Genomic DNA, 274,326 nt, shown 5'->3' with positions numbered 1-274,326 from the left:
TTAACTATAATCCTAATTAGAATAGCAGCTATATAATTACACCTGCAAAAATCATTAGAATTGATATCAGATTTTGATTGTTATTTAATCAAGCAGCATTAGAGATCTGTTACAAATTGACATTTAAAAAATAAGAGTAAAATGGTGTCACAATATTATTGAAGTGAGTAAACAAGTAAAAAAATGTGTACATTGTATAATCAAGGCCACCAAAAATAGATCTATCTTTCAGTGGTCTTAGTATAATGCTGTATGAGCTGCGGCTCATGAAACTTTAACCACGGCCTGGTGGTGGCCTGGCCTACATCCTGGTCAATGCACGATTAAGTCTAGCTTTAACCTTAAATAAAATAAAAACTAATGAGAGTAGAGGGCTGCAATTTAGTATGTTTGATGATTGGAGGGTGGATGATCAATATATCAATTTGCAGCCCTCTAGCTTCAGTAGTTTTTAAGATCTGAGGGCAGACAGAAAAAGTGTGGACAGAAAAAGTGCAGACAAAATAAATTGCAGATGGACATATAAAGCCGGCACAATAGTTTTCTTTTACAGAAAACTAAAAGTAGAGAAAAATATCAATGATATTGATGTGAGGTCAAGGTGTGATTAAGAATGGTTTTATTGATACCAAGGGAATGGAAATGTCATTAGTAATAAATAGTGAAAGAACCTCAATAAATATGTGGATAGTACTTCCTACACCCCGTAGGGGGTTATTACTGTGAGGTGCACTGTAGGCATTACTTGAGGTTTTTACATCATCCCTTTGGCCTCTAGCTGCAGTCCCTTTCAGTCCTTTTACTATAACTCTGTTCATACTCTCTTTCTTCCATCTTTCTTCCATCTTTCTTCCCACCCTCTCCTAACAATTGTTTCAACATTGTATTCTCAGCACTGAATAACCTCAGGTCCCAGTGCTTGGCTTTTGGCCTAAATTTTATATTCCAGTTCCAGTACTTCATACAAGGATGGATATATCTAAAAGGTTGAGAAACTGGAAAAATTAAATAAGTTCTGTGCTTGCGAAGTGCTCATGGTTTACCTCACAGAATTGGCCTCCAAAGAAATTAAGAGTATAATGTATTGTGTGCTAACAGAGTGGATCTTTCACTATTTTTGTCAGTCAGTTGGCAGTACCTAAGTACAATTTTTTGTGTGGACAATTTTAGAGGTGACAGTATCAATGTCCTTTATATGAAAATTGCAGTATGAATAATACTTTGTTTACTTAGATGTAAATTCAGCTTGGGTAGTGAAAAACCAATGTCAAAGACTATTTATCAAATGAACTAAAAGGCTTTAGTGTATCTGTCATTTTAAAGGCTATTTTAAGTAAACCAAGTAACAGTTAGTTTGGACTTAATGAAACTTCATTGAATAATGCAGTGTATTATTAGATTAAACTTTACACTGAGATGCAGTTTATACTGTAAATTCAAAAAATTTTCAAGGTCTGTTGGTTAACTGCATGCTGTAATTACAGGAACTTTGTTATACTGTAATATGGACCTTCTTTTGGTTTGTTGCTGGATGTGTTGGAGGGGACTTTGCTGCTAGATACATGTAAGTTTTGGCTTTTCTGTTAATATTTAATGTATATTAAGTTTATGTTTTGGAAGTCCTGGTCTGTCCGGGTTAAATGTTTCTCAGTTTTTTTTTTGCATACAACAAATTATTAATTCCTTGGGCATATTTCTTTTTTCCATAAAATGTCATAGATAAAATTTGAAGTAATAAAGCTCCTTGTGGTCGGTGAGAATTTTGATTTTCAATTATTTTTCGAGATATGAATTTTTTTTATTAAATTTTCCCGTTACAGAAAAAAATTTATCAAAATATTAAAAATCTGGCTTTGTTTTAATCTCTTTTCCCCATGTTATATTTAAAATTTCATTTAGATTGGTCCAATACTAAGGAGGAGATGCATTTTAAAAGAAAAAACTTATGTTTTGAGAAACTCAAAGTTTTAGTTACATAAAAAAGTAAAATTTGACTTCAAAGACTGTTTATTTAATTCTATGGTTTTTTTTATTTTTTTGGTATTAATTAATGCAAAATGATTATAAATAAGAATATTAATTGATTATTTATTCCTAAGACATTCTCATAAATTTTAGGTTCCTGGTCCCCACCTGTCTGATCTTGCTGCAAGGTATTACTCTAGGTATCATAGTTGCCTACACTTTTTATTAGTGTCTCAAATCCATCCCTTGCCAAATGGATCCTGGGAATGACTTTCATTCACAATTATTCGTGATTCAAGTAATTCATCAATCTTGCTTCACTTATTATGATCATTGTATTTTCAGGATCGTCTATAATATCAGCCTCCGAGCTACTGCTTTTTTTTTAAAATATCTTTGCCCTTTGGTAGTGACGAACAAATAAAAGTGACTTTAGGGGTGGATGATTTGGTCTCTGAAAACACGCTGCCTGTGCCGTTTGAAATACAGCTCTCTCTCTCAGCTCCATTCTCAAGACAATTTCTTGAACTCTTTCTTCTACTTTGAACTTTTCCATTGGCTTTTCAAAAAAGCATGAAGTGAACTCTTGGACCTTTTAGGCACGGAAAAAAATGTGAAAATACAGAGTTCAGTCAAGTGTTGAGAATAAAAACGTACCTTCTAGCTTGGGAAGTTTATAGGCATAATGAGAAAAGTGCATAATAAAGTAGTTGTCAAAGCTAGGAATAACTAAAACCAGAGGATAAACCTAACATTTCTCAGGAAGTTTTCAGTGATATATATCGCAAAAACTATCTCTAAAACCATTTCACTGGTGTTTTATGGGTATATAGTTGAACATTTTGGCCATAACTGAGAAATATAAATTTTAGCATAATATTTCAGGACTTGAACCTATGGTTGAATTTTTCAGTAGCAAAGATTATTGGTTTTTAGGCGGCCGATCCCCTTAACAGATAGTGTGATGTCTGGCCTTCTGATGAGAAATGAAGTCCATTAAGTAACAAAGACCCTATACACTAATACAGCCTGCACTTTAATATTTTGAAGATGTGTTACTGATAACAGAAATTCCACATAGTTTTTAACGTAAATTAACCTGTACTTTACACGTGCCATTCAATTTAAGAGATTTATGTAAAATTGTATCACATCTAAATGTTTGCATAGGAAAAATTAATCATAATTTGCTAGCTGATAAGTATGGAAGTCCACCAAGTAAAAGTCTTAAGTAGAGGTGTTACTTATTCTTAATACCAAAAATGCCACACTGGAGTAATTTTTATCTCTTTGAATTGGTCACACTCACTTAACCAATTGATACTGGACGAATAGTCCACATGACCTAATCCTTGTATGCAGAGAATGCAGACCAACACCAATAGGTCTTTATATGTGAATGTCCAAACTTCAGTCAACAGAGAATGTCAAGTTTTAGAAATGAATCATTAATGGAAATTTTTGTGAGGACCATCATTTTCAGTTAATTTTTTTAAGTACTGTAATTGCAAATTATTAGACAAATCTAATTCTATTATTAAAGACAAACCTTGCAAACCAGTACAATTAGAGTTAAAGTATTTTGATTAATTAGTGTAGATAAACTACTTGATGATAATTTTGATCACTAGCAACAGTTGTGATTAGATTATCTTTTTTCATAGATTTTGGGTGACTTTTATAGCTAAATTTTTGAGTTTTTTAGGAATTTGACAGTTTTGCTTGAAAGTAAGCTAGTTCATCTTTTGCTTTTCTTCGTTTTATAGTTTATAGATCATCAGTATTCCTATGAACCATAAAATTCTGTCTTGTTCTTTTTTGTACTGTACTAGCTCTCTTTGTTCAGCTGGTTTTCTAGTATAACAATTTTGTATTGCTGTGCATGTGGGTTTCAACCTAAGGGTGTCAATCATGCGTTATTTTGCAAGCACCTATTATTATAGTGATTTGCTTAACTTTAAGAATCATATTCCATATTAATTCACAATGAAGTTGCCCTGGATAAAAGTACAGCACTGGTTGTTAGTCAAGCCCATTCTTGCAAGTGTGTTGTGACAAATTGAGTATTTTTCTGAAATACCTCCTCTCACAGCTGTAAACTTTGAAAGAGGAAGAGGAAAAGGCTGATGGTGAGGATCAGTTGACAGGATCTCTGTATACTCATATGAAAGAGGATGGCAAGCTTCAACAAAAATTCAGTAATTCAATTGGTAGGGAGAACAGGTCAGGAAATGTAGACTTATTATAGTCTCTGTCAGTTCCTTTCTTATGTTTAGTGCTGCCATGGCAAACATAAAATCAAAAGTTAGTAAGCCATCATTTGACTTGACTGGTGATTTAACTATTTGTACCTGAGCCAAGACCAGCTCACATGGTTTCTGACAACTCTCAAAGCTAAAAACAAGAAAATTCTAGTCTAAACAGTAAAAGATTGGTCTCTCTTGCAACCCTTGCAAGGAACCCATGGCATCTGGTTCTTATCTGAAGTCTTTGAAGGGTGAAGGAAAAGATAAAAAGTCTTATTCTTCTTGAATAAAAATCTTGCTCTGTCAGCCACAAGCTGATCAGCAGTGTTTGCTTCTTGTCAGTGTCATGGAAAGCTGCTAATGATCAGAGCCTAGATCATCCTTATTGCCAGTGTGCCTTAAATCACTGGAATACTTCGTTTCATTACAATAACTGAGTGGTGCAGTAAAAGTTTGGTGCTCTTGACAATGGAAAAATCTGATTCCTTCACAATAAAGCATATGTATTTGGATTGGAGTAAGTCACGGATAATAGTGTAGCAGTTCTAGTCCTTAGAAGTAAAGCACTTTGGTTCCTTCATATTTGATCCCTAAAGGAGGAGTGGCTTAGGTACTTAGCATGGGTCTAGTATTGGAATGGCTTAGGTCACCAATCCTTGATTGGTTCAGGCCAGAAGTACTCATGTAGCTCAGTTCCTTTGAAATGACACAACTAAGTTCCCTGACAGAGGAGCTACTTGGATCCTCACAATGGACTGGCTCTGACCCTTGCAAATGAGCAGCCCAGGTCAGTAATCCTGTAGCAGCTTGGGTCAGAAATAATGGATCAACTCCAGACTAAAGTGTGGCACAGCCTAGGTCCTTTGAAATGGCACAGCTCAGATTGTTATCAGTGGATTGGCTCAGCTTCCTAACAGATGAGCAGCTTGAGTCAACAAGTACTTTATCAGCTAGGGAACAGAACCACTGGTTTGGCTCAGGCCAATAGCACTAGAGTGCCTCTGATACAAGATGACTCAGATCATTGGGAGTGCTGGATCGGCTGGAGGCAGATGTACTACAGCAGCTTGGGTCTTTTAAAATTAATGTGGCTTGATTCCTTTGATATCTAGCATTTCTTAGATCTGGAATCGAATTGCTCCCAAGAATGATCACTGGAAGGTTTGAAATCATGACTCTTCTTCCAGTCTCATTTAATTTCTAAGAGAACTCTGATCACTAATGGACAACTTCTTGTTGCTTTCAAAAGGTTGCAGAATCAAGAGATTAAAGGTGTTCATTGAAAAAGCTATACCTCAATATTGTAGCTCAGTATGAATTTCCACATGAACAATTCTGTGCACTAGTTCATCAAGTAAAGAAAAGTCTCTTCCTCACTTCAACTGAAAAAATGTCCCATTGCAGCAAAGAAAAAGGAACCTTGGTAATTAAGCAATGCCACTAATGCTACATATTCTTGAACAAAAGAAAAGAAAAATTGCTTCTACTGCACTTCACCAGCAAAGAAAGGCAAACTGGATATGAGAACACGAGTAACAGTACTAATACTGAAAGAGAGTAGTGACAAGACTCAGTACAAAACAGGAGCCAAGTGGGGGCATGGTCTTACCCATCATTTGAGTGAAGTGCTCTTAACAGCCAATGAAGAGACACTGGAAAGAATATTAGAAGTCTTCCTCCTATACTGTAATACTTCCTTTTATTACACAGTTCATTGCACATTGGACCAGTCCTTATAGATATCACAACTTATGTCAGGTTAGAACAATTAAGACCCCTAATTGGGAAATGCCAAAGAACAGATCATGACAGTGAAGCAAATATGTATTTCTCTGAACCACAGGGGGCTTTTTTGTCAGCGGATTTCACACATTGTTCATCTAAATGGTACATGGATTTGAATGAAACATGTGACAACTCATACTGTAAACATTTTCCAGTTTTAATTTTATTATTACAAAATAATCTCTAATCATGATCCCCATTATGATGTACCAGTTACACACACGTTAAATCCATCCATTTTAATATCTAAGCGATCATTTTTGATAAATCTGCAGCATTTACCAAAAATGCTACAGATAAAACCATACCTCATTCTAAATCACATCCTAACAAAGAAAGTATATTGTGAGCTGATACTTTCTCAGAATTATTAAAAGAAAAACATTCAAATGGAATAAGGTGAGATAATCTAAACAATAGGTTCAACAAAATTGATAAGTCATAACTTGAACTAGAAGAAAATCTGTTAAAAATTATTACAATAATAATAGAAGTTGATACCCTGATAGCGATATACAACAGACTCAGAGTTTAGGAAAGAAGATATACAAGTAAGAATAATAATATGGGGACAGTATTATTAGACATTACAGACTTACGCATTTACAAAAATTACAGCAAATATTCAGGGAAATAAATGGGACATTATTCAAAAAACTAGGACACAGTATATTGAAAAAGGAAACTAGATTCTTTACTCTCTAAGAAATAATCAACATATTAGGAGAAAATTTTGCAAACATAAGCAGCAATTAAGAGTATTATATGAACACTTTCTTAAACACCATAGCTAAATTGAACCTAGGTACTAAATTTTAGAATGACAGAAAATGTATATTACAGTAGAAAATCTAGGTTGGATGAATTAGATTATTGCCTTTGAAATGATCAAATATACAGCAAAATTAGCTAAGTTGTACATTTTACAGTTTTGTAATAATTTGGGGCTCAGAAATTTGTTCACTGAAGATAGGCATTATGTCCAAATTATTTTCATCTTCAAGTCAAAAGTAAAGACTCGTGTAATGAAAATAGTGGCAGATCAATGTCCCTAAAAAGTTGTTTATGCAGATTTTTAGAGAAATAGTAAATGCATGACTTGTATGACACATGCATAAAGTCGAGAGATATTGACTTATTTTACAGCTTTACTATATCCTTCAGATCACATCTGTAGAGGATTTGCATGCAAATAAATAACAATGCTTGTTTTCTTTGATATGCAAAAAGCTATTGATACCACATGCAGGTAACAGTAATGAAAATTTTCTAACAGACTATGCCCTTCAATTGCAAATTGATGATATTTAAAGTCTTTCCCACTTGAAAACTGAGACCTACGGGGAAGTGGTCTTGGTAGGACCTTTTTTACACTGGCATCTGTTCTCAGGTACCAGTTAGAATAAAAAATATTTACATGGACTGTTTTACTATATACAGTATTACACAGTGTCAGACACAAGGCATGCCAAATGTATCATCTGTAATGTTTGAGAAAAAGAGACACACAGGCCTCATCATTAGCTTCCACAGTTCTCTATAGAAAAGACCATAGTAGTTATAGCCCATTAAAATGTAAAATGGAAAAATGAAGAGATTCACTTAGAGGTTAGAGAGTGATACACACTTGCACTGGAAAGCCCATATTGCCAAATGCAGAAATGCATTAAATTTGGTAAAAAAAAAAAATTGCCTCACAAATTGGGTTGCTGATAGACCAACCCTGACATCACTGTTCAAAGCAACTGTTAGGACTATTGATGTTAGACGTACAGTTCAGCCTCAGATACAACTTTGAAAAGTGTGGATTCAGTTCATAATTTGAGACTCAGGGTATGCACTGGAACTTTTAAATCTTCCTCAAACTCTTGTATACTGTATAAGTTGAAATTGGCAAACTTCTAACTCCTCATGACTTCATAGTAATGTTCAGTGAAGTAAAATTACAAGCAAGTGATTCACCAACAAAAAACTAAGCAATTACACTGAAGGTTCCAAGTCTTTGTCAAGTGTAGGATATGCAGTTATATCACCCAACAAAACATAATTTTCCTGCCTAACAGTGTTTGTTTTCACAGCAGAATTATGTGCAGTAGATCCATCTATTAAAATTGTTATAGATATATATACCATCACAGAAATTTGTAATTTTTAGCAACTCTAGAATAGCCTTAGAAACTCTAGAAAATTATAATTCAAAAAATATCCACACACAAAAAGGCAAATTTTCACTGTTGGATGGTAAAAATGTTGGATTCCTGCTCATGTAGGCATAAAAGGAAATGAAGCCTGTAAAGCAGCCAAAACTGCAATTACCATTAGAAGATCACATGCAAATGTTCCTATTAGTGCACTTTAGTGATTACATGATGTTTCTAAAACCTTTTGTAATGAATTAATGGAAGAATATGTGGAATAGTGAACATGATAGTAACAAATTAAAACAAATCAGGCCCAACGTTGGAATGTGGAATTTGTGATATCAAAAGGAAAAATTCAGATAATGCTGACTCTTCTTAAAATTATGTACTCTAATTTTACCCATGGATATTAGATGACTAGCCCACATGACCCAATCACTATACTGTATTCATAGACTGTAGAGTAACACTAACAGTTTAACATTTTTTGTGTGAATGTTCAAAGTACTATAATTAATAACAAATATCAAGCTTTGAAAACAAATTGGTTAAAGAAATTTTGCAGGAATCTATATACAGTATGTAATTTTCAATTTAAACAATTATAAGATTTTCAAAGGTCTGTAATTTAGTAAGTAAAATCTAAACTTAATTGTTAATAAAGACAAATCCATCAAGCCAACCCTGTGAGAGGTGAATAAACTAGCTTATTAGTCTGGTTAAACTAATAAATAATGCTAACAATACATGATACTGGTAGATTGTTTAACATGTAGAGTTGCCATCATAAACATCTTGAAGGGGTTAGACTTGGAATGAGTTCTGTTCTGTCTTATGCTGTTTATCCATGATTCCCTGGGACTTCCTATAGGTTTTCATTCTTCTACTTCCATTTTTACTGCTTTTCTGACCAGTGTTCCTTGTCCCTCATCCCTACTTATCACATATTTGGAATCGTCTTGTCTTTTTTTCAAGCCTCTTGATACCACATCTTTCTACTACAGTACTAATTACTCATTTGCAGTACACTCTGAACAGGAATATTAACATTCAGTGTCACATTTTCAAAATTTCAGTGTTCCATGTCAACACTGATGTTGCTGTTACTTAGAGTAGTACAGGCCTTATATACCCTCATAAGACTTTGCTCTCTACATAAAAGCCCCAAACTGCAACCTCTTTCATTCCTTTTGCTGTACCTCTGTTCATATTCTCTTTCCATCTGACTTTCCACCCTCTCCTAACAACTGATTCATTGTGCAACCGCGAGGTTTTCCTCCTGTTACACCGTTCAAACCTTCTATCTTTCAATTTTCCTTTCAGCACTGAATGACCTTATAGGTCCCAGTGCTTGGCCTTCGGCCTAAATTCTGTATGCTATTCTATTCTATATAAAAGAGACACTATTTTTTATTTATTAGTAGTCTAGTGGTGTTTTTTTATCATTCATTGCAGGTACTCTCCTAACTTTGCTGTCAATTCCTGCTTCACAGTTTAGTTTATGTCCTGGGCAACAGAAATGCTTTATCTCTTGTAAAACCTGCATATCACAGTGGGGTCCTCAATTCCCCATCCTTTTCCATTTGCTCTTGTAATGCATGTTAGGCATCAGAGATCTTAATCAGTGTATGTTTTGTAATCCTGGGCCCCTCAAATGACACCATCTATTACATTCAGTGCAAATTTCCCCACACACCTCTGCCACAGCAGTTACAAGGCAACTTTAATGATTGACTTTTTCCTTGCTTTCTTTCTAGTCACCATAAACTTTATTTTGCTTTTGTTGATTTCCAGTCCCATCCCTTCCATTCCTCTCTCCCATACTTTAGACATTTCCACAGCCTCTCTCATATTCTGGTGTTGGCTCTAGGTTACCTGCATAACCTCCTCTTCTGTACTCCCTTATTTTACTGTGATGAACAGTAAAGGGCTCGGTGCTGATCCTTGGTGGATACCAACATGTATCTTAAAATCTTTTGATGCACGGGCCTCTCTTCACTTTAGATTTATCGTTATGGAAGACTAACATTGCTAGCTTAATGGATCTTTCTGGTACCTTCTGCATTTGTGATGCCCATTTAATTATTTGTCTTGGTACTCTGTCAGTTGTTTTTACAAGTTCCACAAATGTTTGGTAAATCTCATGTTTGCTTTATATTTTACATGCAACTGTTTTAAGTTTTCTATTTTATAGAGTATAGAAGATATACTGAGTTGAGTTTGGTGCATCTGAAATCAAAACAAAAACAACTGTAGTCACTTTCAGTACTAAAACTCACTCAACAGAATAAGAGGGTAATCCATAAACCCTATCTGATTTGATTGAGATTGGCAAGCTTTTATTATGTTAAGAAGAATCCTTAGAAACATATGTGCAAAAAAATTTGAGATCCCAGTGTATTATTGCTTTTTTGGGCTTATTCTTACATGAGACACCCACTGCAAGGTAGGTTCTTATTGCAAAAGCCCTGCATTTTCATTTTCATTCCAGTGGCTTGAAAATCAAGAAAGGATACATTCAGTTGAGCTTTTATGTATTATTTACTTAGTATATAATACATTGCTTGGACCTTTCTTGTAAGGAAAATGTCATCAGTGGACCACCAAATGGGAACCACTGTCCAAGATAGTTTGGTAACTGAGATAAGAAGCTAATTTTTAGGTATTCTTCATTAGAGCTGGTTTTTTAAACTGAAGTATGTTAATGTTAAATTTTCTTGTGAAAAATTAAGCAGGTTAATAGTTATGGATTCATGATGACAATCATTCGTTATACAGTAGTCACCTTTGTATAGTTTGGACCTTACAGATCCATGTAGTTATATTTAAATAGATAGGACCAGTCATATCATATGATTTGTCCCATCTATTCACAGTGGTATCCACAGTGGCGTAGTCCTTTGTTTAAACTAAGGAAAATTATCACACCAATACAATATAATGCAGTATATCATTATAACATTTAAACTTGTTTCAGGAATGGTGAGCTTTTTGCAGCAGCGGCTTTTTTCAGCTTCATAGCCATGTGTCTTTATGGGTTTAATGCTTATTTGAATTTCACTAAGTGGCGTTCTGGTGGTGCAACCTTACCTTTTATGAGGAGGTGGGATACATCTGCTACTACCACTACTACTACAAGAACGACCACTACTACCACTGCAACTACACAGAAATATTAAGTTTTATTTTCAGTGTTTTTGACAGACTACATTAATTTCTAAAGCGTGTAGAATTTAATATTTTTTATAGTTTTCTGTATTTCCCAATTGTACGAGGAAAGGTTCTTCAATAACAGTACAGTATAATTTTATCAATGAAAGTTCATGTACATGCCCCTCACGAAAGTTTTTATTTAAAAGAGTACCAAATATGACAATTAGTGATCAGAACAAGCCTGGAAATTAAACTGGACATACCAGAAAAAAAATGTACAAATATGTATCAGTGTGCTTATCTGTTCAGCTGTTATATTAATAGATGCTGATCCCAATGAATCAAATAAGGGATGGCTGTTTGCATCAATTTGGAAGAAGCAGAGCAGTGTTTTCATCTTTCTTTATCTGTAACTAAAGGTGTAAGCAAGGGTGTTCTCCGTCATTGAAGTTCATTTGTAAATTGTTGTGTTCCAGATGGTAAACTATTTAATAAAACATGTTTGATTTCAGTACATTTACAGGTAATATATTTTAATGTCAAGGAAACATTAAGTTTTGCAAACATCAGTTTCACCCATGGCAGAAGAATGGATTGCTGCTCTGTGTACTTACATGCCTCTTAGTCAGATTATTTTGTCCCAAGTATTCTTGACAAACAGGAGTACTGCAAATATATTAGTGCATCAGGAGAAAGTTTTTTCAGCTACTTCAAAACAGCAGTACAATGCATTGTACTTAGAAAGCTGAATAGATATCCCTATTGAATTATTGTACCATGCATTCTATGATGGCTTATCTTCCATGCCCACAACCATTATATGTAATACATTTATGTGTTTCCTTTGTACATTTCTACAAACATAACCTAGTGTGTTATGTGTAGTACCCGTGTGCAAAAATTGGAAGTGTGAGCTTAGATCTTAAAGTAGTTCATTGGTGATCCTTAGCATAGAAATTACTTTTATATGTGAATTCAAGGAGCAGTGAGAAATACACATTAGGTTAGTGCTTTGTCCAATAAGTACTGTGCTAGGATGTTGAGTTGGTATTGCAGCAGAAAGGGTGTTGGCTAAATTTCAAGGCAAGGATTAAAACTTTTTCATATCATTGAAAGGTAAGCTTTAATAAAAAAAAAAAAATGAGTTGAGTCTAGTGAAGTACTGTGCTGTATTTTTGTAGATCAGGTACAGGTGTTCAGAATATTTTTCAGTTTTAGGGTTGTACCTTTTTTTTTTTTTTGTAAATTTTATTTGTAATATTGAAGTTAGCCCTGTTTACATTTGAAGGTGGTTGTGAAAATTTATAATTCAGCACCATATATAGCAGGCTGGACAGAAGTAACATCTCTAAAAATGTCAGTCAGCAAATGCTCCTCTTGAATGATTTCAAGACTTGTAAAACTTAGGTCTCTGTGACACAAGTGCATTGCCTGGCATCATTTTGCTGGCAGAGTTTACAAAAAGTAGCAATATTTATGGGATAACTAAAGTTGCTTATTCACATTAATCACCTTACAGGTAAAGATTTACCTTTGTTTGGGGAGAAATGAAGGATAATAGGTGGCTGAAGTAAAAGTGATTTTGGTAGTGAAAATACTGTATGGTTAACATACAAATGCAGTGTGGTATTTTGTATGTGGACTGTTTAATAAGTGTTTGTTTTCAAAGAGCCTTTGATGTATAACCTTGATAAATGCATGGAGGAATGACCAGAAACAAGGAAATTGCTTGTTTCTGGTAAAAAATTATGCAGCCATTGTGTCAATGAAGGCACTTTTTGGTGCATTAACCCTTAAACGCTGAGCTTCTATTTACAAAAGTGTCTGTCGTATGCCGGCGGCGTTCGGGAGTTAGCGCCGAAGCGGAAAAAAATTTTTTTTCAAAAAATCACAGCACGCTTAGTTTTTAAGATTAAGAGTTCATTTTTGGCTCCTTTTTTTCTCATTGCCTGAAGTTTAGTCTGCAACCATCAGAAATGAAAAAAAAATACTATTATCACATATAAATATTGAAATATATGACAGCGCAAAAAAAAATTTCATATATAATTGTATACAAATTGCGCTGTGAGCAAAACAGTTTAGGCTAACAAGTTATTTTTGTTTCTTTGTATTGTACACTAAATTGCGATGATTTTGGTTTATAACAAATTGTAAAACGAACAAAGCAACAGAGAAAATATTATCACAAAATGATGCATGAATTTGTAACGCGCAGACTTAAAAAAAAGATTTTTTCAAAAATTCACCATAAATCGAAATATTGTGCTAGAGACTTCCTGTTTGTTGCAAAATGAAGGTAATTGATTGAATATTACTAGACTGTAAGTGTTTTAGCTTACAATTGTAGTTTTCAACCATATCGGTCGAGTTAAAGTTGACTGAAGGTAGAATTTTTTCTATTTATTGTGATTTATATGAAAATATTTCAAAACTGATAAAAGCTACAACCATGAGTTATTTTTGTTGTATTCTACATGAAAATGCGCACATTTTCATATATAAAACTTTATGTAACGACTAATATAAAACGGTGCAAACATTACGACAAAGTGACAAAAGAATTTCTGAGATGTTCGGCCGAGTTACCGTGCAGACGTAAGGAAAAAGTTTTTTCAAAAATTCATCATAAATCGAAATATTGTGCTAGAGACTTCCAATTTGTTGCAAAATGAAGGTACATGATTGAATATTACTAGAATGTAAGAGTTTTAGCTTACAGTTGCGTTTTTTGACCATTTTGGTCAAGTCAAAGTTGACCGAAGGTTGAAATTTTTTGTAGTCTACGTACCGTACGTCCACTCGGCACCCAACAGACAATTTTAGTCGACATATGGTACATCCAGTCGGCGTTTAAGGGTTAGTAGAGGACAAGTACAGTATTTACAAGATGCTGAAAGAAATCACCTGTGGAGCAGTATTTTTAAGGTACTCCAAAATAGTGATGAAAGTGTAGGGTGCTAACATTTTTCTTGCATGTTACAAGAGGAGTAACCTGAGTTTTATAAGAAACTAAGCTACAGTATCTACTTACTGAGCTATGGTGCTGGTATTAGATTCATAATTGTATTACATAAGGAATTCATTAGGAGTAGAGATCATAATAACAGGACTTAAGACAGTTAGGTGGACAATTTGTGCATTGTTTAAAAATGACAATGAATTTAGAATTCTTTTAATTAGAGTTGTAAATACATAACTGACACCTCAACATGAGAGACTTCAGCTTTTAAGATTTCATTGTGTAATTGGATATGTCTGAGTCTGGAAAAATACAAGATATTTATTAACAGACTTTGACTTCTGTTGAAAAGAATGCAACCAGTACTTGCCTGTCTAACCTGGAAAGCATAGCTTCTCTGATTCCAGGGTAACTGACCCATGATACCCCACTCTACCTTTCTCCCTCTGCTATATAGACTACACTACATACCAAAATACGATCTTTTATGACTGGCATAATTTGCTGTGTAGCAACCTGGCTGAGCTAGTCAACTAAGGAATGTTTTATGTAGTTATATTTTCTCTTGTATGAATGTATCTGTAATCTCCCTTCAGCACAAAAACTGTAACAACTTACAGGATAATACACTGGGCTACTGGAGGGCCACAAGACACTGGGAGGGCAATGTCCCTGCAGAGCAAAACACACATGGGCACAAACACCTGACACAAAAACAAATCTCCACTAACAGGTGAAAAACCTAGTGATGAGTGCACGTATGGACAGCCGAGAACAAAAATGGAAGAGTAAGGCTGACTCAGTTCACAAGTGACATAGGCCTACTTAACAGGATTTTGTCTTTCTAGTTTAGGCAGTGACAGCCAAAGCAGGCCTCGCACGAGGAACTCCATTTATGAAAGTGTACGTTCATATCCTAGGAAAAAACAAATTACTTTTTAAAATTTGGTATATTTCTACGTTTGTTTAATGATGAATATCATGCTTGCTTAGCTGAAGATTGCCTATTTTATTCATAGCCCTTATAAAGGAAGTTCCTTATATTTCCATACAAACATTTAATTTTTTTCTGAGTAAATTTTCAACTTATAATACTGTAGTTCTTGCTTAACAATGAATGTCATGTACGTACAAATGCTATAAAGTATATGAAAAAGGACTGTTCATAAATATAAATAATGTATCTACAAAACAAATCCAAAACCATTGATTCCTTATAATCATACAATTCCTGATTGAGCAAATTTAAGCTTAATATTGTCCATTTCAATGTTAAGTAGATAGTATACATTGAAATGTTAGTTTATTCTGTAAAAAATTGTATGTTAAATTTTAGAGAATTAAAAAAAATCGGATATAAAATATTTGAATGATATCAATGTTTTCAGTGTTACTCTGCCAGTTGCCTACAATTTGTGACTTGCCTGACTTCAGCATAATACTGTATTAGCCATTTCAGGTTTAATGAAAAGTTAAAGCAATGAAATGTTGGCCTATGGTGTACAGAAATATGTATTATATAGCAGAGTATTAAGTGACAATAATATATGACAACAAAATCAGGCATTTTCTAATGGTACAGATGTTCTTGAACAACAATATTCTGCCTGTTACCTCTGTGTTTGCTACTGCCAGACATACAAATAAGGACAATAGTTTTATTATCAGTTTTTTGTGGTTTTCTAACATGAGGAATATGAAACACTAGGATTGGGTGGAAAACAAAATGTACTGTAATAGTTTTTTGGAAGGTTATAATTGTTGGAAAAAGGAAGGCTGAAATGTACAGAGCCTTGCTGACAACCACATTGTGTATATCACTAACTTTTATGCATGATAAGAAGGAACTCTATGCACTACTTGCATATGTGATAAACTCATTTGTATTAATTGCATTTTATTAACATATATTAACTTTATCAAAACATATACAGTAATAAGTTAACCATGCACAACACAAGCAAAAAAAAAGAGGTGGTAAACACATACAGACATGCATTTGGGTATGGAAGCTGCAATTTATATGTACATTAATTGAATAATGAACAGAGAACATTTACCTGTAAATTTAATTTTTGTCACTACAGTATTAATGAGAGCATACACAGTACTATGGTGCTTTTAATTTTGAAAATTAGTAAATTTTCCTCTCAAATGTTCTTTGCTCATTTGTCGGTTACACACAGGTTGTAGCTTCTGTAAGCAATCTTTCTCTCTTGTATTGTGTTATTTTATTCCAGGATTTAATCAAGTTAATATCCCTTAATGAAATGTGAGTATTATAATTGCGTAATAAGTGTATATAATGCATTTTATATTTACCTAGTGTTTCAACCAATAGTATATGACAGATAATGTCCCAGTAATTTATGAGGTGGTTTTGAGGGTTTAAAGATTTTGAAACTTTTCATGTGCCTTACCAAATGGATAACAATATTGCTCCAACCCCAACACAACACACACACACACACACACACACACACACACACACACACACACACACACACACACACTCTCTCTCTCTCTCTCTCTCTCTCTCTCTCTCTCTCTCTCTCTCTCTCTCTCTCTCTCTCTGCAATGAAATATTTAGTAGATTTTTCATACAGAGGTTATAATGAACAGTACAAAATGGTAGATATTTGTTCAGTTAAAATCAGCAGACATGCTCAGATCCAGTGCATATGGTACTATAAATATTTTGTTACACCTACCAGTATTTTTGCATTCATTATTTGCACTGAAATAACAATGCATAATAAGGGAGGGAAGAAAGAATAACACAGCTTTTCACACGATTGCTACACACACTGGTTCTTGGGTATCAAGTAGTCAAAGCTACAGGTTTTTGTTACTTACTGGGATGCCTGACCCCCAAACTGGTAAGTTGAGGTGTTAGTGTATGCCAATGATATCCTTATGTAAGAAAAAGTAAATAACTTATAATATTATCAAGTCTGTATTCCAGTAACTTTACCGCTGTTTAGAATTTTTCAAAAGCTTTTATGATTCACAAATATTTGTAGAATCAACATTGATGGGAATTTAAAAAGTTTGATTCATTGGTACATCCAGTTTTTATGATTCCTTTGCTGTTGAGTCATGTCAGTGTTGTCATAATCATTGGCAAGTTGAAGCGCAATTTGGGGACGGTGATGTCATAATTGGACTCGCATACACGAATTATTTGCACATGCAACAGACTTGTAATATGCTTAATCCATAATACTTTTTTTGGTCTTAAGTTTATAAAGTATAAAATTAAAATCTGCCAATTATTTGTACATATATTTTTGTAAATTTGTTGGTTGTCTTGGAGGATCATAGTTACTACTTTTATTGCATAGTTGGAGAACTGAATTTTAACAATTTCACATGGAACTATTATTGTTTTAATATAAGTAATCTGTTCTTTTTCTCCATTAACTTATTTTCAGGCTGTTTTCATAATTCATATTTAAATTTGTTTAGAATTCAGCTGTTTACTATTGCATGCCCCTTGTTCCACTCTGAGCCAAGATTGTATTTAATGTTGCCTGTTGTACTGTGTTTATGAATTCTAGCATTTTATTTTACTGATTTTTTGCCAAGTGTAATTTTGTTACTACCAAATGTTATTTTGGTTTCTGATAGTTTTTCAGTGGTTTATCCATAAATTATATGAGGCAGGCTTACATATCAAAATACTGTATGTTGGATCCCTGCTCATGGTGGTTATGAAGGAAACTAGATCAAAGTTAGCCCTTTAAGTGATTATGTGGCATTAGTGAAACTCATATCATATTGAAATGATTGATTGTAGTAGTGAAATGTTCAGATGAGGGAAATCTTAATCAGGTTAGGAACTCTAGCGTCAAAACAAACCTCAGTATTCTATTTTCTCTTTATTCACATTCTGTGCTAATGTTTTGGAAAACCGTCTTTAGGTGTTGTAAAAATTAAAACTTGCATTTTTACCCAATAAATGTAAAATTAATATATAATACAGTCAACACAGACAAATGATAAAAAATGAGTGTAAATTAAAATCATTTCCTGCTGAAGGTACAGTTATATATATTTATGTTTGGTTATAGTTTCTCTATATAAAAGGTTTCTAACAGTCTTAGCTTGGTTTCTTACTGAGCTTTACATAAAATTCTAAAATCCAAAAAATTCAAATTAATGTTGCACAACCCATGGCAGTGTTCTTTCATGGAGGACTGAGGAGGCTTACCTAAAGGTAAAAGGGTTCTTGACTTTTGCGTCCATGTTCAAAAGCTCTGGTAGACAAGAACTTCATTGAACTACCCACAAATGCTGAACTACACTTCAGACACACATTTTTACATGATCATCGAACACAGTTCGCTAGCCAACAGCTCCTTTGACTCGAACATATTGCCAGTTTTAAAGTGACTGAAAAACACCATTCAAATTTTTACATCTTTAATGTATGTTCTAGTCAACTGTGTTATTTTTCTTTCTATTAAACCTTTGATTTTATTTGATACTTAAGGAAATCTGAAATATATTATTTGGTTTTTTGTTCCTTTTGCCCCATTACAGTTTATGGTATTACTGAGGTGGTTCATTAATTTTCTGTAAAAGAGCATGTCTGGGTAACCATTGCTGTTAAAGAATGTGTTCATTACACCTATACTACATTCACTTAAGAGATTTAAACCAAGTCTAGAGAAAGTGGTACATTCACTTAAGAAATTTAAACCAAGTCTAGAGAAAGTGGGTTTTCTATAGATTTCACTTCTATGTTGCAGTTAGTTTTCGTTATCAAGAGAAATAAAAATGGCATCCTTCCTTCATTTTTCTCCATAGTAAATTTAATATTGTCATGTTTTGAATTGAAACAGTTGAAGAATTTTATGTCACTTTTTTGTTTAAAAAGAATGGTGTCATTGACATACTGTACCTCCAATAAAAGGTGTGTTTTAAACTTAAAGGACAGTTATCTAACAATTCAATCTCATGAACAAGAAAACATTGGCCAGGGCAGCTGATATTGGATTACCCATTGCTAATCCATCTTTGTGTCTCTAATACTTCTTATTGAAAATTAATAATGAAAAATAAACAACGAGATTCAACAGAGCAATAAACTTGAGACTTACTTAGTCTTTTGAAGTAGTTGTCTCCACTGTACATTTTGTTTGCCATTATTTCTATAACTCTCTTGTTGGAACATTTGCATATAGACATGATGTTGAGACTTACCATATACTGATTTGTTTTTCAAGTTTAAAACTTTTCAAAACATTGAAAAAGGCATAGGAATTGTCTATGGTGTCTTCATTATTGGTCCATTCTTCTATATTAGGGATCATAAATTTAGCAAAGTTGAAAGTTAGTGTATTGATGGATGATAGCACTGTCTTAGGGCTATTTGCTTTGTGGATTTTTGGTAAACCATATAGGACACCACGATTACAACCAGAGGCAGAAAAACATTTATACTCTTCTTCTGTTAAATAAATGGTGTACAGTACCTTATCCTCTAAAAGAAGCATGTTTTTATATGGATCCTTTTGGCTTTTTTCAAAATGTGGTAGGTTGTTGAGGATATGCATAATTTTTTCCAGATAATCACTTCTCTTCATAATGGTGACACTTCCCTTTATGTGGTCAAGAAAAAATTAGTTCCATGTTATTACTCAAATTCCTGTTTTCATGTCATTTTGATCAAACAGCAATACATTAATTTCTTTCTTGTATTCATCAATTACCACAAAAACAATAAGAAACAGATCTTTAATATCATTTAACACTGCTCTTTTGTCAGTACATATTGTTGCTTAATTTTGTCTTATTTGTGAATAGTTCTAAATGTACTTTCATTTTAATATGATCTGGTTTTGGTTTGAAGCAATAGTCGGTCCAAAAGACAGTATCTCTCTCTTCTTATTAGGGGTATTCGGACTGCTAGAAACCTTTTATGTAAACTAAAACTGAACTGAAATATAGATAACTGCCTTCAGCATGTTAGTATTTTAATTTACATTCATTTTTTATCATTTGTCTGTGTTGACTGTATAATTTTATATTCATTTTGTGTTTATTGGGTATAAATGTGTTGAGTTTTAAGTTTTACAGAACCTGAAGATAAACAGTTGTCTGAAACATTGTTAACCCTTTAACGCCGAAGCCCTATTTACAAAAACGTCTCCCATATGCGGCAGTGTTCGTGAGTTAGCACCGAAGCGGAAAAAAGTTTTTTTCAAAAATCACAGCACGCTTAATTTTTAAGATTAAGAGTTCATTTTTGGCTCATTTTTTTGTCATTGCCTGAAGTTTAGTATGCAACCATCAGAAATGAAAAAATATCATCATATATAAATATTGGAATATATGACAGCGAAAAAAAAACTCGTATATAATTGTATACAAATCGCGCTGTAAGCAAAACGGTTAAAGCTAATGAGTTAATTTTTTTAGTTGTATTGTACACTAAATTGCGATGATTTTGGTATATAACAAATCTTAAAACGATCAAAGCAACACAGAGAAAATATTATCACAAAATGATGCATGAATTCGTAACTCGCAGACGTAAAAAAATGTTTTTTTTTAAAATTCACCATAAATCGAAATATTGTGCTAGAGACTTCCCGTTTGTTGAAAAATTAAGCTAATTGATTGAATATTACTAGACTGTAAGTGTTTTAGCTTACAATTGCAGTTTTCGACCATTTCAGTCGAGTTAAAGTTGACCGAAAGTCGAATTTTTTCTATTTATCGTGATTTATATGGAAATATTTCAAAACCGATAAAAGCTAAAACCATGAGTTATTTTTTGTTGTATTGTACATGAAATTGCGCACATTTTCATATATAAAACTTTATGTAATGACTAATATAAAGTGGTTCAAATATTACGACAGCGAGACGAAAGAATTTCTGAGATGTTCGGCCGAGTTACCACGCAGACGTAAGGAAAAATGTTTTTTTAAAAATTCACCATAAATCGAAATATTGTGCTAGAGACTTCCAATTTATTGCAAAATTAAGTTAAACGATTAAATATTACTAGAATGTAAGAGTTTTAGCTTACAATTGCGTTTTTTACCATTTCAGTCGAGTTAAAGTTGACCAAAGGTTGAAATTTTGGCAGTTATTGTGATTTATGTGAAAATATTTCAAAACTGATAAAAGCTACAACCATGAGCTATTTTCTGTTGTATTCTACATGAAATTGCACACATTTTCATATATAAAAGTTTATGTAACGACTAATGTAAACGATGCAAACATTACGACAACATGACGAAAGAATTTCTGAGATGTTCGGCGAAGTTACATGCAGACAGACGAAAGGAAAAAATTTTTTTTTCAGAAATTCACCATAAATCGAAATATTGTGCTAGAGACTTCCAGTTTGTTGCAAAATGAAGGTACATAATTGAATATTACTAGAATGTAAGAGTTTTAGCTTATAATTGCGTTTTTTGACCATTTCGGTTGAGTTAAAGTTGACCGAAGCTTGAAATTTTGGCAGTTATCGTGATTTATATGAAAATATTTCAAAACTGATAAAAGCTACAACCATGAGTTATTTTCTGTTGTATTCTACATGAAATTGCGCACATTTCCATATATAAAACTTTATGTAACGACTAATATAAAACAGTGCAAACATTACGACAACGTGACGAAAGAATTTCTGGCGTGGACGTAAGGAAAAAGTTTTTTTCAGAAATTCACCATAAATCGAAATATTGTGCTAGAGACTTCCAATTGGTTGCAAAATGAAGATAAATGATTGAATATTACTAGATCATAAGAGTTTTAGCTTAAAATTGCATTTTTTTACCATTTCGGTCGAGTCAAAGTTGACCGAAGGTTGAAATTTTGAGTTATCGTGGTTTATATGAAAATATTTCCAAACTGATAAAAGCTACAACCATGGGTTGTATTTTGCTGTATTGTACATGAAATTGCGCACATTTTCATATATAAAACTTTATGTAATGGCTAATATAGAACAGTGCAAAAATTATGACAAAATGACGAAAGAATTTATGAAATTTTTCGGCTGAGTTACTGCCGTGTGTAAGAAAAAAGTTTTTTTCAAAAATTCACCATAAATCGAAATATTGTGCTAGAGACTTCCAATTTGTTGCAAAATGAAGGTACATGATTGAATATTACTAGAATGTAAGAGTTTTAGCTTACAATTGCGTTTTTCGACCATTTCGGTCGAGTCAAAGTTGACCGAAGGTTGAAATTTTTTGTAGTCGATGTACGGTACGTCCACTTGGCACCCAACAGACAATTTTAGTCGACGTATGATATGTCCAATAGACGTTTAAGGGTTAATATATTATGTGAATAAAGAAGAAAATAGAATGTTGAGGTTTGTTTTGATGCTACAGCTCCTCACCCGATTAAGATCTCTCTCAACTGAACATCTGTACTTTGAAAAGTCAGATATGTTGACCCAATAGTATTTGGTGGCCACACTGTTGCCCAGTCCTTGAGTGACAACAATGCAGTGTAACATTGTGAATTGTCTTAACACTGAATTGAAATTCTATTAGACACCCTTCAAAAAATTTTTGTCAAAATATTTTCCCTTCAGGCTTGCCCACTGAGCATAAGGAAGTTTAACTTCATGATCAGGTTAAACTACTTGATAAAAAAACTAAGCATTTCTTTTCCCATAAGCCTTCAGTTCTGTGTTTAGATGACCCTCCTGAAATGTAAAACTGTGATATTATGGTACATTAATATACAATTTGATTTAGAGGGATGAAATAATAGTAACCCTATTTTCCAGAGTGGTTTATATTAGTGTGGACTAGGTCATATTTTATGGCAAAAGTAGCATATGTTATAATTACAAATGACCCAATGCTTGATTTTGATTTTACAGTTGAATGTATATAAATGTTTTTATTACCAGTTTGAAAATTATTTAACTTAATAATATGCTGTCATTTATACATAGGTTTTAATGATTTATGTTGTATTGATGGATGTGAAATATATTTTAATATAATATAGTTTTTCTCATATTTTATATTTGTTTTCATAATAAATGACATCAGTTTTTGATAATTGCCAGCTCTGATCATTGTACAATAAGAGGTATAAATAGCAAGCAGTACTCTTGATTTAATGTCTGGTGACAGCATTACAGGAAAGTGCAGGATTTGCTTGTTCTGAATCTGAAGGAAATTGGTCAACTATCCTGTAGTGAATTGAGACCTTTCAGATGGTTGACCTTTCAGATATTAAAAACTATCTGAAAGAAGCACTCCTTTGGAATTGAAAAGTATTCCTCTTAATGTAAGTGGAATTTACACTATAAAGTAGTATCATCTCTGGGAATTTAGTTTTGTAGAGTTTATCACGTATTCAGAGTACAAAAATACAGTAGATATTTGCTGCCCAAGTTCTGCTTGCATATACAGAACTTTATCATTTTTTTGTTTATATCCTGTACCTCTTTTTAAAGGAAAACTGAGATGGAGATATCCATACAATTTGTTATTAAATGCATTTAAATGTACAGCACAGTACAAGTTTCCTGTGATTTGTGAATCTTGACACAATGCGGGAAGATATTTCTAAAGACTAGATCCCTTCTGCTGTGGATATATAAATACATTCTTAATTAATTTTTATTCAATACTGAGTGGTACATATCAATTATTTTGTGTTCATACAAAAAAATAAAATCCTATGAATATTCAAAGACTACATTCAAAACATGATACAACTGCAGTGACGATACTTTGGTAACAATGACTGCATGAAGAGGTAAGCTTTGAGCTTTTTAAAGATACAACATTTTGTATGGCAGAATGGTTTGTCATCTGCTTTGTGAATACCATTCATAACTAAGTTCTTGCATGAGCAAGAAATTAGCAAAGTAAGATTAAATAAAACAATATAGTAAGTACACATCAAGTTGACCCAACCATACAAAGACTGATACACCTGTTTAACAAACAGTTACTTATTTAATAGGATACTCATGATCCAGTGCCCTTCTCAAGAGAATGCATTATGACATTAACAGTAAAAGGTATTTTGAGTGATTACCTGACTTCAATTGACAAAGACACACTGGGATTAGACAAAAATCCCAATCGTGTGAAACTTCCAGATTTTTAGTTTAGGCCAAGAGTTTCCATACTCAAAGCAGCTAAAGATCAAAATAATTATTTTATTCCTTTTGTAAGAACCCAGGCCAGCACTGTGAGAATTAGGATTATTGTTTGGTGGTCTAAATGAACTATTTTTTTTTAACTATAAACTGGCTCATAGTCTGAGAGTTGACATTTTGCAATTTGAGGGGTATTTTTCATCATTTTACATGCAATGGCAAAAATTAACAGTACAGTATAGGAGAAATAACCAAAAACTAAATCCTCATCAAAACAAATAATTGACAGTAAAACTATTGTTAAAATAATTATTTTAGATTTGTTGGGAAAATAAGAAAATGTTTTTGAAAGAAAAGTTTTTCATACAAGCACATTAATCATGTATAAGCCCAAGATTATAGTCTACAGTATTCCCAGGATCACCAGTCTTTTGTTTGTCAGACTGAAGAAGAAAACTTAGTCTTGCCACACACACACACAATATGTCTGTATAAACAAATACATTTTACTTGGAAAATTATGTAAAACACATCTTTGGGACTGGAAGGATACCAATCACAGTGTTCTGTTACATATGCAGTTTGTTTCATCATAACCCCAACATTTATGTGCCTGATCCACTATCTAGGTGGAAAACAAAGATGCTAGAGAGCCCAGTCTACTTTGTGTAGTATTATCAATACAGGCAGTCCCCGGTTGTCGGTGATCCAATTTTACGGGGCTTGTCTAGCGATGAAAATTGGCAATTTTTAACACTGAAAATTGCTGATTTCCGCTTATCGGCACCGATAATTAGGTATTGGCGCCAATACATACCTAATAGAGGCGCTGATCTTCGGTTATCGGTGAGTTTCGCTTATCGTCACGCCATTGGAATGGAACCCCCGCTGATGACCGGGGACTGCCTGTACATTGTTTAACTGTAAGCCTAAATGGTTAGATATTAGGGAAGTTTACAGAATAAAAAAAAAAATTTGAGAGAGCACCCAAATCTCTGGAGGCTACATCTCTTGACAAAGCCATGATTGAACAGTGAAGATAATTAACAAGTTCACCATCTCTCCTCCCACAGTTAACATGGCTCGTCAGACTGTCAAATCCGACTTGATAGCTGAATCAATGACTACCACAACCTGAGCCACTACTGAAGGAGAAATTTTCAGGGATAATTCCATTCTTGCTTTTTCTACAAGCAGTATGAAGAGAATACTATCAGCTGTCCCTCACTCTCCCAACTTGTAATAAAAAATTTAGGGATGAAGCACTGACTGCAAGATTAATGTTATGATGGCTGTCAATTATGGAAAACCTTCTACAGTCACCACATCTTGCATCCAGAAAAATAACTTGTTAGGACTGATGAACGTTACTAGGTTAATGAGTGCAGTGAAGGTACCTAACCTCTGTCCCTGTACACATTGACACAACTGAACAACTTTAATGGCAATAAATTGCATCCAAAATTACTCTGGATAGTTTGACAGGAATTTCTGGAAAAACTCCACCAGTGCCTACCCGATCTGTCATGATAAAAGCAAGAATGAGGTGAGAGTAGATGGTGAGGAACACTATACAAAATTTCTTCCATTACTGACAAGACAGCAGGAAACCTCCTAGGTCTCATAAAAGTTACATGGCAAAAATGAACAATGAGCAGCTAAGTAGTGAGTCCTCGACTTATGGCGGGGATCTGTTCCAGGGCCCCGCCAGTTCATCTGCCTTAAGTCAGTTTTGTGCCTTTAGCATCGCTTACAGAGCCATAACTTTATGCAACCAGCACTGTAAGCTCCGTTAGCTCCGTCAACGTAACCTGATGCAACATCAAGTTACGGCATTTTAGTGCCATAAGATCGAATCGCTGTAAGTCGGTGGCAGCATAAGTTAAGGACACACTGCTGAAATGCCTGCTTTGGAGCTTCACAAAGGTGACAGTTTCAGAATCATTTAATCTGGATTCACTGCTGACCAGTGACATAAGCCTTTATCTTTGGACACGGGGATTAACAAGACTTTATTTTTCATCTACATTAAGAAACACTATTTTTCAATGATACAGAAGGACCTTACCAGTGGGCATCAAGGAGGATCCTCTGCACACGTGAAATCCTCATTGCAACTATAATTCATTACAAGCCAGGGTCCCAGATGAAGATAATCCATATAAAGCTAGCTGTCACTAGCTGGAATTGACACTCTTGCACCTTCTTAACAATTTGCATCTTCATAGTTAATGTCTTTTGGCAAGTCTACTGGCTATCAACAAAGGCCCACTAACCACTCCTTTGCGGACTTGAGGCAGACTGACATTACTAAGCATATATGGTTAACTCCTGCTGACTTGTCGACAACACTACTGCCATTTAACCCTGTCACAAACAGGGATGCCATTTGGAAGATTCTACTTGGAACACTAATTCAATGCTGGAATCTCACAAACGTGGAACAGTCATGTTCAGTATGCATGATCCCAGTTTCCACTCAACTACAAGAGTAGTAACAGGAATAGTCACATTTCTTGATGAAAGAAGGTGCCCATAGCTGTGATGACCAGGGTAATGATGACTACTGGAGATAGGTGCGCTCTTAATACTTGCGAGCATGACCCCAAACAAAAAGTTCTGAGCTTAGCACACCTATCCCTTAGACCTTTGTTTAAGGAAATAAAGATGGAACTCATATCAGAAACAGCTGTGGACAAACCAAAATAGAACAAACATCAGTAAAAGAGCTCATTATTGGACATCTTTCAACCTTATCATTGGCATGGGTGTGCCAACATTTTAGAAAAGTGGTCCTGATTGGTAGTGTCCACCTATGGTGCACCAGGTATTGATGAAGATTCAGCTTCTGAAAGGGAAGCAGCTACTACTAGAGGAGGCACAGAAGAGAGGCCCTTTTATCAACAGCCTCAGAACTGCAGACTATCAATCTGAAGAAAAATAATCTTCAAACGATACAACCGAGTCCAGACCAGTAATAGCCAATGGATGAGCGGCAGCAAAGAGAGATGAACATGTCAGCTGGTCAGTGGGCAAGGGCAGAGAAACATGGGCAGAGCAGCACAAACAGGTGTAGTACTAGGCAGCTGAGCATGGTGGCAATCCACAAGCATGCTCTTTATCAATGACTTTTGGCAAATGCAGAAAAGTGGGCATGGACAAAATTTTTTTCCATAAATCAATTACAGTAATCATAAATGGCTTATTCTATGAAAACAACTTCCTAGTTGTAATTTGATAGCTCTTGACATTCCAAAAACCACAATGATCACGTTCAAAACACATTCCAGCATCCCAGAAGGTGTCATGTTCTTATTCTCCCATGGGACTACGCTGTGTGTGGACATTGGCAAAGTTACTCTCCTGTTTTCTGTGACTTGCCATTCACTTCATTCATCCATTCATTCATTGCCTTTTTAATGGTGATATGTGAACATAAGGAGTACTTATTAGCTTTTACCACTGTAAGGTTACTGTAAGGAATTAGCTTTGTTTTATTTGTAAGTAATTTTCATGATTTCTTGTGCTTTGGATTTACTTATTTGATATTGCTGGACTTCATGGTGTTAAATGAAGTCATAGGATTCCTTCAGTAAACTGTTCAGTGAAAAATTGTTAACTTTTAATAATTTTTACAGTTTTTATGTTATGCAGTAGTTTTGCCAGTTTTATGTCATAGATGCTTAGTAGTAATACAATTTCATAGAATTTTCTTGGTGACAGTTTATATATACATATTTTGTTTCACTAATGAATTTGCCATTTTTGCTGTTCATGGTTTTCATGGTAACAGGTTACTTTTGGTTTGTTCAGTTCTCAGCTTTTTAATTACTGGAATGTGAATTCTATTTGTGTCCCTAATTAATTTTACACTATAATTTCCATTTTTGTAGTTTTTACCATTCCTCTTTGTTTTTATACTGTCGGGAAGTATAATTAATATCATGCCACAGTACAATTAAATAGACCAACTTGGAAAAGATTGAAGGTCCTTTACCTCTTTCTTAGTTAGGGGGTTTGCATTTGATGTGCCTTTTGTGTAGAGGACTGGGTTCGCATAAAAAATGTGTGTGGCATACATGTGAAATGGTCCATGGTCAGTGTCTTTTTCAAGTACAGAGACAGGCTTATGAGCACCAAATAACTAAGACCTTCTTAAGTGAGGTCTCCTCTCATTCTTCCTTGTCACCTTGTGCTGTTACACCTGCTGTCAAGTCTTTAGTCTTGTTGGCTTAGGCTTCTACAACCTCAATGCCTTCTCCTCAAGTCATGAGTGTTAAAGGGTAGGAAGCCAGGCCTTCTGAGGTCTCAACACCTGTTTTTCATCTACCTAGACAAAACAAAATTTCTCACTGGCACTAGAAAGATAAAATCACAAAACACACGAAAGTAAAAGTAGATCAGGTATGCAAAATTACTTATAGATAAAAGCAAAACCATATATATTTGCTATTTGCTGTATCAAATAAACACAAGACATTTAAAAATAAGGTGAATGCAATAAATATCAAATATGGCTTCCTCTGATGTATCACAAAAACCCAAAGTGAAAGGTATATGCCCCACTATCACTAATACTATAATCAAAGCATAAAAGTAGATTATGGTATAATTACTTTTCACTCTAACAGAAAAAAGGGGAAAAAGAGTGACGATGGGAATGGGAACTACTCATAAGCTGGTTTACATCAGCAAAATCTACACTTTCGTTATATCAACTACATTAAATTAGTGTCAAAAAAATTTGCAAACTGCATTATACTTATACATAATGCACTTAAAGCTGGAATGGGGCAACACTGCAAAACAGATACAATCTCTGATCAAGAAGGTAATTACTCCAATATACCTAATGAACGTGGTGCCAGTAACAACATATGACACTAATGGATGTCTAAGACACTTAAATGTAAAATTCACTTTATCAAACAAGCACTACATTGAAAGACAGCTAAAATAATTTTCAATAGAAAATAAATCTGTGAACTGCTAAAAAGAATTCCTGAAGATAACACCTAGATAATGATGGAAGAAACACCAAGATTGTTAGTTAATACATACCTCAGGGTCCAGGTATGTGGGAGGAATATCTCCTGTCTGATATACAAAAGGCTGGTGATCATAAGAACATCACACACTGATATTCAGCATAATATAATGGAGTTGTAATAAAACAACCATCAACTTGGTATGGAGTTACTTATTCACGAGTTTGATCTACTTGCCGATAGAGTTAAATTTATTAATTACAAATTCTAGGAGTCCATACTATATAAAATATTATAAATAAATTAAAATTTGATCTGTCTCAAGTACCAAATCACTCCTTTACACAAAATATGTGGGCATTTATAAATTTTTTTATAAACTGTATATGAATAAAAAAATCAAATATTCTTAGTATGATGGACGTGAAACATACGCATTACAACTGAATCATTTTAAATCCATGAATATTCCTGACTTTAACTATCTGTATAGAAAGTCAAGGATAAATATGCATACTAACCATTTGACAGGAAAAGGCTTGAAGAAAAATTATATACAATTTATATAAAATAAACTCCAATACTATCTGAGTATCTGTACATTTAACTATTCAAACTTCCAAAAACTTTGATAAAGACTTACCGGTAAGGGGTAATATCTGGCAAGAAATATGAAACCTTTAAAACTTCTTGGAAGTACAACTAAAAGGTTCCTCAATTTGAAAAAAATACAGGTAACCAAAGTTTTAATGCATAAAGCTTAAGACATAACTCATAAATATTTATTGTACAGTACTACTTCCATTATTACCTATCCATTTAGCATGATTTTTTGTAGGAGGCTCATTTCCTTTGCAATATAAGATTCATAAAGTCTAATTCAATGTGGCAACATTTCCAGGCAATCTTATGACAGCTTCCAGGTATAAAACAAGTCACTTCCTAAACAGATGAAATTATACACATGAAGAGAATTTGCAAATCAAGTCCTTTAATACTTAATGTGAACTCAGCATCTGGTTAAACTATTTGATAATAAAGTACAGCAAATGAAATTACAAAATTAACTGGATTATAATGGATTCACTGAACTGTTACAAACATATACTATAATGTGAATACTAAAAATGTAAATTATAACTTTATTTTCTTTATAGAATACTCAATATGAACAGTTAATGTTGACTAATCAATAAAAAACATATTGGTTATAATGTTTCCAAAGACACAAGGATGTTACATTGATGTCAAATGTTTTTAATTCATATTACAGACTTACCTATATCTTGTGTAATGCATGAAAGCAACTGCATCTTTACACAATATACAAATGTAAACAAACCCTTCATGTCGGCTCACTGAGTTAAGAACGTTAACTTAGTTGTCTGGTTAAACTATTTACAGCTAACAAGTTCATTCCTTCTTATTTATGTATGCAAATTCAAAAAAGGCAAAACTACATTTTATGCATTAGATGGAGGGGCTCATAATTACACTGGGAATAAATAATAATAATACAGGTTCTGTTGAAAAATGGCAGTTTCAACAGCATTTATTTTATATAGTAAACACTCAATTTGTCTTATCAATTGCTTTTCTTGCGCTGGAATAGTTGCAAGCAATTGACCGGGCAAGACCCCTTGAGGACGACCTCCAGGGCACCGAGGGTGATCGCCTAGTGAGATCTCATCCCGAGGACGACCTGCAAGATCGCCCCTCACACCCACCTATGACTCAAAGATGCCCAGACGTCGAGAACGACTTTAACCTTCGCCCCGAGACGCCCTTCCAACACCTGAGGAAGGCAGAGGCACCACTCTTCACCTTGGGAACAATCGGTTAACCCGCCTTCCTCGAGATATTGCACCATCGCCGATCAGCAGTAGGCTTAGATCGAGGAGAAGACAGCCAATCAGGAGCCGCCTTTCTGATGACATCACAGCCGGATAGCCAATGAAAATTAAGCAACTAACAGACACGGATAAAAGATGAAAAATCCACGCATTACAGCCATTGCATCCTGCGATCCTGTCCTGAATGATGCCTTAATGAGAAGGGCGAAACTAGTCAACACCCCACGAGAACTAAAATTTACCTCCTACACATCACTAAACCACCAGGATATGAATATCAGTCAATTGCTTGCAACTATTCCAGCGCAAGAAAAGCAACTGATAAGACGAACTGAGCGTTTACTATATAAAATAAGTGCTGTTGAAACTGCCATTTTGTTTAACAAAACCTGTATTAAAGGTCTTTTTCCTAATAATAATAATAATAATAATAATAATAATAATAATACATGTAACAGTTCAAATAAAGTAAAATGTAACTTCAAGCATTAAAACTGTACAGTATACATGGATGGCACAGCAACCATGACTAGAAAATGGATATACAAAGGTACTAATTCTTGGAAATGTTAACAAAAACATATGCCATTCAACAACTGAAAATAACAGTATTTGGATAGCTGAATTTTATAACCTTAAAACAAATAAGCCTTAACATTATTATGATGTAGATAGCCAACTGACTGTGCTTTTACACTGGCACATTTTCTGGAATCTTTTTGTATCTTGATGCTCGAGTTCACTCAAAGTAGCAAGTAGTGGTGACAAAAGTAAAGATACCCATGTTGTTTACCTTCCAGTCCAACATAAGCACCTTAGTTTTCACAGGAAGAATCCAGTACTTGCAAACCGATGTTATATTCCATAACATTCTAGGAATAATTTAATAAATTAAATTACTGTACTTGAACAAGTCACAAGTTTTTAGCCCAGGCTAGGTCTAAAATGAAAATGCTCCAGTCTTTTTAAATCACATTCATAGATCCTATAAGCATTAATATCCCAAGTAATAAACTTATTTCCAAAATGGGAAGTATTATGTATACTACTTGATTAAAAGTATACTGATTATTCTCTGTTAGTAGGAAAAACTATTTACAGCACAAACAACTTGGCCCATACTACAATATGAGCACCACTTGGTGCAATTATTGGCGACATTGCATCCTAAAATGTCATAAAAATTATCCATGTGACAGCACCTTAAAAGGACAATGAGTCAAGATATCCAAATAAGCTTTTACAGGTGTGGAATGGCAGTATTTTAAGAGTATAAAAGCAAAGAAATACAGCGTATGACCTTGCACTATTTCTGCAGAAAGCCACTTAACTAACAAACTTTTCAGCACTGAAATAAATGAAAGATAAGAATCTAAAAACAGTGACTACATATGACAACTATTCACTTTGGTAATGAATCACACCGGAACATGTGAACATTTTATCTTTCAACTATTTAGAAATTACCAAAAGCCATATAACTTAAACTAAACATGTACTGTATACAAAACAACCAAATGATTTAAAGCTATGTAACTGCTGTCTGCAGCAGAGACCAATCAGACAAAGTAATATATTTTTTGCCAGTAACTGGCTATCAGAGTAACTGAGTAATAAGTCTGAACATCTCCCAAAACATCAATCGCTGGTCTGCTGACAATGTTCAAGAACAAATAACCCACTAGTGCAAAACTTATGCTGCTTACTAACCTATATTTTAAAATCCCAAAAGGATCTAACGTCAATCAGCAGATTACAATACTTCATATGAACAAATGATCTGCTTTGTGAACAGTCTTGGCATGAGCTCACTGAAAGTAATCTCCCTCCTGGACCTCCCAAGAAGGGCGACTAAACACTAAATAGAAATGTTTTCGAGCCCTCTTCGCCCTTGGATTCTACACATAGTGATCATCTATTTAACTCAAGGTACAGATGTCTGACACAATAAAAGGAGATCCTGGATGAAACATCTTGGTCATGATATGAAGAATATGTTTCAGGGCCAGAGGGCTGACTATGAACCATGAGATAATTAAAACATTTCAACTTTTCACAAAAGCAACCAAGATCCCTTGAAGACTTCATTTCTATACTTATCCCTTCAAAGACTCATAACTTCAACACTTACTAAGTTCCACGAATAGCTGTCCAATTTCTTAATGCTTACTGTATGCTTTTTAAGGAAAAAATGACACAATCCATTTGCAAAATCAGTTCTTTAAAAATAATTACCAAACCACCTAGTAGAAAGAACGAAGATACGAAGAGACTGGGGGAAGAATCAGTTTGGATGAATTTGCAGGAAAATGTTCAAATCACTTAAATGGGCCATAAATGACTTGTGGCAACACTAACACCTCAGTCCAGGATACAGAGGAGATTAGTGTGACTTGAGATTTCATGGGGGAATGTACTACATTTTCCTATCCCGAGACATCTTGTACATATTTTCCGATAAATATACCCACAGATAACTGTTGGTTTTATGTCTTATCTTTTCCTATGGTATTTCCGCTATAATTGTAATTTTGCAAACTAAAGTACAAAGAAATATTAGAAAAAACATGTATGTATAACTCACTAAAAGGTTCTGCATCTCCCCATCCCAGTATACATATAGTAAATATTTTACCGTAAATATATTCAGGAACTGTTACTGATTTTAGCTCTTATCTGATATTATGTGAGCTGTAAGTATAATTTTACAACATAAAATAAAAAAAATTATTAGAAAGAAAATGTATACTGTAAATTGCTAAAATTAGCATATTTTTACAATGATCTTAAACTAGCATATTTTTACAAGTGTCTTGGAAAAGAGCACAGGGTTGGAAACACAGTAAACCCCCCCATTCACGTTCCCAGGATTTGCAGATTTCTCTATGGAATATATATATTATTCGTGGAAAATTCGCAGATTTTTCACTGAGAAATATTCACTAATTACTGTATTTTCATATAATTTTCATGACTAAATGCACTTTTTGTGGCAAAACTATTAAAATACTCAGATATAAGCATTTTTAGTTTTTTTTTTGTTGGAACTATCAAAATAGGCAGTTCTAAGTATTTTTAGAGGGGTTTCAAGTATTTGCGGATTTTACCTATTCACAGGGGGGGGTGTGGTATGCATCCCCTGCAAATACGGGGGGTTTACTGTATTCACTTTCAACTTTCCATGGAAGGTAGAGAAAATTTGTCAGAATATTTTTTTTATACCATGTGCATCTGCATATGTTCCTCTTTCCATTGATCTGTTTTTTTAAAATTGGCCAACCTTAAAGTTTGCCCAATCTAAGCGTGTTCTTAATTTATATCTTAGCCCCACCTATAAGGGTTAACTTCATCCTAGCAGCGTGCTATGACTAGTGCCAGAAACTAATGCCTCTCCCTCAAAAGGGAGTTCCCAAACAGAAGAATCAGCAGCAGCAGAAACGATGAAAATACCTGGCTAGCCAATGATTGAAAATCCCATTGCAGACTCAAATTCTGTGCTACTGGGACTAAATACCCTGTCTTACGGCCAAGAACAAGAACTCCTCAAAAAGGCCTTAGAATGTCCCAGGCCCTTATTAGGAGACCAACACAAAAGCTGTCAAAATCTGAGGGATCTTGAAGATGAACATGACCCCAGAAACTGCCCTGAATGCCTACCAGAAGGCCTGGGGATAACAGATGGGGATCAAGACTTGCAGCATGAGGTGAACAGACTTGTAACATGACACTTTGAGCTGGCACGATGCCACAGGTGATCACACTCTAAAGCAAGAAACCAGATACATTTCCTTTTTCAGAGAATAAACCAACTTCTGGAGAAATAAATCTTGCTTCACATGATCATGAAAAAAGAAAGGAGGATACAGAGGGGAACAACTGCCGTCATAACTACAAACCTTAATACCCAAAGAAACTTCCCAAATGTTGGACAACTGACTGCCATGCATAGCTCTCAATATAAAATGTAGCATGTTTTGGCTACAACTAAGGTATGCAGAAGTACAGTTCAACGCACAGCCAAAGACAGTGAAAGCAGTGTCAAAAGATTTTGAAGTGACTGTTTTCTTGGGCAAGAAAAGAAAAAACTGAAAGGTTACAAAATTGGTGTTGATGGCCATGTTTTTAAGTAAGGAAGGAAATTCAAACTCCTAAAAGCCTGTAATTAGAAGTTCAATAATTTGCATGAGAATTCCAAAGGATGGGTTGGTTTGATTGTAGATGTTCCTTTCATTAAGAGTGTACTTCCTTTTTAATAACTGCCATATACAAAAAACAATCACATTCATATATGAGTCTATTTTTTGTTCTTTTTTGCAGGTTTCCTTTTTGTGTTTTTGTAGGTGTAATGATAAAGTTGTAAACTAATTTCAAGAAGTGGCTATTCAGTGAATTTAAGAACTAAAACACATACAAAACTTTACAACTGGATTATAATACCCCATATGGAGAGTGGCTGACCACTCAAAACAGATTCCTATGTTCATGAAGAGGTGGCAATGTATTTAACTGGATCCATATTTCTATATAAAATGGAATAACTATGGGAATAGAAAGTAATCTACTGTGAAAGTACAGCTAATGATATCAGTCTACTTAATAAAAGCTGGATGTTTTGTCATTGTTTTTCAAAAAAAAAAAAAATACTGAAATTCATATTGAAAGCTTAAATACAAATACAATCCTATTTTCTAAATATTTCCTACAGAGAAGCAAGGGTCTTTATGCCCATGGGTCTTATTTGCCATCAAATACAGATACCTCTAAACAAGATAGATGAGCAGCATGACATCTGAAACCAAAGAAACAAAAGCACCAAACTTTCATAACCAACATTTATCACTAATAAGGTTTCCTAACAAATCAATACCACCTTATTGAATAAAGTTCACAGTTTTCATTACCAATGTGTTCAAAGAAACTCAAAATATCCCTACAGCATTTCTCTAGCACACAATGCTACAGACATTTTTTGAGGAATGATGAAGTTGGGGACATCTGTGTTAATGTCTATAAAACGACTGGAACCTACAGATTTTAGGTTCACTGCCATACATCTTAAGCTGAATACAATAATTTAACTCAAGACCCTCTAATATGACAATCAACAAACATATTTATTGTCTTCCAGTCTAATACAAAAGATAATGAGTAAAACTAATGGAAAACTGCAATTTTCAAAAATTCAAATGAGCTATACCATTTACTGTATGATTATATCCCAGTCCTTCAAATGACTAAAAAATTTAGTCAAATTAAAGATTCCTTTAGCTGCCTTTGAATATGTTATATTGTCTGTAAGCTGGTATCCTTTGAAATGCAAACATTCATCACAATTGTTCATAAATGAAAAAGCAATCATACAAACTAACCTATCACTACATAACTGTCAGGTTTGGTATATACAGTGTCTCAATGTTACTGATGAAGAAATAAAACAAGTACACATATATATCATAAAGGGATTACAACAGATATTAACTGTATTAACATTTGTACACCATTACACTATATACCAAAAAGACAATACAGTATTTAAATAATCTATCCAAATGGTCAGTTGTCTTGTAAAATATGCTGCCAGTGGCTTTACCAATTAAAACTCCAGCATTGTGATTCCTATGTCTTTGTGTTTGGTTGGCAGTGGAAGTGACTGTACATTATGTCTTAATATATTTAAGAAAACATCATGGTTACTTGTAAAACAACAGGGAAAGAACTAAAATCTGAGGAATCTAGTTTCCTGATAATAAAACACTTGGCATTTAAAAGACAGTAACCACAAGCATGCAATTCCTTTTTGAAGAGGATGTATATTCCAGATATTGGCCTTCTAAAAATCAATGATCCACAAAAAGAAATATTGGGAATTAATCCAAATCAGCCATGATTTTGATTTCCTTCTCTGTATACTCATCTGTTCCATGTAGGAAATGGCAAATGCATAGTAACTAATTCCTAGAAAAAGCACAACAAATCTTATCAAATCAATATACTGGCAGTCCCCGGTTATCGGCAACCCAGTTTTACAGGGCCTGTCTAGCAACGAAAGTCAGCAATTTTCAATGCCGAAAATCGCCAATTTCCGCTTATCATCGCTGATAATAGGGTATTGGCGCCGATACATACCTAATAGAGGCACCAATAACCAAAAATCAGTGCTTTACTGCGCTGATAAGCCCCGAAAATCACCTATTTTCCTTAGAATGGAACCCTCAGAATGGAACCCCCAGGGACTACCTGTATACCAATAGAAACTATCTATGTATAGGTTTTCAGCAAGCATTATGGTCTTTAAGCTTACAAAGATGCACATGATAATGACAAAAGCACCAGAATTAGCTTTAACTGCACCCCAGCAAAATAATTGCATAGCCAAGTGAATTTTGAAGCAGCAGTGTGATAGGTTATCAGAGGCAGTTACTCTATAGCTTAATGCTTGTGAAAACTAGATATAAAGTATTACATTACTGATAAAACTAAAGTACAAAATTTATATCACTACCAACAACCTGTACACAAAACTGACTTTCTATATTTGATCCTAAATTTCTTATTACCATACAGTTCAGCTAATTTCCATTCTATAACAAGCAAGGACAAAGATAAGGAAAGTCTTACTAGTTTTACAACAAATAAAAAATCAGTCTTCTAAATAACAATATGGACTCTCCCTTGAGCAATATAGCCACAATTAGTAATTAGTGCACGATATTTATGCCATGACAAATAAATTGACAAATTCAGGCAATGCCTTAAAAGAACTATTAAAAATGCACGTTAATATAACAGACATACTTCTGCTGTCCTTTTAATTTAGTATAGTTAGATACATAAAAGTAAACCTGTTTTGGTATGAAATTAAGTAAATGCCCACAAAAGAAGTTCCCAAAAACTAGCTTCTAAAGCTTAATCCCTGAAACTTCTAACATTAGAGAACTCAAAAATAATTATTGAAAACTCTCATTTTTCTAAAGATGGAGAAAATTACTATACCTCACAAGAGGAAGCTGCAACACTTTTATTTGATTTTCTGTTATGACAATGATGTAGTTCAATTACAAAGAATTAAAAATTATAAGCCAGTCAAATACTTTTTGGAAGGACAGAAAGACATGAAACATAGTAATTTCAATGACCATAACCTAAACCATGAAAACTTGAGACTGGTGTAATGGACTTTCAGAATGTTCCTCACAACAAGGTTCAATATTCACTGGAAGTCAGTCTGATGAGCACCAAATTACACTAGATTCTCCACAAGTAAAAAAAATGGCTAACTGCACATTTAAAGTGTGGCTATACTACAGTATTTTATAATTAATGAAAATATATGATTCTTTGGTGACAAACATACCCCCAAATTTTTACCTAAAATAATGAATGGCAACCTCCAAATATTTTTATACTTTTAACTACTTGAATGACCTCTCATTACTGATCATAAAAGGATTTCTTAGAAAATAATTTTTCACCAAGTTCCTGCTACTTGAGCATTAAGAAAAATATCTGTATTAATAGATACAAAAACCAACTACAACTGACATTGTAGAGCCAGAAAAATTATATTTTCATAATAAAATTAAGTTTCATATATACTTACCAAGTAATTACACAGCTATAGTTTCTAACTTGCACGGCAGCCTTTATTTTAAAAATTGCCGTAGCACTTCGATAGTTCAGTGTAGGTGACAAGCCCCACCCACTAACAGGAAACGGCTTAGCAGAAAACCTCATTCTGTTTGTGCCCGTATGTCCATGAGAGGGGAGGAGGGCAGGCTTCGATTCTGTGATTACTTGGTAAGTATATATGAAACTTAATTCTATTATGAAAATATTTTCATATAAGTAACTTACCAAGTAATTACATAGCTGAATTCCACACTGAATGGGGGTGGGATACATGGACATATTCTGTTCCAAAACATTAAGGCATGGTAGTGACTTTGAAATATAAAAACTGCTAGCATTGGAACAATGTTTGTCCTTTCCTTACGTGGTAAGAGAGCTACTGCAGGTGAATAGTGCCTCTGGTTGGTGCTCACCTTAACCTGTAGTGGCATGGCAGTAAAGACATGGGGTGCCTCTTCTTAAGTGGGAGCTTTGCAGTGAAGGATAGGACTGATGACTAGCAAAGGTTATATAAGTGCCCTTGCCCTGGGCGCAGTACCAATATAAAAAACCACCAGACAACACTGTCACCTACACTGAAAACACCACAACCCATCCACTGAGACACCCTACTTCAAGGGGAAGAGATAGTAGGAGAAAAAGAGATTCCCATGCTTCCTTCCCCAATACCATGCCAGCCACTGAAAATGGCCCCAAGGTACTGCAATTTTCAATGTTACAACTTCTCTCAAATGGCGAGATGCGAAGATCAGTTTGCATTTCCAGTAGGCCGACTGCAGAATGAAGTGAGGGGCATATTGTGCCTGAAAGCCAAGAAGGTAGAGACTGCCCTGATGTCATGAGTTTTCACTTTAAAAGTAGGAAAAATGCACTCCTGAATCTGAGAGCGCACCTGTCTTTGACAAAGACGGACAAAGCGTTCTTAGTCAGAGAGCGAGGCGGGTTCTTGACAGAGCACCCAATTTTATTGGATGGTCCTCTGATCTTCTCGGTCCTGCTCAGGTAATACCTTGAATCCTAGCATGACAAAGAACTCTCTCTTCTTCCTCAGAGCCAAGGTATCTGTTAAGGTCTTAATGGAGAAAGAACGGGGCCAGGGCTTGGAAGGGTCCTCGTTCTTGGTTAATAATCCAAGGGTAAAGTAGTAAACTGCGTCACCTTGTGAAAAAACCTACCTTTTATCGATGGCTTGGATCTTGCTAATATGTTAGCAGTAGCCAAGGCCACGAGGAAGAGTCTACCAAGTAAGGTTTCTCCAAGAAGAGGAATGAAGGGGTTCAAAAGAGGGCCCTGTCAGCCACTTCAACACTATGTCCAGGTTCCAGGAGACCAGGTCTTCCTTTCTTTGCTTAGATGTAACAAAGGACTTGACGAGTTTGTTAGATCTGGGATTGACGCAAGATTCAGGACCCCTGTGTTTAAACACTGAGCTAAACACAGCTTGCTACCCCTTAATGGTGGAGGACAAGAGATCCTAGATCTCCTCGGATAAAGAAGGAAATCCGCAATTTGGGTCACAGATGTTTCAGAAAAAGAGACATTGAGTCTGAGACACCAGCTTCGGAAAATCGCCCACTTAGCCTGGAAGACATGGCTAGGAAATCGACGCCTGCATCTAGCAATCGCCTCTGCAGCGTGTCTTGAAAATCCTTATGCTCTGATAAGCTTCTGGAGAGACTGAAGCCCATCAGGGCAAGAGCAGACAACCATTTGGTATCTCTTAAAGTGAGGTTGTCTGAGTAGACACGGTTTTTAGGAGGAGTTTTGGAAAGTCCACCCACAACTGTAGCAGGTCCTGGAACTATTCCTTCATGGGCCAGAACAGGGCCATGAGAGTTATCGTAACATTGCAATGAACCCAAGACTTGTTCAGCACTTCCCTGACCATGTTGAAGGATGGAAAGGCGTAACGATCCAAGTGGGACCAATCTTGCAGCAAGGCGTCTGTTTCCCCATGCTAGAGGGTCCAGGGCCTGAGAACAAGAGAGAGGAAGGCAATGGTTCCTTGAGGCGGCAAACAGGTCCAATGTCAGCCTGTGCCATAGTATCGCAGATTCCGATAGACCAGGGGATCCAAGGTGGGAGGGACCTACTTTTCGACGGATCAGTTCGTCCATCAGAATAATTAGTTTGCCCTGAATAAATCGAGTGACTAGACTCACTCAATTTGATCTGTCCACAGTCTCTTGCTGTCTGGCAGAGAGAAAATGAGTGATTACTGCCTTGCCTTCATATGTACATTAGGGGTGTGGTATTGTTTGAATGGACTACCACAGTCTTGTTGTAAACTAGGGTTGAAAAGCACTGAAACCCAAAGTAAATTGCTTTCAGCTCTCTGGCGTTGATGTGAAGGTTCTGTTCTTCTGGCGACCACATCCCAGAAAGTTCCCAGTTCCCCAAGAGGACTCCCCAACCTAGAACTGAGGAGTCTGAATAGAAGTTTAGGTCTGGGCTCAGGATTAAGGGCTTTCCTTCCGTAAGTCTACATTTGGACCACCATCATTGCTGGTCCCACTTGATGTCAGGGTTTATGGGAAAAGCTTAGATGTCTGGCTGTGTTTCCCTGTCCCAGTTGGCCTTGATGAAGAATGCAAAACTCTCCTAAGAAGTTTGCCTAACTTGACGAATATCTTGATGGAAGACAGAGTCCTCAGTAGGGTCATCCACTGAAGGGGCTAGAAACTTGTGGACCGTCTGAAGGTGGCTGGCGATTCTCTTGGCAGATGTAAAAGCCCAAAGAGTCCGAGAGTTGAGACTCGTCACCAAACAGAAGAACTCTGGCGACGGGGCCAACTGGGACTTCAGAAGGCAGATGATAATTCTCAGTTCCTGAGAGAGAGATGTTCAAGTCCTTTGTGCAGTTTTCTCTTGAAGGGGATTCAAGAGGCAAGTTGTCCAGATATGGACTGACGTTTATGCCTATTAAATGAAGTCGTTTTGCTAGAGGAGCAAGGACTCAAGTGAATACTTGAGGTGCTGTAGAGAGGCTGAAGCAAAGAGCCTGAAACTGGAAGATTTAGCTGGTGCCGGGCGATTGGGTGGCGCCCAGCACTCCGAGAGGAGACAGATGTTTAGACGCTGACGTGGGGCACCTGAGAGAGTGTCCTGGAAAACGAACCTTAGATACTTCCTGGAGTCCGGATGGATGGGGAAGTGGAAGCATGCATCCTGCATATCCAAGGTTATCATCCAATTGCCCTGGTGAATGGATGAAAGGACTGACTGATTTGTCTCCATCTGAACTTTGTCTCCCAGACAAAGAGATTGAGGGCACTTACACTGAGGACTGGTCTCCAAACCCCGATGATTTGGGGACCACAAACAGATGGTAGTAGAAGCCCTCTGAGGTGATGTCCTCGACTGCTTCTATGACTCTTTTCAAGGAGAGAGGAGACCTCCTCCAAAAGGGCCAAATGTTTTCCCAAGCCTCTTGAGTAGGCTATCAAAATGATGGGAAAAGAGACTAAAGGGGGGCTCTTCATGAACAAAATGAAGAAGCCCTCCCTTAGAACCTTGACAACCCACTGTTCTGTCCCTCTGATACTCCACTTCTCTCAAAACTCAAGAAGACTGGCTCCCATTTATGCATGGAGGACTTCTTCCTCATTTCTTGGGCAAGAATAACTTGACCTCCTCTTGATAGTTCTGACCGAAAAGCGGACATTGGAGCGGGTTCTAGACTGGACTTGGGCTTACTCCCACAAAAGGGATGTTGCTGGAGAGGACAGATCATCTTAGGAACAAACATGGACAAATCATTGGGGCATTGGGAAGAATGCACCAGGAGATCCTAAGTCTACTTCTATTGGAGGTCTGACTTCTGGGCCTGAGTGACTCCTTTAGTGGAATGGGAGCACCAAAAAACTCTTTTCTTCAAATCCCCCAAAGAGAAAAGAGCCACAAGTTCAAGAGAGCCATCCCTGATGGCCTTGTCTGCATGAGAAAGGACTCCTAGCCAGTCCAAAGCGAAGTCTCCAACTAAATCATTGCAATCTTCAATCTTCTTGGCTAGCACTCTCACCATCCAGTCCAAGAAACTGAAAGCTTCAAACAACCCAAAAGAGTTCTTTGACAAGGTCAAGTTCTGCCGATGAAAAACAATTTTCTCGATGAAAATGCCGAGCGTCATGAAGAAGAAGCTTACCTGGTGGTGAGGGAGGAAAGATGAAGGAAGCCTTACCTTACTCCCTCTTGGCAGAAAACCAAACTTCAATCTCAAGTGCCTTCCTAGAAGATGAGGAAAGCACCACTGTGGGGAGCCTAGGTCTGTCATCTGGATGGCTCCTCATCAAGAAAGTCGAGGTAGGCGAGACCGGGATAGCTGGAGCCAAAAAAGGGTAAGAAAGCTTGCCTGTAAATATTGAAGGATAGCTGCATAGGCTATGAGACCTGTGGTCAGAAATGGGCGCTTGGTGCTCTGAACAGATTGACTGATACTGAAGAGTTGGTGCTGGGCATTCGGAAGCGGACACTGGGCGCTTGGCAACTGGCACCAAGCGCTCAAGAGCCGGTGCAAGGTGCTCAGAAACTGGCGGCGGATGCTCAGGAGCTGGCGTTGGGTACTCTTGAGGAGATGGGCGCTTGAACGAAAACAAAGGGCACCTGCGAGGGATTGTTGGGTGCTTGGTAGCCAAATACCGGCGTCCAACAGCAGTAAGCTCAGGAGAAAAATACAGTATTATACTCCGAACTGTCCCATGTGCTGCAAGAAGGTTGAAGACTGCGCCTGGCTTCTTTAACTGCTAACTGGGCATCAGAGAAGAGTGGCCAGCATCACCTGCGTGCCTCTTCAATGGACAAGACAAATCTAGAAAGCACTTGCGGAGCTTCCAAGTCCGGGCTGGAATCTTGAGAGTTGGATGACAACTGATGCACATCTGCAGACAGAGACGCCTTTCCAACGGCTGTCTGTTGAAGCCTGGGAGCAATCAACAGGCTTGACTGAGGGGGTGACTACCATGGGCAAACCCCACCAGCCTCCCTTGGACCTTCAGTATGTCTTCTCCCAGGTTTAGGGGAGTATGACAGGGACCTCATCTATGAGAACCAGCGGGACGAGCAGCCACCTCCTCCATTTGCAAAACATTTTCTCCTGTCAAGAAACCTTTCCTGTGGCTATCTGCCGATACTGTACCTGGGAACACACAAAGGTTCGACTGAGGGGGCAACTACATGTGGGCCAACCCTCTTGGCCTCCATTGGACTTGCGGTATGTCTTCTCCCAGGTTCAGTGAAGTATAACAGTAACCTTGATCTAGGAAAACCAACGGGATGAGTAGCCACCTCCTCCACTTGCATGACACTAACTCTTGTCACTTTGCGGGAAGTGGCACCACCTGAATACATTTTTACCATAAACAATCTTCAGTGATGTACCTAACTCCGCCACTGTATTCACTAGTAGGATCATTTTCTTGTGAAACCTAGACTCTAAACAGGCAAGGCATCAGGTTCGGAAGCAAGGGAGCCAGGCATGGGAGTAGGTAGATTAAAAGTAGAAGGGCTAGTAGCAGGAGAAAAATTAGGAAGAGGGGAAGAAGGAATAGCAGAATTATCTTCTAACCCAGGCTAGGGTGGAATACTAGGTTAGGGGAAGCTCATTTCTAGACTCTGGAGGCCGCTTTCTTTTTCCTATCCCTCTCTAACTTGCCTAGTTGAGATTAAGTACCTTCTATTCTTGCTAATCATTAAATTTAGCACAAGTTTTCTCCCTATTATATTTCTGCCCACTACATTTACTGCAAATTGTATGAGAATCATATGAAGATTTGATTACTCTGGTTTTGCAACTTTCACTAAAATAGCAAAACTAGGTAAACTTTGAATCAGACATAATGATAACCAAAGAACTAGAAAAAATGATCCTGAACACTATTAATGCTTGAAGGCTATTCAAATAAGTGAAAAGACTTCACTGAAATCCATCCATACAACCAAAATTCAGAAAACAAAAGCTGCAGCAAACCTGATGTTACTCGAGAGCTGGCAGAAACAGAATGAGGTTTTCTGCTACGTCATTTCCAGTACTCCTGTTAGTGGGTGGGGCTTGTCACCTAAACTGAACTATCGAAGTGCTACCGTGATTTTTTAAACAGACTGCCGCACGAGTTAGAAAATATAGCTATGTAATTACCTGGTATGTGAAATACAGTTGACCCCCGCCTATTTGCGGTTTCACCTATTCACAGATTTTTCTGTGGAACTTTTCACAGAGTTATTCGTGAAAAATTTAGTCATTCACAGATTTTTTCCTCAAGAAATATTCACTAATTACTGTATTTTCATGTTATTTTCATGATAAATACATTTTTATGATAAAAAATTATTTACTAATTTTCATATACAGTATTAATATTAAAGCAAACATAGCAAACTACGTATCAATAAAATGTAATTTTTCAATGCATATTAAATATTAAGGTACTGTATACAGTACTGTACTCAATTTTCCCCGTCTTTCCCCATGTACTGTAAAAAGAAAACAGGACTGCTTCAAAACTATATGAGAGAAAATGGATGTACTTTAAAATAGGGGTAACTGAACAGTTTTCACACTTAGCTGTAAGGGTAAATTTTTAAGGGTAAATGCTGTAACTTGACTTTGAAATGATATTAAAGTGTTTTAGATAATAGTTTAAGGTATATTCTGTGTAGGATGATAGTTTAAGGTATACATTTGGTGTTTGAACTATTAAAATAAGCAGTTTTAAACATTTTTAGAGGGGGTCTGGTGTTTGAACTGTTTAGATAGCCAGTTATAAGCATTTTTAGAGCGGGATGTCAAGTATTCACAGATTTTAGTGGGTGTTTGTGGTCCCTATCCCCAGCAAATACTGGGGGTTGACTGTAATGTTTTCCATGAAATGTCAAAATAAATTTTCTTAGCTGTCAAGAAGAGTGTGCCTTTTCACTAATCAGATCTCAAACATTATAATCTTATGCAAAGTGATAAGCTGTTATATGACATTACTGTCCATTTTTAATTGTTTTCTAATCAATGAATTATGAACTATACATATATTTTAGGTCACTTTTGAAAAAATATTCACCGAATATTTTCAAGTATCACAATTCCGTGAAAAATTCAAGTTATTATAAAGCATTGCTGATATAAAAAATTTTAATATTTTTAGTTTCAAAGATATAAACTTAATACCCTTAGTTATACCTTTACTAATGCCATTACGACATGCCAAAAGAACTAAAACTTAGTTCAACTGTCACTGACAGTGAGCAATGCTGTAGTCTACATCCTTTGGTCTGGCATGCACAAACACTAACTTAGGTGTCAAAATGGAAAGGGGAAGAACTTTTTGCATAAAATAATAAAATTCAGGTTTATGCATTTGAAATAAAAATCCTCAAAAAAATTCATGTTCATACAATGCACAAAATCCATCATTTCTAATGCAAAATGGATACTTATGGAGGGTAAGACAGAATTCTGATTCATCAGCAACAACACCCAACCTATTTGGTATTACTGGCAAGTTAGTTTTTGGTGCCTGGAACTTGCTCAAAGGTCTTAACTTAATTACATTCCATATAATCCACATGTTCAGAAGCAGTATATCAGGTATGTCTTTAATGCCCTAGGATCCCCGTCCCAGTAAGAACCAAACAGATGCTATGTACAGTATATCAAAATCCACTATAGAGGGATTAATGATGACATATTTATCTGCAAATTGTAGGCTTATGGAAGGTGTTCAAGAATAGGATGATAAAGTGATAAGATATAGTGAACACCCAGCCTACCGGTCTGATAGAAAATTCATCCATACTTTAGGGAGTTACATCCTCCAGCAAACTGCAGTACAGTATCCTGTAGCAAAATCTTGAGCATAAGATTTTTGTTTCATCATAAATCTACTTCTTATAAAACCCCCACCTCTGTGGTCTTCAATATCCAAGGCACTCTGTGTTTTAACAGACAAAAGATTAATGGTGGTGCTCAGCATATGCCCATGGATCCAAAGGTCCCCAGTACTGAACCATATCACTTTTCATGTGTCTGCTATGATGCAAATGATTCACTAACTCCTAAAAATCTTGACTAATTTCCCAATATTCCAAAAATTATTTCAGCATTTAATTTCACTATCACTAATTAATGTTCTTTCACTCACCGGCCTCTTTTTATTAGTGCAATATAAAATGGTTTGGCAAAAGTTTTGCTTTGCTGGGTTTCCTTTTCTTCTCGTCTTTCTGGACAGCAGTTAGTGATGAGAAAGACTGAAGTACTAGACTTGTAAAAATGTTCTCTTTAACAGGTTTCAATGCTGCTTCTATTTCCATTCCAGTGTTTCGCAGTTTTTATATGGGTGATTTTAGTATCTCCAGCGTGGGTAGGTACTGTATCTTGGTACGAACAAGTTACTTTTCTTTGGTTTTTGCCTCAACTTAGTTCTGTTCAGTCTTTGGCCTCCTAGCTTTGTGTGTATTCAATTAAATACTATTCTGTTAGAATATTGCCTTTTGTTAACTTTAGATATATTTCCAGTAGGATCATATTTTGTGGATTTAATTTTTTTTTTTGTACTGTGCATTTTATTTTTCATATTACATGTTTTCAGTTTTCATAAATTGACTTAGTGTTTGGCATAATGTTTTTGACATTTGTACAGGCAGTCCCCGGTTATCGGTGGCCTCGGTTACCAACGATCTGGTTTTACGGCGCTTGTCTAGCGAAGATGATAACTGGATTTTTCGCGTTGATATGCACCGATCTCTGGTTATCGGCGCTGATCTCCGGTTATTGGTGCCAATCCCCATTTAACAGCGGTGCCGATAACTGGGGATCAGCGCTGTTATCACCGATTTTTGGTTATCATTATGCCATTGGGAACGGAACCCCTACCAATAACCGGGAACTGCCTATTAGTTGCAATTTATGTTTAGCAACCTACATTTTTTCATCTGATTTTCAGTCTGTGCTGTGTACTTTAGATGTACACTATGTTTACATTTTGTGCTTTGGATTCACAGTTTTCTGCATTTTTAATGTGTATTCAGTATCTTTTACTTCAATTTATAATTCCTTGTACAATATTAGAAAATTATATCCATAAGGAAATTAGCTGCTGGAGAATCTTGGATGCATGTGCAGAACTACATACCTCTGATCTTTCTGTTAACAAAAGGCTGAAGTGTCTCAGGTATTTAAAGACTACAAGCATGGGCTATAAATTAGTACAGGCAGTCCCCAGTTTTCGGTGGGCTCGACATCGGCTACAGAGGCACCAATCTCCGGTTATCAGACCTGATAAGTGGCAAAAATTTCTGATTTTCGGTAATCGTGATTTTCAGAACAGAACCCCTGTAATGGTTTGTATGAAAAATTAATATTGTTTTTAAAAAATCTAATAACAAGTTTGAAGAAGACTTTTACCTCATAAATTACAGTATTACCTTGGTGAGTACTTGAATTTATTTTGGGGCATATCTTCACACCTTGGATATCAACTCCCTCGTCATGAATGAGATGGTGTTTCTAGAGATCACTTTATGTGGAACCAACACTGACATGCATAAAAACAAAGAGAGAATGTAGGTCTGTAGGATCTACACTTCTCCAATTACAGCAAAAGTGCCCATAGAGGGGACATCCTTTCTCTAACCCTTAAGTTCTTCACATGAAGGTACTGCAGTAGGGAGCACAGCTATCTTCATTGGGTTCTGCCAAGAATCCATAAAGGGCCATTACTCAATTAGCAATCAACCGAGTTCACTTACCCATCTACAAAATATTAATGTCAACAAAAAACAGTTGTTTAAAGTACCAAGAGTTTTCCCTCAAAATTTAAAAAGTTCTTTTAGTACCTGGCAAATTTAAGAGACTTTGCTCTTTAGTTAGCAATATTCATGAAATTGCTGACTTGTAGTCCTTTGATGACACAGGCAGATATCCTTTTCTGCTTGACTGTACTGTATATAAGAAATCTGCTAAACACTGAGATTAAATACAAAGTGGAGATGTAACCCTTCACTGGCATCAACTACAGTAAATGTCCCACTTCACTTGGTAAAGATGCAGCTGCTAACAGCTGCAAAAGGAGTGACCTTAAGTCCTGAAGAAAAATGAATACTCCACTGGTATAATAGTTTAATATATGGAGGCTGTAGAAGAACCAGTTTTATTGATACTAGCAAGAGCAGCATATCAATACTGCCGAAGCTAAAATGGTAATGTTAACTTTGCTCCTTGATGATTGCTGTCCTCAAACACATAAGCAGATGAAAGCAAACCTGTAAATCATCCTACTGATGCATAAAGTGCACAATCTTTGATGCTGTCATATCTGAAAGCAGAGCAGCAGTAAATAAACTTGTTGTTAATGACAGTTACAAACATGCCTACTAGGGCAGCTCCTCAGGGCTCTTTGTAAATGTCAAGAAAACATAACTATTCTGATGGAATATTAGGCAGGTATCCATACATGGAATTCAACATAGTAAATCCTGCTGTTAACTTACCTCTATTACTGGATATTAGCGTATAGTGAAACTTGTCTGATCCCACCCAAAGAATGCACTATGCAAACTACGTAACAGAAAACTCTCCCCAAGATCCTTTGGCCCCTGATGCAAAGCTTCCAATATTTTAATTTTTATCCTTTCTCTCTAATCTATTTCAACCTAGCTCTCCAGTTTTATCTTGCTCTAATTTTCCCTTTCATTTGGGAAAAATCCTTTGAGTAAGCCCAAGAATCCAAAATTGTCAATCAAGAGGTCTCAATAAAATACTTCATAATAATGATACAGTAGGGACTTCCATTAACTCATAGACTAGACTAAAAATAATGTTTATGAGGTGTGATTTAGCCATATGAGAGTGAAACAAGCTGGGACTGTAGGTTAATTGGTTGTGGAAGTGGTGTATGTGATTGTTTTAATAATCTCCTGTGTTGCCTGTATACATCTTTGTATAGCTAAACATCAAATTAAAATTCTATGTCTGTGATCAGTATGCAAATAAGAATCATTAGATACAATTGCAAAAATCTCCAAACCCTGAATCCTCATGAAAAATAACCTTCCACAATACACTGAAAAGTAAAGCAATACAATAATGCTGTACAATAGTATCATTTACTGAGTCATACTCAATAGTATCATTTACTGAGTCATACTTAAAATTTCACTACCTAAACTGGTAATAAGGGGTTTATTATTGGTATCACAGAGAACCTACCATAGCTTAGACTTGACAATTTTATCAACAAACACTTATTATCGAACACCCAAACCTATAAAGAACATGTTATATTTTACTTTATCAAGTCATTCCTCCCTGGAACATTTCTATGAACCAACTGGATACTCTTCTCCTCAGCCCAGTAGTGGATCCTGACCCAAATCATACATTGGGTCTCCACCTCGGTTCCTTGGATATATGACAACGGTTAACTTATTTGACATGAATAACTGTATCTTTCCAAACTGAGGACCTTAAAAGGACTTCTTGCTGTAGTTCCAGATTAACATTCCCTCTATCCTCATGATATTTCAATACAGTACCTTGCTTAGTATAAATATGTCCAGATTAACATTCCCTCTATCCTCATGATATTTCAATACAGTACCTTGCTTAGTAGAAATATGTCCTTGACATTTTCATGTCAACCATTGAAGCCCCAACCCTACATGGAGGCATCCATGAATAATGACACCTCTGGCACTGGATCTGCTATAAGAATACCCAATGGCAGGCTATTTGGGTCATGCCACTTAAATTGGTGCTACCTTCATGAGTCCAAATTAAAACTAAATTGTTGTCTGATGAAGATCACTATTAATGTCATTTCCTTTTATAACATTTGTTGCTAAGCATTGCATTTCTTGTCTAAAGAAAACAGACTTCTGGGCTGGCTCCTTCCATCCCATTCAATGAGCATTATTGTCAGACCGCGGTTGTAGCTTAGGGCATGTTCATTGTCACAAAGAATTTTCTAGTTCCTTAGTATCTATTTAAATGGTATGTTCTGACCAATAACAAATATATATTACTTGATAGCTAAAAACTGGTAAAGGCTTAAATAATTAGATCCCCATCTGTTTGCTACCAGTTGGTACTATATCTGCTTGGCATGATTTGCAACTGCCAGACTAATGAATGACTAGCCAGAGAGCATGTCATTAACCATGCTCATCAGTGTTCTTACCTCCATTCTAATTGTGATCAATAGCTGGATGACTAGAATGTCTTGGTTGTGACTGGTTTTAATGTTACGTCAACTGATAGCCTGCTTTCCTTGTTATGATTACTTCAATGTTTGTTCATTCTCAACCACACTTCTAGATTTCTTCTACGAAGTTAATTTTTGTCCTCAGAATATTCCTCATCTCCCTTGGCTGAGTTCTGATAAACTGCAAAATTTTGAGTAATCCCATCTCAGTCCACACTCCAGCTAATGGTGATGCGCCTTTGCTGCTGTTATTGTTAAAATCTGTCATTGGTTGAAAGCACTTCTGTCCATAATTTCTGACCATAGAACTACAATAATGCCTTTCAATAATACCCTCACCTCCAACATCACCATTTTTTTTAAGCACTGTGATGCACACAAAGGAAGAAAAAAGGCCTGATATGCTCTGGTCTGGCTTTTAAGAATAATGGGCTATCTGTACACAAGGAAAAGAAGAAAAGACATAGCTGACCTGACCAATCTCTAAACTACCTCTTCATTCAATAATGTCATTAGTAAAAGTATAAAAAGTAATAGACTGGTAATTCATATAAACTTATTACAACTATACAGCATTTTATGTACACTATATCTAATTCCAAAGCAATAAAACTTATTACTTACAGCTTTATAAAGTGCTTAAACACGCAACTTATCTGATACCATAGGTAATATAACCACAAGTTATTAGATATTCTAAATAAAAATAATATATTTTTGTTTATGGTACTGACTAAATTAAGCTGAAGCTCCTAGCAGAAGAAAATGATAAAAAAATGCTGTATATTTCTTCTAAGGTAAATTTCTAACATGCCTTAAGATGGACATCCATTAATGAAACTGTCCCTATCCTCTTCAGTGTTCCATGTAACAAAACCAAGATGCTAGTTATGCTTGCATTACAAGCAACCCATTATAAAAATAAAATTTTACTAGTGCTCTATCATGAGCAGTAGAGCATAGGCTTTGTCTTCTAACAACAATATCACAATCCTCTTGGGGAGAGGAAGGTATGTAGCCCATATAAAAGCAATGTATAGTAACAGTCAACATATTTCCTTCTGCTTTACAATAATGTACTCGAGTATAATTAATTCTATGTAAGCTATATCAAAGAGCACATTTTGCCTCCATGCTTACAGCAGTGCATCCTGCATATATAATTATAAAATCCTGAAAAATAAAACTAGACAGCTTTCTACACAATCTAATATTTCCAATATGTATCCACACATTCATTATTTTGCACAACATGTTCACAGCAGTGAAGCAAAGTTTATTATCTATAATTGCAAATTATACTTTTCCAGTTCATTTTTTGTCTTTGATAATGGCTTACTGAACTTCCTTCAACCTCTGCTGTCCACTTTTCTTATACATAATACCCAGATTTGTTTTTGTCTGATCTATCTCTTTGGCTTACAGTATTTATCTTTTACTCTAAATTCTTCCATTTTGAGTAATGTGTATGTATACAATAGTAAAGCAATCATCACCAAGGTGTTTATTAAATAATTTTGCCTCATGTTAATGTAACTTCATAATGAGATGTATAATTCTCCAACACCTGTTTCCTAAACCCTTAACACCCATAGTTTATGAAAACTTACGACAATTAATTTGCTTTTTTAAGTACACTAAGCATGCACTTGGCTCATGAAGATGACATTTCTGACTTTGAAAAGAAGCTCTCATTACAGAGTTCTAGCCTCTAACACTTTCCACAGACTGGCCACTTTTTTGTATATGTACTAGGATTTCTGTTATACTAACTTTTCATAACTTTCAAAAACAATAAGCACCAAGGTAATATTTCTAAGATGAGTAAAACTCATTCTTGTGGCATGAAAGTAACCTGAATTCTCCTTGAAAACATTCCACATCCTTTGAACAGTAAAATCTTACTGCAGTGGGAACACTTCTGGGAACATAACAAGCAGATGCAATAATGCAAGAAAATAAGCAGAACCCTCACCAGGGTGAAATTCACGTCAATGTTCATTTTTGCTATCTGAGTCATACGTTGGTTTAGGTGATTTAAAGATTTTAACTTTACCATTACCCACAAAGTTCACTTCTTGCTCCTCCTTAGTGTCAAAGTGAATTGTGTCTTTGCGGGTGGGCATGAGATTATTCAAACTATTTCTCAGTGATGGACCAACAGAGTCTGGATCAAAAATGCCAATATGATCTCTTTTTATACTTTCTCTTACTGAATTATTTGTCCTACCTTCACCAGCCAAATTATCAGCTTCAGCACTTTGCTTCCGTGAAACTCTAATGAAGGGAGAGGATGCAGCGAGGTATGGCCGTGTATCATAGGAAAACATGACTCCTAATGCCACATTAAAAGCTGACGCATCATAATGGTGGCATCCTGAGTAACGGAACAGTGGCTTTTTGTCATACCTGAAAAAAAAAAACTCAATTACAACTTTTATATATGCTAGCAAGTGACAATTAGTCATAGCACAAATCTCCTGCTACCTACATAACAAAATTTTAATTAATGTACAGTTTCCAAAATAATTGTTTCACAAACTCAATATTCTTACTACAGTATTAACAGAAGTCCTTGGTGAAAGGCATTATACTGATGGTCAAGTTACAATTTTAAAAGACATAACTGTGCAGTAATTAACTAATAGGTGAGAAGTCCCATATGCTTCGACATAATAAAAGAGAAGGGAAAGAAGGCAGTCTGAGTAAAAATTATACATTTAAATTTTTAAAACATAAATCTACACAGTACCTAATTTTACTATTGCCACATGGCTGCTTGGCAGGAGGGCACTGATTCCCAAGCAATGTACTGGACCCGGTAGGAAGTCACTGAAAAGTCTGCATTTAGTACCTGATCTTGACTTAAGGAGCTGTCGACTTTATTTGGACTACTGTTAGTTCAATCCTAGCTGAAGTGTTCAATGAAAGAAGAAATTAATTTCTCACGTTAACAGGTCCACTACTACTGAGACCTGTTGAAAGTGCATGGACCTTATGAGGTGGGCACCTTAGTTATTTATAACAGGTTTGTAATAAAGCAATCCATGTCTCTATTTTTTACAAGATGAAGCATCCAGGTATCTAAGTTCTTTTTTGAGATCTGAAAAAGAATGATGACCATCTAAAACTTTGAATAATCTTACACAGCTGGCATAAAAGGTATAAAGGAAAAAGACTTCATCTTCTAAACATGGATATAGTGAATGCCTAATTTTGTTGTGTCTCCCTTACACCCTAGATATCACAGCCTTTACCAAGGTGAGGTGGAATTAATGTGGTACATCTCAACCAGAATCTATTTAAAATGATTGAGCACTAACCAATAAATAACTATACTGTACTCTCTTCCATCATGTCCTTAGTTTTCAATATAAAAAGCTTGGAATATTTCCCTGTGGTTTCTTCTAGAATGTAGATGTTAGCTCAGTGATTGAAAGTTCCTTATGAGAATAAAAACACACACAGTATAACACTGTTCAAATTGTATGTAAAAGTACAGACAATGTCCTCTTAGAGCTATTGGGTTATGTGGAAGATTGTGGAGTGATCAGAAATTGGCTGAAGACCCCAAAGTATAATATATGAAAAGATAAACCTGATTATTAATGATGACTGAGACGCATGGAATTTTTAAAAATTGTGCTGTGCTCCTTGTTTGTGTGAGTACATGCTCTGAAATTCTTAAGATTTTTGGTTAATTAAAGTGCAATTACTCAGTCTACCACATCCAAACCCCTTGAGTTTGAAACATAGCTGTTTACTCCATTACACACCAATAAAATTCAACAATTCTCATATAAACTAAACTGTCTTGGGTAACCACAAGCCCAACTAGGCCTCAATATGCTTCAATTGTTGTCTTCAAGGTTTGACTAGACAAAATTTACTGTATGGTACATTATCAATATAGTTTAGTATTTTGATTGATATATACTTTACTTAATGCATTGTTGTTTCTATTTTATCTTCAAGCTAAGACAAGCATCAGAATATGAAACACTGTGCACATACTAAGGTGACTCTCTCTCTCTCTGTCTCTCTCTCTCTCTCTCTCTCTCTCTCTCTCTCTCTCTCTCTTTTTTGTATAGTATTTGTACTGACATTAATTCAGCACAGTACACAGCTGTAATTGATGCAATAATGTATTGTTACATACATATATTTTTCAGTCTGTGAATGGGTGTGTGTGTGTGTATATGTACACAAACATCACATCACATTACACAACATTCACATACTGTGGCATCTGGCCCCTTCTCTCTTTGGTACTATATTTTTCATATTGACACTTATTTAACGCAGTACAGTACTGCACTTAATATGTACAGTGAAACCCCATATTCGCGAAGGATGCGTCCCACACACCCCCGCAAATAGGTCAAATCCGCGAATGCATAAAACCCCTCTAAAAACACTTAGAACTGCCCATTTTGATAGCTTAAACCAAGAAAAACCCTGTAAAAATGCTTATACCTGAGTATTTTAATAGTTTTATCACAAAAAGTGTATTTATTCATGAAAATTATATAAAAATACAGTAATTAGTGAATATTTCTCAATGAAAAATACCACGAATGGGCGAATTTTCTGCGAATGATGGCTAGATATGTTCCACAGAGAAACTCGTGAATGGTGAGTCCGCGAACCATGAGAACGCGAATACGGGGGGTTTACTGTAATGTAGTGTTATGCTTGCATATGTGCATACGTACACACAATCGCTGCCTTATGGTAAACTATACTGAGAGAGAGAGAGAGAGAGAGAGAGAGAGAGAGAGAGAGAGAGAGAGAGAGAGAGAGAGAGAGAGAGAGAGAGAGAGAGAGAGAGAGAGTACAAAGCGAGCTGTGCCTTGTGACTTGATAAAAACGACACAAAGGTGGTACTATATCCTCTATATTGTAGAAGTGTTGTGTATTGTACATATCTTGTAAGTACTTTATAAGTAAGCAGAAGTTTTGAATTCCAGTACATTCTTATTAGACTAAACTGTACAGTTTTATATTGTATGTATTTTCAGAAGCAATTTTTTCTCATTATCTCTCTGAAACTGAATAATTAGCATAGTATTTTAAAATGAATGATAATTACAAAATACTTGACAGGACTGGCAATTAATTACTTTACATATCGAATTCCTGTACGCTATAACCTATGGGAGTTGGCCCCAGGGTATTGAGTGGTCTGTATGTGCATCTTCATTTCTTAACACATTTCATTACTTATCCAGAAGATCAAATCCCACCTGCCCATTAAGCTGAGATGCCACTAAACTGTATATTTTCAGTGTCAAAACCAAAGGCCATCAACATAAATGTTAATGTTATATTGAATATCACTATTTCAACCCCTGCTCTACCTATATATTGTGTTAGAAACCCTGAGGCACCATTACTTCACTAAATACAGTAAGTATATATATATATTATATATATATACACACACAAACACAGGCAGTCCCCAGTTAACGGCAGGCGTTCCGTCCCAGGCTGAGCGCTGCTAACCGAAAATTGGCGATAATAGCACCGAAAACCCCACTTAACGGCAACGTTAACTGGATATTGGCGCTGTTAACTGGAGAGTGGTGCTGAAATCCCCACTTAACGGCACTGTTAACCAGAGATCACGCCGAAATCCCCACTTAACAGTGCCGTTAACCGGAGATTGGTGTTGAAAATCTGGTTAACAACGTCACTAGCCAAGAACTGTAACCGATGCCGCCAGTAAGAGCAGGGACTGCCTGTGTATGTGTGTGTATATATATATGAATGTCTTTTCCTGTAATACTACAGTGTAATATGAATATAAGAAGGCCCATAAAACAGTATTTAAACGTTGAAACCATATATTTCGGGCACTAGCTTCTGTGCCCCTGTTCACTGGTAGAATATGGACAGGTGGAAAGTTACAATGGTATATATACAAAAACATAAAGGTGTGGCCCTAGGCCTCCGATGTTATGGAGGTGGCGTTTCTTAAGGAGGAGAATGACCAAATTCCCTAGTGGTTTTTGGCCTCATTAGCTCCCGTTTGGCGATGGATCTGGCGGTCGCGTTTCTTGGGTCATCTTCTTCATGAGGGGTTTGAGGATTAAGGTGTCGATGTTATCCGATTTCCAATGTCCTCCTGACAGGTTCATATTGTTGGTTTGATTGATGATAGCAGATTCCAGCATCCTTCTTTTGTACGAACAGCTACTTTTGAAAACCAACTCCGCCCCACTCCAGTTAATGACATGCCCTGTATTTCTGATATGTAGGAAAATTCCCGAACTCTCCGAAGCGTAACGTACTGATCTTTTGTGCTCTGTTATTCTTTGCGAGAGCGATCTACCTGTCTCGCCTACGTAGATGTCCTGACAATTACTACACGGTATCTTGTAAACTCCGGCTTCTTCCCTTTTGTTATTTAAGTATACGTTAACGAGCGAACTCCCGATGGATTTGGGATAATGGAAAATGAAAAGGATTGTTAGGCCTGAGTTGTTCGGCGCCTTTTGGATGTTTTCATCGTACAGAAGCTTTATTTTGTTGTTGAAATCTATTTGTCTGTTGTGAGTGGGACCTTTATAGTATATTTTATTTGCTTTGTTAATAGCCCTCTCGATAAAGTGTGGTGGATATAGCAGTTGCGTTAGGTGTTGGCGGATCGTGTTAAATTCTTTTATCCAGGTACTCATTTGAACATATCCTAAGTCCTCTGAGGAATAAGTTGCACCCTACCATGATTTTTACGGAGACGTTGTGGTAGCTGAAGAAATGAATGTAGGAGACAGCGAAGGTGGGTTTTCTATATACTGTAAATGCATACCTGTTCTGTTTTCTTATGATCAGTACATCTAGGAACGGCAGTTTTCCGTCCTTTTCCCATTCTGTTTTAAATTTTATGGTCGGAACTAGCGAATTTAGCCTATTAAAAAATTCATTAAAGTCCCCCCAGCTATTGTCCCAGAAAGTAAAGATATCATCTACGTATCTAAGCCAGATCATATTATGGGGTTTGATAGACGACATAAAGTTCTGTTTCAAAATATTCCATGTACAAGTTTGCTAGAAGGGGTGATAGGGGACTTCCATGCTACAGCCAAATTTTTGTTTGTAAAAATTACCATTGAAAGAAAACACGTTGTTAGTTACACAGAGGTTGATAAGTTTTAAAGTTTTATCTATGCCAAGAGGAAAATGGTCTTCACATGGTTGTAACTTCCTCTCTCTAAGAAAGACAACACGTCGGCAATCGGGACTTTGGTAAATAATGACTCGACGTCTAGGCTGAGCAATTTGATGTTGTTTGAGGGGATGTTTAAACTATTAAATTTTTGTATGAAATCCTCTGCATGTTTGACGTGGGAGGATGAGAAGGTTCCTAGAAAGGGTGATAACAAGTCTGCGAGCCATTTTGATAATTTGTACATGAAAGAGCCCCTGCTAGATATTATGGGGCGTAAAGGAATCCCATCTTTATGTGTTTTTGGGAGGCCGTAAAAATAGGGGAGAGAGGGGTTGATTACCTTGAATGTCTCTAGTAATTCTATGTCTTTTTATTGCCCCTATGGTTCTGACTGATTTGTTAAATTGAGCAGCAATATTTGTTGTGGGATCTTTCGTTAATTTGTCATAGGTCTCCGATCGTTTAGAAGTTCTTGAACTTTATTGATGTATGTCTCCTTGTCTAACAGAACTATTTTCCTGTCTTTGTCAGATTTTGTGATGATGATATCCCCCCTTTTCCTTAAACTAACTAATGCATTTTGGAATCTTTTCGGGAGCGAATTTTTGTTGTTATTTTGCTCCAAGACATTTAGCAAAATGCCTTTGAGACAGCGTATGGAATAATCTTGGCCTTCCCAATAATGTGCTGAATCTCTCTAATCATCCCCTCACTACAGAAGAACAGACAGTTTTAAATCTTGGAGTTTCATTCGCTCTAAAACCTGGTCCCGAGAGTAATCTTAATTTCCTAGTTGCTTTTGATAAACATTTTGCAAAAACAATTATGACAAGAAAGAGGCATGTCTCAAAGGCATTTTGCTAAAGTCAAATTATCGTAACTTGAGCACTAACTGTATGCATATTATATACATATTATATATATATATATATATATATATATATATATATATATATATATATATATATATATATATATATATATATATATATATATATATATATATATATATATATATATATGATATATATATATATATATATATATATATATATATATATATATATATATATATATATATATATATATATATATATATATATATATATATATATATATATATATATATATATATATATATATATATATATACAGGCAGTCTTAGGTTTACAATGGGGTTCTTTTCTTACGCCGCATCGTAAGCGAAACATCACAAACCGTAAAAAAATTGTCGAAAATCGTCAAAAACCCTAAGAAAACCTTACTTTCTGAGCTCGGCCCCGTGTCACCCGGTGAAATTCCATTCTTACACGAATTTCTAGGTATAAATATTGCTAAATATACCAGAGAAAAAAGCTTACAGGAATGCTGGAGTTACTACCCCCCGATCGAGCACCTTCGATGAAGATGTCGGTATAACCAAGGGTGAGTGAAGGAATCACAACCACAGAGCCACACTCTATAGACATCCCTATGTCAATATCCCCGAGAAGAGTGAGGGGCCGTACCAGCGCCCATTCTCCCCAGCCCGCCACGCGGGGACTCCAGCGCCATCTGAACTCATTCCATTTCTAGCACTCGTTTTGATCGCAGATTTGTTTGTGGCTTGTGTTTTTTTGGCGTGATTTGCCTTTATTTCACCATGTCGTCAAGCACCTTTACTGTTTCCATAGCTTTTCCCCCTTCCCTAGCCTACCCTAAGTCAATTCCTTGTCATCTCTCATGGTGTGACATCGGTCCCCGATGTTCTCCCCGAGTGCTTGGGTCCTCCCTGGTGGAGGGATTCGCTCCCTCCCAGGGATGGTTCCTGGTGACAACCGTCTTGACTTTATGTTTCGTTTACCCGCTCTCCTCGGATCGAGTGGGTCTTCGAACATTTTCAGGGTTATCCTTCCCCCTCCCATCACCCCCGGTCCTCCCTTTGCCTCCCGCATTCGCCTCGGCGTCTGGGTCATTCTAGTCGGAATTGATTGGCGCGTACACCTGCCCATGTGGGTCCAGTTGTGTTCTGCCTCTTCCTTCTTGTGTACTCTAGCGATAGAGGCTTGGGATCTCCGGTAGTAATGGTACCGGACTTCGGGGGACTCTACCTCATAGTAGCGTTGTTAACTAGTTTCTTTACCACCCTCTATGTGTATACACTTGTTACTGGTCCCCGGCGGCTTAACCCCGCCGTCGGGTTGATATGTTTGCTTTAATCTTATATCAGAGTCCGGTGATCCTTCCCTTGGGTTCCGCCGGTTTCATTACTGGCGGTCCTGGTGGTGAGGGTCCTGTTGATTCAACTCTCTCGTTCCGCTGGAGTATTCCGGCAGTCGGGAGGTTTTCTGTTTACCATATGTTTGTTGCTGGTCCCCGACGGCTTAACCCCCCACGTCGGGTTGATATATGACTGTTGCTGGTCCCAGGCGGCTTAACCCCGCCCGTCCGGGTTGTTATATGTTTGATTTCTTTAATATTATATCAGAGTCCGGTGATCCTTCCCTTGGGTTCCGCCGTTTTTATTTCTGGCATTCCTTGTGGTAAGGGTCCGTTGATTCAACTCTCGTTCCGCCGGAGTATTCCGCAGTCGGGAGATTTTTCGCTACCATGTGTTTGTTACTGCTCCCTCGGTAGCTTAACCCCGCCCGTCGGGTTGAGATTTTACTTTAATTTTATTTTAGTCCGGTGATCCTTCCCTTAGGTTCCGCCGTTTTTATTACTGGCGTTCCTGGTGGTGAGAGTCCCGTTGATTCATCTCTCTCGTTCCGCCGGAAAATTCCGGCAGTCGGGAGGTGATGCTTACCATATGTTTGTTACTGTCCCCCGGCGCTTAACCGCGCCGTCGGGTTGATTTGTTTACTTTAAGTTTCTTTGCTTAGTAGGTCCGTCTCTGACGGGGTTTTTCATTCCACCGGAGTTCTCCGGTAGCATGGTATGAAAATACTTATCCCTACATAGTTTAAGTTTCTTAGAGTGGTAGATTCATGTACTTTTCACACTTACAGACTGTTCGTTGTGAGGAGCCCGGATGTGCCACAATCCTCCACCAACCCTACGGGCATGTGGTGTGCCAGACTCATGCTGGCTGTGCAGTCCGGCTTGATGACTTGATCGTCTGGCATCCGGACGGCTGTGAGGTTTGCTTCGCATCGTATGGATGTCTCCAGGACGAGTCGGTAAGCTAATTACTTCCGCTTTACCACATTAGTCAGTTTGTTATTTGGTCACATTTGGCTCTTATATAAACACGGTATTAGCCCTTCTTTGACACTCTGCCCCCTTTCAGGTTGACGCGTCCTTCAAGAAAGAGGCCTTGGGGTCTCTCCGCGCTTGGGTAGCTGGGTTCGGGAGGAATGTCCCATCGGGGAAACCCTATATCCTCAATGAAAAGCTGAGGAACCTGCTTTATCCCAGCGCCCGGATCACTGCGGCCGTACCTTCTGATGTGGCCGCACCTATCATCGACCAGATCCGGGCCACGACCCAGCCCTTGCAAGGACCCCTACACTCGGGGGATTACAGAGTCGCCGCTGCGCTCGACCTGGATCTCGAGCCGATGGTCACCGAGCAGGACCAGGGGTAGGTATTGAGGTAAGTGAGGCAGTGGGGCGGGCACCCTCCTTAATCCCCTCCTTCATCATCCTCTTCCTTTCAGGCCTTCACCAAACCTGCTATCTTGAGGGACAGAGTTCAGTCTACTGTCCCTGTTGAAGTCGTCGTTGAAGGCGAAGGGCTACAAGTCCTCGTCTTCACGAAAAGCCTCTCCTTTCCCCCCGTCGAAGCCAAAGGGTGCTGACCCTTTGCCTTCCGGGAGCAAACTGAGTACCCCGGGCAAAGGAGCAAGTAGATGGGCGACCAAGTCCAGCCCTCCCTCGCCAGCCTGCATTTGACCTGGGCGTTTGCGGGATATTGTTCAAGAGGTTCTCCACGGAGGTAGACACAAAATTAGATAAGCTTTCTGAGAAGCTTCAAGATCATGAGAAGCTGATCGCTGATTTGTCGCGCTCCGGTGATGCCGGGGTGCACTATCAGTTCCCCGACACCGCTGCCCTCCCTCCTTTTGACGTAAGGAACCCATGGCGGGTTGCTCTTCGTGCTGTCCAGCATGAAGTCACCTTGACCATTGAAGGCCTAGGTACCAGGCGTCTAGAAGAACTGGAGTTCTTCCCGGCTGACCTCTTGCCCCCTTACCCAGGCTTCGTTAGGCTGATGGAGGAAGCCTGGGTACGCTCAATTGAGGTCCCTACGGAGACGGTGACTTTCCCTAGGGATCAGGCGCAATCCGTTCTCCTGCGCACTTTTACCGGTGGCAGGCGGAGGACACGGAGTTGACCCCCTTCAAGGGCAACTTAAATATGTTTTCTCTTGGTGGTAGGCTACCCACCCCTGTCTGAACAAAGTTGCTATTGCAACCGCTCAGGCTTTGCTGGGAAGGCAAACCCTTGCCTCAGCTCCGGGAATTAGACCCTACATCTCTAATCTTCCCGGGTGACGAGTTCTGGAGGAACGCTCCGTCCACATTTACTGTCGGTAAATTGGACGCAGATTGCGTCAAACCAGTTCAGAGAGCAGCTTCAAGCTTACGGAAGCTCTCCTGAAGGCTGAGTTCAAGCACGGTGTCGGTTGAGTCGGTCTTTGAACTAGCTGTGCCTGTCAGAAGCGACCGACCGTCTCCTTTTCAGAGGAACCATTGTTTCAGGTTCTGACTAAATCCCTGTTAGCAAGGTTTCAGTCGGACCTGTTCGACTTCATGGTAGCAAAGATGAACTGCCGTAAGTTCATCTTCGCTGATGCCACCATTCGTCTTGAACCTGACAGGCTCATGAGGAGTTCTTGCTGGGGAACCAACCTTTCCCAGACGATGAAGTCTCCGGTGTCCTGGCGAAGCAACCAGGACCAACCAGAGTCTGCGCTCCCGGTGGGGTATCTCCGCTCTTAAGCGGAAGACCTCCGAGTTTAGCGGTTCCCAGAATAGGCCTGGGAAACGTTACAGGAAACGCAGGAGACCCCAACATCAGGCGGTTGTTCAGGCAGTCCCGTTCTCAACGGTGAGCCAACCATCCACCTCCAAGGCCCAACCCCAACAGTATGTGCTGGTTCAACCAGCCCAACCCCTGCTGCACCTCGTGTGTCTCCTGCTCGCCGCATACAACCCTACCTATGAGGGCATTGGGGTTTTTCACGGTCTTAATAGGAACGCAAGGGGGTAGAGGTCAAGCCCCCTTCAGAGGCAGGGGCTGAGCCTGTCTTCCCGAGGAAAAGTGGCCACAGTAGAGGAAGCAAATCTGCTTCCTCTCACTGAGACCAGTTAGTGGGTGAACACCTTTACTGGTTCAGAGACCAGTGGTCCTTCAGTCCCTGGACACACATATCGTGTCCAAAGGTCTGGGTTGGAACTGGATCAGGGGTCCCCCTCCCATAACCAGATTTTACCATCCTTCCTCCAAAAGCCCTACAGGTCTTGGTGACGGAACTACTCAATAAATGAGCTATAAAGAAAGTGAGGCACCTCAAGTTTCAAGGCAGGCTTTCACTGTCCCCAAGAAAGTTTCCGACCCAGCAAATAGTGATTCTAGATGACCGAGTTCTTGGGGTCGTTAAAAACTTTCAAATTGAACAAGGAAAAGTCCCGCCTGACTCTGGAGTCTTGGTTTCAGTGGATGGGTATCAAGTGGGACCTAACCTCGTATACAGGTTATCTCTTCCGCCGCTGCCAAGCGGAAGGAAATCTAATTCTACCAGAAAGTCTCTGAAAGTAACCTTCCGCAGGACTTAAGAGAGTTTCGGCCCTCTTAAGTTTGCTTCAGTGACAGACCTGCTCTTAAAAGTGAGCTTAAAGACATCAGTTTCAGAGACAGAGTCCCTCATCCCCTCAAATCCTTGAGAGTAGACCCCGCCCGTGGTCCACATCCAGGGTCTCTCGAAGCCTGTTCCACTTCAATTCCCCCTTCCGGCTCTGGTAATACACTCAGACGCTTCTTTAAGCGGCTGGGGAGGTTATTCACCACAACAAAAAGTCTAAGCAATATGGTCTACATGTTCCAACAGTTTCATATAAACACCTTGGAAGCTGTGGCAGTGTTTCTAATTCTCAAGAAGCTCCGCCCCGCCAGCCAGTTTCACATCAGGCTGATGTTGGGCAGCGCAGTGGTGGTTCGTTGCTTCAAAAGGGGCAGCTCCAAATCAGGTCGCGTTAACCAGGTGGTGTTAGTTACCTTCTCCCTGGCGAACAAGCACGGCTGGCCTTTGTCAGCCACCCATCTATCGGGGGTGCGGAACATAGTGGCAGTCTCCCTGTCCAGGACTACTCCGTTGGACGCGGAGTGGTCTCTGGGCGGGGAATCGTTTAATTGAATTTGCGCCGGGTTCCAGGGCTCCAGGTGGATCTGTTCGCTGCAAAGAACAATTACAAGCTTCCTGATCGTGGCTCCCAACCGGACCCTCAGACCTTTGCCACAGATACGATGTCCATAGTTTGGAACTGTTGGGAGAAGGGGTACTTGTTTCCCCAATAAACTTGTTCTTGAGAGTACTGCACAAACACAGGTCATTCAAGGGCCATCTAGCTCTAGTAGCCCCTTATTGGCCAAAGAGCAACTGGTTCCTCTGCTCCAGGAACTCAAGTTGTGGTGTCATCAGATACCCAAATCCAGTCTGACCCAAGTAGTACAAACAAAGGCTGTGTCTGCTTTCTTAAGAATTCAGAATGCCCGGCTTTACGGACCTTATAATGTTTGCATAAAAAGGGAGCAAACATTGACCCCGGCCAACACTCTGCTTCTAGAATCTGATAAGGAGATTATACTCTCAGAAAGTATGATGCATAGCAACAAAGAACTAACATCTTTCTTGAAGGCATCTGAAGATCAAACTGTGGCTACTAACCTAACGGTTACTTTCTTTAGATCATTGTTTGAAAAATGCCTCGCCCCGGCCACTACTGAGGTAGCTAAATCAGCCTTATAGTAGGTACTTCTGATTAGCTTAGCTTCAGTTGCCAGAATTCAAAGCTATCGGCTCTCGCTTGATGATCATGTTGATTTCTTTAATATCCCATCTGGAGAAGTCCTCCTTTCCCCTGATCATAGGTTCCTAGCTAAAAATGAAGACCCTCAGGACAGGTGGTCCCCCTAGAAGGTGGTGTCTCTCCCTTAGGACCAATCCTTATGTCCATTATATACATTAAAGTCTTATCTACAAAGAACTCCACAGTATAAGTCGGGTCCTCTTTTTATCAGGGAAAAGGGTGGAACTCTTTCGTTGAGTCCCAAAGGTTCACGTGCAGTGGCTACCTTTACTATCTATTTTCATATGAATTTTGCTTAACTTACCGAGTATATGGGATAGAAATCACCTCTAGCGTTTAAACCACTATTTAAATCACTCGAAGCCCTGAAATTTTCTGCGGTGGCTGTGGGGAGTGTCATCTCCTCATCTTCATTATCCTTATCTTTTTCCTTTCCCTCCCCCCGCCCGCCTGCCTCATTTATTTCTCTACCTGCCTTTCTGGATCGATCATGCCTCGCTGCCTTGCTCCTCATACTCGATACTGGTATACCTGATTATTGCTTGCCTTGTGATTTGGATTTGATATGTTGTGGATTTAGATTTAGTCAGAGGTACTGAAGCGGTTTTTATTTTGCTTCATGTACCTCATATAATTTTGTCTTTCAATTGTATCTCATTGCTTTTAGGTTTAAGTTTGTAATTACTGGTTATTCTATTGAATTATAGGGGCCTTCTATTTTCCCCTATTGTACTATATGTTAGTGTTTCTACCTTGTTCCTAGGTTAAGTTTGCTATTTCATTGTACCCTTTTGATGCGAGATGTATTATGTCACCAGTATTTACCTATAGTTAAGCCCAATTTTCATTGTTGAGATATTTTTATTAAATCTATTTTTCCATAGCATGTGTGTCTTTCCAGTTACCTTTTGTATTCTGTTGTAGCTTTGCAGTCTTGGCATGATTCTCTGATACTATTTCACCGGGTGACACGGGGCCGAGCTCAGAAAAGGGATTTTGACAAAGGAAAAATCTATTTCTGAGGGAGGCCCCGTGTCACCCGGTGACCCCCCCTAGAATATTTTGAGGTACAGGTTCGCCCCCCCTACTGGCTCATGCCAAGCCTGGGGATGGTGCTAGTCTGGAATGAGTTCAGATGGCGCTGGAGTCTCCCAGCGTGGCGGGCTGGGGAGCGTGGGCGCTGGTACGGCCCTCACTCTTCTCAGGGATATTGACATAGGGATGTCTATAGAGTGTGGCTCTGTGGTTGTGATTCCTTCACTCACCCTTGGTTATACCGACATCTTCATCGAAGGTGCTCGATCTGGGGGTAGTAACTCCAGCATTCCTGTAAGCTTTTTTCTCTGGTATATTTAGCAATATTTATACCTAGAAATTCGTGTAAGAATGGAATTTCACCAGGTGACACGGGGCCTCCCTCAGAAATAGATTTTTCCTTTGTCAAAATCCCTTTTTAATGCTCTGGGTGTTTTGAAAATGATGTAAACCATTTTTATTGAGTTTTTCATAAAAAAAAACCTCCAAATTTTGATAATTCTGCCGTTTTGGAACCATATTTCTTCCACTGGATCAGCGTATGACGCGTTGTAACCCTGGAACAAGCGTTGTAAACTGGGATGAATATATTTGAAAAGCATCGTAACCTCGAACGTCATAAGCCGGACCCATCATAAACCGGGCCTGCCTGTATATATATGTGTGTGTGTGTGAGTGTAATTTTATATATATATATATATATATATATATATATATATATATATATATATATATATATATATATATATATATATATATATATATATATATATATATATATATATATATATATATACATACACACAAACACACACACAGTCAAACCTCAGTTTTCAATTTCTTTTCGTTAACATTTTGTCCCAGTTTTTGTACGTCTGGTCAGTCATTATACAGTTGAAAATGCTCCATCCCAAACTCATCTGCCTGATCGCATGCCTCGCAAAGCATCCCAAGCATTCGTGATCCAGTCTGCCTTTGTTTCTCGTTGAGTGAGCATCACCCTGTGTGTTCATCTGAAATATTTCATAATAATCCATTGTTTTTCGTGCTTTTTGACTGTGACTGCTAAATAAGCCACCAAGAAAGCCAAAGAAAGTTCCGAGTGCCAGCTCTTCAATAAAGAAGATGAGAAAAACCATTGAATTCAAGACAGAACTCATAGCAAAGTTCGAAAATGGTGTACGCATGGCTGGTGGAACAGCAACAGACTGCTTATGAGGAATCAGAGGAGGAGGAGGAGGAGGAAGTGGGAGAGGATAATGTGACTTCTTCAGTGATTAAAGACACCTAACAAAGCTGTGGCAAGACATGTCTGCAACATGCTCAATGACAATGCCTTGTTCCATTTTAGGCAAATCTATTTTATGTGAGAGGTCCAGCGACTCTCAAGCACGTTCTAGTGCCAGCAAAAAACAAAGATGGGAAGTAACCCCAGATAGGACCTTCATACCTGAAGTCCTTATGAAGGGGGATTTCCCTTCCAAATGATAACCTCTCCTCCTCCCTCTTCCCTCCTCGCCATCTTCCATAATAGAACAAGTCTTCAATAAGGTAAGTGATGTTAAATGTTCATTTATCCACTTCATTAGTCATTTATATTCATTTCTCATCATTTTCTGAATGTAAAACTATAGTTACTTTCTATAAAATGTATTTTCTGTTAATATTTTTGGGTGTCTGGAACAGATTAACGGGATTTACATTATTTCTTAAGCTTCAGTTTTTGTCAGACTTTCTGGAACGGGTTACATACGACAATGGAGTCTTTGGAAGGTACTGTGTCGAAGGATCGAAACTCAGCAGTACCGATCCATTTCACTTAAAAAATTCCCCTTTAGTGATAATTCCCAATCGGGATATTCCCGAAGAAGCATGAATTGGATATATAAATACGACCTGATTTTTGGTCATATATAGGTTCTACCACTACAAATGAAACACATAAGATACAATTAACATGTGTATTTTCTTTAATAGTTACACAGGGCCCCTGTTCCTAATATTACGCTACTTAACCCTTAAACGCCTAATGGACGTACCATACGTCGACGAAAATTGTCTGTTGGATGTCAAGTGGACGTACCATACGTCAACTAAAAATGCTTTTTTTAAATATTCGCGGAAAAATAATTATAGGCCTAGTTTGCGGAACGTTTCAAATCACGCACCTTGAGGGATGCTGGGAGTTCACGGATCTAGCTGTTGTTTTGTTTATAAGCGTCACCCAGACGCCGCATGCGCAAATTCCTCCTTCTCGCATACCAGACAGCATCAGCGTCGGACCGTGCGAGAGCGATTTTTTGACGCATCCGTGTTTTGCAGAACTTTGGCGAGTGTTTGTGTATTTGTGCTGCAACAGAACGTTTGCAGAGATGTCTCAAAGCCGTCAGGACCGTGAAAGGCGCATACTGCCTGTCGATAGTGAGCGTGTGAGACGAGTTTTAAACTGGGATGCTGGAGAAGGACCCAGCAGCCAAAGTGACCCAGCTTCTCAGCGCCGTGTTGTTCGCCCACGTGTGACCGAAAGGCGACCAAGGACCACATCCCGTGCCTTTTCGACCCCTAGGAAGCATCGGGGTGTCCTGAGGGGCATCCGTAAATTTTGAAAAAACTTTTCCTTCGCTGAAAATCCTGGCATTTCTTGAGTCACCTTGTCATAATTTTTTTCACCATTTTATATTATTCGTTACATAAAGTGTTATACATCAAAATGTGCACAATTTCATGTAGAATACAACAAAAATAAATCATTCTTTTTAGCTTTTGACAGTTTTGAAATATTTTCATTTAAATCACGATAACTGACAAAATTTTAACATTTGGTCAATTTTGACTTCGAATCGAAATGCTCGAAAAACGCAATCGTAAGCCAAAATTCTTACATTCTAGTAACAATCAATCATTTACCTTTATTCTGCAACAAACAGAAAGTCTCAGCACAATATTTCGATTTATGGTGAATTTTTAAAAACTTTTTCCTTCGCTTCTGCAAAAATCCTAGCATTTCTTGAGTCACATTGTCGTAATTTTTTCGCCGTTTTATATTATTCGTTACATAGAGTGTTATACATCAAAATGTGCAATTTCATGTAAAATACAACAAAAATAAATCATGCTTTTAGCTTTTACCATTTTTGAAATATTTTCATATAAATAACGATAAATAGAAAAAATCAACCTTTGGTCAACTTTAACTCGATCGAAATGGTAAAAATGCAATTGTAAGCTAAAAACTTACAGTCTAGTAATATTCAATCAATTTCCTTCATTTTGAAACAATTGGAAAGTCTCTAGCACAATATTTCGATTTATGGTAAATTTTGAAAAAACTTTTTTTACGTCCACTGCTACAAATTCATGCATCATTTTGTGACAATATTTTCTCTGTGTTGCTTTAATCGTTTTACAATCTGTTATATACCAAAATCATCGCAATTTAGTGTACAATACAACTAAAAAAATTAATTTATTAGCTTTAACCGTTTTGCTTACAGCACGATTTGTATACAATTATATATGTTTTTTTTTTCGCTGTCATATATTCCAATATTTATAAATGATAATGATATTTTTTTTCATTTCTGATGGTTGCATACTAAACTTCAGGCAATGAGAAAAAAGGAGCCAAAAATGAACTCTTAACCTTAAAAACTAAGCGTGCTGTGATTTTTGAAAAAACTTTTTTCCGCTTTGATGCGCTAGCTCCCAACGCCGCCAGCATACGGGAGACGTTTTTGCAAATAGGGCTTCGGCGTTTAGGGGTTAATTATGCAATTATAGTCGGAAGGTACTCTGAGGTGACACACGCTCACCACTGTCTTTCAGACGCGCTTCCTAACCTGTCGACCACTAAACCCTTACTAATCTTCAACTTTTCAAACTGAACTTGCTTAGGTCATAGACCTCAGCTGATTGGTCTCATAATTGAAAGGAACCAATAAGGGCCTTCAACGTATGGCACTCATTTGAATTACCCATGCCAAACCCCAACGATCGTATGGTGTTCAACGAATGAGCAGTATCTGTTCGTTACTCTTTGATCACTAAGACGTACAGCAACTAGCAGATTTTCTGTTACATCTCAAACGTGAATTTCTATATAAATCAGTTCACCACTCCCCCCTAAAAGTTCTGCGTCTTGCAGGACTCATAAGACTATTTTTTTTTTTTAATTGGTTTCTCAGCTATTTGTGCACTGCCATTTGAGTACCACCTCCCGACATATGTTATCAATAATTCATGCAGAAACAAAAACTAAAATTTAGCAAGCCAAGGGTCAAATTGCACGGTTACAAATGGCAATTTACAGTGTTGTGAATTCCACGCATCACATTGCTATGATTTTATTTAATTTTTTCTAATAATAAAAAAGAGAATTATATAGGCCCAATGGAATACCAATTTTTAGCTCCACACATTAACACACACAACTTTCTTAGAATTTGGATTGAAATACCTAGAGTTCAAATAATCAAAACAAGGCAAAAACCAATTACTGTCAATCATCAAGACAAAATAATTTTGTAAAAATCACAGAAATTGAATAAAAAGAATAAATGACATCAAATAGACATGAATAAAATCAACCACAAAAAATGAAATAAAAGATCATGGAATGCAAGTACACAGACACGTTATGTTTTCTTTTCACAATAGCACATGACACCAATATTTGTAACCTTCGCCTGTATATACACTGGGTGCACTATTAATGATCCCCAGACATGCTTGCACATCATTTTCAGTCTCCTTCCCCAGATAGCCAGGTGGTCTGGGGAAAGGGGGTACTGGCTTGGACACCAGTTTTAATATGCTGGAGTGCCACGGTGTTGTTTTTAATTTCTTTCACAAGATACAGTCCTAAGTAGGTGGACTTGAGTTTATGTTTCCTCGTTTGCAGCCCTTTCAGATAGATTCCATCCCCTATTACCCTATTTGTATCTTGGATGTTTGAGTAAGGAATCGCTGATCATATTTCATCTGATACTTTTCACTGGGCCTCAACAAAAATGTCTGCGTTGTCTGAAACACTCTTCGGGTCAGGTTACAGAACATCACCCAGTATTGTTCAACACTATATAGTGGTAAAGTTCCAAGGTCCATGATCACAGTATATGGCAATGAAGGGTCCTGTCCATGCACTAAGAAATACAGGGTATCTCTTATGGCCGTTATACACCATATTAAGTGCAAGTTCTGCCATCGGCAACATCTCTACCCACTGATTTGGACTGTCTGCTACTAAATATTTCTAAAAATTTGTTACTTCTCTACTATGGGATTCAACTAACCCATTGGCTGAAGGCCGGTATGATACGATCATGAAATGTTCTACGTTTAACATTTTTGTTGGGTCTTTTATTACTTTGTTAATAAATTCACATCCATTGTCACTGACTAACCTACGGGGACAGCAGAACTTCACTATGAATGAACACAAGGCTCTGGCAAACTGATATCGCAGGTTTAACCACCATCGCATACGTGCGTATACTGCGTGAACTCATCCACCATCACGCACACATACCTGAATTGCTCGTCCCCTGGGGGAAAGGGTCCCACAACATCAATGTGTACTCTGGCAAATTTGATTGGATCCACTTGCCACATTCGAGCCTTCAGAATAGTATGTCTATGGTTTTTCATGGTATTACAGATGTGGCACTGGGAGATCAACTTTACAATGTCTTTTTTCATCCCTGCCCATACAATAGGATCTCGTGACCTCTTGAGGGACCTTTCTATACCTATATGCCCTGCATAGGGACTTACATGTACCATGTGGATGGCTTTCTCTACCAAAGAGGGAGGAAGGACGACGCAAGATTGGATATCGCCCAGTCTCTTCTCATATTTACAAAATAAGATATCTCCTTCAAGGAAGAACATATCTTTGGGCACTGTTAGGAAATCGGGAAACTCGTTACTTGCACCCCTTACATAAGCCTTAACCTGTTCAATCCAGGGTTTGGACTTTTGACCCCTCATCACCTCTTCCACACGCCAACCACACATTTTCTCTCACTCCCAGGGCATCCGCTTCCTGACCCCCCTGGAGGATCAGCTCTCGTTCTCATAGCTGTTTTGAGTCACACCCCTTTTCCTCTCCCCAACTCTTGAGTTACCGAGTTATTCCCGTTTTCTACACCAGGTGCCTCTGAGGCATGCAACTGTTTCTTTCATCGCTGTTCCTCTCTCTTTGCTGCTCGGGTTGTAACTCCCTTTATGGCACTCCTGGAGGGAGCATCAGGTACTTTATTTGTTTTCCCTGCTATATGTTCAATTCCCACAATATCAAACTCTAGCAGTTGCTCGAGTTAATGAGCCTGGCAAGTAGTTAAATCCCACTTCTTGAATAAATCTCTCAATGGGCGATGATCTGCGCTTATTCTGACTTTATGCAACAACAAAAAGTAGCGATGTCTCTCAAGCATCCATAGAATCGCCAATGCCTCTCTATTGAAAATACTGTAATTCTTCTCTGCCCCTTTTAATGCTCGTGATGCAAAACAAATTGGTTTTTCATTCCCTGCATCGTCAACTTGAGAAATCACTCCCCCAGTAGCTATACTGCTCGTGTCAGTGGTTACTAGAGATGGTCAATCAAACTTTGGATAAGCTAACAGTTCATTACTAGTGAGTGAAATCTTTAATTCTTGAAAAGCTATATGAATTAAGTTAAGGTTCTTTTTTGATGGCCATTGTAGTTTGATTGAAGCTAGGAAAAGTTTTGATGGCCATTTTAGTTTAAGATTTATAAACTACGTTAAGGTTCTTTTGATGGTTGTTGTAGTATTAAGGTTAATGTATTATGATAGGTAAAAAGAGTTTTCTTTAACTCTGAATCTGTTCCCATCATCTTGTCCCAATTTTGTCAGAGGAAAAGCCCCTAAAATGCCAGTGGAGGGGATACCAGGAAAGGAATTACATAACTTTCCTTCAGTACCTCCAACATCCAAGGTTCTGCTTCTAAGTCTCTCCAAACATGCCAGAAGGTCCGCACATGGCCTCCTTCCAGAAACTGTGGGCTGAATGGATCTTTGTAAGGTTTTAGCATTGGGCAGAGTCCTATGAGAAAAAGGGATGACTTTTAACTGGAGGGCCTAAAGAAAGAGAAGGAGTAGGTTTTTTCACTCCTGGCTTGAGAGATTGTCTAAGAAGTTCTCTATTATCCTGCATCAAAATATCCTCCCTTATTGCCTCCCCCCTGCCCCTCCCCCCAAAAAAAGTTGAGGAGGCAACCCAAAGGAGAAACCAAAACAGCTGCCATCTCCAGTGCAGAAGCAACCTTGAAAAAAGAAGAAGCATGTTTGTTCTCTCTCTATAGAGGGATGAAGAAATTTGTTTTTATTTAGCATTTCCCAACGACACTGTTTAGAGAGAGAGAGAGAGAGAGAGAGAGAGAGAGAGAGAGAGAGAGAGAGAGAGAGAGAGAGAGAGAGAGAGAGAGTGTAATTGTCGTGTTCCTTGAAGTTGGAAGAGGATGAGGTCGTTAGTTTGTTTACCGCTGTCTGTCTGTGGAATATGTGTGTGAGGATTTTTCAGGTTTTGAAGGCAGTCTTTTGAGTCTTGAGTCAGAGCTAGTGACTGGTCTGTCGTTTGGTTTTGGACAGTTTTTTTTGTGTGCTGATGCAAACTTGTTGTTTTCCCTTGTTAGTGTGCTGTTCTTGTTGCTGTATGTTCAACCACCTGAGTCGTGTGTTTTTCTGTTTTGGTTTGGTTTGTGTGGTTTTGTGTGCTGTGTTGTCCGTGGACGCATTACTCCATCTTTCAGCAACCGAGGACCAGGGTGAGTGTTGTGTACTGTTTTTTGTGTTTTGAAATTCCGCCCATAATATTTGGCGCCCAACGTGGGGCAGCTGGTATTTCAGCTGCAACTGAGGTTGGTGGCTGGTAGTGTGACTGAAGAGAAGGATGGAAGAGGAACTAGTGAGGTTGCAGAGGAGAATACGTGGTTGAGGGGTGAGAATGAGAGATTGAGGAGTCAGTTGGAGGAGATGGGGAATGCTAAGAAGTGCAAAGAAGAAATGAAAGGGGAGATGAAAGAGTCAGAAGAGAGAATGGAAGAGAGGGTGGATAAAAGTTGGAGGAATGATGAAAAGTGTGGAAGAAATGATGAAAGGTATGTTCAAGGGTGTTTTTGGAGAAGGGGCTGTTGGAGGCAGGTTCTCTGGAACGTGTGAAGGGGCAAGAGAGAAAGAAAAGGAGGAAGAAGTGAATGGAAGCGTGAGTGATGAAAGTGATATGGGAATAGGGAAGTAAGAAACGAGGAATGAGAGGCAGGGTAAGGAAAAGGGAATGAAAAGCAAGGGAAGGAACAGAGGGAAAGTAAGGATAAGTCAGGGGAAGAAAAAGGGAAGAAGGGAAAGGAAAAGGAAACTGGTAAGAAGGGTAAGGAAGTGGGAAAGGCAGGAAAGAAGGGAGAGGTGAAGGCAGTAGTGATAGTGAGGTGGATGGAGGTGAGTGGATAAAAGTGGATAAAAAGAGGGGGAAGAAGAGTGTAATGAGTAAGATGAATGTAAGTGCAGAAGTGGACTCTTTGTATTCGGAAGAGGGTATGAAAGGACAGAGCGAAAGTGAGAGTGAAAGTGAGAAAGAAGTGAGAAAGGCTATGTATGTGAGGGAGGTACCTCTGTGAAAAGTATAATGAGTATGGAAGTAGGGATGTGCATGATTTCTTTAGGGAGTATGAAAGGTTTTGTCAGGATAAGTATGGGGAAAGTAAGAGAGTGTGGGCACGAGAATTAGGAGAGTATTTGACTGGGTTTTACTTGATATGTATAGGGTTATTATGAGTGTGGGGATGTTGAGTATGACAAGGTGAAAGCTAGACTAGTTGAGCAAGCGAGGCGTATGAAAGCGAGTGTTAAGTATAAGAGGAAGAATGAATTTGATGAGGCAAGAATGAAAGCTGGGGAAACCTTGTCACTGTATGCTTGTAGGCTGGAGACGTTGGCAAGGAAGAAGTTTGGGGATGATGGGATAGATGAATGTAAGGAGTTAGTACGGAAGTTGTTAGAGAATTTGTGAACTTGAAGCGGAAGGAGAAGAAAAGATGGACGAAAGAAAGGTTGACTTGGGGAGAAATTTTGGAAATTGTAGAAGATTATCAGCTTGACAGGGTTATAAAAGAGAGCAGAAGTGTAAGTGTAAGGGCTGGGGTAGATGAGAGGGGTACCAGAGTTCGGAAGCTTTAGGGATGCAGTGTTGAGGGGCCCAATGAGAATGGCCGATAGTGTAATAGATAGGAGTGTAAGAGCAAGTAATGTGGAGGTGCCAGGAGGACGAATGATGGGTTTGTAAGGGAACAACGGGTTGGACGGGTTAGGGATAGTAGTGTACAAAGGGGAAGGTCGGTGAGTGGAAGTCGAGCCAAGTGTTTTAGATGTGGAAAGGAAGGACATACAAAGAATGAGTGTAGGTGGGCTTTAGGAGCGTGTTTGGTGTGGGCAATCGGGACATTTGGTAAGGGAGTGTACGAAAGATAGGGGTTAAATGCTACCAGGTGAAAAAGGACAGGTGGGTCATGTTGCTAATGGTTGTAGGGTACCCGAGTGAATGTAATATGTGGTAACTGTGGTAAGAATGGGCATTATGCGAGAATGTGTTTAGAACCGAGAAAGAAGTGTGACAAATGTGGAATGGAAGGGCATGTATCAAGTGTATGTAGACGAAAGAGGGTGACTGTGACAGCGTGCGGGAAACTGAGTGTGAGGGTTCAAATGGGTGGATCCTCCAGGATGCAAGTGCGTGTGATGCATGTCGTGAGGGGTTGTTGCATGAGGGAGGCTTTGCTGGAAAGACTGACGAGTGCATGAAGCAATTTGTTTTGATAGAGTATGGTAGAAAACGTAAGAAAGGGAAGAACGTAAATAAACTGAATGGTCGTAAGTTGTGTGATAGGAGTGTGAGTGCCAAAGTGGAAATGAATGATAAAGGTGTAATACGGATGAATGGGATGGTATGGATAGAACGATATGGCATATGCGGGTTTGATATAACTGATTTGACTGAACGTGTAGGGGTTAGTGAACGGTTGGAGGTGAGCGAAAGTGTAAGAATAAGAGAGCGTAGCAGTAATATACGAGTGATTGAAAGCATGAATGAATCGTTGCAAGAATTGGAAAAGGTCAATGAGCGAATGGGATGGGTTAGTTGAAGAATTGGGGAGGTATTTGGGAACGAGTTAGAGGGTATAGATGAGACTGTGGATGAAATTGAGAGTGGTAATAGTGAAGAAGATAGCGTGAATCTGAGAGAATGGAGGAGAAGATGTGAGTTTGAATGTTGCTAGAAGAGAGAATGATTCTGAGAGAATGATTGCGTGCCAGGTGAACGCGATCTAGAGGACCTGCTAGTGAGCATCCGTGGGTGTTGCGGGAGCGATTTGAAAGGGGTGTGAAAGGTGTTGGTTGGGAAATGCTAAAAGGGGGGAAATATAGAGGATGAAGAAATTTGTTTTTATTTAGCATTTCCCAACGTTTTGTGTGTGAGAGAGAGAGAGAGAGAGAGAGAGAGAGAGAGAGAGAGAGAGAGAGAGAGAGAGAGAGAGAGAGAGAGTAATTGTCGTTGTCTGTGCTTGGTTGTTGGAAGAGGATGAGGTCGTTAGTTTGTTTAGGCCTGTCTGTCTGTGGAATATGTGTGTGAGGATTTTTCGGTTTTGAAGGCAGTCTTTTTAGTCTTGAGTCAGAGCTAGTGCTGGTCTGTCGTTTGGTTTTGGACAGTTTTTTTTGTGTGCTGATGCAAAGTTGTTGTTTTCCCTTGTTAGTGTGCTGTTCTTGTTGCTGTATGTTCGAGAGTCGTGTGTTTTTCTGTTTTGGTTTGGTTTGTGTGGTTTTGTGTGCTGTGTTGGCGACCGTGGACGCCTTACTCCATCTTTCAGCAACCGAGGACCAGGGTGAGTGTTGTGTACTGTTTTTTTGTGTTTTGAAATTCCGCCACATCTCTTCAAAACCGAGTTAATATAAGCATGCTAACATTTGCCTCCGGCATCAGGAATGGCCTTCACCACACTTGTCAAAAACTCTAATGACTCTTCCCACGCTAAATTATGGTTAGAGCCAAAAACTCCTTAAGCTGGTACAGAGAAGAGGTGAACATACTTAGCAAATTTCAGCAAAATATAAAACTTTTCAAAAACTCCAAACTAGAGACCTGGATAAAATCTCTGCCTCAGCACTGTTCAAGACACCAGTCTCCTCAAAGGAATGGGGCAGGCAAAGCAAACTGAATCTTCGACTGTAGAAAGCTTAACCCTTTCCTGCCCAATTGACGGCATATTACGCAGATAACCCCTACCCCCTTCTTGTCTGACTGACGTAATTGTACGTAAAATTTACCGACATTTTTCGTACGTGTGGTAGGGTAAAATTTTTTATTTTCGTACAGTTGGTGGTTTCCATAGGCTAAAGCATACCTTGGACCGTGTAACTTTGGCATCGATCGCCAGGCAAGCAGTCCCTATACTGCGCATGCGCAATTCCTGGCATAGTAAATTTCCCACAATGAAATCAGCTGATCCTACCCACGTTTCTCTCTCGTATCTTACATTTTTTTATAAAATGTAGGATTATATTATTGGAAACACTCTGTTTGGTATCCTCAATTTTCTATAAATTTTTTGTTCCTCTACTGTGCATCGCAAATCCATGGCGTAGTAAAATTCTCACAATGACATCAGCTGATCATGCGTTTGAGGCTGGGTAAACACGTGTGGCTGTTTACATAAGCGGCGTCAATCGAAACAGTTTCAACATGCTTTAAAAAGTTTTGGTAAAACTAGCGGAAATTTGTTAGTGCATCACATAAGAGACGTCTGGATTTTAGGCAGGGCTCTGAATCTCATTTTCATTATCATATATATCGATATTTAGAGAATTTTTTTGGCTTTCTCATAAAAATAATTCATTCACCCAACTGTTATAGCTTTTGAGCTACGAACGATAATGTTGACAACGGTAACATTTTTTTTTCGTTTCGAACAGCCTATAACGTCAAAATGAAACTGTTGCTCTTACCAAAGCCATTTTTCTTGACTCTCACTTTATTCCTCAACCTTTCCTCTACATTTTTGTATATTTACAAAGTGATTTCTATGAAAATATCCGAGGTAGAGCTCTTCAAAAAAATGTCTAGCGATAATTCTCACCGTATGCCTGGTAGAGCGCTCAGTTTCTTACCCACTTTTCTATCAATTTTTCACCAACTGGGCTGATTCGTTTTTTATTGTTTTATATGTCGATATTTAGAGAATTTTCTTGGCTTTCTCATAAAAAATAATTCATTCGCCTAACTGTTATAGTTTTTGAGCTACGAACAATAATGTTGACAACTGTAACTTTTTTTTTCGCTTGATCAATTTATAACGTCAAAATGAAACTGTTGCCGTTACCAAAGCCATTTTCCTTGACTTTCCCTTTATTCTTCAACTTTTCCTCTACTTTTTCGTATATTTACAAAGTAATTTCTATGAAAAAATAACCGAGATAGGGCTCTTCAAAAAAAATTTCTAGCGATAATTCTCACCATAGGCCGGGCAGAGCGCTCTGTTTCTCACCCTCTTTTCTATCAATTTTTTCACCAACTGGACTTATTCGTTTTCCATTTTTATATGTCAATATTTAGGAATTTTATTGGCTTTCTCAAAAAAATTATTCATTCGCCTAACTGTTATAGCTTTTGAGTCTCTAACGATAATGTTGACAACGGTAACATTTTTTTTTCAATCAAATTATAACGTCAAAATGAAACGCCCGGTACCAAAGCCATTTTCTTGACTCTCACTTTATTCTACATCTTTTCCTCTACATTTTCGTATATTTACAAAGTAATTTCTATGAAAAATAACCGAGATAGGGCTCTTCAAAAAAAACTTTTTTCTAGCGATAATTCTCACCATCTCCAAATCGCTCTGTTTCTTACCCTCTTTTCTATAAATTGTTTCACCAACTGGACTTATTCGTTTTTCATTGTTTTATATATCAATATTTAGAGAATTTTGTTGGCTTTCTCATAAAAAATAATCCATTCGCCTAACTGTTAAAGCTTTTGAGCTACGAACGATAATGTTGACTACGGTAACATTTTTTTTCGTTTCAATCAATTTATAACGTCAAAATGAAACTGTTGCCGTTACCAAAGCCATTTTTCTTGACTCTCACTTTATTCTACATCTTTTCCTCTACATTTTCGTATATTTACAAAGTAATCTCTATGAAAATAACTTCCAGATAGGGCTCTTCAAAAAAACTTTTTCAGCGATAATTCTCACCATACGCCAAAATCGCTCTGTTTCTTACCCTCTTTTCTATAAATTTTTTCACCAACTGGACTTATTCGTTTTTCATTGTTTTATATATCAATATTTAGAGAATTTTGTTGGCTTTCTCATAAATAATAATCCATTCATAACTGTTATAGCTTTTGAGCTCACGAAATGATAATGTTGACAACGGTAACATTTTTTTTTCAAGAATCAATTTATAACGTCAAAATGAAACTGTTGCCGTTACCAAAGCCATTTTCTTGACTCTCACTTTATTCTACATCTTTTCCTCTACATTTTCGTATATTTACAAAGTAATCTCTATGAAAATAACCGAGATAGGGCTCTTCAAAAAAACTTTTTTCTAGCGATAATTCTCACCATACGCACAAATCGCTCTGTTTCTTACCCTCTTTTCTATAAATTTTTCACTAACTGGACTTATTCGTTTTTCATTGTTTTATATATCAATATTTAGAGAATTGTATTGGCTTTCTCATAAAAAATAATCCATTCGCCTAACTGTTATAGCTTTTTGAGCTACTAAAGATAATGTTGACAACGGTAACATTTTTTTTCGTTCAATCAATTTATAACGTCAAAAATGAAACTGTTGCCGTTACCAAAGCCATTTTCTTGACTCTCACATTATTCTTCAACTTTTCCTCTACATTTTCGTATATTTACAAAGTAATTTCTATGAAAAATCACCGAGATAGGGCTCTTCAAAAAATCTTTTTCTCCAGCGATAATTCTCACCATACGCCGGCAGAGCGCTCTGTTTCTTGCCTTTTTCTATCAATATTTTCACCAGCTGGACTTATTCGTTTTCCATTCTTTTATATGTCGATATTTAGAGAATTTTATTGGCTTTCTCATAAAAATAATTCATTCGCCTGACATTCATATTTTTTTGGTTCTAACGAAAATATGAAAATAAGTAAAGATTTTTTTTTTTTCGTGAAATAACTCACATTTTTGTATTTAGAGGGCTGGGACTCTTATTCTGACTATTCCACCATAAAATATAAACATTTAGAAAAAGGACAGCAAAATGAACGTTGTTGGCATAAAATTTCTATTTTTGCTGAATTTTCAAAATAATTATTTTTTCGCACTGTCGAGCGCTCCCAGACACATCGGGGCTCATGTGCCCTCAGTGATGTGATAACTATGCAGATATGAAAGGGTTAAAGAGCTTGTAATGTGTCCGAATCATATGACAAGAAGAAGAAGAAAGACACATGTTGGCATTCTTAAAAGCAGCTCTATACACCAAAAACTGAGAAATCTCATCATCGGTCGCCTTAATCAAGAGAGAAAATCTGAGCTTCTTCGAGAAATTAATGGAAGCAGAAAAGATCAAAGATAAAACGGACCGAGCCTCTTTCCTCCACCAATGAGGATCAAGCAAGGCGCAACACTCCAGCAAGCACTGGAAAATAGAAGAGATTTTGTTTCAATCTCCTCCTCTGCCAGAGAAGGGGTCAGGGCGACAGTGGACAACTCCCCAAAATCCATTTCTGGCTCTATTGAAGGGGGAGGGGGAACTGAGGAAAATACTGATTGCTGTGCTCTCCTGAGATGACAAAACACAGGTGAACACGAGAAGACACAGTATCACTAGGCATCATAGAAAACAGGAAAGGATGGAAGGGAAAAGAAAAGTGCCAGTAACACTGGACACCCCCACCTCACAAAACAGTCTCGACAGACCTTATACCACTCCTAGAAGGTAAAGCACTGGACAATAAAACAGCTAGAAATGCATCTAGCTTTGAATCAACCGAAGATTCTGTAACGATGACAGAACCGGAGAGGGAAACATTAGCAGAGGCAGAAGAGACTTTCCAACAGCCAAAGAAATCAGATGTACAGAATGAGCAGATGACCTTTGAAGAGAAAGATAAATGGCAGAGAAGGCTTCAGAATATGAAATAGAAGCAAATAAGATTGGTTCAACAGCTGAGTGAGTTAACATAATATCAAAATTAGAACAACTCACTACAGACTTTTTTTTAACACTGTCTATACCTATACTATTAGTCATGGCAGTGATAACATCATTATTACCAGATATCTATGATGGTGAGGACAAAATGATGAGATTTACTCTATCAAAAATAATCCTTCATTGACACAATACATGGATATCATAATGTAGTAAACATGGGCACAGACTCAAACTGCCCCGAGAACCGACCTGGTTCCCTGGAAGTGGACTCTATCAACTGTTGCCGGGTGGGGACACTGGATGATTCCCTATAATCTGTTAAACCTTTAAACCTTTAAACTATAAAATAAGGTTCACTTCCTAATACAATTCATAGAAAGAAACAATTGAGAGGCTAAGTAGAAATAAGCAAAGGCAAAGGCACTTGGGAAGAAGGAATAAAGGCAGATTATGCCCTAACTTGACTGTTTGCTTCTCAATCTATCTGCTTCCACTCTCTTCTAAGCCTAAGAAACTTAAGCATAAAGTCCTTCAAACAATCCCTAAATTCCCCCTATATTCAAGATCTCATTCTAGGACCCTGCAGCCAACACAAATAGCGTGTCTATCTAATTCAAAATTAAATATCCTGCTACCACAGTTATCATCTACAGAGTCTGATGTTCTCGCTTTGCTTCCTCTGGAAAATATCCTAAAGAACAAAGGCACAAATAAAATACCATCAAAACAGCTATCGGCCAAACCAGTGAAATACCAACACCCAAAACCACTGCATGAAGAATTCTAACGAGCTAAAACATTAAAACACACCTGGTGGAGAACATATGAACTAGACAGCCATTTAGGTCAGCCAAACATTCTTCTTTTATTTGAATGCTGACATGCTTGACAGCGCAAAGATATAGCTATCTTTAACAGTAGTGAGATTCGTCTTAAAGAAACCTCTTTTGCACATGACAAATTTTTTAGTTTCTAGGCAGTTAAAACTTAAACATTTTGTTTACCTTCAACTCTTAAAAATGGTTTCTCAGCCCATTTAACTTAGTGTTAAAGTATCATGGGTCAATAACAGTATATTTTCTGTGCAAACAGCTAAGGAATAGCAAGCCCATTTATCTTGGTATCAGTGTCATGGGTCAATAACAATATACTTTCTGTATAAACACAGCCAAGAAATAACAAATCTTATTCTGAATCTTTTTGCAGTTGAATAAATTTTATTTCATACTTATAAACAATTTACTAACCTGCACCCTGTGTCCTGAGCACCAATTGGACTAATGCAATTCTGAGTCAGTGCACATGATACCCATGGCTTCATTAAATAATCATGGACTCCAGCTTTGTTATATACTAGTAATGTACCAGCATCTCCCATCTGAATAGAAGAGGGAAAGAAAATTCAAAATTTAATTAACACTACATGTGAACATCATTAAATGGTCGAGTTTATACTTGATGAGTCAATTGCAGAAAAGGGAAAGAAAATTCAAAATATAATTAACACTACATGTGAACATCATGAAACTGTAGAGTTTATACTGAATGAGTTAATTACTTAACAAATTGCTTTAAACCTCATCTGGGGGAGGAGACAACAAGTGAATTTAAAGTGTCTTGTTACCAGTGTTAACCAGAAGTGGAAGCTGGTTGGTAAGAGTATTCCTCCCCAACCTCCCCACTCCAACAACAAAAAAAAACTACTCCTGCATTGATTACAAGGACTAAGTGAAAGTCAAACAGATGAAAATTCACTGCAAATTTGTGGTTTACCTACAAAGAACAATCACAATTTAACATTCTAGTTTAAGAGTTACCCAATTTAATCAAAAATTTCCAAGACTTAAAACATTCTTTCAAGAGTTACACGGCTACCATAACCTATGGAGTACTAAACAACCCTTCATGATCCCATACCTTGGTGCACAAAAAAGACAAGGAGGTCAGTACAGCTAAAGCTGCCACTCACTATGTTACACTTATCAGCCTAAGCTGTTATTATAATCTTTGGGTTAAATCATACTTAACCCTATTTACAGTGCTGAATTCTCCCAGACACATACTTATGAGGTAGCTAGAAAATACTTGTCACATACCCATAAGTAGGCAGCAATTGCCTTCCTCATTATTTTGTGTAAAATGATTATGACACAGCAAAAAGAGAGGGGTTTGTAGGGTGGATATTTTGCTACAACGTTTTTTCATTTATTTTGCCCTTCTTAAGCCACTCTGCTGAAGACTAAGAATTTATGAACTCCAGTAACATTGGTTCCCGTTTATGTTTCATAGCATTACAAGTTTCCTGTACTGAACTGGACATTTTCCTCTAACTTCAGTAGCATCATATGGCTTCCTTCAAGTTTCTTGAGTTTCTTGAGAAGACTTTGCAAGACTTATCACAAAAAGAATTACCTTTAGTATTTGCTATCCCAAAATCATATCAGCTGCACAAACTTAGCTTGGGTAACTCGCAGCAGAAACAGGCAGTCATAGAGAGATTCCATTTCTTGCTTTCATTGACAGGACCCAACTTCCAGACCATTCAGGTTATCTCTTAGGATGATTCTTCTTCCCTTCCCTTGCAGACATACATGACAAGACATACAGTTATGAGTCACATGCATAGCAAGTAAGAACCACAATATAGCGGGGATCGACTGTGCTCCCTCTCAGTGTGAATCGTGGTTCATGCGTCTACTGTTCTAAGTTTTGTTTCTGCACACATGAGTGGGGAGATTGGGGAGAGTGATTCATCATAATAGAAAGGTATTTAAAAAAATGACAAACTTTAAATCAATTTGTATTTTTCATAAGTAACAAACCTAAGATTTTCTCTAGCAATAGTTGGAGTCCAGTTAAAAATAGCACAAGGATTTGGTGGCAACAGGAGATAGCCAATAAAGAAAGAAGTGGGCAGAGCCCAGCCTGGTTTCTCCCGTGCGGATGCTGTGATGCGTCAGTTCTCTTCCAGCCCAGGTAACTGTAAAGTTCTCTGGTTTGTTAGTTATGAAAAATACAAATTGGTAAAATATTTGTCATTTGTTCATATACAGGACAAACCATCAATCCTCACATAAAGGGAGACTTAGTTTTGGTGGGAGGATAAAGTAAGCTTTAGAACATACTGGTGGTTCGGCTCACCTAGGCCCACTTCTTGGTCATTTGTTAGGGCACAGGAAGGAGTCGTATGCCTCTGATCTATTAAGCAGAAGATTACCCACCAGCTACACATCCAGGCTAAGAAACAATGGAAAACTCCTGTCTACATTGTGTCATGAAAGGAGAAAAAGAACCTGTAACTTTCGGAGACAAAAGTTCATGTTAGCTACCATTCTTGTTCTGTTGCCAAATCCTCTCTCCCCCTTGTTAGAGAGAGGAAAGGACTTGCTTCTATTTAAAGAATTTGTATTGTGTAAGAACAATCAAGTATGACAAAAAGAATGGATACTAACCTGTATCTAACTTGTTCCAGCAAATGATGATTTAAATCTCTCCCTGCCCACCAGAAGAGGAAAAGAAGAAAGAGAAAGGACGAAGACCAGTCATCCCAGTCACTCTCACTTTCATAACCAACATCTTAGGTAAGATAGAAACTGTCCTGCTAGGGGCTAGGGGCACTGGATGAGCTACACAACTTGCTGAGCAGCCACCACCAGACCCAAGGAAAAAGTATCCAAGGACCTATGGGGCAACATCCCAAAGATAGGAGGAGGTGAAGGTCATTTGACAATCCCATGTACCAGCTCTGGCATGCACTGTATTAGGATCTGTATCTGAAGAGGTACTGTATGCTTGTCTAATCACTTCACGTAGCCAAAAGGAGATGGTGTTCTTGGCCAGTTCTTTCTTGTTCCAGCCTGTACTAGCAAAAATGCTTTGACACTCAGGTCTGAGATACAGAGTCCTTTTCAGATAGCTATGCAGTACCCTGACAGGACATAAAAGCAATTCGTCTGGATCGTTATCAACAAAATCTCCAAGAGAGGGAATCAAGAATGACTCGAACCTGTCGTAATGAACCAAGGGATTCTGAGTCTTAGCTAAGAATTCCGGGACAAATTCGAAGACTACAGACCCGTAACCCTTCGAGTGTTTAACATTAAAAGAGAGGCCATGAAGTTTACTTACTCTCTTCGATGAAGCCATGGCCAGTAAGAAGACTGTTTTGAGTGTTAAATTTCTATCTGATGAACCCAATAAGGGTTCATATGGAGCATGAGTGAGGTTGCTAAGTACCAGAGTCAAATCCCAATTAGGAGGCTTAAGATCTCTAAAGGAACATGACTGTTCAAAACTCTTGAGAAGCATTGAGATTTCCCATGAGGAGGAAAGGTCCACACTTTTCAAATGCAGAACTGTTCCTAGAGCAGCCCTGTAGCCCTCGATTGCTGATACAGAAAGTAGCTTCTCCCTGCGGAGGAATACAAGGAAGTCCACTACTTGCTGAATAGAAGTTCTGACTGGAGAGAAACCACGTTGACATCACCAATCACAGTAGATGACCCATTTCCCATGGTATACAGCTGTAGATGATTTCCTGAGGTAGCCAGACATTTCTGTTGCTGCTCTGCGAGAAAAGTCTCTCGCTCGCAGGAGATACTGGATAGTCTCCAGTTATGAAGAGATAGGGACCCTACTGATTGGTGGAACCTCGATGTGTGGTTGGCAAAGGAGGTTGTGCCAGGGGACTCCCTCGGTGCCTCTGTCAGCAGGGCCAGAGGATCGGGGTACCACTCTGTGTGTGTGGCCACAAGGGAGCCACCAGGGTCAATCTGAGGTTCTGAGAAGTCATTACTCTATTGATTGCTTGATGGATCATGCCAAAGGGGGGGAAAGGCGTAAATGTCCAGATCATCCCAAGGGTGTTACAGTGTGTCTTCTGTTGCAGCCCAAGGATCTGGAACGACCGGATAAAAAACCTCTAGTTTTCTGTTGTGTCTTGTCACAAAGAGATCCCCACAGATGGAACAACCTTTCTACTACCTCCAGGTGAAGTGACCACTCTGCCCCGAGCACTTGACCCTGATGACTCAGCTTGTCTGCCACTACGTTCCTCTTGCCTGGAATGTATCTAGCTGAGAGATCGACTGAGTGAGTCACCACCCACTGGTGTAACTGTCCCGCCAAATCGTGAAGTTGACGGGAAACTAGCCCCCCCTTTGTTGTCAGACATGAGAACCACTGAGTGTCCCACCTGTCTTTCTTGAAACTCCTGAAGAACTAGGAAAGCTGCTTTTAGCTCCAGGATGTTGATATGAAGCTGTTTGTCTTGGTGATCCCACACTCCTGAAGTCAGATCTTCCAAGTGTGCTCCCCCAACCCTTGTTCGAGGCATCCGAGAATAGAAGAATCTCCAGAGGGGGAGAGTGAAGGGGCACTCCTGTGGTCAGGTTCCTGTCGTCCAGCCACCATGCTAAGTCCTGTCTCACTTCCTTATTGGGGAACTCAGAAGAAAGGAGAACCCTTTGATAGGGACCAAAATTCTCTCAATCTCCACTGAAGGGATCAAAGGTGGAGACATCCATGGGGAACGAGCTTTTCCAGGAATGACAGGTAACCTAAAACGACCTGACACTGACGCCCTGGTTCCTTATGTCTGGAGAGGAATGACTGAACAATGGTCCTGAACTTGTTGATGTGAGGAACTGATGTACAGAACCTCCCTGCTATCATGTCCATTAGCATGCCCAGGTAAAGAATCCTCTGGCTGGGTGTAAATTCGACTTCTCCAAGTCTATCACTATGCCTAAGCTGTGACAAAATTGGAGTTGATGATCCCTGTCTTGGATTAACTTTACCTGAGAACTCACCAGGACCAGCCAGTTGTTGAGGTATCTCAACATGCGTATCCTGTCAGAATGAGCCCAGTTTGAAATTAGGGTGAACATTCTTGTAAACACCTGTGGGGTGGTGGAAAGGCTGAAGCATAGCACCTTGAGTTGATACACTTTCTCTTCCAAACTGAAGCAAAGAAACTTTTGAAAGATTGGTGGACTGGAATCTGGAAATATGCATCCTTCAGGTCTATCGTGAGCATGAAATCTGACTTCCTGATGGCTGCCAGAACCGTGAGGAGTTTCCATCCTGAACTGAGTCTTTCTGATAAAAAGTTGAGAGTAGACAGGTCTATGACCTGTCTCCAATCTGCCGATGCCTTCAGTACCAGGAAGACATGGATGCAGAAGCCTGGGAAGTGATCCTTCAAAACCTCCACAGCTCCTTTTTCCATCATTTTCCTCCAATCTCCCAATGCTTTCAGTACCAAGAAGACACAGCTGCAGAAGCCTGGGGATTGATCCTTCACAACCTCCACAGCTCTTTTTTCCATCATTTTCCTCACTTCTTCCTGGAGAGCCAGAGGCTTTGGCAAGCCTTGAGCATATGATCTTTGGTGGAGAGGACAATCAGGGCGAGGAGGAAACTCAAAGAGGAGTAGATATCCCACATGTAGAACATCTACTACCCAGGTCTCCACTCCATGCTGCTGCCAAATTGCCCAATGGCTCACCAGGCACCATCCCACCGATGGCAGCGAGTGGGGAGGGGCTCCCCCTTTATCATCTTCCTCCTCTAGCCCTGCCTCTGCCTCCTCTTCCAGATCTGGAAGACCGGGGCTGAAATGGACGTTGCTGAAGAGTTTTCTTAGCTGGAGAAAGTGAAGGTTGTCGGCCCCTACGAGGGCCCGTGTGGCTTGAGGTCTCTTTGGTGAAGAGTATGAGGTAGCCCGAGATCTGGGCTTAGCTACGTTGGCATGTGAAGGACCAGGCAACTTAGAAACAGCTAGGTGGACAAGGTGGTCATTGCTGTCTGCCCTATGCCTGTTGACTGCAATGTCAATTTGGTCCTTAGGAAAAAGGTGAGGAACTTAGATTACCTCTGTTCTCATTGCCAAAACAGAATCAGGTTTTACAAATCTGGAGACCTTAGAGAGGGCAGAATCTCTCCTTTTCAGCAACCAATTAGACTACATATTTGCTCTTAGGTGAGCCAGGTATGATATAGTCTTGCCGCCAGACTGTCGTTAGTCATGGAAGCAGAGGAGATCTTGCTGACCTTAATTCTAACCAGGAAACTGGCTGAAAAGCTGCAGAAGATGTTAACTCCATTGTAGCCAACTCCTGGTGAGTGAAGGTGGTGCCATCCACCTTAAATTGATCTAAAAATAGGGCTGGGCCTAGTCTAACCAATTCTGGGTCCACTTGCCTTGACTGCAATGCAGCCCTAGGGGTTATGTAGAAATGTCTATGCAATGGAAGTGAAGGAGGCAACAACTTAAAAGACCTGGCAGACAGAAGTGAATTGTCCCATCCGGAGACGAGAGAATTCAACTGGTTGAGAACGTGGTCAGCATGATTAGAGCATGGCAAACCCAATGATGCCTTCTTTTCTTTTTTAGGCCCTACAAAGGCTTTAACATCCAAAGGAAAAGCTGAACTGGTAGCCACAGTCTCTTTGGCTAAATCATTGTACCCACTGATGAGTCCAACGACTTCTGCACACGTCATAAGTTCTTGATTGTCTGCACTGAGAGGGAGAGGGCCTTCTACTTCTGGGCTACAAAGTTCTCAATCCAGTCTGTCAACTGAGTCAGCGGTATCAATTACTGGGGCATAAGCATCCTCAGGGCCTAATACTTTCTTGGGAACATAATGATCTAACGATCGAGATGCGACCCTGTCTTGATGGTGATTCCGTCTGCAAGAACATGAGTGACTACTCAAATGAGGAGACGATGGCCATGGGTGGTTATGTGGCCACGCAGGGCTTTCATTATGCGAAAACAGTCACAGCCGCATGAGCGAGAGCATGGGCTATAAGATCTAAGAGAGGAATGGTCCCAATCACGAGAGCGTTCCCTCAATGTTGACTTCTTATCAGCCACCTTGTGATCTTTTTTCACGGTCGAGGCAATAACTCTAGTTCCCTGAACAGAACAGGTAAAAGTAGACGAGATGACTCCATCTTGCGGAGGATCTCGATCCACAGATCTGCGGCTCTTAGAGGAGACTTTCCATGACAAGTGTGCTGCCACATGGGAATCTGAAACTGGGCGATGTTCATCATCTAAAGCAGATGTGTGTTTGTGAGCCTTGATAGTTGCACAGCCATCCGAAACGGCAAGCAAGTTTGTAGCAGCTCTAGATGAAGCAGGAACATACTCGACACTGTCGTAATCAGCTGAATGGGAAACTGCTGCAAGAAAACTGGAGCACGAATCCAGAGAGGGCCTGCGAATCTTCTTGCATGGAGGAGCTGTGAAGTTCTTCTTCCAATGTCTCATAGGGATGGAATGAACAGATGACAAAGAAGAGTAAGAAGACGATGACAAGGCTGAGGGAGATCTACGATGTCTCTTTTTCAATTTCATCAACTTGGAGAGGCCAAATTTCTTGACAAGAGCGCCTTCGACTCTATCCATCAAGGGTTGTACAAGAGAGTTGGAAGGAGCAGATGTTGAAGGCTCAGGAGCAGAAACCAATGGCAGCGGCACGGCCGATGAAGGAACGGTGTAGGCCGTGAGTGTAATGGCTGAGGTAACACGAGCATAAGTCCCAAAAACCATTGCTCTGGAAACTGTCATGGCAGAAGACACTGGGATACGGGAAGACATGAAGTGGGATAATAGACCCCCAAAAGAGGGTACCCCAGAAGGTCTAATGATTCCCAACACTCGGAAAGCTGTTCATCCATGTCTGAAAAGACAGCACAAGGGGGAGCTGCCTCCTCCCTCACAGGGGCGGCAAACCTCCTCACCCAAAAGGACAGAGGCAGCTAAATCAATCACAAGATCTCCCGAACCCCTCCCCAATCCATCTGAAGATGAAGCAATAGAAGAATGAGGATTAAAACCTTCCTGAGAACAAGATGTAACGAGAGGAAATTTTGGTGGAGGCGAGAAGCCTTCCCAAGACAGAGCAGCAGATTTCCTCTTATACTTCCTCTTCCTACCAAAATTCTTCCACTGCTCAGGAGTCCAGGAACAACACTCGAAACGGGTTACAGGCAGTCCCTGGTTATCAGCGGGCTAGGTTATCAGCGATCAGGTTTTTCGGCGCTTGTCCAGCAACGAAAATCGGTGATTTTCAGTGCCAATATGCACTGATTTCCACTTATCAGCGCCAATAATCACGTATAGGTGTCAATGCATATGTAACAGAAGCACCCATAATAAAAAAATCGGCAATTTTGGTACTTATTGGTGCCGATAAAGCGGCAAAAACTGCTGGAAAAGCCCTGAAAATCCCCAATTTTCAATCATCAGCAATTTTCGCTATCATCACGCATCGCCATCGAACGGAACCCCCACCAATAACCGGGGATTGCCTGCACTTACATTACAATCATTAGCTCTGTATCTGCTAAAAGTGGTATGGGGATCTCTATCCCAGGTGGCTAAGTAGCAAAAGCATGGGTTATTACCAACACCCACACACCTTCTCTGGGGCCTGGATTGCTTAGATGATTAATGGGTTTGCATTTCGGAAATGCAAAATATAATACACAGTCACAAAAAAAAACGAGAATGAAAAACCACAATGCCAAGGCGTAAAATGAAAAGGAAGGGTGAAAGCAACTGGCTTCTTAGAGAGAAGAGCAGCACACGTTTTGTGAGAAGACAGTAAAAAAGAGAACTGACGCATCACAGCATCTGCAAGGGGGAAACCAGTTCGGGCTCTGCCCACCTCTTTCCCTATTGGCTACCTCCCACTGCCACCAAATCCTTGTGCTATTTTCAACTGGACTCCAGCTGGTGCTAGAGAAAATCCCCTTACGTAAAGACTGGTGGTTTGTTCTGTTTAAGGGGATCGGCCGGTTTCCGAATTTTTTAACGACAGGTTGTTGATATATAGGGGGTTTGTTAAAGGATATTTTGTGGAATTTCTGGGGAAAAATTTTTGTTCAGTGACCTTAGGTTTTGTGACGCCAGAGCATTTTTCGCCAAAAATGGCCATTTTCAAAATGCATCTCCTCCTTGCTTTTTGGTTTTAAGGGATGAGATTTGAACCGTGTATAAAACACATATGGACCTTTGATATAAAGCCGGAGATTTTGATTTTTCAATTATTTTTCGAAATATGAATTTTTATTTTTTTTTTTATGAAATTTTCCCGGAAAAATTACAGAAAAAAATTGCCAAAAATCAGAAACTCAAAATATTAAAAAATCCTGACGGCTTTTTTTTAATCTACCATGTTTCCTCATATTATATATGAAATTTCATTTAGATTGGTCCAATACTAAGGGAGGAGATACATTTTGAAGGTGAAAAACTTATGTTTTGAGAAACGGGCCTTCAAAGTTTTAGTTACATAAAAAAAGTAAAAGGGACTTCAAAGACTGTGTTACAATTAATTCTATGGTTTTAATTTTTATTTTTGGGTATTAATTAATGCAAAATGATTATAAATAAGAATATTAATTGATTATTTATGTGCCTAAGACACATTCTTATAAATTTTAGGTTCCTGGTCCCCCCCTGTCTGATCTTGCTGCAAGGTATTACTCTAGGGTATCATAGTTGCCTACACTTTTTATTAGTGTCTCAATCCATCCTTGCCAAATGGATCCTGGGAATTACTTTTCATTCACAATTAGGGATTCATGATTCAAGTAATTCATCAAGTCTTGCTTCACTTATTATGATAATTTTATTTTCAGGATCGTCTATAATATCAGCCTCCGAGCTACTGCTTTCTTTTTCTAAAATATCTTTGCCCTTTGGTAGTGACGAACAAATAAAGAGGCGTTTAGGGGTGGATGTGGTTGGTCTCTGGTCAGCAGAGATCGCTGCCTGCACTGTTTGATGGGCGACAGCTCTCTCTCTCTCCGTCGCTCCATTCCCCTCTATGGCACTAATTTCTTGAACTCTTTCTTCCACTTCTTGCCTGGACTTTTCCACTTGGCTTTTCCGCATTCTAGAAGCATGAAGTGAACTCTTGGAACTTTTAGGCACGGTGAAAAACAAAACACCGCAGAAAATACAGAGTTCAGTCAAGGCTAGCGAGCATGAAAACGTGTCCTTCTAGCTTGAAGTTTATAGGCAACTCTCGCCACAGTCGGCGTCCGACTCGGCGTCATGGTATGACGTGTGCGTTGTCATGGCTAGAATAACTAAAAAGGTGCCGAGTAGGATATTATTGACATTATACATTTCATTTCAAAGGAAGTTTTTCGTAATATATATCGCAAAACTATACCAGACAAAATCATTTGCGCTACTGGTGTTTCATGGGTATATAGTTATTGTTACATTTTAGGCCATAACTAGAGAAATACGGCAAATTTTAGCATAATATTTCGTGGACACATTCTTGAACCCTATAACGAAGCCATAGAATTTTTTTCAGCAAATCAAATTTTTTAAAGATTTTTGTGGTTTTTTAGGCGGCCGATCCCCTTAAGAACAAATAAATTTTACTACAGTCTGACCTCTTTGATCAGGCATTCCACGGTCCAGGAACTCCCATGGTCTGAGATCTTTTGAATCAGCTTCCATTACTTCATGAGTGGCCATGAGGGAGGCGCCACATATCGTTTTTTAAGTTTTTGGATTTTTTTGAATTTCGGAACTGAAACTTGCTCCGTCAATACACAAGCACACTTTATTTCCAACAAAAACATTCTGTGAAACTAAAATACACACAGCGTACAAAAGAACCATAATTTGCACGTATACAGGCAGTCCCCGGTTATCGGCAATCCGGTTTTACGGCGCTTGTCTAGCAGCGAAAACCAGCGATTTTCGGTGCCGATATGTGCCGATTTCTGCTTATCACTGCCGATAATCAGGTATTGGCACTGTTACATACCTAACAGAGGCACCGATCTCTGGTTAATGATGCCAATAACCGCCGAAAATCAATTTTTGGTTATCATCACACTGTTGGAGCGGAACCCCTGCCGATAACCGGGGGTTGCCTGTACTCATGTATCATGCGATTATTAAAATTTCGTCCAAAAACATGATTTCATCAAATACACTGTGTATAGTGTGAGCTGTATGTTGAGAGATTACACTAGGGTAGGCTTTCTACACCTGTCTCGCTTTAGGTAGATGCCACTGATAATGCACATTATGTCTGAGTTAGCTTTTAAATATTCAAATAAGCCTACATACCAAAGTTCATTAGGTTAAATGCAAATCTTCATACTATACATTAAAGCAGGCATACCATCCTTATGACTTGTCAAAGAATTCATGACTATTTCTTATAATTACCAATCACTTACTACTGCATGCAAGACACTGGCATAAACAACAACAAGTACTGACATAAACAATCGAAACGAGAAACAGCATTTGCCAATGTCAGTTACCGTAACTAACACGTTTATTAAGGATTGTGTTACAATTGTCGACTTATTAAAAATTTGCTAATTTTCAGTGGTGACTTCCAAAAATAAAAATGAAATAAACCTTTATTCATCCTTCAAGAAATAGAGAGAAAATTTATAAGAAAGTACAGGATGCCACTAAATTTACAGTTGTAGCTGTGGTATTAGAAGCGAATAATGTGCAGACCACAAACATTTTGGAAGAGGCAAAAGCAACATCCAATACTGGCAAAATCACACCTTTATTCCATTTAATTTACTGCATTTATAAATACAGGCAGTTCCTGGTTCACGAAGGGATTCAGTTTTTTACGCCGCGTCAGAACCGAAAATCGTTGTAAACCTAAAAATCCTCGAAAATCGTCAAAAATCCTAAGAAAACCTTACTTTTAAAGCTTTGGGTGTATTGAAAATGATGTAAACTACATTTTTATTAAGTTTTTCATCAAAAACCTCCAAATTTTTATTATTCTGCCGTTTTGGAGCCACATTTCTTCCGTCGGATTGGCGTACAACGCTTCATAACCCCGGTACGTGTCGTAAACTGGGAAATAATTTCTGGTAAATATATTTGAAAAGCATCGTAACCTTGCAACATCGTAAGCCGGACCCGTCATAAACCGGGGACTGCATGTAAAGTAATTTGCACTTTTAAACTTAGCTTTGATAATTTACGTAAAAAAATGAATCTCTGAAATGCGTTCCATTTAGCAACTAATGGCTGTGATGATGTCGGTAAAACCCAATCAGCTAATGATTTTAAGAATATAAACATTAGCAGAATGCAAATGGAACATGATTGCTATGTTCACAAATTATAAAACAATACTAATATGGCAATAATTCATGAAATACAATTACATTCAGTATTTAAAACAACAGTTTTACTAAAATTATCATTATTATCTTAATACAGCTGTATAATTTGCCTTTTGCAAATGGATATCTGTCAGTTTAACAACCTAACCAGGGCCAATAGTCTCTCTCTCTCACACAGACACACACACGTGCAGGTTTAAAGAAACAAAAGCAGCAGATTTTTAGGTTTTTGCCGAAAACAAAAGCCAGAAAGTTTGAAGGCCAGAAAACAATGAAGAGTGCCAGGAGATAGAATTCGACGGTGCATTTTTAAAGAAGTTTAAGCTCCGCCACAGTGAAGGTGTAAGCATTTCTGGTGAGATGCTTATGGAACAGGTCAGAATTTTCTTAAGGAACTAAACCTAATGAATGACACTGACTATTCATAAGTTTTCTTCTACTTTTGATAACACAGCACTATATATGTGGCATGAGCTGGCAAGACTTTGTTTACATAGGGGTTTTTTTAGTATAAAATTTCAGTTTTTGAAATGAAGCTCACCACAAACCCAGCAAGCATGGGAGAACGAGATGAAGAGCATGGGCAATCAACGCCAAAGGAAGAAAACCATGGTGTTACCGAAGATTCTTTAGCCGAATAGAGTAGACACCCCGGATAGGGACTGCTAGGAGTTAGTAGGTTTAGAAGAAAGAACTTGGACCTAGAGCAAGCTAGGCATTTTATCTTGGCTACACCAGAAATGTGGAATAGCTTGCCTAGTGCAGTTGTGGAATCTTCTAATCTCCAAGTGTTTAAGTGAGGAATAAATTCACTCCTGCTCATGCTGACATCTCATGAATTTTATGCCCTAGTTTTGTTTTTTATTTGCTCATATTCATTTATCTATCCCTTTTCCTATAACTAGTCTCTCTCTTTAGGCTGATTTCCTTTTGGATCCCTCTTGGGTTTATGTATGTTGACTGTCCATAAGGGTTTACAGCTCAAAATTTAAAGAAAGAAAGAAAATGCACTAATCTCCACCTAAAACACCTGCAATCTGTCTACCTGCATGTTGCTTAATTCTATCCAAAGCATCTCTCAGCAACCTAACACCAACCTGCCAGCAACTCATGCCAGGTTAGTTAGAGGAAGACAACAGGCACCAACTAATTCTGCTCCCAAACATATCACACTTCCCCATAACTCTAGAAGGGGATGTCACAAGTTGCAGTTACGGTATGACTAATTAGGAGGGGGCTTTCCAACCCTCATATCCTGTGAGGAGGAGGAGGAGGAGGAGGAGGAGGAGGAGGAGGAGGAGGAGGAGGAGGAGGAGGAGGAGGAGGAGGAGGAGGAGGAGGAGGAGGAGGAGGAGGAGGAGGAGGAGGAGGAGGAGGAGGAGGAGGAGGAGGAGGAGGAGGAGGAGGAGGAGGAGGAGGAGGAGGAGGAGGAGGAGGAGGTCACCTCTCATATTTCATGTAACTATTCATAACACTAGCTGACCAATTAATATGCACACTACATGGATCACTGAACAAGCAATCCTTGCTCCTCCACCTAATGTAAGTTTGTGACCACTATAAGCCAATGTGTACAATAGGGTGCTACACCCACTACCTAAAACTATAATGGATTTGTCAATGCCTTCTCTAAAAGAAACCCTAAATAGTCAATAAAGCCAATCAGTATCAAACTAAAATCCAAAATTATCCAGCTCAGCAACAAAAAAGCAAATTAAACAAAGCTCTGTCCACTGGTCTTCTCACAACAACAGCAGAAACAAACAGTTTACCCTAGAATGAAGGGGTCAAGAGACAGTATAACTAAGTGATATAGATAAAATTTTTTGTGTTTATATTTGCCATCCTCCTGCTGGCATGGGACTGTATAGCTATCGTAATAGAGAGGTAAGACTCTTTTAAAAAATATTGCTTTGCCTTCTGGTAGTCCCCACTGTCAGTGCTTGCTTGTTATGTCTACAACTCTACTTTGATCTCCCTCAGAGCACTAAAGCCCCCTACTTTGGAGTTCACTTTCACTACATCTTCAGCACTCATAATATGATTTTATGGCCTGACCAAGTTAAATACTTGGCAAGTATGAGATGCCAGTTTAACTTTGCCTCTTCCTGCCACAAGGACAGTTCTCAAGAATACCATACCATAACGTTTTCTCTTGGCCCAGTGGTGGCAGTTGTCAAGCTTTTCACACTTTTTTCTCACCTATGTCCACTGAAATTGTTGTTTACACCAATTATGGGCCCCTATTATTCACAAAGTATAAGCATTCCAGGCAGGAATCTGGGCTTTAAATCCTGTTCTCCTACTTAATAGACTGACAAAAATTTCTTTTCAGGTCAAGCTGACAGTCTGGCCTACAAGCTAACATGATCAAACAAAACACAGACTTTGAGCGAGTTGACAACAATTGACAATTACATAGCGTCTTTTTTTACCTGTAATGTCATCCAAATCAGATACATCCTATTGCAGTGAAAGCATGCATATGAAGGGCTAACTGAAGTCACCCTTGCTTTCTAGCTATGACAGCATATCATAAGTCAAGCAGGTACGTGTCTGAATGGGGGGGGGATGGGTTTCACCCATTCTATTTTCTGTAATGCTCTCGAATCTCCATTTTGAAGTTTTCCTTTCTTGAATATCTCTTACGTCTGGCATTTAGTGATTTAACATCCCCTTGCATATTAAATGTAAGGCAACCACCCATATCTCTCTCCCTCAAGTTATTGCATTCTCTCTTTCTCCAACAATTCATGAATAATTTCACTCTTTGATACTTAAAGTAGGGCAATCCCCATATCCCTCTCTTTCACAAGGTGCTGTCTTCTTCTCTCCAAAAATTTATGAATAATTTCACACTTTTGATATTTAACATAAGGCAATCCCCCTTATCTCTCTCACTCTCTCTCAAATTACTGTATTCTCTCATTCTCCAATAATTCATGAATAACTCCACTCTTTTTATTTAACGTAAGGCAAAAAAAAAAAAAAAAAAAAAAAGATCGCCCTGACATTAACCCCTTACAAGATTAACCCGAGATATATCGTTATCAGTGTGCTAAAAATTTTGGACTTACCACGAGATATCTCCTTGAAAAGTTAAACGTGAATATTGGGCTGATACGAGATTTTTCGTGGCTCAGTATTGTTACAGCAGGCTTCTCCGAGATATCTCGCCCTATATCATACGCTTGGCAGTGGTATTTGCTGCTGGAAGTCGTGAGTTACCAATGATAATTTTCTGTATTTTTTCGTGCAGACGACGCCGACCATTAATAGCACTTCAGCTGCCATCTTTGACCTTTTGTTTTTTTGTTTTTTGTGTATTTTTGCCTAATTAGGTAAGTTTGGTTGTATTATTTGTCATCTTAGACTGATTATATGTTATATTATTGATTCATCGTGTTGTTGTTGTGTCTTTTGTTAGCTAACCCCATGAGTATTTTGTGGTATATAGAGTAACCCGTGATCTTGAGAGGTTCGTTCGATGTAAGATTTTATATTGTATTTTCGCCTGTTCTAAGTAAATTTGGTTGTTTATTTGTCATCTAAGACTGTTTATATGTTATATTATTGACTTATTATGATGATTTCGTGTCTTTTGTTAGTCTCTTGACCATTTTGTGATACGTCAAGTATAATTTTTTCCGAGGATTTTTTTTTTCCCTTTTTTACGATGAGTACGCACTATTTTACTAGCTCTCCAGTGGTGACTTTTAGAATCTTCTGTATTTCTTCATTTTCACGTTTTAGGTAAGTTTCATTGTTCTTTTTTTTTTATTTTAGACTGTTTATATGATATATTATCGAGTAATTTGTTAGTATCTGGACTATTTATTTATCATTCTAGCCTTTTAATTATTTTTTTATTTTAGCCCAGTTATGGCAAATTACCATGACAACAGTGATACTGAGGAATCATTTACAGAGCTTGAAAGTTCTGGCTCAGAAGGCTTACGATTCAAGCTTGGATGATTCCAGTGACGATGACAGCGATACCAATACAGACACAGATACGGTAATGGATGAAACACAATGGAGGAGAATCGCAGATTCTACTGCCCTCCACCCCTCGATTTCCATTCACAGGGACAACAGGTCTCAATATTATCCCAGGAATATTGAAAGTATGTCGCTTTAGATTTTTTTCCATGTATTTTTTTATGACGAACTGATTGAACTTATTTGCACTGAAACCAATAGATTTGCTGAGCAATGCAATGCAGACCAAAATACGTGGCATTCTGTAACTCTACCTGAACTCAGAGTTTTCTTAGCACTAAATACTTTGAAAGGAATTGTGAAGAAGCCTGAAGAATCCTTGTATTGGTCTAAAAATCCACTTCTTAGAACCCCAATTTTTGCTGAAACTATGCCTTTCAAAAGATACAAGAAAATCAGGCAGTACCAGCATTTTTCTGATAATGAAGCATACGATGCAAATTGTATCCTAATCCCAAACTGAATAAGACATATCCTATTTATGTGCACTTAGAAAATAAATATAGAACTGTCTACACCCCACAAAGAGATATTTCAATTGATGAGAGTCTCTTGCTATATAAAGGAAGATTGGGATGGGTACAATATATCCCATTGAAGAGATCAAGATTCGGCATAAAGTTCTTTATGTTATGTGAAGCTTAGTACAGGATATGTGTGGAGCTTTTTGATTTATGTAGGTAAAGGAACACAATTCGACCAGGATTTCAATGAATTGCCTAAATCCTCACAGGTTGTAATGACTTTATTGAAACCTCTTTTTGAATAAAGGCTATTGCCTTTACAATAGACAATTATTACACCAGTCCTGAGTTAGTGGATATTCTAGTAAAATGTAGAACAGATTGCTATGGCACTGTTAGAATAAATCGAAAAGACCTGCCAGTTTCATTGAAAACTGATAAGTTGAAGAAGGGGAAATGTCTGCTTATCATAGAGGTAAAGTTATGGCCATGAGATGGAAGGATAAAAGATGTTGTTCTACTCTCCACAGTTCACAATAGTGATGAAGTTGAAATTACAGTAGGAGAGGTACGAAAAAGAAGCCCAAAGTTGTAGTAGACTATAACCACACAAAGGGTGGTGTGATAAGTTGGATCAAAACTTGGCAAATTATCCTGTTCCCAGGAAAGAACAAAAAATATTACAAAAAGTTTTCTTCCATCATCTAGATCTAGCCCTTTGGAATGCATATCAGTGTTTCAAGATGAGTAATGAAAACTGCTGTTCATCTCTCAAATTCAGTTTGGAAATAATTGATTCAACTCTGAAGAAGTATCATGCTGAAATCCTCAAACAAGACCAGGTAGACCATCTATTTCAGCAAATCCTACCTGCTATTCAGGAAGGCATTTTCCAATTGACATTCCTCCTACACCCAAAAAGAAATTTCCTACAAGGCAATGTGTTGTTTGCTCTAAGAAAAGGGATAATAATGGAAAAACCGATCAGACGAGAGTCTCAACATGTGTGAGATATGTGAAGTTAGTCTGTGTATAACCCCTGCTTCAAATCATACCACACAAAATGATTGGGAAATACACTGGTTTATGTGAAGTGAATTCTTTTTTTTTTTTTTTTTACCCAAATGAAGAGAAATATATGATTTTGTTTATTCTAATGGTGAAAATTTTTTTTTTTTTATTCAAATGAAATGAAAAAATACTTTTGTTTATCAAAATGAAGTGGAAAAATAAAAAGTTATCAAGCATCAATATGTTTTTTATTCAATTCCTATTATCGAAATTACTAAAACGAAGCATACGAGATATCTCGTGATAGAACAAAATGATTATAATTTATACGAGATAACTCGTTATTGGCCATAAAAAGGTCTCAAGTGGAGTTTCTAAAATTACAATTTTACATAAAATAATCACAATTTTCTGTTGAAATCAAATTAGAATAGAGTCTAAACAAGTTATATTTTAATTTAATTCAATAAAACAATTAGATTCTTTTTGAAACATTATGTTGAAAAAATAAGTCTTTTAAGGGTTAAACATAACTCACTTTCAGCACTTCTCTCTCTCTCTCTCTCTCTCTTTACCCAAAGGATTCTAGTAGAATGTGAGATAGATGGATAGATACATAGGGCTGAAGTCAGGATCACACTGCAGGGTATGTTACCTCAGTGCTGATTGGCTTTGTACATAGCACAACACGCTATTGTTTGAAGAGTTAATAGCAACCAATCACAGCAGGATATCAGCTTTGCTAGTTGTCGATTGGCTTTGTGAGGTAGTGTTCCCTCTTTTCTCGATTCATTTTAGTTTAATGTTTACCGATACTGCATATCCTTATACTGTAACCCAGTCTTGTGAATTTACCTTTGTGTACGTACTATCACTAGTGTATTAAATATTTTTAATGAGCAATTGGTATTTCTCTCTCTTTCTTATGGGCAACTTGATTAGTTTTCTCATGTAGCTCTGAGCCCTATATTTTTAAGGGTAATGTTGTAAGATGACTTTGAAGTGATATTGAAGTGTTTCAGGATGATAGCTGAAGGTATATTTAGTATAGGTTGATAGTTTAAGGTATATTTAGTGTTTGAACAATTGAAATAGGCAGTTATAAGCATTTTTTGAGGGGGACTTTGGTGTCTGAACAATTAATATACGATTTATAAACGTTTTGAGAGGGGGTGTCAAGTATTCATGGATTTTAGCTATTCGTGGGTGGATGTGGTCCCTATACCCTGTGAAAATCCCAGGGGTTGACTGTATATGGTTGTGCACTTTGAACTGAAAGGCAAGTCTAAGACTATAGTTTGAATTAATGCAATATTAAATTTATTTTCAAGAATATGATAATTCAAATTTTGGGTATAGCAATTATAACCAACTACTATCATGAGTTGGTTGCAATGTTTGAAACATAACATGAAATTTAGTTAACAAACAAGAAGCTTATACAAAGCAAATCATACTTCCCATGCTTCTTTAAAATTTGTTCCAAAGAAACTTCAAGTTAATTTATTCACTATAAAAACTAGACCTACCTGTTGAAAATCGTAGTTGTGTTTGTCAGTATGGAAAAAATGGAAACATATTGGGGTGAGTGAGAGCAGCTGTCGGTAAAAGTGAAACGCTCAGCAAAGGCCAAGTCAAGACACCTCCATTTTTCAAAACAACATTGCTCCACTCTTCTATCTTGTCTGAAGTAACTCCTGATTCATGTGTGTCAACCAACAGTCTTACAGATGCATCCAACCACAAGACTGCTCCTGTCCGAACTAATAATTCCTGTTAAATAAATCAAGTGGTCACTAATTTTCATTTGACACAGTAACAAATTGTTATATCACACTCATTTTTTTCTGTCCCAATGAAGAAATACTAATTATCAGGACCTCTGTTGCAGGAAAAAGACAGCAGACAGACTTCAATTATTATTATTTAAATTCAATCCTATTATGTTACATAATACTGCAAGAAGTATCCAAGTCACTGTCACCCCTAAGGGAGTATCACTGACTGCCAATACAAAATTTTGCAAAAACCTGAAACTCCACTAGGTACCCAAATTACACTTGATTTCTCAAGCACTCTCCCTCCTAAAATATGTGTCCATTAAACCTTAACCTTTTAACCATACTAAATGAATTTCACATTTATCTCCATCACAGACACTTGATTAACCCATTTCAAACACACATATCCCTAACAATAATGGATCTTTACTTTAAGCGAAAAAGTTTGCACAGAAGCTAAGTACAGACTTTGAATTGAATTTGATGCCATACCTCAGTATGGTAATACAAATTACTTTCAATTCCTTTTATTTATTGTAAAATTTATTATGGCTTTGACTTGAAATTAATCAACACTACCTCCTCATGCATCATAAATTTCATTTGCTTTTTCTTAATTCTTCCAACACAACACAAAACCTTCTCCCACCCTTACCTGTATGATAATTGGTCGATAAGCCTTGAGTCTAAAATCTCTCACATGAGATGGATAAGCACCGAAGTCAAATTTAACCATCACACATGATGTATTGCAGGTATTCTCCAACTGAAAAACAAACACCTCTACATACAGTGAAGAATTACAAACATATTTCACAAAAAGTTTAACATTTATATTTACTTTATATGTAACCCAGCACAATATACTACAACACTGATAATCAGCAAGATGTGTGGAGAAGAATCATTTTTACAAAACTTCAGAAAATATACATGCATTTGTATTTCACTTTTTGCTCACCAAAAATATCAGTTTCATTATACACCATCCATCCTCTTAAGACACCATTTGTATATTATTACTGTACTGTATACTGTACAGTAGGCCTGGTTTGCAAACAGAGGCAGCTGAGCTGATTTTTTTGACTGTTCGTGTATGTGTGCCTTTAACTCATCGATAAGAAGTAACTACTTTCCTCCCTGTTTCATTTGTCTTTGGGTTGTCAACACTACTGTAAGAAGCTTCCCAGCTTTTGCATTAGCATTTATCTCAATTTGTCTGGATTAATATTCTTGGTATAATACTACAAATTTTGAAAGTAATTTGTACTTTTCCTAACATACAGACCTGAAGGTCTTTACATAAGGATATTACTTGCAGCGCGAGCTGGAATGGCCGTTTAACTTTTAAATCAAGAACCGATGGTAGGGGTGGGAGCCCTGCCCATCCATAGGTACACACTCAATTTGCCTTTCAGCCCAGGTATCAGAATGAGGGGTGGCTGAGGTGGGCCATAAATGTAGAGACCTGCAGGTTTGTAAGTTAGAAAAAAATACAAATAACTCAAAAAATTTGTAGTTTGTTCCTACACAAATACAAACCTCCAGTCTTTATATAAGGACAATTACTCTTGGAGGTTGGATTCTGAGTAAATCTCTGAACCAACTGGTAGTTGTGCTCACCTGGGCCTCTTCCTGGTCTTGAAGAGCAGGGGAAGGAGTTCTATGCCTCTGTTCTGTTGAACATATGGGATGTTCAACTGTCAGACTTTTGGGCCTTTCGAATGAATGAGTTTGAGTCATTGATTCAAAAAGGCCTTGAATGAACCCACAGTGTCGGAGACAATAAAGGGCTAATATAAACAACAGGTTTGTTTTATTGTCAGCCCCCCTCTACCCTTGGGAGGAATTGCACCTAATAATCTAATCTAGATTATAGGCAAGGTACTCAGTTATATAGCCTCACCAGTATGACATGCCCAACCAGCACATTCTCTCTTTGCCACCATACACCTTAGGTGAGATGTTATCTGTCCCCTAGGGGGCTAATGTGGCCAAGGGCCTGTGGGCAATGTCGTGAAGGTAGGGACATGAATGTTGTTTGTAGTGACTACACTCCCGCCCTTAATACCTGTAGAACTGACAGGTTCATAAAGAGTGCAAGAGACGAACCAATGACCATAACATCATGAGCACATACTCGGACTGTCTCACGAAGCCAGATAATTGTATTTGTCCAGTTAAGAGTACTGCAGCACTAGCTTGAGAGGACTCGATGTCTCAGACCTGAGTGTCACGACTCTTCATTAGTGCTGGCTCTACCAAGGAAGAAGTGTTGTTGTTGTTGTTGTTGTGGTTCCCCAGACTCTGTTATGCCAGGAAGCCTGCACCACAAGAAGAAGGACACCACGCTACTGGATCTGACCATAACTGTGTGGGTAGTGTGGATGTTGTGTTGTTGTCTAAGGGCTGCCAAGTTAGGGCAATCTACTAAGAGATGTGTAAATTGTGTGGGGACTAACTTGGCAGAGTGGACATATGTCTGTTTGGGTGTTGTCTATGTGGTGTTTGTAGGTGTTTAGTGATTGGTGATGACCACAGCGAAGTCGAGTCAGGTGTACTCTCTCCAATCTTGAGAGCTGTGTTTCTGTACTGCTTATGTTGGGTGGGGGGGTGCCTAGTATTTTGTTGTTGGGAAGGTTATTAAGTGCTTGTCTGGTGAGGTGAGTATGGATGTGCTTTTTGTTTTGTGTGCTGTTTGTGGGTGGTGGTATAGAATTCAAGATATCTGTATAGTGTCTGTGTGGTGTATTCACTATTTGCCTGTGTGTTGGAGGGTGGTCGTGAAGGTAATAGCATGGGCTGTTTGTGTTGTTTATGACCGATGCCAAGAATTGTGTGCCTCTCATGTCTAAGTGTTGCCTGATGGTGAGAATCTTGGTTTCGGCATGTAAGTGTTCTATTGGTGTGGATTGTGTACTGCCAAGGATGATTCTCAGAGCTGTGTTTTGTATTATTTGTAGTTTGTTTAGTTGTGTGTTGGATATGGCAGGGTGCCAGGCTGGGCTGGCATGAGTTTATTATGGAGCGGATGTATTGTTTGTATACTGTGATGAGCGTTTCTTTTGTTGTCCAAATGTTGTGCCTGTTAGTGATCTTAGTGCATTTAGTCTAGGTCTGCATTTCTTGATGATGTTACTGACATGTGGAGCAAATGACACTGAAGTGTTGTATGTGACTCCTAGGATTTTTGTTTCGTGTGTGTGTGGAATTGTGGTGTTGTTCAGCGTTGCTGTGGGTCTGTACTGATGTTCTTTGTTGTGACTAGTGAGTAGTGTACTTGTGGATTTTGTTGGTGCTACCTGTAATCTGTTTTGTGTGAGCCAGTTTTCAAGTTGTGTTATGTAAGTCTGTACTTGTGTGGAGCATACGTTTTTGTCTGCATGTATTGATATGATTGTTAGATCGTCTGCATATGAGGAGATGTATATGTTGTTAGGTGGTGTTGGTATGTCATGCATGAATAGGTTAAAAAGTGTTGGGCTTAGGACGGAGCCTTGTGGGACACCGTTCGGGAAGTTTCTGATTTTGGATGACTCGCCATTGTAGTGTACAAATGTTTGTCTGTCTGTTAAGTAATTGGCGAGCCAGCGTTTGGTGTTGTGTAGTGTGGTGTTGTAAACTTTGTTGATGAGAAGTGGTCTAGAGATGGCGTCAAAGGCTTTACTTATGTCTATTGTGATTAGCAGTGTTCTTTGTGGTGGGCGTCTGGAGTTAATGCCATCTTGTATTTTTTGTGTAAGGTTGGTGAGTAGCGTTGTTGTGGAGTGGTGTGGTCTGTAGCCATGTTGAGTGGGTGACAGTGGTATGTGTGGTGTGGTTTTGCGTAAGATGAGGCGTTCTACTACTTTTGATGGTGTGCAGAGTAAAGTTATAGGTCTGTATGAAGCTGCTTGTGTAGGTGTTTTGTTTGGTTTTAGAAGTGCTATTATTTTCCCAGTTTCCAAATGTGTGGTATAATGCAGTGTGCGTATGAATAATTGGCTATGTTTGTCAGTGTTTGTGTGCCATGGGGACCTTGATGTTTTAAATGAATGTTTGAAATGTTATCGATGCCCATGGCTGCAGAGTTTTTAAGTTGTTTAATGATTCTAGCAGTGTCTTCTGTTGTGGCTAATATTACTGTGTAATCTAATGGGAACTGTTGTTTGCGTCTGTAGATTTGTCTGTCTTCTTTGTATTTGCGTAGGTGGCTGATTTTTGCGTAGTGGTTTATTAAGATGTTGGCTTGTTGTTTGCGTGAAGGATCTTGTCAGATGTGGTGATTGAGGCGTGACTTTGAGTGTTCCCACTGTTTGAATTGATGAGACTGTTGATAGTTTTGTGTAGTTTGGATGGGTTGGTTCTGTAGTCTAGTGTACCTTTGAAAAGTTTGCCAGTTCTCTGTCTGTTTTTGAGTTAATTTGGTGTTTATTTCTGTGTTTTAAATCATGTATGCGATTTGTTGTGATTTGTGTGTGTGGGGTTGGTGTATTTCTTAAATTGTTTCGTTCTGTTATGAGTCTGTTTATGTCAGGCGTGAAGTTTGGGTTGTAGTGTTTTCTGTTGCCTTTAGGAACGTTTCTTTTGTCTGCATTGTTTATTATGTCGTTGAATTGTATTGTTGTGTTGTTTAGTGTCTGTGATGATGTTATGTGTGTGTGGTTTAACTCCTGGAAATGAGCCTCAGTGGTTTCCAAGTACTCATCCCAGGCGGCGCTTGTAGTTAGGGATGGTGTGTCTTGTATGTGAGAAAGTGTCATGTGTGGCTCGGAGTGTTATTAAAATAGGAAGGTGGTCTGATGATAGGTCTGTTTGTGTTTTTCCATGTGATTGATGGTGCTATGTTGGGTGAGCAAAATGTTATGTCTGGGAAGTGAGACTAAAGTTGGCTTGGTGTGGTATGTGTGTGTGCATATCTGTGTTGTTTAGTATGTATAGCTGATCTAATTGTGTTGAGATGTCTGTGCCTCTTTGTGTGATGTCTTGATGGGCGTACCAGTCTGTGTGTTTGGCATTGAAATCTCCTCCCAGAAGTATATCTGGGAGAGTATTCAACGCCTGCAGTCTAATTGTGAAGTTTGCTGGTAAACCCGGTGAATATTCTGGAGGGATGTATGTGTTGATGATTGTGATTTGTTTATTGTGCCCTATTTTGATATTAAATGCTTGTAGTTCTGTGTGTCTGTCTACTTGTGTTAGTGTTCTGATGTACTGCGTTTTTTCAATGTAGGATATGTTATGGTGTATGTATGTGATGAGGCCTCCGCCATCACCATGTTGTCTGTCTTGTCTGATGGCTGTGTAATTTGGTATGTTGGGTGTTTTATGTGTGTGTTTCAGTTTTGTTTCTTGAATGATGGCTATGTGGATCTTTTGTTTGTGCATGAAATGTTTTAGTTCAATGTGTTTGTTGCGAATGCCGTCAATGTTTAATTGTAAGATGTTTATGTTCTGCGCGATTATGTCTAAGTGTGTGAGTGCGTGTATTTAGTGGTGCATTTCTGTGGGCGTTAGGTGAGTGTGTGCTATGGGGTGTTGGGGTTTGTGGGGATGTTTGATTTGTAGGAATGGGTGATGGTGTTCTGGGATTGGAGGAAAGTGTGGTAGATGTGGGAGATGGTGATCTGTGTGGTGTTGGTTGGTTGGTGTTTTGTTGGATAGGAAGTGCTTGTTGTGTATTGTTATTGTTTGTTTGTGTGTGTGTGTTACGGCATATGATGCACTTCAATGTACATTGTAGTCTTTTAGTGTTCTCAGTGTGGTGCACCGGGTGTACCCACCCACCACACAAGTTGCAGTGGACTGATCCACCCCGCGCGAAGCTGTGACTCGTGTGCTGCAGATGGGACATGTGTAGGGGCCTGGGTTTAATTCTATGTCACCGGCTAGGATTAATTGTAGGGATATAGTAGCCGGGTTACCATATCCCTTCAGAGAAAAAACTGGAGATCCAGTTGCGCGGCGCCACCCTGGGCGCGGTACCCTGCGGAGCATTGGGGAGCCACTCCTCCTCTTCTCCCCTCCCTTGTCTTCGCAGTGGGGTTGTATTGTGGACGTTTGATCCAGGCGGCCGTCGTTCCACCGCCGTCTGGAGAGGTCCCACGACGATGACGCGTCCCACTCCGAACCAGGAAGAAGTGTCCAAGGACACAATACAATTTTTTGGCTTCGTGAGACAGTCCGAGTATGAGCTCATGAGGTTAGGGTCATTGGCCTGTCTCTCACACTCCTTATGAACCTGTCAGTTCTACAGGTATTAAGGGCGGAGGTAGTCAATACAAACAACATTCATGTCCCTACCTTCACAACATTGCCCACAGGCCCTTGGACACATTAGCCGCCCTAGGGGACAGATAGCATCTCGCCTAAGGTGTACGTCCTGATTACTAACAACAAAGTCCTCTAGAGAGGGAACTGAAAAGGACTCAAATCTAGTATCAGAGACTGATGGATTCTGAGTCCTTGCTATGAACTCTGTGACAAACTCGAGCATGGCAGGTAGCATTGAAGGCCATGCAGCACGCCAACTCTCTTGTCAATGCCAGGACAAGCAGGAACAAAGTCTTGACAGTCAGATCCCTGTCTGATGACTCTCATAAGGGAGGTCAAGACTGTTTGAAGCTTCTCATCAGCATGTAGATCTCCCACAAGGAAGGGAGATCGATGCCCTTCAATTGAAGGACTTGGCCAAGGGCAGTTAAATATATGGGATGTTCAGCTGCCCTCTGTAGCTCAAAAGCTGAGAAGGAGAGAAGCTTCTCTCAGCAACGAGGAAGTCTGCTACCTGCTGAAGAGTACTTCCTACTGGAGAGGGACACCAGCAACCACCACAGGAGACAGTCCATTTCCCCTGGTACCCAGCCACAGAAGAACACAAAGGCGTCCAGATATCTCTGTCATTGTGTGGTGAGAAAATTTATCACTTGCAAGAGATGCTGGATAGTCTCCAAGCATGAAATGACACACCTTCCAAAATCTGGTGATACTGTACCTCTCTCTCTGTGTGGCTGGCACAGCAGGTTGCCAAGGGGGGGAATCTCTCTTGGTACCTCAGAGAGAAGAGCTAGCAGGTCTGGATACCACTCGGCCTGTGGCCACTTGGGAGCCACCAGGGACAACCTGTGATTTGGCGTGATCAAGACATTGTTGATCACCTCATGAATCAGACAAAATGGAGGAAAGGCGTAGGCCTCGAGATTGTCCCATGGTGTTGGAAGGAGTCTTATGACTGCCCATGGCTCTGGAACGAAAGAACAGAACACAGGTAGCTTCTGCTGTGTCAGGTTGCAAAGAGATCTATTGTTGGGAGATCCCATGATTAGAATCTCTTCCGCAATGTCTGGATGTAGGGGCAATGTCCCTATCACCTGACAACTGAGCTTGTCTACCACTGTGTTCTGGTTCCTGGGAATGTACCTGGCTGACAGCTCTATTGAGTGTGCTATCACCCACTTGTGCAGTTGCACCGCCAACATGTGGAGCTGAAGGGAAAAACAGTCTCCCCCCCATTTTCGTTGATGTACTATGCCACTATCATGGTACTGTCATTCATCAACACCACAGTATGCCCATCACTTGATCCTGAAACTCTTGTAGGGCTAAAATGCCACCTTGAGTTTCAGAATACTTATGTGGAAGTGTCTATCATTCCGGTTCCACCCACCTAACACCAGCAACTCCTACAAGTGTGCGCCCTATCCTTTGATTGATATGCCTGAAAACAGATGCATCTTGAGAGGAGAGTGCCTAATGGCAATACTCTACTAAGTACCTGTTGCCTAGCAACCAGGCTAAGTCCTTTACTTTCTTTGAGAGAGGAATCAGGAAGAACTGGTTATCTTACCAGAGACCAAAACCCCTTCAATTCCCACGGAAGGAAACGAAGGTGAAGCTGCCCACGAGGGACCAGCTTCTCCAAGGACGACCATTGACCAGGAAAGACTCGTCACTGCATAGTTGGTTGTTCCTGTCGAGACCAGAATAACTGCACTGCCTCTCTGAATTTGCTGATACGCGAGTCTGAAGGGTATTAGCACCCTTCATGGACCTGCCGGAAGAAAAAGACCCGGCAAGTGAGGAAGGCCGTAGGTAGTCATCATGGGTCGGGAGAGCGCTCTTGTTCACTCGAACATGGACAGGGGCTGTCCCGGGAAAGCGGACCTCACTGCTGCCATATCTATCAGCCTGCCCAGATGCCTTACCCTCTGCTTGGGTGATCGGACTTCTCGAAATTGAACATGACTGCCAGGTCATGGTATAGGCACATGTGTTCAACCACATGGCCTACCCACCTATGAATCACATCTCACCTCGGAGAAAGCACCATGCAGTTGACACAAGGTCAGAAGAAAACACAAAATCCCAAGACGATGTTTTCAGCGAATATTTCCGTTGTTATGGTCACCTTCTTGATATTGTACCAACCTATGTATCAAAACACCATTCCTTTAGCTATGTACATATATTTCACAGCCATATGTTTTACACTTGTATATTTGTACGTTAGCCACTGTGAAGAAATACAGAGGCCTACAATTAATCCTTTTTCTTTACCTGTCAAAGGTTGGGACTAGTTTATGGCCCACAAGTGTTTTTGACTTGTGTGAATTTTAGATGAATAAATCAGTTGTACCCTGACCTATGCTTTCGCTTACACCTCACTCCCACACTGGTGACCCTGGAGTGACGCGAGGAGGCCAATGCAGAAATGACCAATCACGCCAACGAACAAAGAAGTTCCTGAACCATGTAGGGACACCAAGGAGGGACAAAAGACCGTCACACGTATATAAGCAGCTGTGACGACTCATCACCCTACCATCCAGAGGCGGGGAAGCCGAGTCATCCTTGGATTTGGTGAGTTAAGTACTCCTCATTGAATTACCCCACCAGACAGTAGCCGCGATGCTGAAAGCCTCCACCATGCTCATGGAAGAATTTTTGGTCGTGGGTCGACGAGGTCCATACAGCACAAAGCAGCAGACCCTGCACAGCCAGTATCAGTAGCATGTCGTGTCGAGCATTCATCTGACAGTGAAGGAAGCAGCAATGACGATGAACCAGCTGCCCCCATCTACAAGAAGCGTTTTCCCAAGGGGAAAGCAACTGCAAAAAGACAGGAACCCCAGAAGGAGTCTGTTTCTTCCATTGAGATTCGGGGGCAAAACAAGGAAGTGCGACAAAGGCTGCATATTCTCAAAAACACCCAGTAGGGTTGCTGAAGTGACACAACCATACTGATGTCAGCAGGGGGCAGACAGGTTGCCTCGTAAGAGAAATCGTGCCTGTCCACTGCTGTCTTTCTTCCAGGTACGGGAGACGGACACAGACATGCTTCTTCGCTAGAGATGAAAGAACCGGAGCCTACAGGTCTTTTATCCCTGCAAGACCAGCAGAACAAATGAAACCTGCCCAGCCCCTTAACCTGCAGGTCTCTACCGTCAGCGGAGCCCCATTAACCATGTATGGAAGGCAGGAGATGAAAGTCAAGCTCAACAGAAAAGACTATGACTGGTCCTTCATAACGGCAGATGTAATGATGGTGTTGTTAGGAGCAGATTTCCTGACGGCGCATAGCCTCCTAGCCGACAGAGTGAAGAAGGAACTAGTCACAAGATCCACAAAGAATTCATCTCCTCAACAGCCCAGCAGACATACAAAGACTTCAACAAACAAGAAGCAGTAGAAAGTTTGCCTTGTCGCACTAGAGGCCCCACCAGCAGAAATGAGAGATTTGTTGCAGGAATACAAGGATGGATTCAAGGATGACCTCAGGCACGACCTCACCAAACCAATAAAGCACAAGAATAAAGCATCACATCCAGACAGAAGGTCGCCTGATACACTCAAAATTCAGATGGCTTGCACCAGAAAAACTTTCCTACACAATGAAAGTTTTCAAGGAAATGGAAGAAGCCGAATATGCCAGAAGGGATCTAGTCCATGGGCATCACCACTGCACATGGTCCCAAAAAGCAGATGGAACATGGCGTCCCTGGGAGATTACAGACGGTTGAATATCAAGATGAAGCCGGACAGATACCCGCTACCTAGTACAGCGGACATAATGAACGAAATGAGTGGAGCAAGAATATTCACCAAGATAAGATCGACCTGCTAAAAGGATATTTTCAAGTACCCATTAGCGAAAGAGGATGTTGAAAAGACGGCAATCGTCACCCCTTCGCACCTACACATTCAATTAGAGCTGTTTTGGCCTCCACAACTCAAGGGCAACATTCCAAGGATTGATGGACGAGATATTCAGGGACCTTCCGTTCTGTGTAGTATACATGAATCATATACTAATATTCAGCCCGAACCTAAAGCAGCATATTAAACATGTGATAGAAGTGATAAAAAGACTAAAAGAAAACGGGTTAATAGTAAGTGAAGCCAAGTGCAAATGGGAAAAAAGAACAGTTGATTTTTTAGGACAAAAAGTGACCCAAGATGGCATCAAACCGTTGCCCGAAAAAATAAAAGCAATAACAGAATTCCCCTAACCGACAACAGTGAAAGCAGTACAAGAGTTCTTGGAACTCATAAACTACTACCACCGATTCATTCCCAACTTAGTTAAGATCATGAGCCCCATATATCAGTGTCTGATACGAAAGAAAAAAACAACTTGGGCAAGTGAACAAGACAAGGTTAGCTGAAGAGGCAAGTGAATAAGACAAAGCATTTAGGTTAGCTAGAGAAGCAATAACAAATGCAACAACACTAATTTTTTCCTTTACCCAACATATCCCTCACACTGACAACCGATGCAAGCAACATGGTGATGGGTGCCATACTCAGGCAGGACACATGATGGTCGCTGCCCATTAGCTCTCTACAGTAAAAAGCTAACGATGACAGAGCAGAAATACTCAACATTCAACACAGAACTCCTGGCAGTCTACAAAGCAGTCTGACACTTCTGCCACATGCTCGAGGAACATGAATTCGTGACGCAGACAGACCACCAGCCCCACGTCCACGCCTTCAAGAAGCAGCAGATGCATGGTCAGTATGTCAACAACGACACCGTCAACAATAGCAGAGAACTCCTCCACAATCAAGTACCTGAAGAGCTCATCAAACACTGTGGCGGACACCCTCTCCAGAAACTGGGCCAAGACTGTCCAGCTTGGGATCTTGTATCCTGAGAGAGCAGAAGCAGCAGGAGGATGAGGGACTGTAATGACTGCGCCGGATAAATACCCCCCTCAAATGGAGTGACCTGTCGATCAATGAAGGAATGGCAACCATCACCTGCGAGATGATTACAGGACACCCATGCCCTTACTTGCTGGAGTGTTTAAGGAAGAAAGCTTTTGGCCTCACCCTCAACCTATCCCACCCATCAGGCCAATCCACCGCCAGAATGATAGTAGAGCGGTATATCTGAAGGGGAATGAGAAAGGACGTCAAGATGTGGGCAAGACAATGTATCCCGTGCCAAACGTAAAAATCACGAGGCAAATGGAGAGCGGGCTAGAAGAGTATAAGACGATATCCTGCCGCCTTGCCCACATTCATGTTGACACATTGGGCCCCTACCCCCATCAGAGGGGTACAAATATCTATTCACAATAACAGACACGAATACAAAGATGGCCAGAATCCCCCATCCAACAGCAGATGGCAGAAAGATGCGTTAAAGCCCTGACTGACTGGGTCAGTAGGCACGGCGTTCCCAGATCATTACCAGTGACAGGGGTGCAATTTCACCTTCGCCCTGTGGAATGCCCTAGCCAACAATTTGGGAACCAAAATAAGCCACACCATCACCTACAACCCCAAAGCAAACGGAATAATTGAGAGGCTACATAGATCATTAAAAACCTCTCTAAACACCAGATGCCAGGGAAGCTGTTGCAGGAAAGAACTACCATGGGTCCTGCTGGGATTATGAACGTCACACAAAGCATTCAATGCATCCCCTTGGAATTTTTCATAGAAAAATATTCACTAATTACTGTATTTACATATTATTTTCAAGACTAAATACAGGCAGCCCATGATTAATGGTGGGGGTTCCGTTCCTGGCCAAGCGCTGATATCCAAAAATCGCCGATAACCAATAATTGCCGATAATCATGGTAATGAATGTGTTGATGACATCGTCAGTGCCAATAAACCGCTTATTGGCGCCACTAACCTCTTATCAGCACCGATAGACTGCTTGCCAACGCCTATAAACTGCTGGCCAACACCAATAAACTGGTTACCGACACCGGAAATCGCTTACTGTCGCCGGAAATCAGGTTAACAATGTTGTTAGCCAAGCACCGTAAAACCAAACTGTCAATAACTGAGGGCTGTCTGTACATTTTTCATGATAAAACTAAAATACGAAGGTATATGCATTTTTAGAGGGGGGTTTTTGGTGTCTGAACATTCAAAATAGGCAGTTATGAGTGTTTTTGGAGGGGGGTGTCAAGCATTCATGGATTTTAGCTATTCACAGGGGGTTGTGGTCCCTATCCCCCGCAAATCCTGGGGGTCGACTGTGTCTGGAAGCGGAATGAAATGCTGGTGAGGTGGTGGGAACTTGAAGGTTTCCACTCCTTAATGTGGTACTGTACTTCCTAGGACCTGAAGAGGAAGAGCCAGCCTGACCCGAAGGTCGGGTTGTAGTGACACACGAAGACCCGGAGGTCTTGACCACTGCCTGGTGAACAAGGAGACTGTTATTTCGATCCTTCACCTGTCCACCACGGCATCCACTTCTCTGGGAAAGAGGGAAGCGGAACCCAGTACCAGTCCGTTCCTGAGTGCCAATGCTGACTCGGAACCAACAAACTTGGTGACCTGAGTCAAGACAGAGTCTCTATCATGGTACTTCCTAGAGAGACTCTTCTAGAGCACCAGGTTCACCCACAGGTTAGTTGTCTGGTGGGGTAGGTAGGATATGGCTCTACCTCCAGACAACATTAGTCTCTTGAATGTGGTTTCCTCTTTGGAATTACGAGAACCCAAAGAGGAGAAAGTGATCTTTGCCACTGCAAGGACCAAAGACCTATCCAGGAGATTGTCTGGAATGCTGCCATGGCAGTCGACTCCAATGCCACTGCCTCCTGCCGTGACAGGGAAACTCCCTCTACTCAGAGGCAGTCCAGCGACAGACCCGGACATAGGTGAACCAGGTCCAGGTCAACCTGTTTGGTCAGTGAAGGACTTTCTGAGATAAAGAAGTATTCCTCTGGTGAGTGCGAGGCTGAGGAAGTGTCTTGCACGATAGGCTAAATGTAAGTGAATTGTGCTGCTCATACACAATAGAATTTACCTGGTCCAAGACCCCTTCTGCAAGTCAGAACCATGGCAAGTCCATAGAGATTTCGGGTTCCATTTGGGGTCCCCATAAAACATTGATGGCTGGTGAACAGTCCACAGGGAGAGCCATAGTCTCTTCCTCAAGATCGTTGACTGCTGTATCAAACACACGACCTCCGAAAATTCTGCCCGGGTCCCATGGTGATCTCTCTACCACATGAGCATACAACACTCCTACATAAAATATGAAGGTTTGTATTCACACTGGAAATTATTCTTTTGATTGATTATTGTAAACTGTACTGTATCGTTTATGGTTTGATTAAATAAGAACTATGTATGTTTTGAACAGAACTGATGGTAGAACATGGCACAGAAACCATCCAACAAGCCTATACTAATTTCTACCTAAGACAACATTTATTTACAATGCAACATTTATTTACAATGCAGTTCAAGTGAAGATCTAGCTGTACAGTATAGACCACTTAATGCATACAAGAAAACAGACATTATAAAAGTTTAGGCAATTTTGCACAAGATTAAACAAAGTGGAAAGAAATCCTTTCATGTCTACACTCATAAGAGAAAAACTAACAATGGTAATGACTATGATGACTACAAAGAACCAAAAACCAAATACAGATCATTTGTATGGTTAGTAGACAGGCACTGTAAATTTTATAAACACATTTTACCAAAATAAGGAATAAAAGGAATTTTCATTATTCACCTGATATTTAAACTTATTTGAAATTCTACTGCACAACAAGAGGGAAATCAAAATCTTTCAAATTTAATTATCTAATTTTAATATCCCATATACCATACCTGTTCAAGTTCAGTGGAAGGTAAATCGAGGCTGTATACAACCACAGTCAAATTGGAGGACATCTGTTGTGCAACAGACAACAATCCTCTACCTGCCATACTTCTCCACTACTTACCTGAAAGAATGTGCAATATACTTGATCTACAATGTGTTAACTGAAAACAGTGTTCAGGAATTCTTAAAAACAAAATTACATGAAAAGAAATTAACACTGGATGAATATACAACATACTCTACAAAGACCTTTGTATATAAGTTCTGTTGGCTAATAACATAAATAACTTCAGTACTAGATGTGACCAAAAGTTGTTTTTAAACCACCCAAATCATTGATATACAGTCAAACCTTGGTTTTGTATGCCCTAGTTTCTCGAGTGAGCATCAACCCACCCATTCATCTGAAACATTTTGTAACAATCCATTGTTTTTTGTGCTTTTTGATTGAGTGCAACTACTAAATAACCCACCATGGGGCCAAAGAAAGTTCTGAGTGCCAACCCTTCAATAAGAAAGATGAGAAACATGATTGAATTTAAGAATGAACTTGTAGCAAAGTTCAAAAGTGGTGTACGGGTAGCTGATGTCGCTGGGATGTACGGAAGTCCATATCAATGATCAGTTCCATCCTCGTGAAGAAAAAAGAAATCAAGGAAGCTGATGTTGCAAAAGGGGTAAATATGCTAACAAAATACAGATTGCTATAATCAAAGATGATGAGTTGTTGCTGCTGGTGTGGCTCAATGAAAAACAGATAAGAGGGAGATGGGAGATAGTGTTTCGGAGGTACTAATTTGCAAAAAGGCAAGGCTGTTGCATGTGGATCTAAAGAAAAAATGCCTGGAACAAATGCTGCTGTTAGTGAATTTCAGGCCAGCAGAGGCTGGTTCAAAAAATTCAAAAAGATAACTGGCATACACAATGTGGTAAGGTATGGGGAGGCTGCAAGTTCAGCCAAACATAGTGCTGAAGAATTCGTTAATGAATTCAAGAAATTTATAGAGGCTGAAGGATTCCTCTCCCAACAAGTCTTCAATTGTGATAAAATAATCCTCTTTAGAAAAAAAAAAAAAATGGCAAAGAGGACTACACCACGCAGGAGGAAAATGCACTGCCAGGACACAAGCCTATGAAGGATAGGCTAACTCTTTTGTTCTGTGGAAACGCCAGCGGGATTTCAAAGTGAAGCCTTTACTGGTGTATTACTCTGAAACTCCCGAGTGTTCAAGAAAAACAATTTTGTGTGTGATGTGGAAAGCTAACAAAAAGGCATTGGTCACAAGGAAAATTTTCATTGAGTGGGTCAATTAAGTGTTTGGCCTGTGTGAAGAAACACCTCTGGAAAACCAATTGCCACTCAAGTGCCTCCTGGTAATGGACAATGCTCCTGCTCATCCTCTAGGCTTGGAAGACCAAATGTTGGAGGAGTTTAGTTTCATAAGCGTGACGTTTTTGCCCCCTAATACCACTCCTCTCATCCAACCCATGGACCACCAGGTCATTTCAAATTTCAGAAAACTGTACACCAACGCACTGTTTCAAAGGTAATTTTAAGTGACCTCAGACACTAAATTGACCCTAAGAGAGTTCTGGAGGAATCACTTCAATATCCTCAATTACATAAGCATTATAGGTAAGGGTTGGCAGGGGGTGAGTTCCAGAACAATGAACTCTGCCTGGAGAAAATTTTGGCCGAATGTGTCCTGAGAAGTATTTTGAAGGGTTTGAGGCTGACCCTAACGACCCAAAGCTTGTTGTAGAGTCTATTGTGTCTTTGGGGAAGTCCATGGGGTTGAATGTGACTGGCCAGGATGTGGAAGAGTTGGTGGAAAACCACAGGGAAATAGTTAACCACTGAAGAGCTGCAAACTTTCAACTGGAACAGCAACAGATGGCAGAGGAGGAGGAATAGTTAACCACTGAAGAGCTGCAAGAATTTCAACTGGAACAGGAGGAGGAGGAGGAGGAGGAGGAGGAGGAGGAGGAGGAGGAGGAGGAGGAGGAGGAGGAGGAGGAGGAGGAGGAGGAGGAGGAGGAGGATAATGTGCCTTCTGCAGTATTAAGGGCATGTGTGCAAAGTGAAGTGAGTTGCAAAGTTTTGTGGAGAAATATCACCCTAACAAAGCTGTTGCAAGCCATGTCTGCAACATGTTCAATGATAATGCCTTGTTCCATTTTAAGCAAATCTTAAAGAGATGCCAGAAACAGATGTCTCTGGACAGATATTTTGTGCGACAGGGGTCCAGTGACTCTCAAGCTGATCCTAGTGCCAGTAAAAAAACACAGAAGGGAAGTAACCCCAGATAGGGCCTTGATACCTGAAGCCCTTATGGAGGGGGATTCCCCTTCCAAACAATAACCTCTCCTCCTCCCTCTCCCCTCCTCACCATCTTCCATATGCCAACAAGTCTTCAATAAAGGCAGGTGATGTTAAAAGTTCATTTATCCATTTCATTAGTCATTTATTTCTATTTCTCATTGTTTTCTGTATGTAAAACTATACTTATTCTCTATAAAATGTATTTTTTTTTATATTTTTGGGTGTGTGTGGAACGAATTATGGGTTTACATTATTTCTTAAGGAAATTACTGCTTCATATTTCATACAATTCGGTTTTCATCAGACTTTCTAGAATGGATTACTACTAAAACTGAAGTTCCACTGTACAAAAGAAATGACTGATAAATGATAATTGCTAAAGCCTACAACCATAAAAATACCATCTAGGCATGAAGGGCAGGGAGTCTCTCAAACTAACAAATTTTAACTTTATATTAGGCAAAGGAATGAGGAGTGAGATCCTGTGTAACACTAAGGCTTGTGTAAATTAATTTTTGTCTGTTGTGTTCATGTACAATCTTAAACTAATGTCTTCTAAACTTTTTATCAGAATACTGTAATGTTAGACCACCAAGGTTACACTGCTTAGGGGTTGGATTTAATGCGCTTAACCAGAGGGAGAAGGGTGTGGTTGGCTGGTTACTCTGGTTACATTAGATTAAGGATGGTAGGTTATGCTATAGTGCTTTATGGAAGGTTAAAAGGTCTAAGGGAGGAAAACCTAGACCCCATCCCAAGACTAAGCAGCTTAGGTTAAATTAGGATGTATCCCTGTAACACTGGAGTCCATTCAGGGGTAAAGCATTCTGTAGTGAACTCTAGGAGGAAGGCTGCTTGATGACTAAAAGTTATAGGGGAAGGAGGGGGATGTTACAAGGTCCTCTATTTAGGAGTTAGATCTTAAATGATCCAATAGACTTCTAGGTTAAAAACTGTTACTCTTATCTAAATACCATATGATCTTCCCCAAACAAGGAATTTCCATTCTTCTTTCAGTAATAGGAAAAGAAACCAAAGAAGCAATTCAACTATGTTAAAATACTGAAAATTAAATAACTTCTTTTCTAAACATCTAACATGAAATTATAGTTTAACAAGCGTTTAAACTTGTGGAGTTCTCTACTTTTTTTTTCTACCTATATTCTTCAGAAATAAGTCACTAATTATTGTTTATTTTCTAGGAAGTAAGCAAGATTTTCATTCACACAAAACAGTAGAAAATGAGAACTGATGAGTAATTCCTATATCAAATACTAATAAAAAAACTTGTGCTGATGATGTTTCAAAATTAGACAGCCCGGTTGTCGCTAGCAACCCACGAGTTAAAGATGTGCCTACAAATGTGTGCTAGGTGTGGTAAGTAAACTAATTTATACTTTTTTTTCCTGGTCAAAGTACAGGGTGAATTTGTTTCATCACAACTTATCATTAGTATATTCGACCACACTGCTGTCTTGAACATCCCAGGTTCTGTCTTTTGACTAACAGACAAAATAATGCATGTGCCACCTGGAACCACTGTTATGTATTACCTCTCGCCTCATATTTCATGAGTCTACAACCCTGTCAAGCTATGTTTAGAATTTCCCAGCTCATTTGCAAAATTTATACTAGGGGATCCAAGGGCCAAATTTTGGAGGTTACCCATCATAAATTTGGCACAAGGGCAGACCTAAATTTCTTTTTGCTTAAGGATCGGCCGGTTTCAGACTTTTTAACGACAGGTTGTTGATATATAGGGGGTTTGTTAAAGGATATTGTGTGGAACTTCTGGGAAAAAATTTTTGTTCAGTGACCTTAGGTTTTGTGGCGCCAGAGCATTTTTCGCCAAAATGGCCATTTTCAAAATGCATCTCCGCCTTTGCTTTTTGGTTTTAAGGGATGAGATTTGAACCATGTATAAAACACATATGGGCCTTCGATATAAAGCCGGGGATTTTTGATTTTTCAATTATTTTTCGAGATATGAATTTTTATTTTTTTTTATGAAATTTTCCCGGAAAAATTACAGAAAAAAAATTGCCAAAAATCAGAAACTCAAAATATTAAAAATCCCCGGTTTTTTTTTTAATCTACCATGTTTCCTCATATTATATATGAAATTTCATTTAGATTGGTCCAATACTAAGGGAGGAGATACATTTTGAAGGTGAAAACTTATGTTTTGAGAAAACGGGCCTTCAAAGTTTTAGTTACATAAAAGAAGTAAAAGGGACTTCAAAGACTGTGTTACAATTAATTCTATGGTTTTAATTTTTATTTTTGGGTATTAATTAATGCAAAATGATTATAAATAAGAATATTAATTGATTATTTATGTGCCTAAGACACATTCTTATAAATTTTAGGTTCCTGGTCCCCCTGTCTGATCTTGCTGCAAGGTATTACTCTAGGTATCATAGTTGCCTACACTTTTTTATTAGTGTCTCGAATCCATCCCTTGCCAAATGGATCCTGGGAATTACTTTTCATTCACAATTAGGGATTCGTGATTCAAGTAATTCATCAAGTCTTGCTTCACTTATTATGATCATTTTATTTTCAGGATCGTCTATAATATCAGCCTCCGAGCTACTGCTTTCTTTTTCTAAAATATCTTTGCCCTTTAGTAGTGACAACAAATAAAGAGGCGTTTAGGGGTGGATGTGGTTGGTCTCTGGTCAGCAGAGATCGCTGCCTGCGCCGTTTGATGGGCGACAGCTCTCTCTCTCTCCGTCACTCCATTCCCCTCTATGGCACTAATTTCTTGAACTCTTTCTTCTACTTCTCGCCTGGACTTTTCCACTTGGCTTTTCCGCATTCTAGAAGCATGAAGTGAACTCTTGGACCTTTTAGGCACGGTGAAAAAACAAAAACACCGCAGAAAATACAGAGTTCAGTCAAGGCTAGCGAGCATGAAAAACGTGTCCTTCTAGCTTGGAAGTTTATAGGCAACTCTTGGCCACAGTCGGGCGCCATGGTATGACGGTAATGCGTTGTCATGGCTAGGAATAACTAAAAGGTGCCGAGTAGGATATTATTGACATTATACATTTCATTTCAAAGAAAGTTTTCGTAATATATATCGCAAAAACTATACCAGACTAAATCATTTGCGCTACTGGTGTTTTATGGGTATATAGTTATTATTACATTTTAGGCCATAACTAGAGAAATACGGCAAATTTTAGCATAATATTTCGTGGACACATTCTTGAACCCTATACGAAGCCATAGAATTTTTTTCAGCAAATCGAATTTTTTAAAGATTATTGGGTTTTTTTAGGCGGCCGATCCCCTTAACTGTATCTAGACTGATAATCTAGAGGTCTGCTCAAAAATTTCTCTTGCAACATCCTGAAAATTCACCAGACACGGTATTGTTTAGTCGTATATCTACACCCATTAAGCGTAATAACACACTATTTGAGTGTAAATCCAAATTTTTTGGGTCAAAAATTCATTGGAAATGTTTGTGAAAATGTAGCTTTTGTCAGCCATCTTGGAATCCAAGATGGCCAACAATGAAATCTGAATTTTCTAAATAATTTGTATTAAATGGTTTGTAAAAGTTGTTTTTAACTAACATCAGAACTAAAATTATATGAATAGATGAAGTAATTGCTCCTGATCATAGATTAGCAGCTTTTGGAATTATTGTAACTGGACTGATATGACACAGAACATCTTACACATGAAAGGGTGATTTTCAATTTTAGTACTTTACAAATCTTCTAAACATATTGTCATATCTTTTCTTTATAGTGTACTTCATATGGAATGATGTTATTTGAAATTGAACATAGTTTTCTATGATCAAACAAGAAATTTAAGTTATTACTTGAAGCATTTGTATGTATTCACCTTGGAATACAAGCTGTTTTATAACAGCTTACACTCTTTATTGAATGACTGCCAAAATATTAATTTCATGCATTCAGTTAGCATTAATCATAAGTTATCTAACAGTTAGTGTCAATATTTTTCAGGTTAATAGTGCAAAATGCATTCTAATACTCATAAATGCAAACTTTCAAACACAGGATATTCTCTGTGCATCCTATGCCAGAGATCAGGAAGTGAAGCACTCCATAATGTGACACAAAACAGATTACAGTACCATCATTGCAGTATGTTGTTGGTAAAAGGAAAGTTGACTTAGCAAAGAGATAAAAAAATGAAGTGAATAGTTATGATTTTATCCACAAGAACCCTAAATATCATGGATAATGTAAAAGTTATATATCAGCAAAAAGAACTGTTAACCAGAAATCTCGAACATGAGACAAAAGTCCCTCCAATAAAGATACTTCAAATGTTGAGCCTTGTGATAGTACTACAAAGCGTCAAAGCTCCAGTATTCTAAGAATAAATTACAAAGAAGAATGCTTTTTATTTGTGGTAAAGTTAGGGACAAAATGGGTCACATATATTATCACTTGTTGAAACAGTAAATTTCAGAAAACAATTTGGAAGAAAGCAAAAGAGCTTAATGACTAAGTGATGCTACACAGGATCAAGAGCATCATCTTGATGAGTGTTGTGCTTAAAATACCGTGACTGGCTTCTTGAAGATGGACAGTTGCATACTACCTATAAATGTTCTATAATCATACAACAACTTGTGTCTTATTATAAGTCACATAGTCAGAGTTATCACTGTACCCCAACAAGAAAAGTCCTCAGTATGTTCTTCTTCGACTAAGACAAAAAGTTATTTGATGGGAAAGACAAAAACAGTTAGAAGCTGACCATCATTCTGATCATGATCAAGGAGATGATAGTGATAATGTTGAATGTACCACAACAGTAAGTAACAACAGAATTCCTTATCATGTTGCTAAAATTATACAAAAAGAATTAAAGGAGGAATCAAAAAGAATCAGGATTATGAGACAAACAGATCTTAATATTCAAATCTCTTATGAAGCAGCATCCAGATTTATACCAATGTCCCTCTACAATTTTTTGGCATGGTTAGTAACAGACCATCATTTGTCAGAAAATGGTTCAGACAAAGTAGAGCTTGAAGATGTTAACAGGGAGAAAGTCCTCAATTTGGCTCAAGATGTTTTTGCTGCAGTTATAGGAGGCATGTCATTACCTAAGCATACTGGGACATCTTTGCATATAATGAAGCAGACTAGGAGCAAAGAGGCAGTAACTATGTTGAATAGATTTGCAACTGTTCCAGTTATCAGGACACCCACCTCTGTTAAGTATGTTTCATGCCAATACCCACCATCAGCACCAATCAGCAGAAATCGGCGATTTTTATCACTAGACAAGCGCCATAAACCGATCGCTGTTAACTGAGCCCGCATAACCAGGGACTGCCTTACTTGTTAGCTAAGTAATTACAGTTAACCCTCGATTCCTGGGGGGATGCGTACCACACTCCCCCACGAATAGCTAAAATCCGTGAATACTTAAAAACCCTCTAAAACACTTAGAGCTGCCTATTTTGATAGTTCAAAACAAAAAAACCCTAAAAATGCTTATATACCTGACTATTTTAATAGTTTTATCACAAAAAGTGCATATAGTCATGAAAATGGTATGAAAATACAGTAATTAGTGAATATTTCTCAGTGAAAATACTGCAAATGGGCAAATTTTCCACAAATAATGTGTATATGTGTTCTGTAGAGAAATCATGAATAGATGAGTCCCACAACCATGAGAACGCTAATCATGAAAAAACGCAAATATGAGAGGTTTACTGTACTTGGCAAGTTACTTATATAAAAAATTGCTGGATTAAGCAAAAAGCTAAATTTGAGGTGGAAACTGAGGATGTCACCAGGCTGCTGGTATTCCATGGAGAGGAGTTATCAGCAAAGGACCTCATTGAGCTAGAGAATCAGATGATCCCAGAGGAGGAAGAGGCACCAGTCCCAAAGCCCAAGGTATTGTCACAAGGGCTTTCATTTGGAGAAAGCAATAGGATGTTTTGAGACTGAGGACCGTAACATGGAAAGGTTATAAGGTTCAAAGAGGGATCACGGACTGCCTGACATTTTACATGGAGACTCATCTCCTCCATAACTTCTGCAAACTAAGAGCCTAAATTTACGTGGTAGACAGATATTATATATTAGAACAAAGTAAGGGAGCGTTTTTTTCACTTTTTTTTTCTTTTTTTTATGAATATTTTTCGTTTTTGAAAAACTGATTGATTTTTTGGAAAAATTCCCAAAATTTTCGAGGACAAAAATGAAAAAAACTTCTATTTGTTTGTAGACAATTTATTTAGCTTTCGTTTGCTTTTTGTTTCATTGAGATCGGTGCATTTGTTATGGAGGAGATGCAGTTTGAATGTCGATAACTTTAGTTTTGAGATATACGAAATTTTTATGTCTCGTATTTATTTGCTTGCTGTTACACAGTTTGATGTTTTTATGACATATTTGAAAAGCAAAATATATAACAATAGACTTGCAAAGTAATATAACTCGCTTAAATGAAGCCAGATGAAGAGAAAGTGTCAAAACACGATCAGGTTGGGCAGCCGACGCCTGACTTAGTCAAGCTCTGAGCTGTTACTGACTGACTGTCTGACGTCACTGCTCGCCCTGCGGCATTCCTGGCTTCGCTGATGCGTACTAGGTCCACAGGGCTGCTGCTAAACGCATTTAGATATTATTATTTCATAGCTAAAAGGAAATTACTACCGATATACTGACATTATCATTACATTATACGAAAAATGTAATTTTTTCTTCATGATAGGTTACTGTTTTTGCTTATAACTCCCTAAACCATGCATGAAATTTTAATAAAACTTCTTTGAGAAGATAGTCAGATATGTAAGATGCCATATATAAAATATCTCAGAAAATTTTGATTTTTCGATTTTTCGTCAACGCTCCCCCTTAAGGAGAAGCAGATGAAGAAAAGTGTGCAGTCTAGGCTGGACACTTGCCAGAATCTTCAACTTTGCATCTGCCATTCTAATCTAAGTATGGAATTCTTCACTTTTAATTTTACTACTGTGTATGAAATGTTTTATATATTGTAATACTGTAAATTTTTGGCGGTCTGCGTGAGTGGTGAGTAGTTCGAGCTCCGCCGATACGTAAGCGGGAACTCCCGCGATCGAAGAAGTCGTGGCTAAATTAAGAAGGACATCAGATGTTGAAGCGGGTAGTTGTGCGTCATGATGTACAACTGGGGCGGCGTCAACACAAGACTTGAAGCTATACGGCGGCGAGCGCGGAGCCGCCATGGCGTGACGCCGAGGCTCCGCAAGTACGAAGAGAGTCACCGGGCGCCGCTGCGGAAACGCCACTCGTTGTATGCCAGCCGCCAAGGTGAGGCGCGCTGCGGAAGCGTGAGAAGCGCACTACAGCAAGACACGCGCTTCCTGGCGCGACAAGAGAAAAGTCCAACACCTCAAATCGGGAAGACGATGAAGCCACTTTTCAAACACTCTCTAGACGCATAGACGAAACCCCAAAACATCTAGCAGACGAGGAAGACGCAAGCAGGAGACGCATGTGAAAGTCTGTACCTCTTAACAGGCAGTTTGAATCTTGAAAGGTTCATGAGAGCATCCAGCTGTTGTTGCAAACCCAACAAAATCTTACGCTGGAGAAGCTAACCTCTCGCGGGAGTAAGGGCTGAACCTGAGAGAAGGAAAGGGGCAAGAGACGATACTTCCTCTTCTCACAGGAAGAACAGCCCTGCCTTTAGCGACAGGGGTCGAGTAGCTGCCATCATCCTAAAAACACTATTCTCTTCTGGGCGGAGGAATATCCACGCAACTTTCGGGAAGAGCACAAACGTTCAGAGAAGAGGACGTGACGCCCTTCCTAAGCTTCTCTTAAGAGGGCGCAGAGTCCAATCGAGCTCCAACCCCAGGAAGGGAGGCATTTTGTCGAGGACGAAGCAACTCAGATGCAGTGCCTGTGCACGATCTCCTGGCAGCCTGGGTAGCGCCATCAGACCCGCCGGCGGGACGCCAGATCGGTGGAAGCCCCGCACCCTCATGCGCTGACATGCCCCCTCCTTGGTCCTGGGAGTTCGACAGAGGTGTCCAGGCTCAGAGGCATTATAAATGCATCTGGACGCCTCCACAACACTAGGGGCACTAGCATCAACACTTTGCGCTTGGAATTGCATTCACTTTAGTTTCAAGAGCACGACATTGACTCAACACGAGCCAGGGTATTACCTTCTGCAGCAACAACAAACTACAGGGTTAGTACTGTACCTCTACTACAGGGTTACTAGTAGGAGAAAACCCTGACTGTCCATCTAAGGATGCACTCTAGGAGGAAGATCTCCTCAGCCTATCACGCTCCAATTTAAGCATATAGGCTTCATATTTCTTCCACTCACCCTCAGATAATCCCACACATTCATTATACCGATTATCATAGAGCACTGAACACCCTTACATATCATACATAAAGAATGAGGAACTATCGAAGTCTTCGATAGCCTCACCTTACATTCACCCAAGCTACAGACTCAATAGCTAGAGGTAAGACATCTTAATTATAAGAAAAGTCAAAAGCAAAATCAAAACGTGTCCAATAAAGAGCGCATACAAGCCTATGATCCAGTCGGTCACCAAAACAAACGCCAAAATACTTAAGTGACAACAAAATTTCAACCAATGGCGGAGGAACTGACAACAGGTGCTGACAGTCCGGGCGACAGAGAAAATCTGGAATAGAAATGGAATGACACGCCTCCCAGCGGGGAATGGGTACTAACCACCTGCCCGGTGCCACTGCGCAGCCGCGAATTTTGAAATTCTGTCGACTGAAAATACAGCTATATATATATCTGACAGGTAAGTCTCATGAACAAATTCAGTGTTAAAATATGAATGTAAAAAATGAAGAATGATATTAGATAGCACCAACAAAAAAATAAGTATATACCTTGTATTACACTTTTATTCAAAATATGTACTTAGTATAAGTATAAATATGACTAAAATCTTTATTAAATATACTGAAATCATATCCCCTTAAAAAAACCAGATTCTTTCAGATAACCCAGAGGTTATCTACCTCAATGTCATCATGTAAATTTTTAAAATAATCTTCCCAAGTATTAAGTACCTTTGCTCTGCAGCAATTGTTTTAGACAGTGCACCAGCATGTGCTCAACGGATAGCTGACCACCACAGTGAGCACAAACTGGGGCACTGGTTCCCTCTAAAATAAAGCTATGGGTGAAGCAGGTATGGCCAATCTTAAGCCGTGTTAGGATGATTTCAAATCTTCTGTTACGATTAAAACCCGACTCCAAAAAAAAAAAAAAAAAAACCGATACTTTTTCTAATGTTTCTGTACTGCCTATTTGTGGATAAAATGGGGGGAGTCCATCTCTCCTGCCATTTTGTATGAATGTATCGTCTGATGACTGGATGCATATCCAGGTCCCAGAAAACAAACACCTTAGAGAGCTAAGGGCTTTACAAGTTTCGAACGCAATTTCTATATCTTTAAGATAATGAGCAGCAAAAACTGAATTGCACTTCCACTGTGCCGCATTAATTACATCCTCAAGAGACAAATTCTTCAAAAAACGAAAACTGCTCTTACGCTATGAATATTTACCCCCCAGTAAAGGTAAGGTTCCAGTAGGAGGCTGACTGCAGGCATTCCGTCATGTTTGGAGACTTAGAGCAGAACTTGGGTGGTAGACGAAAAGATAAGAGCACAATTGTTCTCTCTCTTCAACAACACGAATTAGAGAAAGCAGCTGAGAACATTCACCTGCCCCCGTCTAGTGCTAGCCTGCATGAAAACAGGCAAGTCAAATATCCTGACTCCTCCTCCCAAGCTCTGACACCTGCTGGCGCCAGAGAGTCCTGAAGCAGACACAGAGAGGCAGCAATAGTATTAAGCAAAAGCTCAGCAAAAGACAATACTTCAATAATTCTCAACAAGAACTTGACAAGGTCTCGCCCCGCATTGACCGCATCTTGCCAGTCTCAAGAGCACGGTTTCATAGGATCGACCACCAAAGCAGTCAGAATCACTTCCATCAAAGATGGTTTATGCCAGTAACACGCCTGTGTTGTAATAAGCAGCTCTCCAGGACTTTAAAAACTAGAAAGACTAGAGCTGGTGAGACTTGGCGAAGCCTTGTGTCCCAGAATACAAGATATTTCACCAAACGTAGTTTCATTTAAAGAGAAAGATTAGGCTTCAAAGACTTAATGGGTGCTGGAATACTAGAAGATAACAGAGACCTAGCAGAACTTCTTTCCTCCACCAAATGAGGATAAAGAGAAGAGCAACGTTCCAACAAATGCCGAACGACCGAAGAAGACTCTTCTGACTCAAACCCTTCTTCAGCCAGCTGAGGAGTTGGGGCAACAGCAGTCGACTCCTTGCAACAAAATTCTGATTCAACCGGAAGGAAGACTGCAGGAAAGTAGTCTGCAGCTGCTGACCTGAGGTGACAGAAGTCGGCAAAGCAGAAGACATGGCACCAGGCGTCAAAGAAAATGGGAATTGTTGGGGAGGGGGAGGAGGAGGAGAAGAGTCGGTGACAACTAACTCCCCCACCTCGTCTATATGTCACATTCTTCACATCTAGTTTCTAGAACACACTTTGCCACTCTGCACCCCTGCAGCCGGTACAAACGGGATGTTAATCTAACTGAAATTTTGGCATCCTGCCCACACAGCACTCATCTCTGCAGAACCCGATGTTATTTGTTTTGCCTCTGGTGGAAGACCTCCTAGGAAGATTGGAAATTAGTGTTGTGACAGAGCAAACAGACAAAATTCATACCAACAATTGCCTATACCCAATGGTGGCAAGGAGAATTCTGGGAAGAGCTAAAACATTCAACACTTGTAGAACAGGTGAAATCAAGACAGTCTTCTGGTTCAGCCAAGCGATCTTCTTTATTTGAATGGTGACTCGCACATCGGGCAGAGATATAAGCTAACTTAACAGATAGGTAAATTCATCCCAAAATAATGAAGTTTGGACAAAATTTTCTGATGAGATTTGTTTTTTGATATATGATTTACACTGTTGGCTGAAAGTTGGACAGACAGATATGACTGACTGTAAAAAATGTGGGATGCAGGACAAAACTTGTGTGTAGTGCTGATATCTCTAGAAAGAACTCATTGAGGCAAGCCATTTGCAATATGGGAATATTTTTGCTTTAAACTTAGGTCCTGAACCAAACTGGATAGGTTGTACACAAGAGAACCAAGATTATCATAGGAAGGAGCACATCAGCTGAATCCAATAGCAATGAAAAGAGAGAAGACCCACTGAGTTCAGTTAACTTTTGGGAACCTGACTTCTGTGCAACATAAAGTCATTTGAAGCCAATGCATAATTCTGAATGAAATCTTTCATAATTTGTTAATATTCAATCTCCCCAAAAATTCATAAATACCAACAATTGCCTATACCCAATGGTGGCAAGGAGAATTCTGGGAAGAGCTAAACATTCGGAACACTTTGTAGAAGAACAGGTGAACCAAGACATCTTCTGGTTCAGCTGCCGATCTTCTTTATTGGAATGGTGACTCGCACATCGGGCAGATATAAGCTAATCCTTAACAGTAGGTAAAATTCATCCCAAATAATGAAGTTTCTGACAAAATTTTCTGATGAGATTTGTTTTTGATATATGATTTACACTGTTGGCTGAAAGTTGGACAGACACTCAGATATGACTGACTGTAAATGTGGGATGCAGGACAAAACTTGTGTGTGAAAAGGATATCTCTAAAAAGAACTCAGCTGAGGCAAGCCATTTGCAATATGGGAATATTTTTTGCTTTAAACTTAGGTCCTGAACCAAACTGGATAGGCTGTGTCACAAGAGAACCAAGATTATCATAGGAAGGAGCACATCAGCTGAATCCAATAGCAATGAAAAGAGAGAAGACCCACTGACTAGTTAACTTTGGGAACCTGACTTCTGTGCAACATGTCATTTGGAATAATGCATAATTCTGAATGAAATCTTTCATAATTTGTTAATATATTCAACTCCCCAGAAAGAAACAAAAATGATGTATCAGAACCTCGAAATCACTCAATTTCCACCTGTTCTAAACTTTTTTGTAGGTAAGAAGAAAAATTGCAATCTCTTGATAAACTTGAAAATGCTTCATCTCCAAAAAATACGAAAATTTTGTCCAGGTGAATCTTCATATATGAACAAATTATCTTTCCTGCTCACAATCAATCTGTACTAATGCAGATAAAAGTTAAGAACAGTACCACATTTGTACACATTCACTTCAGAGTACCAGCTTTAGTTGGTAATCATTAACATTGTTATCATTCAATATTATTATTATTAATATTAAATACAGCAATGTCATTCTAGTTACCACTGGGCCACCTTCATTCACATGGAACAGTATAAAAGGACATTAACTTATCATAGACTTGAAAAGAGAATTGTCCATCTCTTGATAAAAATTAAGAGAATGTAATTTAGATTAAAAATTAGAAGCCAAATCAATAAACAGATGAATGTATACACACATGATGTAAGGGCGTCAAATCGCGCCTCTCTTTCCTTGTGTTTCTCCTTTTCACATGTACACTAATCACGTCATGTATTTTACCCGTCCCTATTTCAGATTCTTTGTGAACCTCATCTTATGCATCATTACACGCCTTCTGCCGATATGTATATTTCTCCATCTTTATGTGTCATGTACCAAATGTTGTAAGTATTTTATGCTCACTACAAAACACAAATTCTAAAAGTGGACGCCTCTGCTGGGTCTGGGGTCACCCCACCTTCCGCTTGTTTTTGTCTTATAAACACCCGTCGAGAATAATAAAGCATCATTCTTGTACCTCTGACTTTTCTTGAGCCTCACAATGACAATGATAAATTATCGAAAAAGATGGGCATTATGCCCATAACTTTAACAATGTAAACAGCACAAGGACCTTTCAGCTCTTCCATGGAAACAAGAACACAAGGAGCAGAATTATTGTTATTATTATTATATTCAGATGGAAAAGCATACAAGGGTCACTGGCTTGAAATTCAAGAAGTTTCCCAGCATTCCTGTAAGCTTTTTTCTCTGGTATATTTAGCAATATTTATACCTAGAAATTCGTGTAAGAATGGAATTTCACCAGGTGACATCGGGCCTCCTCAGAAATAGATTTTCCTTGTCAAAAACAGGGCCTCCCTCAGAAATAGATTTTCCTTTGTCAAAATCTTTAATGCTCTGGGTGTTTTGAAATGATGTAAACCATTTTTATTGAGTTTTTCATAAAAAAACCTCCAAATTTTGATAATTCTGCCGTTTGGAACCATATTTCTTCCACTGGATCAGCGTATGGCGTTGTAACCCTGGAACAAGCGTTGTAAACTGGGATGAATATATTTGAAAAGCATCGTAACCTCGAACGTCATAAGCGGACCCATCATAAACGGGCCTGCCTGTATATATGTGTGTGTGTGAGTGTAATTTTATATATATATATATATATATATATATATATATATATATATATATATATATATATATATATATATATATATATATATATATATATATATATATATAAAATGCTCCATCCCAAACTCATCTGCCTGATCGCATGCTCCTCGCAAAGCATCCTGCTATTCTGTGATCCAGTCTGTTTTGCTTCGTTGAGTGAGCATCACCCTCTGTTCATCTGAAATATTTCATAATAATCCATTGTTTTTCGTGCTTTTTGACTGTGACTGCTAAATAAGCCACCAAGAAAGCCAAAGAAAGTTCCGAGTGCCAGTTTCTTCAATAAAGAAGATGAGAAAAACCATTAATCTAAGAAAGAACTCAGCAAAGTTCGAAAATGGTGTACGTATGTCAGGAACAGCAACAGACTGCTTTCAGGAGGAATCAGAGGAGGAGGAGGAGGAGGAAGTGGGAGGGGATAATGACTCTTCAGTGATTAAAGACACCTAACAAAGCTGTGGCAAGACATGTCTGCAACATGCTCAATGACAATGCTCTGCTCCATTTTAGGCAAATCTATTATGAGGGGTCCATGACTCCTGCCATCGTTCTAGTGCCAGCAAAAACAAAGATGGGAAGTAACCCCAGATAGGACCTTCATACCTGAAGTCCTTATGAAGGGGATTTCCCTTCAAATGATAACCTCTCCTCCTCCCTCTTCCCCCTCGCCATCTTCCATAATAGAACAAGTCTTCAATAAGGTAAGTGATGTTAAATGTTCATTTATCCACTTCATTAGTCATTTATATTCATTTCTCATCATTTTCTGAATGTAAACTATAGTTACTTTCTATAAAATGTATTTTCTGTTAATATTTTTGGGTGTCTGGAACAGATTAACGGGATTTACATTATTTCTTAAGCTTCAGTTTTCGTCAGACTTTCTGGAACGGGTTACATACGACAATGGAGTCTTTGGAAGGTACTGTGTCGAAGGATCGAAACTCAGCAGTACCGATCCATTTCACTTAAAAATTCCCTTTAGTGATAATTCCCAATCGGGATATTCCCGAAGCATGAATTGGATATATAAATCGACCTGATTTTTGGTCATATATAGGTTCTACCACTACAAATGAAACACATAAGATACAATTAACATGTGTATTTTCTTTAATAGTTACACAGGGCCCCTGTTCCTAATATTACATACTTAACCCTTAGCGCCTAATGGAGCGTACCATACGTCGCGAAAATTGTCTGTTGGATGTCAAGTGGACGTACTATCACGTCAACTAAAAATGCTTTTTTAAATATTCGCGGAAAAATAATTATAGGCCTGGTTGCGGAACGTTTCAAATCACGCATTGAGGGATGCTGGGAGTTCACGGATCTGCTGTTGTTTTGTTTATAAGCGTCACCCAGGCGGCGCTGCGCAAATTTCCCTCCTTCGTACCAGACAGCATCAGCGTCGGACGTCGAGGCGATTTTTTGACGCATCCGTGTTTTGCAGAACTTTGGCGAGTGTTTGTGTATTTGTGCTGCAACAGAACGTTTGCAGAGATGTCTCAAAGCCGTCAGGACCGTGAAAGGCGCATACTGCCTGTCGATAGTGGCGTGTAGACGAGTTTTAAACTGGGATGCTGGAGAAGGACCCAGCAGCCAAAGTGACCCAGCTTCTCAGCGCCGTGTTGTTCGCCCACGCTGTGACCGAAGGCGACCAGGACCACATCCCGTGCCTTTTACGACCCCTGAAGCATCAGGGTGTCCTGAGGGCATCCGTAAATTTTGAAAAAACTTTTCCTTCGCTGAAAATCCTGGCATTTCTTGAGTCACCTTGTCATAATTTTTTCGCCATTTTATATTATTCGTTACATAAAGTGTTATACATCAAAATGTGCACAATTTCATGTAGAATACAACAAAAATAAATCATTCTTTTAGCTTTTGACAGTTTTGAAATATTTTCATTTAAATCACGATAACTGACAAAATTTTAACATTGGTCAATTTTGACTCGTAAATGCTTCAACGCAATCGTAAGCCAAAATTCTTACATTCTAGTAACAATCAATCATTTACCTTTATTCTGCAACAAACAGAAAGTCTCCAGCACAATATTTCGATTTATGGTGAATTTTTTAAAAACTTTTCCTTCGCCTGCAAAAATCCCAGCATTTCTGAGTCACATTGTCGTAATTTTTCGCCGCTTTTATTATTCGTTATAAAAGTGTTATACATCAAAATGTGTGCAATTTCATGTAGAATACAACAAAAAATAAATCATGCTTTTAGTTTTTACCATTTTTGAAATATTTTCATATAAATAACGATAAATAGAAAAAATCAACCTTTGGTCAACTTTAACTCGATCAAATGGTAAAATGCATTTGTAAGCTAAAAAACTTACAGTCTAGTAATATCATTTCCTTCATTTTGAAACAATTGGAAAGTCTCTAGCACAATATTTCGATTTATGGTAAATTTTTGAAAAAAATTTTTACGCCCGCTCGTTACTGAATTCATGCATCATTTTGTGACAATATTTTCTCTGTGTTGCTTTAATCGTTTTACAATCTGTTATATACCAAAATCATCGCAATTTAGTGTACAATACAACTAAAAAATTAACTCATTACCTTTAACCATTTTGCTTACAGCACGATTTGTATACAATTATATTGAGTTTTTTTAGCTGTCATATATTCCAATATTTATATGATAATGATATTTTTTTCATTTCTGATGGTTGCATACTAAACTTCAGGCAATGACAAAAAAAGGAGCCAAATGAACTCTTAATCTTAAAACTAAAAGCGTGCTGTGATTTTTTGAAAAAAACTTTTTTCCGGCGCCTAAGCTCACGAACGCCGCGGCATACGGGAGACGTTTTTGTAAATAGAGGCTCGTTTAGGGGTTAATGGTTAGCTTTTATAAATAATATATTTAAATATACCTGAATTGACACACGCCAACTTTTTTGATTACGCTAGTCTTGCTGGCTTGTCTGCTGTAGGAAAATTTCAACAACTGAACTGTTAGGTCAACTACTGAAGAGGTTCAGGAATCTGAACCAAGCTGGGGGCCTTCTATTTGTATTGATCAGTTTGAATTACTCCATGCCAAACCCCAAAATCGGTGGGAAATGAGGTAGTGAGCAGTCTTCTTTCAATTACTCTATTGATCACTAAACTATTCAGTTTTGCCAGACCTAGCGTCGACAAACATTCTGTTGAACATCTCAGTGAATCCCATATAAACAGGGTCACCAAGTTAAAACTGTTTGGAAGTCCCCTTTGCCATCTCTAGAAATGGTCTGCCCATCAAGACACTCTTGTTTAATGCGACTTTCCAAAATCAATTTTTAACCTGCCATTTGAACCACCTCCTGACATGATATCCATCAATGCCAAGTCAGAAATAAAACTTGTTTAGTAAGTTAGTTTTAATCAAATATTTTACAAATGGCAATTCAGTGTTAGAATTTCATGTATCACATTGTTATATTTTTTTCATATTATAATTTATACAAAAGCAATTATATTGAAAATGGAATTTGCAATTCTTAGCTCCAACACATTAACACTGCATTTTACTGAGATCATCACTGTCATTTGATGCAACATTTCAGTATAAATCAAAATAAGGCAAACCAATTACTTTCAATCAGTTTAAGACAAATCTTTTTGGTAAAAATCAAGTTTCAGAAATTGAATAAAATCTTAAATGACAGTCAAATACTTGAATAAAATCAACCACAAAAAATGAAATAAAAGATCATGAAATGCAAGTACACAGACACGTTATTGTTTTCTTTTCACATCAGCACATGACACCAATATTTGTAACCTGTTGTATAACACTGGGTGCACTATTAATGATCCCCAGACATGCTTAAAATAATGTTTTTTTCCCTTTCCACAGATAGTTAAGGGGGTCTGACCCATGGGGCATAACCCATTTCGGTTTATGGTGTTTTACTTGGGCACCAGTTTTAATATGCTTTCAAACTGTGTTTTTTTAATTTATTTTCACAAGATACAATCCTAAAAGTAGGCAGAATTGAGTTTATCTTTCCTCCTTTGCAGCCTTTTCAGATAGATTTTCCCATTACCCTATTTAATCTTGAGATTTTTCTGTTAAGGAATCCTGAAAATTTTTGTCTGATAATTTCACTCTGGGCCTCAACAAAAATAACTCTGCGTTGTCTTTGAAAACACTGAGTTTCGAGTTCAGGTTACAAACATCACCCAGTATTGTATAAACACGATAAGTTGGTTAAGTTCAAGGTCCATGATCACAGTATATGGTATTTGAATGGTTTTGTCCATGCATTCAAGAAATACAGGGTATCTTATGGAGATTATACCGGGCTAAGTGAAAGTTCTGCCAGTGATAAAAAGACATACCCACACATTTGCATTGTCTGTTACTAAGTGTTTTCTGAAAATAATTTTTCAAACTTATGTATGGGATTCATTCAAACCCATTAATAAAACTTCAGTATAGATGTTCATGAAATGTTTTATACGCTTAACATTTTTGTCTAGGTTTCTTATTACTTTGTTAGTAAATTCACATCCAAAAAAACTTTGACTAACGTTTTCTCAAAGGGACTTAAGATTTTCGGAAAAGAAATTAATGAACACAAGGCTCTGCAACTGATTTTAGTTGGTCAAACCAAATAACAGAGCCACCATATTCAGAGCACATAATTTTTAAAACTTTGATTTTAATATTCAAATTTTGATTGAAAAAAATCCACCATCAGTTTAAAAAATATATGAATTAAAATTTTTTAAAATCCCACAACATCAAGTTTTTAGTTGAAAATTTCTTTCCAAACTTGCAATTCGAGCCTGGGTGAATAAATGTCAAAATGGTTTATTCATTGAAAATGTAACAGATTTTTCCCACAAAGGTTAATTTAAATGTCTTTTTTCATTTAAGTTTTGCAATAACTGATGTATAAGGGACCTTTCTATGGTATATGCATTGGTCCATTTTTACTTAATATATCATGTATATGGCTTTCTATTAAAAGAGGAGGAAGGAAATCTTAGATTGGCTAACTCTCAATTCTCTCATATTGACAAAATAAATTTTTCAAGGAAGAACATATTTTGGGCACTGTTTTGAAATCATGGAAATATCAAGTATGTACTGCTTACATTTTCCTTAACCTGTTCAATCCAGGGTTTGGATTTCTGACCCTTTACCTCTTCCACACGTGTTACACATTGTCATCTCTCACTCCCAAGGCATGGATTTCAAAAATTTTCTGGAGGATCAGCTCAGATCTTTCAAATTTTGGGTCACTTTTTTATCCCCAAGTTTAGTTAAACATTTATTCCCACTTTCGTTAAATCAGGTGCCTCTTAATGCATGCAGGAATAATTTGTCCAAGTGTTTCTGCTTACTGCAATATTGTAAATTATGGCACTCCTGGCTATGGGGAGCACAAACTTTAATTGTTTTCACATTATGTTCATTTGGACACAATATCAAATCCCAGCCCTTCTCGATATGGTGAATGAGCCTGGACCCAAGTGATCAAATCCCATTTCAATAAATCACTGAAAATGGGCTTATGATCCTCATGGTAGTCATTCTTGTTGTCAATTATGCTTCAACAAAAAGTATAGATAGTTCAAGCCAGAATCGCCAATATATTTCATTGAAAGTACACAATTTTACTGTCTCCTTTTAATGCTTGGGACAAAAACAAATTGGTTTTTTCATTCACATATCAATTTGAGAAATACTTCCATTTCTTGCTCTATGATTTTACAGGTGGTTACTCAGGCAACTTCAATCAAATTTGGATAAGCTAACAGCTCATTACTAGTGAGTGAAACTTAATCAGATTTGAAAAGTCCAACAATGAATTCTAGCACAATATTACATAATTATGGTACATAATTATTTTAAAATGAGCAAATCTCTTTGGTTGAGTGGCGTTAAAACAGTTTTTGGGGAATATTTTCTTTAGTTTAACGTTTTATACAAAAACCTAAGGCCAAAAATTTTGCATAATAAACCAAAAAAAACACTACTGATAAGTTTTACAGGAAGTTACATTAATTTTTATGATCACCCACACTAACTCACTAATTTTTACCTTGAATCTGTTACATAGTGATTTCAGTATAAATCATTTGTCCCAATTTCTTCAGAATTCAAATCAAATCCTAAAATGCAAAAATTTTTCAAGGAATCCATAAAAACAAATGACAGGAAAGGTTAATTACTAAATCGTCTGTAGGTCAGTAATTTTTCAACATAGAAATGATTCTGCTTAAGATAGAATAACATTTGACTTTTGTTATAATCCGAAGAACCGGCCATCCCTTCCAAATGGGCTGAATGGATTCAGTTTTGTAAGGTTTCAATTACCCACTTTCAAATTTGGCAGAGTCTTGAAAATCTCAGAAAAAATGATATTTTAATGATAAAATAAGGTTTGTTCATACTTACCTGGCAGATATATATATATAGCTGTATTTCTCGAAATCCGACAGAATTTCAAAACTGCGGCACACGCAGTGTGGCCAGGTGGTTAGTACCCATTCCCGCCGCTGGGAGGCGGGAATCGGGAACCATTCCCATTTTCTATTCAGATTTTCTAGTGCCACTGTCTCCTGAGGGGAGGTGGGAGGGCACTATGATTATATATCTGCCAGGTAAGTATGAACAAACCTTTATTTTATCATTAAAATATCATTTTGTTCATGACACTTACCTGTCAGATATATATATAGCTGAATCCACCATTGGAGGTGGGAAGAGACAGAATAGGATTTGAAACAAATAAATGTAAGGTAAAATGACGCCTTGGTTCCTTACCTGTTAGCATAGCTGACTTCGTGGTTACTGTCACCCAAGCCTGCTTCTGCTTTATCCAGAGTCTCCAGCAAGGTAGGGACCTATAAAGCTGGTGAGTTCTAGATGATCTGTCCAACGGGGCGTGACCACAATGGGACTAGATCATAAGACCATACAGAGAGGGCAGAAGGAGCAATGACCAACCACCTGACCGACCTATCTAAGTCAAAAGTTAGCATAGGCTAAAATTGGGACGTCCACCTCAGTCTACCCAACAACCAAAAAACACAAAAACAAGATTAAAATACAACCTAACCCCTAAAGGATAGGATGAGTATTGCCTTCTTCTCCCAACATAGGTTGTCTGGGCGGAAACGTATGGTCCCAATGAAGAGCAGTCTTCAAATGTGTCTTCACATCCCTTAAGTAATGCGAGGCGAACACTGAATTACTTCTCCAAAAGGTGGCACCAGAATATCATTCAGAGACATATTCTTCTGGAAAAGCCACAGAAGTCCATAGCTCTAACTTCATGAGCTTTTACTTTCAGAAGTCTCATGTCACCTGTCTAGGCAGGAGGAATGAGCCTCTCTTTGATAACACTTCTTAAAAGAATGCCAGGCATTCTTGGACATGGGAAGATCAGGTCTCTCTCACAGAACACCACAGATTGTCCGATGAGCCTCTAGTATTCTTTGGTCTTGGCTAAGTAGAACTTGAGAGCCCTGACAGGACACAAGACTCTCTCTGACTCTTGCCCAAGAATTCCCGTCAAACCTTTGATTTCAAAAGATCTTGGGCCAAGGGTTTGAAGGATTCTCGTTCTTGGCTAAGAACAAAGGATTTAGGAGCATACAGCATTAGGACCCCTAAAGCCAATATGTTTGCTGATAGCCTGCACTTCACTAACTCCTCTTAGCTGTCGCCAGAGCAGTTGGGAAGACAGCCTTCCTGTCACATTCTTGAGGGATGCCAGACAGAGGTTCAAAAAGTACTTGACATTAAAAACTTCAGAAACAACATCCAGATTCCAAGAAGGTGTCCTGGTTGAGGAATTTTGACAGTCTCAAAGGATCTCATTAGATCGTGAAGATCCTTGTTGTCGCACAAGTTCAAGCCTCTGTGTAAAAAACTGCCGATAACATACTTCTATAGCCCTTAATAGTTGAGACTGCCAGCTTTTATTCTTTGCCGAAAGATAAAAAGGAAGTCAGCTATTTGTGGTACAGAGGTCGTGGTGGAGGAAACTCCTTACTCCTGCACCATCTTCTGAAAAACAGACCACTTGTACTGGTAGACCACATTGGAGGAAGGTCTCCTGGCATTAGCGATGGCTTTTGCCACAGATCTCGAAAACCCTCTTGCTCTGGCCAACTTTGAGATAGTCTGAATGCAGTCAGACTCAGAGCGAGAGGTTTTTGTGGTATCTTGAAATGGGGCTGCTTGAGCAGGTCCACCCTCAATGGAAGCGTTCTTGGAAAGTCCACCAGGAAGGACAGGGTCTCTGGAAACCAATCTGCTGCTGGCCAGAAGGGGGCTATTAGAGTCATCCTCGTCCTTCCGTTGCTGAGAACTTCCTGATCACTTCTCCCAGGATCTTGAAGGGAGGGAAAGCGTGAAGTCCAGTCCTTTCCAGTCCCAGAGGAGGGCATCTATGGCTGCTCCTGGGTCTAGGACAGGAGAGCAATAAAGGGGAAGCCTCTTTTGTTCCTGGACGTGGCAAAGAGGTCCACTAGAGGGCGTCCCCATAACCTCCACAACTCTGACATACCTCCTTGTGAAGGTCCACTCGGTCGGTAGCAGTTGGATTTTGCCGACTGAGAAGGTCTGCTCGGATATTCTCCACTCCTGCAATGAACCTCGTGAGAACAGTGACCCCGAGCATGAGTCCAGAGCAGGATTTCCCTCGCCAGGACGAACAGGGAACGGGATCGAGTTCCCCCTGTTTTTTGAGGTAAGCTAGGGCTGTGGTGTTGTCGGAATTTGACTTGGACAATTCTGCCTGCAACTTGGGCTTCGAAGAATTGAAGGGCCAGCAGGATCGCACCCTAATTCCTTGAGATTGATGTGCCAGGACACCTGTTCCCCTCTCCAGGTGCCTGACACTTCCTCCCCCTCCTAGTGTTGCTCCCCATCCTTCCTGGTGCGCCGGAAAACAACACTAGGTCGGGGCTCTGAAGGCGAAGAGAAACCCCTTCTGCCAACCTCGAGGGTCGAACCACCACCTCAGGTGATTCTTGACAGAAGGAGAGATCTTCAAAATCTCTTCCAGATCCTCCTTGTCCCTCCAGTTTTCTCCGCCAAGAAAAACTGGAGAGGTCTGAGATGGAGTCTTCCCAGGGAAACAAACTTCTCCAGCGAGGAAATGGTCCCCAGCAAACTCATCCATTCCCTCACCGAGCATGTTTCTTTCCCTAGAAAGGGACGAAACTTTTCTAAGCATTGCTGCTGGCGTTCCTGGGATGGAAAAGCTCGAAAAGCCACTGAATCCATCTGAATCCCCAGATAGACGATGGACTGCGTCGGGATCAGATGGGACTTTTCTTCGTTCAAGAAGTCCCAGGGACTTCGTCAATTCAAAGTGAAATTCAGGTCCTCCAGACACTTTGACTGAGAAGAGGCTCGGATGAGCCAATCGTCCAGGTAGAATGACACCCGAACACCCGCCAGGTGAAGCCATCTCGCCACATTTCTCATGATAACCGTGAAGATCATGGGAGCTGTGCACAGTCAAAGCAAAGAGCTCTGAACTGAAAGACTCGTCCCCCCAGCACAAACCTCAGGTACTTCCTTGATTGTGGATGAATGGGAACATGAAAGTACGCGTTCTGTAAGTCCAGAGAGACCATCCAATCCCCTGGTCTTAAGGCTCCTAGAACAGACTGGGACGTTTCCATCTTGAATCTTTCCTTCACTGAAATAAAGCAGTTCAGTCTGCTTACATCTAGGACTGGTCTCCATCCTCCCGACTGTTTGGGAACTAAGAACAGCCTGTTGTAGAATCCCGGAGAATCCAACTCCAGGACTTGTTCCACGGCTCTTTTTGAGCATTTGCTCCAGGAGGTCAAAAAGGATCTGTTGCTTCTCTTGATGGTGGGAGGCTGACAGATCCCTGGGCGGACGTGCAAGGGGGTGGAAACATGAGAAAGGGGATCTTGTATCCTTTCTCTAAGAACTTTAGGGACCAGGTGTCCGCCCCTCTCGCTCTCCAGGCTCCCGCAAAATAAAAAGCCTGGCTCCACAGGTGTCTGGAGGTCAGAAAGTCACTTTTTGCCCCTAGGTTTTGATGGGGCTGTGCCTCTGGAAAAACCTCTTCCTTGTGGAGACGATCTAGAGGAAGAAGCTCCTCCTGAAAGGGCTTCTTCTTCTTGGAGGACGGACCGAAGAGAGGGCGAAGAAGAAGGACTGCTGGAGGGCGTCTAGAAGAGTGAGCCAACAGGTCTTGAGTGGCCTTCTCCTTAAGACTAGCGGAAAGGTCCTTGATTCAAGGACTGGGGAACAGATGGTTGGACAAAGGAGCTAACAATAATTCTGCCCTCTGTGAAGGAGAGACAGACTTAGCAGTGAAGTTACAAAACAAGGCCCTCTTCTTCAAGAGGCCCGTACAAAAGTGGGAAGCCAGTTCCTCTGAGCCATCCCTAACTGCCTTGTCCATACAGTTCAAGGACGCTGGACAGCTCCCCAGGCTGATCGAAGTCCGGGCTTCTAAGCTTGGGTCCAAAGCTCCCAAACACCAGTCCAAGAAATTAAAAAAACTCCATGGTGCGGAAGAGTCCCTTCAGATGATGGTCTGTCTCCGACATCGTCCAAGAAACCTTAGCTGCAGACAGATGAGACCTTCTGGGAGGCGTCGACAAGACTGGTAAAATCTCCTTGAGAAGAGGAAGGAACTTGGGCTGGCGATCTTCTCCTGTCTCATACCACATACCAGCCTTGCCTGAAAGCTTAGACGGAGGCACAGCAAAAAGAGGTCTTGCCTTGGGTCTTCCTTTCCTCCATCCAGGTGTTGACTTTCTTGAAAGCCCTCTTGGTAGCAAGAGTTGAAGTCATCTTTAAAAACCCAGGAGCTCTCCTAGCTTTGGAGGAAGCTAACTGAGAAGGAGGAGAGAGAGGAGCCGAGGGTTTAAACTTGTCCCGAACAAGTCCTTAAACAAGCCAGTCAAAACTTGGTAGTCGGAAGAAGAGGAAGCAGACGGAGCTCGACTTCTGCAGGATCCGACTTCGGCAGAAACTCTCCTCGCCACATGGGAGAAACAAGAGAGTCACCCAACACTTTAGGGGAACGAAGGCCTTGGGGTCCAACACGAAGAAGGGATCTTCTTTCTCAGAAGAAACTGATTGCTCTGGAGCGTCCTGAAGAGCAAGCAAGGAACGTCCAGCGGAGCGTCCAGGAGAGCGCCCTGAAGGCGTCCACAGGCGCCACGCCCAAAAGCCGAAGAGCGTCACGCCGAGCGTCCTGAAGCGAAGCATCCTGAAGAGCAGCTACCGGCGTCCTGAAGATAGCTGCTTCGCAGCGCGTCCTGTTGACGAGCGTCACGATGGGTGAACCAGGAACAAGAGAGCTAACAGGGCGACAAGGCGGCGACACAGGAGAGGGAGACGGCGAAGCGGAGCAGGAGAAGGAGACTTTCTGGATCTCTTGACAGGCAAAGTCAAGTCCTTGCGACGAGGAGCGGTTCTGCTTTCCTCTCTGCAAGAAGAGAAGCCAACTGGCGCTGCATCTCCAGCAAAATCTTCTTAGAAGGTGAAGAATCCTGTCTGGGGGAAGAGCAATCCTATGGGAAGACGATGGGCGAGGGCGCCTTCTTCTTCCTCACGGAGCTAAAACAGTTCTCTCCATAGAGCGACTGGGCGCTCAAACATCCTCATCTGAAATCCTAGACTTCTTCTGGTGGAAAGGCATCTCTTCTGAAGAAGACTGGGACGAGCAGCTCCTCTCTTGAACACAACTCCTCTTGAGAGGACGAGAGTCCTCCATTCCACCCCTGCGCGGGGAGGACGCCTCGGAGGACGAAAAACAGTCCTTGAGAATGCATGCTGGAGCACGATCTCTGGCAGCCTGGGAAGCGACAACAGGTCCTGCCGAAGGGACGCCAGATCGGTGGGAAGCCCCGTAACCTTCTTGCGGCTTTCGACATGCCTTCTCCCTGAGTCCTGGGAGTCTGACAGTGGTCCAGGCCTAGAAGCATTATGGGGCCGATCTGACGCCCCCTCCACAACACTGGGGGGAGCACTACACTTCACAGCACTTTGGAGAGATGTCACTTTGTTCTCCAGAGCACGGATAGAACTCATGATCTCCGCCAGGGCCAAACCTCCACAGACACAACATCAGGGCCCAAGGCAAAACCACAGGGACAGGTGCAACATGTCTACATTTGGGATTATCAGGAGAGGAAATAACCTGACTCTTGCACACACTCCTGGAGGAAGACCTCCTAAGCCTGTCACGCTCCAACTTGCGAACATAGGAATCATAAGACTTCCAGCTCGCATCCGACAAAGGTTCACACTCCTTACATCGATCATCTATCAAGACAAACATGCCCCCTACACCTCAAACAAACAGAGTGAGGGTCTACCAAGCTTTCGGTAGCCTCACCTTACAATCACTCACACAACATACACGGAAACTAGCAGAACTAGAACCAGACATATTAAAGAGCAGGTCATAAGCAAAATCAAAAACAATCCAGAAAAAGCGTATGCCAATCCACAGTCCAAAATCAAAACCAAAAGTCAAAGAGAATACTTAAGTGGGAATAATGAGTTAACGAAATCCAGAGGCGGAGGTACTGAAAACAGATGTTGACAGTACAAATGTTGACAGAGAAAATCTGAATAGAAAATGGGAATTGATCCATACATTCCCGCCTCCCAACAGGCGGGAATGAGTACTAACCACCTGGCTTTCGCGTAGCCCTCAGTTTTAAATTCACTCACACAACATACCCTAATATCTGGCAGGTAGTGTCAGAATAAAGGGATGACTTTTAACTAGGGCAAAAAGAAACAGTCCACAAAAAGCATTTTTCAATCCTGGCAATTGTCTAAAAGTTCTCTATTATCCTGCATCAAAATATCCTCCCTTATTGAAACAATGCCCCTCCCCAAAAAAGTTGAGGAGGCAACCCAAAGGAGAAAACAAAACAGCTGACATCTCCAGTGCAGAAGCAACCTTGAAAAAGAAGAAGCATGTTTGTTCTCCCAGCTAGGGAATCTCTTCAAAACCTGGTTAATATAAGCATGCTAACATTTGCCTGAACCGCATCAGGAATACAGCTATCACCACACTTGTCAGGTAAGTCTCTAATGACTCTTCCCACGCTAAATTATGGTCGCTTGATTTTGAGCCACAAAATCCTGCTGCCTGGTACAGAGAAGAATGAACATACTTAGCAAATTTCAGCAAAATATAAAACTTTTCAAAAACTCCAAACTAGAGACCTGGCTAAAATCTCTGCCTCAGCACTGTTCAAGACACCAGTCTCCTCAAAGGAATGGGGCAGGCAAAGCAAACTGAATCTTCGACTGTAGAAAACTTAAAGAGCTTGTAATGTGTCCGAATCATATGACAAGAAGAAGAAGAAAGACACATGTTGGCATTCTTAAAAGCAGCTCTATACACCAAAAACTGAGAGAAATCTCAGGTCGAGGCTCCCTTAATCAAAGAGAAAATCTGAGCTTCTTGAGAAATTAATGGAAGCAGAAAAGATCAAAGATAAAACGGACCGGGTCTTTCCTCCACCAATGAGGATCCGGCAAGTGCGCAACCTGTTCCAGCAAGCACTGGAAAATAGAAGAGATTTTGTTTCAATCTCCTCCTCTGCCAGAGAAAGGGGTCAGGGCGACAGTGGACAACTCCCCAAAATCCATTTCTGGCTCTATTGAAGACAGGGGAACTGAGGAAAACCTGATTGCTGTGCTCTCCTGAGATGACAAAACACAGGTGAACCCAAAAAGTACAGTATCACTAGGCATCATAGAAAACAGGAAAGGATGGAAGGGAAAAGAAACTTCTGTGCCAGTAACACTGGACACAGTTCTTTGGAAACCTCACAAAACAGTCTGCACAGACTTTCATGCACTTTTCCTCCTAGAAGGTCAAAGCACTGTTGACAATAAAACAGCTAGAAATGCATCTAGCTTTGAATCAACCAAGATTCTGTAACGCCGATGACAGAACCGAAAGGGAAACATTAGCAGACTTATAAAGAGACTTTCCAACAGCCAAAGAAATCAGATGTACAGAATGAGCAGATGACCTTTGAAGAGAAAGATAAATGGCAGACAACCTTTCAGAATATGAAATAGAAGCAAATAAGATTGTTCAACAACTGAGTGAGTTAACATAATATCAAAATTACTGGTCTCCAACAACTCACTACAGAGATTTTTTTAACACTGTCTATGGTGTACTGATTAGTCATCAGTGATGGCCATTTTTTATTACCAGATATCTATGATGGTGAGGACAAAATGATAAGATTTAGCCTCTATCAAAAATAATCCTTCATCGACACAATACATGGATAATCATAATCCAGTAAACATGAGCACAGACTCAAACTGCCCCAGAACCGACCTGGTTCCATGGAAGTGGACTCTATCAACTGTTCCCGGGTGGGGACACTGGATGATTCCTATAATCTGTTAAACCGTTTTAAACCTTTAAACTATAAAATAAGGTTCACTGGACCTAATACAATCCATAGAAAGTCCTAAACAATTGAGAGGCCAAGTAGAAATAAGCTGCTGGCAAAGGCACTTGGGAAGAAGGAATAAAGGCAGATTATGTCCTAACTTAACTGTTTGCTTCTCAATCAATCTGCTTCCACTGTCTTCTAAGCCTAAGAAACTTAAGCATAAAGTCCTTTTCTGTGTCTGTGTGACTCCCTAAATTAGTACATATTCAAGATCTCATTCTAGGACCCAAGGCAGCCAACACAAATAGCGTGTCTATCTAATTCAAAATTAAATATCCTGCTACCACAGACAATCATCTCCCAGAGTCAAGGTGTTCTGAAAAATCCTTGGAAGTCCTCAGTCTTCTGGAAAATATCCTAAAGAACAAAGCTGACAAATAAAATACCATCAAAACAGCTATGCCAAACCAGTGAAATACCAACACCCAAAAGGTGCATGAAGAATTCTGCTGAGCAAAAACATTAAAAACACCTGGTGGAGAACATATGAACTAGACAGCCATTTAGGTCAGCCAAACATTCTTCATTTTATTTGAATGCTGACATGCTTGACGGTGATGCAAAGATATAGCTATCTTTAACAGTAGGAAGATTCGTCTTAAAGAAACCTCTTTTGCACATGACAAATTTTTTAGTTTCTAGGCAGTTAAAACTTAAAACATTTTGTTTACCTTCAACTCTTAAAAATGGTTTCTCAGCCCATTTAACTTAGTGTTAAAGTACCATGGGTCAATAACAGTATATTTTCTGTGCAAACATAGCTACTGAATAGCAAGCCCATTTATCTTGGTATCAGTGTCATGGGTCAATAACAATCTTACTTTCTGTATAAACATAGCCAAGAAATAACAAATCTTATTCTGAATCTTTTGCAGTTGAATAAATTTTATTTCACACTTATAAACAATTTCACTAACCTGTCACCCTGTGTCCTGAGCACCAATTGATCTAATGCAATTCTGAGTCAGTGCACATGATACCCATGGCTTCATTAAATAATCATGGAGCAGGTTTGTTATATACTAGTAATGTACCAGCATCTCCCATCTGAATAGAAGAGGGAAAGAAAATTCAAAATTTAATTAACACTACATGTGAACATCATTAAATGGTCGAGTTTATACTTGATGAGTCAATTGCAGAAAAGGGAAAGAAAATTCAAAATATAATTAACACTACATGTGAACATCATGAAACTGTAGAGTTTATACTGAATGAGTTAAGGCTCTTAACAAATACCTTTAAACCTCATCTGGGGAGGAGACAACAAGTGAATTTAAAGTGTCTTGTTACCAGTGTTAACTGGAAGTGGAAGCTGGTTGGTAAGAGTATTCCTCCCCAACCTCCCCACTCCCAACAAAAAAACTACTCCTGCATTGATTACAAGGACTAAGTGAAAGTCAAACAGATGAAAATTCACTGCAAATTTTGGTTTACCTACAAAGAACAATCACAATTTAACATTCTAGTTTAAGAGTTGCAATTTAATCAAAAATTTCCAGACTTAAAACATTCTTTCAAGAGTTACACGGCTAACTGATAACCTATGGAGTACTAAACAACCCTTCATGATCCCATGGACTTGGTGCACAAAAAGACAAGGAGGTCAGGACAGCTAGGGGCTGCCACTCACTATGTTACACTTATCAGCCTAAGCTGTTATTATAATCTTTGGGTTAAATCATACATAACCCTATTTACAGTGCTGAATTCTCCCAGACACATACTACAATGAGGTAGCTCAGAAAATACTTGTCTGATACCCATATTAGGCAGCAATTGCCTTCCTCATTATTTTGTAGTAGGAAAATGATTATGAAACAGCAAAAGAGAGGGGTTTGTAGGGGTGGATATTTTGCTACAACGTTTTTTCATTTATTTTGCCCTTCTTAAGTGCCACTCTGCTGAAGACTAAGAATTTATGAACTCCATTAACATTTTCTAAGTTTATGTTTTATAGCATTACAAGTTTCCTGTACTGAACTGGACATTTTCCTCTAACTTCAGTAGCATCATATGGCTTTACTGCAAGTTTCTTGAGTTTCTTGAGAAGATTTTGCAAGACTTATCACAACAAGAATTACCTTTAGTATTAGCTATCCCAAAATCATATCAGCTGCACAATTCTTAAAGCTTGGGTAACTATCCAAAACAGGCTAGTCAGCTAGACAAAATTTCTTGCTTGGCTACTGACAGGACCCAATTCCAGACCATTCAGGTTATCTCTTAGATGAATTCTTCTTCCCTTCCTTGCAGACATACATGACAAGACATACAGTTATGAGTCACATGCAAACAAGTAAGAACCACAATAGCCGGGGTTCGACTGTGCTCCCTTTCAGTGTGAATCGTGGTTTGTCGTCTACTGTTCTAAGTTTTGTTTCTGCACAATTTTGGGGAGATTGGGGAGAGTGATTCATCATAATTAGAAAGGTTACCTTTAAAAAAATGACAAATTTTAAATCAATTTGTATTTTTCATAAGTAACAAACCTAAGATTTTCAAGCTGTAATAGTTCTAAGTCCAGTTAAAAATAGCTGGTTGTTAATAACAAGGATTTGGTGGCAACAGGAGATAGCCAATGAAAAAAGTGGGCAGAGCCCAGCCAGTTTTCCCAGCATGGATGCTGTGATGCGTCAGTTCTCTTCCAGCCCAGGTAATCTGTAAAGTTCTCTGGTTTTGTTAGTTATGAAAAATACAAATTGATTAAAATATTTGTCATTTGTTTATATACAGAACAAACCATCAATCCTAACATAAGGGAGACTTACTTTTGGTGGGAAGGATAAAGTAAGATTAGAACATACTGGTGGTTCAGTTCACCTGGGCCCACTTCTTGGTCATTTGTTAGGGCACAGGAAGGAGTCGTATGCCTCTGATCTATTAAGCAGAAGATTACCCACCAGCTACACATCCAGGCTAAGAAACAATGGAAAACTCCTGTCTACATTGTGTCTTGAAAGGAGAAAAGAACCTCTAATTGTTAGAGACAAAAAACTCACATTAGCTACCATTCTTGTTCTGTTGCCAAATCCTCTCTCCTTGTTAGAGAGAGGAAAGGACTTGCTACTATTTAAAGAATTTGTATTGTGTAAGAACAATCAAGTATGACAAAAAGAATGGATACTAACCTGTATCTAACTTGTTCCAGCAAATGATGATTTAAATTTCTCCCTGCCTGCCAGAAGAGGAAAAGAAGAAAGAGAAAAGGCAGAGGACCAGTCATCCCATTCACTCTCACTTTCATAACCAACATCTTTAGGTAAGATAGAAACTGTCCTGCTAGGGGCTAGGGGCACTGGATGATTTACACAACTTGCTGAGCAGCCACCACCAGACCCAAGGAAAAAGTATCCAAGGACCCATGGGCAACATCCCAAAGATAGAAATATGTGAAGGTCATTTGACAATCCCATGTACCAGCTCTGGCATGCACTGTATTAAGATCTGTATCTGAAGAGGTACTGGATGCTTGTCTAAATCACTTGTATTGTACTGGCCAAAAGGAGATGGTGCTTTCTAATTGGCCAGTTCTTTCTTGTTCCAGCTTGTACTAGACAAAAATGCTTTGACACTCAGATCTGAGATGTCAGAGTCCTTTTTCAGATAGCTATGCAGTACCCTGACAGGACATAAAAGCAATTGTCTGGGTTGTTATCAACAAAATCTCCAACAGAGGGAATCAAGAATGACTTGAAACTTGTCGTAATGAACTGAGGGATTTTGAGTCTTAGCTATAAATTCCATGGACAAATTCGAAGACTACAGACCCCCAACCCTTCGAGTATTTAACATTAAAAGTCCATGAAGTTTACTTACTCTCTTTGATGAAGCCAAGGCCAGTAAGAAGACTGTTTTGAGGTTAAATTTCTATCTGATGAACCCAATAAGGGTTCATATGGAGCATGAGTGAGACTGCTAAGTACCAGAGTCAAATTCCCAATTAGGAGACTTAAGATCTCTAAAGGAACATGACTGTTCAAAACTTTTGAGAATAATTGAGATTTCCATGATGAGGAAAGGTCCACACCTCTTTTCAAATGCAGAACTAATCCTAGAGCAGCCCTATAGCCTTTGATTGCTGATACAGAAAGTAGCTTCTCCCTATGTAGGAATACAAGCAAGTCCACTACTTGCTGAACAGAAGTTCTGACTGGAGAGAAAACCACGCTGACATCACCAATCACAGTAGATGACCCATTTCCCTGGTATACAGCTGTAGATGGTCTTCTGAGATAGCCAGACATTTCTCTGTTGCTGCTCTGAAAAGCCTCTTGCTTGCAGGAGATACTGGATAGTCTCCAGCTGTGAAGAGACAGGGACCCTACTGATTGGTGGAACCTTGATGTGTGGTTGGCAAAGGAGGCTGTGCCAGAGGGGTCATCTCCTCGGTGCCTCTGTCAGCAGTGGGCCAGAAGATCTGGGGTACCATTCTGTGTGTGTGGCCATAAGGGAGCCACCAGGGTCAATCTGAGGTTCTGAGAAGTCATTACTGTACTCTGTTGATGACTTGATGGATCATGCCAAAGGGGGAAAGGCGTAAATGTCCAGTTCATCCCAAGGGTGTTACAGCGTGTCTTCTGCTGCAGCCCATGGAACTGGGATGACCATACAAAACCTTTAGTTTTTTGTTGTGTCTTGTCACAAAGAGATCCTTACAGATGGGAACAACCTTTCTACTACCTCCAGGTGAAGAGACCACTCTGCCCCAAGCACTTGACCCTGATGACTCAGCTTGTCTGCCACAACGTTCCTCTTGCCTGGAATGTATCTGGCTGAGAGATCCACTGAGTGAGTCACCACCACTGGTGTAACTGTACTGTCAATTCATGAAGTTGACGGAACACTAGCCCCGTTTGTTGTCAGCCACATGAGAACCACATGAGTGTCCCACCTGTCTTTCTTGAAACTTTCCTGAAGAACTAGGAAAGCTGCTTTTAGCTCCAGGATGTTGACATGAAGCTTTCTGTCTTAGTGATCCCACACTCCTGAGTTAGTCAGATCTTCCAAGTGTGCTCTCCAACCCTTGTTCAAGGCATCCGAGAACAGAAGAAACTCTCAGGGGGGGGAGAGTGAAGGGGCATTCCTGTGGCCAGGTTCCTGTCGCCCAGCCACCATGCTAAGTCCTGTTCACTTCCTTATTGGGGAACTCAGAAGAAAGGAGAACCCTTTGAAGGGGACTAAATTCTCTCAATCTCCACTGGAAGGGATCAAAGGTGGAGACATCCATGGGGGACCAGCTTTTCCAGGAATGACAGGTAACCTAAAATGATCTGCCACTGACCTGGTTGTTTATGTCTGGAGAGGAAATGACTGAACAATGGTCCTGAACTTGTTGATGTGTGGAACTGATGTACAGAACCTCCCTGTTATCATGTCCATTAGGCATGCCCAGGAAAAAGAATCTTCTGGCTGGGCGTGAGATTTGACTTCTCCATGTCTATCACTATGCCTAAGCTGTGACAAAATTGGAGTTGATTTTCCTGTCTTGGATTAACTTTACCTGAGAACTCGCCAGGACCAGCCAGTTGTTGAGGTATCTCAACATGCGTATCCTGTCAGAATGAGCCCAGTTTGAAACTAGGGTGAACATTCTTGTAAACACCTGTGGGGTGGTGGAAAGGCCGAAGCATAGCACCTTGAGTTGATACACTTTCTCTTCCAAACTGAAGCAAAGAAACTTTTGAAAGACTGGTGGACTGGAATCTGGAAATATGCATCCTTCAGGTCTATCGTGAGCATGAAATCTGACTTCCTGACGGCTGCCAGAACCGTGCGAGGAGTTTCCATCCTGAACTGAGTCTTTCTGATAAAGTTGAGAGTAGACAGGTTATGACCTGTCTCCAATCTGCCGATGCCTTCAGTACCAGGGAAGACATGGATGCAGAAGCCTGGGAAGTGATCCTTCACAACCTCCACAGCCCTTTTTCCATCATTTTCCTCCAATCTGCCAATGCTTTCAGTACCAGGAAGACACGGCTGCAAAAGCCTGGGGATTGATCCTTCACAACCTCCACAGCTCTTTTTTCCATCATTTTCCTCACTTCTTCCTGAGAGCCAGAGGCTTGGCAAGCCTTGAGCATATGATCTTTTGGTGGAGAGGACAATCTGGGGCGCAGGAGGAAACTCAAAGAGGAGTAGATATCCCACATGTAGAACATCTACTACCCAAGTCTCCACTCCATGCTGCTGCCAAATTGCCCAATGGCTCGCCAGGCACCATCCCACCGATGGCAGTGAGTGGGGACGGGCTCCCCCTTTATCATCTTCCTCCTCTAGCCCTGCCTCTGCCTCCTCTTCCAGATCTGGAAGACCGGGGCTGAAATGGACGTTGCTGAAGAGTTTTCTTAGCTGGAGAAAGTGAAGGTTGTCGGCCCCTACGAGGGCCCGTGTGGCTTGAGGTCTCTTTGGTGAAGAGTATGAGGTAGCCCGAGATCTGGGCTTAGCTACGTTGGCATGTGAAGGACCAGGCAACTTAGAAACAGCTTGGTGGGCAAGGTGGTCATTGCTGTCTGCCCTATGCCTGTTGACTGCAATGTCAATTTGGTCCTTAGGAAAAAGGTGAGGAACTTAGATTACCTCTATTCTCATTGCCAAAACAGAATCAGGTCTTACAAATCTGGAGACCTTAGAGAGGGCAGAATCTCTCCTTTTCAGCAACCAATTAGACTACATATTTGCTCTTAGGTGAGCCAGGTATGATATAGTCTTGCCGCCAGACTGTCGTTAGTCATGGAAGCAGAGGAGATCTTGCTGACCTTAAATCTAACCAGGAAACTGGCTGAAAAGCTGCAGAAGATGTTAACTCCATTGTAGCCAACTCCTGGTGAGTGAAGGTGGTGCCATCCACCTTAAATTGATCTAAAAATAGGGCTGGGCCTAGTCTAACCAATTCTGGGTCCACTTGCCTTGACTGCAATGCACCCCTAGGGGTTATGTAGAAATGTCTATGCAATGGAAGTGAAGGGAGGCAACAACTTAAAAGACCTGGCAGACAGAAGTGAATTGTCCCATCCGGAGACGAGAATTCAACTGGTTGAGAACGTGGTCAGCATGATTAGAGCATGGCAAACCCAATGATGCCTTCTTTTTTTTTTTAGACCCTACAAAGGCTTTAACATCCAAAGGAAAAGCTGAACTGGTAGCCACAGTCTCTTTGGCTAAATCATTGTACCCACTGATGAGTCCAACGACTTCTGCACACGCCATAAGTTCTGATTGTCTGCACTGAGAGGGAGAGGGCCTTCTACTTCTGGGCTACAAAGTTCTCAATCCAGTCTGTCAACTGAGTCAGCGGTATCAATTACTGGGGCATAAGCATCCTCGGGGGCCTAATACTTTTTGAAACATAATGATCTAACGATCGAGATGCGGCCCTGTCTTGATGGTGATTCCGCCTGCAAGAACATGAGTGACTACTCAAATGAGGAGACGATGGCCATGGGTGGTTATGTGGCCATGCAGGGCTTTCATTATGCGAAACAGTCACAGCCGCATGAGCAAGAGCATGGGCTATAAGATCTAAGAGAGAATGGTCCCAATCACGAGAGCTGTTCCCCTCAATGTTGACTTCTTATCAGCCACCTTGTGATCTTTTTCACGGTCGAGGGAATAACTCCCAGTTCTTTGAACAGAACAGGTAAAAGTAGACGAGATGACTCCATCTTGCGGAGGATCTCGATCCACAGATCTGCGGCTCTTAGAGGAGACTTTCCATGACAAGTGTGCTGCCACATGGGAATCTGAAACTGGGCGATGTTCATCATCTAAAGCAGATGTGTGTTTGTGAGCCTTGATAGTTGCACAGCCATCCGAAACGGCAAGCAAGTTTGTAGCAGCTCTAGATGAAGCAGGAACATACTCGACACCGTCGTAATCAGCTGAATGGGAAACTGCTGCAAGAAAACTGGAGCACTAATCCAGAGAGGGCTTAATCTTCTTGCATGGAGGAGCTGTGAAGTTCTTCTTCCAATGTCTCATAGGGATGGAAATGAACAGATGACAAAGAAGAGTAAGAAGACGATGACAAGGCTGAGGGAGATCTACGATGTCTTTTTCAATTTCATCAACTTGAGAGGCCAAATTTCTTGACAAGAGCGCCTGTCGACTTATCCATCAAGGGTTGTACAAGAGAGTTGGAAGGAGCAGATGTTGAAGGCTCAGGAGCAGAAACCAATGGGCAGAACACTTGGCCGATGAAGGAACAGTGTAGGCCGTGGGTGTAATGGCTGAGGTAACACGAGCAGAAGTCCCAAAACCATTGCTCTGGAAACTGTCATGGCAGAGGACACTGGGATACGGGAAGACATGAAGTGGGATAATAGACCCCCAAAAGAGGGTACCCCAGAAGGCCTAATGATTCCCAACACTGAAAGCTGTTCATCCATGTCTGAAAAGACAGCACAAGGGGGAGCTGCCTCCTCCCCTCACAGGGGCAAACCTCCTCACCCGAAAGGACAGAGGCAGCTAAATCAATCACAAGATCTCCCAACCCTCCCCAATCCATCTGAAGATGAAGCAATAGAAGAATGAGGATTAAAACCTTCCTGAGAACAAGATGTAACGAGAGGAAATTTTGGTGGAGGCGAAGCCTTCCCAAGACAGAGCAGCAGCTTTCCTCTTATACTTCCTCTTCCTACCAAAATTCTTCCACTGCTCAGGAGTCCAGGAACAACACTCGAAACGGGTTACAGGCAGTCTCTGGTTATCAGCGGGCTAGGTTATCAGCGATCAGGTTTTTCGGCGCTTGTCCGGCAACGAAAATCGGTGATTTTCAGTGCCAATATGCACTGATTTCCACTTATCAGCGCCAATAATCACGTATAGGTGTCAATGCATACGTAACAGAAGCACCCATAATAAAAAAATTGGCAATTTTTGGTACTTATTGGTGCCGATAAGCGGCAAAAACTGCTGGAAAAGCCCTGAAAATCGCCAATTTTCGATCATCAGCAATTTTCGCTTATCATCACGCCATCGGAACGGAACCCCCGCCAATAACCGGGGACTGCCTGCACTTACATTACAATCATTAGCTCTGTATCTGCTAAAAGTGGTATGGGGATCTCTATCCCAGGTGGCTGGTAGCAAAAGCATGGGTTATTACCAACACCCACACACCTTCTCTGGGGCCTGGATTGCTTAGATGATTAATGGGTTTGCATTTCGGAAATGCAAAATATAACACACAGTCACAAAAAAAAACGAGAATGAAAAACCACAATGCCAAGGCGTAAAATGAAAAGGAAGGGTGAAAGCAACTGGCTTCTTAGAGAGAAGAGCAGCACACGCTTTGTGAGAAGACAGTAAAAAGAGAACTGACGATCACAGCATCTGCAGGGGAAACCAGTTCGGCTCTGCCCACCTCTTTCCCTATTGGCTACCTCCCACTGCCACCAAATCCTTGTGCTATTTTCAACTGGACTCCAGCTGGTGCTAGAGAAAATCCCCTTACGTAAAGACTCGTGGTTTGTTCTGTTTAAGGGGATCGGCCGGTTTCGGACTTTTTTTAACGACAGGTTGTTGATATATAGGGGTTTGTTAAAGGATATTGTGTGGAATTTCTGGGAAAAATTTTTGTTCAGTGACCTTAGGTTTTGTGGACGCCAGAGCATTTTTCGGCCAAAATGGCCATTTTCAAAATGCATCTCCTCCTTTGCTTTTTGGTTTTAGGGATGAGATTTGAACCGTGTATAAAACACATATGTACCTTCGATATAAAGCTGGAGATTTTTGATTTTTCAATTATTTTTCGAAATATGAATTTTAATTTTTTTAATGAAATTTTCCCGGAAAATTACAGAAAAAATTGCCAAAAATCAGAAACACAAAATATTAAAAATCCCCGGCTTTTTTTTTAATCTACCATGTTTCCTCATATTATATATGAAATTTCATTTAGATTGGTCCAATACTAAGGGAGGAGATACATTTTGAAGGTGAAAAACTTATGTTTTGAGAAACGGGCCTTCAAAGTTTTAGTTACATAAAAAAAAGTAAAAGGGACTTCAAAGACTGTGTTACAATTAATTCTATGGTTTTAATTTTTATTTTTGGGTATTAATTAATGCAAAATGATTATAAATAAGAATATTAATTGATTATTTATGTGCCTAAGACACATTCTTATAAATTTTAGGTTCCTGGTCCCCCTGTCTGATCTTGCTGCAAGGTATTACTCTAGGGTATCATAGTTGCCTACACTTTTTATTAGTGTCTCGAATCCATCCTTGCCAAATGGATCCTGGGAATTACTTTTCATTCACAATTAGGGATTCGTGATTCAAGTAATTCATCAAGTCTTGCTTCACTTATTATGATCATTTTATTTTCAGGATCATCTATAATATCAGCCTCCGAGCTACTGCTTTCTTTTTCTAAAATATCTTTGCCCTTTGTAGTGACGAACAAATAAAGAGGCATTTAGGGGTGGATGTGGTTGGTCTCTGGTCAGCAGAGATCGCTGCCTGCGCCGCTTGATGGGTGACAGCTCTCTCTCTCTCCGTCGCTCCATTCCTCTATGGCACTAATTTCTTGAACTCTTTCTTCTACTTCTCGCCTGGACTTTTCCACTTGGCTTTTCCGCATTCTAGAAGCATGAAGTGAACTCTTGGAACTTTTAGGCACGGTGAAAAAAACAAAAACACCGCAGAAAATACAGAGTTCAGTCAAGGCTAGCGAGCATGAAAACGTGTCCTTCTAGCTTGAAGTTTATAGGCAACTCCCTCGGCCACAGTCGCTCCGACTCGGCGCCATGGTATGACGGTGCGTTGTCATGGCTAGGAATAACTAAAAAGGTGCCGAGTAGGAAATTATTGACATTATACATTTCATTTCAAAGGAAGTTTTCAGTAATATATATTGCAAAAACTATACCAGACAAAATCATTTGCGCTACTGGTGTTTTATGGGTATATAGTTATTGTTACATTTTAGGCCATAACTAGAGAAATACGGCAAATTTTAGCATAATATTTCGTGGACACATTCTTGAACCCTATACGGTTATAGAATTTTTTCAGCAAATCAAATTTTTAAAGATTTTTGGGGTTTTTAGGCGTCGATCCCCTTAAGAACAAATAAATTTTACTACAGTCTGACCTCTTTGATCAGGCATTCCACGGTCCAGAACTCCCATGGTCTGAGATCTTTTGAATCAGCTTCCATTACTTCATGAGTGGCCATGAGGGAGGCGCCACATATCATTTTTAAGTTTTTGGATTTTTGAATTTCGAACTGAAACTTGCTCCGTCAATACACAAGCACACTTTATTTCCAACAAAACATTCTGTGAAACTAAAATACACACAGCGCAAAAAGAACCATAATTTGCACGTATACAGGCAGTCCCCGGTTATCGGGCAATCCGGTTTTTTTTGGCGCTTTGTCTAGCAGCGAAAATCAGAGATTTTCGGTGCCGATATGCAGCCGATTTCTGCTTATCACTGCCGATAATCAGGTATTGGCACTGTTACATACCTAACAGAGGCACAGATCTCTGGTAAATGATGCCATAACCGCCGAAAATCAATTTTTGGTTATCATCACACTGTTGGAGCGGAACCCCTGCCGATAACCGGGGTTGCCTGTACTCATGTATCATGCGATTATTAAAATTTCGTCCAAAAACATGATTTCATCAAATACACTGTGTATAGTGTGAGCTGTATGTTGAGAGATTACACTAGGTAGGCTTTCTACACCTGTCTCGCTTTAGGTAGATGCCACTGATAATGCACATTATGTCTGAGTTAGCTTTTAAATAATCAAATAAGCCTACATACCAAAGTTCATTAGGTTAAATGCAAATCTTCATACTATACATTAAAGCAGGCTTACCATCCCTATGACTTGTCAAAGAATTCATGACTATTTCTTATAATTACCAATCACTTACTACTGCATGCAAGACACTGGCATAAACAACAACAAGTACTGACATAAACAATCAAACGAAACAGCATTTGCCAACGTCAGTTACCGAACTCAACACGTTTATTAAGGATTGTGTTACAATTGTCAACTTATTAAAAATTTGCTAATTTTCAGTGGTGACTTCAAAAATAAAAATGAAATAAACCTTTATTCATCCTTCAAGAAATGGAGAGAAAATTTATAAGAAAGTACAGGATGCCACTAAATTTACAGTTGTGGCTGTGGTATTAGAAGTTTAATAATGTGCAGACCACAAACATTTTGGAAGAGGCAAAAGCAACATCCAATACTGGCAAAATCACACCTTTATTCCATTTAATTTACTGCATTTATAAATACAGGCAGTTCCTGGTTCACGAAGGGGATTCAGTTTTTACGCCGCGTCATAAACCGAAAATCGTTGTAAACCTAAAAATCCTCGAAAATCGTCAAAAATCCTAAGAAAACCTTACTTTTAATGCTTTGGGTGTATTGAAAATGATGTAAACTACATTTTTATTAAGTTTTTCATCAAAACCTCCAAATTTTGATTATTCTGCCGTTTTAGAGCCACATTTCTTCCGTCGGATTGGCGTACGACGCTTCATAACCCCGGTAAATGTGTCGTAAACTGGGAAATAATTTCTGGTAAATATATTTGAAAAGCGTCGTAACCTTGCAACATCGTAAGCCGGACCCGTCATAAGCAGGGGACTGCATGTAAAGTAATTTGCACTTTTAAACTTAGCTTTGATAATTTATATAAAAATGAATCTCTGAAATCGTTTCATTTAGCAACTAATGGCTGTGATGATGTCGGTAAAACACAATCAGCTAATGATTTTAAGAATATAAACATTAGCAGAATGCAAATGGAACATGATTGCTATGTTCACAAATTATAAAACAATACTAATATGGCAATAATTCATGAAATACAATTACATTCAGTATCTAAAACAACAGTTTTACTAAAATTATCATTATTATCTTAATACAACTGTATAATTTGCCTTTTGCAAATGGATATCTGTCAGTTTAACAACCTAACCAGGGCCAATAATCTCTCTCTCTCTCTCTCTCACACAGACACACACATGTGCAGGTTTAAAGAAACAAAAGCAGCAGATTTTTAGGTTTTGTATAAAAACAAAAAGCCAGAAAGTTTGAAGGCCAGAAAACAATGAAGAGTGCCAGGAGATAGAATTCGACGTGCATTTTTTAAAGAAGTTTAAGCTCCATACAGTGAAGGTGTAAGCATTTCCAGCGAGATGCTTATGGAACAGGTCAGAATTTTCTTATGAACTAAACCTAATGAATGACACTGACTATTCATAAGTTTTCTTCTACTTTGATAACACAGCACTATATACGTGGCATGAACTGGCAAGACTTTGTTTACATAGGGGTTTTTTTAGTATAAAATTTCAGTTTTTGAAATGAAGCTCACCACAAACCCAGCAAGCATGGGAGAACGAGATGAAGAGCATGGGCAATCAACGCCAAAGGAAGAAAACCATGGTGTTACCGAAGATTCTTTTAGATCGAATAGAGTAGACACCCGGATAGGGACTGCTAGGAGTTAGTAGGTTTAGAAGAAAGAACTTGGACCTAGAGCAAGCTAGGCATTTATCTTGGCTACACCAGAAATGTGGAATAGCTTGCCTAGTGCAGTTGTGGAATCTTCTAATCTCCAAGTGTTTAAGTGAGGAATAAATTCACTCCTGCTCATGCTGACATCTCATGAATTTGATGCCCTAGTTTTATTTTTTATTTGCTCATATTCATTTATCTATCCCTTTTCCTATAACTAGTCTCTCTTTAGGCTGATTTCCTTTTGATCCCTCTTGGGTTTATGTATGTTGACTGTCCATAAGGGTTTACAGCTCAAAATTTAAAGAAAGAAAGAAAATGCACTAATCTCCACCTAAAACACCTGCAATCTGTCTACCTGCATGTTGCTTAATTCTATCCAAAGCATCTCTCAGCAACCTAACACCAACCTGCCAGCAACTCATGCCAGGTTAGTTAGAGGAAGACAACAGGCACCAACTAATTCTGCTCCCAAACATATCACACTTCCCCATAACTCTAGAAGGGGTGTCACAAGTTGCAGTTACAGTATGACTAATTAGGAGGGGCTTTCCAACCTCATATCCTGTGAGGAGGAGGAGGAGGAGGAGGAGGAGGAGGAGGAGGAGGAGGAGGAGGAGGAGGAGGAGGAGGAGGAGGAGGAGGAGGAGGAGGAGGAGGAGGAGGTCGTCGTCGTCAGCATCTCACCTCTCATATTTCATGTAACTATTCATAACACTAGCTGACCAATTAATATGCACACTACATGGATCACTGAACAAGCAATCCTTGCTCCTCCACCTAATGTAAGTTTGTGACCACTATAAGCCAATGTGTACAATAGGGTGCTACACCCACTACCTAAAAATATAATGGATTTGTCAATGCCTTCTCTAAAAGAAACCCTAAATAGTCAATAAAGCCAATCAGTATCAAACTAAAATCCAAAATTATCCAGCTCAGCAACAAAAAGCAAATTAAACAAAGCTCTGTCCACTGGTCTTCTCACAACAACAGCAGAAACAAACAGTTTACCCTAGAATGAAGGGGTCAAGAGACAGTATAACTAAGTGATATAGATAAAATTTTTGTGTTTATATTTGCCATCCTCCTGCTGGCATGGGACTGTATAGCTATCGTAATAGAGAGGTAAGACTCTTTTTAAAAAATATTGCTTTGCCTTCTGGTAGTCCCACTGTCAGTGCTTGCTTGTTATGTCTACAACTCTACTTTGATCTCCTCAGAGCACTAAAGCCCCCTACTTTGGAGTTCACTTTCATTACATCTTCAGCACTCATAATATGATTTTATGGCCTGACCAAGTTAAATACTTGGCAAGTATGAGATGCCAGTTTAACTTTGCCTCTTCCTGCCCCAAGGACAGTTCTCAAGAATACCGCACCATAACGTTTTCTCTTGGCCCAGTGGTGGCAGTTGTCAAGCTTTTCACACTTTTTTCTCACCTATGTCCACTGAAATTGTTGTTTACACCAATTATGGGCCCCTATTATTCACAAAGTATAAGCATTCCAGGCAGGAATCTGGGCTTTAAATCCTGTTCTCCTACTTAATAGACTGACAAAAATTTCTTTTCAGGTCAAGCTGACAGTCTGGCCTACAAGCTAACATGATCAAACAAAACACAGACTTTGAGCGAGTTGACAACAATTGACAATTACATAGCGTCTTTTTTTACCTGTAATGTCATCCAAATCAGATACATCCTATTGCAGTGAAAGCATGCATATGAAGGGCTAACTGAAAGTCACCCTTGCTTTCTAGCTATGACAGCATATCATAAGTCAAGCAGGTACGTGTCTGAATGGGGGGGGATGGGTTTCACCCATTCTATTTTCTGTAATTCTCTCGAATCTCCATTTTGAAGTTTTCCTTTCTTGACTATCTCTTACGTCTGGCATTTAGTGATTTAACATCCCCTTGCATATTAAATGTAAGGCAACCACCCATATCTCTCTCCCTCAAGTTATTGCATTCTCTCTTTCTCCAACAATTCATGAATAATTTCACTCTTTTGATACTTAAAGTAGGGCAATCCCCATATCCCTCTCTTTCTCACAAGGTGCTGTCTTCTCTCTTTCTCCAAAAATTTATGAATAATTTCACACTTTTGATATTTAATATAAGGCAATCCCCCTTATCTCTCTCACTCTCTCTCAAATTACTGTATTCTCTCATTCTCCAATAATTCATGAATAACTTCACTCTTTTTTTATTTAACGTAAGGAAAAAAAAAAAAAAAAAAAAAAAAAAAAAAAAAAACTGATCGTCCCGACATTAACCCCTTACAAGATTAACCCAAGATATATCGTTATCAGTGTGCTAAAAATTTTGGACTTACCACGAGATATCTCCTTGAAAAGTTAAACGTGAATATTGGGCTGATACGAGATTTTTCGTGGCTCAGTATTGTTACAGCAGGCTTCTCCGAGATATCTCGTCCTATATCATACGTTTGGCAGTGGTATTTGCTGCTGGAAGTCGTGAGTTACCAATGATAATTTTCTGTATTTTTTCGTGCAGACGACGCGTCATTAGTAGCACTTCAGCTGCCATCTTTGACCTTTGTTTTTTTGTTTTTTGCGTATTTTTGCCTAATTAGGTAAGTTTGGTTGTATTATTTGTCATCTTAGACTGATTATATGTTATATTATTGATTCATCGTGTTGCTGTTGTGTCTTTTGTTAGCTAACCCCATGAGTATTTTGTGGTATATAGAGTAACCGGTGATCTTGAGAGGTTGTTCGTTCGTATGTACGTATTTTATATCGTATTTTTGCCTGTTCTAAGTAAATTTGGTTGTTTATTTGTCATCTAAGACTGTTTATATGTTATATTATTGACTTATTATGATGATTTCGTGTCTTTTGTTAGTCTCTTGACCATTTTGTGATACGTCAAGTATAATATTTTCCGAGGATTTTTTTTTTTCCTTTTTTTACGATGAGTACGCACTATTTTACTAGCTCTCCAGTAGTGACTTTTAGAATCTTCTGTATTTCTTCATTTTCACGTTTTAGGTAAGTTTCATTGTTCTTTTTTTTTTTTATTTTAGACTGTTTATATGATATATTATTGAGTAATTTGTTAGTATCTGGACTATTTATTTATCATTCTAGCCTTTTATTTATTTTTTTATTTTAGCCCAGTTATGGCAAATTACCATGACAACAGTGATACTGAGGAATCATTTACAGAGCTTGAAAGTTCTGGCTCAGAAGGCGACGATTCAAGCTTGGATGATTCCAGTGACGATGACAGCGATACCAATACAGATACAGATACGGTAATGGATGAAACACAATGGAGGAGAATCGCAGATTCTACTGCCCCTCCACCCCCTCGATTTCCATTCACAGGGACAACAGGTCTCAATATCCCAGGGAATATTGAAAGTATGTCGCCTTTAGATTTTTTCCATGTATTTTTTGATGACGAACTGATTGAACTTATTTGCACTGAAACCAATAGATTTGCTGAGCAATGCAATGCAGACCAAAATACGTGGCATTCTGTAACTCCACCTGAACTCAGAGTTTTCTTAGCACTAAATACTTTGAAAGGAATTGTGAAGAAGCCTGAAGAATCCTTGTATTGGTCTAAAATCCACTTCTTAGAACCCCAATTTTTGCTGAAACTATGCCTTTCAAAAGATACAAGAAAATCAGGCAGTACCAGCATTTTTCTGATAATGAAGCATACGATGCAAATTCGTATCCTAATCCCAAACTGAATAAGATATATCCTATTTATGTGCACTTAGAAAATAAATATAGAACTGCCTACACCCCACAAAGAGATATTTCAATTGATGAGAGTCTCTTGCTATATAAAGGAAGATTGGGATGGGTACAATATATCCCATTGAAGAGATCAAGATTCGGCATAAAGTTCTTTATGTTATGTGAAGTAGTACAGGATATGTGTGGAGTTTTTGATTTATATAGGTAAAGGAACACAATTCGACCAGGATTTCAATGAATTGCCTAAATCCTCACAGGTTGTAATGACTTTATTGAAACCTCTTTTGAATAAAGGCTATTGCCTTACAATAGACAATTATTACACCAGTCCTGAGTTAGTGGATATTCTAGTAAAATGTAGAACAGATTGCTATGGCACTGTTAGAATAGATCGAAAAGACCTGCCAGTTTCATTGAAAACTGATAAGTTGAAGAAGGGGGAAATGTCTGCTTATCGAGAGGTAAAGTTATGGCCATGAGGTGGAAGGATAAAAGATGTTGTTCTACTCTCCACAGTTCACAATAGTGATGAAGTTGAAATTGCGAGTAGGAGAGGTACGAAAAAGAAGCCCAAAGTTGTAGTAGACTATAACCACACAATGGGTGGTGTGGATAAGTTGGATCAAAACTTGGCAAATTATCCTGTTCCCAGGAAAAGAACAAAAAATATTACAAAAAGTTTTCTTCCATCATCTAGATCTAGCCCTTTGAATGCATATCAGTGTTTCAAGATGAGTAATGAAAATTGCTGTTCATCTCTCAAATTCAGGTTGGAAATAATTGATTCAACTCTGAAGAAGTATCATGCTGAAATCCCTCAAACAAGACCAGGTAGACCATCTATTTAAGCAAATCCTACCCGCTATTCAGGAAGGCATTTTCCAATTGACATTCCTCCTACACCCAAAAAGAAATTTCCTACAAGGCAATGTGTTGTTTGCTCTAAGAAAAGGGATAATAATGGAAAACCGATCAGACGAGAGTCTCGCTACATGTGTGAGATATGTGAAGTTAGTCTGTGTATAACCCCCTGCTTCAAATCATACCACACAAAATGATTGGGAAATACACTGGTTTATGTGAAGTGAATTTTTTTTTTTTTTTTTTTACCCAAATGAAGAGAAATATATGATTTTGTTTATTCTAATGGTGAAAATTTTTTTTATTCAAATGAAATGAAAAAATACTTTTGTTTATCAAAATGAAGTGGAAAAAATAAAAGTTATCAACATCAATATGTTTTTATTCAATTCCTATTATCAAAATTACTAAAACGAAGCATACGAGATATCTCGTGATAGAACAAAATGATTATAATTTATACGAGATAACTCGTTATTGGCCATAAAAAGGTCTCAAGTGGAGTTTCTAAAAATTACAATTTTACATAAAATAATCACAATTTTCTGTTGAAATCAAATTAGAATAGAGTCTAAACAAGTTATATTTTAATTTAATTCAATAAAACAATTAGATTCTTTTTGAAACATTATGTTGAAAAAATAAGTCTTTTAAGGGGTTAAACATAACTCACTTCAGCACTTCTCTCCCTCTCTCTCTCTCTTTTACCCAAAGGATTCTAGTAGAATGTGAGATAGATGGATAGATACATAGGGCTGGAAGTCAGGATCACACTGCAGGGTATGTTACCTCAGTGCTGATTGGCTTGTACATAGCACAACACGCTATTGTTTGGAAGAGTTAATAGCAACCAATCACAGCAGGATATCAGCTTTGCTAGTTGCCGATTGGCTTTGTGAGGTAGTGTTCCCTCTTTTCTCTTGATTCATTTTAGTTTAATGTTTACCGATACTGCATATCCTTATACTGTAACCCAGTCTTGTGAATTTACCTTTGTATAAATTACTATCACTAGTGTATTAAATATTTTTAATGAGCAATTGGTATTTCTCTCTCTTTCTTATGGGCAACTTGATTAGTTTTCTCATGTAGCTCTGAGCCCTATATTTTTAAGGGTAATGTTGTAAGATGACTTTGAAGTGATATTGAAGTGTTTTAGGATGATAGCTGAAGGTATATTTAGTATAGGTTGATAGTTTAAGGTATATTTAGTGTTTGAACAATTGAAATAGGCAGTTATAAGCATTTTTTGAGGGGGACTTTGGTGTCTGAACAATTAATATACGCATTTATAAACGTTTTGAGAGGGGGGGGTGTCAAGTATTCGCGGATTTTAGCTATTCGTGGGTGGATGTGGTCCCTATACCCTGTGAAATCCCAGGGGTTGACTGTATATGGTTGTGCACTTTGAACTGAAAGGCAAGTCTAAGACTATAGTTTGAATTAATGCAATATTAAATTTATTTTCAAGAATATGATAATTCAAATTCTTGGGTATGTTAATTATAACCAACTACTATCATGAGTTGGTTGCAATGTTTGAAACATAACATGAAATTTAGTTAACAAACAAGAAGCTTATACAAAGCAAATCATACTTCCCATGCTTCTTAAAATTTGTTCCAAAGAAACTTCGAAGTTAATTTATTCACTATAAAAACTAGACCTACCTGTTGAAAATCGTAGTTGTGTTTGTCAGTATGGAAAAATGGAAACATATTGGGGTGAGTGAGAGCAGCTGTCGGTAAAAGTGAAACGCTCAGCAAAGGCCAAGTCAAGACACCTCCATTTTTCAAAACAACATTGCTCCACTCTTCTATCTTGTCTGAAGTAACTCCTGATTCATGTGTGTCAACCAACAGTCTTACAGATGCATCCAACCACAAGACTGCTCCTGTCCGAACTAATAATTCCTGTTAAATAAATCAAGTGGTCACTAATTTTCATTTGACACAGTAACAAATTGTTATATCACACTCATTTTTCTGTCCCAATGAAGAAATACTAATTATCAGGACCTCTGTTGCAGGAAAAAGACAGCAGACAGACTTCAATTATTATTATTTAAATTCAATCCTATTATGTTACATAATACTGCAAGAAGTATCCAAGTCACTGTCACCCCTAAGGGAGTATCACTGACTGCCAATACAAAATTTTGCAAGGCAAAACCTGAAACTCCACTAGGTACCCAAATTACACTTGATTTCTCAAGCACTCTCCCTCCTAAAATATGTGTCCATTAAACCTTAACCTTTTAACCATACTAAATGAATTTCACATTTATCTCCATCACAGACACTTGATTAACCCATTTCAAACACACACATCCCTAACAATAACGGATCTTTACTTCAAGCGAAAAGCTTGCACAGAAGCTAAGTACAGACTTTGAATTGAATTTGATGCCATACCTCAGTATGGTAATACAAATTACTTTCAATTCCTTTTATTTATTGTAAAATTTATTATGGCTTTGACTTGAAATTAATCAACACTACCTCCTCATGCATCATAAATTTCATTTGCTTTTTCTTAATTCTTCCAACACAACACAAAACCTTCTCCCACCCTTACCTGTATGATAATTGGTCGATAAGCCTTGAGTCTAAAATCTCTCACATGAGATGGATAAGCACCGAAGTCAAATTTAACCATCACACATGATGTATTGCAGGTATTCTCCAACTGAAAACAAACACCTCTACATACAGTGAAGAATTACAAACATATTTCGCAAAAAGTTTAACATTTATATTTACTTTATATGTAACCCAGCACAATATACTACAACACTGATAATCAGCAAGATGTGTGGAGAAGAATCATTTTTACAAAACTTCAGAAAAATATACATGCATTTGTATTTCACTTTTGCTCACCAAAAATATCAGTTTCATTATACACCCATCCATCCTATTAAGACACCATTTGTATATTATTACTGTACTGTATACTGTACAGTAGGCCTGGTTTGCAAACAGAAGCAGCTGAGCTGATTTTTTTGACTGTTCGTGTATGTGTGCCTTTAACTCATCGATAAGAAGTAACTACTTTCCTCCCTGTTTCATTTGTCTTTGGGTTGTCAACACTACTGTAAGAAGCTTCCCAGCTTTTGCATTAGCATTTATCTCAATTTGTCTGGATTAATATTCTTGGTATAATACTACAAATTTTGAAAGTAATTTGTACTTTTCCTAACATACAGACCTGAAGGTCTTTACATAAGGATATTACTTGCAGCGCGAGCTGGGAATGGCCGTTTAACTTTTAAATCAAGAACCGATGGTAGGGGTGGGAGCCCTGCCCATCCATAGGTACACACTCAATTTGCCTTTCAGCCCAGGTATCAGAATGAGGGGTGGCTGAGGTGGGCCATAAATGTAGAGACCTTCAGGTTTGTAAGTTAGAAAAAATACAAAAACTCAAAAAATTTGTAGTTTGTTCCTACACAAATACAAACCTTCAGTCTTTATATAAGGACAATTACTCTTGGAGGTTGGATTCTGAGTAAATCTCTGAACCAACTGGTAGTTGTGCTCACCTGGGCCTCTCTTCCTGGTCTTGAAGAGCAGGGGAAGGAGTTCTATGCCTCTGTTCTGTTGAACATATGGGATGTTCAACTGTCAGACTTTTGGGCCTTTGAATGAATGAGTTTGAGTCATTGATTCAAAAGGCCTTGAATGAACCCACAGTGTCGGAGACAATAAAGGGCTAATATAACCAGCAGGTTTGTTTTATTGTCAGCCCCCCTCTCCCCTTGGGAGGAACTGCACCTAATAATCTACTCTAGATTATAGGCAGGGTACTCAGTTATATAGCCTCACCAGTATGACATGCCCAACCAGCACATTCTCTTTTTGCCACCATACACCTTAGGTGAGATGTTATCTGTCCCCTAGGGGGCTAATGTGGCCAAGGGCCTGTAGGCAATGTCGTGAAGTAGGGACATGAATGTTGTTTGTAGTGACTACACTCCCGCCCTTAATACCTGTAGAACTGACAGGTTCATAAAGAGTGCAAGAGACGAACCAATGACCATAACATCATGAGCACATACTCGGACTGTCTCACGAAGCCAGATAATTGTATTTGTCCAGTTAAGAGTACTGCAGCACTAGCTTGAGAGGACTCGATGTCTCAGACCTGAGTGTCACGACTTCATTAGTGCTGGCTCTACCAAGGAAGAAGTGTCCAAGGACACAATACAATTTTTTGGCTTCATGAGAGTCCGAGTATGAGCTCATGAGGTTAGGGTCATTGGCCTGTCTCTCACACTCCTTATGAACCTGTCAGTTCTACAGGTATTAAGGGCAGGAGTGTAGTCAATACAAACAACATTCATGTCCCTACCTTCACAACATTGCCCACAGGCCCTTGGACACATTAGCCGCCCTAGGGGACAGATAGCATCTCGCCTAAGGTGTACGTCCTGATTACTAACAACAAAGTCCTAAGAGAGGGAACTGAAAAGGACTCAAATCTAGTATCAGAGACTGATGGATTCTGAGTCCTTGCTATGAACTCTGTGACAAACTCGAGCATGGCAGGTAGCATTGAAGGCCATGCAGCACGCCAACTCTCTTGTCAATGCCAGGACAAGCAGGAACACAGTCTTGACAGTCAGATCCCTGTCTGATGACTCTCATAAGGGAGGTCAAGACTGTTTGAAGCTTCTCATCAGCATGTAGATCTCCCACAAGGAAGGGAGATCGATGCCCTTCAATTGAAGGACTTGGCCAAGGGCAGTTAAATATATGGGATGTTCAGCTGCCCTCTGTAGCTCAAAAAGCTGAGAAGGAGAGAAGCTTTTCTCAGCAACGAGGAAGTCTGCTACCTGCTGAAGAGTACTTCCTACTGGAGAGGGACACCAGCAACAACAACCACCATAGGAGACAGTCCATTTCCCCTGGTACCCAGCCACAGAAGAACACAAAGGCGTCCAGATATCTCTGCCATTGTGTGGTGAGAAAATTTATCACTTGCAAGAGATGCTGGATAGTCTCCAAGCATGAACTGACACACCTTCCAAAATCTGGTGATACTGTACCTCTCTCTGTGTGGCTGGCACAGCAGGTTGCCAAAGGGGGAATCTCTTGGTACCTCAGAGAGAAGAGCTAGCAGGTCTGGATACCACTCGACCTGTGGCCACTTGGGAGCCACCAGGGACAACCTGTGATTTGGCGTGATCAAGACATTGTTGATCACCTCATGAATCAGACAAAATGGAGGAAAGGCGAGGCCTCGAGATTGTCCCATGGTGTTGGAAGGAGTCTTATGACTGCCCATGGCTCTGGAACGAAAGAACAGAACACAGGTAGCTTCTGCTGTGTCAGGTTGCAAAGAGATCTATTGTTGGGAGATCCCATGATTAGAATCTCTTCCGCAATGTCTGGATGTAGGGGCAATGTCCCTATCACCTGACAACTGAGCTTGTCTACCACTGTGTTCTGGTTCCTGGGAATGTACCTGGCTGACAGCTCTATTGAGTGTGCTATCACCCACTTGTGCAGTTGCACCGCCAATATGTGGAGCTGAAGGGAAAAACAGTCTCCCCCATTTTCGTTGATGTACTATGCCACTATCATGGTACTGTCATTCATCATCACCACAGTATGCCCATCACTTGATCCTGAAACTCTTGTAGGCTAAAATGCCACCTTGAGTTTCAGAATACTTATGTGGAAGTGTCTATCATTCCGGTTCCACCCACCTAACACCAGCAACTCCTACAAGTGTGCGCCCTATCCTTTGATTGATATGCCTGAAAACAGATGCATCTTGAGAGGGAGAGTGCCTAATGGCAATACTCTACTAAGTACCTGTCGCCTAGCAACCAGGCTAAGTCCTTTACTTTCTTTGAGAGAGGAATCAGGAAGAACTGGTTATCTTACCAGAGACCAAAACCCCTTCAATCCCCACGGAAGGAAACGAAGGTGAAGCTGCCCATGAGGGACCAGCTTCTCCAAGGACGACCATTGACCAGGAAAGACTCGTCACTGCATAGTTGGTTGCTCCTGTCGAGACCAGAATAACTGCACTGCCTCTCTGAATTTGCTGATACGCGAGTCTGAAGGGTATTAGCACCCTTCACGGACCTGCCGGAAGAAAAAGACCCGGCAAGTGAGGAAGGCCGTAGGTAGTCATCATGGGTCGGGGAGAGCGATCTTGTTCACTCGAACATGGACAGGGGCTGTCCTGGGGAAAGCGGACCTCACTGCTGCCATATCTATCAGCCTGCCCAGATGCCTTACCCTCTGCTTGGGTGATCGGACTTCTCGAAATTGAACATGACTGCCAGGTCATGGTATAGGCACATGTGTTCAACCACATGGCCTACCCACTATGAATCACATCTCACCTCGGAGAAAGCACCATGCAGTTGACACAAGGTCAGAAGAAAACACAAAATCCCAAGACGATGTTTTCAGCGAATATTTCCGTTGTTATGGTCACCTTCTTGATATTGTACCAACTATGTATCAAAACACCATTCCTTTAGCAATGTACATATATTTCACAGCCATATGTTTTACACTTGTATATTTGTACGTTAGCCACTGTGAAGAAATACAGAGGCCTACAATTAATCCTATTTTCTTTACCTGTCAAAGGTTGGGACTAGTTTATGGCCCACAAGTGTTTTTGACTTGTGTGAATTTTAGATGAATAAATCAGTTGTACCCTGACCCACGCCGCTTACACCTCACTCCCACACTGGTGACCCTGGAGTGATGCGAGGAGGCCAATGCAGAAATGACCAATCACGCCAACGAACAAAGAAGTTCCTGAACCATGTAGGGACACCAAGGAGCGACAAAAGACCATCACACGTATATAAGCAGCTGTGACGACTCATCACCCTACCATCCAGAGGCGGGGAAGCCGAGTCATCCTTGGATTTGGTGAGTTAAGTACTCCTCATTGAATTACCCCACCAGACAGTAGCCGCGATGCTGAAAGCCTCCACCATGCTCATGGAAGAATTTTTGGTCGTGGTCGACGAGGTCCATACAGCACAAAGCAGCAGACCCTGCACAGCCAGTATCAGTAGCATGTCGTGTCGAGCATTCATCTGACAGTGAAGGAAGCAGCAATGACGATGAACCAGCTGCCCCATCTACAAGAAGCGTTTTCCCAAGGGAAAGCAACTGCAAAAAAGACAGGAACCCCCAGAAGGAGTCTGTTTCTTCCATTGGAGATTCGGGGCAAAAACAAGGAAGTGCGACAAAGGCTGCATATTCTCAAAAAACACCCAGTAGGGTTGCTGAAGTGACACAACCATACTGATGTCAGCAGGGGGCAGACAGGTTGCCTCGTAAGAGAAATCGTGCCTGCCCACTGCTGTCTTTCTTCCAGGTACGGGAGACGGACACAGACATGCTTCTTCGCTAGAGATGAAAGAACCGGAGCCTACAGGTCTTTTATCCCTGCAAGACCAGCAGAACAAATGAAACCTGCCCAGCCCCTTAACCTGCAGGTCTCTACCGTCAGCGGAGCCCCATTAACCATGTATGGAAGGCAGGAGATGAAAGGCAAGCTCAACAGAAAAGACTATGGTCCTTCATAACGGCAGATGTAATGATGGTGTTGTTAGTAGCCGACAGAGTGAAGAAGGAACTAGTCACAAGATCCACAAAGAATTCATCTCCTCAACAGCCCAGCAGACATACAAAGACTTCAACAAACAAGAAGCAGTAGAAAGTTTGCCTTGTCGCACTAGAGGCCCCACCAGCAGAAATGAGAGATTTGTTGCAGGAATACAAGGATGGATTCAAGGATGACCTCAGGCACGACCTCACCAAACCAATAAAGCACAAGAATAAAGCATCACATCCAGACAGAAGGTCGCCCCGATACACTCAAAATTCAGATGGCTTGCACCAGAAAAACTTTCCTACACAATGAAAGTTTTCAAGGAAATGGAAGAAGCCGGAATATGCCAGAAGGGATCTAGTCCATGGGCATCACCACTGCACATGGTCCCAAAAGCAGATGGAACATGGCGTCCCTGCGGAGATTACAGACGGTTGAATATCAAGATGAAGCCGGACAGATACCCGCTACCTAGTACAGCGGACATAATGAACGAAATGAGTGGAGCAAGAATATTCACCAAGATAAGATCGACCTGCTAAAAGGATATTTTCAAGTACCGGTAGCGAAAGAGGATGTTGAAAAGACGGCAATCGTCACCCCCTTCGGCACCTACACATTCAATTAGAGCTGTTTTGGCCTCCACAACTCAAGGGCAACATTCCAAGGATTGATGGACGAGATATTCAGGGACCTTCCGTTCTGTGTAGTATACATGAATCATATACTAATATTCAGCCCGAACCTAAAGCAGCATATTAAACATGTGATAGAAGTGATAAAAGACTAAAAGAAAACGGGTTAATAGTAAGTGAAGCCAAGTGCAAATGGGAAAAAAGAACAGTTGATTTTTAGGACAAAAAAGTGACCCAAGATGGCATCAAACCGTTCAAAAAAATAAAAGCAATAACAGAATTCCCTAACCGACAACAGTGAAAAGCAGTACAAGAGTTCTTGGAACTCATAAACTACTACCACCGATTCATTCCCAACTTAGTTAAGATCATGAGCCCCATATATCAGTGTCTGATACGAAAGAAAAAACAACTTGGGCAAGTGAACAAGACAAGGTTAGCTGAAGAGGCAAGTGAATAAGACAAAGCAATTAGGTTAGCTAGAGAAGCAATAACAAATGCAACAACACTAATTTTTCCTTTACCCAACATATCCCTCACACTGACAACCGATGCAAGCAACATGGTGATGGGTGCCATACTCAGGCAGGACACATGATGGTCACTGCCCATTAGCTCTCTACAGTAAAAGCTAACGATGACAGAGCAGAAATACTCAACATTCAACACAGAACTCCTGGCAGTCTACAAAGCAGTCTGACACTTCTGCCACATGCTCGAGGAACATGAATTCGTGACGCAGACAGACCACCAGCCCCATGTCCACGCCTTCAAGAAGCAGCAGATGCATGGTCAGTATGTCAACAACGACACCGTCAACAATAGCAGAGAACTCCTCCACAATCAAGTACCTGAAGAGCTCATCAAACACTGTGGCGGACACCCTCTCCAGAAACTGGGCCAAGACTGTCCAGCTTGGGATCTTGTATCCTGAGAGCAGAAGCAGCAGGAGGATGAGGGACTGTAATGACTGCGCCGGATAAATACCCCCTTAAATGGAGTGACCTGTCGATCAATGAAGGAATGGCAACCATCACCTGCGTAGATGATTACAGGACACCCATGCCCTTACTTGCTGGAGTGTTTAAGGAAGAAAGCTTTTGGCCTCACCCTCAATCTATCCCACCCATCAGGCCAATCCACCGCCAGAATGATAATAGAGCGGTATATCTGAAGGGGAATGAGAAAGGACGTCAAGATGTGGACAAGACAATGTATCCCGTGCCAAACGTAAAAAATCACGAGGCAAATGGAGAGCGGGCTAGAAGAGTATAAGACGATATCCTGCCGCCTTGCCCACATTCATGTTGACACATTGGGCCCCCTACCCCCATCAGAGGGGTACAAATATCTATTCACAATAACAGACACGAATACAAAGATGGCCAGAATCCCCATCCAACAGCAGATGGCAGAAAGATGCGTTAAAGCCCTGACTGACTGGGTCAGTAGGCACGGCGTTCCCCAGATCATTACCAGTGACAGGGGTGCGAATTTCACCTTCGCCCTGTGGAATGCCCTAGCCAACAATTTGGGAACCAAAATAAGCCACACCATCACCTACAACCCCAAAGCAAACGGAATAATTGAGAGGCTACATAGATCATTAAAAACCTCTCTAAACACCAGATGCCAGGGAAGCTGTTGCAGGAAAGAACTACCATGGGTCCTGCTGGGATTATGAACGTCACACAAAGCATTCAATGCATCCCCGTGGAATTTTTCATAGAAAATATTCACTAATTACTGTATTTACATATTATTTTCATGACTAAATACAGGCAGCCCATGATTAATGGTGGGGTTCCGTTCTGGCCAAGCGCTGATATCCAAAAATCGCCGATAACCAATAATTGCCGATAATCATGGTAATGAATGTGTTGATGACATCGTCAGTGCCAATAAACCGCTTTATTGGCGCCACTAACCTCTTATCAGCACCGATAGACTGCTTGCCAACGCTTATAAACTGCTGGCCAACACCAATAAACTGCTTACCGACACCGGAAATCGCACTGTCGCCGGAAATCAGGTTAACAATGTTGTTAGCCAAGCAATCAAAACCACTGTCAATAACTGAGGGCTGTCTGTACATTTTTCATGATAAAACTAAAATACGAAGGTATATGCATTTTTAGAGGGGGGTTTTTGGTGTTTGAACATTCAAAATAGGCAGTTATGAGTGTTTGGAGGGGGTGTCAAGCATTCGTGGATTTTAGCTATTCACAGGGGTTGTGGTCCCTATCCCCGCAAATCCTGGGGTCGACTGTGTCTGGAAGCGAATGAAATGCTGGTGAGGTGGTGGGAACTTGAAGGTTTCCACTCCTTAATGTGGTACTGTACTTCCTAGGACCTGAAGAGGAAGAGCCAGCCTGACCCGGAAGGTCGGGTTGTAGTGACACACGAAGACCCGAGGTCTTGACCACTGCCTGGTGAACAAGGAGACTGTTATTTCGATCCTTCACCTGTCCACCACGGCATCCACTTCTCTGGGAAAGAGGAAGCGGAACCCAGTACCAGTCCGTTCCTGAGTGCCAATGCTGACTGGAACCAACAAACTTGGTGACCTGAGTCAAGACAGAGTCTCTATCATGGTACTTCCTAGAGAGACTCTTCTAGAGCACCAGGTTCACCCACAGGTTAGTTGTCTGGTGGGGTAGGTAGGATATGGCTCTACCTCCAGACAACATTAGTCTCTTGAATGTGGTTTCCTCTTTGGAATTACGAGAACCCAAAGAGGAGAAAGTGATCTTTGCCACTGCAAGGGACCAAAGACCTATCCAGGAGATTGTCTGGAATGCTGCCATGGCAGTCGACTCCAATGCCACTGCCTCCTGCCGTGACAGGGAAACTCCCTCTACACAGAGGCAGTCCAGCGACAGACCCGGACATAGGTGAACCAGGTCCAGGTCAACCTGTTTGGTCAGTGAAGGACTTTCTGAGATAAAGTATTCCTCTGGTGAGTGCGAGGCTGAGAAGTGTCTTGCACGATAGGCTAAATGTAAGTGAATTGTGCTGCTCATACACAATAGAATTTACCTGGTCCAAGACCCTTCTGCAAGTCAGAACCATGGCAAGTCCATAGAGATTTTGGGTTCCATTTGGGGTCCCCATAAAACATTGATGGCTGGTGAACAGTCCACAGGGAGAGCCATAGTCTCTTCCTCAAGATCGTTGACTGCTGTATCAAACACACGATCTCCGAAAATTCTGCCCGGGTCCCATGGTGATCTCTCTACCACACGAGCATACAACACTCCTACATAAAATATGAAGGTTTGTATTCACATTGGAAATTATTCTTTTGATTGATTATTGTAAACTGTACTGTATCGTTTATGGTTTGATTAAATAAGAACTATGTATGTTTTGAACAAACTGATGGTAGAACATGGCACAGAAACCATCCAACAAGCCTATACTAATTTCTACCTAAGACAACATTTATTTACAATGCAACATTTATTTACAATGCAGTTCAAGTGAAGATCTAGCTGTACAGTATAGACCACTTAATGCATACAAGAAAACACAGACATTATAAAAGTTTAGGCAATTTTGCACAAGATAAAACAAAGTGGAAAGAAATCCTTTCATGTCTACACTCATAAGAGAAAAACTAACAATGGTAATGACTATGATGACTACAAAGAACCAAAAACCAAATACAGATCATTTGTATGGTTAGTAGACAGGCACCGTAAATTTTATAAACACATTTTACCAAAATAAGGAATAAAAGGAATTTTCATTATTCACCTGATATTTAAACTTATTTGAAATTCTACTGCACAACAAGAGGGAAATCAAAATCTTTCAAATTTAATTATCTAATTTTAATATCCCACATATACCATACCTGTTCAAGTTCAGTGGAAGGTAAATCGAGGCTGTATACAACCACAGTCAAATTGGAGGACATCTGTTGTGCAACAGACAACAATCCCTCTACCTGCCATACTTCTCCACTACTTACCTGAAAGAATGTGCAATATACTTGATCTACAATGTGTTAACTGAAAACAGTGTTCAGGAATTCTTAAAAACAAAATTACATGAAAAGAAATTAACACTGGATGAATATACAACATACTCTACAAAGACCTTTGTATATAAGTTCTGTTGGCTAATAACATAAATAACTTCAGTACTAGATGTGACCAAAAGTTGTTTTTAAACCACCCAAATCATTGATATACAGTCAAACCTTGGTTTTGTATGCCCTAGTTTCTCGAGTGAGCATCAACCCACCCATTCATCTGAAACATTTTGTAACAATCCATTGTTTTTGTGCTTTTTGATTGAGTGCAACTACTAAATAACCCACCATGGGGCCAAAGAAAGTCCTGAGTGCCAATCCTTCAATAAGAAAGATGAGAAACATGATTGAATTTAAGAATGAACTTGTAGCAAAGTTCAAAAGTGGTGTATGGGTAGCTGATGTCGCCGGGATGTAATGGAAGTCCATATCAATGATCAGTTCCATCCTCGTGAAGAAAAAAAGAAATCAAGGAAGCTGATGTTGCAAAAGGGGTAAATATGCTAACAAAATACAGATTGCTATAATCAAAGATGATGAGTTGTTGCTGCTGGTGTGGCTCAATGAAAAACAGATAAGAGGGAGATGGGAGATAGTGTTTCGGAGGTACTAATTTGCAAAAAGGCAAGGCTGTTGCATGTGGATCTCGCAAAGAAAATGCCTGGAACAAATGCTGCTGTTAGTGAATTTCAGGCCAGCAGAGGCTGGTTCAAAAAATTCAAAAAGATAACTGGCATACACAATGTGGTAAGGTATGGGGAGGCTGCAAGTTCAGCCAAACATAGTGCTGAAGAATTCGTTAACGAATTCAAGAAATTTATAGAGGCTGAAGGATTCCTCTCCCAACAAGTCTTCAATTGTGATAAAATAATCCTCTTTAGGAAAAAAAATGGCAAAGAGGACTACACCACGCAGGAGGAAAATGCACTGCCAGGACACAAGCCTATGAAGGATAGGCTAACTCTTTTGTTCTGTGGAAATGCCAGTGGGGATTTCAAAGTGAAGCCTTTACTGGTGTATCACTCTGAAACTCCCCGAGTGTTCAAGAAAAACAATTTTGTGTGTGATGTGGAAAGCTAACAAAAAGGCATGGGTCACAAGGAAAATTTTCATTGAGTGGGTCAATTAAGTGTTTGGCCTGTGTGAAGAAACACCTCTGGAAAACCAATTGCCACTCAAGTGCCTCCTGGTAATGGACAATGCTCCTGCTCATCCTCCAGGCTTGGAAGACCAAATGTTGGAGGAGTTTAGTTTCATAAGAGTGACGTTTTTGCCCCTAATACCACTCCTCTCATCCAACCCATGGACCACCAGGTCATTTCAAATTTCAGAAAACTGTACACCAACACACTGTTTCAAAGGTAATTTTAAGTGACCTCAGACACTAAATTGACCCTAAGAGAGTTCTGGAGGAATCACTTCAATATCCTCAATTACATAAGCATTATAGGTAAGGGTTGGCAGGGGGTGAGTTCCAGAACAATGAACTCTGCCTGGAGAAAATTTTGGCCGGAATGTGTCCTTGAGAAGTATTTTGAAGGGTTTGAGGCTGACCCTAACGACCCAAAGCTTGTTGTAGAGTCTATTGTGTCTTTGGGGAAGTCCATGGGGTTGAATGTGACTGGCCAGGATGTGGAAGAGTTGGTGGACAACCACAGGGAAATAGTTAACCACTGAAGAGCTGCAAACTTTCAACTGGAACAGCAACAGATGGCAGAGGAGGAGGAGGAGGAGGAGGAGGAGGAGGAATAGTTAACCACTGAAGAGCTGCAAGAATTTCAACTGGAACAGCAAACAGGAGGAGGAGGAGGAGGAGGAGGAGGAGGAGGAGGAGGAGGATGATGTGCCTTCTGCAGTATTAAGGGCATGTGTGCAAAGTGAAGTGAGTTGCAAAGTTTTGTGGAGAAATATCACCCTAACAAAGCTGTTGCAAGCCATGTCTGCAACATGTTCAATGATAATGCCTTGTTCCATTTTAAGCAAATCTTAAAGAGATGCCAGAAACAGATGTCTCTGGACAGATATTTTGTGCGACAGGGTCCAGTGACTCTCAAGCTGATCCTAGTGCCAGTAAAAAAACACAGAAGGGAAGTAACCCCAGATAGGGCCTTGATACCTGAAGCCCTTATGGAGGGGGATTCCCCTTCCAAACAATAACCTCTCCTCCTCCCTCTCCCCTCCTCACCATCTTCCATATGCCAACAAGTCTTCAATAAAGGCAGGTGATGTTAAATGTTCATTTATCCATTTCATTAGTCATTTATATCTATTTCTCATTGTTTTCTGTATGTAAAACTATAGTTATTCTCTATAAAATGTATTTTTTTTTATATTTTTGGGTGTGTGTGGAACGAATTATGGGTTTACATTATTTCTTAAGGAAATTACTGCTTCATATTTCATACAATTCGGTTTTCATCAGACGTTCTAGAATGGATTACTACTAAAACTGAAGTTCCACTGTACAAAAGAAATGACTGATAAATGATAATTGCTAAAGCCTACAACCATAAAAATACCATCTAGGCATGATGGGCAGGAGTCTCTCAAACTAACAAATTTTAACTTTATATTAGGCAAAGGAATGAGGAGTGAGATCCTGTGTAACACTAAGGCTTGTGTAAATTAATTTTTGTCTGTTGTGTTCATGTACAATCTTAAACTAATGTCTTCTAAACTTTTTATCAGAATACTGTAATGTTAGACCACCAAGGTTACACTGCTTAGGGGTTGGATTTAATGCGCTTAACCAGAGGGAGAAGGGTGTGGTTGGCTGGTTACTCTGGTTACATTAGATTAAGGATGGTAGGTTATGCTATAGTGCTTTATGGAAGGTTAAAAGGTCTAAGGGAGGAAAACCTAGACCCCATCCCAAGACTAAGCAGCTTAGGTTAAATTAGGATGTATCCCTGTAACACTGGAGTCCATTCAGGGGTAAAGCATTCCGTAGTGAACTCTAGGAGGAAGGCTGCTTGATGACTAAAAGTTATAGGGGAAGGAGGGGGATGTTACAAGGTCCTCTATTTAGGAGTTAGATCTTAAATGATCCAATAGACTTCTAGGTTAAAAAACTGTTACTCTTATCTAAATACCATATGATCTTCCCCAAACAAGGAATTTCCATTCTTCTTTCAGTAATAGGAAAAGAAACCAAAGAAGCAATTCAACTATGTTAAAATACTGAAAATTAAATAACTTCTTTTCTAAACATCTAACATGAAATTATAGTTTAACAAGTGTTTAAACTTGTGGAGTTCTCTACTTTTTTTCTACCTATATTCTTCAGAAATAAGTCACTAATTATTGTTTATTTTCTAGGAAGTAAGCAAGATTTTCATTCACACAAAACAGTAGAAAATGAGAACTGATGAGTAATTCCTATATCACATACTAATAAAAAAACTTGTGCTGATGATGTTTCAAAATTAGGACAGCCCGGGTTGTCGCTAGCAACCCACAAGTTAAAGATGTGCCTACAAATGTGTGCTAGGTGTGGTAAGTAAACTAATTTATACTTTTTTTTCCTGGTCAAAGTACAGGGTGAATTTGTTTCATCACAACTTATCATTAGTATATTCGACCACACTGCTGTCTTGAACATCCCAGGTTCTGTCTTTTGACTAACAGACAGAATAATGCATGTGCCACCTGGAACCACTGTTATGTATTACCTCTCGCCTCATATTTCATGAGTCTACAACCCTGTCAAGCTATGTTTAGAATTTCCCAGCTCATTTGCAAAATTTATACTAGGGGACCCAAGGGCCAAATTTTGGAGGTTACCCATCATAAATTTGGCACAAGGGCAGACCTAAATTTCTTTTTGCTTAAGGGGATCGGCCGGTTTCAGACTTTTTTACGACAGGTTGTTGATATATAGGGGGTTTGTTAAAGGATATTGTGTGGAACTTCTGGGGAAAAAATTTTTGTTCAGTGACCTTAGGTTTTGTGACGCCAGAGCATTTTTCGCCAAAATGGCCATTTTCAAAATGCATCTCCTCCTTTGCTTTTTGGTTTTAAGGGATGAGATTTGAACCACGTATAAAACACATATGGGCCTTCGATATAAAGCTGGGGATTTTTGATTTTCAATTATTTTTCGAGATATGAATTTTTATTTTTTTATGAAATTTTCCGGAAAAATTACAGAAAAAAATTGCCAAAAATCAGAAACTCAAAATATTAAAAATCCTCATTTTTTTTTAATCTACCATGTTTCCTCATATTATATATGAAATTTCATTTAGATTGGTCCAATACTAAGGGAGGAGATACATTTTGAAGGTGAAAAACTTATGTTTTGAGAAACGGGCCTTCAAAGTTTTAGTTACATAAAAAAAGTAAAAGGGACTTCAAAGACTGTGTTACAATTAATTCTATGGTCTTAATTTTATTTTTGGGTATTAATTAATGCAAAATGATTATAAATAAGAATATTAATTGATTATTTATGTGCCTAAGACACATTCTTATAAATTTTAGGTTCCTGGTCCCCTGTCTGATCTTGCTGCAAGGTATTACTCTAGGTATCATAGTTGCCTACACTTTTTATTAGTGTCTCGAATCCATCCCTTGCCAAATGGATCCTGGGAATTACTTTTCATTCACAATTAGGATTCGTGATTCAAGTAATTCATCAAGTCTTGCTTCACTTATTATGATCATTTTATTTTCAGGATCGTCTATAATATCAGCCTCCGAGCTACTGCTTTCTTTTTCTAAAATATCTTTGCCCTTTAGTAGTGACGAACAAATAAAGAGGCGTTTAGGGGTGGATGTGGTTGGTCTCTGGTCAGCAGAGATCGCTGCCTGCGCCGTTGGATGGGCGACAGCTCTCTCTCTCTCCGTCGCTCCATTCCCCTCTATGGCACTAATTTCTTGAACTCTTTCTTCTACTTCTCGCCTGGACTTTTCCACTTGGCTTTTCCGCATTCTAGAAGCATGAAGTGAACTCTTGGACCTTTTAGGCACGGTGAAAAAACAAAAAAACACAGAAAATACAGTTCTGTCAAGGCTAGCGAGCATGAAAAACGTGTCCTTCTAGCTTGGAAGTTTATAGGCAACTCTTGGCCACAGTCGGCGTCATGGTATGACGTGTGCGTTGTCATGGCTAGGAATAACTAAAAAGGTGCCGAGTAGGATACTATTGACATTATACATTTCATTTCAAAGAAAGTTTTCGTAATATATATCGCAAAAACTATACCAGACTAAATCATTTGCGCTACTGGTGTTTTATGGGTATATAGTTATTGTTACATTTTAGGCCATAACTAGAGAAATACGGCAAATTTTAGCATAATATTTCGTGGACACATTCTTGAACCCTATACGAAGCCATAGAATTTTTTCAGCAAATCGAATTTTTAAAGATTATTGGGTTTTTAGGCGGCCGATCCCTTAACTGTATCTAGACTGATAATCTAGAGGTCTGCTCAAAAATTTCTCTTGCGAACATCCTGAAAATTCACCAGACACGGTATTGTTTAGTCGTATATCTACGCCCATTAAGCGTAATAACACACTATTTGAGTGTAAATCTAAATTTTTTGGGTCAAAAAATTCATTGGAAATGTTTGTGAAAATGTAGCTTTGTCAGCCATCTTGGAATCCAAGATGGCCAACAATGAAATCTGAATTTTCTAAATAATTTGTGTTAAATGGTTGGTAAAAGTTGTTTTTAACTAACATCAGAACTAAAATTATATGAATAGATGAAGTAATTGCTCCTGATCATAGATTAGCAGCTTTTGGAATTATTGTAACTGGACTGATATGACACAGACCATCTTACACATGAAAGGGTGATTTTCAATTTTAGTACTTTACAAATCTTCTAAACATATTGTCATATCTTTTCTTTATAGTGTACTTCATATGGAATGATGTTATTTGAAATTGAACATAGTTTTCTATGATCAAACAAGAAATTTAAGTTATTACTTGAAGCATTTGTATGTATTCACCTTGGAATACAAGCTGTTTTATAACAGCTTACACTCTTTATTGAATGACTGCCAAAATATTAATTTCATGCATTCAGTTAGCATTAATCATAAGTTATCTAACAGTTAGTGTCAATATTTTTCAGGGTTAATAGTGCAAAATGCATTCTAATACTCATAAATGCAAACTTTCAAACACAGGATATTCTCTGGGCATCCTATGCCAGAGATCAGGAAGTGAAGCACTCCATAATGTGACACAAAACAGATTACAGTACCATCATCGCAGTATGTTGTTGGTAAAAGGAAAGTTGACTTAGCAAAGAGATAAAAAAATGAAGTGAATAGTTATGATTTTATCCACAAGAACCCTAAATATCATGGATAATGTAAAAGTTATATATCAGCAAAAAGAACTGTTAACCAGAAATCTCGAACATGAGACAAAAGTCCCTCCAATAAAGATACTTCAAATGTTGAGCCTTGTGATAGTACTACTACAAAGCATCAAAGCTCCAGTATTCTAAGAATAAATTACAAAGAAGAATGCTTTTTATTTGTGGTAAAGTTAGGGACAAAAATGGGTCACATATATTATCACTTGTTGAAACAGTAAATTTCCAGAAAACAATTTGGAAGAAAGCAAAAGAGCTTAATGACGAAGTGATGCTACACAGGATCAAGAGCATCATCTTGATGAGTGTTGTGCTTAAAATACCGTGACTGGCTTCTTGAAGATGGACAGTTGCATACTACCTATAAATGTTCTATAATCATACAACAACTTGTGTCTTATTATAAGTCACATAGTCAGAGTTATCACTGTACCCCAACAAGAAAAGTCCTCAGTATGTTCTTCGACTAAGACAAAAAGTTATTTGATGGGAAAGACAAAACAGTTAGAAGCTGACCATCATTCTGATCATGATCAAGGAGATGATAGTGATAATGTTGAATGTACCACAACAGTAAGTAACAACAGAATTCCTTATCATGCTGCTAAAATTATACAAAAAGAATTAAAGGAGGAATCAAAAAGAATCAGGATTATGAGACAAACAGATCTTAATATTCAAATCTCTTATGAAGCAGCATCCAGATTTATACCAATGTCCCTCTACAATTTTTTTGGCATGGTTAGTAACAGACCATCATTTGTCAGAAAATGGTTCAGACAAAGTAGAGCTTGAAGATGTTAACAGGGAGAAAGTCCTCAATTTGGCTCAAGATGTTTTTGCTGCAGTTATAGGAGGCATGTCATTACCTAAGCATACTGGGACATCTTTGCATATAATGAAGCAGACTAGGAGCAAAGAGGCAGTAACTATGTTGAATAGATTTGGTTACTGTGCCAGTTATCAGGACACCCACCTCTGTTAAGTATGTTTCGGCGCCAATACCCAATTATCGGCACCAATCAGCAGAAATCGGCGATTTTTATCACTAGACAAGCGCCATAAAACCGGATCGCTGTTAACTGAGCCCGCCGTTAACCAGGGACTGCCTTACTTGTTAGCTAAGTAATTACAGTAAACCCCCGTATTCCTGGGGGATGCGTACCACACTCCCCCACGAATAGCTAAAATCCGTGAATACTTACAACCCCTCTAAAACACTTAGAGTTGCCTATTTTGATAGTTCAAACACAAAAAAAAAAACCCTAAAAATGCTTATACCTGACTATTTTAATAGTTTTATCACAAAAAGTGCATATAGTCATGAAAATGGTATGAAAATACAGTAATTAGTGAATATTTCTCAGTGAAAAATACTGCAAATGGGCAAATTTTTCACAGATAATGTGTATATGTGTTCTGTAGAGAAATCCGTGAATAGATGAGTCCGCGAACCATGAGAACGCGAATCATGAAAACGCAAATATGAGAGGTTTACTGTACTTGGCAAGTTACTTATATAAAAAATTGTTGGATTAAGCAAAAAGCTAAATTTGGAGGTGGAAACTGAGGATGTCACCAGGCTGCTGGTATTCCATGGAGAGGAGTTATCAGCAAAGGACCTCATTGAGCTGGAGAATCAGATGATCCCAGAGGAGGAAGAGGCACCAGTCCCAAAGCCCAAGGTATTAAGTCATAAGGGCTTTCTCATTTGGAGAAAGCAATAGGATGTTTTGAGACTGAGGACCGTAACATGGAAAGGTTCGCCAAGGTTCAAAGAGGGATCACGGACTGCCTGACATTTTACATGGAGACTTTAAGGAGCGTTTGATAAAATCGTTTTTTCGCTAATAACTCCCGTGTTTTTAATGAATCAGTTTCAAATTTTGTGCCTCGGTTTATTTTTGTATAGGGCAAAGGACTGTAACCATAATTTTCATCTTCCGCCCCCATTAGCTGGTAACCCCACCCCCAAAAATTTTTCAAAATGCATCTCCTCCATAACTTCTGCAAACTAAGAGCTCAAATTTACGTGGTAGACAGATATTATATATTAGAACAAAGTAGGAGAGCGTTTTTTTTTTTTTTTTTTTTCTTTTTTTAATGAATATTTTTCGTTTTTGAAAAAAACTTGATTGATTTTTTTGGAAAAAAATTCCCCAAAAATTTTCGAGGACACAATGAAAAAACTCTCTCTTTGTTTGTAGACAATTTATTTAGCTTTCATTTGCTTTTGTTTCATTGAGATCGGTGCATTCGTTATGGAGGAGATGCAGTTTGAATGTCGATAACTTTAGTTTTGAGATATCGGCCTACAAAGTTTTATAACGATATGAGGAGCGTTTGATAAAATCGTTTTTCGCTAATAACTCCGTGTTTTTAATGAATCAGTTTCAAATTTTGTGCCTGGGTTTATTTTTGTATAGGGCAAAGGACTGTAACCATAATTTTCGTCTTCCGCCCCCATTAGCTGGTAACCCCACACCCAAAAATTTTTCAAAATGCATCTTCTCCATAACTTTTGCAAACTAAGAGCTCAAATTTACGTGGTAGGCAGATATTATATATTAGAACAAAGTAAGGGGTCGTTTTTTTCAATTTTATTTTTTCTTTTTTTTTATGAATATTTTTCGTTTTTGAAAAAACTTGATTGATTTTTTGAAAAAATTCCCCAAAAATTTTCGAGAGGACAAAATGAAAAAACTCTCTATTTGTTTTGTAGACAATTTATTTAGCTTTCGTTTGCTTTTCGTTTCATTGAGATCAGTGCATTCGTTATGGAGGAGATGCAGTTTGAATGTTGATAACTTTAGTTTTGAGATATACGATATTTTTGCTTCTCTGTGTATTTATTTGCTTGCTGTTACACAGTTTGATGTTTTTATGACATATTTGAAAAGCCAAAATATATAACAATAGACTTGCAAAGTAATATAACTTCGCTAAATGAAGCTAGATGAAGAGAGTGTCAAAACACGGCTCAGGTTGGGCAGCGCGACGTTTGACTTAGTCAAGCTCTGAGCTGCTACTGACTGACTGTCTGACGTCACTGCCTGCCCTGCGGATTCCTGGCTTTCGCTGATGCGTACTAGGTCCACAGGGTTGCCATATAACGCATTTAGATATTATTATTTCATAGCTAAAAGGAAATTACTACCGATATACTGACATTATCATTACATTATACGAAAAATGTAATTTTTTCTATGATAGGGTTACTGTTTTTGTTTATAACTCCTAAACTATGGCGAATTTTTTAATAAAACTTTCTGAGAAGATAGTCAGGATATGTATGATGCCATATATAAAATATCTCAGAAAATTTTGATTTTTCGATTTTTTCGTCAAACGCTCCCCTTAAAGGAGAAGCAGATGAAGAAAAGTGTGCAGTCTAGGCTGGACACTTACTTCAAGTCTTCAACACCATCTGCCATTCCTAATCTAAGTATGGAATTCTTCACTTTTTTAATTTTACTACTGTGTATGAAATGTTTTATATATTGTAATACTGTAAATTTTATAAAATTGTTACATACTGTAATTTATATTTGCATATGTATTATATTACATAACCTGATAACTTTTATCAATGCAGAACTGATGTCCAATCCAGATACCCCTGAACCTGAACCTGTACCCTCTCCAGCTCCATCAGGTAAGGAATCCATCAGGTAAGGAATTCTTCACTTTTTTTTCATTTTTATAATTTGTTTTATTGTAAATTGTTTTTACTGTAATATACAGTATAATATATTTACTGTTGCATAACTTTTTTTTTATTATCATTCCATATTTTCTTTGAAAATGATGATGACTCTGACACCCTGAACCCTTCATGGGTTTCCAAGGTCCAGCAACTGAACCCTCTCCAGGTCCACCAGATAAGGAATTCTTCACTTGTTTTTTTGTTTAAAATGTTTTATAAATTGTTATAAATTTTTGAAAAAAGTGTACAGTACATACTGTAACTGTACATTAATAATCTATATACTTTACATAACTATCATTATCATTCCAGATCCAGAAGTTATCCCCTCCTCCCAGCTCAACTCACCCTCTCCAGCTTTGTCAGAAACAGTGATCCCACCCTCAAACCCCAACTCACAAGCCCCCTGTACCATCTCAATGCCCTTCAGATAACGAATTCTTCACTTTTCATAAAATTTTTAGGTGTATAATTTTTTTAAAATTGTGTTATAAAATACTGGGTTTATTACAGTACTTATTGTATCATCTTTATCTTTATAATTCCTGACTCCCAAGCACCTGCAGATTCCACATCATAGGCCCATTCTGCATCCATACAGTGTGCCCATCCTGGTCAACAAGCCAACACTAATATTAAGTAAGGAATTCTTAACTTTTTTTTTTCATTTTATAAATTGTTACACATTTTATAAAGTACTGTAATATTTATACTGTACTTTATTCTAATTTCTATCATTACATTATCATTCCAGGCTGCCCAGCACCTTTACTGACTCTACTAGAGCTCCCTCATCCTAGCCTACATCTTTCAAAATCAATGAAAGGTAAGGAATTCTTCACTACTTTTTTCCATTTTTATAAATTTTTGTACTACAGTACTGCACATTGGTTTATGAAATACTACTGTAATACAGTACTGTACTGTATAGTACTATTTATTGCATACCCTACTAATTTTATCCTCATCATTCCAGGCTCCCTAACATGGACATCTCCATTTCCCACAACCTAGCCTATGGCTGTAACAGCTTTCAAAATCACTGAAAATAGGTAAGGAATTATTCATTTTTTGCATTTTTCTACATTTTATTACCCTGTACAGTATAATGTTTTATAAAATACTGTACATAATACTTTACTATATTTACACTTTAATAGTATTGCATACAGGCCTGTACAGTACTGTATACTAATACACAGTAAATTTTTACATTCCAGAATCCCCTGAAAAATGGCCATACCAACATTTTTCCAGGGGTTACTTAGCATGACAGTTTCAAATTAAAATGTAAGGAATTATTAATTTTTTTTATTTTATACATTCTTTGGTATAAATAAAGGTATAAATCTGTATTTGATTTATTGTAACAGACTGACAAATTTTTTAAAGTGGTTTGTATTTTTCTTAACATACAAACCTGAGGTCTTTACATATGGGATTAACTTTCAGCAAGCTGGAAGTCTGGCTGTTAAAACTTTTGCAAGGTTGGTTATGGTAACAGTTACCATGGTAGGGGCAGAAGCACTGCCCACCCAGTCGGTATACAGTACATTCAATTATGTGCAGTTTATCTTTTGATTCAGGTAAGAGAATGAGGGGTGGTATGATGTGGGCCCGTAATGTAAAGACCTCAGGTTTGTTTGTTAGGAAAAATACAATTTACTTAAAAAAATTTGTCATTTGTTCCTACACAAATACAAACCCTCGGTCTTTTGGAGGGAGGATTCAAGTAAATCTCTGAACTGACTGGTAGTTCGGCTCACCTAGGTACTCTCTTCCTGGTCATGAAAGAGCAAAGGAAGGAGACCGTGCCTCCAATCCATTGAACAAGAGAGATGTTCAATCGTCAGGCTTAGGGGCATTTCAAATTAAAGGGATGTAATATCCTTGATTCAAAAAGATTTGGACGAACCCACAGTGTCGGAGGCTATAAAGCTAAGAATAAACAACTGGTTTGCTCATAGTCAGTCTAACAAAATTCAAATTTTTGTGGTGGAGCTACCATCACTTGTGTAGGTTACAGGGTTCCGCCCACTTTCAGGACTGATTGGTACAACTCAGCAGAGAGCTTCAATCGTTTGATGTCGAATGTCCATTGAGGGGAGGAGGACGGGCTCCAATTATGTAATTGCTTGTTAAGTATACTGCATATAAAACTTTATTTTATCATAAAAATGTAATTTTTATTTTAAGTGACTTACCAAGCAATTACATTGCTGATTCCACATTGAGAGGAGATGGGAATCATGGATATGTTCTAATCCAAAACATTAATAAAGATAATGACTTTGAACTAAGAAGGTTGCTAGCATTGGGTCAATGCTTGTTGTACCTTACCTGGTATGAGAGCTGCTTTAGGCGGGTACTGCCTCTGGTTGCCGCTCATCTTAACCCATAGAGGACGTGGCAGTATGGCCATCAATCGCCTCTACTTCAGTGGGGATTTTGCAGCCACGGAAGTTCACCGATGGCTGACAAAGACTAAAAAAGAGTGCCCTTGCCCTGGACGACAACCAGAATAAAAAAACAACGTTGTCACCTACACTAGAATAAAAACCACAGCCCAACCATTAAAAAGCGGGAGGGTACTCCGGGTACAATGTACACCCAGGCTTCCCTTGACCTCAACACCTAACATCAAGGCGAGAGGAAAGCAGAGGGACAGAATGTCGACTGTACTGTACATTACTGTACTAATTTTAATATTTTCATTGCAGATAAACATTTCATGTACAGTACAGGGTACAGTTATGTACATACAGCTACAATATCAAGCCAAATTTTGGAGGTTTTTGGATGCACAACTCATCAAAATGCAGGTTAGGTAGTTTTCAAGACACTCTAAGAATTAAAGGTAAGCTTTTCTCATGATTTTCTATGATGTCCTGGGTTACACTGTTTTTCAGCTTAGCTTATACCTTGCCACCGAAACGGAACCCCCAACATAACCTGGTGACTGCCTGTAGTAATATTTACATGGGATCTAGCAATAACAGCTACACCTTTGACTCCTTTATCAGCTATTTTATTTCCGGTAATGCCTACATAGGAAGAAATCCAAAATGCTTCTATAGTTTTATCATCTTCGTATACTGTACTCTGCAAAGTAATTGAAGGGCTCCTATAGCACTGCTAATTGCTAAAAATGATAAATTTCTGTGATGGTACATCTTTAATAATTTCAATAGCTGATTCTATTGCATGTAATTTTGCTGTAAAAACAGAAGCATTGTTATGCAAGAAAAATTGGTGTTTTGCTGGATAATGTTCCTGGAAATCCCAAGCCTGACAAATGTTCGGACCCATCAGTGTAAATTTGACTTGATGTAAGAAGATTCGGCTAGAAAGCCACAGCAATGGGGCACTTTCAGCCATTCAGTGCTTTAGACAGTAACATGAAGGAGTTGGAGTGGTTGGACAGCAAGAATGAGGATAGGAAGTGAAGGAATGGGTGCAGCTAGGGGCTGAAGGGATGCTGCAAACTTTAGTAATGTCTACGATTCACAATGGGAGGGCATTGACAGCCCTACCCTTATTGCCATCAGTACACTGCATATTGTGAATCTTTTCATCTTTTATGTTCTATTGTATTTTGTTTATGCTCTGTCAACATCAAAATCACATTTGTCCAAATCTTCTCCCTTATTTCTTCATCTTCACTGAATTTGAATATTTAGATCTGAGTACTTAGCACATTCTACCTGACATTCGTCTCCTCCCTCAAATTTTTCTAAGTGTACCTTTTGTATGTGTCTAGTCTTGATTGTATCCTAGGTCTCATCCAATATCCAAGGTTTCTGTCTTGTTACCCAACACTCCAGTACTTTTTTCTAGAAGACCGATTCACTAAATGTCTGCAAATTCTTTCATTGCTACCTCATGTTATGCCAACCTCTTGTATCTTCATTAACAGACAAGTGGGTGGTATAAAGTGGAAAAATATAGATTCAAGGAATAGTCCTAAGCCTGGCCAAAGTTAGCCTACCCAAACCTTGCTTATTTTATATGATTAACACAAAACTACATAATCTCTTACTAGTCCCAGTAAAAGGGTGGCTACTTGGAAATCTTAGCTTGATAATGAATACAGTACTGATAATGAATGATATTGCCAAGGCAAGGTAGAACATTTTGCAAGCTTTCAAGGTATATAACCTCATCATCAGGCTGAAATACAATAAAATGAGTTATCTTCCTAAAACTACAAAATGGGCAGAACAAATACAGGGATACAAAAACAGAATGAAAATCGAGCCTAATACTGTATTAACCCTTAAGAGACAGGCTAAATGTATATTAAACACACTCCTAGACCGGGCAAACTTTAAGGCTGGCCAGTTTAAGAAAAAACACATCAATGGAAAGAGGAAGATATGCAAATGCACATGGTGTAAGAAAAAAAATTCTAAAAATTTTTCCCTACCTTCCACAGGGTTGTGGTGTAGAATAAATAGGGAAATTGATAGAGAGAGAGAGAGAGAGAGAGAGAGAGAGAGAGAGAGAGAGAGGGCAAAGAACACAGTGATAACGCCCAAAAGCTGTTGTTGTATCATGATTAATACGCTGATCAAGGCAGGATGTTTACATGAACCATAAGCAGTATATCGTGTTGAAGCCACAAAAACAGTCGTAAAAGTGAGAAATAATGGCCTCGCAATTAAGCTAACCAAGTCATGAGTCAGCACAGCCTAAATGCTTACAGCAGCTGGTTCTATAGCCCCGCCTTCTCAGGGAGGCATTTTCGTGGAAGTTCCAGGAATTTGGGGGTTGGCCCAAGTGATGTATTTCTTCAACCTCCAATCAATTACGTTTGGGAAGGGTCTTTCACACACCCTCCTAAGATCACCTCCAATCAAGTCCTCTAAGGAGAGATTTGAATCACACCCACTACAGTCCTTCCAATCAGCTACTTGAAGGGGAGGCCTTGCTGATTAATCCTTCCAATAAGGCTAGAAGGAGGTGGAGATTGCAGATAACAAGTTTTCTAGGGGTTCAACGAGCTAGAGACCGACGAGGAGAGAGGAGTTCAGAACTGTGTCCTTCAAGGGAGAGTACGTCTCCCTTCACTTCAGTATTCCCCATAGAGACTGAGTCAAGAGTGATTCGTTTTCTATCATTGTAACTTGTTAAATTTGTACTGATCCTTTATAATACTAAGTACCTGTACTAATTAAAGTGAAGAAATTACCGATCTCGTCTCTATACGCCTTTCTGAGAGATATCAATACTTAAAAATAATAAAGGGATTTTGACAAAGGAAAAATCTATTTCTGGGGGAAGACCTGTGTCACCTGGTGAAATTCGCTAGATGGTAATTTCACCGGGTGACACAGGTCAAAGCCCAGAAAATACAAAAAGAAGATAGCACATCATCTGTGAAGCGATCTGAAGGACACATCGAAAGAAACCACGGTAAGGAGAGAAAGACTAAAATCCATACAAACATACAACAAAGAACATAAAAAGGAGAAGATAATCCTTACACACAGGAAGTTGAAAGTGGCTATTTAAAACTCTGTGTAGGGCCTCTTTTACAGGGCCTCTTTTACAAGACACTCGTAAAAATATGCTAATTTTACCAAGTTATACATCTTTTTTCTAATTATTTAATTTTATTTTATTTTGTAACATTTTTATTACAGCTCACACAATAACATAACAGATAAGAACTAAAATCACTAACAAATTCTGAGAGCTGGCAGTCCACGGTTATCGGCGAGGTTCTGTTCTGAGGGTGTGATGATAACCAAAAATCACTGCTAACCAAAAATCTGCGATTTTCATGTTTTTTCGGTGAATTTCGGGGCTTATCGGCGCTGAAAAACGCCGATTTTCGGTAACTGGCACCTCTGTTAGGTATGTATTGCCGCCAATACCCAATTATCGGCGCCGATAAGCAGAAATCGGCGATTTTCGACGCCGAAAATTGCCAATTTTCGTCACTAGACAAGCGCCATAAAACCAGATCGTCGTTAACCAGGGACTGCATGTATATTGTTGCAAAATATTTACGAGATTTGTTGAGATGGGGAGATGCAGTAACTTTTTGTGAGGTATACATGTTTTTCCTAATACAGTATTTCTTTGCCCTTTTCTTTGCAAAATTAGTTATAGATGACATACTAACATAAAAGATAAGAACTAAAACCAACAGCATTCCCTGGGTATATTTATGAGCAAATAAATAAAAGTCGTCATGGGATAGAGAGGGGCAATACATTCCCCCATTAAGTCTCAAGGCACACTAATCCCCCCTCTGTTCCGTGCTGAGCTACACAGTTGCCATAAGTCATTTGTCGACCATTGAAGTGCTATGAACATCTTTCCAGCTAAATTCAACCAAATTGTATGGAACATAATATTAATACCCATATGAGTTAGTCTGCCCATCACTCAAAACCTGTTATAGACACTCATATGATGATGCCCGTCCATTAATGGTTAAAAAAAGCTAATCAAACAAAAATAGCAAGTACAAACTAAAGATTCAAAATTAAAAATACAAACATAAAAAGAAATATAAAAACTAAAATTACCAAAAACAAAGGTAAAATGGCTACTGACCCATTGCATACCTTCTAAAAACAAATCATATAATTGCTAATTGTATACCGGACAAGTTTCACAGGCAGTCGCCGGTTTACGACAGGGGTTCTGTTCCAATGCCGTGTTGTAAGTAAAAAATCGGCATAACCAGAAATAATTGTCGAAAATCATATGAAAACCTTACTTTTAATCCTTTGGGTATCCTTTGGGTGCCTTGAAATTGACAAAACCTACATTTTTAATGAGTTTTTCATAAAAAACTCCAAATTTTAACCATTCTGTTGTTTTGGAGAGAGAGAGAGAGAGAGAGAGAGAGAGAGAGAGAGAGAGAGAGAGAGAGAGAGAACTGTGTTTTTAACATCAGTAAGCTCTTTTGTGATTTAGCGGGATTTTAATTAAAAATTTTATTGATAATTTTCTGTGGTTACCTTAATACAATATTAATATCTGAACCATTAGTAAATACATTTTTTTATCTAAAAAATGTAACTAGTCATGAAGATAAAATAAAAATCAGTAATTAGTGAATACAGTAAACACCCCCATATTCGCAGGGGATGCGTACCGCACCACCCCGCGAATAGCTAAAATCCGCGAATACTTAAATCCCCTCTAAAAACACTTAGAACTGCCTATTTTGAAAAACCCTCAAAAAATGCTTATACCCAAGTATTTTAATAGTTTTATTACAAAAAGTGCATTTAATCATGAAAATATGAAAATACAGTAATTAGTGAATATTATTCAGTGAAAAATACAGCGAATGGGGGAATTTTCCACGAATAATGGGTAGATACATTCCACAGAGAAATCCGCGAATACATGAGTCCGCGAATCGTGAGAACGCGAATACGGGGGTTTACTGTATTGCTCTACAAATATAAATTTTATTTCTTCCATTCAGATGAGCGTCATCTGAAATACCATTGAAAATTGTAAGAAAACCTTACGTATTTTTATTCCTTTGGGTGTGTTGAAAACAATGTATCCTGCATTTTTATTTAGTTTTTCATCAAAAAACCTCCAAATTTTGACCATTGCCATTTTGGATGCATATTTCTTCCATTCAGATCGGCATCGTCCAAAATACCATCGAAAATCGTAAGAAAACCTTACTTTTAATCCTTTGGGAGTCTTGAAAACAACGTATTCTGCATTTTTGCTGAGTTTTTCATAAAAAAAATCCAAATTTTGTTCTGCCATTTTTGAGCCATATTTCTTCCATCGGATCAGCATCATAAACCTGGAACATGCATTGTAACCCTGGAAATAATTTTTGATGAATATATTTGAAGAGCGTCGTAAACTCGGAACATCAAAAGCCGAGTCCAGCGTAACTCGGGGACTGCCTGTACTGTACTGTATTTTTGCTCAAACAGACTGTTCCTGCTAATTTCTGAGTTGTTGTTCATATGAAGGTGAAACTATAACTCAATTTGTATTTGCTAGTTTCAGTCTGCATTTTCTCCTTTTATTTTTGCATTTTTAGTTTATACTTTCTATTCATTTTTATGCTTTATTAGCTTTTATAATCTCAGGTTCCATATGCATTCTCAATGTTTGTACCTTTTTGTTTTACCATTTTGAGTTTTAGTAGGACAATTAATTTTATTTTTTCTGATTATTTTTTGCCAATAATTTCAGCCTGATAATGAGGTTATATACCTCAAAAGCTTACAAAAATTACATTTTTATAATAAAATAAAGTTTTATATATACTTACCAAGCAATTACATAGCTAACAGCTTCCTACCATGGCAGACCAAAAATTCAAATTTCACGGTGGCACCACCATTGCTAGTGTAGGTGACAGGGTCCTGCCCCACTATTGGGACTGACAGGTACAACTCAGCGGGAAACACCAATTTGTTTGAGCCAAAATACGTCCATCTGTGGGGAAGGAGGGAGGGCTCCAATTATGTAATTGCTTGGTAAGTATGTATAAAACTTTATTTTATTATAAAAATGTCATTTTTATATAAGTGACTTACCAAGCAATTACACAGCTGACTCTGCATTGAGAGGAGGCGGGGTTGCATGGACATAAACTAATCCAAAACATTAAAAGATAATGACTCTGAACTACAAGCTTGTTAGCATTGAGACAGTGCTTGTTGTACCTTACCTGGTAAGAGAGCTACTACAGGCAAATACTGCCTCTGGTCGGCACTCATCTTAACCTGTAGAGGGCAGGGTGTATTGGCCAGGGTTGCCCCTACTTCAGTGGGTACTTTGCAGCTGTGGAGGTACACCGACGGCTGACAAAGACAAAAGGAGGTGCCCTTCCCTTGGGCATGACTAGAATAAAAACAACAGTGTCACCTACACCATAATAAAAACTAGACAACCAACATCCCAACCATAAAATTCTGGTGGGTACTCCAAGTACGCTTGTACCCCAAGGCTTCCCAACAGCTCAACACCTAAAAAAAAACCAAGCGGGGAGACAGTAGAGGGACAGATCGTCCCCTATGCTTCCTCTCCCAAAACCATGCCAGCCACGGATAAAGGTCCTAACATACTACAATTATCAAAAACTGCTTCCACATCTTTCAGGTAGTGCGAAGCAAAGACAGATTTCAATCTCCAAAAAGTCGACTGGAGAATGGAAGACAACGACATATTATAACGAAACGCAAGAGAAATGGCGACAGCTTGAACCTCACAAGCCTTTACCCTCAGGATCAGGAAGGCATCCTCTTCGACCTGAGAATGCGCTTCTGAGATAAGGATCTTTAAGAAAAAGGGGAGGGCGTTCTCAGAGAGTGGGCAAGAGGGGTTTCTCACTAAAAACCAGAGGTTGGCTTGAGGAACCCCTGATCTTCTCAGTCCTGCAGATGTAAAGTCACAAGGCCCCCACAGGGCAAAGAAGTCTCTCCTCTTCTTCCGGCCCAAGAATGTTCTCCAAGCTCTTAATAATAAACGAGCGGGGGCCAGGGACGAGAAACGTCCTCGTTCTTGGTGAGGAAATCATGCGGAAGAGTGGGCAAACTGTGCCTCCTTATGCAAAACCAACTTCTTATCCATTACTGGAGTTGCCTTACTCTCCTCGCTGTAGCCAGAGCTGTAAGAGAGGAATTCTTCTGAGTCAGGGACTTCAAAGAGGCAGAACAAAGAGGTTTAAAAGAGGAGCTCATGAGCCACTTTAAAACTACGTCCAAATTCCAAGGGACTGAAGAGCGATTCTCTGTCTTAGAGGTCTCAAAAGACTTAACGAAATCACTATTATCTTGGTTCGTAGACAGGTTAAGGGTTCTGTGCTTGAACAATGAGCTAGGCATAGCCATATATCCCTTAATCATAGAGGGTGACAGCCTCCTAACAGCCTTGAGAAAGAGCAAGAAGTCCACAATCAGGATTACAGAGGTTTCGGAAGAAGAGACATTATTCTGTGCACACCATCTTCTGAACACTCCCACTTGGACTGGTAGAGCCTGCTAGAAGAAGCTCTTCTACATCTAGCAACAGCCTCTGCAGCCCTACGTGAAAATCGTTTTGCTCTGACGAGGCTCCTGACAGTCTGAATCTTGTCAGAGCCATAGCGGACAAGCCTTGATGGTACCTGTAAAAATGTGGCTGTTTGAGCAGCGAATGTTCTTGCGGAAGGAGCCTTGGAAAACCCATGAGCAGTCTCAGCAGGTTTGGAAACCTCTCCTTCCTCGGCCAGAAAGGAGCAATGAGTGTCATTGAGACGTTTCAATGAGAACTGAATTTGTTCAACACCTCTCGAATTATCCCAAAGGGGAGAAAGGCATAGACAGCGAGGCCTGACCAGTCTAACAACATTGCGTCCGTTGTCCAAGCTAGAGAGTCCGGGACTGGCGAGCAAAAGAGAGGAAGTCGGTTGTTTTTTGATGTAGCAAGGAGATCTATGGAGGGCTTGCCCCAAAGCCTCCACAGATCTCTGCAGACTCTGGAATGCAACATCCACTCTGTAGGGAGAACTTGGTGGCCGCGGCTTAACTGGTCCACCAGAACGTTCATCTTCCCCTGCACGAAGTGAGGGAGCAGCTTGACTTGATTCTGCTCTGTCCATAGAAGGTCTTTGGCTGCCTCGCAGAGAGTGGAAGTGTGGGTGGCCCCTGCTTGCGAACGTAGGACAGAGCTGTGGTGTTGTCTGAGTAAATCGCTACTATTTTCCCAGATACGAGTGGAGAAAAAGCCTGAAGGCCCAGATAAATGACTTTCAACTCCCTGACATTTATATGCAGCAATTTCTGAACTGCAGTCTACATCCCTGAAACCTTCTGACTCCCTAACAGGGCTCCCCACCCTACGTCTGAGGCTTGGAGTAGAATCCTAGGCTTGGGTTCAAAGGAAAAAGAGAGAGTCCTTCTTGAAGTCTCTCCTCAGATAACCACCATCACAGATCCTCCTTGATCTCCGACGTGACTGGGAAGACTACAGAGTCTGACTGAATCTTCCTGCACCAATCTGCCTTCAGGAAGAATTGCAGGGGCCTCTACCGGAAAGCAGAACAGGTCGAGAGACTGAGAAACTCCTGCACAGTCCAGAGACACGACTCGGCCCTCTTGGGGAGAGAAAAACCCGAAAAACTCAAGAGCTCATAGTCATCCCCAAATAAAGAATGCTCTGAGACTGAGTCATTTGAGACTTCTGTACATTTACCAAGAAGCCTAACTCCTTCGTTAGGCAAGGGGTCCTTTATAAGTCCTTTGTGCACTGCTCCTCTGACGGAGAATGGAGAAACCAATCATTGCAAGGACACACTGATCCCAAGAAGATGAAGCCACTTGCCGAGGGGAGAGAGTATTCAGGTAAAAACCTGTGGGGCTGTGGACAGCGCCCGAAACTGGAGCACCCGGGCCCAAAAGATGAACCTCAGGAACTTCCTCGAGTTCGAGTGGATGGGGACATGAAAATATGCATCCTGCATGTCCAGGGTGACCATTCAGTCATCCTGATGGAGAGAGGACATGACAGACCGGTTCATCTCCATGTGGAACTTGGTTTTCGCCACAAACAAGTTTAGAGAGCACTGACATCCAAAACGGGTCTCCAGCCCCCCCAAGCCTTGGGAACAACAAAAAGCCTGTTGCAGAACCCTTCCGACGACTTGTCTACAACTTCCTCCACTGCTCCTTTGCGAAGGAGAGAATCCACCTCTTGAGCGAGGGCTGAAAACTTCTCTGACCCTGCCGAGCTAGCCATCAAGGTGATAAGCGACTTTGAAAGCAGAGGAATCTGTTTGAAAGGAATGGAGTAGCCTGTCTTCAGAACCTGCACTACCCAAGGTTCTGCACCCCTGTGACTCCAATCCTCACAAAAAAGGTGCAACCTGGCACCTATGGGGGCACGAAGGACACGGGTCTCATTTGCTGGTGGCTGGTTTGGCCAAAGACTTCTTAAATAACTTTGCTGGTGGATGAAGGTTCGAGCGAGGTCCGGACTGGGTTCTGGGTCTTCCTCCACGTAAGGGCTGAGGTTGCAGAGGTGAAAAAGTCTTGGAAACAACTGCAGGGGCTACCATGGGATGCTTCGACTACTGGGCCAGAAGATCATGAGTCGATTTTCTCTCCAGAGCTGAAAGAACTTCTTTAACGGAGTCCTGGGGAAAGAAGTCACTCTTGTGAAGCGGAACAAATAAAAGTGCTGACTTCTGGATGGTGGTCACTCCTTTAGCAGCAAAGGAGCACCACAGCTCCCGCTTCTTCAACGAGCCCATCGCATATAACAGTGCAAGTTCAATCGAACCGTCCCTCACTGCCTTGTCTGCACAAGACAGAACATTAAGCCTGTCTGAAGCAAAATCTTCCGCAAGGGCTGGACAGTCTTCAATTTTCCATGCCAAAGCCCCCACTGTCCAATCCAGGAAACTAAAAACCTCCAAAACCTTGAAAATATTTGGCACTAGATGATCCAGTTTGGGAGATGAGGAGAAGACTTTTGCCGAAGCGAAAGCAGTACGACGTGATGCATCAACCAAGCCAGAGAAGTCCCCCTGGGAAGAGGCAGAAACTTCAAAGGAAGGAGCTTCCCCAGTGGCATAAAGCCTGTACCTCCTCCTTAGAAGCTTTGAAGGAGGAAAAGCAAAAGTAGCCTTGCCAGTGACCCTCTTTGACGTCAACCACTCATCAACCTCTTTCAATGCTCTTTTTGAAGAAGAAGAGAGGACAAGCTTAGGAGGGCAAGAGTCAGAAGCTTGCTCCCTCATCAAAAATGTAGAGGCAGGAGAATCCAGAGGAGCAGGATGGAAGAAGTCTGGGAAGTTCATTACAGTAAACCCCCCGTATTCATGTGGGATGCGTACCACTCCCCCATGTGAATAGCTAAAACCTGTGAATACTTAGAACCCTTTTAAAAACACTTAGAACTGTATATTTTGATAGTTCAAACAGACAGGGCAAAACAGAGGTAATGATTCAGACATCTGTGTTTGTCGGCAGACAAACAGATGGCGATTGTGAGAGACATGGTTAGGGTGCTTGCATGGCAATGCAAGTAGTGGTGATTGTACATATATCGAGACAACAATGGTTAGGGAGAAACAGACGGAAATATTGTATGGTAGAAGTTGCGTTCCTTGAGAAAACAGGATGCTCTTGTTTTTCTCTTTGTCCCCTCCGATGGATGACGAACACACGTGTGCTCGAAAGAGCACCATCGGTGCGATGGGTCTCTTACAACTCTATACATACACGGTATAGTAATTATTAAATATCAGCTAATTCTGGAGGTTCATGCAAAGTGACTTATGATAATTCAGTGCAAAGAGAAATTGAATAACAAGAATTAGCTTAGCCTACACTATGGTACATTGTATACATATACAGTAGCGTGGCCTACATTATACTGTACTCTATATTCACGTATCAAATTATACAAACGTCAACACAGCGAATATGCATCTTTTAAAATGTTATGCCTTGATTCACTGTATCCAATAATATTGTATATATTCTTATATTGCTTTTGTATTATAAATTGCAGTCATAGCGATCCATGTTTTGGTTTTGAAATTGTTTATGCTGTGTTTATTTTGTTGTATTTAATTCAGTTCAGAGTGCTTTTCTTGCTTCTAAATTAGTTAGCGTAAATGAATCTCTAGATACTTTATTTATATGGGGCAAGGTTATTTTTCATTATACAAAGTGTTTTTAAGTTGTAATATATCTATTTTTTGTTAACAGATGACAATGGCCATTTGGGGATGTTTGTTTTGCGTAAAAAAAATTCAAGATTCAGTTCAATATTTATTGTGTATCGGTGTAAAAATAACAGTAATGTGTTCTTTCATGCCCAGTAGTTTTGATTAAAATATTTTCTCTCCAATTTGAATTACGATCGAGTTTCATCCATGTTGCAGATGCATGATAATTTACAGTATAGTCATTAGCAGCTTGAACATTGTTTTCTGAGCTTCAGCTACAACTTGCAGCTTAAATTTAGCAATATATTTCCTTGATGATCTTTTATCCGTACCAAATAAGGGTACTGTATAATGTAAAAATATATCAGTCCTATTCTAATTAATGTCATTTGTGCTTTAAGCTACGGTAATTGTTTATTACCGTACGATGGTTGAAATACCAGGTAAACGGCTGTTGTTATCGATTCGGTTATAAGCAAAACAACAGTGTCTCAGTCGGTTGTTTATGGTTGTACACATTTACGCAAGAGTATAACGTTACTAACAATACTTTTATCATTCTCTTTTACTTTTTTAACTAGAAGATGGGATAAAGAGATGGAGGAAAAAAGTTGTCTATTGTAATTTGGTCTCTCTCACTGCCTGATTATGTTGTTGCATGTGCCCACACAAAATTTTAAAATATTTTATAGATATTATTGTCTATCGGTATTAATTGCTTACCCCATTGCAAAATCGAATTATCATAAGGTGAATTATCGTAACTTGAGCATTACCTGAGTATTTTAATAATTTTACAGGTATACAAAAGTACATTTGGTTGAAATGAGATGAAAATACGGCTGTTGTTATGAATATTTTCAGTGAAAAATAAGCAGAAGAACATTTTCTGCGGTCGGTTTGATATGTTCCCCAAAGATTTCCAAGAGAATAACTTTACTAATCAATACTTTTATCATGGGGTTTTACTTTTTAACTGAGGAGATGGATAAAGAGATGGAGGGAAGTTGGTCGAATTGTAATTTGGTTCTTCCTCCCTGATTGTAGGAGAGAACTAACTCCTTGGATTTTTGGGTATTGTCGTATTCTTCAGGAAAATCAAATTAAATCATCCAGTTGGCGCTACTTTAATCAGGATAACGAATCCTTTGAGGCAAAAAGAGGGAGAGGCAAAAATGTGCATTTAGTCATGAAGAAGAAATACAGCAATTTGTGAAGTTGGTGCTGAAAAATACCATGAATGGGCGAATTTTCAACAAATAAGGAGCAGGCGCCTGAGACTAGAGAAGCTGGTGTGAGACAAGCGCTCAGGGGTTTACTGTAGCGCTTGGGCTGAATATTCAGCTGAATTATATGCTGTGTTTGGAGACAAATATGTTTTCAATAAAGCCAAGATTGATTTATCGGACTGTCCCAGGCTGACTGCCAAATCTGATAAAAGGATTAAGCAAAACTCAGCAAGAAGGTTGAGGACTATTAGTAGCCTCCTTACTTTTTAAGGGAGTGGTGAGCTTTTGTTCTGCAGCCCAGTGGGAATAAATCTTCAAAGGACAAGAAACAGAAGACCAACACTCAAAACACCTTCCATTTTAAACAAAAGATCCATTCTTCTTAATCAGAATATGATGTTACTGGGATAAGTGATAGATTTCCAGTGGTGCTCAGTTGACACCTGGGAATGTGCAATCAGACCATCCAGAGGGAAGGCTGCATCATTTTAACGAGGCTGCCTATAGGACATTTGTATGGTGTCTTCTCCTTAATGCAGTGGGAGAAGGAAGACAGGAACCCAATCTGAGCACTGGTCAACAAGTTTTGACAGACAGCCATTTCAGAGAACAAAACACTCTCACTCTTTTACAAGAAAGACTGGGAACACTGGCACTGGTAGCACAAACACCTGGAAATACTTGCTTTATAAAAAAAGCCTGAAAAGATAACACCTAGATAAAATGAAAGTTTTATATAGAACTCTAACTAATTATCATACCTATAGATTCCAAACTGACAATGGTGTTGGGATTAAAAATCATGGGAAGATGGTAAAAGTTCACAGCAGACAACTGGAGGACTCAAGATGGGAGATACAGAAGGGATACTTGGAGACAATCTCATTCTGTTTATGCCCTCAGCCACTGGAGGGAAGGCAAAGGGTAGCCTCTAAGCTAGCTAATTGCTTGCTCTAAGAGCAGCCTTCCTCTTCCTATTTTATCAAAAATGAATGGGATATAAACCTTAACCACTGCTGTGCATCCCAATCATTGACATTCCTGACAAGTATTTCCCCAAAAAATCTTAAGACATGTAATGAGTTTAATACAGTTTTAGTACAAGAATCATTGCCATTCCTTAATTAAAATCTAGTTTTAAAATCCTCTGGTTGGTGTTCAACTTAACCTAACGATGTAAAAGAACCAGGAGAATCTGACTTATGGGAAACAGTGAAAAAAATTGCTAAACAAACCTAACAATTTATTTTGCAGCAAAAATGCCACAGCAAAATCTGAAAAAGTGCACCAATAACAGGAAACCAATCCAACAAACAACAGATAACACTGCCAAAACCACGATGTTGACCACAGCTGGCAAAAACAAACTGATGTTTCCCCGGTACACTGTACCTGTCAGTCCCTAACTGGACCCTGTCACCTACTAGCAAGGGTGGAGACCACCATGAAATTTCAATTTTTGGTCTTCCACAATGCCAAGCCTGTTAGTAATAATCATTGGTACAGTCATTTATATAAAATAAAATTTTCTACCTAGTCTTGGCAATATAATTCAATGTCAAGCTAAGCTCTGTCTATGTATAAAGCAGTAAAAATAAACAGTTGATCTGATGCTCCATCTTTCACTTAAATTAGGCAATGATTATGAAAAAAGGCCTCTCATAAACCAAGTCCAAACTGTGATAAGATCAAGATGTTGAGACAGAAACAGGGTAAGTATCAGAACACTATAAGTGTATATCTTAATATGGAACTAAACCGGCTATTAAGATATTCAAAGTGACAAAAATACAAGAAAAACAATTAAATGAATTTCACTTACATCAAATATGTGGATGTCTATCAGAGGAGTATGCTAGCCTATGCAACTAAGTTAAGTTCCTAATAGTGAGTTTGATCATCAGGAAGGAAATTAGCAAATCAGGACAATTATTTCACTGGCACCAGGCAAGTCAATCTTCTGAAGTCAAAAGGCAAAGGCTCAGGCTGGAGGGTGCTCCTGAGTATAGCAAGGTATAAGGAAGTCAAGAGTGTTCTTCCATTAAGTTTTTGAGATTAGAGGGGGTTCCAGGTCATGAAATTCTGGGGAGTGTCCCAATTAAAAAGCAGCAGGGTAAACATGCAAAGCTGTGTTCTTGTCAGATACAGCAAAATACCCCTTTCTGGAACATCAGAGATTCTATTCTCCGATGAAATAGGCAATGCAAACCCTGGGAAATGTCTTAGAAGAAGAGGTTCAAGAGTCTTGAGACAACCAGTTCAGAAATCATTCACTTAAGATTGGTCCAGACAGAGCTAGAAGATTATGACTACCATCTTTCAAATGTCTCTTAAGCACCTGAGAAAAAGCAATCCTTCCTGATAATGATCACCTGACAAATAAATGACGGACGGGTTTGTATGAAGAAACTAACTTTGTATTACAAAGAGTTTTTATTTGGTTTTCTTAAGATCAATTCATACTGAAGAACACTGACTACAAAATTAAGATGAAATTGACGAGTGCTACTTTTCTATGCTATACATATATAGTATAGATCTTAGAACTACAATGATTATAGCACTTACTGCTGATGCTATTACTGGTGTACTAAGATTATCCCATGAATGATGAGGGTAGAGAATGGGTTCATCAATAAAACCAAGGCTTTCAAGATGGCGTTGATCACAAGTCATTTTTCCTTCGAGCTCTTCCTACAACAGAATAGAAACCCTAGGAATATACTCTAAGTAGAAATGAAAATGTCTGATTATGTGTAACAATATTATTGTCAACTGTATTACTATGATCAGTATATTGATAAAGAGTTCTATTTCAGACCAAAATTTAAATCCCAAAATGTCAGTTCAATAGAAAAAATATTGTCTGCAAAAACCATCCTGTCAATTCTTAGGTGAGAGCTATGTAAAAAAGTGCCAATTGTGATCTTATTTTGAAAGGAATACTGAGTACAGTATGTCTTGTTCTCCTGGTTTAAAACATACTGTAGTCTTACAGTGAATAACAACCAGCTCTTTTTGGCAGAAAAGGTTTGTTCTCATTTGACACATCCCAGAAATAAACCATTCCCTCAAGGCTTTATTTCTACTGAACAATTTGAGTGAAAAGCTCAGTAAACAAGACTAGTCTCAAGATGATAGGGACTTGTTCCAAAAGTAATAAACTCTTTTACAGATAACCACTGAATATCCGTGAAAGGATTATCAGTTAAAAAAGTCTGGTTAAGATGATTTTTGTCACTACTATTATCTTGTGGCACAGGCTCTCACATTCAATGGATCGGAAAGAAAGAAAATCAAGCAGATAAGGACTTCAATAAGTCTAATGCCATATAATTTTGAAACACAAATACCCACCTTTAAGTTGTGTGATACTATGGAATGGATGGCTGGTCCTGAGGCATCTTTCGAAGTTTGTATGTGGACATGAAATGAAGTATCCTACATACCAGGAACTCCAACCAACGCCCTGGAGAATCGGACAACAGCTAGCTCGGTTGGTCCATCTTCTATCTGTTAAAAACAATGTACATAATGTATAATATTCTGCGATAAATCAAGACAACCAAATGGACATTTTTATAATAACCCTGTCAAGGTTTGACAGCCACGGACACATGGCCATTCATAGCGGATCGTTTCTACTTTGATAATGACTAAGAATTGGAAATTCACATGGTAGCTTACCTTTTGTTTACAGTGCAGTTAGGTTGCCCCAGGTCCCAGTCAGGGAAGAGGCACCTCTGATGTCTACCATAGAATTGCTAAAGCATCTTCCAGTATTTTTTGCATCTTCCAGTCTTGAATGGTCTGGGATGCATCTTAGATAATTGTCGTAACTTATTCTTAAAACACATTTATTATCCTGATATTTTTTCAGATGAGCTGGTAGCGCATTGTAATAGACGCTGAATTATCGATTGATAGAGGTGGATTAATGAAGAATGGTGTGCTTTCCTTAATTTTTCTGGTATCGTTTTAGACATTATTAATCTACCTCTGCTTGCATTTGATATTTTAGCTCCATGATGTTTTCAGTAATTGCTTCTATCTGTAACCATGCCTGGATAATCATGTAGCAGGCGGATACTCTTCTTGTTTCAAGAGTATATAAATTTAAGAATTGAGTCTTTCCCAGTAGTCAAGGACTTAGGACTTCAGTAGGGGTACCATATTATATTACAATATTCAATGACTACGACAACGTTTTATAAAACATTTTATGTGTTGGGCTTTTCTTAGACATGCCGGAACAACAACCATTTTTGCTTTGCATTTTGCCAATATTATTACATCATTTGGTCATTGCATAACATATCCGTTAAATTCAACATCGGAGGGCACCCAGGTCTTTAACTGCTTCCCAAAAACTCAACAACCTCATTATTAGGACCTTTATATGCATATAGCATTCCTTCTTCATCCCCATAGTTTATTGATTCAAATTTATCGGAGAACGGACCCATCCTATTTAGTCCTCAAACACATTTATATATATTGTTTAGGTCTCTTTGTAGTAAAGTTCCAGATATTCATCACAAGTAATTCTACTTATTCTTGTGTCATTGCGAAACTTCTCACTGGCCGAGTCCATAACATTACTGTTTATGTCTGCAATCATAATTCACAGCAATGCAGCTAACACAATAAAGTCTCACCGGAGAATTACCGCAGCATTCATCCGATTTCTCATCGTTAGCAATCACTATCTGTTTTCTGTTTTGCAAAATATTCTTTATCCATCTTCCAACTTTATCCACAATGTTATGTTTTCTCATTTTTTTGTTTAATATATCTTGGTCCACCTTGTCAAAAGTTCTGCAAAGTCTAGGTAAACCACATCTGTATCTTTTTTGTTTATCATATTTTTATATATGCATTTGTGGTAAGCTAACAGTTGGGTCTGTGAAAATCTGGGTTCCTCAAATACAAAACCATGTTGTCCTGTATTAAACCAACTATTTTTCATTAAATGATTTCATTATATATTTTCCCATTTCTTTCATAAATTCCCTTTTAATATGAGATTTCAGTGCAACAGGCCTATAATTACTTGCCTCTAGTCTTGATCCACCTTTGAAAGTTGGGGTCCATTTGTTTAATTTATGCTCATCATAAATCTTTCCTGTATCTATACTTTGTCTTAATAATATGAAGCCAACATTTTGCATTGAATAAAATACTGTAACGGAATAATTTAACAAATGGCAAGAACATCATCAGGTCCTGCTGCTGATCCATTTTTAATGTTCATAATAGCCTGCACAGTATTTTTCATTTGTATTATAAATGTCCTAATAAAAAATAGTCATTTTCATCTCTGTATTACAGTATCATTATCCATTATCAATTGTTAGGTGTGAATACTCATTGCCTTATATCTTTCTGCAAATATGTTACAAATTTCCTTTTTTTCACCATTAATCGCCCTTCAATCATTAGAGTAGTTTTCAGACTCTTATTTTATTCATCTTTTTGCATATGGGTAAAAATTTTGGGGTTTTGTTTGATATTTTGTAGGGTCTTTTCTTCAAGGTCTTGATTTTCTTCATTCATTGACTTATAATCTTTTGTTCTGCATTTTCATCTTACTTTTTAGCTCCATCACTTTCCATGCATTCTTTTCTTTTTGCAAGACCTTTTTCCACTTTCTGACTTTTCTGGAACAAGATCCTTCTGTCTCTTTGTATGTGTGATTGATGTTTTCTTTTCTGCTTTGGTATATATTTTTCCACTATTCCTTAAAATTTAGCATAATATACTGTATCCGTATTTACCTGTATATTATCACTTACAAATATGTTTTTCCCAGTCTTTTTTAATTCTTCATTTATTTTTGACCAATTTATATTTTTACTATAGAAATTATATTTTGCCATATCCTTCCCATATTTTTTTCTTGCTTATCTCTGTTTTTAAAGTTTTAGAACAGACTGTTAGTTTTATGAATTATTTTCTGAAATATTATTATACTATTATTTCCATTTAACATAGTTCATCTTGTCAAATACTAAACCTAAAATATTATCCTTTCTTGTTGGTAGGTGATTTATTTGCTGAAATATTACAGTTCTAGATAACATATCTAATAGCTTTTCAAATTGAATATCTTAATTCAGCTACTATTATTTCCTTTTATATGTATAAATACAACCCATTATCCTATTCGTTTACTTCCATTCTAGCAGAAATTAAAGTTCCAATAGAAGTAAATTATAGTCCAGTTTGAGTTTTCATATATCATCCAATTGGTCAATTATTAAATCAAACTCTTTAGTATTCTGGGGTCTGTATTTACAATGTTTAATAATTTTTCAGATTCAAATTCTACTGCTATTAATTCACATTCTGTTTAATATATTTAGGGACAGATTTTATAATGGATTGGTGTCTTCCCATAAAAAACAAATTTGACTTATTTTTCTATCTGATCTATAAGTTTGGAAACCCTTATCTGATCATCATTACCAGTCTCTTGTGAGTGGAACCCAGGTAAAACTTATATTCATTATATCTGTTTTTTCAGTTTTGGTTAGTTCTTATGAGAATCTTTTTTCTTTTGAGTTATGGGAAACTAGACCCTGTGCATTCATCACTATGATGGTTTGTGTTCTTCCAGCCCATTATCTAATAAGAGGGGTGGCTAATAAGGATTTTCCCATGTTTGTTTTGACTGATATGTTGTTCTTTTCTTCATTTCCATAACATTCGGACATTAAAAATCCAACTTTTCCAAAATAGTTGATCTTCCATCTTCATAATTATTCATTTTGTGTTTTAACAGCATATTTTAAAATTTTGAATCCATTTGCAGGTCAGATACATTGTTTTGCATTGTACCTGGGAGCTGATGCCTCATATCTTGGTGCTGAAGAGAAGGTACAACGGCTTGCAAAGAGCTACAATTTCTTTATTCTTTCCTTTGTTCCATTTTTACTTTGATTTTTTATATGTATTTGCTTTTGATTTTGTAATTATGGCGACAGGATATATAAATCTTTATTTTTGTTAAATTTGTCAATTTTTTCCTTCTTATCCAGATTTCAGCATATTTTTGAATGTAGATGTTGACATTCAACCCCATAAACATCTAGATATGCATTTTTGCCATAGATTTGAGAATAGTTGTGACATAATTTTGGGATGTTTGTTGACATCTTTCCTGAATGCAATTTCTCTCTTTTCAGAAGATGCAGACTATGTCTTTCTTTGGTTTTTGCTCATCTTATTCCCTTCAATATGTATATCAGGGTACAGCCTTTTGGGATTTTTTTGTGTTGTCACTTGGGTGTTTATTTAGCAATGGATGCTTTTGTATTGCAAGGTATAGTAGAGTCAATGAAATTCTTTGCATCCATACCTTATCAAAATAACCTTTGTTTTAGTCACTGTTAACTATCTCAAAACCAATTTTTAAAAATTTCATTTTCCTTTTCTTCATCATCCAAAAGTTTCATCATCCTCAACTATCTGTACATTAGTCTTGACTTAAAAAAATTCTATCCATATTAGACATGTTGAGATAAAAAATATGTTTGTGTCCTGCTTTTTTATTTCCTTCCCAGACTGACAACAGCATAAAATGGACTTGGTTAAAAACTAATATCTGACATGCTTATAGGAACTTGGAAAGTCAATAAGATAGCAGAAAAGGAAGACAATGGTTTCAACGGTCTTGAACAAACCAGGTCCAACATCTGCTGTTTCAAACACAATAATTTTCAAAAAAACTAAATAAATAAATAAATCCAAAATAAAAAAATGTGAAAAGGAAAGGACCATTCAGCAGTGGGAGCCTAGTATTCTGAAAGAGCTGAGTTTCTGGAACAGGTGTTGACGCTGACCAGTGTAAAGCTCGCGCCAGGAGCCCATGAGAGATGATCAGGTTGTTGCCTGGCAAAGCTGAAAGGGGAATGGTGTTCCCTTCTGCCTGGAGCCCAAGAAAGTTTCCATAAAAGAATAACCTGAGGGAAGATATCCTAATACCAGGAAATGGGGACCGGGATATATGCATCCTGCATATCCAAGGTAATCCCATGGCAATACCTGAGAGACATCTTTTCAGCCCATGCCCTGATGTCAGTCAAGAAAGATCCATCTGAACTTCAAAATCTTGACAAGAACTTCAAATGAGGACTAATTCTGTTTAAACACTGGAAGGACAAAAACACTTGTGATGGATTTGACTGACAACAAACATTGGAGCAGGTCCTAGACTGGACTTGATGCTCGACTTCTTAACTGGATGTAGCTGGAGATGAGAAGACCATTTTAGGAACAAACACGACTAATCCTTTGGGGTGTTTGGAAGAATGTACCAGAAGAGAAGTCGACTTCTATTGAGGTCCGACTTCTGGCACTGAGTGACTCCTTACATGGAAAGAGAGCAACACAAATCTCTTTTCTTCAAAACCCCAAAATGGAAAAGAAGATGAGTTCAAGATAGCCATCTTTGATGTCCTGAGAAAGGACGAGAAAAGAGACTAACTAAATCATTGCCATCTTTAATCTTCTTGGCTAGTGCTCTCACCATCAAGTCCAAGAAATGGAAAGCTTCAAACAACTCAAAAAGGTCTTTGACAAGGAGGTCAAGTTCTGCTTAAGAAAACAATTTTTGCCAACGAAAACGCGGAGCGTCGGGAAGGAGCTTCCCCAGTGGTGTAGGAAAGAAAATCTCACAGATTAAGCGCAAGGGAGGAAAGATGAAGGAAGCCTTACCTTGTTCCTCTTAGCAGAAAAACCAAACTTCAATCTCCTTGAGTGCCTTCCTAGAAAATGAGGAAAGCACCATTGTGGGGAGCCTAGGTCTGTCATCTGGATGGCTCCTAATCAGGAAGGTTGAGGTAGGCGAGACTGGGGCTAGCTAGAGCCAAAAAGGGATGGAAAGCTCCCACGGAAATATTGAAGGAGAGCTGCATAGGCTAGGAGACCCATGTTGGAAACAGGTGCCTGGCAGCTCCGAGCAGTTGATTGATACTGAAGAACTGGTGCAGGGAGCTTGGGAGTTGGCACCCAAAGCTTGGGAGCTGGTGCCAGCACTCAGATGAAGCTGCCAGGCAAGAGTGCCAGCACTTAGGAGTTGGCCGTTTGGGAGCCAAATGCTGGCGCCCAACAGAAATACGTTCAGCAGAGAAAAATAATCCTGCTGTCCCATGCACTGCAGGAAGATTGAGGACTGTTCCCAGCTCCTTAAACTGCTAACTGGGCAGCGGAGAAGATCAGCATCGCCTGTGTGCTTCTTCAATGGACAAGACAAATCTAGGAAGCACTTGCAGCACTTCCAAGACCTGGCTGGAGTCTTGAGAGTTGGACAACAACTGGTGCACATCCAAGATGCCTTTCCAGCAGCTGTCTGTTGAAACCTGGGATATATGTGCAACAGGTTCGACTGAGGGGACAGCAACCTGTGGGCAAACCCCTCACTGGCTTCCCTTGGACTTCTGGAATGTCTTCTCTCAGGTTTTGGGGAACAGGACAGAGACCTTAGTCTAGGAGAACCAGCAGGAAGAGAAGCCACCTCCTCCAATTGCATAACACTTTCTCCTGTCAAGACGCCTTTCCAGTGGCTATCTGCTGATACCTGGGAATGCGCAACAGGTTTGACAGAGGGAGCAGCTACCCATGGGCCCAACCCATTGGCCTCCATTGGACTTTCAGGATGTCTTCTCCCAGGTTTAGGGAGCAGGACAGTGACCATGGTCTAGGAGAACCAAAGAAATGAGTAGCCACCTCCTCCACTTCACACTTTCACTTGTCACTAGGTTAAAAGTCTTGTTAAACCTAGATTTTCCGAGACTGGCAATTCAGTGCCACCTAAAGGAGCCACTGGTGACTAGTAGGATAATTTTCTTGTAAAACCTAGAGGGATAGTAACAGGAGAAAAAGTTCAGGAAGGGGGAAGCAAGGCATGGGAGTAGGTGGACTGAAACTAGGAGGGCTAGTAAGAGAAGAAAAATTTCAAGGGGAAGAAGGAATAACAGAGTTATCTTCTTCCTACGCTAAGTGGAATACTAGGTGAGGGAAGCTACGTTCCACTGAGGCTCTAGAGGCACTTTCGTTTTGAAATTCCTCTCTTACTTGTCTAGTTGTGGTTTAAATACCTTCACTCTTGCTAATCATTACATTTAGCACCAGTTTTCCCTACTATATTTTGCCCACTACATTTAATGCAAAATATGTATGAGAATCAGGGTCATGAAGATTTGATTAATCTGGTTTTGCAACCTTGCTAAAATTGCAAAACTAGGTGAACTTGAATCAGACAGAATAACAACCAAAAACTAGAAAAATTAATCCTGAAAGATATTAAAACTAGAAGGCTAATCAAATAATCGATAATACTTTAACAAAATCCAGCAATAAAACTGAAAATCAGTAAACAAAAGCTGCAGCAAACTCAACGATGTGACCATGTGAGCAGCAAAAACAGAATGAGGTTTCCTGACTAAGTTGTTCCCAACACTCCCATCAAGTGGGCGGGGCTTGTCATCCACACTAAACTATCAAAGTGCTACTGCGATTTTTAAATAAAAGGCTGCCATGTGAGGTTAAAACTATAGCTATATAATTACTTGGTAAGTTGCTTATATGAGATTAACTATTTATATTTTTAAAATGAACCTTACCTCTCCATTACAAAGATGATTCCCACATTTGAAAAAGGTGGGCAAAGTGGAAATCAGCCAACCCTTTAAAGGCTATTAGTAACAAAATATTAAGTAGAAAACAAGTGTTTGTTTACCCAGTGAATTCAATCCATTGGCTATTACTGCTACCCATGAGGATTGTCGCTCAGGTATGAGATTCTCATCACGAAGATACCTGAGATCCCTTTGGGGGGTGCCCCTTTCAGCAGAAGGAGGGGTAAGGTTACTGTGCCAAAACCCTACGAAGCTATTGATGGATAACTAACAGGTACCTACATACAAGAAGGTACACTTCTAATACTCACCACTGGGAACCTCCATGCTTCCCAAAACCACAACCAAGTTTAAAAAAACAGCAGGCAGAAAAAAAGGCTACCAAACGATTCAAGACATAATTTAATATTCCTGCACAAATAGAGGCGTAACACTCTGCATCATAATAAAAAACACAAAATTACATGCCATGCCAATGAGTGACTTCAATAACTTATCCAAGGATGTTCTTTTACTAAATTCAAAAGCCTGAAGCCTACACTCCCATGCCAAGTGGCTTACCATCAAAGATACAAATTAGAATGAGAATCCTTACCCAAAGACCTAATAAAAAGGACATTACATCCTATTCAATGGAAGCTCTGGTTTCCAAACACTATACAGTACACAGATCCTTTATATCACCTTCAATATCTTTACAACTGACCCCAGCCTATTCGCAGTTCAGGATTTGTAGATATTTCTGTGGAACTTATCCTCAAATTATTTGCGGATAATTCGGTAATTCACAGACTTTTTCGTCGAGAAATATTCACTAATTACTGTATTTTCATGTTATTTTCATGACAAAATACATTTTTTATGATAAAAATTATTTATTAATTTTCAAATATTAATATTAATGTAAACACAGCCAAAATATTGATACAAGCAGTCGCCGTTATTGGTGGAGGTTCCGTTCCAACGGCGTGACAATAGCGAAAATCTGCGATTTTTAGCACTTATCGGCACCGATAACCAGGTATCAACGTTCTGTTAGGTATATATCGCGCCAATACCTGATCATCGCCATCGATAAATAGAAATCAGCAATTTTTGGTGCGAAAATCACTGATTTTGTTGCTAGACAAGCGCGTAAAAACCGGATTACCAATAACTGAGCTCACCAATAACTGGGAATGCCTGTACTAATGTATTTTTTTTCAATCCATATTACATATTCAGGTACTGTACAGTGCATTACTCTACTTGTGAATTCCCAATGTTCCTATGTACTGTAAAAAAGAAAATGGGACTGCTTCAATACTGCATGAGAGAAAATGGATGTGCCTGAATACAGGGTAACTTGAATAGTTTTACACTTTGCTGCAAGCCATATATCTTTAGGGTAATGTTGTAAGATGGCTTGAAAATGATATTAAAGTGCTTTAGGATGATAGTTTGGTATACTTGGTGTAGGATGATAGTAAGATATACATTTGGCATTTGAACTATTAAAATAGGCAGCTATTAATGTTTTTAGAGGGGGTCTTTGGTGTTTGAACTATTAAAACTGGCAGTTATAAGCATTTTTAGATGGGGATATCAAGTATTCGTGGATTTTAGCTATTCGCAGGTGGTTGTGGTCCCTATTCCCCGTGTATACCAAGGTTGATTGTAGTGCAATTCAAACAATTCTAAGCCCTTACAGGATCCCCAAGAGGTCAAGTTCCTCAGCCCTTAGTGATTCCAAGCTAGGTAAAGACACTGTTGTAGGTAAGAGCCTAACCAAAAACCATACTTCGCCCAAAATAAGGCAAAAACTGCCTTGTCTTTAGCAAAGCCTACCATAACTGACAAAGCTTGTAGCTCTCTCATTCTTTAGCTGTAGCTAAGGTTACTGAGAAGTTTCCTTAGAAACATCTTTACAAGCTTGTTCCAGAAAGTTTAAAGGGTGACAACATAATGAACTAAAGAAAGTACTGTACATACCAGAGACCTGGGAAACTCCACCTTAACACCTCGAAAGACATCTAGATGTCTTTGTCCTCAGACAATCATAATAGCCAAAGCCATCATAGGCCTTTAGCCTTAAAGAAGTTTTCTCATGCTTGAATAGCAACAGAAGCTAAGTTGTTTATAAAGGTAAAAGATGCTGAAAAACCCCATAACGTGGGACCAGCACCTATAAACTGACCGCTGGCAACTGATAATGGCATTCCAGCAAGATCTCATCTTGAGCTCAAGAACCATGGAACATCCCATGCAGTCATCTTTAGCTTGCAGGACTGTGATGGAACCTTACTCTCTCGGCATTACAGCCTAGACCTGACCAAGGAACAGCTTGGTGTCTGCTGCCCAAGCTAGAGTATCTTGCACAGTGAACAATAAACTGGGAAACAAGACTCCACTTTGTCTCAAACAGGTCAATAAAGGGGATCCACACAACCAAATGTCAGCTGCAAGCCTCTGGATCTTTCAGCCCATTCAATTACTCTTACTTATCTCAGAGGCTGAGTACACCAACTAAAACTTTCATGATGAATAATTTCTCCAGCAAGATAATAAAGATAGAGGTTACATGTGCTTATCTGACCAAATAATAAAAACAAAAAAGGGTAGTGCATTTAGACATAGTATTGTTCACACCAACTTACTACTTAAGCAAAAAGTGATTCATATTGTTTCTAATAGGCTTAATCTATTTTTGAGTACACCCTAGTTCCCCTTACACGTGTCAAGTGTGTCAAACTTATTACCTTTAAATAGTCAAGTCTGCATTTTAACAAGCCTGTAGAGGGCAATGCCTTAAAATACTGTATTGAATTTTTTTGCTCTCAAACTAGGGCAAGAACAAAAGACTAGTATCTTCAAAGCAAAAGCCAGCATTCCACAAAACACTTGGAATTCTCTTCCCTTTCACAAGTCCAAGGGCTACCAAAGAGGACTTAATTACTTCAAGGGGCTTTCAATAAAGACTCAAACAGTTTTGTAGGCAAAACTAAACAACATCAAGGTTGCCAAAAGCGAGCCTCTGAAGACATTAGTACAGGCAGCCCCCAGTTAATGGCAGGGGTTCTGTTCCCAGCTGAGCACTGATAACCGAAAATTGTCGATAACCAGAACATCACAGTAATTTTATGGTAATAAATGGCATTTACAATGATGTCAGCACTGACTGGCACTGATAAACCTCTTATCAATGCTAAGAAACCATTTACCAATGCTGAAAATCGCTTACCGACGCCGATAAACTGCCTACCGATGCTGATAAACTGCCTAACAGCAGTGATAAACCACTTATTGGTGCCAAAAATCACTTACCTGCACCAAGAATCACTACCAGCCGAAAATCGCTTCGGTGCTGAAAATCTGGTTAACAATGTTGTTAGCCAAGCGTCAAGCCAGAACAAACGCCATAGTCGGATGCCAGTGATAAGTGGGGACTGCCTGTAGTGGAACCTCTTGCAAACTTGAGGACAGATTCTCAGGCCACACCCAGAAAATTATTATTATTATTAAAATAGTTTAATCCATACCACTGAGCTGACTATCAGCTCACAGGGCTGGCCCAAAGGATTAGGATGAAATACTAGGTCTAGGCCATAGGCCAGAACTGGGACTAAATAGGTCATTCACATGATGGTGAATAAATGAAAATGAAGTTTAAAAAGAAAAAACTGTATAATGAATATGCTTTGCATCTTCAGCAAAATCTTCTTAGATGGAAAGAATCAAGTCTGGAGAGAAACAAATCCTGTGGAAGGCAGTAGGCGAGGGCCTTCTTCTTTAGGAGCAAGAAAGGTTCTCTCCTTAGAAGCGACAAGAGTGCTCAGAAACGTCCTCATCAAGTTGAATCTAGTCACTCTTCTCTTGAGGAGGAAAAAGCTTTAAGATAACCAGCAGGCGAAAGACTGCGGCGTCCTCTATAACACAGCTCCTCTTCAGAGGACGAGAGTCATACGAAGTTCCACCCCGCCACGAGGGAGGGCGCCTCGGAGGGCAACAGTCATGAGAATGCGTGTAGCCTGAATCTCGCTTGTAAACTAGAGAGCGACAACAAGTTGCCTGCAGAGAAGGTCTCGTCAGATCGTTGAGAAGCCCCGTAACCTTCTTGCATTTCGACATGCCTTCTCCCTGAGTCCTGGGAGTCAAACAGCTGGTCAGAGCTGAAGAAGCATTATGGGGCGATCTGGCGCCCCTCCACAACACTGGGGAGCACTACTTCACAGCACTTTGAAGAGATGTCACTTTGTTTTCGGCGCCGCGGATGGAATTATTGATCTCCATGGAGCCAAACCCTCCGCAGACACAACATCAGGGCTGAAGGCAAAAACCACAGGACAGGTGCAACATCAACTACATTAGGATTATCAGGAGAGAAATAACCTGACTCTGCACACATCTGGAGGTATCACGACCTGTGTGCTCCTTACGATATCTGATCAGACTTCCTTTCGCATCCGATAAAGAGTTCACACTCATACATGATCATCTATAAGACAAACATGCCCCCTACACCTCAAGCAAACCGAGTGAGGGTCTACCGAAGCTTTCGGTAGCCTCACCTTACAATCACTCATGCAACATACACGGAAACTAGCAGAACTAGAACCAGACATATTTAAAGAAAAGTCATAAGCAAAATCAACAACAGTCCAGAAAAAAGCGTGTGCCAATCCACAGTCCAAGATCCAATACCAAAAGTCAAGAGAATACTAAGTGGGAATAAGCAAGTTAACGAAATCAGAGGCGGAGGTACTGTAACAGATGTTAACAGTACGGCGACAGAGAAAAATCTGAATAGAAAAATGGGAATGGTTCCCGATTCCGCCTCCCAGCGGCGGGAATGAGTACTAACCACCTGGCCACACTGCGTGTGCAGCGAGTTTTGAAATTCTGTCGGATTTCGGAGAAATACAATATATATATATCTGGCAGGTAAGTGTCATGAACAAACATTATTTTTCATATGACACTTACCAAGTAATTACACAGCTGAATCCCACATTGATAGGAGGTGGGAAGAATGGACATGTACAGTACTACTCAAAAGACATTATAAAGGGACGCATTTGAAATAGAAAAAGGCTAGCATTGTGGTAATGCTTGCTGTAACCTTACCTGGGGAGAGAGCAAGAGCAGGCGGATACTGCCTCTTGGTTGTTGCTCACCTTGACCCATAGGGATATGACTGGTAGTGTCAGGACTGCCCCTACTTCAGTGGGAGCTTTGTGGTCAGGAAGTAGTTCTATGACTCGACAAAACTTAAACAAAACATTTGCCCTTGCCCTGGGCGACACATAGACATCGACGAACACACAACCATAAAACTATATTACCTGTACAGTACATCATTTAAAACATATGCAGTATTACCCATCCGTTAAAAACGAAGATCGGAGGGCACTCCAGGTACTAAGTACCCCCGGCTTCCCAAAAACTCAACAACCTTAATCAAGGCTAGGAGACAGAGAAATAGGAGGATCACTCCTACCCCTCATTCCCTGTTGCCATGCCAGCCGCGGAGAACGGACCCAGCGTACTGTAGTCCTCAAACACAGTTTCAACATCCCGTAAATAATAGTTGGCGAAGACCAAGAGACATCTCCAATAAGTCGATTGGATTATGGTAGCTAGAGAGAGGTTGCATTTAAAAGCCAGCAAAGTGGCTCCTGCCCATACCTCATGTGCTTTTACCTTTAACAACGGTGAATTATTCTCCTCACTTCCCAAGTGAGACTCTACAATAAAGTCTCTCAAAAAGAAAGAGATAGCATTCCTGGAGAGAGGATGTAAAGGGTCCTTAAGAGAACACCAGAGGTTACGAGAATCCCGTCTGATATTCTTGGTTCTCTCAATGTAGAATTTTATGCTCTCACTGGGCATAATACTATCTCTTGTTCCAAAGGTCCCACTAGTTCTGTAAGACTCTGGACAGAAAAAAGAACAAAGCCAAAGGCATCATCTTTTCAAGGCATCTAGCATTAATAAGTAAAACAACTACTGGGCATTGAAAATCTGGGTTCCTCAAATCTTTGAAACTAAGATCCTTCACTAATAGAAATTCAGTAATCATGCTCATCTACCTTTCCCATTTCTGCACAATTCCCTTTTAAACACACTCTTTTCAGTGCAAAAGGGTATACTGTACTCCCATGAATTTACCTTCTATGCTAAAACATTTCTCCATTTGTTTCAAATTCCCTCCAACGCATAAAAAGTGATAATGTGCAGGTAACAGAACAAGTATGAAGCCAACATTAAATGCAGATAAAATACTGTAACGGAATAATAATTTCCAGGGGTTTAGGGAAGGATCACCTGCTAAGCGGGCAAATGATTTCATTATTTTTGTGTTCATACTCTAGCGTCAGTGTTTTTTCATTTGTTCATTATAAATCCACTAATAAAAAATAGTCATGCTTCCCTGCATACAGCTCTCCAGTAACAAAATTGTTAGACCACGAAATACTACATTGACAATGCACATACCCAAGACACTGGCAAGAATCGTCTGAGGCACCATTCTCCTGCACACCTAAGTAGTTTTCAGAGGTATTCTGAGCCACTCTTCCAGGGTCAGTAACTTTCTGAGTTTTGTGTACTGTACTGTGTTATTTATCTTCATTCATTCACATTATACAGTACTGTACTCATTCTTCATAATGGTTCATAAAGCTCATTTTGCTTCCAGCCAGTGGGGTCACTTGCCATTCGTTATTACAGTAATCCTCCTGGTTTCAGCAAGTAATCTCCATTACTCTTTTGCATTTTGTGGATCAATTGTCTCATGTGCAAAATTGGACTTGTTTCTTGTTACAGTAGCAATATTAAGTATGTAACTGAAATCTTGGATACAACTGTTGTTTTTCTTGACAGTTTTACCGTAGCAAATTTTCTTCAGTTCTCTGTCTTCTGTTCTCAGCATTATTGACTGCAATGACTCATTTTACATTTTTTCATGCTATAGTCCAAGGTTTTAAATTAGTAAGTAATGAGTGTTTATGAATTTTTTTGCGATATTATGAACTATTAAGTTTCCATTGTTTCAACTTACTTGTCAGGGGTAGGGGAGCATACTTATGGTTTCTCAATGTCCCTACTCAAAGAGGAACCATATCTACAGTACTGAGATGACAATGTTTTAACAAATTAAAATATGAATACTTACTATCAGTATAGTATTTATTTCTTAAGTGCTTACCTCTCCATTATACAGCGTTTACTTCCATGCCAGCAGAAGTTTGACAGATTGCAAAAGAAAAATTAGAACATTTGGTTTTCTATGAACATTGGTTTTCTATCCATCTACTTCCCCCACCTGGGGACTGATTGGTACAAACACTTGTAGCCAGTCAGTCTACAGTACTTCTGTCTGTTTGAATGTGGGGCGGTAGGGACAGCAAATTGTATAATGGAGAGGTATTTAAAAAAACAAATTTAAATTAATTTGTATTTTTGATAGTTAATATACCTGCGGTCTTAACATTAGGATAAATCTTCTGGTGCCAGCTGGAAACTGGTAAAAATAAAAACAAGAATTGTTTATGCAAGGAATTGGTGGCATCTGGCATCTTGTCACGGAAATGAGATGGGAAGCGGCCAGCGACCTGATCTCAACCCCGTGATGTATCAGTGTTCTTCCAGCCCATTGTTTACTGAAAGAGGGGTGGCTAGAGGTGGGCAGTAAATGTTAAGACTGTAGGTTTGTTAGCTATGAAAAATGACATTTTTATAATAAAATAAAGTTTTATATATGCCTACCCAGTAATTACATAGCTATTAGTTTCTTTTAACAGACATTTTAAAATTTTGAAATTGCAGGTCACGCTAGTTTGTTTTGGTTATGGCAATGTGCCCCTGCCCACTTACGGGTGCAAGAGAGGGTACAACATAACAAAGAGCTACAATTTGTTTATGCCCTTATGTCCAAGTGAGGGGTGGCAGGTGGGCTCCAATCATGTAATTACTGGGTAAGTATATATAAAACTTTATTTTATTATAAAAATGTCATTTTTATATCAGTAACTTCCCCAGTAATTACATAGCTGATTTCCACATTGAATGGAGGTGGGAATGTTGGACATATCTACCCCAAAACATTATTAATAGTGATGAGTTTGAGAATAGAAATTTGCTAACAGTGAGTCAATGTTGTTGAACCTTACCTGATGAGAGAGCCGCTACAGATAGATACTGCCTCTGGTTGGTGCTCATCTTATCCAGTAGAGGCGAGCTGGTAAAGCCTTGAGGGCCAACTACTACAGTGGGTGCTTTGTAGCAATGGACTAATTTCCAAGGGCTAGCAAAGTACAACAAGATGTCCCTGCCCAAGGCACAGTACCACACAAAATAACCAGTGTAAATAGTCACCATAACCACCAAAAACCAAATTAAAAACACCAATACCCAACCATTAAAACCAAAAGACTGGAGGGTACTCCAAGTACATAGTACTCCTAGGCTCCCCAAAAAAATTCAACACCCTAAGCAACACGATGAGATAAAAGAAAGGACACTGCTTTCTACGTTTCCTTCCCAACACCTTGCCAGCAGCGTAAAATGGACCCAAGGTACTGCACTGATCGTAAATAGTCTCGATATCCCTTAAGTAATGGCTGGAGAGCAGAAGAGAGGAAGACAATGGTTTCTTGAGGTGGCAAACAGGTCCAACGTCAGTTTGTGCCATAATTTTCAAAGGTCGAGACAGCCCACGGGATCCAAGGTCCACTCGGTAGGAAGGACCTGTTCCCGCCGGCTCAGTTCGTCTGCCAGAACGTTCAGTTTCCCTTGAATATATCGAGTGACCAGTGTCACTCGATTTTGGTCTGCCCATGAGAGAAGATCCTTTGCTGCCTGGCAAAGAGAAAAGGAATGAGTGCCTCCCTGCTTCTGGATATACAGTGCTGAGAGTGTCCTGGGAGACTAACCTTAGGTGCTTCCTGGAGTCCAGATAGATGGGGAAGTGGAAGCATGCATCCTGCATATCCAAGGTAATCATCCAATCGGCCGGTGAATGGGCGAACGGACTGACTGGTTCGTCACCATCTGAACTTTGTCTGTTGGATGAAGAGAATGAGGGCTCTTACGTTAAAGACTGGTCTGCAAACCCCCGATGATTTGGGGACCACAAACAGATGGTAGTAGAAGCCCTCTAAGTTGATGTCCTCGACTTCTTAACTGGAGAGGAGAGGAGAGACTGTCTTAGGAACAAATGCATACGAACCTTTGGGGTGTTTGGAAGAATGTACCAGAAGATCCTAAGTCGACTTCTATTGGAGGTCCTACTTCTGGGCCTGAGTGACTCCTTTCATGGAATGGGAGCATCAAAAAATCTCTTTTCTTCAAAACCCCCAAAGAGAAAAAGAGTCATCCCTGATGGTCTTGTCTGCACGAGAAAGGACTCCTAGCCAGTCCAAGGTGAAGCCTCCAACTAAATCATGCAATCTTCAATCTCCTTGGCTAGCACTCTCACCATCCAGTCCAAGAAACTGAAAGCTTCAAACAACTCAAAGAGGTCTTTGACTAGGTGGTCAAGTTCTGCTTAAGAAAAACAATTTTGCCAACGTAAAATTGGAGCGTCGGGAACAAAGCTTCCCCAGTGGTGTTCTCCAAAGAAACCTCTCACAGATTAAATTTGGAGGAAAGATGATTTTGAAAGCCTTATCAAGTGTTCCCTCTTAGCAGAAAAACCAAACTGCAATCTCCTTGAGTGCCTTCCTAGAAGACGAGGAAAGCACCATTGTGGGGAGCCTAGGACAGTCATCTGGATGGCTCCTCATCAGGAAGGTCGAGGTAGGTGAGACCTGGGGCTAGCTGGAGCCAAAATAGGGCTGGAAAGCTCACCCGGAAATATTGAAGGAGAGCTGCATAGGCTAGGAGATTAAAAGTTGGCAACAAGTGCCTGGAGCTCCAAGCAGTTGATTGATACTGAAGAACTGGTGCAGGGCACTTGGGAGCTGGCGCCAGGCACTTGGCAACTGGCACCCAGCACTCAGAAGCTGGTGCAGAGTGCTCAGAAACTGGGCGTTTGGGAGCAAAATGCTGGCGACCAACAGAAGTATGTTCAGGAGAGAAACACGGTACCCCTGACTGTCCCATGCACTGCAGGAAGATTGAGGACTGCGCCTGGCTCCTTAAACTGCTAACTGGGCAGCGGAGAAGAGCGACCAGCATCGCCTGTGTGCTTCTTCAATGGACGAGAAGAATCTAGAAAGCGCCTGCGGCACTTCCAAGTCTGGACAGGAGTCTTGAGAGTTGGACAAAAGCTGGTGCACATCAACGACCTTTTCCAGCAGCTGTCTGTTGAAACCTGGGATATCTGTGCAACAGGTTCGACTGAGGGGACAGCAACCTGTGGGTAAACCTCACCAGCTTCCCTTGGACTTCTGGAATGTCTTCTCTCAGGTTTTGGGGAACAGGACAGAGACCTTAGTCTAGGAGAACCAGCAGGAAGAGAAGCCACCTCCTCCAAAAATAACACTTTCTCCTGTCAAAACGTCTTTTCCAGTGGCTATCTGCTGATACCTGGGAATCTCAGAACAGGTTTGACAGAGGCAGTTTGCAACTACCCATCGGCCAACCCCCTTGGCCTCCATTGGACTTTCAGGATGTCTTCTCCCAGGTTCAAGGGAGCAGGACAGTGACCATGGTCTAGGAGAACCAACGGGATGAGTAGTCACCTCCTCCACTTGCACAACACTATCACTTGTTAAAACTTTGCTTTATACAGTGGCGTAAGATTGCCTGAATACATTTTCCCCTAAACGCCTTCAGTGACGCACCTAACTCTGCCACTGTATTGACTAGTAGGATAATTTTCTTGTAAAACCTAGACTCTAGACTGGCAATGGCATCACGTTCAGAAGCGAGGGAGCAAGGCATGGGAGTAGGTGGACTGAAACTAGGAGGGCTAGTAGCAGGAGAAAAATTAGCAAGTGGGGAAGAAGGAATAACAGAGTTATCTTCTACCCCTACGCTAGAGTGGAATACTAGGCTAAGGGAAGCTTGTTTCTAGGCTCTAGAGGCACTTTCGTTTTCCTATTCCTCTCTTACTTGTCTAGTTGTGGTTTAAATACCTTCTACTCTTGCTAATCATTACATTTAGTACACATGTTTTTTCCCTACTATATTTCTGCCCACTACATTTACTGTGAATTGTATGAGAATCATATGAAGACTTGATTAATCTGGTTTTGCAACTTCTGCTAAAATTGCAAAACTAGGTGAACTTGAATCAGACACAATAATGACCAAAGAACTAGAAAAATTAATCCTGAAAGATATTAAAACTAGAAGGCTAATCAAATAATCAATAATACTTCACCAAAATCCAGCAATAAAAATGATATTTTAATGATAAAATAAAGTTTGTTCATACTTACCTGGCAGATATATATATAGCTGTATTCTCTGTTAGTCCGACAGAATTTCAAAACTTACGACACACGCAGTGGGGAGATCAGGTGGTTAGTACCCATTCCGCCGCTGGGAGGCGGTATCAGGAACCATTCCCATTTTCTATTCAGATTTTCTAGTGCCACTGTCTCCTGAGGGGAGGTGGGCGGGCACTATGAATATATATATCAAACCAGGTAAGTATGAACAAACTTTATTTTATCATTAAAATATCATTTTGTTCATGAGACTTACCTGTCAGATATATATATAGCTGAATACCACCATTGGAGGTGGGTACAGACAGAATAGGATTTTGGAAAAACACACTACATGTAGGGGTGAAAGATACTTTGGTTCCTTACCTGTTAGCATAGCTGACTTCGTGATTACTGTCACCCAAGTCCGCTTCTGCTTAACAGGCAGAGTCTCCAGCAAGGGTGTGACCTGTATAGCTGGTGAGTTCTAGATGATCTGTCAAGGGGCGTGACCACAATGTGACAAGACCATATTGACCATACAATGAGGGCAATTGGAAAGTAAAAACCAACCACCTGACCAAGCCTAACTAAGTTAGGATAACGCAACTAAAGCTAACGATTGGGAAGTCCGCCACAGGCAGTCGACCCAACAACCATAAAAACACTATCCAACCATTTTCTATAGGATAGGATGAGTGTCATCCCCTGCCCCAGAAAGTATCTGCGGAAACGTATGGTCCTAGCGAGAAGCAGTTCTCATATGTCGTCTTCACATCTCTCAGGTAGTGTGAGGCGAACACAGAGTTGCTCCCCAAAATGTGGCACCCAGAATGTTACTGAGTGACATATTCTTCTGAAAAGCCACTGAAGTCGCAACCGCCCTCACCTCGTGAGCACTGACTTTCAGAAGTTTAAAATCAGTGTCTTGACAGCATGAATGGGGCTTTAATCGTATCCCTCAGAAAGAAAGCCAGAGCATTCTTTGACATAGGTAAGTCCGGTCTCTTTACGGAACACCATAAACTATCTGAGGGACCTCGACTTTCCTTCGTCTTGTCTAAGTAGACTTTGAGAGCCCTAACAGGGCAAAGGACTCTCTCTGGCTCTTGAATTAGGATTTCAGCCATACCCTTGATTTGAAGCTCTTGGGCCAAGGGTTAGGCGGGCTTTCATTTTTCGCTAAAAAGGAAGGGCTTAAAGAACAAACTGCGTTATGCCCTTTAAAGCCTATATGTCTACTAAAGGCTTGCAGTTCACTAACCCTCTTTGCAGTTGCTAGAGCGGTTAGAAAAAATAGTCTTCCTAGTAATGTTCCTCAATGGCGCAAAGAGAACGAAGAGGTTCAAACGAACTGGACATTACCGAACCGTAGCACAACATCCAAATTCCAAGAAGGAGTCCTTGGCAGAGGCACCTTCGAGGTTTCACAAAGGATCTGAATAGATCGTGAAGGTCTCTGTTGTTAGACAGATCCAAGTCTCTATGCCTAAAAACAGATGATAGCATACTTCTATACCCCTTGATAGTCGAGACTGCAAGTTCCACATCACTCCTCAGAAATAAGAGGAAGTCTGCTATCTGGCTCACAGAGGTCGTGGTGGAGGAAATGCCCTTCTTTCTACACCATCTCCTAAAGACGGTCCACTTCGATTGGTACAAATTGCTGGAAGAGAGTCTTCTCGCTCTGGCAATAGCTTTCGCCACTGGTCTAGAAAAACCTCTCGCTCTGGCCAGCTTCTCGATAGTCTGAATGCAGTCAGACACAGAGCGGGAGGTTTTGTGGTACCTCTCGAAGTGGGGTTGTCTGAGTAGATCGACTCTCATGGGCAGAGATCTCGGAAAGTCTACAAAAGGAAGGACATGACCTCTGTGAACCATTCCCTAAGAGAAGGCCAAAATGGGGCGATCAACGTCATCCTCGTCCCTTCCGGAGCGTTGAAACTTTCTGATGACTTCTCCGATGATCTTTGTACGGGGAAAGGCATACACGTCCATCCCGACCAATCCCAAAGAAGAGCGTCCACTGAGAGAGCTCCTGGGTCGAGAACAGGGGAGCAGTAAAGAGGAAGTCTCTTCGTCTTGGAGGTTGCGAAGAGATCTACCAAGGGACGTCCCCAAAGCTTCCACAGTCCTTGACACACCTCTTGGTGTAGGATCCATTCGGTCGGGAGCAGTTGTCGCTGCCGACTTAGAAGATCCGCACGGACGTTCTCGCCTGCAACAAACCTCGTGAGGATCATAATATTTCGGGCCTGAGCCCACAGAAGGATGTCCTTTGTTAAAGGCGAACAGGGACCGAGAGTGCGGTGAAGATATCGTGCCCCAAGGTGTCATAACCTGGAGTTGGACCGTGGGAATGGTGATGGTGTGGCCCTCTATCCACTTCATTTCCCACCGGGTTTCTTCGTCAACCATGGCACCGGCTGGCACTCCAGGCCCTAGTGATCAGGCTAATGTCTGCCAAAGTGTCTACTGTGACCGGAAGGGTCACTGGCAGGCTAGTGCTCTGAAGAGGGGCCACCGAGATGAACTGGGTTTCCAGTCTCTCGGGGTAAAGGATCGGTGCGGACCAGCAGCAGAAAATGAAGTGCTGATTAGGTTGACAAATTTGGTGGTGGGGACATGATGTGGACAGGCCGGAGATCCAGCATTGTAGTGGCTAGCAGCCCCACAGGATTTGCACGGGCCTTTTGGATGGGCTCGGTGGCCTGCAGTAACTGTTGGAGGAGAGGGCTGAGCGGTTGAATCGGGAGCGGAGTTCTGGCTGGTAGGGTTAGGCTGCTTATTAGTGCCGAGTTTGTATCGGCACTCAGCTTCAGCGTGGCCCCCTTCTTGCAATAGTTGCACAGGGTCTTGCTAGGCAGTCCATTCTTCGGCCAGTGGAGTTCGAGAGGTAGGCGGAGGGATGATTCGCTTCTGAGAGGTGCTATGCGACTGATTGAAGGTTTCCCAGGAATCAGCCATGCGACAAGCTTCCATAAGTGTGGAGGGCTGTTTATCGTTAAGATATACAGCAGGGGCCCTGGCACACATTGGAAAAGGTCTTCTAGCATGGTCCGATTGAAAAGATCCTCAAGCGTCGTGCAGGCCAAGGAGTCGAACCAGCGCGTGCCGGACTGGGTTTTGTGACATGCCCATTCCGTCCAAGACCAGCCGACTTCCTTGGCAAGACCTCGGAACCGTTGTCTCCATTTTTCTGGGGTTATCTCGTAGGCCTTGGTAATGACTCCACGAACTTCCGCCATGTTACCTCTCTGGCTCTTTTCCAGTGAGCGAAGCACTGCCTTGGCTTTTCCCTCCATATGCTTGGCTAGTATTAAGGCTCTCTCCGTCTCCGTGGTGCTGAAGTTATCGAAAAGAGCCTCGATCTCCTCCAGCCATGCTTCTGGCTCGTCCTCAGTCCACTTGGGGACTAGGGAATTGATGCTCGAAATTGGAGCGTTTGATGCAGCAGGTGTAGGACTGGAGGCTTGATGGCTAGCCATAGCTTCGGCATTCTCCATTTTCGCTCTCTCAAGCTCGAGCTCCTTCTCCTTTAGGGCTAACTCAGTTTCCTTGCAGGCTAACTCATGCTGTCTCCTTCTTTCTTCTCTTTCCTCTTCATATTGCCTTTGCTTGGCTTCATACACCCTTCGTTCTTCTTCATACTTCCTCTTCGGCTTCCCACTTCCTCTGCTCAGTCTTTCTTCCTTCTCCCGCTTGGCCAAGTCGTCCACTTGCTCCTTAACCCAGGTGGTAAGTTCCGAGCCGGTGAGACCTGCCGCCGTCCCCAGCCCCAGGAAAGTTTTATAATGCTCTGCTGCCATGGTTCTGGTGGGGAAGGGCGTCTAACTGGGTCGACTGGGCGTACTTGGGCAGCGAGGAAGTGTCTCTTCAATAATGACGTGGCACCCTTTCAAAAGGTGGCACTGTAGTTTGGGTGTGCCGTGTACAGGTCACACTGGTGGCACTCAGTATCCCTAGGCACTGGTGCAGGTTAGGTTCCAGAAGAACTTTCTCTTCTGTGTTCCCTTTTGGTTTTGTTTTATTTATTTTTCTGGATTCTTGCTTGGTGGCACTTATGGTGCCAATGTGTTCCTAGGGACCCTCTACAAGAGTCCAACTAGGCTATATGGGAGGAAAGGCACTCTACACCCCTGCAGAGTGCAACAATCGAATGAGAGAGAAAGGGAAGGTAAAAAGAGAAGAGAGAGAGAGAGAGAAAGCTATTCAAGTGATGAGTGCTGCAAATTATTGGCACTGTGGAATAAAGTGAATTTGGTTTTTTTTTTTCTTAAAGATCCTCGTGAGTGGCTGGTCCCAGTACCGGCCCCAGTGCTGGCCCTTCTTTTTTTTCAGAGGGTGAAAACTACTGTTTGCTTCGGTCTGGATAGCAGGCCCTCACTCGTGACCGACAGTTTATCACTGTATCGTAATTACTCTTAACTTGTCCTCATCTATTGTGGGACAGAGGTGTTTCTTTTATTTGGCTTATTGTATTCGAATTAATTAGCCTAGTGTCGGCCGTTCTTTCTTTGAAGAGGGTCACGTACACTTAGGTTAGGAATGCTTACTTGAATGACGAGAGAGAGAGAGAGAGAGAGAGAGAGAGAGAGAGAGAGAGATTTTCAGTCAGCGAATTTCTTGCTGCTTGAGAACATGTAAACAAAGATTTTATACATGCACAATGGCATGGATCTTAATAAAATGATATAGATGCGTCGTCTTGGCTTCCTTAGGGATTACTTTATTATCTTAATTTTCCCGAGTCGACGTCACAAAAGTTTATCGTAAAAATTTTAAATTTTCTTTATATGATTTTATAGTAGGTAAGTATAGGAACTTGTTATTACTCCTAACTAAGGCCTAACTTTCCTGCCTAAATTATCTTTTGGTTTTTCCTAGCTAAGATATTAGGAGGTGGGTTAGCTACTGAAAAAAAAAAAATATATGCCCCAAGAGTGGCGGGAGCAGAGTCGACGTCACAATAACAAGGTCGTTGAGATGGCGGCCAAGGTCCCGTTAGGCCTAAATTTCAAAACAGCCTCGGCCGCGAAGGAAACCCCAAAATGGCGTTCTCTCACAAACAGTTCAAAAAACAAATTCAAAACAACGCAACAAATGCAGGTATCCAGATTTTACCTTAAATATACCAATCATGCATAGTGTTTTACGTTACTGGATGGAAAACTAAATTACCAAACAACTTTGTGTCTTTTGTTATCGTATTCCTCACCCGGAGATTAAACAAAAGAATGAAAAGAGATGCTAGCTTGCCTGCGTAAATTTACGTTGTTGAACGGTACCTTTATTGTAAAATTACTATTTCAGTTCGTTTGCTACTTCACTGACACGGTTTTTTGAATGATTCCCGCTATATGCAAACAATAACGATCGGAATTGCCGACGCGATTACTACATTACTTTGTGTACATGAAATGGGCCAGCGATTCTCGGCCTTTGAATTCGTTACTTGAACGACTTGACTCACAATCCGAACACGGTACAATGTCCTTGTCTTAAACGTTATAAATTATGACTCTGCTCTCGACGCACCCTTTCCTACGCTACTTCTCGCTACACTTGTTATACTATTCTCTTTACTGCTTATTATTATGCCTGGTTCCTTGTTTGGAAGAATGAAATGGAGTTCGATATCTGACTTTTATTTTTTGGAATTAATGTAATTTTAATTTCCTTTTCTCCAGATTCTTTCTCTAAAATGTACTTTAGATTCTACAAAAGGTCGCCAATGTTACGTGTGAGGTCTTGGTTGATCATGTATTATTCAATTTACGTAATTTTTGGCCCTGCAAACCAAGATTACACGTAACCTGTCACTTGAAGAAAAGTTAACCTCAAAGACAGACGTTAATTAGCCAAAGGTCGCCAGTTAAGGGTTATTAACCTTAACAAAGAATATTTGAGATGAATTTGATTTTAAACGCAACAGTTCTTCCAAACATTCGGACGCAGGGCATACAAAAGCATCGAGATTTAACCTGATTTTGCTTACCTAAATCCTAGGTATTTTACTGGAATAACGGGTTGAAGCTAACAACATAATAATTTGGCTTAATCTAGACTTCGTGAACACATATACCGTAAGTGGTGGCTGAAGGGGAACAAAGGAAATTTGAAATACAGAAAACAAAGGATAAAAGAATGGGCGAAGTTTTGAACAAAGGGCCGTGGTGTTGTCCGAGTTGATCTGGACAACTCGGTTCGTGACTCGCCCCTCGAAGAAAAGAAGGCCAACTGAATCGCCCCCAATTCTTTGAGGTTTATGTGCCAGGACACCTGTTCCCCTCTCCAGGTACCCGACACTTCTTCCCTCCCCAGTGTTGCTCCCCACCCCGAGATGGACGCGCCGGAAAACAACACTAGGTCGGGTTCTGAAGTTTGAGAGAAAGGCCTTCTGCCAACTTCCGATGGATCGAGCCACCACCGAAGGTGATTCTTTACCTTTGGCGAGATACTCAGAGAAGCTTCCAGATTCTCCTTGTCGTGCCAGTTCTCTGCAAGGAAGAATTGAAGCGGTCTGAGGTGCAGTCTCCCCAGGGAAACAAACTTCTCCAGTGATGAAATGGTCCCCAGCAGACTCATCCATTCCTCACCGAGCATGTTTCTTTCCTCAGGAAGGCTGAAACTTTTTCTAAACACTGAAGTTGTCTTTCTTGAGACGGAAATGCAAAAAGCCACTGAATCCATCTGAATCCCCAGATAAACGATGGACTGAGTCGGGTCAGATGGGACTTTTCGAAATTCACCAGAAGTCCCAGGGACTTCGTCAAGGTCAAAGTCGTGTGGAGATCCTCCAGACACCTTGTCATTGACGAGGCTCGAATGAGCCAATCGTCCAAATAAAGAGAGACTCTTATTCCTCCAAGGTGAAGCCATCTCGCAACATTCCTCATTAAGATCGTGAAGACCATAGGAGCTGTGCTGAGCCCGAAGCAAAGGGCCCTGAACTGGAATACCTGTCCCGCAGGACAAATCTCAGGTATTTCCTCGATAGAGGATTTATAGGGATGTGAAAATAGGCGTCCTGGAGATCGAGAGAAACCATCCAGTCGCCTGGTCTTAGGGCTCCCATGACCGACTGGGACGTCTCCATTATGAACTTCTCCTTCAGAACGAAATGGTTCAACTTGCTGACGTCCAGAACTGGTCTCCATCCCCCTGACTGCTTCGGAACCAGAAACAGCCTGTTGTAAAAGCCTGGGGATTGTAAATCCGAGACTTGCTCCACAGCTCTCTTCTCGAGCATTTGCTCGAGCAGGTCGAAGAGAATCTGCTGTTTCTCCTGATGATAGGATGGCGACAGATCTGGGAATCGTACTTAATGGAGGCAATACGAGAAATGGGATCTTGTATCCTTTTCGATGACTTGGAGGGACCAGCTGTCCGTCCCTCTCTCTCTCCAGGCTCTTGCAAAAGAAAGGAGCCTGGCTCCTACCTGGTGTCTGAAGGTCTACGGAGTCATTTCTTGCCCCTGGTCTTAGAAGGGGCTCTACCTCTTGAGGACCTCTTCCTCGAAAGGACGATCTAGAGGAGGGTCCTCCACGAAAGGGCTTCTGAATCTTGGAAGCCTGCCCAAGGGAAGAAGTCGAAGGGGCTGCAGGACGTCTAGAAGACTGGGCCAGGAGGTCCTGAGTAGCCTTCTCTTGCAATGTGGAGGCCATATCCTTGACTAAGGGTTGGGGAAAAAGATGGCTAGAAAGCGGAGCGAACAACAATTCTGCCTTCTGAGTAGGGAGAGACCGACTTCGCCGTGAAGTTGCAGTAAATGGCTCTCTTCTTTAAAAGCCCCGCACAGAAATGGGCAGCCAGTTCTTGGAGCCATCCCTAACCGCCTTGTCCATACAGGATAGGACACCAAACAAATCTCCCAGGCTAATGGAGTCAGGCTACGAGCCTGCAAGTCCAGGACTCCCAGGCACCAGTCCAAAAAGTTAAAAACTTCTAAAGACCTGAATAGGCCTTTCAGATGGTGATCGGTCTCAGATAAAGACCAGGACACCTTCGCTGAAGAAAGGAGAGACCTTCTGGGAGCGTCCACAAGGCTGGCAAAATCCCCTTGGGAAGAGGAAGGAACTCTCCAATCAACCTCCTCTCCTGTCTCGTACCAAATTCCTGCTTTTCCACTCAATCTTGATGGAGGCAGGGCGAAAGAAGTCTTGCACTGAGCCTTCCTGGAGTCCATCCACTCCTGAACCTTGTTAAAGGCCCTCTTCGTAGAGAGAGACGTCGCCATCTTCACAAAACCAGAAGACTTTTGTGACTTAGACGAGGTTAGCTGCGAGGGGGGAGGGCGAGGAGCAGAGGGTTGAAACTTGTCCCCAAACAAGTCTTTCAGCAGCCTAGTTAAGACTTGGTAGTCTGCAGAAGCTGAAGAAGAAGAGGACTGATCCTCAACTGCAGGATCCGAAGCGCAAGAAAGCTCTCCTTCTTCCACAGGAGCAACTGAGGGGGCAGGAGAAGAACCGGGAGGACGAAGTCCTTGCAGACCAACATGCAAAAGGGACTTCTGCTTGGAAGAAGTCCGAGAGGGGTCACGAAAGTCTCGAGCAGAAGAGTCAAAATGAGAGTCTCGAAAGCGCCCTGGACGAGAATCCCGGCGAGCTTCTTGACGAGCGATCCGACGAGAGTCCTGGTGAGCGAGCAGCGAGGAGGCGTCATGCCCGCGCAGCAAGAGAGGCGTCGTGCCGAGCAGCAAGGGAGGCGTCTTGACGAACTGCAAGGGAGGCGCCCTGTCGAGCAGCCAGGAGGCATCATGACGAGCAGCAAGGGAGGCGTCATGTCGAGCAGCAAGGGGAGGCGTCCTGCCGAGCAGCATGAGAAGCGCCACGCTTAGCAGCATGAGAAGCGTCATGACGAAACAAGAGGGTGGCCGTAACGAGGGGCGTCAAGCCTGGCAGCATGAAGCGCATCAGAAAGCGGAAATTGCGATCCCTGCCAAGACCAGTAAAGCGCTGAGCAACAGGACTTCTAGCGGCGGCGAAGCATGAGACGACGACGAACGTGGAGAAGGAGAAGGGGAAGGTTTAGACCTCTTGATCGGCAGCCGGGAATCCTTCCGACGACGACACGCATCAGTCTCCTTCTGGGCCATTAACGAAGCCAATTGCTCCTGCATGCCTAGGAGCAGCTAATTACGAGTAGGAGAAGATTCCTCCTCAGGAGAAGGACTGATCCTATGAGAAGAAGAGGGGCGAGGGACGCCTTCTTCCTTCTCACAGGAAGCAACAGCCTTCTTTCTGGAGCGGCGGAGCGCTCAAAAGCGTCATCGTCCGATGACGCCCTGGTCCTCTTCTGCGGTGGGATGGCGTCAAAATCCTCCGGAGAAGATTAAGAGCGTCACGAGAAAAGGGACGTGAAGCGTCCCCTTCTTTGAAGCTTCTCTTCAAAGGCGAGAATCCCGAGATTTCCATTCCCGACGCGGGAGGAGGAATCGGGGAAGAGAAGCAATCTTAAGGATTCGTGCCCGAGCACGATCCTTGGCAGCCTGGAAGCGTCATCAGGACATGCGAAGGGACGCCAGATCGGTGGGGTCTGCGTAACCCTCTTGCGGCTTTCGACTTGCCCACTCCCTGAGTCCTGGGAGTCCGACAGAGGTCTAGACCTAGAGGCGTTATACGGCCGATCTGACGCCCCTCCACAACACTAGGGGACGGACACTATCACTGCACTTCACAGCACTTTGAAGAGCGAGCATATTAGCTTCCAAGGTACGAATGGAAGACATAATAATCGCCAGGCATCACCATCCCAGACACAACCCCAGGGTTGGGGCAACACCACAGGGTTAGGAAGAGCTACGTCTACAGGAGGGTTAACAGGTGAAAACACACTACCCTGACTCCTACCACTTCTGGAGGAAGACCTCCTGATCCTATCTCGCTCTAGCTTCCTCACATAAGAATCATAAGTCCTCCAACTAGCATCAGACAAAGATTCACACTCCTTGCATCGGTCATTCAACAAACAAACATGTCCTCTACAACCCGAGCATACAGTGTGAGGATCTACCGAAATTTTCGGTAGCCTCACCTTACAGTCTTGCACACGGCAAACTCGATAACTAGAAGAACTAGATTCAGACATCTTAATCCCAGGAAAAAACAAAGCCAAATCCAAAACAAACCACAATAGCGTATGCCTAGCCACAAGTCCAAGTCAAAAAACCAAAAATCAAACAAATACTCAAGTGACAACCAAGTTTATGCGAAATCCAAGACGGAGGTACTGAAAACAAGTGTTGACAGTACCGGCGACAGAGAAAATCTGAATAGAAAATGGGAATGGTTCCTGATACCCGCCTCCCAGCGGCGGGAATGGGTACTAACCACCTGATCTCCCACTGCGTGTGTCGTAAGTTTTGAAATTCTGTCGGACTAACAGAGAATACAGCTATATATATATCTGACAGGTAAGTCTCATGAACAAACTGAAAATCAGTACTGCAAACAAAAGCTGCAGCAACTCAACGATGTTGACCATGTGAGCAGCAAAAACAGAATGACACTCCTGACTAAGTCGTCCCAACATTCCCATCAAGTGGGCGGGGCTTGTCATCCACACTAACTATCAAAGTGCTACTGCGATTTTTAAATAAAAGGCTGCCATGTGAGGTTAAAACTATAGCTATATAATTACTTGGTAAGTTGCTTATATGAGATTAACTATTTATATTTTTAAAATGAACCTTACCTCTCCATTACAAAGATGATTCCACATTTGAAAAAGGTGGGCAAAGTGGAAATCAGCCAACCCTTTAAAGGCTATTAGTAACAAAATATTAAGTAGAAAACAAGTGTTTGTTTACCCAGTGAATTCAATCCATTGGCTATTACTGCTACCCATGAGGATTGTCGCTCAGGTATGAGATTCTCATCACGAAGATACCTGAGATCCCTTTGGGGGTGCCCCTTTCAGCAGAAGGAGGGGTAAGGTTACTGTGCCAAAACCCTCGAAGCTATTGATGGATAACTAACAGGTACCTACATACAAGAAGGTACACTTCTAATACTCACCACTGGGAACCTCCATGCTTCCCAAAACCACAACCAGGTTTAAAAAACAGCAGGCAGAAAAAAGGCTACCAATCGATTCAAGACATAATTTAATATTCCCTGCACAAATAGAGGCGCTAACGCTCTGCATCATAATAAAACACAAAATTACATGCCATGCCAATGAGTGACTTCAATAACTTATCCAAGGATAAGTTCTTACCAAATTCAAAAGCTGTAGCTACTACTCCCATGCCAAGTGGCTTACCATCAAAGATGCAAATTAGAATGAGAATCCTTACCCAAAGACCTAATAAAAAGGACATTACATCCTATTCAATGGAAGCTCTGGTTTCCAAACACTATACAGTACACAGATCCTTTATATCACCTTCAATATCTTTACAACTGACCCCAGCCTATTTGCAGTTCAGGATTTGTAGATATTTCTGGAACTTATCCTCAAATTATTCATGGATAATTCGGTAATTCACAGACTTTTCGTCGAGAAATATTCACTAATTACTGTATTTTCATGTTATTTTCATGACAAAATACATTTTTTATGATAAAAAATTATTTATTAATTTTCAAATATTAATATTAATGTAAACACAGCAAAATATTGATACAGGCAGTCGCCGGTTATTGGTGGAGGTTCTGTTCCAACGGCGTGACAATAAGCGAAAATCGGCGATTTTTAGCACTTATCAGCACCGATAACCAGGTATCAACGTTTCTGTTAGGTATATATCGGCGCCAATACCCAATCATCGCCACCGATAAATAGAAATCAGCAATTTTTGGTGCCGAAAATCACTGATTTTTGTTGCTAGACAAGCGCCGTAAAACCGGATTACCAATAACTGAGCTCACCAATAACTGGGGAATGCCTGTACTAATGTATTTTTTTTCAATCCATATTACATATTCAGGTACTGTACAGTGCATTACTCTACTTGTGAATTCCCAATGTTTCCCCTATGTACTGTAAAAAGAAAATGGGACTGCTTCAATACTGCATGAGAGAAAATGGATGTGCCTGAATACAGGGGTAACTTGAATAGTTTTTACACTTTGCTGCAAGCCATATACCTTTAAGGGTAATGTTGTAAGATGGCTTTGAAATGATATTAAAGTGCTTTAGGATGATAGTTTACGGTATACTTGGTGTAGGATGATAGTTTAAGATATACATTTGGCATTTGAACTATTAAAATAGGCAGCTATTAATGTTTTTAGAGGGGGTCTTTGGTGTTTGAACTATTAAAACTGGCAGTTACCGCCTAAAACAATTGTACTAACATTCTCTCGTTCACCCCTTCCTCTCCATGCACACCCTTAACCTTGCCTGTAACTCATTCATTGCTCTCAGGTACCCCTTAACCAAACCCCTACTTTCCAAATCTTTTAACTCCCAAATAAGCATTGCTAAACCCGATCACTCCCCACAAACCTTCCCTCACAACCCCTGCAGGAACCTTGTTCAGGTCCCAGTCACTTCTCTCCACAGTATTAACTCCTCACCACATTCTCGACATTGCATCTGCAATCACATTCTCAGCCCCCGTATATACTCTATCTCAAAATCAGCAAACTCACTCAAATCCTCAATCGCCCTTGCAATCCTAGCATTCACACTCCTTTCTAAATCATATACACTCAATGGGCTATGGTCCACTCACAATAACCACCCCATACAAAACACACTCAAAGCCTTAACACAAACCTTATTATGGAAGTAGTTCTTTTTCAACAACACTTCTGTTCTGCCTTATTAAAAGCCTTACTTACATATGCAATTACCTCAACTGATCCTTCCATTTAACTTCCTCTCTGCATTTGCAAAATTCAAACACTTCATACTAAACTTACTTGCGTCAGTAAACAACTCGCACCCTCACTATAGTCTGGGAAAGCCAAAGTGACATCTCTAGCAGCCTCCTCTTTCAATGCCTCTACCATCTGCTCACCCCACTTTAACCTAGTGCAATTCCTCTTTCCTGTCCATTCAGTTAATGGTTTGCCTATTCCTGAACAGTCCCTGACAAATTTCCTCCCAAACTCGATCAAGCCCAAAAAGCCTTTTAACTCGCTGCACTGGGTTCCTGGGACGGGAATTCCCTTACCTTTTGCACAAACCTTTCACTCTTCTTTATGCCGCTCGCACTCACCACATGCCCAAGGAATTCCACCTCCCCAGCCAACCATGTACACTTCTCAAGTTTCACCTTCACCCCCACCACCTCCAACCACTCCAACACCCTTTCAAGCAACTCCATATTCTCTGCAACAGTCTCACTCGCAATCAAAATGTCATCTACAAACACAGTCACCTTCTTCCGATCAAAACCCGCCAAGACCACATTCATTGCCCTTTGGAAAGCAGCAGGTGCATTAGCCAATCCAAAGCTCAACCTTCTAAACTGGTAGTGGCAATTGCCACTTGAAAAAGCAGTAACTGGCCTGCTTTCCTCAAGCGGCATCTGGTAATAGCCCCTTACCAGATCCAATTTGGTAAATACTTTCATCCCACACATCTTATACACACAATCGGACACCACATTCATCGGAAATCGTTCCCTCACAGTCATCTCATTCACCTTCCTGTAGTCCACACACATTCTCAAACTTCCATCCGGCTTTCGTACAGGGACTATGGGGCTATTCCAGGCACTCTCACTCTTCTCAATCACCCCCACCCTCTCAAGCTCCTCACACTGCTCCTCGATCTCCCGAGTGACAGGCGGGGAGAAGTGTCGGGGACGCTGATATATAGGGGTGTCGTCTTCCAAAATTATTTTGAATTCTGGAAGCTTTGACTCCCAAAACTCTGTCACCATGACTCAACGCCCCCGCCTATCCCACAACATTTGCACCCAACTGGTCCCTTTCATATCGCCAACATTTTCATTCACTGCAACTCTTCTTTTCAACCTCATACCAATCACTACCTCTTCATACAACCTGTCATTACCTGTCGTAGTTCTCAATCAGCCCTGTCATCTACATTCACCAACGTATATAAAACCCCTACGCAATTTCCTCACATATACCCCGCACTTCGTTTTTTTCTCACGCTCGGCAATGAAGTCATGAACAACTCGGGATTCTCCATATCCAAAACCCCATCATACACACACACATTTGCCCTCACTAACTTACTCACATCCACACCCTCAACCACATATTCACACTCATCACTGTTGGCTATCCCAAGACCATCTGGCCATGCAACCCTTACACTCACAACCTCACCCACCTCCCGTGGTACCTTCACCCTCTCTCTTGCCACCAGTGGTACTCCCTTCCACAACTTGTGCTCTCACTTTCCATCTCACTCCAAATACAACCCCTACATACACCCCCCTTCATATGCACTCCTACAACACTCTCACTCGGACGGACCACCATCCTACACCCTTTCAAAATCTATATCCTAACAACATATTGTATTTATCATTAGCCCCCTCAATCACACAAAAATCACTCTTGTCCATCACTACCCCACCAATTTCTATCTTTTCACACATCATCCCTACTATAGGTACCCCTAAATTTCCTATCCCACGGACCTCACTCTTACAATTCCTTAGGGTAAATGCACCAATTCACCGGACACAACCAATTCACCGGACGTTTTGCCTTAAAAAAACTTGTACCTTTTACTAGAATGGAGAAAATCAACTGAAACATTTAGTAGAACTTGTTCAACTATTGAGCCACCTCCGTACTAAAAGCAAGCCTGATATACCGACCGCTTTATTTACCATTAATATTTTTTTAAAACTTTGCTGATAGGAAGCACTTTCCTTATCCAATTCCTTATTTTTTTATTTTTTCCTAATCGCCATATCTCAGCTTCTAATGGAGATATTACTTTCATTTTTGTTTCAGGTGGTTGAGGACAATTTGAAGAATCAATCCTAAGGTTGTACACTCGTGGGATAAATAACTAACTAAATAATAAGTGTCCGGTTAATTGTTCACTACAACAGTAATTAAAACCAATTAATGATAATTTTCATGACCACTTCCAAACTCAACCGGTAATTTCAGAGATAAAGGGGCCTCATATAATGCATATGCCCAACAAATAAACTGCTCCTAGTATTATTAGTTTTGTTACCATGGTGGCCCAACCTTGGCCATCCAGAAACCAATTACCGGACGCGTCCGGTGTATGGTTCTCCGGACACAATCATGTCCGGGTGTATGGTTCTCCGGACACAATCATGTCCGTGTGTATGGTTCTGGGATACAATCATGTCCAGAATATGGTTCTCCGGGACATGATTAAGTGTCTGCTGTGGCACTGACACATTTAAGCCTGATAATAATGTGTTTTTATATTACAGGATCCAATAATACAAATGTTTATTAGACAAAGTACACTAAAAACAGGTTAAAATAAAATGACACCCCACCCACGCAAAAAGGCTATGCCTAAATCTACTCTCCAGAAAAGGAAATCTGCAACAGACTATACTGAAAGACTTAAGACTGCTGTGGATGAAGTAAAATCGTGAGTAATTACTGTATCAAGTCTTCATTATAAAACCTTGAAGTACCAGCATACCATCATAATTAACAGATCTGGTGATAATGTAAATTCATATATGTCTCATTATTACATAAGGCGAAACTTCTTTTACATAAGGCGAAACTTCTTTTTCAGAGGTAATTGACTCTACGGAAAGCAGCATCTAAGTTTGACATACTTAAGTCAACTCTTCATGAAAATGTCAAAGGGAAAGCAAAAGGAGGAAACCCCTCCTCACCAAGGAAGAGGAGCAAGTTCTTGTTAACTATATACACATTAGTGAAAGAAGGGCTATGCCAGTGACGGTTGAAAGAATTTTTGATACTGTTGAGGCTATTCTCTATCACAAAGAGGCACAAAAGGCATCAAACGTTGTAGGCCACCTGATGCATTGAAGGAAAGTTCAGACTCACAAAAAATGGTGGACCCTATTCAGAAAAAGGAACTCACACTACCATCCGAACTCCTGAAACCTCTCCTGGTTAGAAATCAGTGACTAAGCAGTCAGTCGTTCAATGGTTTTTGCAAGCTTAAAGAATATCACTGAAAACAACTTCTGAGTCTGTGCTTGATCCTTCCATGTGTTAACAAAGCCTAAACTTTTGTATAATATCCAAATGCAAATTTTAATTAAAACATCAAAGCAGATTATGCTTTATCTTAGCAGCAGTAACACTTATGCTACAGATTAATTATAACTATACATATTTCTGTTTTCACAGAAACTTCAACCTGGATGAAACCGGTTTTAGTTTAGCTCCAACAACTGGCAGAGTTCTGGCCATAAAAGGCCAAAAGGATGTTTACTTTGAAACATCAGGGAAAGAAAGACAAATATTGCTGTTCAGGCAGCTCAATGTTCAAAGCAATGACAGCATGTTCAGGGTATGAGGTACTACTGAATTTGCATGACTAGGCTGGGTTTGAGAACAAATACATTTAGAGTAGAAATTGCTTCTGAAAAGCAAATATAAGCCATAAATTTCCATAGTAGTATTATGAATATTCATTGTATTATGGTACCCAGATGCACAATGCTTTACTTTCTCTTTCCTAGCTTGTGTAAGTGGTGATGGGTCTATACCTCCTCCAATGATTATATACCCCAGGAAGCGACTGTCTGAAGAAATACTGTTGCATGCAGAAGATATTGATTGTATTTTGGGAAAAAGTAACAGTGGATATATCATTAGAGAAGTTTTTTATGAATATCTGTGCAATCACATAGATAAATGGTTAACAGATAATAGCATCCAACGCCCAGTAGTAATATGGACGGATTGGCATGAATCTAGAGTTTGGTATCATCTTGCCAAAAAACTAAATGAACTGAAAATTATTTTGTATGGCCTCCCACCAATCACGACACACTTTTTACAACCCCTTGATGTGGCTGTGTTTGGGCCACTGAAGAAGGCGTGGAAGACAGCTGTTAGAGACTGGCAAGAGGCTAATGATAGTACTTTGGACATGACTACTTTTGCCCATGTGTAGCAATGTTCTATGAAAACACATCAAAGGAAAATGTGGTAAATGGTTTTCGGACAACAGGATTGCACCCTTTTGATTCTTCTGCTCCTGATTACTCTAAGATAAGAACTGCAATCACACATGTGCCTAACATATCCATCTTTGAAAACATTGATCAGGGTAGGGTAGTACTGAATTAGTTATATTTCACTAATATAAAAAAGGAATGAGCACTTACATATTAAATATCTTTTTTTACATAATTACCCAATTACTTGAGTAATTTAGATTAAGACCTGAGTAATTTTTTTTTCTTCATTTCTAGCATTGCACAGGAAAGATGATACAATAACTTGATATCCAGAATTAAAAATATTCAAGTATATTAGATAATCACAGAACATCTAATCTTGATATTTTCTTTTTTCATTCTCTAATAGGTGGGCAGGTTGACAGAAGTTCGCAGACTACTCATCACATAAGAGTGAATGTTGGCATAAATGTATGCACTCCTACTCAAGATATAGAAATCTTCAAAGGTTTAATGAAGAGATGCAAATATGAGGACTTTTCTTTTTTCAATGATGATATGGCTTTAATAAACAAAATGCAAGTAATGAATCTAGTTGCCAAGATAACTACTGTTAAGAAAGGGTCATCACTGAGATCTAGTTACAATGGTTTTGAAAGTGCAACCGAAGTTATAGATTTTGATGATTCAGCACACAAATTGTCGCCACCTGACTACAGAAACAGCTTTGAGGAAAATGAAGTCAGTATTAATGACATGTCATCCACTGAAGATAAGGAGACCAACTTTACTAACCAAGGGAGAACCCAGAATCTTCTGTCACTCCCTTCACTTCAAAACAGACCTGAGGATAATACTGCTGCTTCTCCAGTGGACCAAAACCTAGCCAATTGCCTCAATACAGAACATTCTACATTATCTTTGGAGCAAACATCTGCTTCAGTGGCTCAGTGGGATGTGCCTTCCTTACACTGAATTGCTGCAATGTAGAAAACCTATTTAATATTGTACTGGGTTTACAGTCAGAGATTAGAGACCTGAAAGAAAGGGCTGCTAAAACACCAGTTACACCAGAGCCTAAGACAGTCACGTCATACTTACCAACACCATCTGAAACTCCTTGCAAAACACACAAACATGTGCAGTGTTAAATGTATGTTTTTTGTCCAAAAGAATGCTCTCGATCTTGTGTTTACATGTTTGTTAAATGTACGTTTAGCGTCTAAAAGAACGCCTCATTTGTTTACATTTGTATCAATATGTAAAATTTAAGTAGATTTCTGGAGCATTATAAACTTTAATGCATATGACAAATCTGTGGAGTGTTTAATCAGGTATATATGTACTTGTGTTGGTAAAACAATTATTGTTTTCCTTTTATTAGGTGGATGCCTTGGAAGTTCCCCATTCTCAGGCAATGACACCACACCCTTCTGTGCTGTGTCTTATTTATGTCCTTTCTTTTCAGAGTTTCTTATATTTCCTAAGTATTGAAGTTGTAAACTGATGTACCAATTGTGTTTTGTATCTTGTTTGTACCGTTATTGTGAATTGTTGAGTGAACTGGGAATTATAAAAAAGAACTGTGGAACCTGTTACGTTCTCCCCAAGCTGTTTGAATTTTGAATTTTTTGTGAGAGGAATAAAGATATCAAGGAAGCACGCGTTTCCCTCTCTCCCGTGAGAAAGTTGAGTATCTAAGGAGATTATGTCTCACGATGAGCAATAGAGGTCCAAATAACTCAAGCATGGCGCCCAGAACCTGGGATCAGAAGAAGTGACGTAAAGATTTTCCGGATTTCCTGACATTTTGATGAAACTGAGAAGTCTTAAACTGAAGAAAGTCGGAGCTGAACATACTGCGCAGTTGCGAGAAAATTAAGTGGAGTTCTGTACACAAACTGGCCATACGAGTTAACTAGCTTAATGGACGCATTCACCACCGTAAGCTCCAAGTGGGTTGAACTAGATGCGTAAAAGACTTGATCAAAAATCCGGAAGAAGTCAAAAGTTAGTCTATGAAGCCGACGCATTTCTCAGTGTAGACCAAACACGCATTATTGCTGTAGTTTTAGAAAATAGGCAATGGTAGACTCGTGAACTTGAATAGTAGGGCTACTGAAGGCAGATAATTTCTGCAGTGAGCCTGGTAGTGAAGACATAGTGTGAAATTGCTCTAGGCTTGGAAAGTTATTAAAATTTGCAGAAAATAACTGAGTGGATGCCTTTCTGGGATCAGTTTAAGGCTATTGTTGGATGACAAGCCTATGCCTCCTGTTAACAAATCTCTATGTACCCATGCCTGTGTTGGAGGGCGCAGGCGAGAAGAGTTATACAGGGTCTGGCTCAGACGGTGCCAATTATAAATCAAAGATGTGAACTGTTAAAAGAGAGGTATGCCAACAAGCATAATTTCCACATTCAGGACCTAATGCAGCTTGCGTTGTCAAGGAGATCGAAGTAACACAATCAACTCTTGGCGTTGCGGGAAGTTGCAAGACGACGATAGCCCATGTTTGCAGTTTGAGGTTTCGGGGTGAGGGACCAATATGGCCATTGGCACTCCATGATCTGTCCCTACTCCCCACGAGTCAGACTGGAGTGGTCTCTGAAGTCAGCAAGAGGAAGTAGACCTTTAAAGGGCTGCTGGAATTCCTGGCCAACGAGTAGTTGAGGGGCGAGAAAGGGCTGAGGCCCTTCAGGGGCTGAACCACCGAAAGACTGAGGATCCCGGCGTGGAAACAAGGCAGAAAAAGCTCATCCAGGGTTCAGCCTCAGCCCTTCAAACTTCGTCAGAAGATAGTGTCTCTAAGCAGCAGTGTGCATTCTGTAGAAAGCTGCATCCTAGTGCTAAGTGTTTTGGTATAGTGAAGCCTCGCTCTTCATGAAAGAGAAAAAGCCATTTGTGGAAAGCGGCTGTGTCTTAAGTGTTTATCTCTTTGGCCACAGGCAAGGGGCTAAGGGGCCAGATGTTCAGAAGTGCAAGGTGGCCATCACCACGCACTTATTTGCCGTAAGTCTGAAGCGATACCCCCTGCAACAGCTAGTGAGACAACCCCTGAAGGAGAAAAGGTGCGGGGGGAGAGTGAATCTGTTACACATGTGGGAGTGGCTCCTTGTGAGTCAAGGGCTAGGGCTATTAAGCAGTGTTGTGTATTACAAACAGCAAAGATGCTGGCCAGGGTATAATCTCTGCAACTGCAATGTTTGATACAGGATCGACTGATCCTACATTTCCAAGGACTTATTGCAAGGGTCAGGCCCAAGTGGCTGACCTCTGAGTATTTATCATTTTTCTGCCTTTGGGGGAGGTGGCTCAAGGCAGATTTGTAGCATTTATGAAGTGATGAGTTTAGGGCTAATAAATCCACAAAATATAGCTTTAAGGTAGTTGAGATTAATGTAATTTGTCCCCTTTACGTAGACCAAGGTGATCCTATGCTTAGAGCCTTTTATGATCTTAACCTAGTTGATGAGTATGGATCCAACCGGAAGATACAGGATATGTTGATTGATTAGATTTGTATTGAAGCTGATGTTCCCTAACAAAAATGTGTGTCAAGTGAAGGGTTTATAGCCCAGAGACTGTTTTTGGTTGGGTTTTTGTCTGATCCTCAATAGGTCCAAAGATAACTGTGATGGTGGTGTGCAACTGTTAATATTTTCTAATTTTCAGGGAAGATAGCTTGAGTAACTTTTGGGAATTAGAGTCTGTAGGTATTCAAGTCAGAACCACGTTCCACACTATTAAGCCTGACCCTATTCCCCAGCAATTTGAGAAATTGGTACAGCGTTGAAGGCCGTTATGAGGTGGTCTCTTTCCTGAAACTTCGTAGAGTCTGTAAAGTTAAAGTTACTTGATAACAAACACCATGCCTTGAGTATGACAATCTGAGTCAAGTTGTAGGACCCTGGCCTGCAGGAACAATATTATACAGTGTTTGAAGAGTGAAAAGGAAGGTATTATAGAAGAGATCCCACCCCATCAGCTGAAGGGTGGCACCCAGTGTTCTATATTTGTCCATAGACCTGTGGTGTGATGCGTATCTCCACCAAGCAATCAGGCCTGTGTTTGATGGTCATCTCGTGGCAGTAATGGTGTCCCTAAATGACTGTTTAGAAAGTGGTCCTTCCTAACCCAGATTTAGAAGTTCTACTGAGGTTTAGAAGATGGAAGGTGGCCTTTAACTGCTGATATTACAAAAGGCTTTCCTTCAAATTAAGGTGAGGAGGGAGGACCGTGATGTTCACAGGTTTTTGTTGAAGAAAGGATGTTGTAAAACATTTGGTTTTGTAAGAGTACCCTTTGGAAATAAGAGTAGTCCCTTTTTGTTGAATGCCACTTTGAAATTTCATTTAAAGAAATACCTCCTCAGAGGTGGTTTCTGAATTGCTGAGAATCTGTATGTTGATGACTGGCTTTCTGGGGCTGATAGTTCTGCTGAGGCTCAGCAAGATTTGATGAAGCCTGTGTATGTTGAAGAAGGCTGGTATGTCCCTATCAAAGTGTACTTCTAATTATAAAACCTGCCCATGACAGTGATTCTATTGTAGAAGGTGTAAAGGTGTTAGGGTTTACAATGGGATTCTCTCTGGACTGTTTTACATTTAAGGTAGAGAATGTAGATCCCTTTGGGGATATTGTTTGTACTTTTAAAAGAAATGTGTTAAGCTCCACTGTTTGATGTTTTGACCCCTTGGGGTCTATATGTCCTTTTTATGCATGCAAAAATACTATTTCAAGAAATCTGGAGATTAGGTCTTAGATTGGGATGAACCATTACCCAGAGGCTATGTGCTGCAGAGTTAAGTTGTGGGTAGTAGGGGATCTTTCTGTAAATTAAACCACAGAATTAGCTACTTATTTTCAGAATTGTCCTGAGAGATTCTCCTGCTATTGAACTTCATGCCTTTGGTGATGCGTCGGAAAGGGGTACGGTGTTTATGTGTATGTGAGAGTGCCCAAGAGGGTAATTTCAAGGTAACATTGATTGCTGCTAGAGGAACGCGTGCTTATAAAAGAAAGTTTCTCCCTAGGCTAGGACTCACTTGTACTCATTGTGTGCTAGACTGGTTGTATTTGTGTCTGCGTTGCGCTGGTCCAGGAGGTTTCAAATTGATGTTGGACTGATTCCACTGTTACCCTAGCGTGGATTAAAGGAGAAAACCAAATAGATGGAAAACCTTTGTAGCCAACAGAGTTGTGGAAATTCAAGGACTGACTCCACCATCTTGTTGGCAACATTGTCCTGGAAAGGACAACCCCGCAGACCTGATACTGAGAGGTGTTTATGCGGAGCAACTCACACAGTCTGGATTTGGTTAGTGGGTCTTCTTGGCTCCGCACCTCATCTCTCCTACTTATGGAAGATGTGAGAGAGGGGATTCACATGAGAAGAGCAATGAACAGACACTGTTTGTAAGTGCTGCTGAGTCTGATCAGCCCTGTTTGAGTTTCTGATGGAGTTCTTTCCGAAGGCACTCAATATAGTAGGTTGTGTTAAGATTTGTTGGTAATTGTAAAGCTTCATCCCTAAAGTTGGTGGTCCCTTGACTTATGGAGAATTAAGAAAGCAATAAACTGTTTCACTGTGCTCAAAGACAGGCCTTTGCAAAAGAAATAAATGCTCTGGCTTATCCACCCTCCCTAAGGGGTCCCCTTGGTCAAACTTGATCCTTATCTAGATGAGTGAAGGGTTGCTGAGAAGGCGCTTATGAGAATGCCGAATTGAGTTCTTGAGAGTAAGCACCCCATCATTGTCCCTGGTAGCCACTATCAAGCTTTGTTGTTATCTGTTTCAGCATGGATTGCTTTTAAACATGCTGGTGTTGCTGTGCTTGTTTCCACTCATAAACAATTATTGGATCATCTGTCTTCGTCAGATTGCTAAGAGGGTTTGCAGAGAATGTGTCGCTTGTCGTAGATGTGAAGCCAAGGCCTGTTCCCAGCCGGTGGCTCCCCTTCCTGAGTTAAGAGTTAAATCTGCCCCTCCTTTCACTGTTACAGGTCTAGACTTTGCTGGTCCCTTATTTTGTGTTGATCGCTAGCGTTGTATATTCTTCTTTTACTTGTGCTGTCGTGAGCTGTCCACCCAGAGCTTACTGAGTTCTTCGTTATCATTGCAATTTGGCACCTGCCGTTTAATGGCTAGGACGTGGTGTACCTCTGTGTTCTACTCGGACAATGTTAAAACCTTTGTAGGTGCCTCTAACCTGTTGAAGCAACATTATGGGCCTTTGGCGACCCAATGGAAGTTTATTGTACCTAATGCACCTTGGTGTGGAGGCTGGTGGGAACGCCTCATTAGATCAGTGAAGGTTGCGTTGAGAAAGACATTGGCACCAAGACATTGTCTAGGGGAGTGAATTAGAACCACTCTTCATGAGGTGGAGGCATGTATCAATCTAGACTTTGCATTTGTAGGTGAAGAACCTGGATGTTGCTAATCCCTTGGCTCCATCTCATTTTCTTATTGGTCGTTCAGCAGGTTTTCAGGGGTGGAACTGGCATGACTCTGCTCAGGTGTGACCTCAAAGGATTTGTGTGTGAGAGAGGCTGCTGAGTCAGTTGAGAAATTCTGGAACATCTGGAAATCCGAGCCTTAGAAACCCGCCTTGCATGGTAAAGACCTTTGCAGCTGGGAATCATATTTGTAAATCTTATATTCATTGAGATTTCAGTACCTTTAGCAATAAGCTTTATAACATCACCATGACTGGACTTGTTTGAGATTTTCATTAACTACAGCACTGATAACCTATTTCGTGTTTACATTGCTTACCTACCAAGTGGACTTCTTGATTTTCATACTAGGTATATATCTGCTTCAGTTACTTAAGTAATAAATCGTGATGTTCAGTAAGGTGAGGCATTAAAGCCTGTGATGTAATTTTGCAATTAGATATATATTTTCTTAATTATATTTTTGTTATAAATTTGTAACAAGCTTTCATTTGAACCTAGACCTAATAGTAGTAGCTATATCTTGCATCAAGTCAAGCTACGTAGGCGCTAGTTGTTAGCCTAAGCGTGTATATCTGGGCGCTGTCCGCGGTGGGCTAGGCTATGGCAGTTGGACATTTTTTTATAGAACTTACTTGCTGAACAAGAATTTAGCACATTTGTCGCTGCTGTAATTAAGCTGTAAATTACCTTAGAACTGTAGCTGACGGTAAGGGGGACCAGTTCGGAATCTAAATCTGTGGGTAAAACACTGAGAATAGCTCACGTGAGGGGACCCGTTGGGGAACTGTTCTGTGGTAAATAATTTGGGAAAATAAATTTATTGTTGTATTTCCAGTTATATACGTCATTTGGAACACAAAAAAAGCATAAAAATAAGGAGAATAATGGACAAATGCGAGCCGTTACAAAGGTACTTTTCACATATCGCCACTACTGCTGATTCCAGGCTGTCACGCATGCGGTCTTACAGGGAGCTTTCAGTTCATCCAATGCCTCCAACTTGAGTGAGTTACTGGTGGTTTCTTGGCGGGTGGCTGTACCCAACCAATCACGTTGCAACATTACCCCAACATTACATTTCACCTGGGTGGAGAATTTGGGGGATACATAAACTCAGTTACATGTATTCCTTTTGCTCAACTGTTTTATAACTGTTTCCTATTCGTTGTAGCTTAAAAGCTAACGTTCTTCCAGTACTTTTCCGTTCACAAATATATTGACGTTCCCGCAACATGATTTTACCATAAATAACTTACAAAACTACCTTACATTTGTCAGCAGACAACTGAAGCATGTATATGGGGTAGGAGGAGAAGGGTCTCACAGGGTGTTTGGCTACCATTTCTCAGTGACGTTAACAGGAAACCTTTTTTACATATTTTGTGTTCTGTGGCGGCGCGCAGCGCATCGTTACCGCCACAGAGCACAAGAGCCTGCCAGATTATTTTAAAATGTGGATAAGTACGCAGAGCGCGTTCCGCTACCCTGCAAAACTGAAAGCAGAAATACACTTTAGCACTCCCAACTTCATCCTTCCTACCCTGTTCCGGCGCAGTTCACCGGGCACAGTTCATCAATTCTTCAACTCCAGCATGATGACGGACGTCACCCCGGAACCTCCTGCCTCTGAGCCTGGGTGTAACCGCGCAATTTGCCTCTTACCTGTGTCAATTGCCACCCCAGTTACCCATATGACCACATTGTACCGGGACAACTATTGTATTCTGATTGCTGGAGAGTTTATGGACTGCCTGAAGGGACGTAGGGCATGTATACTTAACCGTCAATCACTCCATGAACTTTAGACCCAGCAACTGGTGCGCATACAAATACTATTGAGAGGAGGGAGGGAACTTCGAGACGACGCCCAGGTAATGGCCGTAGGAGGTACAACTGTCGGTACTTGGCAGTAGACCATTTTAAAATCCACTTTGATGACCCAAAGACGAGGCTCACGCGTTTGTAAATATGGTATTGGAATCTGTAAATTCCCTCCACCCTTAAAGGTAAGGTTCCTAAACTATCTTCTTTATTTGTAGGTAGTTAGGGGTCACCTGTGTTTTGGTGAAGATAGGTTTAGTGCATTCATGTAGGAGTCGTTATTATTTTTAACTGTCATTTACTGCCATGTTTCTACATAACAGTCCTACGTCACTTTACCAACTTGTACCCAGCCTCTTTCCCCACCACCCCCTGCTGAACATATGGCTCCCTAGTGGTTACGTGAACTCAAGATGTATGGATTTGTTTAATGCTTGACGCTTCTTCTCGCCCTGGATGGCAAGTAACGGTTAGTGTGTAGTTGAGGCAGATTGTAGCAGCGACGCTTTTTCAGTGTTGCTTGCTTGCTTTTGCATGAGTTTAGGTAATAGTTTTGCCCGTCGGGCGCAGCCAAATCCGTAATTTACCCTTGAGCTGTATGCGCCAGCAGGGACCCAGTACCGTGCAGCTCCGAGGGTCAATTACGCTTTGTTACAGCCGACCGACAAAATTTTTACTTGAAATTTTTGTTCAGCAGGTCAAGTTCTATGAAAACGTCAACCGCCATAGGCTACCTCACCGCTGACAGCTGGCTATAATTACCGTCAAGCTTAGAGCTTATGATGATTGTACCAGTGAGTAAGCTACTACAGTACCTGTCAATGTGGCCAGGATTTCTGTATAGTACTGGCACCCAGAAACTCCTTACAGTTCATAAGTAACATCTAGGCTAGTGATTACTTGGCTAACCTAGAGTAACCCACTGATCAATGTGTCTATTCACCACTGAATGAATAGTTCTGCTAGCCCAACATCACTTGTTGGATGAATGATCAGTCTTATGTTCTGTAGCTTGCAGTTAAAGGGTGGTTGTAGACTGATTCAATACAGGGTGATAGCAAGCACCACTGGAAGCAGTTGTTTAGCCTAGTAGATTGTATTCACCACATGGCCCATCCCAAGACCCAGGGGAACCTCCTCCTACAGCTCCTTCTCCAAAGAACTCCTTAAGCATTCCCTTCATCATTTCCTGCATCCTACTTACTGCAGACTCTAACTTCTTATCCATTGTTTTTCCAGACTCTTTCACCCCTCTTCACTTCCTCTTACTTCTTTCTTGCACTCCTTAGCATCTCCCACCTCCAACTTCACTCTCAACTCCTCATTCTCACCCTCAGTCTCCATTCTCCTCCAGCCGATTACAGTCTGTTAGTCCGAAGGTCCGATAGTCGCAGGTCTAAGCCGGCATTCCGGACGTACATTACAATTTTGCCGTATTAGCTATGGAGGGTGGGGCTGATTACAGTCCGTCGGACTATCGGGCCTTCTTGATTTCGGACTATCGACCTGCTGACTTTCGGACTATCGACCTTCGGACTATAGGCGGTCACCTCCAGCTCACCCTGAGTTCCCGTGACACCCGGAGTTCCTCTCTCAGTTTCTCTATCTCACGCATCCTGACCTCTTACTCTACTCTACCCAATTGTAAAACAACTAACAGTAAATACACAACAGCCCCACGTTAAGTGCCAATGGTGACTTCACAGCCACACACTCACCCCAACAAAAACAGCACACTCACCTCGGAACTAGGCTAGGCCTCCGAATTCCGGACGGGAACTTTTGCCAAAGCAGGAGGAGGTCACGGAGTCACCACAACCGCCGATGATGCCAACGCTCACCACCACCAACAACAGTCCACAACCAAGAAAACAACAAACCAACCAGTACACAAACACGACCCAAAACAAGACTCAACAACGAAGATTCAAACTCACCTCACTAGGAACACAGCTGAAAAAAAAACAACCAGGCTATTACACGACACCGATCACGCAACCAAAACCCAAAACCCGCCCAAAGTACAAACACTCCAACCACAAAGCCTCCAAACACCAAATCACACAAACTGAACATAAAAATGCAAACTGAACTCCGATCAATCACTGGAAACCATCCTTTTGCACAATATCTCTGTCAAGACTCTCTGCCACGATCAAGACTACAGCCCCGCGCACTCCCAAAACAACGAAATCACGACACCTCACGGACAATCAAAACGTAAACAAAAGAAAAACTACACCCCCTAACGATATCATTCAACAACTATGTAATACGCCGTTGTTCTTTCTTCTCTCTCTCTCTCACACACAAGCCGTCAAATGCACTAACCTCATTCCTCCATAGCATGCGAACATTTGCGAACACTGAGAAACCCTGCAAAAGTGTTTGTTTAATTTTTTTATGTAATTTATAAGTTTTCAAGCTTTTGTGTAAATTAAATAACATTAAATATTACTAAAAGTAATAATTTTCTCTCTCTCTCCTCTTTAGTGAGATTTATGGTGCATGCATACAGGTATGTTTATTGGTATGATAAATAAATCCTTTAATTTAATAATAAGTAATTGATTTTCAAATACTATTAAGATTAATAAATTAAATAATACACAATAATAATAATAATAATAATAATAATAATAATAAAAACTGTAAATACAAAATTTGTATTATTTTGAACAAATAAATTCTTCCCTCGTCTTTGTCGAAGGTAAGCTGTCAGACGTCATTTAACATGACAAGAAGGGGTGTTGGGTTAATCATGGTCAAATTTTTCTTGTAATTCTGTGTGTGTGTGTGTCCGTAATAATTCATAAAAAAATTTCTCTCTTAAGGACAACTTTTATCTCTCTCTCTCTCGTTTGAAGTTAGCCAACCAACGTATTACAGCACTGTTTCTCTGTATGTCTCTTAACTGTACAGTAGATACTTTGAAGGATCTAATTTACCTGTACTGCTTTACAAAACTGTAAATTCGCTGTTCTAAAACATGGAGATGTGCATTTAGAACAAAGAGAAAGTGACAGAATAAAGAAGTTTTCTTTAAAACAAGGTTGTGAACACTTCTAAAAAATAGATAGGTGGAATGGGGAGAGAGTCACACACTCCTATATTCTTAAGTCAACCATTTATTTTTTTAATGGTAATGAGTTAAGCTAACTTTAAAATGAAAATACAGTAACTTAATTTCATTTAAAAGTTTAATATTAATTTCCATCTTTTGATACCTAACATAAGAATAACTTTCTCTCTGTAATAATTCATAAATAATATAACTTGATATTTCAAGTAAGGACACCATCTCTCTCTCTCTCTCTCTCTCGTGTTATTCTCTCAGTCTCCGTAATAATTGATAAATAATTTCACTCTCTTAAGTAAGGACAACCCTCACTCTCTCTCTCTCTCTCTCTTGTTCATAGTTAGCGCTCACACATTTTTACATCTTTACCTGTACAGTAGATAGTTTAAATTGATCTAATTTTACCTGTACCGTCTACGAAGTGTAAATGTGCTAGTGTTGCAAATACGTTCTAAAACATAAAGACATAATAACTAAGAGTTGTATTAGTCAAAATATAAAACACTGTTTGTTCATGAAAAAGCATTTCAGAACAAAGAGAAAGAGATGCAGAATAAAGAAGTTGTTAAAAAGAGGTTGAGAAGACTTCTAAAAATAGATCGGTTGGAAGGGGAGGGAGAGAGAGAGAGAGGGGAAAGAAATTCTCTTCCAGCTCTCAGTTTTTATGTCAACCATTTATTTATCTTTTTTAAGGGTAATGGTTCTTCATTGGATGGGTCGATATTGTACTCGCCTAGCATTCGCCAAGGCTCATGCTCGATTCCTCCGGCTGGCCACTGAAGAATTAGAGAATTTATTTCTGGTGTTAGAAATTCATTTCGGTATAATGTGGTTTGGATTCTTGGGTTACTGCTTGTAGGTCCCATTGCTAGTAACCAATTGGTCTCTTAGCCATGTAAAAATAGCCTAATCCTTCATGCCAGTCTCTTAGGGAAAGCTGTTAATCAGCCCAGTGGTCTGATTAAACTAAGGCATACTTTTTAACTTGCAATGTATTGCCAAATTTTAATGGAATTAGTAACTTAATTTCCATTTAAAAGTTAACTTAATAATTTGGGAGCAGGATTAGGCTGTTTAGTGTTTAAACTTTAGAAATAAGCATTTATTAGCATGTTTTGAGACCATGCCAAACTTACGTGAAAATTCACCCTGCGCGAGGGGTTCTGGAACCTAACCTTGCGTAAGTTCGGAGTATGAATGTATAAATACGAGGTATGTTCAATAAATAATGAGAAAATGTCAGAAGAGACACTATTTATTTTCATAAGTTTACACAGCTTTGTCTCCTTCAAAATAATTGCCTCACGCAGCTACACACTTCTGCATGCTTCTCCCAATCCTGGAATAAAAGTCCTTTCTGTAGTCCCTTCAGGTAACTTTCCGATGCCTCTTCAGCTCCTCTTGCTGACTGGAATCTGGTTCCCCTGGGGCTGTCATGCGTGGGAACAGGAAGAAGTCACAAGGCTAGGTCAGGCTGCAGGTGGGTGTTGTACCACTTTCATTCCCCTGTCGGCCATGCAGGTGGTCATCAGCAAGGACTTGTGGTATGGGGCATTGTTCTGTGGAACCATCACCGACCACTCTCCACTGCTGGAGGCCTCTCTTCCTCATCTTCTCCCTGAACCTTTTCAGAACAGGTAATATTCTCTTACTGACGGTTTGACCCTGAGGAACCCATTCAATGTGAATGAGCTCTGGGAGTCAAAGAAAGGAATAACATGGCCTCTTTGGTGACCTGCTCATCTTTGCCTTTTGGGTCTGGGAGAGGTCATGCCCTTCCACTGAGCCCTGATGTTTGCTCTCAGGGTCGTAGGTGAACACCCAACTCTCGTCACAAGTCACTACTTTATTCAGGAAACCTGAATCAGCCTCTATCATTTCGAGAATGTCAGTGCAACATTCCACACGAAACTGCCTCTGGTCGTCGGAGAGGATCTTTGGCACGAACTTGGTACAGACTTTGAGCTTCAGACTTTTTGGTCAGAACTGTCTCAACTGTGCCAACACTACCAACAGCCAGACAGCATCCTCACAGATATTCAATGGTCTTGCATCACTAACCTTTGCACTTCCTCAATGTTTTCTCCTTGTGTGCACTTCAGGCTCCAGACCTGGAGTTCATCCTCAACCTGTTCATTTCCGTCGAAAATCTGTTAAAACCACTGATAGAAACTTGTTTGGCTCATCTTGTTCATCCCCATAGGCCCCTTAACATTCATAAGCTTCTTGTTTGGTTTTCTTAAGTTTAACACAAAATTTGATGGCGTAACATTGCTCCATGTTTCTGCATTTTTGACAAGTAGTTCAGATCGGCAACCGGATCAGACTGGTTCCACTCACGTTCACCGCTGCACTCAGACCTACAAATATGCAAAGCTGCCAGTTTGTCATTCCATAGAATATATGTGTGTACTTCACCATGAAGTAGCATTTTTGATCAAATTACATTAGTGTCTCTGCCTGACATTTTCATTACTTATTGAACATACATTGTATATATATATATATATATATATATATATATATATATATATATATATATATATATATATATGAAAAGAATTAGTACAGTGGGAAACAGACTGGTTTCAAGCAAGGCTACCATGGGATTCAGAGCTGATGAAACACGGTTTTTCGGCAACAAATTTTTACCAAAGCATCGGATAAAGGTGAAAGTTGACAGGTGTATATTTTTTTAACCCTTCCTAATTTTTGCTAGTATTATTTAGTACCCAAGTTCAATAGTTTTGATATTTATGAGTAAAATTAAGTCACTGATGCTGATCCAAAAGAAAATCACAGAGAAGGATCCAAACAATTCGCCTCATAAACGCAGATGCAATATGATCGTCGCGAGGCTTCGCCGATCCACCAGGTAGGCTGTGAATGGATATGCTTACAATAAATCATATGCACCGTGCTTTCCTCATTACCTCACGATGTGGTTTGTTAGGTTCCGTTACAGTACTAGGAGTGTGAGTGGGGAATTTTTTGGATAACTTGAGTTGGAGTCACAGGCTGAGTGGAGAATATAGTGCATTATAGTTTACTTCATGTGTTAGTGGGAGGTTGAAGCAGACTTAAAAGTCTCCGTGAGTTTGAATGAGGTTATGAATGGTTCAGAGCCAAGGCTGGGTGAGTCTAATGCAGTTGGAGCAGAAGTGTTAAAGAAGAGGTAGGAATGAGAGCCGCACGCAAAGTCAAGGTCCAGTTCTGGAGTATGAATAGGTAGTGAGAAAGAGATTTTGAAAGAAAAAGAAAAGGAAATTAGATTTCCTTTATTTTAATAAGGGGGAGTGTGGTGGCATTTAGAAGTTTGGGTTTGTGTGACTGAATTTTTGTTTTTACCATTGTGATGTTTTTTATTATTATTCTTATTTTGTGTGTTTGTCAGTGTATGATTGTCTGATTCATATTGTTTCTTTTTCTTTACTTGCAGTTTGCTTGAGCGAGATACTGTTAAGGTAGGCTTCATTCCCCTTCACTTGAACCTTGTGAGCCTGCAGCTATAATAGGATTTCTATTGGCAATTACCAAATCAGGCTGGAGAGGCCAAAACCAGCTGATTACGTCTACAGAACGTCACTTCCTTAGCCACTGTAATCAGAAAGCACTGATGGAGTAAGCAGGCATAAGATAGCCACCTTCCAAAGGCTCATCTGTGGTTCACCCGGCTTTTTATACTCCAATTCAGTTTCTGCAAGAAGTGTAATGCTTAGACAGAATAACTGTGAAACTTTTCCAGAGAATGCAGAAGCCTTAAGTACAAGGGCAAGAGAACATCTCAAAAGGAACACCTGAGAGGCCCAGAGCTACATCTCCTGGATTTCTCAGTCTTCTGAAGACGCAAAAGTTGGGTTAGGGGTGGCACTCTCCTCCCGCTCCAAAGGGGGATACCTCCCCCACAGAATGAATGGAGACCACCGAGCAGAGGTTGTCCTGATCACCCACCCCCAACGCTGACTTCCAGCCTGACGGGCAAATAAAACACCCTAAGGGGGAGATTGTTCCCCTGCATTTGAGTGACAACAAGAAGTAGGGAACTCGCAGGAGGAAGGAAAGAGGAAGAAACACATAAAATCAATATGTCATTGGAGGTGTATTACCCCCGACAACACCCTGGAAGTTTTCTTCTTGCATTCTGCAAAAACTTCACCCACTGCACAGGAGACCAGAGCCAACACTTGTCACACATAGAGTCCTGATAGTCATAGCTCCTACAACTAGTGCAAGGACATAAGGGTCAACATCAACTGGGGAGTGGTAATGCGTACATGGTCTAGAAGCAGTACCAGGCCATACATGCTGGGCACCACCCTCCTGCTCGGGCTTGGATGATTCAGGCCAGCTGCAATATTATAAATAAAATATAAACACAATCATGCAATAAATCATGAACACAGAAAGACCCCACTGGGGAAAAATAAAGTGAAACAGCAAGCAGGGCAGAGAGTAGAAGTCCTGGGGCCTTGAGCTAGCTTTTTTGGATGGTCGCTAAAACCGCCTACAGGAAGCAACAGCTGTTTAGTTTGGGTAGATGTGTCCCTTGGTAGCTTATTTAGGGTGCATGTAGACTTCTAAGGTGGCAGCGAGGCATGGCAAAGTCAGACTTTTGTACCTCTTTCTGAAAAACAAGATTCTGTGCATGTGAAAAAATTATGAATGTACCTTTGTTGTTCAGAGACTGCTAATAGTAAAATCCAAGCACAAATCAAGATGAACTTTATTGCAAAATATCAATATCTAAGCTAATTGTTCTCTTGTTGAAAAAAAGGTATTATCAAGATTTTACTATAGTGTTTTACCCATGTCCATATGGGGAGTTGAAGGTGTTGAGAACGCACTTCTTTAACCTAATGGATGATCACATTACCACATATTCAAATGACTGATTCATACAGACAGATATCAAATTATACTCTTATGATTTATCATTTATGATTACCCTTTGTATTTTACTTTTAGCAAGTACCTTATTCACATGTTGGACCTCCCAATCAAGTGAACAAATTTAGTTAGTTTGCAAAGGCACAAAATACAATCTAGTATAGATGATGAGATGTCTTACGACCTCTATGAGATTAAAATGAAATTTACTCCCAAGAGGTATTCAGTTGGCACAATGCCAAGGAGCACTCTCTCTCTCTCTCTCTCTCTCTCTCTCTCTATAACATTGCATCGAACAAAGACTAAGGCTTATCGAATTAAAAATGCCGAGATATAAAAACTAGACTTCATCTGGAAATTCAACGAAAGCATAACAGCCATGTTTACTGAATTAAAAACGCCGATAAAAAGCTACACTTTATTTGAAATTCAACAAAGCATAATCAAGCAAAGCTATGAGTTATAATCATTAAAGAAAACAAAGACTCAAAATTAGAGGAGTAACTATTTAAATCAATCGAACTCAAAATTCTAGACCAAAATCACCAGTGACAGGAATTCCTGTCGCCAAATAATATATCAGTAAAATGGACTTGATCACTCTAAACATAAACGTCATATAGTCGAGTAAAATACACCATCTCCCCATCCAATGTCCTCACAGGACCCAACCAGAATTCTGCCCAAGAGTTGCTCTGTTAAATCCTGTCTATGTGCATAAAAATACATGTGAAAACAAAATGCACAATAATAAAATACCCAAAGGAAAGAGAGGTTCACTGCAATGGAAAATATGACTCTAATAATGTCTGAAAAAGACAATTGTTTGTGTTGCACCTACTCATTTTCTATAGCAATTGGGAAGCCATCCCCACAGTAGCAGACTTATTTACACAACTCCAAAAGGAGCGAGTAACTATCAGGCCTGGAACTAAATAACAGACATTCTATAGTTCCTCTTAATAAAGTGCATGAGAACACATCAATGCACACATTCACTTGTTAGTATAGCTACAACCAATGTTTGGTGCGAAGGTAAACCTATAATGACATAGGTGGCTCAATCGCATGTGTGAACTTAGTTCCTGAATACAGATATCGCGATCACTAAGTTTTCACCGTTGATCACGCTACTCCCATGCTTCCGTCATACAGAAGCAATGTGTCAGGCGAGTTGAACATCCACCGAATGCTTAAACCCAGCTTTCCCTAAAATGGCGAAGTGAACTCTCACTGTCTCTATGTGCAAGGACTGTTAATGCCAACATAAAAACCATACTTGGCATATGGACAGGGCTTTCTCTCTTTGCACATGAAAAGCTACATTTCATAGGTGTCAGTTTAACTAGTTCGTGCAATCAGAAAACGCGACATAAAATACTGCCCTGTGTATACTTAATACATGTATTGACAAATACACACACTATTTTTCATTAATAACAAACTTATACATTATGAAAATTGCTATCTTACTGCATAAATTCCAAAAACATTTGCTCTTTCCAACATTGCAGAATCTTTGCAGGAATTATGCACATTCTTCAGGGTCTGGAAAAGCTCATATATTTGTAGGATTATTGTCTGACTGCATTTAGACACCTTTTTATTTGCTATTGATGAAGTTCACATCATAATCTACTAACACACTGTCTTGTGCCTACTTGCTGAATGCTCGTTTCTAAGTCCAGGACAGAGCCTCCATTATAAGCTTTCCAGGGCTCTCACTTCACGATTGTATGATTTGCCTTTCAACAGATTACTTACTGTGTTACTACCATACATATGCGTGATTGTATGAGGATGTCTTCCAGGCCACATTTATTTCTATCCAATCACTGCAAAATGTCTGGTGCTATGTGAAACCCCATATGCAAGACTGTCTTATCAAATTCCTCAGGCATCTCCACTGAATCTCTCCTTGGCTTACAGATAGCCTTATCAAACATCAGATACTGAAATCTTGACTAAGTGATTAGACATCTTAGAGACGTTTTTTCATCGGAAACGTCTCACTCTGGCTTAGGTATGCAGTCAGCATAGACAGTACCCAGTGGATGTTAATGCAGTGCATGATAGTTGAAAATCATCAGCACAACGTAGTCCATCCTGGTATCTGCTGAGAAGTTGCCTTTTCAAACTCGACTTCAAATAGCTTGGTTGGAAAACCTCACAGATCTATGTTGTGCTACTTGGCAGGCTCAGTATCAGTGTACCAATCACTTTACTTCACTCAAAACTGGGAAGTTAGCGTTGCTGTAGATTGTAATTCTAAATATTTTGGCATGTTTCAAGCACTGTCTGAGTGCTGCTTTGCTGACCCTGGGTCCTGACTTCTGCTGAATATACTTCAGGGAACTAGAGAGTCTGATGCTGATATACTACCATAAATGTGGCGTGAGTTGTGAGCTTGCCATCCAAAGTTCTTCATTTATATCACTTGCATTGAAGCAAACTGAACAAACCACCATGTTGTATATTTGATGAAATGATCATGCTGTCTCCTACAGCTTTTCATGCTGGTACATTTCTGTGAATACAGCCAATTTCTCAACCATAACTGACAGTTGCAAAACAACCAAAAATCATGCACAACTTGTTTTGATCCTGTCAGTGTCATATGGACATTGCAAGTGCGACATGTTTATGTATGTTGCACCTTGGATACTAAGAATGGAAGTCTTGGCCCATCAATAACACTGTCCAGAAGTGTCCTCTATTAGCAGCTGGTACTAAAGTACTGCCGGCCTTCAATAGCTTCTTTGTTACCAGTATCTCCTTGAAAACCCATTTGTGAATTTGTGCACATTGTCAAGGAACTAAGTCCATTGCTTTTCCAAACTGGAGAATTGAATTATCAAATGGACTGATATCCAGTCCTCACACTTTGAGTTCAGAACAGAGGACTCTCTGGCTGCATGAAACAGCACCAATGCTGGGGAATAGTCATCTTTACCATCAGGGACTGAGAGAAGATTTTCTTCTTCATACTGTAGCTTTGAACGCAACTCGGAAGCTACATTAATTACATCTTCCAAGGATGCAGCACTGCTATACACAAGCTCAGGTTTGCTAGGATCATGCTACTGCTGAAAAACAATTTGCTCACCACAATGTTTTTTTTAGTCTTTTCTTCAGTTTTTCACCTGTTATTTCACTGTTGGGGAATTTTGTCTTACAAAATATCCCTAAATTGTTGCAAGTTAGATAAGACATAAGAATGCGTTTCTGTTGATTAGGTCATTCTCTATTTCTGCAAGCAGTTCTGAGAAACATACGTTGTACACACACTCTTCGCCCTTATCAGCAGGCAATAAAATTCTGCCTTTGTATTGTTTCCGCTGGATATAACTAGCATGGCAGCCTTTGTGGTATTTGTTTACATGCACTACATCCAGCCATATTCCCTTTAAAAGTGTCATCTTGCCTAGCTTCAACAGCACCAACCAGTGTTTCTTGACCTTTGAATGTTAAAATCTGACAGACTTTTGTCCTTTTTGTGATAGACTTTCTGACATACTATACATAAATCCCACCTAACAGGCTGAAATGTTGATCGTCGACCCTTGGAACTCGAACAAGAACCAGTTTTGTCGATAATTTACTTTCTCATCTTTATTTACAACCAGTACTTCAAAAGGTTCCACATTTGCTCTGCTAGTGTTCCTGATAACATCAGTGGATGATAACATACCCAGCAGGTGAGCTACATAATTAGTGTTCAAGGGCTGCAAACCGATAAACATGGTTTTCCTTTGAAAGGATACTCATGAAATTAAGTTTCAGTCCACTGTAGTTGCGGTTGTCAAGCTCTGTACTGATCTTTGACAGACCACACTGGATCAGTCAGTAGTCAGGCGTAGATTTTCTTGGCAGGAGGGTTAGAATCTCACCATCTTGAAGATGCTTCTCGATTGTTAGTACCTAAATGAAAAATAAAGATTATATCACCACCATCACAGCAAATCATAACCAAGCTGCAATTCCATCATTCATACTACTACTACTACTACTACTACTGCTACAAAACACTTTTAATGCTTTTAATTCAACCTCATTCCTAGCAAATGATAAAATTAACCTGCCTCACTGGTATTCAATTGCGATGGCAGCATTTTTCTGTTCACAGAAGATCTTCCAGCTCTCACAAATCAATTCTGTAACATTACGTCAAAATTGATCTAGTTCTCAAATACACACACAAAATAAGCAAGGTATACCGAAGGTTAAAGATAACACTGTATTACGTATTTTACAGCTGGGTAATATCACTGTATTATCCCTAAGTTCACCATTTTCCTAACTGCTGAGGTGCCACTGACATATTTAAACAATTAATTAAGCAGAGAAAATATTTGTAATTGTTAAATGTAAATTATAACAGTTTGGGATGCAAAAAAAGATTAAAATTATATGAATGTGAAAGTCGACTGAAGTTTCACACCATTTCAGCACATTTACCGGGACAAGTATTACATGATATGGAAAAGCGCTCATATTTCTGATGCTGTCACTGCAGATGACCACATCCTCTTGAATGTACTTTAGGGTCCATTACTTCATATAAAATTGTCAAACCTTTCTGTAGGGGTGCTACCAATTTCAAAATATGGTGGGGTCTTCCATTTGGGCCCCAGGACTATAGGTAGACAGCTTCTCATCGCACAGCAGCTGAAAGCAATGTGGATGCTTACCGTTGGGGCAGGCGGGACTCAGCTGGACGGTAGTTAACTACCCAACTACAATCTTGTTTGAAAGTTAAACGGCCATTTTGAACTGAGATGAAGCATACTCAAGTGTAAAAGACCGATGGTTTGAATTTGTGTAGGAACAAACAGAGTTTAGTCAATCCACTGTGTCCGGTGGGCTAACACAAAGCATTAGGATTTACTAATGCTGTATCACAATCTTTGCAGAATATTAACACAGAGAACATATCAAAAAGTAATCAAATAAAACTGCACCTAATTTTTATTGTTTAATGAAAAATAAATCTTCTTTTTATTTCCACAATGCATGACATTTCATGGAAATATTCAAGCTATAACCATACAAGTGCATATGCATATTGCCGGATAACAAAAGGAAGAAAAATTAGTGGTCAACCAATGACAAAATCCACTCCAATTTAGAAATCATACAAAAGTACATGGGAACAAGAATAGTGAAGTAGACACCAGAACATTTCTTAACCTATCATGGAACAGTGTTCAATGAGTACAATTATAAAAAAAAAATTATTTTATACCTTTGTATAAAGGTTACACAGTACAACCATTTCACATAAAATTCACTATGATCAAACTGTTCTGGTTCTGCCTTGACTTCTAATAGGGACCTGTAAAAGTTATTTCATCTGTGCTTTTCAGTAAGATCCTCCTCCAAATTCTCCTTCTTGATTAACAGCAATGATAATGAATTTTCAGCTTCCATTTTCACAGGATATCTTAAGTACAAACTCAATTCTATGAGAATCTACAATTTTCTTCAATTTGGAATACTTTGAATAAAATGAAATATCACCAGAAAAAATGCTCTCAACAACACTACCATAACGCAGAATCAGAATAACTTCAGTAAAACTAACGGACCCTAAAAATATAAATATGGCTTTTTCCTTTTTATACTCCTAAGTTGCCTTTTTATAGATTTTGCATATAAGTTCACAATAATTATCTCCACATCCAGTACAATTTACTTCCTGAGGTGCAAAAATTAACATACCTATCATAACCGAACATCATCTCTGATGAATGACTTGCTTTGCATTTTGACATTCTTGAAATCACATTTTTGTAATAAAAATAAGTTATAGTACTCACCAAATTACACAGCCAGAAGTTTCTATTAGCCGGCACCTAGAATTTCTGAAATTCGCAGTAGCACTACTTTGTTTTGGTTAGGCAACTAACCCCACCCACTTTCAGGGTAATAGAGGAACTAGTTCAGCAAAATGAGCTCAACATGTTTATGCCTTCCTATCCATGCGAGGGGAGGAGGGAGGGAGCTTCATCATGTAATTACTAGAAGTACAGCATATAAAAATTTTATTTTATTATAAAAATGTCAATTTTATATACAACTTACTAAGTAATTACATATCTGAATCCCACAATGAAGGAGGAAGGATGGAATGCTCATCTATTCAAACACATTAAAAATTATAATGAAAATGAGAATAGAAGAAATGCTAACATTGGTAAAATGTTTGCTGTCTCTTACCTATGCGAGAGAGCTGCCACAGGAGAGTTCTGGCTCTGCTGGCGCTCATCTCAACCAGTAGCCATGGCAATATAGCCAGGAAGAGCCTGCTACTTAGTGGGATTCTTTACTGCAAAGGAGTTTTCCGATTGCAGATAAAGAATTAAAAAGTTGCCCCTGCCCTGGGCCAGTACCATACACATAAAAACAACCAGAGTAATCAACGAATGCCTAGACCGTAAATTCAAAACCACTCTCCCAACAGAAACAAACTGGAGGAACCCACGTACATAGTCTCCCAGGCTCCCATGCTCAACGCCCTTATTTCAAAGAAAAAGAGGGTTACTTCCTACACTCCTCTCCCATCACCATTCCAGCAACTGGAAAATGGACCTATGGTACTGCAATTCTCATATATAGTTTCGACTTTGCTCAAGTAATGAGAGGCAAATATTGACCAATACACTTCCATTATGTCAGGATAATTGAGGAAAGAGACAAATTATGTTTAAAAGCCATGGACGTGGTTACCACTCTCACTTTGTGTGCTTTCACTTTCACTAATGGTAAGTCATCATTCTTAAACTGCGAATGAGCCTATGATAAGAATTTTAAGAAAATGCCAGGCATTTTTCGGGAGAGAGGACACAAAGGGGATTTTTCTTACTGAGCACTCAAGGTTGCCTCGATGCACCATGAATCTATTCAGTTCTTTGTAAGTAGAATTTAAGTGCCTTACAGGGCAAAGGGTCTTTTCCCTCTTCCTCAGGCTCCTAAGACATCTACCAGACTTTTGATAGAGAAGGAACGAGGCCACAGATCAAAGGGGCCCTATTCTTTCGCAAAAAAACCCAAGAGTAACGAACAAATAGCATTACCCCCGAGAGAAACCAATTTCTTATCTAATGCTTGCAACCTCGCAACATGCTGATGTAGCCAATGCACAGAAACAGTCTTCCTGTTAAATATCTCATAGAGATTGCACTCAGAGGTTCAAAAACAGGTCTGACAACCATTTTAAGACCATGGCCAGTTCCAAGCTACTAATTTCTTTCCTTACATTTGGTCAAATAAACGACTTTATAAGATGGGACAAATCCTTATTGAGATAGATCCACCCTCTACTAACACAGAGCTCAACATTGCTCTGTACCTCTCTTAATAGTTGAGGAAGATAGCACCCTAGAAGATCTTGGGGAATAAGGCAAGAAATCACAATTTCAAAGCACTTGTCTTAGAAGATGAGATGTTATGCGGTTTGCACCATGAATGGAAGATTAATCCACTTGGCTTGATAAACACTACTCAAGTGACTGGCGCCTGCATTGAGCAACTGCGCCTTAGCTGACCTTGAAAATCCTCTGACTGCACCAGCTTCCTGGACAGCCCTTGGTGGAACTGGGTTCAAAATGCGGTTGTTTGAGTAAATTAGTTTCTGAGGCAACAGCCTGGAAAGTCTGTCAAAAGCTCTAACAAGTCTGGGAACTAATTCTGCTGGCCAAAATGAGCTATTAGAGTCATTGTTACATTTGATGATTCCGTATAGCTTGATAAGAGCATTGCATCCGTCGCCCATGCTTGCAGATCTGGGGCCAGCTTAACAATGCAGAGGAAGATGAAAAGTTCTTATGTTGCGAACAGATTCAGAAACTGGTTTTCCCACAGTTTCCAAAAGTTTTAGGCATATTAGAGGATCCAGAGTCCACTCTGTAGGGAGCACTTGTTGTACAGGTTCGTTTGCTACAACATTTAATTTCCCTTGAATAAGCCTGGTTAGGATCTTCGTTTGGTTTCGATCCACCCACAAGAGAAAAGTTCTTAATGCCTCACAGAGGGTAAAAGTGTGTCCCTTCTTGCTTCTTGATGTAAGACGGTGCCATGGTATTGTCCGAATGGACTGTCACAATCTTTCCGAACACGTCCAGAGCAAACTCTTGTAATCCTCAGTGAATTGCTTGCAACTCCTTTATGTTGACATGGCATTTGCTCTGTTCTGGAGTCCAAGTTCCAGAGGCCTCCCTGTCTCCCAGGAGAGCTCCCAACCAGGGTCTGAAGTGTCTGGAGTAAAATGCTGCCTGGGGCTCAGAGGAAGGAGAGACTTCCCTTGGAGACAGTCTGTCCCTTGATTTCCACACAGCAGGTCCTGTTTACTCTGAGTTACTGGAAAACAAGTAATCCAGAAACTTCTTCCTGCTCCAATTGGCTCATAGATAAAATTGAAAGTTCATGTACAGTTTTCCAGAGACAATGAATTGCTCTATGGAAGAGGGTCCCTAGAAGGCCCATCCAGTTGTTTGCAGAGCACGACTGAAGGGAGAGGAATTTTTCCACTTTCTGGAAGGCAGGCTTTATCCCTGGGGGGGAGGAAAAGCCCGAAAAGTCAGAGTTTATCCTCATCCCCAAATATGCTATCTCCTGAGAAGGGTCAGCTATGACTCCTGAAAATTTATCAACAGGCCCACTAGAGGAAAGGTCTTTTTGCAGGTCCTCTGTACATGCTTCCTTCAACAGAGAACGAAGGGGCCAACTGTTCAGATAAAGCGAAATGCTGACCCCTACCATATGTAACCATTTCGCTATGGGTAACACTCACGTGAAAACCTGGGGAGCCATGGCTAGGCCGAAGCAAAGGGCTCTGAACTGATACACCCTGTTCTTGAAAATGAACCTTAAAAACTTCCTTGAGTCCTGATGAACTGGAACATGGAAGTATGCGTCCCTCATGTCCACTGAAATCATCCAATCCCCCTGACGAATGGATGCTAGGACAGATTGGCTCGTTTCCATTTTGAATTTGGTTTTCTGGACAAACAAATTCAGGGGCTTACATCCAGGACTGGCCTCCAGCCTCCTGAGGCCTTGGGGACTACAAACAACCGATTGTAGGATCCCTGAGAGCTGGTATCTCGACCACTTCAATGGTTTCTTTCTCGAGGAGGGAAGACACTTCTTGGGAGAGGGCGGAAAACTTCTTGGAGCCTACTGAGTAGGCCGTCAATATGACTGGCGAGCTGGTCAAAGGAGACTTCCATATGAATGGAATGGAGTATCCCTCCCTCAAAACTTCCACAATCCAGGTTTCTGCTCTTCTCGCTTCCCATCATTGCCAAAGGCGACAAACGCTATTTCCTGGCGTGACAGAGGATTTGAGGGTCTCACCTACGTAAGGGAGCTTTAGAGGAGGACTTCTTGATTGCTCAAGAGGCGAAGTGGGCATTAGCACGCAGTCTGGGAAAGCCTCTTTGCCTGTCCCTACCACGAAAGGGCTGAGGTCGGACGGGAAACCGCCCTAGAGGAGTATGTTGGGGTTTCTCTAGGGCACTTCACAGACTGAGCAAGGAGGTCCCAATGGAGCTACTTCCTTCTGAAGGTCAGAAGAAATCTGAAGAACTGTAGATTCGTGGGGACAAATGTTTATCAGTGAGGGGAATAAAGAAGACAGACTTCTGTGAAAGGGTCACACCTATAGTGGTATATAAACACCACAGCCCCTTTCTTTAAAAATATTCATCGCAAAAGGGGGAAGCCAGCTCCATAGATCCGTCCCTTATACTCTTGTCAAGACAAGAGATAACACCCAAAAAATCTGAGGTGTAGTCCTTCAGGACATGAGGACAATCCTTGATCTTGCAAACATGGGCACCTACTGCCCAATCTAAAAAAACTAAGCACCTCGAAAACTTTAAACAGGTGTTTGATCCAATGGTCTAGCTCCGAAGTCGAGAACAGGATCTCTGCAGAATTGAAAGCCAACCTCCGGGACAAATCTATCAGACTGGAGAAGTCCCCCAGGAGGGAGGCAGAAGCTCCGAGGGAGGGTGTCTCCAGTTATGTACATTGTGATATCTCCCTTTGAGAGAGCCTTTCTGGCAGAGGAAGACAGTACCATCTTAGGGAGTCTCAGAGAATTAACGGTGGATGTCCACTAAATATGTAGACACTGGGGAAACCGGAGCTGCAGGCAAGAAGAAATTAGGAAATGCTGCCAACAAAAACCTTAGCAACGAAGCATAAGCAGTTGGCAGAGTTACAGGTCTACTTTCTTCCTCTTCTGAAGAAATGGGGACATCTCCCGCAAGAGGTTGAGGTGTTGAAGTGGGCTCTTTAATTAACTCAAAATATTATCTAACCAAGGCTGAATGGACAGAAAGGAAGGGTCCACTACTGTGGGAGCTTGTTGAGCCGGCCAGACACTGAGGATGAAGGGGCAGCTGGGAAGTGGCTGGATCGAAAACCCCAAAACAGGAGGCGTCAGGAGCTTAGACAAAAGAAGCAACAGGGAGCACAGGGAGCCTGGGTAGGGCCTTGCAGACATAAGGCACTTAGAAGACAAACAAGCTCAGGAGCCAAACTGTGCCATGCACAGACAGCTTGGGCCATGCTAGGAAAGAACCAGACATTCTAATAAAAAGACGCCCAGTCAAGGAGAGTTTCTGGCACCACTGCGTTTGGCTCCAGTGGGCGCTACGCTTGATGGGCACCTGGCACCAACAGATGCTCTGGCGCCAAAGGTCTAACGTGACACAACAGATCTGGGCCCAGGGAACAGAAGCAACGGGCGCTCGGAAGCACGAGGGAGTCCCATGTCAATAATTGTAGTTGGAGCAGGAAGCTCGGGTGCTGAAGGTTGCTCAGTTACTTTCCTAATTCCAGAAGAACACTGTGGCGCCACTGATGGGGGTCGTCCACGCATCCTAGCTGAAGATGAGCGCCATAGAAGGGACTAGATGTTTAACTGTTGGACAGCTGTCCTCTAACTCCCGGTGATTCTGGGAGAAATGTTCAGCTGTCCCTAAAACTGCAAGACAGCTGAGCAGAGAAGTTTCCTTGGGCTTCTTTACAGGAACTGCAGAAGAAAGAGACACATCAGTAGCATGTCTCTTCAAAGGATGAGATTTCTCTTTAAAATGCCATTGGAGTCTGGGACTTGACTCACTTGAAGAAAGACTAGAAGAAAGATGACTCATTTCCATAGAGATGCCTTTGCAGTGGCGCTCTGTCGTGACCTGGGAAGTGGCAACAGGACCAACTGCAGGGCGACTGCCTGTGGGCAGACCACACCGACCTCCTTTGGGCTACCAACTGCCTCCAGGTTTAGGAGTTTGCCAGACCTTGTTTCAGAGAATCGGTGGACAGACAGCCACCTCCTCCACTGGATCTTCTCACCAACATCTTTACACTGCATAAAAAATTTCACTGTAGTGCCTATCTGTTCCATGATATTCACTAAGAACTCAAATTTCTTATTAACTCTTGACTCAAGGCTGGCAATGGTGCGGGACTGGGAGTAAGGGAGCCGAGGAGAGGAGATAGTGGAACAGGATGAGAACTGGGATTAGGAGGAATAAAAGGTAAAGAAACATTCTCAGACACAAACTTAGCAGGAACCTGACTAGCTAACGTCTTACTATTGGCTCTAGCACAGCTTCTTCCTCTTTGTTTCTGTCCAGTTTTGATAAGTGACTAAAGTTTTCCACATTTTGACATCCAGTGTTCACATTCATTACAAGTCAAGTTCATGGTATCAAATTTTATCCCTACAAGATGTGCTTGAGAGTGTGCAGGTCTTAACGGGCTTTAGTTATCCTAGTATTACAGCCTTTGGGAACCAGAATCAGACATAGCCGACAAGTCAAAAGTCAACAAAGCTTAGAATGTCTAAGATCAGAATTATAACAGTCAAAATTGGTAGTTAGGTCTGGAAAAGAACCTGACGCTGTCTAAATATGCCTAAAAGGCTACCATAAAGAGAATACTTCACCAATTGTTGTAACTATGACCAACTGAGAAGCTAAAGAACTCCAAAATACAATGTTGCTAAGGATCAGTACAGCTATCAACCGGCAGCAGAAACATACTGGAGCTCTTCTGCTGGACTAGTTCCTCTTTACCCTGACATTGGGCAGGGTCAAATACCTAACTAAAACAAAAGTAGCGCTACCATGACTTAAAAATTTAGCTGCCAGTTAATAAAAAACTATAGCAATGTAACTACTTGGTAAGTTGTTATATAAAACACTATTTTGGCATTCAGAACTACCAGATTTGGAGATTATAAGACAAAAGAAATAACACAATACAGTAAAAGAACAACATCTATCCTCCATGAGTTCTCTCACATGTCATGAATCTGCAAGAGAAATACTATTTAACACTGTAATGAAAGAAATTAGCCATCTTTCTTCCGAGTTAACACATTCACTTCCAGGAGCGGATCTAATGAAAAAACTTTTTGGGAACCATGCACATACAGTATATATATGACTTCTTTCTAGTTTGCGTCTTCACACACCTTTTAAGACACCGATTCAAAATAATTCCTTTTGCATTCATGACGTAAATGGCTTTCCAATATGGGTTCTCATAAGGTTTTTGAGAGCAAAGGTATACAGTAAACCCCCCATATTCACGGGGGATGCGTACCACACCAACCCCCGCGAATAGCTAAAATCCACGAATACTTAGAACCCTTCTGAAAACACTTAGAACTGCCTACTTTGATAGTTCAAACACACAAAAAACTAAAAACACTTGTTATGTATTATCCTACTTATGATGTTAGTTCAAAATAACCATTGTTTATTGGAAAAACGTATCTTCGAATACACCCTAGCTTCCACACTTAGGGTATTCAGTACCATGTATATACTGTATATGTAGCCTAGCCTACACTATAAGCATACTCTATACACACGGTATACCAATTCATTAATATCAGCTAATCCCTGAGGTTCATGCAGAGTGACTTATGATAATTCAATACAAAGAGAAATCTTCGAATAACAAAACAAGAATTAGCTTTCACATCTACAATATGGTATATTGTATACACATACAGTAGTCTAGCCTACATTATACCGTACTCTATTCACATGTACTGTACAATCATCAACATAATGAATATGCAGTTTTTTCATGGATCTTTAAAATGTTATGCCTTACCATTGTATCCAATCTTCTTTCTTTTTAACGTGCTTGTTTCATTTTATACTATATATCTTGTATTATTTTATATTATATTAGATTTTATAGAGATCATGTTTATTGGAACACATTACTGTAAGTTTATTGTTATTTTGACTATTTTACTTGCTCTAAATATGCAATAATAAATTTATACTTTTTTATTATATAGTGGTATAGTTTAATATGTCAACACATTAATTGAATATAAATTTAATATATCTAGTCAGAACTTAATTTAGCTATTTTTTCGTTAACAGATGACAGCCGTTGAGTGCATTTGCTCATGTAAAAAAATCGATTCATAGCTATTTTCATTTGATTTCATCATAATATGAGCTAAGTATTTATCATTTATCAGCATAAAAATAGCAGTACTGTGTTCTTTCATGCCCAGTAGTTTTGATTAATATGCTTTCTCTCCAATTTTAATTATGGTCGAGTTTCATCATGTTGCCGATGCACGATAATTTATAGTCATTAGCAGCTTGAACATTGTTTTCTCAGCTTCAGCTACACCTTTCAGCTTAAATTTAGCAGTATATTTTCCTGCCAATCTTTTATCCATACCGAATAAGGGTATAATGTAAAAATATATCAGTCCTATTCTACTTAACGTCATTTGTACTATAACTACGATAATGGTTTACTACTGTACGATGGTTGAAGTACAAGCAAAACGGCTGTTGCTATCTGATTTTCGGTTATAAAGCAAACAACAGCTTTCTCGTTCATTGTTTATGGCTGTACACATTTATAAGTGTATAACATTATTAACAATACTTTATCATTCTTTTACTTTTTAACTACAAGATCGGATAAAGAGATGGAGGAAAAGAAGTTGGTCTATTGTAATTTGGTCTCTCTCACTGCCTGATTGTACGCTGCTGCCTGCGCCCACGTGAAATTTTAAAATATTTTATAAATACTGTTGTATCAGTATTAACTGCTTACCTCATTGCAAAATCGAATTATCGTAACTCGAGCACTGCCTGGGTACCTGAGTATATTAATAGTTTTATCACAAAAAGTGCATTTAGTCATGAAAATGAGATGAAAATATTGTATTAGAATATTTCTCAGTGAAATATACGCGACGGCGACTTTTTCAGCTTAATAATGTGAGCAGCATATGTTCTGACAGAGAAATCCGCGAACAGGTGAGTCCACAATCATGAAACCGCGACATACGATTGGCCTCTCAACAATGTGGACCCCTGCCTATGTGTGGTTCAAGATTTGTGAATTTACCTGACATGATTTTTCTGTGGAACATATATCCACATCATTTGCAGCAAATTCACCTATTTGCAGAATTTTTCAAAGAGAAATATTCACTAATTACTGTATATTCATACTTTTAAAACTAAATACAGTATATTTTTTATGATAAACCATAAAACAGGCAGTTATAAGGGGGATTTCAAGCCCTGTGAACTATTAAAATAGGCAGTTATAAGCATTTCTAGAGGGGGGCGTCAAGTATCTGGGGAGATCTTAGTGGATTCGCTGGTTGTGGTCCCCATCCCAGTGAACCCGGGGTCAACTGTACTAAGTGAATTTTCATATGTAATCTCAGCGATTTGAAATTGTCTAACATTTTACATCAGGACCAGAGAATGTCCTCACAATGATTTCCACTGTAAGTAATTTTGAGACTTCTCAGAATTAGAAAAACTACTTGGGAAAAGACTGGCATACAGTTTCGCCCAATATGAATTCCTTGTGTGTTTTGAAGTGACTTGAACTACAGAAAACTTTTGATATAAAGAGCAATTGAACGGTTTCTTCCTATATTAGTTCTGCTTTTTTGAGATTGCATGATTCAGAAAAACTGCTTTGACATACAGAGAAAATTAATGGCTTTACCTTGTATGAGTTCTCAAGTGTTTTTTGAAAGCACTTGATTGAGAAAACTTCTTTGACATATGGAGCAAGTATGGTTTCTCTCTCCCCTGTATGAGTTCTCACATGTTTTTTCAGATCACTTGTTTCAGAAAACTTCTTTTGACATACAGAGCAACTATAAGGTTTCTTCCAGTATGAGTTCTCATGTGTGCTTTGAGATTACTTAAGACAGAAACGTCTTTGACAATAATGGTACAAGTGAATGGTTTCCTTCCGTATGAGTTCTCATGTGTGTTTGAGACTAACTACACAGAAAAACTTCTCTGACATATAGAGTGTTTATATGGTTTCCTCTCCTGTATGAGTTCTCATGTGTGTTTTGAGATGACTTTGACAATAGAAACCTTTGACATAGAGCAAGCATATGGTTTCTCTCCTCTGTATGAGTTTCATGTGTTTTGAGATGACTGAGAAAGAAAACTCCTTTTTGACATACAGAGCATCTATAAGGTTTCTCCCATGAGTTCATGGGGTTTCAGGTTGCTAACATGCGAAAAATTGTCCTTGGGCATTCAGCACATCTTATTTGTTTCCTAGCTGTGTCTGCTTCCTCTTGAAAATACTTCTGTTCTACCCAAATGTCTATTTCCTTCTGCAATACAAATCTTCTTTCTGCTTTCTTCATCACAGCTTGGAGAGCTGTCCTCACACTTAATAGATTCAGATAACCAGTTCACATCAAATTCACTATGGTCGAAAAATTCTGGTTCTGCTTTCTTTGACTTAATACTGGATTCTGTGCAAAGAGTTCATCTGTGTTTTCAGTATCCTCCTCCAAATTCCTCTCTTCTCTTTGATTAACAACATAACAATTGCCTACTTCTCACAGGACGTTCTGGTACAATACTCAACTTGCTTGTGATCTGATGAATTTTCTCTGCTCTGAGTAAAATAAAAAAATCTGAGAAAAACATCTTCTGAATAGCACCATTGATAATAAAACATACAATAGAATCACAATAATTACGTTTAACAGTACATATGTGCTTTTTTAACTCTAAAATAAGCATTCTCTGGGAAAACACATATCACAATGCAAATGATCATTTGACACAATTTTGTCTCAAAGAAAAACAGTAACACCCTGGATTCTGCTTGGGAATCAACACATTTATTCGGGCCAGAGTTGACTGACAATTCAAACCAGCTTCGGCCTTACCAATATTCCAGACTTACTCTAATTTTGACAATCAAATGAACAGCATCTTTCCTTCATGAGTATTATAAATCTATTTACAGAAGAATGGCTTTTTTTCTTATATGATCTGCATTTGCATTTTGGGGTGCTTCTAATGAAATGGTTACTTGGACACTCAGTGCATATAAATAATTTCTATCTAGCATGAGTTTTCATGCCTTTTTGAGAATACGTGGGATGGAGAGAAACCTTTGCATAAGTGAATGGCTGCTTCTCTCCAGTATACTCATATACCAGAGGAGAGGAATGATAAACCCTTGACATTCAGTGCTAGTGAAAGGCCTCTCTCCAGTGAATTTTCATGTGTACTCAGGCTATCTAAAAGTGTATAACTTGACATTCAGAATGTGATCATTTCTCTCCCAGCATGATTTGCTGATGTGTATTTTGAGACTTCTTCAAATGAGAAAACTTCTTGACATAAAGGGCAAATGAATATTTTCTTGTAAGAGTTCTCATGTGGATTCAGAGATATCTTAAAGGCAAAGCTTCTCTTTGACATATGATATGCAAGTAATGTTTTCCGTAAGAGTTCCTCATATGCATTTAAATACAGAGCAAGTATCAGTTTCCAGAAGGAATTCTCATGCCAGTGTTGAGATGATATAGGTGAGTAAAAGTGCTCTGGCATTCAGTGTATGGTCTTCCGTATGGATTCCCTGAAGGGGATTCTGAGATGACTCAAGTGAGAATATGTACTTGACATTCTGCACAAGCACTGATCACCATGTTATTTTCCTGAAATAAATATCCATATTTTTATTACATTATCATTATGAGATGATTTTCATGAAATACTTTGCAAGACATAAGTACTAAGGAGAATCATCAGCAGTTGCAAGACAGTGTATATTGTCTTCTAATACTCTTCTCTTCAACATCCCATGTCAGAACTTGTATGGTCTTCACAATTTATAGGCTGGCGGTATATTTTACATCAACTTCACCACAATCAATATATTCTGGCTTGCCTGACTTCAAGCAGAAGAATCTACAAAATGAATATCCATCAACTGTGATTTGGTATGTTCATCCCCAAATATTTCAAACTTTAAAAGTAATTTGTATTTTTCCTAACTTACAAACCTTGTCTTTATTATACTGTATGAATTCAGCGCAGCTGGAACCAGCCGTTAAACTTTTAACAAGGTGGCATGGTAGTTAACTACCAAACGACTGGGTGGGAGTCCTGTGTGTTGGTGTCAGCTTGAGAGTGTGGTATGAGGTGGGTGATGAACTATAAAGACCTCAGGTTTGT

At 39.7% G+C, this 274,326-nt stretch overlaps 3 protein-coding genes across 6 annotated transcripts in view; 2 read left to right on the top strand and 1 right to left on the bottom strand.

Moving 5' to 3' along the window:
- Positions 1-13,240, top strand: part of LOC136846473 (plasmolipin-like) — an 80,602-nt gene extending 67,362 nt beyond the window's left edge. For all 4 annotated transcript variants that reach the window (XM_067117278.1, XM_067117280.1, XM_067117279.1 and 1 more), the window contains exons 4-5: positions 1,485-1,564; positions 11,115-13,240. In XM_067117278.1, coding sequence (XP_066973379.1) covers positions 1,485-1,564; positions 11,115-11,316 — 282 coding nt within the window. In that variant the 3' untranslated portion in view covers positions 11,317-13,240. The remainder of the gene's footprint in view (positions 1-1,484; positions 1,565-11,114) is intronic.
- Positions 13,241-52,859: 39,619 nt separating this feature from the next.
- Positions 52,860-204,902, bottom strand: LOC136846471 (uncharacterized). Its single transcript, XM_067117276.1, has 7 exons — positions 204,868-204,902; positions 204,079-204,204; positions 176,396-176,512; positions 166,883-166,993; positions 165,976-166,218; positions 82,693-82,823; positions 52,860-53,421 (listed from the first exon to the last, which is right to left on the bottom strand). Exons 2-7 carry the CDS (start codon positions 204,184-204,186, stop codon positions 53,004-53,006), a joined length of 1,128 nt encoding a protein of 375 aa, XP_066973377.1. The 5' UTR covers positions 204,187-204,204; positions 204,868-204,902; the 3' UTR covers positions 52,860-53,003.
- A 34,017-nt stretch (positions 204,903-238,919) lies between these two features.
- Positions 238,920-240,541, top strand: LOC136846295 (uncharacterized). The gene is made up of 3 exons (XM_067117098.1): positions 238,920-239,029; positions 239,770-239,912; positions 240,105-240,541. The coding sequence occupies exons 1-3, from the start codon at positions 238,920-238,922 to the stop codon at positions 240,539-240,541; spliced, it is 690 nt and encodes a 229-aa protein (XP_066973199.1).
- Positions 240,542-274,326: the final 33,785 nt, after the last annotated feature.

The sequence above is a fragment of the Macrobrachium rosenbergii genome, chromosome 15 (assembly GCF_040412425.1).
Source record: "Macrobrachium rosenbergii isolate ZJJX-2024 chromosome 15, ASM4041242v1, whole genome shotgun sequence".
NCBI classification, from domain to species: Eukaryota; Metazoa; Arthropoda; class Malacostraca; order Decapoda; family Palaemonidae; genus Macrobrachium; species Macrobrachium rosenbergii.
This window is presented reverse-complemented; position numbering and strand designations above follow the sequence as displayed.

Excerpts from the sequence above, each read along its gene's own strand:
- LOC136846471 (XM_067117276.1), bottom strand. The coding sequence starts at position 204,186 with ATGACTTGTGATCAACGCCATCTTGAAAGCCTTGGTTTTATTGATGAA. Across the intron at positions 166,219-166,882 it reads ATCGACCAATTATCATACAG|GAATTATTAGTTCGGACAGG; the intron begins GTAAGGGTGGGA and ends TTTATTTAACAG. Across the intron at positions 82,824-165,975 it reads ACAACTACGATTTTCAACAG|ATGGGAGATGCTGGTACATT; the intron begins GTAGGTCTAGTT and ends TCTTCTATTCAG.
- LOC136846295 (XM_067117098.1), top strand. The coding sequence starts at position 238,920 with ATGACACCCCACCCACGCAAAAAGGCTATGCCTAAATCTACTCTCCAG. Across the intron at positions 239,030-239,769 it reads GCTGTGGATGAAGTAAAATC|AAACTTCAACCTGGATGAAA; the intron begins GTGAGTAATTAC and ends CTGTTTTCACAG. Across the intron at positions 239,913-240,104 it reads CAGGCAGCTCAATGTTCAAA|CTTGTGTAAGTGGTGATGGG; the intron begins GCAATGACAGCA and ends TCTCTTTCCTAG.